At 40.9% G+C, this 288,358-nt stretch overlaps 4 protein-coding genes and 1 long non-coding RNA gene across 10 annotated transcripts in view; 3 read left to right on the plus strand and 2 right to left on the minus strand.

Annotated features, from left to right (window-relative positions):
- Positions 1 to 1,753: 1,753 nt before the first annotated feature.
- Positions 1,754 to 93,404, minus strand: DOCK8 (dedicator of cytokinesis 8). 4 transcript variants are annotated; one of them, XM_032096208.1, is made up of 48 exons: positions 92,915 to 93,404; positions 73,619 to 73,721; positions 69,237 to 69,412; positions 66,184 to 66,255; positions 62,754 to 62,877; positions 61,813 to 62,022; positions 61,329 to 61,414; positions 60,099 to 60,165; positions 59,694 to 59,843; positions 58,982 to 59,062; positions 58,016 to 58,175; positions 57,278 to 57,417; positions 56,952 to 57,045; positions 55,650 to 55,812; positions 47,963 to 48,080; positions 46,220 to 46,290; positions 45,389 to 45,527; positions 43,787 to 43,888; positions 42,944 to 43,039; positions 41,596 to 41,830; positions 40,506 to 40,670; positions 38,575 to 38,750; positions 36,797 to 36,892; positions 35,752 to 35,847; positions 34,808 to 34,957; positions 32,285 to 32,398; positions 31,198 to 31,353; positions 28,359 to 28,498; positions 27,606 to 27,775; positions 26,163 to 26,308; positions 25,278 to 25,460; positions 24,522 to 24,657; positions 23,841 to 23,928; positions 22,039 to 22,135; positions 21,207 to 21,341; positions 19,093 to 19,245; positions 17,876 to 18,034; positions 17,008 to 17,108; positions 16,380 to 16,572; positions 11,690 to 11,833; positions 10,707 to 10,838; positions 8,966 to 9,100; positions 8,317 to 8,406; positions 7,649 to 7,885; positions 6,863 to 7,006; positions 5,711 to 5,817; positions 4,701 to 4,868; positions 1,754 to 4,094 (listed from the first exon to the last, which is right to left on the minus strand). In XM_032096208.1, exons 1-48 carry the CDS (start codon positions 92,965 to 92,967, stop codon positions 4,031 to 4,033), a joined length of 6,315 nt encoding a protein of 2,104 aa, XP_031952099.1. In that variant the 5' UTR covers positions 92,968 to 93,404; the 3' UTR covers positions 1,754 to 4,030. The 4 variants fall into 4 exon arrangements, with proteins under 4 accessions (XP_031952099.1, XP_031952100.1, XP_031952103.1 ...); XM_032096209.1 differs by lacking the exon at positions 92,915 to 93,404 and adding an exon at positions 80,499 to 80,688; XM_032096212.1 differs by lacking the exon at positions 92,915 to 93,404 and adding an exon at positions 80,495 to 80,631.
- Positions 93,405 to 101,007: 7,603 nt separating this feature from the next.
- Positions 101,008 to 122,878, plus strand: LOC116437788 (COBW domain-containing protein 1-like). 3 transcript variants are annotated; one of them, XR_004237454.1, is made up of 15 exons: positions 101,008 to 101,265; positions 102,382 to 102,468; positions 103,337 to 103,433; positions 104,632 to 104,723; positions 105,791 to 105,850; positions 106,904 to 106,941; positions 110,072 to 110,118; positions 110,878 to 110,964; positions 111,729 to 111,773; positions 114,270 to 114,326; positions 117,695 to 117,746; positions 119,536 to 119,604; positions 119,705 to 119,770; positions 121,574 to 121,684; positions 122,353 to 122,563. XR_004237454.1 is itself a non-coding variant. In XM_032095958.1 (15 exons), the coding sequence occupies exons 1-15, from the start codon at positions 101,154 to 101,156 to the stop codon at positions 122,424 to 122,426; spliced, it is 1,113 nt and encodes a 370-aa protein (XP_031951849.1). In that variant the 5' UTR covers positions 101,011 to 101,153; the 3' UTR covers positions 122,427 to 122,878. The 3 variants fall into 3 exon arrangements, 2 of the variants coding, with proteins under 2 accessions (XP_031951850.1, XP_031951849.1); XM_032095958.1 differs by having other exon boundaries at positions 101,011 to 101,265; positions 121,555 to 121,684; positions 122,353 to 122,878; XM_032095959.1 differs by lacking the exon at positions 122,353 to 122,563 and having other exon boundaries at positions 121,539 to 121,625.
- Positions 122,879 to 143,636: 20,758 nt separating this feature from the next.
- On the plus strand, positions 143,637 to 225,973 carry PGM5 (phosphoglucomutase 5). Its single transcript, XM_032096606.1, has 11 exons — positions 143,637 to 143,987; positions 150,468 to 150,630; positions 153,134 to 153,280; positions 156,619 to 156,744; positions 159,279 to 159,469; positions 160,369 to 160,523; positions 192,348 to 192,463; positions 208,459 to 208,594; positions 209,538 to 209,721; positions 213,086 to 213,220; positions 224,409 to 225,973. The coding sequence occupies exons 1-11, from the start codon at positions 143,727 to 143,729 to the stop codon at positions 224,496 to 224,498; spliced, it is 1,704 nt and encodes a 567-aa protein (XP_031952497.1). The 5' UTR covers positions 143,637 to 143,726; the 3' UTR covers positions 224,499 to 225,973.
- Positions 225,974 to 233,016: 7,043 nt separating this feature from the next.
- Positions 233,017 to 236,284, minus strand: TMEM252 (transmembrane protein 252). The gene is made up of 2 exons (XM_032097466.1): positions 235,859 to 236,284; positions 233,017 to 234,011 (listed from the first exon to the last, which is right to left on the minus strand). Exons 1-2 carry the CDS (start codon positions 236,203 to 236,205, stop codon positions 233,816 to 233,818), a joined length of 543 nt encoding a protein of 180 aa, XP_031953357.1. The 5' UTR covers positions 236,206 to 236,284; the 3' UTR covers positions 233,017 to 233,815.
- Positions 236,285 to 286,457: 50,173 nt separating this feature from the next.
- The window catches only part of LOC116438586, a 14,338-nt gene continuing 12,437 nt past the window's right edge, over positions 286,458 to 288,358 (plus strand). Inside the window, exon 1 of the long non-coding RNA XR_004237829.1 lies at positions 286,458 to 286,588. This is a non-coding gene — a long non-coding RNA (uncharacterized LOC116438586). The remainder of the gene's footprint in view (positions 286,589 to 288,358) is intronic.

The raw sequence follows: 288,358 nt of genomic DNA on the forward strand, positions 1-288,358 counted from the left end.
TTCTTGAACACTTGCAAAACAGTCTGGTTTGTAATGAAAATGAGTAATTTAAACCAATCCCTCAGTAAGAACATAAGGAGTCACAGAAACATATTCAATACACTATGTGAAGTGCTCAATGAATGCCAAAATGTACTGTAACTTTCCAAAACACTAACTGGGTTCTACTGTGAGAGTGCATTGTCTGTATTCATGTAATCAAAAAGGACTTTTCCCATGGGGGCCCCTTCTCCTTTCAGTGCACTGATTAGACTGGAGCATTACCCAACCTGAGATGCCTTATTCAAGACCTGTTGGTTATTTTTTAATCACTCTGTTTAACCCATTTAAAAGATGGTTAGAACATAGTCAGCCAAGCAACTCCCCAAACTACCCCACTCCCAAATTCAGCACTAAAGGCAACACCCTATGAACACTGCTTGTACGTGTTCCCCTCTACCAGAAGGCATCAGCACTGTAGTGCAGTAAACTCCAGTAAAACAGTATTATTTTCATAAGAACCATTGCTTTGAGAGATTGAAATACCTGAAAGCATCCTAGCTGGCTCTGTGTCAGGCTGTCTGCTAAGCTTTAATTGCCCTTTTTGAAATATTTGAGGCAATGATACTTCCAACAGACAAAAAGAAAAACAACAAAAAAAGAGTTTAAATGTTTGCTTTTGCTTTTCCAAGCCTTCACAATTGGTGGGAAACATAATGAGAAAGCATTCAGCTTCCCAGGAGAGGTCAAGTAACCCAGACCTGCCAATTTTAAGTGACAACACTGCTTTTCTCTGTAGCTGGCACAAGTGTGGCTACTCCTACTCATAGCTGTGCCTGTTCAGTCCATCACCTCTCAATGTCATGGTTTCTTTCAAGTAGCATGAAAGGTGTGCTCCCTGTATAGATGCTGTTCTGCAAACCAGGAAATCCAGCATTAGGGCTACCCATGTAGGATTTGTAGTGCTGACCAAAAGCAGCTACCTCAACGTTCAAATGTTTTCAAAACGCGCTGACATTCGTACTTCCAGGCATTATTGCTGCCTTCTCATAGTCAGCACGGACTCCTTACATCTGCCTGATGTGCAAGTGTGTGCTGACACCCGGTCTGGATCGGGCGTGCTCTCCTGTGGCAGCGGGGCTGTGCGCAGACCTGAGGCTGCTGGTCACTGCCTTGCCACCTGTGTGCTGCCGCAGGACAGGGCATGGCTGATGTGGTCAACTCCTGCTGAGCTGGAGGATTCCTGTGCCAAATTCAGCACCGTGCTCCTAAAAGCTGGTGCTTGCTGGTGGTAAATGCAAGGAGTGAAGGAGCTCTGGTGAATTCCCAGCCAAACGTCTAGGATGGTGTAGTGCTCACCTGCTGGTTCCCCTTTGACAGCCTCAGCAGTTTAGCCCTGGACCTACCTAGTCTGGACACACAAAACTTTCCCTAGTCTTAAATCACCCAGATGGTGAGTTCAGGAATCAGGCATATTTCTGCTCTACAGCTACAGCCCAGAGGAAGTAGTGAGGGCACTACTGTCACTGAGCTTCCCACTGACATTTTTCACATAACACTGAATGAAAAACAGAAGCTGGGAAGCAACTTGTTGCTTGTAATCCCTGCAACAGGCACAATTTGTCCTAAAGACAGACAAACACATCCTCTGCCCAAATCTTTATATATTTTGCTGAATGGTGCTTCTATTAGAAAATGTTGTTCCTACTGAAATTTTCTTTCCAGCTGTATTCTATTGAGGTATAAGATGCAACACAAAGGCACTTCGAAATATGCTGTTTAACAGTTGCTTTATTGCAAAACGGAATATCCTAAGATAGAAAGTTTGCTTCACATAGTTCAGCTCTTGAAAGAAATGTACAAGCCACGTTCCATTTACAAGGGACGTGAAATGCAAACTGGGGGCAAGACTGGCCATCTGATTGCAAGGTGCTCAGCTTGTAAAATGGGAGTGAAGAGTCCATCAGTATTCATATTATCCTGAGTATTACTTCAATTCAAGGAACCAGTTCATTACTTCATTACTAGTTTATTGTACACCTGTAAGGGGTTTTGTTTACCTGAGGTTTCTGTTGGTTAGGCTGTAAAGGATAAGTATCTTGTAAACAGCGAGGTTGAATTGTGGGGTTGATAGATGACAGTATTCTGACCTTTATCCTCAACTAGCAGTTAAAAACAACAGATAAGGGGCTAGGTTCTGATAGGCAGAGATCTCATAGCTTCAAAACTTTGGGAAATTAGTAATCTTTTCAATCTAGAATTGTTTCAGAGCAACTTGAATATAGAGAAGCCACTTTGACATAGAGGCATCTTTTGCTTTGAGTTTTTTACAACATTTGCTTATGTACTTTGGATGTGTTCACTTCAAAATCAGGGAGTACTTATTCCTGATTATTTCATTTAATAATACAATGAGTGAGGAAGGAAATTATTTTCTTACACTCCCAAGTTCTGTGTAACTACAGGGTTTATTTCACCTATTTCCACATCTCATCTTGTTTGATCATCCACGCGGATCTTCTACAAAGCACATTGAAAATATGATACAAGTATCAAGGAAGCGCTTGGAATATTCATATTATCAAACGGCAAGGCTGCAGGTGACTGTAAAAAGTCAAAATGTTTCCACTAAAAGCCAACAGCCTCAATCTTCCTTACACTTTTGGAGCAAAGAGGCCTTGCCTTTAGAAACATATGGCATCAGCTCTGAGAAAGTTCACTGTAACTTTTTAAAATGAAGTACAAAGGAAAAAATTTCCTTGAATTTTAACATTAAATTCAGTGCTTGGGCAAATGGAATTGGTTGCTTTAATCAACATTAAAGTATAATTTCCAAAACATTGAAGAGGTGGCATAGAAGAAGTAATATATAAGACGTTTTCGTGGATCTTTGTTTCAAAATACTAACATTATGTGGTAAGCATAGTTACAATAAAAATTGTAGCTCTTCCACTGCCTCACGGAAGGAGTTCCAAAAGTCCAAAATGAGTGCCAAAGTCCTAATTTATCCTCTCTCTCCGCATCCTCATCCGCAAAATTGTGATAACATTTCCGTACTTCAGAGAGGTGCTGTAAAGGTTATTTAGTAGGATGTTTGCTGAGGACTCAAAAAATACCAAGTACTAGGTATCATAAATTATGCACTAATTTCGCTTAAGCAGCAGTAAAGCCTTAGCCAAGTGATTTGCAGGAAATCCCCATTGTGAGCTTCTGTAGTTAATTTTGGATAAAATTATCTACATAAGAGCTTTATGTAATAAAGAATCAGTCATAGCTTAGCATCTTCTTTTTAAACTATTACTTGTTAGCTCTGCTAAATATGTCACAGATTACTAACTGCATGTCAAGTCGCTATAATGCACGTCCCTATACTTAGAAAAAAATTTAGAAGATCTGTAAGAACTATTTATTACTACTTCTTGATTTTCATGCTTTGGTTGAGAAAACTTGTGCAGAACTCCGTGCAGTTAAGGACCATGACAGAGATCTGTTCAGAAACTGAGGAAATTACCCTTTCCTAGAGCGCTAGCACAGCAAAACACTGAGCAGGTGACCATGTCCCTCCTCATTAAGACAATATTTAAGCATGTGATTAACTTGCAGAATGTGCTTCATTGCCAAAAGCACGTGGATAAATGCTGTCTTGGAAAAGGACCATAAAAACACAGAATTTGTCGTTATTCCTTAGACATGTTATTTGGATTCACCTCAACCAAACCACGTGAAGTTCTGTCTGTTACCTATGCATGACTGACTTCATGCCACTGACCACTCTAAGGTCCACCCCCCTGCATTAGGTGATTGTTGTACAATATATACAAAAGTATCTAAAAAGCATCCCCTTCCTTTCCAAGCCTTCATGATATGTGCTTGATTAGGAATTATCCCCTAGTTTTCATTCAGTGATCTTGTGTAAATGCTCTTCTGCATGCTATCCAGAAAGCGCACATGCTGTCTTGTGACAGATTTCTGATTTCATAGATGTAGAATAAATACTCCGTCACTTCTTTCTTGCAGCATGAAGCTCTTCCTTGGCTGAAGCAGCTAGTTCTTAGGTGCTTTGGGAAGAAGTCTGGGCATCATATTTCCTAAAACTGTGGTTACGAAAAGATTCCCTGAAATGAAATAGATTAATAAATAAAGTTGGAAAATGAAAAACAATCAAAAAATATCAGTCTTGTGAAAAGGAGCTGAAACATGCTCTATGTCAGCAGGTCAGAGTGGTCATTTCTTCTTCTCCTCCCACCCCACACCGGGCACAGTGGCGTTGTGAAGAAGCATATATTCATAAGCAAAGAACATTAGACTCTTCTGTCTCAGTCATGTGACTGAAAAGGATTATGTTTCCTGTAGTGAAAGGACAACTCAGTCCATGCTGCTTAAGACCACATGGTGCCATACTTGTTCTATCTCGTTCCTGGCTTCAAAGGTTGAAGAAATCACAAGATGTTTCCAGGAACTTTGTTAGGGTGAGGTGGAAGTCTTATCTAATGATGCATTAAAATTACAAAAATCCTCTACCCCTGGAATGTGGAGCTTGAGAAACACAGCTAACCCTACAATTATCTCCAGTGGAAGTCAGCAGATTTCTTTAATCAGCAATGGAGAGGGCAGTGTATATTCTGGCTTGGGTTTAGCTGCCAGTAAAACTCCCTTTCTTCCTTGCAAAAAAATAGCATATTTTTGTATGGCCACAACAGATAACCCTGCCCTAACTATACCTTGTGCTGTGGACTTTCACTACCGGTTTGTACAGCTCTGGAATCTTCCTCTCAATCATGGGCCTAAGGTTCTCCTTCAGTTTCGTGTAGTTTCTTTTGAGCTCCTGATGATACTCCCTCTGGTCAGCAGTAATAAGGTGCTTGTTTTTCTCCACTGCTTCACCACACCTAGGCAAAAGGAAAGAAAAAAAGACATGATAAATATAATCCACTTCTGTTAAACTCATTCACTTTGTGTTAGGTGATTTGCATGGACAAGAATCCAGTTCCTTTGGTCTAGGCATTCCTCTGGTAACTTGTCAAGACTAAAGTGATAATGAACTAGTAAGAAAGCTCTGTCTTTTCCAAGTACATAAATTGAGATGATATTTTTTAGATATTAGGAAAGCATGAGCGAGCTAATAAAAAATAAATTTCATGACTGCAGAATACTGAGCTAGCTGCCTACTTACTGTATAAACACATAAATTGGCAATAGCAGAAATTAGAAGCTGTATCTTCTGCAGAAGACTTGCTTTTATTTAACTCAAATTTACCCTTCACCAAGGAGGATACTTTTGACTAAGGAGATGAGTATCTTCATATGTGAATATGCTTGTTGAGATTTATAAACAGGACATGTGTCTGCCACTACCACTGTGTCTGCTTGACAGATAAGGTTTTCTTATGAATGGCTTTCTACATAAGAATGTCTTTTTATTAAAAATGAAATCAAGGCAATAGTCTGAAATGTTTGATTTCAATAAGACGTTAGAAGATAAAACAAATGGAAGATCTTAATTTATGCATTATTAGTTTAAATTGTTAAAGTGTTTCCTCCTTTTGAGATGCAATGCCCACCTAGGCATTCACATGAAGCAGAGATAAGAAGGCTGGTCCAAGTGTCTGAAGCAGGAGATGCCAGAATTTATGATGCTAACTTGCATAATTCCTCAGTTATATTTGCATTGCATTATTGCTAATATTGAATGTATTGATGCAATTCAGCATTTCAATTTTGTTTTACTGACCTCATTATAAACTCTTTGAAGCACAGCCTCAGCTTGTTGTGATGTCGATAAAGTCTGGGGTCTGCGGGAATTTCAGCCAGGAACACTTGCGCTACCTCTAGTGGTCCCTTACAGAAATAACACAGGAAAATGTCAAAACCACCTGCTTAGACTGAAAACAGACCACACGTTTGTTTAAAGCTGTTTGTTATTTCATTAGTGGAATTACGGAAGAAAATAAATCTGTGCACAGATACCATAACGGGATGGTTTTTAGCTCCCTTTCCCCCACGATGTTTCCTTTGGCAAGCAGAATTTTTGCCCATCATATCTTATCCTCTCCTGTTGTTATTCCTCCTCCAGTTCCACAACAAAGGGAACAAATTCTGCTCAGCAGAGAGGAGCTGGGACAGCTCTAGTGACAAACCTGGTTATATTACAGAAACACAGCTCCTGTGTGTGGTATTACAAGACCTTTAGGCAATAAGCCCAGTGCCAAAAAAGATCACTCTCTCCAAAGCTTATGATGACACATTATTTCAGACTCAATGCTTTGGCTGATGAAGAATCTGGAGAAACTGAGAGTATTTAGACTTTCATCAAAAAATCCCAAGCTCTGTGAAGTTGTGCATATCATCAAGTTTTTTCTCAGCCACATGGCTTCATCCTTCCATTTTCAATTTTTTAAATTGCCTAGGCCTTTTTTTTTAGTTTGTGTATTTATGTTATACCTATTGCATCTCAGCTTTCTTTTGGGGCACTCAGGTCTTGACTTCATGTATTGACTTAATTTCAGTGAAACTGAATTTGTGGTGGTTCTACAGGAGAATTGTTATTATTATTCCCATTCCCCAAGGATACATCTGGAATCAACAAAATGGCTGAGATGGCTAGCAGGTTAGAAATGAAAAATCCTTGAACGCATTCAAAAGGCTTCTGTGAGTTTCTGCACCTACAGCCAGGACAGTGCTTCCCATGACTACTCTCACCAAAAGCATAGCTAATGAACAGCATACAATGACTAAATATCAAGGGATGAAGTTTAAATACACACAGTAACTAAATGTGTCTGACTAGATGTACTTCTTTCAGTGCAAGAAATAGGAGCAAAAAAGAATGCACAATGAGAAAAGTATGCAGAATCTCTTCATCTGGCTTATTTGGATCCCTTACCTGATTTACAGTGGCCCCAACTGAGCCCTGCAAAACCATCTGGAGCATTTTGGCATCTGGTGGTTCTTGGTTGGTGGCTGCAGTTAGCTCCTGTGTTTTTTTACGCATATCTTCAATAGCAACTTCAATTGGGGTTAAAATAAACTAAGGAATATGGAAGAAAAGATGGTTCATTACCTAAATAATGCATGCAGCTGACCTGTTTTAAATCTGACAATATCACTATCATTCTCCTGTTTCAAAAGCAGTGGCTGTGAAACCCAGGAACACTGTTCAATCTAACTGTCATCTTGGTAGATGGTGCATCAGATCCAAAGCTCTTATCATTTGCAAGAACAGGGTGTGACTCAGACCTCCTGTTCACATAAATTCATTACTATTCTAAGTGACTCAATTCATGCCTGAAATGGTGTTTCACTTTCTACAGTATAAAGCTCCCCTGTCTCTAAGCAAGCCCTGAGCCCAATCTCTGACTGTACTCTAGCCTACTTCTACTTTATCAGCTAGAAGTACAGCTAAAAACAGAGCCCCACACATCCTCCTATACAGCATTAAAGTTAGGAGGTCAAAAGAAGAATGTACATTGGCTATCCTCCCTTCTCCATAGTAAATCTCTATCTTGCCTTGTCTGTCCCTTCTGTGATACTCCTGTTAACAAGGGCCACATCTGAGAAATCCAGCATCCTTTTTTTTTTATATTTATGCCATGCATAAATTTGGAAATCTTCCCACCCAGAGACTCCTTCAGTCCTTGAGAAATTAGATGTGTCTTCAAAACCAAATTACCTCTTCTCTTTGGATGACACTGATTCTAGTTTTGATGTAGGGGAAAGCATGCATTGTGGTTAGGATGGTGTTCCTCTTGTATTGCTCACTAAGCTCTCCTCTGGGGCGCCCATCCATGGTGAAAGGTGTAGTGTACATGAACCGACAGATGTTGAAGTTCTTTTCAAAGTAGGTAACTCTGTCCTTCATCTCATACTCATCAAAATATGGCTCCACAAAGGTAATTTGTATGTATGCCTAAGAAAAGAGGGAAGAGCCATTACAGTGCTATAAAACCCAAGGAATGTAAAAGGAGTGGCGCATGTGAACTATCCCATAGTACACATTGGCTAAGGATGGTCTGGAAATGCACAGAGCTGAAAATCCTTCAGGGACCCTTTTCTTATTCAGAGCCGACAAAACTTGCATCTAGGAGGGCACAGCTTAACCCTGGGGATCAGAACGAGGGCAGGGACCAGAGATCAGAAGTTCTAATTTCCATACTCTGTGACAAGCTACCATGCTAAGCCTGTCACAGAGACTTTAATACCCCTGGACACAGAGACACGATGCTGGATGGCTTCTTTTAGTGCTGTACTGTTTGAGCATAAAAGTTGCAAGCGGGACTTCCTCTCCTTCTCTCTCTTGTGTGACAAAGCACTCAACCCTCTCAGTAGTACTTTCCCTACCTTATTGGGATCCAGCTTTCTTTTGTCTACAGGAGCAGAGTCCTTGATTACTTCCACAGCATCCTCCCCAAAACACTGGCCATAAAATCCCTAGAAAAGAAACAGAATCATCCCAAAATGTTTTTAGTTCTTAATGCAATGCTAATGCAATTCTAGGAGAGAGGAGTGACAACCACGATGATTTCTGGGCTTTGTACAGTCAGTATACTGCTCCACAAACCACAGCTGGCCAGGGTAAGGCATCTTCTGACAACAATCACTGTGAGTTGCTCAGACAATCACAGAACTCGAGGTAAAAAATTCAGAAGGGAACACAGCAATTCTATTAAAAAAGCTGAAAAGATACCAAAGCAAATATCTGGCATGCTCAAAATCATTCAGTGTATTACAGGCCTGCTGGTAAGAGACACAGCCTCAAGAAAATGGATCACTTAGATAATTATGCTTTAAAAAGGGATACTGTGGAAAGGATATGCACCAAGGAAATAACCTTGTGCATGGTTATTTTATAATATGGTACAAATATGGTACAAATCAGTTTTTTAATAGCAATTTTAAAATTTTTTTATATAGCAATAATACTATTTGGACTGTGTGGGTTCATTGAAAAGTATAACATTTGAGATCACATTAACATGGTTTTCCTCACCTCTAATCTGTGAGAAATCTCAGGGAGTTTTGTAATTGCAGGCTCCTTATAAACAAATTCCTGTTCATCCAAGTCTCCAAATTTGGATCCATAGAAACCAACACGGAAGTAAGTTCCAAACATTCGTTTTTGACCCTGATTGATAAAGAGGAAATTCACAATTGCTTTATATATGACATGATAGTATTTGGATCCCTTTTTTCCCCCAACTGATGTATAAGAAAACCCACGAGTCCTACATTTTCCCCATTTCAAAGCCACTTCTATATATCATCAGTGCTGATGGATTAGAAGCACAGGAAAGAAAGCATACAAACTAAGTGGACATTTGACTGAAATCTAACTTAAAATTTAAGCTGACCGTGAAGGGGGTTTCACAAAACAAAATACCTTACTATTTTTTAATTCCATTGAGGACATGTAACAAAATTTAAATTTTGCAATTTTGCAATGAAAATTGGTAAGAATTTGAAACTGACTAGGCTCAGCAATAAGGTTCTTCTGAAGAAAGAGAAGGGACAGTATGAGTGCTAAGAATTTAGATGGGTTTTCATATTTCTTCTGTTTTATAACTGAAAACACTAGTGAATTGACAATAAAGTTATTTTTGTTAAACAGATGTGGCAAGGTGGACACAGACATGTTCAGCTAAACCCATTTTATATTCATCTCTGCTTTTTTTGTATGGAGAGCCTTTTTACACTGTAGGGCTATGTAGGTAGATGAAAGCAGATGGAAGCTTTTGTTTGAAAAAGGAAATGGAACAATTTCAAATTCTGGTGGGTTGATCATGGCAGGATGCCAGGTACCCACCAAAGCCTCTCTATTACCCCCTCCCTGCAACTGGATAGGAGACAGACAATGAAAGGTTCATGAGTTGACACAAGGATAGGGAGTAATCATAAATTGGTTACCATCATGGGCAAAACACACGTGACTTAGGAAAACTAATTGTATTTATTACCAATCAAACTCAAAACAGGATAACGAGAAGTAAAACAAATTTTAAAAACACCTTTCTCCCTTCCTCCTTCTTAGGCTCTACCACTTCTCTCCCGGTGGTGCGGGGAGATGGGAAATGGGTGTTATGGTCAGTTCATCACACGTTTCTACCACTGCTCAGGGAGAGGCCTTCCCCTGCTCCAGCCTGCGGTTCCTCCCTGCTGCAGTGTGAGATTCCCATGGGGTCACAGCCTCCTTCCAGGCATCCACCTGCTCTGCCATGGGGTTCTGCATGGGCTGCAGGCAGATCTCTGCTCCTCCGTGGATCTCCATGGGCTGCAGGGGCACAGCTGTCTCACCATGGTCTGCACCATGGGCTGCAGGGGATTCTCTGCTCTGGCACCTGTAGCACCTCCTGCCCCTCCTTCTCCACTGACCTTGGTGTCTGCAGAGCTGTTGCTCTCACATATTTTCCACTCTTCTCTTTTCTGAGCACAATTACATGTGGCCAATTACTTTTTTTCCCTTCTTAAATATATTACCCCAGAGGTGCTGCCACTGTCACTGATGGGCTCAGCCTTGGCCAGCCTCGGCCAGCAGCTGGCATTGGCTCTGTTGGCCATGCATGAAGTTTCTAGCAGCTTCTCATTGACATCACCATTTTAACCCTCCCCCTCCACTGCCAAAACCTGTCCACACAAACCCAGTACACACATGAACAGTTTTATTAACACCAGTCTTAAACAAATGGTGCAACCCATCAATGTGTCTTGCTAGCAGTGCCTTGCCTCACAAGTACCTTATTAATAATGCTATCAAAGGCCTTCTGTAGCTTGCTGTGTGTCAAGGTAAGCTTCCTGAAGTCTCGATGTGCTTCCAGTATGGGGATGACAATTTTGTACACCTCATTCACCGTTTCATACAAACCTCCCTTTGAACATTAAAAAAAAAAAAAAAAGGAAAAAGAGGAAGAAAATAAATGAGTCTTCATGCACTCTGAAAAGAAACTAGATCTCCATCAATGGCTTGGCTGAAAAGGGGATTTATGGGACTCATCTGTTAATCTGCTATGTTGCTTCTTTTGCCATTCTAAAAACTAGTAATAGTAAATGGGCAGTTCTGAACAGCAGATAATGAACTGGATGTAATTTGGATCTCTGATCTGTTGGGCTCTCAAGCCCAAATTCCTGCATAAAGCCCTGGTTTCTGCCTCAGGGCTAGAAGAACTAGAAATGCAGGTTAGCAGCAGGAAATGGATTTGTTTATCATGCATGGTTCAAGGCAACCAGAGCTGTGTCTGGACAAAAGGAACCCAAGTGATATCTTTAGAGATGCTAAATCATGACTCCTTACATAGTAAGTGTAGATTATGAGGCTGGTGGCTGTATAATGTCAAAAAGTATAAGAGTAATTCTGACATGCTTCCTAAAATACATACTTTACGTAAGATCTTTTTCTTAAATGTACTATCCCATGATAATACCAACTGAAAGTCTTGGTTCCTGCCCGAGACAATCACTTTCTGTTGATGCTGCCTGTGGTCTGCACAGTAGAGGTGGGTATGTGGCTGAGCTAGGCTGAAAAAGCCTAGATTAATCAATCTGACTGAGATAGTCCTTGGACAGCCAAAAATATGTCCTCTTGTCATTTAGAGTGTGGCAGGTCTGGAGTGCCTGGGTTAGCAGTCCTACATTGTTTCCTCATGTGCAGGAAAAGAAGCTGTGGATCTGGCTCAGACTGCTCACTATCCATCCCCTCCTGGTGATGCTGGTCCTCACTCACCGTGCTGAAGAGCTCTGCAGCTTGTTCCAGCAGCCCTACCAGTCCACTTTCTGAGAAATACCTCCCAGAACATATACCATCTTCATCTGGAGACAAAACATCATCTGAAACAGCAGATTCCTCCAGCACATTGGATGAAATGTTCTAAAATACATCAGAGCACACAAATAAAAAACTTAAATAAACAGTACATCATAAAGATTGAAGAAGAAACGGTTTCAACATATTTACATGATGAGAAGAGGAATGAGATTATTCAGGTGCAACCAGGGGACACATAGTTACATTCTTTTTAGAAGTGAAAGTAACATCATAAATCTCCATAAATGGGAGATCAGGAGTTTCACTGCAAGAATCATGAATTTTCTTTCTAGCCTCAGGTTTAAAATGCATAACCTCATGTAGGTCTCAAACTAGCTCTTTTCTGGTGGCTGGATTTCCCTGGAGCTGCAGTGAGCTCAATCCCCAATACTACTAGGGCCCTTTCTGCTGCTGGCACTTGGCTGTGGGAAATTCCAAACTGCACTCCAGACCTTCTGCCACCTGCTTGAATAAATTGAACTTTCAAGTTTTTATTTGACTTTTCCAAGCAGAGGAGAAGTAGGACTCAGGCAATATCACTCTAAAAACTGCAATAATTGATTGCTGCTTCTTGGTTCATCGTCTGCCAAATCAGATTTTAATCCTGCAGAATTTACTCAGTTTCTTGTTAATGTTATGGATCTCATTGAGCATTTAAATCAAACTAGATAAAGTCACTCTTTTGAGATAGTAGACCATGAAATAACATATCTACAGTTCTTCAGGACTCTTTTGAATAAATGACACCGGGTGGCATATACATTAAAAATTTTGTAATTTTTATATATAGAAACCTGAAAAACAACAGCAAAATATGTGTACATACAGTATGGGACTGGCATATGTAACTTTCAACAGCAGCAGAAAGGCTAAGCTTTGATTTTCTATTAATTAAAAGGAGTTAAATTAGTGTCACAGTGTCTCACTTCAGCAGAAACTGGCAATGACAATCTGTCTGAGTGGAGGATGGATGCCAGCTGGCTGGCTAGCTGACTCCTTAAAGGCATCTTTATAAAATAGCAGAGACACTGAGGGCTGTTACTATTGATCAGATTTCAGATAAAAAATTGGCATCACATACCACTAGCAGCATTGGACTTTCCCCCCTGGGCTTTGTGGATGTATTTATTTCTCCATGGGTGAAATTTATTCCAACCATGCTGCCATCACACTGCCTAAGTCTGCACATTGTGTCAGCTCTACTGGAAGGGTGAGCACAGCCTCAGAAGAGCATTCACAGGAGTTAAGAATACATATGAATCTTGGCCAGAAGGAAAACTATAGCACATTTAGCACATCTATGCCACTTTTTACTGACCAGTCTTACTGAAGAGAGTGACTTCAACCAGAATTAGGTTCACTGTCACATACCTCCAGAAACTCACAAGCCATGCAGCTCAATTTCTAGTTTTCCTTTTCTATACCAGTACCCACTAAAGACTGTTAAGACTGTTTTCATGTGACTCTGGTGGCCTGGTGGCTTTAATTTTTTTTTGTAATTCTCCTTTTGTAGCAAAGAGAAAAGAGTCCAGGGAAGTGATTTATGTACGAAAGTAATGAGAAAGTCACAGACACCAATTACTCCTTCTCCACCTTTAAGCCTCTAAAAACTTATGTCAGGAATGTACTTCCATGTTTAACAGTCCATGCACTCTAGTAGGAGAGAGCCTGCATGACATACTCCTGGGGCTTGCGTGATCTTTTGCAAAGATCAACTTTAGCCTTGATCCACCTTTCATACTGAAGAATTTTACATATCCCTTGTATAATGAAGGCAATACATAAATCACCATGTATTTTATCAGCAATTATTTTGAATTTCACAAGACTAGTTTTCATTAAGGACAAGAAATACTTGTGTCAGTTCAAAAACCCCTATGACCCCCCAGCCTTTATACCCATGTTAAATAAGGCCAGGGTAGCCTGCAACCTCAATCCCCCAACAGCCCAGGCAAATTAGGCTGCTGCTGAGCCCTGTGCCTCAGCAGGTAGACACATACACTAAGTACTTGTCTGTGTTAATATAAAGTGGCTTTAAAGGCAGTCCCTATGCAGTTCATACTCTCACTAGCTCTGCTTTACCGCTTGTAAAGTGGATTTAGTGTAAAAACAAATTGAGCTCAAAGGGAAATCCACTGCAGGTGACCCCATTCTGATTTTGAGGGATAGTTTTGATTGCACAGAGGGAAGCACTTTGTCTGCTACCGTATAAGGAAAAGTGTTGCTCTACTGAGTCAGTTTTCTGGATGCTGATAGACTCACGGCAGAAGATCAAAATCAGAACTGATTTGATCCTTTGCTGACTCATTTTACTCATCTGTAAAAAGGAGATAATACTTCCGCTCATCCAGAATAATATTTTTATTCACATTATTATCACCCTCAATTCCACAACTAAATGCATATCACCAATATTAGCTGATCTCACATCTGAGCCAAATGAAGAAATGGTCACAGAAAGAGTCAGTGAGTGGGACCTGTAACTACAGGTAAAGCCAAGCCAGTCTGCATTGTGTTTCCCTCTTTTGAAAGGGTAATCTGAGTAAGATCTTCACAGGTGCTACAAAACATAAACCTGTTTGTAAAGAATGGGAAACCTTTTCTTGAAAGCCTATGTAAAAATGCAAAGGGTTATTATAGTTAATTAGTGTTATTGAGTAAACTGAAATTCAAAATTGTGCTGTCAGATAAAGAGTTGTGTAATTGGGTTCTCGTCATTGGGGCATTTTATTACCTCTCTCCTATGGGGCAACTGTTTCTTTGGCAAACATGTATTTACACAAGCATTTTGATGAGAGAAATTGATTTGCTGCTTTTAAAGTCCTAAGTTTTCGCTTGCCTAGTGCCTTGTAGAATAGATTTAAATTCTCTAAAATAAATGAAAACATATCCATTTATAGCAATCTGCATAATCTAGGAGCAATGGAGGGAGGAATTACATTAGGGTCAAGTGTGTGAGCTTACAAGCACTCAAGGCAGCCTGGGAGCAAGATGACATTGGGAAGGGAATGCAGATTTCACTTATATCTAAATAATGATAGAATCTAACATACAAAAGAAGTAAATAGAAGTAATGCATGGAAGCAAGAAGTTTGATGGTATAAAAAACTGATAAGGGATGCAAAATGGCAGAAGTATAAATCCATGACCAGAAGTTTAGCCATTAAAAAGAGTATATACAGCTGTCTTGATATGGAAGAAAATCAAGAATAAACACTTGTCCATCACTTAATTGTTAAGGTGGAATTGCAAATACTAATGCCCAACAAACTAAATTCAATGCAAAATGCCAAGTGGTTCAATCGTGTTCACGTTCACTATTTTGAACAGAAGAAAACCCAAGTGGTATGGTTATATCAAGGGAAGATGACTGCACCAAATGTTGTGTTAGGTATTTCAAACTCACTTTGAAAATAAAATGTGGTCAACAGGTCAAAAAGCTAAACAAAAGTATATTCAAGCAGTGAATACTGAGCTGCCATATGTTTTAGAAAACTGGGGAAGTTCCAGAAGATGAAATATGCTTTGGGGATCATATATTTTTTACAAGTGTACAAGGTGAGGAGATAGTGTTAGGTTTATCAGACTGCAGCAGGACAAAGTGGTGGAAATACTGATACAAAATTACTGAAGAAAACCTTAAAGGTATTCTACTTAGCCGGAATCAACACCAGATTATACAAGCCTGATACTTTCTGAAAAACAGGGATTACAATCTAATGAAGGTAATAATGTCTAAACAGTCGATGTCTATAGAACATCTAAGGCAATCCTACAAAATATATCCACTAATTAGTTGAAATTATTCATAATTTACTTTAATCATTGCAGCCAACAGTCCACTAGTCTCAGGGAATAATGATAAAAGAGGAATTATCAACACATGGTAATAAATTAAGGGTTTGGCCATTTCTATTTTTAATAATGTGGAGAAAAGAAGCACTAAAATCACTGAATTGGCATATGAAGTCAGTTCAGGTAAGGGTATCCAAAACTGTGTAATCTGATAAACGAAGTATATATATATCTGCATTTAAAAATGTCTACCTTTAACCACAAAGAGTTATGCTCTCATCTATGTGATGTAAAAACATAAGGTGAAAAACAAAACCCAAGAAAACTGTCTGGAAAAGATCAGTGTATTACTGAGTAAAGAGCTCAACAACGCCAAAATAACCAGTGAAGTCTCCAGAGAGATAATCTGAGAGCTACCTCCCACACTGAAAGAATTTACAGGACATTTTTACTTGACTTGGATGTACTGGATTGACTGTGGTGATTGTGTTACTCTTCAATCAAAAAGGTTTGGTTAGTAACTTGAGGGCAGTCAAAGGACTGGAGAACACGCCTGAAAGAACTGAGCAGCTCCAATTATCTAGATTATGAGAAAGAAGTTTGAAAGATGCATCTGTCACAGTTGATAAGTAACAGCCCTAGAAAAGGCATGCGATAACAGAGGGGTTCTACTTAGCAAATAAGAGATTACAGTATCAAACTGCTGGAAATAGAAGCTAGAGACTGCCATTGTCACTTCGGCCCCATACATGCACCTCTGCTTTGCTTAGCGCAAGAACAAACACACACACCAGAACTGCCTCATGCCTTTTACCTGAAAACTGACACTGCCCACAGGGAGATAGTTCCGATCCTCAAGCATGCTCAGGTACTCTGCCACCAGCGCTGCAGCATGGACCAGGCACATGGCTGCTTCTGTGTAGCTCTTCCTCTTGGTATGCTTCTCTGCCATGTTCTGCAGCCAAGTCAGCCTCAAGTCCGGCGATGTCTGATATCCTTTTGCAATTCTAACAACACAGGCCAGAAAGCAGGAGTGAATGACCACTTCTCGAGTAACAAAAAATACCCTTATAATTCTTCACCTCGGTTGAATGGAAGAAGACATATCTGTCTTTATTCTGTATGATTCATTAAACACAAAGCAAAAGAAATGGTTAGGCAGTGGTGGGGAGGAGACACAGGGGCTATGAGGAAAGTAAAACTACTGCATCCAAGACTTTTCAGTGTTCCTGACTCTTATCCTTGCCCAAATCTACATCCACCTCCCAAAGGCTCCCCTGCAATGTGCTCACTACTGCAGCCTGGGACCCTGGTGACAGATCAACTGTGCTAAAGAGGGAATGTACACAAGTAGAACAGATGGTCACAGCTTGTCCCTAAAATGCATAGTTCAGCTCACCTCACTGCAGAATTTTCTCAGTAGCAATTCTAAATGGTTTCACCTGTACATGAGGTCCATCAGCATCTCTGGATCTTCCTGAAATTCTCTCATTTTCACCGTATCTGACAGGATGCTGTTCAGATTACACAGCAGCTCCTCTACCTGAAGCAATACAAAGATCAATGTGCAATTGTCAGGTGTTTATTTTTTCCGTTTTGGAAAAATAACAGCATCTGCACCTGATGATGTTACTCCCTTTAAGCCTCTTTTACCCAAAGAAAATGTCAGGATTTTTTTTCAGCTCTGTGCAATGTGGCAAAGACTGCTGACATAGCAAATATTACACACACGTTTTAATTAATCAAAATGAGCTGAAATCCTTTGATCTATTTATTTCTGAAAGAAAAAAAATCAAATGTGCTAATGGAGTTCAGCTTTAATTGATCTTTGATCTGAAACCAAATGTTTTTGTAAATTTTCAGCACAACCTGAGTTACTCTAAGAATTTTAGCAAAGCATTTAACAATTGTCTGAAATATTTTCTATTATTGCTGCTGACACCTTACGAGTTGGCAAAGAGAGAGGAGTTTCCCTGATGATACTTGTCTGAAAATATCATGAATCAAATTTCATCTTGGGAAACTCTTAGAGGGCTCAGTTCCTGCTGGGATCTAGGAGAAAGGTGTACTCAAAACCAAGAGATGATTCTCCTGTAATGTGATTTCAGGGGAAATTCTTAAAGAGTTTATTTTATGGAATTATGTCATCCAGTTCTTCCCCACTTATTGTTGTGCTAGACATAAACTCATGCAATAATGTCCGCATCCTTATTTTCATTGCTTTAGAAGACCAAGGTCTAGAACTTGCTTCAAGCACATTCCTATGTTAAAGCTCTTGATAAAAGCCATAGATGCCATAAAAGATTGAACCTGAATGGGAAATGGAGTGGCCTGCATATCCGTATCTTCCTCTGCATAGGCCAGGATGGTTCGCAAGGATCGTCGGAGGAATTCCTCATTAAACTCAGGTGATTTTCCAACCAGAGAAGCTAGTGACATGGTCACCTGCATCTTCACTCTTGAAAAATTCTTCCAGAATAAAAAACCAAAGACATGAAAGAATGATGGCTGCACTGCAGTTCACATATCCTCTATAAACTAAACCCATTTTCTCCTGACCAGATTGAGTGCAATAGACTCACTGCTCACATAAGTGGCTTCCGGTGCATCAAACCTAATCATGTTTTACCCACTTAAGCCAAAGATCCCTAGTTCTGACATGTGTGTACTTTGGGGCTAGAATGTTCCTTGAAATATGTACGCATGCTTGAGACAGGGAAAGCCAGAAGCTCCCCGTTCCCCTTTTGCACAGGCCAGTGGCCGTGTAGATCACACCACACAGAGGAATAGATGAAGAAGCATGACTGGAAAAACATTCTGGAAACAAATCTGGGAAGCAAAAGACCTCTGGGAGCTTCAACTGATGATGCACTGCACCCATCAGCTCATGGTGTGTCTGCAGTGTATTTTCTTTCTGCAAAGCTTATGCTTTTTACATATCCAAGGCTTTTAAAGCAGTAACTAGTGAAAGAAATTTTGTGCAAGATCAGATGCTATCCAAAAGGCTAATGCATGTCCTTTTCTGCTAGAACATTATGAATCTACATGCATAATGTATGTATTTTGCTCCATGTGTGCGGTAAAAATCAGAGTCTAGTCCTAACACCAAGGAGCTGGTGAAGAATTCCCATTAATACAAGTATACATGAGTTCTACTGAGGTTGCAATTGCATTAGAATAGAACTAAACTGAGTAGTTCTGATGCAGGAATGAAAAAAAAAAGACAATGTGAAGAGTATTGCTTATGCATTGTACAGTCTTTGCTGTCAGAGGCCTACTGTTGCTCCATCTGAAGGTGCATTTACACATGTTGCAGGAAAAAAATCACGTTTCCCTAATCAAAGCAGTGAACAATAATTAAAGCTACTTTCCCCCTACACTTCTAGCACTTCTCTTGGCTCAATGTGAAACAGCAGACCAGGTGACTATCTGCAGATGCATACTATTTGCTGTCGCAACTTCAGTCTTTGTTTCGACTGATCACAAGAAAGGTGGCACAAAATATACTGCTACTCTCAAAATCTTACACTGGTAGAGCTGAAGCTGTATCTCATGAGGAGATAAAGAGTGGCACAGGCTTGAGTCCGTGTAATATCTATGCTGCTGCTGCAGTGATGGAGAACTCTTTGACACAGGTCGGCACACTGTTCAACCTCCTCTTCAAACAGCAAATCTCCAAACTAAGGGAAAGAGACAAAAACATTTATTACTCTCACTTCTAGCCATTAAAACATCATTAGCCTAATGCACAAAAGTCACAGGATTGATTCAGAAGAAGTCTGAAGTTTTCAAAAACTACATTTTATACTCCTTTTTATTCAGACTTCTGATTCCTCTGATGCTGTAGATTCCATTGTTAAGATTTTCTGCAGGAAAGAAGGGTTTGAAAATAGCCTTTGTGTTTTGAAAGAAAGAGAGAGATAGAATAAACTCAGAGTATAATGGCTCCAGGAGCTTTTGAAAAGATCAAATATTGCTAAATTCTTAGAAGTGTGGAGATTTGCTATTTTCAGAAATACATAATGATTGATGAAACATGCAAATACTTCCTCAAGTATATGGAGCAATTTTTAGCTCTTTGCACCAACGCCCTACCCTTCCCCAGGCCTCCAACATGTTCTTCCTCCTATGGTGTGCCACAAAACTTCCACTGCCCAGCTTTCATGCCAGACCCTCCTTTACGGTGTCTTCACAATGCACACAGCAAGCAATAAACTCAGGGGGCAGGATGTCTGTCCAGAGAAACTCTCAGCAGAGACAGCACAGATGCACCAGTACCATATGTACATACACAGGACTGGTAAAGGTGTGTGAGTGAACACAAGATACGGTTTCCAATTTGCAGACCCGTTTCCCAGTTCTCAGCCTTTCTTCAGTCCATTATCTCACTGTTTTGTGTCTAATTTATATTACAAGCCTGCTGGAACAGGGTTTTATCATTTTTATTTGTAAAATAACATCTATATGCTCACAGTATAATAGAAATAATTGGAATGATTGCTTCATGAAATACAGAGCCGAGTCACCTTAACTACGAGATCTATTTCAATGAGAATAACAATTGCTTCACAAAATTCATTACTGTAATTGGAAGTTAGCTCTTAAAGATAAAGTGAAATGAAAACATAATTATTAGTTTCATAACTATTCAGGTATCTACCCTGTAATTAGGCTTTGTCAGCCAATCTGCATTTAAGAGGAGACAGGCATTAATTGGACAGGAGTATCCTGTTTCTTATTTGTATTTTAGAATAGTTTAGGGAAAATAAACATTTAATGGGTTCTTCTTTAGTGGAACTGCTCTTCTTTGCAGAAGGATGAATTTAAAAAAGATTTTAGAGTCCTTATGAAGCACCCAACGTATTATGACCTCTATTATGAAAAAAAAATTACTTTGGGTCAATTTCTGTCCTCATATATGTTTTAAGGTTTGCTGGGGTTTTTGTTTTGTTAGGGTTTTTTTTTTTGTTTGTTTGTTGGGTGGTTTTTTTGGGGGGGGCTGGGTTGGTTTGTTTGTTTTGTTTGTGGTTTTTTTTTTCTGATCTTGAGTTTTTGTATTGGTGATAGAGAAGTGGAAGAGAGATTACGATTTGGCTTAGTTTTCAGGCAGAACAAAGAAGAAAACTGTCAATGTCTTAGAATCTACTTAGAATTTTGAAACCTGTCTGAGAAGTAGAAACCTAGAATGATGCCCTCAATCTCTCATGAGTTTTGATTTCTCTGCTGCCCATCTGATTGGAAACTAGCCTTGCTGTTAAAACAATTTAAATTGGAGTTTATGGAATTCTGTGTGGTTCTTGGCATTAAGACTCCTAATAAAAATCAGAATATATTTGAAATAAAATGAATGGAATCGCTTACCTTTTTATTAGTAAATCTTATATATTTAAGAATAGACTGCTAAACCCACAAGATTATTCAGATTTAATTATTTCATCTTGTGTGGTCCATGAAATAACCTTACAACAGCTGTAGAAATCCTGTAACAACCCTATAGATAGTAATTTGTATTTACATATGCAAGATATATTTAATAAATGTCAAAGAAAAGTGGTAAGTGAATTCACACAACTCTGCTCTAGAAACGCTGCTCTACTAACTTGACTGGAAGCATGAAAACAAAAGTGTATTAGGAGCATACCTTGGCAATGAGTGCTCTGAGTGTAGCAAAGCAGTGAGTCAGGTAAGTGGTGCTCTGATCATAGCCAAGAGAATTTACCAGGACCTTCAAAACTCCTCCCAAGAGATTATCTCTGCATTCTGCTGCAAAGCTTGCCTGCATAGGAAGGAGAGAAACAATAACTGTATGAGATAATTCAGCAATGAACTGGAACACAGGAACTGAAATTCTGCTCTCCAGCCTGTGAGACATCCAGGAGTTTAGAATTTGCGTTTTTTTCATTTGTTAACATCTGCTTCAGAGATGTTTCAAAGCACTTTTGTAGTGATCAAGAAGACAGAGGGGAAAATGCCCCAAACATTTTTGAAGTTCCAAAGACCTCCAATGCATTTTTAAGCTTAGTCAGCTTCTGCAGTGATTTTTGAAGCTCCGTTTCTGTTCTTTCCAATCCTTCATGTACTTTGGATTAGGAACTGATCCTGTGGTGGGCAAGCACCATCCTTTCCCTTGCACCCTTGATTTCCTGAGCATCTAGGCTAAACAGACATACTGGTACATTCTGATCAAACCCACAACCAAAACAGTGGGGAGATTGTATGAGTGGTGTCACGTGAAAATAATGTCCGGTACAACAAATGTCTAGTAGATAAATGCTTTTCTACTAACAGGTTTCCAAGCATGAAGTTTTCTCCTCCCTACCTATGAATTTTTTTCTATTCAAGACTATACAAGTTTACAGAAGATCCTCAAAATATTTTGCACTGTCTAAGAAACAATAGGAGAATTTAATCTTGCTTCCACTGGCTTCTGAGGGAGCAGGGATTGATACTAAGCCAGCTCTACTGTTTCTCACCTGAATGATGTTCTCTTGCATATCAAGAATGATCAGGTTAGCTTCAGTTGCCAGGTTTCCGCTGATCAGCGCTTCTTGGTCTAGCTCAGCTTTTGTCCTGCAAAAAGGAGTTCTAATTAAAGCACGCAGAGAGTACTCCAAGAGTTAGATGACCTGCTGTTTAAACAAAGCCAGAATACATATTATACCATTCTGAATGATCCTGTAAGAGCAAACAATGACAGTAGTGTTCCAAAGTGTTTCTTAAAAACTATGGAGTGAAATTAGCAAAGCTGCTATTGTAGAAGAGCAGTCACAAAGGGGACTTTTGAAAACTAGGCCTCCAGACAGTTCAGATAGATGCTTTTCCTCCTTAGTAGTCATCTGCATAATGGCTACTTAATACCATGTTCAGTTGTTCAGTAAACTATGCTGTGATTTCTGAATGCATTGCCTGTAGCAGGACACAAAACTCCAAAATGGAATAATGGATAACTGATCTGACAAATCCATAAAAAAAAAGTAAAAACGGTAGACTAGGCCAAAGTGGAAATTTCTTCAGTGCCATAGAAGCATTGTTTAATGTAGGCAATTTAAAATGTTGATTCCTGAGACTGTTGACAACCAAAGACAGCAAGTCCATGCAGCAGTGTCCCAGGCCATTTAAGAGAGAACTGAAATATTTAAAACAGACAGGAGATAGTGGTAGGGCAACACATGATACTTTCTTAGCTGAGACTTAAGGACAAGGTCTGGAACACAGTTCCTCTGCAGCTGAATAAGCACAGGAGCAGCTACTAACAAAACTGCATTTTCACACATCTCTTCTGTGCCAGAAACACAAAGAAGAGGCTTTTTTCTTTTTCCTACGCTGCTCAAAAAAGTGCTGTTGCCTGGCAAGAGGCTGCTCTCTTGAGCTTGAGACTAAAGATCCTGTGACATCAGCCAAAGTTCCTCAGGTGCATTTCTGTGGCTGGAGCAACACCCTTACAATCACACTTCTGAGTGGCTTTAAGATGTATAGCTGCTCTGCTATATTCATTTACTCAAAAATAAAACCAGAAGAGCAAAGAGCCATCCTTTAGTGCACAAACAGATAATTCTGAGGAGGGCCAAGAAAGGAAATCAGGGAAGTCATATGGTTATTAACTACAATGACTCAAAGCTACAAAAACCAGAAGGGACTGCCAAAAGTTTAGTGGTATAATAAGGGCAGAAGTCCCAATATGAGTAAGAACTGAACAAATTTAGTGAACTTTATAGGTGTTTGAACTATTTCCAGCAACCACTGAGCTCTGTACATTACCCATGCTGACTGGATATTCTCTGACATGACACATATCTTATAACTGCTGCTACAATCCCAAAGCACTATCTTCCCTGACTCCTGCTAACAGTGCTTCTCGATATTAACACAGCATGTCAAACACAGCTTAGCTGATTTAATGTGGCAAAACATATACCACAGTACTGTATATACTGAGGAGCCAAGAGCAACACCAAATTAAACATTGTAGCAAGCCTCCATGGAGTATTTGATATGGCTCTATCACTAACTAGTGTTTGCCACACTGTTAATAATAAGAAAAAACCTGCAGATAGCTATTTAAAATTCTCCTTCAAGTATTTGTGACCTCTTTGTTGTGTCACAGCAACAGCTGGATATTTCTGCTACATAAACATTTTCTTTTTCTTTGACAAAAGAGGGAAAGGATTGCAACTGTTGATTTTGTAATAAAACATCCGAGGAGAAAGAACAAAACATAAAAACCCCAAGCAGCTTGGTTCTAATAAAAGCAGTATGCATTAATTAAATTACTTACTTATCTGGTCTTTCATTTGCCTGCCGCCACTGAGTCTGCTCCTTTCTCCAGCGCAGATTTTCATTTAGCCCTGCTGATCTGTCATTCCCTTAGAGTGTAACGTATGTCAGTGATATTAAAACAAAAGGGGACATCTGAAGTCTGCTAGCTCACCAAAAGACGGAGATAGATTTCTGTAACAGTCTGTCACAACTAAAGCCATTCAACTTACAGGTTCAGGGCTCTAGTAAAAAGACCCATCACTTTTTTAGTTTAGGATTTTTAGAGCATTAACTTGCTTAATGCCTACAAAAACCAACCCACAGATTTTCCATTTATTAAATGAAGCAAACTTTTCTGCTATGAACAATTTGCTTTTACTGATAGTTTTGACACCATTTCTTGGCTCTTTGTAAGACATTAATATTAATTTTTAGAACATCTTGAAACTTCTTTCTTGACTTCATATTCTTCACATGAAAAGAGCTCAGTCCTAGCTACACCTTGGATAGTTGAAAGCTAATGATATTTTCATCCATGCAAAACCAAGAATGGTCTGCAAGGAGATGGACTGTGGGTGAAAAGGGTGTGAAATTGACAAAGGTGAAAATGGGTAGTGTGCAAAAACTCAACAAACTCTTTATGTCTACAGCCACTTGAGTTCCTCTCAAAAGGCAATGGGGGTAGAGGGGTATGAAGTACCAGCTGGTATTCTGCAGCGCTTCATCATTTCTCCTCTGGCTCCTTCTCCTCTCAGTAAAGCCTCTTCTAATCGGGCTTTTACATCTCGTGACTTCTGGAGCGCTTGGGTGCTAACTTTATCTGAGCTTTGCTTGCCCTGAAAGCAAAGTTAAAGCAATCAACACCAATGCTTCCATTTCTGATCATGAGACCAAATTACATCTCTGGAATGAGACACAACAGGAGAGACCTGTAGAAAGGGCAAAGAGCAATGAATATGATTGACTAATGCATAAAGTCTAATAAATGTTGCAAATGAGGAAAGAGGCACAATATGTCCTGCTAACAGAAGCAAAGATGCAGTTCAGTACTACAGAGAGAGAAATTAACGTTCAGAGAGATGGTTGTTTCAGACAGATCCTCTCAGAGAGAAGAGTCCTGACATTAAGTCCCTGCTCTTAACTAAAGAGTCATCCTTAGTGTCCTGTCCAGTACCTGTAGGAGCGGTCAGTATAATTCGCACCAGAAATAGCCTCAAATACCCAGGTAAAAGAAAATAATTAAACGATTTAGGACACCTTCATAGGACTTCCTCATAGGTTTCAGCTGCATTTTGCTTGATGGCTACTGTCAGTTATTTTATCTGAACTAATTTGTCTAGATTAGAAAAGCGCTAATTTAACCACTGTCAATAACGAATTTCCTCTGGACAGATGGAATTTAAGGAAAAAAATTGAACCAAACCAGGACAACAAAACCACGTGTTGTTTCACTTACCTTATACTCAAAGCATGAAACACAAATGAAGAGGAGGTCTAAAATCCTGTTCAGCTGCACGGATGGAAGGTCTGCAATCCATTTCTGTATTATGTTTTGATCAGCGTTTTTCATGATCCAGAGGAAACAGATCAAAAGGTTGCGAGTAGTATCAGGACCTAATGTGGCACTCTGTCTATAGGGCTAGGAGCAGACAAAGTAAATGTCAATTGAAAGAAGAAAAAGGGGAGGAAGGCCATTTGGATGAAGTAATGTTATTTAAATTTCAGTGAAATCGAATCTCAGGATGGAACTTCAGTAAGTTTGACCTCTTCCAGGTGATAGTTACTGTAATTTTGAATGTATGTGTAAATAGTGAAAGGACCAGTTAAATGCAAGTGAAACACAGAGAGAAGCACCAATTTGCTACATGCTTGTATATTAATTTCCTTATAATAGTGTAGAAAAAGATTCTGTAGCTGTTTGCTTCCCTCCTGCCATACAGTTGCGTCAGCCGAATTGCACAGTAGATAAAAAAAGCACATGAGGAAGGAGATACATCGAGAAAAAGAAGCACCTGAATCCAAAGATTCAGGTAAGACTGGAACTGTGGGGCTGCCACAGTGGCATTTGCTGATCTGAAAATGAGTTTAGGTTTGGTGTGGAAATGGAAATAGGCATGCGGGAGGAAAAAAGTGAACAATGTATGGTAAAGCAGTAATTAAATGACTAGAAGAGAACAGGAGAAGATGACAGGAGGAATATGAGGAATTCTTTGGGGTTGGAGGAAACAAAAATGCAGTTTCTCATGACCGTAGCTATTAGTGGCAAGAAAGGATAAAAGGAGAAAACAAAGGAAGATGAAAACAGATATAAGAAAGGAGATTGGCAGAGCAGTGTACACACCAGGGATGCCAGAGATATTCCAGAGTTCCTGATGTTGACTTGATTCCCTGCAATGGCAAGGGCCACGTTTTGGTTGATTGCACCTGCAGACTCTTGTTCTTCTTCTGGGTTTCCTGTCCGTCCCTTTCCACTGCGAATATCTGAAACTAAATTTGAAATATCCCATTGGAACATCAGGAGCAATCCAGCTGCTGCTGCTCACATGTCACAGTTTTCCATTGGTCTGTAACCTAGCAAAACAATTGGCACCTCCATCCCTGAGACTGTCTGGCTGATGTACCAAGCAGTGAAAGAAGCACAGCATCAGCAAGAGAAATTGCAGCCATCTGCAAAGACTGCCAAATTATTAAAAAATTAAAAATACATAAGCAAACATGAGGTTATCTCTGACATTCAAAGCCAAGCCAGTGCTTTGTAAGACTTGGAACCATCCAGTTCCAGTTCATTTCAGTCAAGAGGAGAAGCACAGAAACTAGACATGGACTTGGTGGTATTCAGCAAAGTATGTAAGTCTGCTAACAGTCGACAGATCCAATATCGCCTGCTGACTTAAACGCAAGTTTTATTTCAGGCATCTAACTGCTTCTATTCCCTGCTGGTTCTTGACATCACTTTCAGCAAATAAAGTTACTTATATCTAAGCTTTGTAAAAATCTTGTCCGATTCTGAGCATCCATTTTGTGTTTTTCAAGTTCTGTTTTTCAGAGAAGCTGAGCCACCAGCTGGACACTATGTGTTCAGAATGTGATCACAGCCTCTTGTGACAGATTCTCAAAGGAAAGACACTCTAAAACCCAGACATATTGGTACACCTGGGCTTCTTCATAATATCTCTTTCATCTACAGTATAAAGATAATACTTAGATTAAAAGAATGGTGTGAGATCTGATTAGCCAATGTATAGTAAATGCTTTCACCTTACCCAATTGGAAGTGCTAAACAACACTTTCATATTAGTAAGGTTTTCGTTATGACAAATGCAAAATATTTTCAGAACCAGTGACAAAAATATACTCTTCAATGTTTATACCTTTAACTAATCAATTTTGGTGTCATGTTAGTAGCAGTAAAAAGCAACAGAAAAAGAGAATACAATCCTATTTCTATAATTTTGGTGTAACATGATGTCAGTATCATTATCAGTATCTTCACTGCTGTCTGTTAAGTATATCTAGAGCTAAATATTTCTTGCAGACCCTGCAGGCTTTATCTGGAAGGTCATAAAATTTATACTAAGAGATACATAGGAGTACTTAGAGATATCTCTCGTCTATCACTTCCTCATGAAGTGAGGGCACTGAAGTTTTTTTCTGTCTGTAAAAATCCAGTTTACTTCTAAGTAAAGAAATATTCAACCTTACTAGACTAATCTCTTATGTTTGATAAATTATTTAGACAAGTCCCTCTTAGAAGCTGAGAAACTGAAAGGCAAAAAGGTCTTACTTGTAAAATCATGGAGTTGCGGTAATGAATCCAAAATTATACCAACCAAAGGGAGGTAAAGAGCTGCAATTTTAATCTTCACCTCTTTTTTGGAGCAACGTGGGTCTAGGTCATGGGAACTCAGCAGGCTAAGGATAGCACTGACAGCTTTTCTTTGCACCTTGCTAATCCTGTTAGCACAGAAACCATCCATAAGTTCTCTTCATGGATCATGCACTAATCAGTTATAAGTTAAAGATTTAATAAACAGAGAGGAGGTGAAAGAAACGAATTAATACACCAATATTCACTCAATAATCTCTTTAAGCAGAGATTTGTTCCTTGCAAATGATAGGTATCTTAAATCTCCAAGACACTTCACCACAATCAAAGAGCACCCAAGTCTTTCAAATGTCCCATAAAAATTCATTGTGGTAAAGAGAGATGCTTAAGGAAAAGCATCAAACTCTGGCCAAAGTTTAGCTAAATGCTTAAGTTCAGACAAAGACAGAGGTGTTTTAGAGGGAAGAGCAACTGAAATTTTGTGTTCTCAATTTGTGTATTTAGCCAACACTACCACCACAAATCATGTATTTTTTTTCACTAGGAGGAACATACTGCAGATAAAACCATAACTGAGTCATTGCTACGTTACAGAGCAACTAACTGAAAAGAGTGGGAGAACCAGGACCGTCCTGGAGTCAAACTATGACCTTGCCAAGAGTAACAGTGTGACCTGATCCCATTCTAAAATCTTCAAACTGGGATACGCACCCCTCGCTGTCTGCGTCCAGTGCTGCTGCCAACTCAGTGAAAAGTAAGCCAGTCAGGAAGTGCTGCTGACGGTATTCAGCTGAGAGATCAAACATACCAGTAATTTTCTGGTCCTGGAAACTAGAGCAGGAGCTGGAGTTCTGGGGGAATATATTAGAAGTGTTAAAGAATGATCTCCAAGACCAACGTTTCTTAAAGAGATCACAGTCACAGTCAAGGTAGCTAACAAAAAGTCTCTACCAGAGGAAAACCACAGACTTTGAAAGAAGGTTGGACATTTTGGAGAAAGACATCTGTTGGTGAAATTAAAAGCATCTGATTTCAAATGAGTTGCTTGCTAGGATGCAATGTCATGCTTTCCATTCTGTGTGAGCAACTCATTTTACACCTTTTGAGATGTAAAATTCCTACCCTGTATTCATTAGTTTGGACAGGATGCAAAGCCAGAATTTTCTCCATGTTTACCATTCTTGTTCTCATCGTTGCAGAGTAGCCATTAGCTATCACAGAGCAAGAAACTGCTTCTACATTAAGAGGGACTTTGGTGTCAGAAGCTGTTCACTGTTCTTCAGCACCCATGATGTCTAGTATGGAAGGTCAGTCAGGAAAGACATGTGGACAGTGTTTCCTTTTGCCCAGGAAATCCTTGGCTGAGCTTGCTGGTAGCTGGCATAATTTAGACAAGCCTTCAATCTGCTCTAACTTATGGCTGTGACTGATACACAGTCAGCCCAGGAATGGAAAGTTGCTGCTATATATGTGTTGTGAACTTCTTAGCCTCTCCAATCATAGGTCTCCTGGAATGTTTTTGTCCCATGATCAGGTGAGCATAAGTCTTAGATGCTACTCCCCACTGCAGCTACTGGGTTTTATGAGTCCAAATTTTGCTTTTAATTTATATTCTTCAGTATTCCTTCCCATTATTTCTGTCAGTCACCTGGGAATAGTCCCTGAGCCCAAATACGTGCAGTATCAGTATACCACACAGTGGCAGCTGTCTTCTAGCATACTGGGTCAAATGAACCCCGGTCTCTTAGCAGCCCCGTATTTTGGACAGTTGTACTCAGGCCCACTCCCATTCAACCTCAAACAGACAGGCATTGGCTGTACAATGTTTGTGTGAAATAATGTTGAAGTGTAGAGCACCCAGTTAAGTGAATTTAGCTTCTCTCAAAGAATTTCAAAAGATTTATTCACAAGGCCATATTTCTACTGAAAGTCTAACTCAAGCTGGGCCGCACTCCTGCAGACAGATCAAAATTACTGCAAGGGTAGTCAGCCGGTGCATTAAATCATGCAAGGGCCACAAAAGCCTTATTGATTTGCGCAGGTTGCACTTCACAGGTTACTCCTAAAGGAGAAGAGAGTTGATGACGCTGCTTGAAGGAAAGATTGATTAAACTAGTATCTGCCAAGCTCTGACTTGCTAGAACTAGTTACAAGAGCTATGTTGATATTTTTTATCCTCATAAGCAGAAGACTCACATTTCCAGCTCTTTGGCATCCAGGATTAGTATTAACCAAATGTATTGTGACATCTGACTGTAAGACTTTGCTGCCTTGCTTTTAGGACCAGGAAAAACTTCAATTAATATTATTTACTGTCACTGACCTGTGACAACCCTTATTAAGGTATGAGATGTAGCACATCTTAGCATCCAACCAATTCTTTGGCAATGACACTCAAAAAAGAAGCCATGAATTTGAACTGCTCCATTACTCAGAGTGTTTTTGTACCTCCCACCATTTTTAGTTTCAATTCCATTCCCCTGCCTCCAAGCATTGTGGCAATTATGGAGCATTCCACTGAAATGCTTCAACCCAGTCCTGACCTCTGCAAGACCACTGAGATGGAAAACAGACAGGCGAGCAGTCTTCGACAGAGGGTTTGCCCCACTGTAAAAAACCAAGAAACCGTCTCCACAGAATGTAGATGAGAAGAGCGCAAGACTGGCAAAACTCTGTGTGGTGTGCCAATCAGCAATTTCTTTCTTGGATGTGTTTGTGAATTCTATGGTCAGGAAGATTATGGGATGTCCTGACATTAAGGAAATCTAGAGCTGTGTCAGTATCAGACCAAGTTTCTGGAGAAATGAGATATGATGAAGGCTGCACGGTCTACTCAGGATACCTGAGTGTTTCCACACAGAAAATCATAAAGTTCAAATAAAAAGGAGAACATTGTCCAAAAAACCACAGAGAAATCATGGACAAAGACACAACATGACCTACTGCAGTGGGGAGAAACCTAGAACAAAGAACACTGCTATTAGAAAAAGAAAGCCTGATAATCCTATTTTAAGCAACACGAAGGCTCAACAGAAATTCATTACTCCAGGATATTGAAAATTGCAGTGTATTAGTCACTAATTTAGATAGTGGTACCATCTACTTCCACCTGGAGAGTAAGAAGTTCCATTAGAAGGCAAACATACAGGAAGTTTGCTGTGTACTTCTGCATGCCATAATTCTCCAAAACAGACGCTGAAATATATACTTGTGGTTGTGTGGATGGGATAAGGGTGTGCCTGTAAACTGGCCTTCAGACCTGTGTTCCTTTTAGACCTTGTATGTCTACCTCAACAGTCCTTTTCTGTGTGCATGTTTTCAAGGAAACGCGTGTCTGTGTCACGTTCAGCTTTAAGTTCTGTAGGTGCAGTTTTGCAATAGTACTCCGGTAGTCTTTCTTCTTCTGTTGCTTTTTTTCCAGTGGGAAATTTTCTCCCTGATCCAACAGTGGCTAATTCTAACTTCAGCATCCAAATACAGAGCAATGTTAAGTATTTTTCTACATGTCCCTCATGTGACATTCATGCAATACCATCTAATGGATGACTACCTGGGAGGATAAGGAGAGGGAGGGAGATGCTGGAGCAGATGTGGATGTCATGAAGAAGAGGTTCAGATTGAGGTAATGCTCATGGCTGCAGAGAATTCTCAGGAACTCAAGTCTCATGGAAATCAGGGTGGAGAGTGAATTCAGCTTGTTTGAAAGCTAGGAAAAACAAACAAAAAGGTGTCAAGTGATGGGCTGGTACTATTTGAATTACCATGCAGTGAAATATCCTGCTCCCTGAAAAGGAAATAGACACTTAGGCCGTGCATGCATTAAAATGCTCACTGCACCTGACTAGTTTCCATACATTAGCTGCGCTTTGTTTGACAGTGATGGTGTCTCTCTCCCTGCTCCCCAGCTGACTTATCACAAGAGATTAACAAATTGTTGCTTTCTTCTCTTCTCCCAAAAGAGAAAGATACTATATTTTTGTCTTTTGCGTAAGACAAAAATGAAAAACAAACTGAACTTTTCTGAATCTGTGGCAAAGTCATAAAATGTCCTGCTAAGCAACACAGGACATCAGTGGTCTTCTCATTTCCCTTCTTATCAACAATGACATCAGTGAAGAATTAGTGACGATACCTAAGGGAACTGCATGCATTCAGGTCACAAAACAGAAGGAAAATGCTCCCCATCAAATACAACTAATAATTTCATAACAACATCCTGTATCACCATTTATTTTTAGTTTTGAGAGACTTGTAAAGCAAGAATACAGATGTATCATTTTGAGTGACTCCCCAAAACCTAAATACTGTCCTCACAGCACTGGAGGAGTCAGAAAGTTGATCCTCATGATCTGCAGACCCTACTGCTGAGGGATGTAAAAAGTAAGGGAAGAAAAGTGGTTCCATGGATGTTTTGCAGCAGTGCAAGCTACGACATTTCTAAAAGAGTCTTCACCTCAGCTCAATTTTTTTCCTGCAGATCACAAATCAAAAGAGGTTTTAATATCATTGCATATGCAATAGGAAATAGGAAATTTACCTGGACCTTTAACACAACTCAAAGGATCTTGATGGATAAAGTAACCAAACAGAAAAAAACATGTAAGCCAAATGCAATCCAAACCATGCATGGTGCCTACCTGATTACAGTAATGTTTGATGAGATTAAACACAAATCCTCGATCCATTAAAGAAAGAAGATCATACAAGAAAAATGCCAGGCTGATATTAATTTTTTCTGCTTGTTCACTTTCCTTAAAAAAAGAAAAAACACCAGTTATAATGTATAAAACTTAGATAAAGGTGGAAAAACTTTTAGAATAATGAAAAAATAGTGTAGGGGTCAGGTCCCAGAACCATCTCAGGGAAAATTACAGGACAAGATTGTTTCAGTTCTCCAGTTCACATGATCTTGTTAAAATTGCACAGAATTGCTTCTGTAAATTATTTCACCTGTTTCACAGCTTTCACAGGGAAATGTCACAGGATGAATGAACAGTTCATTTGTGCACAGCTTTGGGCTGACAACAATGAAATGGAATTTGAGACCTGTTCTGAATTCCCTATTGGCTGCAGCCCTGCACACAACTTTTTTTCTACTGAACATCAGAGAATGCTGGGTTAGGTACTTAAGACATATAAAATATTAATAAAAACCTGTACTGACTTTGCTGATGGAATGCCCAGTATTTTGTTTAGAAATTTTAAGTGTAAAACTGACAGTAACAAAATACTGGTAAGATAAATCCGTGAGGTTCACCATTCAGCACCTAAGCTCTTGTATGCTTGGAATTGGCCTGATTACCAGACATACACAGCCTCAAGTAATAACCACAAAGAACTTCGTGTACCCTCTAAAACGAGGCTACTTCAAACATACCAATTTAAATCATAAAATCTCAACAGCCTGTGTCGTTCACCAAGAGGAATTAGTGGAGATGCCTGAGGGCTCTGCACACATTTAATGCTCAAAACTGACAGAAGAGATGACTGAGAAAAATATTGCCTGTACTGGCACCACTGACTAGTGCAAACAGGTGTGCAGCACCTCAGGGTGGCTACAATTCACTTTTTCATTTTTCAAGCTTTTTGTTGCTGTTCAGGAGTGTATATATATATATATTCCCTACAATCTGGGATTTGCACAGGAAAACATTTTTCTACGGTGAAGAAAAAACTAGTTTTCCACTACCTTATAGGGCAGGCAAGCCTACGCCAGACATATCACTGTAAAAATCCAGGGCAATCTGACATGCTCAACCATGTATTGAAACATCGATTATCACTGCTTGGATTTAAAAATCAGACACACATTGCCTACTACAAATCAGACACACATTGCCTACTACTCTGTACACCTAACCAATGGCCCTAATTCCAAAAACACAACAGTGGAATTTTCACACACAATCAGGTTCTATATGCTCATTCTATCAGAACTGAACTGAATTAACAACCCACAAAAACCTGTGTATTTCTTGTGAGGAAGCCATAAATACTAATCTCTTTGCAAAGCCTACAGTTCTGTTAAAGCATTTTCAATGTAACAAATTTTTATTTCACAATTGATTTAAAAAAAAGAAGTCACTAATGCCCTAAGTAAACATTTCTGTGGAAATAATTTCTCTGCATGTGGCTATCACAGAAGCACAGCAATGGATTGAGCTTCAAGGTAAAGCTTAAAGAACAACCTTTTGGTGGACAGCGACAATTCCTTCTGCCAGTCTCTGCCCCAGTTTTTCTGGTCTTGCCCTTTCCCAGTTTCTGCTCCTCAACAGCATGTGGAGAAGTGGATCAGGAAACTGAGCTTGTTGAAAAGTGACCTAGCAGGCCAGCTCTCCAGGCTGTTCTGCCCTGCCCTGCGGCCAAGCACTTCGCTGGGCTAGCACAGTGCATTTGGCAGCTCTGGGGCATGAAAACAAGTTGGTTACAGCAACTGAATGAACAAGTGTCACTCAGTGCCTATCTGTGGCACTAGCTTTTTCTAGTCCAAAGTGGTATCAGTGATATAAGCTGACAGTAGCAATGTTAAAATATAAATTACAATCTGTGATCCTTTCAACTTTATAATCTGTTGTGTCAGTGCAATTTGTTAAAAGTAGAAAGACTTTCATGGGACTTGTGGCTTAATTCTTGTCTTCAATTTTCAAGTGGCCAGTGCCTCTTTAAAGAGATCAAGGGTTAGATCACTTGTGGCTGGCTTTTGCAATACCCACAAGGAGCACTGCCTTCTTATGGCATATCCCACTGCTACAGAGAAGTCAAATGAGGAATTAAACACAATGCAGTAGGATTGAGGGTAACTGCAAAGGGGGATAAAAGGAGTAAGTCCCCCTGGGGCTGCAGTCTGATGTGCTGGCTAACCTGGCATAAAGCATCACTGCAACTGAAAGTGGATATTCAGCCTTTCCTGTAGATAGAAAAGGGAACTCTCTTCTTGCGCACTGCAGAAGCAGGCTGAGGAACTGAGCTGAACAAAACCAAACCATCTGCCAAGGGAGTGCAAGGCTGCCCTTTACACTGCCACAACTCTCAGTTAAGGTCCATGTGAGAATATTGACCTAATTCTAGCAACACTGCTGATACAGAAATGAGATTAAATGTAGCTCAGTGTAACACAAGGCAAGTAGCAAGGCTCCATGGTGCTTATGTCGTACACTGACCTTCGGTGGTTTGACTACAAGTGCAGCAATCTCTGAAGTAATCACACTGACTATAGTGGTAATATCATCTTTGAAACGATCGGAGAACCGGCTTCTTCGTGGGTTATCTTCCTTCTCTGTGTTGTGAACATACTGAGCCATACTCTTTATCTACAAAGCAGAAAAAAGAATACTAAAAAAATGCCCAAACTGGAGGTAAAATACTGCTTTAAGTTTGTTTATGAGAGTAAGATTTCCTATTTCTTTTTCCCTGAATTTAATCACTCCTTTTCTCAGAGCTGCTATGATAAATCCTACCTGTAGTGGCAATGACAACAGAGGGTCTAAGATTCAAATGCAGACAGACATTAATTCCTGTTCATATTCAGGCAGTTGGCTACTCTCAGTACCTGAAATCAGAATCAACCTCCCTCAACCCCTTGCATCTGCAGTTCTGAAATGCTGCTGCTTGCAACTTTCGCCCTTCATGATGACAGACATGGAGTGATACTTGTGGAATTCCTATTTCTTGACCTGATCTTGCATTACTTGTATGCTGACAGTGGGAATCAGTATATTTTTTCCACTGACATACATCACCGCAGGGCTCTGTAGAACTGTGAGTTTGGGGAGCTTTGTCACTGTGCCCATGTTGTTAACAAAACGGAAAAGACAGGAACACCTATTCACCGAAAAGGAAGGGCTTGGTTGATGAGTGTCTCTCACTCTTTTGTAAGCTGTGGACTACTGCTCATGTAGCTCATGCAGACCTTTGCCATTAGTGCCATAGTGAGGAAGGGGGGTAATATGAAGAATTCTTTAGTTCTGCTTTCATTATTTGAGACCTCTTCTTTACACAGAGGAGAGGAATAACCGAAGAGATTACCACCCAACTGAATCTGTGCCTGGAGTACCTACTAGATGCCACCATCAACTAACTGTAAAATACCACTGTCAAGTCTTACCAGGAGCTCAAAGAAGAACCAGGCATACTTGAAGACTGATTCTCTCACCATGCCCGTGCTGACCACCATCTGCAATGCCAGTTCCTCATGGAAATGCTAGATAATAAACACAGACTGTTGAAAAATGGCTTTTCAATCAACTCATCCTTCATTTTCAACATCTTCCCTGTGGGAAACTTCTCCATACTGGAGGGTGAGCAGCTGGATGGGGATGTGTGGGCATCTTTGTAGGATCAGAAGGCAGATTTGACCAAAATGACATTTAAAGAATGCCGCAGGCAAACAGACATGGATACCCATTTTTCTGTGGATCCAGAACCACAGATAACTGAAGAGGGAAATGCCTTTGGACTATTCTCAGGTCACTGTCTGCATGTATGATAGGGAGCAGCTATGTTTCCCACTACCTGCTGAGTGTTTTTGTTTAGCACATCCATGTTTTTCTGAGAGAAGGCAGAAGTAAGGATTGATTCTGTGGTGGGAGAGAAAGACAGAGCAGTAACCATAGCAGACCTTGTACAGGCATTTGTAGTTGGAGACAATACTTTTTACAGTGAGATCTGAACACAAGACACACAATCCCAATTATCTAAACTTTTAGGAAATTCAATCTGGACTATTTGGTTCTAAAAGCTACAAAAAGGGACAAAGAAAAAAATTCTTTACAGAAGAAAGAGGAGGCAAATATTTCTGAATGGAGTTTACTGTAACATGTAAAAACATGTATCCAAAGGTAAATAGCAGTGGAAAACGACTGAGGCTCTAAGACCTTGATAAAGAGAACAAAGGGAGGATCCAGACAGGCTGCTACTTGTCTAAATCTGTCCTGGAAAAAGAATCTAAAGACTCTGGAGCCAAAGCAGAAATGTTTGAGTAATGTTTACCCACTGAGTCAATATTTCATCACAAATTCCTTGTCTGATAAAAGTGGTTGATGTCTTGTTCTGTTGCTTCCCTCACCGCATTTAGAAGTGCTAATTGCCAGCACTACCCCAGGACCCCCTGGATTCTGTAAGGAGTTCCCTCATGCACAGCCGTAGCCTACCTTTTTATTGGATGGTCTTGTGCTTGCACAAAGGCCTGACATGTCACTTGTTCCTTCAACACAGTAAGACATCCGACTGGAGCTGTGATCCATAGGCTGAGGGCCACAGATGGAAGAAATACATAATAGTAAATTAATAAGTAACTTCATCTAATTAACCCAGAAGAAATCACCTACAGTGGGCAAGTTTATTTATTTTTTTAAGGTATGCACAGACGTTCATCTAAACACTTCTTCTCTTTCCTTCTTCCCATCCCCCTGCCCAGTCGAGGCCGAAGGCCAGGAGGAGGAGGACGAGGAGGAGGACGAGGAGGAGGAGGAGGTGCAAATGCCAGCACTGCCATCGCGTGCCCAATTGCAGAACTACAGCTCTACTTCGGAGGATACGATTACGATTCCCTTTAAAAGGTGTAAATTTATCCCCCGGCTCTACATCGAAAATAATTAGCCCCTTGAAGTCGTCCTTCCATTAAAAGTAATGCCAATTTACAAGATGGCGAAACAGCAGTAACCAATTGTAAATTCCTACATTTATCAGTGTGATGAAGCTGTAATAACAAACATTTTAATTTTGTATTAATTTGGAAAAATGCCTTGAGCTCTGGTTTGGTTTTTTTTCCCCCCCTAGGACACAGTATATTAGATTAAAAGTCATAAAGCTATTAAATTCAAATCTACATTATTAAAAATTGCTATGGATGGATACATATGCCCATATGAACAAATTAAATAAATTGACAAACCTGTGTATCTTACTAGTTCTGTTTTAATTTGCTGAACACAAGTACCTATTCATTTTAAATGGAGAGACACACAGCCATTCAATAGAAAAAAAAAGACTTAAAAATATATCTGAAAATAACCTACTTGAGAAGCAGTATTTACATATGTAACACTTAAAGAAAAGCAAGGGGGGATACAGTTCAGAGCTCATCAGACATGCTGCTGTAGAGCTCTGCCAGGGCTGCAAGTAGCAGCAGGCTCCTTGCACAGGGGAAAAAAATCCTGCTTTTGCCAGAGGCATAGCTTCCCAGCTCCAGTTGAATGGTGAACTCTAGGTTTTGGTTGTCCGAGACAGCTGCACACAACCATTCTCATAAAGCTCTGAGATGGGCTGGGATGCTGTACACCAGCAACCCGGCACCAATCACAGAAGCAAAATCCTTCTTGTTGGATGCTGTCAACCCTTCTGTCCTGCAAGCCACTGGTGGCATATGTATCCGTGGATGAGAACACAAAGGAAAGTTGTATTTCACTGTGTAGTTGCATGAAGTATTTGGAAAGACCCAGGTGCAAATTGGGCACATGGCATCTGCACTGTAGCTGATACAAAGCTATGGGGCTGCTGTCATATAACTGACTAAATTTTTTTTTTTTTAATAGGAAACTATTTAACACCAAACAAAAAAAAAGGAAGAAAGGTTTGTGACTGCACTGACTCTATGACTTGGACCAGACCAGGTCACCAGATGTGAACAGAACTTAAATACCTGGAAAAACAGGAGAGTGAGGCATGTGAAAAAAAGTAAATGCCTCTGTGGAGTGTCTCAGGCACAAACAAGAGACAGAGTTCTTACCTCTTGCCCTCCTCTGGTAAGAGACATCAGAATTTAGTGATGGGATTTAACATGTATCTATGCCAAATCAGATAAACAACAAATGCTTCTGGTGATACATACAGTGCTTTTACAAGGAGCAAATCCAACCCTCAAAGACAAAATATAGATTATAGGTTTTGGGCCATACCATTCTTCAGATACTTGACTTCGCTCTCTTACCTTGGATGCCACGATGTTTTTGACCTCCTCATCAGTAGCAGCTTGTGTAACAGTGATGTCAGGATTGCTGCAGCTTATCACTCGGCTCTGCAGGAGTTTACTTCCAACAGAGACTGCAGAAGTGCGTCCAAAGGTGTAATAACGAGATTCTGTTGAAATGGCACTGCTGCCTCCACCTGCCACAGCAAGATGTTTGAATCAAGACTAAAGAACATATATATGAGACAAACACGAGGTTCAAGCCAGTTTTGCCCAGTGCTGTTACAACATCAGCATTTTGAAAAGCATAAAGCTCCTGAAAAACCCACTACCAACTGCTTTATTAACAATCTACATAGGCATTGAATGACAGGTTACAGGTATTATCCCAGTCAACAGCTCACAGGGTGATTGCACAAGCAGTAACAAAAGATTAATAGGGCTACCTAAGAAACAGCACTATCACAATAGTTCTTTCTTCCCATCAGCTCTTCTTAATTTGCTGTAGATTCAGTCAATATTCAAAGGCCTGAACACAAAACACCACCTACAACACATATGATTTAATACCATGTTCAAATACCCAAGCAAGCAGGGAGCACTACCACCAGGAATTTCACTAAGTGATATCTAGTTTTCAGTTTCACCATGGACCTTATTTTTCCAGGATAAAAAATTTCCAAGTGTATGTGAGCTCAGAGATTTTAGCATATCCTAACATCAGTCTAAATGTCCCTCAAGGGAGATTTAAATGAATATTCAAGGCAGAAAAAGGCCTACTTCTCTTTATCTCCCACAGCATAACTGCTTGTGGTAAGTCATTTAATATATACCACTTAATCAAATGAATCCTATAGGCTTTAGGACAATGACTACAGCAGAATAACAGAATGGTTGAGGTTGGAAGGGCCCTTTGAAGGCCATCTGGTCCACTCTCTCTGCTCAAGCAGGGTCACCTTGAGTCAGCTGCCTGGGACTACATCCAGATGGTTTTCTACTATCTCCAAGGTGAGAGACCTGGGCAACCTATCTGGCCAACGTGTACCAGTGCTCAGTCACCCTCAGAGGAAGTGTTTCCTCATGTTCACTGTGTTTCAGGGCGCACCCATTGACTCTGATCTTGTCACTGGGGGCCACTGGAAACAGCCAGGTTCTGTCTTCTTTGCACTCTTCCTTCAGCTCCTTCTCTACACTGAAGATCCTCGCTGAGGCTTCATTTCTCCAGGCTGAACAGCCCCAGCTCTCTCAGCCTTCTTCACTGAAGAGATGCTCCAGACCCTTTGTCACCTTTGTTGCCCTTGGCTGGTCTCTCCAATGTCTCTGGGGAACTGCTGTGTCCAGCTCATGAACTGGGGAGTTCAGAGCTGGACACAGCATTCCAGGTATGGCCACACCAGGGCTGAGAAGAGGAGAAGGATCACCTGTCTAAACCTGCTGGTCATCCAGCATTTTATCCTCCAATGACATCCTTAATGCAATGGAGATATTGGGTGAACTTGGCAGGAGGTCATTTTGCATGGAAAGTAATTTACTGATGTACAGGTCAGTAAAAAATTGGCATCTTAAGGCCATTTTAATTTATGAAGGGAATTCTTCTAGGAAAAGCTTCAGTTTAGGCAATCTCTCTTGCATTTGTCTTCATTAAGTTACAACATTGCTTGTAGCTGTGGAAACCTCTCACCTCAACCCTTCATCTTAAATTAATAACTGAGGGATGGAGATTATGAGGGGCAAGTCCATGTTACTCTTTGCAGCACTGATATTCCTGACCTACCTCTGAAAGAAATGGTGTATCAGAACAGTGTAGTGCAAAATGGTATGCAGTCTGGGTCTGAGAAGTTGTGTTTGCTATCTTACAGGTCAGTGCCTTAAGTCCTCCTCTCAAAAGTGCCATGCTGAACAGCATGTATCAACAATAAAGAATACTTTTGCAACCCTTCCACCAGTAATACCTGGTTTGACCACTTCTCTTTGTGGGTCTGGCAGACGAAATACATAGTACACATAAGATGTCAGAAGGCAGTTCCTCCCATGCTGATCCTTGCTCAGCTCTTTGCTGTTGTGGAGATTGTTCACTATTGCAACCACAGATTCAAAGGCAAACTGTGAGAAATTGGCTGTGAAACAAAGGCAAGAATTAGAGTCAGCACTGAAGGGTATAACGTAATTAGGTGAGGGCATTCTTTGTATCAACAACTAATCTTACGAGGTTCAATTCAGTCCTTAACAAGTTCAGTTTTAGACAGCAATTGCTATGCCTGTCCAGACCCAAAGTCTACATAGGCCAATAAACACTCTTCAGCAGACCCACTGACTTTCAACCTAATCACTGCTATTCTGTCACTCTGTACTACATAAAAGCAGGCTGTAGCAGTTAATTACACTTCTAGCAGCCTTCACACATTTCCTATAAACTGTATTCTCACAAAATACTGACTTGTTACTCTCTAGCTGACAGACAAATACAAGCTAGCAGGCTTTAGCACAAATATTGGAGTGGATGACAAGTGTTGATTATCTAAATGACATAGGAAATTAACTACACCCCTGCCTCCAAGTATGCCATTCTTCCAGAGTTAACACATGTTATGGGCAACTGGCACTTCAGTGTTCACTATTATATTCTCTGATTTTGTGCTCACTCAACTCTGTCTAAAGATATTTGGGTAGAGGATATGGTGCAGACAGCAGTGTCAGTTGTAGGACAATGATTTTGCTGGTGTTTTACTTGCAAAACAACTCAATTCCAAACAAAGTTGAACCACAACCCACTTTTTGACCTATATTTTCAGGTAAGTAAATTACCACAGTTTAATGTACCTCCCAACCAGAGACTAAGTCTTATATGTAGGGGGAAAGGAGAGAAGGCAGGAACTTAAGCCTGATTAAATTGTGCAGTGAAACTTTGTCTTGAGCAGCACAACTCTTTCTGAAGTGGACTACCCTAAATCCTAAATCCGAGCCTGGGTATTTTGGTAACCATTTCCCACACATTCCTAGGTTGATTGAAAAGTCTCTTGAAGGCCATGAACCACTAAATACCTGTCTGGCCAGCTATGACCATAGGCTGTACAGCCAGCTGGAAAAGTTTATCTAGTACCAAATGCAAAAATAAGACAAGAGGTTCAAGGCGTGAAGAATTCAAACAGATAATGCTGAGTTTCAATTCATGCTCCAGTGAAGCCTCTGTAATCTTTTGATCCATCAGTCGAATGGGGAATGTCACTTGGCTTTCCAGAGAATGGCACAAGGTGAAGAACCTCTCTAGGTGGTTGTCCTGTGAATACAGTGCATTCAGAGTTAACAAAATCGATACAGTTCAGCTACTGCTAGCTAAGCAAAGCCTAACTATACCACCTGATGGGATGAAAGGAAAGATTTTTCACCCTTCTGGCTTTCAGCACTGGCTGCTCTAAGTGATGAACTTGTAAAGCAGCTGTCACAGCATTTCATTTGCTCCTATTCATCTGGTCCAAATTCAGACCGCGGTGAGATCAGCTTAAAGGCAGAAACGTTCCTGCCCTCACTAAACTGATTGCTTCATTTAATGAAAAGACTTTTCCTTCTATCTGATAAAGCTCTGTCACATCATAGGTCTGTAGTCCCTCTGCCACTCATACCAGAATTCCATCTACACACAAGTTATGTGCCATACGAGTATGCCCTACTTGTCTTTAAAAAGCATGCTGCAAAAGGGTGATGGACCTGCCTCAGACACAGGGCCTTCAGCTGTTAGGACATATTTACTAGGATTAATTAGAATGGGATAAGGGGTAAGAGACACTGAAAAGCAGCAGAAACAAAAAAAAGCTGATCTGCCTCAACCCAGTATCTCAAAAAGATGGGCAAAGATCCAATTTCCCATGGCATCTAAATGACCAGAATCATTGAGTTCTCACCCAGCACTAAGCTTGTGTCCCCAAAGCAATGGCATTGACAAGTGAGCTGCTTAACACATACTGGCAGCGTATAACCTGTCCATGGAGGCAGGGAGGTGCTGTGTCTTTGGAGATGTGGACACATTCTCCGAACTAGCCTTGAAGGACAGAAGATGCAGACTACAGAAACTGGCACTGTGCCCTGCCAGTGCCTTTCAATCACAGCCTGAACAGACTCCTGCTGAGCCAAGAGGACACCAGGCTCTCTATTGCTCAATGTGACTTGCTGCCAAGAGTGTTCATTTGTTCACTTCTACCAATAGATTTAATTTCACCAAAGGGTTTCATTCACCAAGGGTATCAGGTTATTTCCATAGCTCCTAATTTTTTTTTTTTAAAACCTGTGTGGGCACCTCAGTTCACCTCAGTTTCATAAATCTGCTAAATTGGCCTGGACATCTGAATTTTCTTTGAAATGAAACTACAGATGTGTCTTACTTCTGACGCATTACCTGGGTGTGAACAGATGACACAGCTTGAACTTCAACAATGAAAACGCCCTTGTGTCCTTCAACCCACTTTATAGGGGGTGTCTGAGATGGAATTTTCTGGGATGAAAAAAAAATAATATGGGAATCATCTTCCTTTTAATGATCAAACAGAAAGTCTGTTTACATGAAGGTCTATAGGGTATTCCCACTATTCACTTCATTTTAGATACCCAAATTCAGTACCACAGAGAGGATGACAGCTAGGCATCTCCTTGTTCTCATAGACATTTGGACAGAAGCTGATTCACTGAACGGGGAAATTCGGAGAATTTCAGCTGTATGTCTAGCACATGTAAATAAACATCTTCTGATGGGATATTGTCAAGGCTAAAATTTCCTGGTCAAAGCACTGCCAAAGGCACTCCATGGGGATGTGGTGCAGTTTATACCCTCTGGACAAGTTTCCTACATGCCATGCTTACTGAGAGGGCCCAGTTTTCTGCTCCAGTAATACCACCTGATTCCACTTCTAGTCCCCCTCCCACAAAGCCCCAGAAAAAAAGAACAAATTATCCTGTGGAAGAAATAGAATTATTGACTTGACACTCTCTAAACAAATGTATCCCTGCTTAGACAATTTACAAGAATTTGCTTGCATAACTAACTTTTCTTAAAAAAACAGTATAATGATATAAAATAGTAACACCAGTGACAACAACAACAAGATTTTTCTCCAGACCTTTCTCCTTTTAAAGAACTACCTTTAAAAAAGGCTACCAGCGGACAGCAATGTTAGTTCGTAAAACACTTATGCTGTCCTCCTACATTAGAAAAAAACTATCTTTTAATAATTTTGTTTGTTACCTCAGGAGAGTGAATTGAATAGTGTAAAGGCAGCTTATCCAATGCAACAGGAAGACTATAATGTCCAGTTTGAAGACGATCATTTAATAGAATTGGCAGCCACTGAAACAAACGGAAACACAGCAATATTCATGATGATATATGATTAGACCTATTTATTTGTTAGATACAGTCAACAAAACAACAAATGAGATATTGATCCAAGCTTCTCTGCTCTAACCCATTCAACAGTAATTTCTTTGTATTTTAAATTCAAAGATAGCTGATAGCTACTGTAGAAAAATGTACAAGACTGCTTTACAAACCATTTCTTTCGAAGAAAACAAACACAGAGCTTCTCATGTGTGACGTGTTTTTTTCTAATAAATCCTATCAGAAGGATTTAGCGGAGTCCATGTTTTTATTTAAAAATTCATGTATCCTGAATACACTGCTTCTTGGTATTGAAGCAAATCAACAGCTAAAGTTTTGCTGGAGATAAATTGAACATCTTCCTTGTGGTCACCATGCCAGACTGACTTTTCATATCCCTGCATTGATACTCGGACACATTTAATTTTTTATTCAAGTCTGAAAGAGGCTATGCATTTGAGTATCACAGGGCAGAAACATTTTGTATTTAGGTGAACAGAAACTTGAAAATTAAGTCCTCACCTATGTCAAATCTTGATCCTGAACTAATTTACTTCTTAACAATCCCACTGACATTGGTGGGACTATAACTCCCCATTAAAGAAAGTCCATTTGAAAGGATTCTCAGTACTGTGATTAAAAAACCCCAGAAGCCAACAAAGAAACAAACAAGCAAACAAACAAAAATACACAAACACAAAACTGCCCCAAACTTCACAGCAAGAACACATGGAAAGCATTTTCCTGGCTCCACAGCTCAACTGCTAACCACAGCTCTAGGACATTTTCAAATCTGAAGCATTACCATCTTCAATGCTTTCCTTTTATATTAAAATCTCTCCAGTTAAAAATACTGTTTGATAAAGAAGAAGGTCAGAGAGACTATCCTACAACATGTACTTCTTAACCTAAGACATGCTAGTCTCAACATGAAAATAAAGAAGGCAAGAGAATGACATTTTAGCTTTTAGGTTCTTCCTGGTTTTTTAGTTTTTAGTGGATAAAAGACAATTTAGAACAGAGATGATCTGCCATGTAAAACCTAACTGAAAATATTACATTAGCTCTTACCCCATGTATGAGCATGATAACAGTAATAATTGTAATTACATACATTTCAGGGGGTTTTTTGCAATAAATAGAATCTAACAGAATGGGATTATGTGCTATAAAGCATTGCTGTTGCAAACATTTAGGTGCATATTTCAGTTGAATCGGGTGAATTCATTAAGTTCAAAGACAGTTAACACAGTAAAATTATAGGATGAGGACGTAACATACCTCAGACTGCATCTAGCTTCTATGAATTCACACTAAGACCTTCCACTGGTTTTGATGTACTGCCATAACCAGAAAGGGAACAAATGACAAAATTCTTGGCAAGCAAAGAGTCTGTTTGCAAGGGATACACAGACACACACACCCCCACACCCCTCCCACAACCACTCTTACGTATCACATGGAACTTACTGAATACCCTAGGAGGGTTTCAACAGATGCTCCTTGCTTTGGTTGGCAGCTGATGTGATAGAATGTGAACAATAGATGGTGTTTCTCTGTGAGTTTTGCTGGCAGCTTAATTTTCACTTCTTCATAGAAGTCAGGGGATCTGTTTAAAAAGAATGTCAAGCACATTCCCAAAGTTAGTATGAGACTGAGGCAAGAGGCAAATTTGCCAGCAGGCTTTTAGATGCTATGGTTATAAAACCAGATAAATCTTGAAAACACAGCTGAGTTAAACAAAGTATACATAAATACACACACATATATTTATGAATTTAAAATTAATTATGAATGTGAAAGTTATACTTATGAACAACCTACAGCTTTGAATCAGAAGAAAACAGACAGTATCAGCTGGACAGTTTCAGCTTCCACTTATCTCTATACTTCAGAAAACATTCAATCTCAGTTTTGGATTCCAGCATAAGTATTCTGCAAATCCTAAATCCCAAGCTCTCATTCATGAGAATGAGAATGTCCCTTCAGCTCTTTTGGATCTACGAATTCACTGAAGTGAATTATCTTAAAGTTCTTTAAGAAGTTGTGCTGCTAACTGCTCCTGCTCCTTAATCTTCATAGTGGGAATATTCTCAATGACTAAAAAGCTTCAAACAAGAAAAGCAATGGTCGCTTATGCAACGGCCACTTATGCAAATGCACGAAGCAATCCAAATTAGATATGATAAACTGCATAAAATAGAAATGTTTAAAATGGCATTCCTTGATGAACTATGTAGAGTAACAATTACATAAAGAGATCATGATTAATACTTCTCAAGTCATATTAACAACACTTACTTATTATGATATGTGATAGCTGTGTATATTTCTTGGACAAATTCTGGACCTGAAGATTTCCCAAAAATTACCTACATTAAGAAGAAAAGTAACAGTAATCAGGACTACAGCATTTATTTGTCATCATCTTGTATAAATTTTAAGACAGTATTTGAAGACTTAAAATGACTCCTCAATTTTATCTTAGCTCATTGGCATAAATATCTTATTACCAAGCACCTTCCCCACAGTCCATTCAGGGTAAAACATCAGGAAAATGGAGCAGAGTTATTTCTAGAGTCGCTGACTACCTCACATCACATTCTTTAGTCATGAACTAAAAACTCTGGAATCATAGGGAAAAAGTTATGGTAACCCACTTAAATACTGTCACATAGTCTTTATCTAAGTGCTAAAAAGTGAAATTTAAAGTATTTTTACAAGTTTTGTTTTTCAGTTGTAGCCTGTTCATTCAGAGTGAGATTCATCTCACCTTACCTTAGAGGTCCCAAGTCCCTTCAAACTCAATGAAGAGAAATAGGCATTTCTGGTGCTAGATTTGCTTCCCTAAGACATGGGCCCATGGTAAGGTCTTGAAATCCACTAATTTAAAGGGAGCCCTGGGAGATGAGCTTACACAAGAATCCCTGCACAGTGCAAGTCTATATATGTACTGAGAGGAAGGTCACTTAGAGTGGAGAGGGAAGCCAGATGAACTGTGTCTGTCCTAAGCATTTGTCAAAACCTAGTCGTAACATAGGCAGAGTTTAAAGAAACCAACAATGCAGTATTGTGCAGAAGAAGGTGTTACATTCACATGGCACAGCTCCAGCTCTGGAAGAAATGTGGCTTGGAAAACACTGTGCTGATGCTCTGATTTCAGGTCCACAGGTTATGTGGAGCAAGACTGTCAAGTACGTACTAAACAATGTCAGCACACTGAAAAAGGCTGGTTGGGTGATAGTTCTTGGTCCAACATACTGTTGCACTAAAGTTTCCTCAAAGTAGTATTTCCACTCATTTTTTCCTTCCCTAACACATAAAATCACAGAAAATTCTTGTCTCCATGTCATTTTCAAATAGCCAACAACACTGTCTGAAAATATAAAAATGAGACTGAAGCAGACATCTGGGTAGAACACTTCAAACTGAACATCTGAAGCTTGGTAAAGCTGAACAGAGGTTCTTACAGTGAGAGATGCTGAATAACCTGAACAGACAGGACTGCCTTCTCTGCTAGTAGTGTACACGTATACCCAGTGTGTTTCAGACATGGAAAGCTCTACCTACACCGCATGACTGTGCATCCATTTGTGCTCAGGCAATGAAGATCCCAACTTTTATCTTCCAGCATAATACCTGAGCATTTGTGCAAACACAGTGCACGCAGAGGAGTTACCCTGGAAAATAGACTACATCATTCTTAAACCTTAAAAGGTCTCTGACGCTCTGTGAATTTTACCCTTAGAAATTCCAACATGATACTAATGTAATATTATGTCATTCTTCTGAAAACAGGGTAGGAAGATTTAGATAAGAGAGAGCAATATGTGTCTGGCTCCACTAGAATGACAAGTCTTTCTTGTTGTGGGTAAGGAACACAGCCCTGTTTTAGGATGAGAATGAAAGCTTCACAAGCTCTCTGATGTTAGGCTTCTTAAGGCCCCACTAGGAACTGGGAAGTAAATAAGGACTTATCTCTTCAGAGGTTTCTCAGCAATGCATGTAAACAAAAGCCTGCTAAGAAATCTCAGCATTTATTACCGGCATTGCACAGGATGGGTCTTCACCACACATAAACTGGATCTTGATGGTAATGTTTCTTGCAGAAGCCAGTCGGTTCGCAAAATTCAGCCTCTGAGGGTAAACATAGAGGAGATTTCTGGAAGAAAGATAAGGAAGAATAAAATGGGTAAATGGCAAGCATTCCTGTTTGAAAATTAAGTGCACAAATTAGCATCTTCCTGATTCCTCTCCCGGTCCTTCAATTCCACCTTCATAGTGAAAGATTTGTCAGAACTCAGTTTCAAAAGTTCACAAAGAAAGGTAATTTCTTGGTGTGACACATAGATCGTCCTATGTTTAAGGTTACACCTACACTAAGCTATGTTCTGTTGCAAACAAACTATTATCTTTGCTTGATGTACTGAAAAGCAGGAATGTCTGGAGAAAACAGCTCCTTTCTCAGGTGTGAACAATCTGATTTTGGAAGCGGGAAAGAATCACTCAGAGGTGATAAAAGCAAGGAAATCAACAACTGAAGTTTATACATTCGTAGCTTATAGCGAAAAATGGCATGTATTTCTAGGTTATACAAATCAAAAAGCAGTATCAGTGAACCTTAGTAAATACAAATAAGAAAATTTGAAACTGTAATTCTGTAAGCTACCTCTTATTAGTAATGAATATGAATAATGCTTCGAAATAGAGCATACTTTGCTGTTTACTAGTTTCTGTATATGAACATATCACTGAACATAAAAAGCAGCTTTAATTTCTGTGGGGAATTTGGCAGCATAGATGGTCTTCTGAAGTATAATTCTAATAGAAGAGTAAAAATATTAATAGAAAGATTTTTCTCTGATTAAGTTTATGGCAAATCTGAGATTTCAGCTAGACCTAGATTATATGCAGATTCTGGAATAGTGATGATGTCTCTTTACTGTCTTGTTTTCCCAGTCTGGCATGGGATTCTCACTGTTTGTCCTCTGAGTGTAAGGAATAAGAGTAGTGTTGGAGGAAACATGCCGGCGTTCAGTGAGAAACAATGAGGACTACTCATGGACTTTCATGCTTTCTTTTTGTGTGTGCCAGTCAGAAGCTGCACAGAATTGCACTGTCCTTATCACAGGTATCTCCTCAGTACCTCTGTCAGCTGAAAAAGTCACACAGTCTTGGAAAATACTGTCATTAAGTCAGACAGTCCATCTTCCATTTATTGTATCCCAAGACCTGGAAAACTGTGGTTTATTCTCCTGACTGCCACTTGTCACAACATGACAGTATTCTTCAACTACACAGTCCAAGCTACTTTTTTTAACCAACATGTGTAACATAGGACATGGCATGCCTTAGTAAAAAAACTAGCAAGTAACTTGCCTTTCCCTTTATTCAGAATGGTACTTCTGCCTGTCACACTACTGCACTCACTTACTACCTTATGTGCAATTTCTGCTTTGCCAAATTCTCTGCCAGATGATGTTAAGGAAAGCTAAGTGAAAGAGAGAAATATATTGGTAACCTCTACTGAATTATACTTGGGGGACTGACATATCAAATGAAGAATATTGTCAATACTACATCTGCCAGAAGTGAAGAAATACATGTAGGGAAGGCTGAATAATACGGTCATTGCTTCATTAATCTGCAGCCTAGGACAAGATGTCACAAATCTATATAATGTACCTGAGCACTGGATTTTACTTTTAGATGTGACTTGAGATGAAAGATATGTAAAAACACAGAGAGCTCTCTGCTGACTACACAACCAAGGAAGCATTATTCCAGCAAGTACTGGACTGAAAAGATAAAGCTTGTGCCATTTATGCTCAAGCAGTTTTAGGGATCTTGCTTACATGTGTATTAAACCCATCAGCACTGAGGAAGAACAGAGGCAAATGCTGACTCCGGATATCCTGCAGAAACGAAAGTGACGGCTGACATTTAAAGCAGGAAGGTGAGAAGATGACCAAAAGATGTTCCCTCACACAGCCATGAATTGTAGACCCATTGCTGACCACTGCCTAAGTGCTACTGCGTGCACTCCATCCATTACACTCCAAAAGACTGAGGGGAAGCAAAGACAAGGAGCATTTTCACATGGCAGTTAGCAGGGCCATTGGGGCAGCAAATACTGTCTTTTAAATAACAGGACAGCTAGGATGCCCATAAGGATGTGGTAGGCTCCAGGAGGCATTGGACCCCAAGTTTCTGCACTGAGCAGAAATACAGCAACATGTCACAGCAAATACTTTTGGTCAGTGTGATTAAATTTGTCCCTTCACTCTCCCTGCAGAAAGTGCAGGGCTCTAACTCCAGATACAGTCGGATGTGCTTAAAAAAACAGAAGAGCCATTGAAGGGACAGCATGAGTCTACAAAAGCCATGGCAGAACACCCAGTGTCACTGAGAATACAGTCCCAAAGGCCAGCAGCGTCCTGGGTGAGGCACAGATCCAAACAGCTCCTGCAGGTCAGAGACTGACCCAGCAGAGTGATAAGAGACTATTTCAGAATCAGTTACCTCCTGGGAAAGATTAAGGTCCCCCTAGCCTGGCACAGGACACCACACGGCAATTCTCAGGCAAATTTGCGAACCTTCCTATACTTTCATAGTGCTTAGCAGTGATTTAATCATTTCCCATGGGCAAAACAACACAGACCTACCCTCTGCCAAAAAAAAAAATCTATTCAGAGTTTCAACTCTGTGGCCATTCTTATTGAATATTCCTGTTTGTAAATATTGCTTGTGCACAGATGCACATAAAAGAATCCTCCTCCTTGCTAGATTACATCTCATGTGAGGTGTCAACAAGTGCATCTCAAACTTCTTATGAATATTAGGCATCTTCATTGGTGACTGTGATGAGACTTCCACACACAGCAAAACTCAACATATGTGCAATTAGTCCCTACTGATACAAAGTAGAAATGTTCTGTAGGTGAGGAGTTACGGATGAGTTAACATTGACATTTAAAACTTATGGTACTAGACACAAAAACTGATGCACCCATTAGTTATAATTTTCAATATTTGTTGATTCTTCCACAATTTTGGTGGAGAGCCTTCAGGAACAAAAAGATTAAAAATTAAAAAGTACATCACAGATGTTTAACCAAACATGGAAACTGTTTTAGTCAGCCATTGACTAGGAAAATAGCACAGTGACAGAACTTCAACATGTCACATTCAAGAGGATGTGTATGAGTTATATATTCTGTATTTTAGGATGGATAATTTAGAGAATAGTTTGAATGATTTTTTCTCATGTTGGTAAAATTTTGACTCATCTGAAGAGTTGGTGGACAGATCTAAAACTAGACCAAAGGCCTGTAGAAGACTCACATGTAGTAAATATGCTCTCTCTGGATTCCATGGGCAGAGAGGCAGAGAGGAGCAGATAATGCTGTGAGAGCAATAACAGGAGTAAGACACTATTATTCATCAATAATCTTTCCTAACCCGAAACAAGTCAAGGATGGGGTAGAATGATTCCACCAAAGCGGAAGGCCTCCAGCTCACACTGCAGACTACAACAAGTCTGAGAACATTGCTAAGTGGTTTGCAATTAAATGAAACGAAACCATAAAGAAAAGGGCTTTTTATTCCCTTCCTCCAAAAATCCCCCAAGCCTTAGGTACTACCCCTATCATAGACAGGACTTCCTGTGCCTGGTTAAGCTGAGTTACTGCTGTAGTGATATGACAAATTCCTCTTCCTCAGCACCAACATTTCATAGTGGCAGTAAACAGCATCATTTTCATTTATATTTAATGAGAAAATAAAATGACAAACAAACTCTAAATTATATGATTTTTCCTATTAAAAATAGAGGGGTATGAAAGAAATAAATCTTGGAATGTTTTGACATTTTCAGGGAAATATTTTTATTAAAGAAATGTAAGTACACAACAAAAAGAAGTGCTCAATTTCACAGTGCACAAAGATAGTGGGCTGGCTGATCTCTCTGGCATAAATCAGAAATAGCATCATTTAATATAATGGCATTACACCAGTAAAAAAAAAAGCTTGCAAGACCTGAGTTCAAAGACTATAACAGAAGGCTCCACTTTTCCTATCACAAAGCAAAAAGCTATTATCAAAAAAAAAAAACCAAAAAAACCTCATCCCTCTGAAATACCTTTGACAACCTCACCCCCCCCAATGTCTACATGTGTAGCACTGGTGAAAGGAAAATGGTTTGCAGACTTATAATCAAAAATTAGAAAACATTAAACTACATTTAGCACCATGATACACATCTATGAATAAATGTTGTCAAACTGCTTAAATAAGACAGGATGATTCTACTTTTCAGATAAGAGGAAAGGAAATAAAATAACATTAAACACTTCATATTTGGCTCTATTCAAATTCAGAGCTACTTCTCATGGGTTAGTTTCATCTCAGACTCAAAATGGTATTCGCCATGTGGGGAACTAAGCAACAAGAACTGCATGACAGTTAAATTAAGGAAAGGGCCATAGGGCTGCACAGTGGGCTCTGGACAGGCTGGATCAATGGTCCAAGGCCAATGGTGTGAGGTTCAACAAAGCCAAGTGCCCTTGGGTCACAACAACCCCAGGCAGTGCCACAGCCTGGGGCAGAGTGGCTGCAAAGCTGCCCACAGGAAAAGGACCTGGGGGTGCTGGTGCCAGCAGCTGAACATGAGCCAGAGTGTGCCCAGGTGGCCAAGAAGGCCAATGGCATCCTGGCCTGTACCAGCAACAGTGTGGCCAGCAGGACCAGGGCAGGGATTGTCCCCCTGTACTCAGCACTGGTGAGGGCACACCTCAAATTCCATGTTCAGTTCTGGGCCCCTCACTGCAAGAAGGACATGGAGGTGCTGAACTGTGTCCACAGAAGGGCAACAGAGCTGATGATGGCTCTGGAGCACAAGTCCTCTAAGGAGCAGCTGATGGAGCTGGGGTTGTTTAGCCTGCAGAGAAGGCGGCTCAGGGGGAACCTTGTCACTCTCTACAACTGCTTGAAAGGAGGTTGTAGCCAGCAGAGGGTTGGCCTCTTCTCCCAAGTAGCAAGCAACAGGACAAGAAGAAATAGCCTCAAGTTGCCCCAGGGGAGGTTTAAATTGAATATCAGGAAATATTTCTTCACCTAAAGATGTGTCAAGCATTGGCAGGCTATCCAGGGAAGTTGTGAAGTGACATGTAGATGTGCTGCTTAAGGGACATGGCTTAGGGGTCAACTCGGCAGTGCCAGGCTTCCAGCTGGACTTGATGTTCATCAGCCTACATCACCTAACTATGCTTTTGCACACCAAACAGAGCACTGGCATGATTGTGAGGCAAAACCATCTCAGATGTGGTGTGATTAGGTGATTCTGGATTGCAGAGAAAGAGGTGCCTCCAGTGGTACTGCACAAACACTAGTGTTATTTCCTGGCCCCACCAAGTTCCAGACTCTGCTCTTTCAGAATGTTTACAAAACTTCCTCATCTGACTTACCAGGGAATTATTGCTGGAGTTCATTAACACTTTCAGTTGGCAACTTTACTTTCTCAGTCCAAATATGCTTATTGTCACAAGGTAGTCAAACTGTAATCTAGCATTTCTACATTGTTCAAAATTTCTAACTAATTGTCTTTAGAGTTTTGTTTGGATATTATCTGATTGATTACAGCATAACACTACTTACGGCATGTCAGCAGCGTCTACCATTGATTGACTAACTAAGGTAAAGATTAATGAAAGCAACTATTCTTCACAGATGTTGTCTTCACTATTACAAGTTAGGCTGAACAAATCCTTCTTTCTTTTGTCGCCATGACTTTTACTTAGGGTGAAAATCAAAATAGAGACTTAAAAGAAAAAGTTAAGCATGCTGGGTGTGAAGTCTTGCTGAAAGAGTGTGACTGTTGAGCGATAGCAAGCATTTCCTCTAATGTGGATGTACGTATTCAATACAGACACCCTGGCAACTGAAAGATAGTGTGGAGACACCCAAACTTGCTTTAGGGAGAAGCACAAATTAATTTTTGGCACGGTGGCTTTGATATTCATTATGTCTGGCTGCAGAAGTGAGAACTTGGTGAGAACTAAAGAGAGAATATTCTGTGCAGACTCAACTGTTGTTCCAGCTCAGAAACACAGTGGTTGCTAATGGTTTTTTGTCAGAAGCAAACCTTTAGATGCTATGAGGCTGCACACTGGAATTGACATTTGCTAAGGCCAGACAACAAGTAGGAAGGTTAAAGTTCTGTCTTATTTTTTAATTAAACTGAAAAAAGGCATATTTGCTCATGTTCATTTACATTTCCACTTTCAATTCTATAAAAACTACTTTCCCTATAGAAATGTCTGCATTAAAGTTCTACCACCATCCAATTCTATCTTTGATACACAGAGGAGACAGAATCACCAGAACTCTCTGCATTTTAGTTTACTGGTGCTGTGAGCTGACCTCAGGAGTTTGAACTGTGGCAGAGCCCAGGAATAACTCCTTCAAAACTTCTCAGGAGGCTATAGCCAAACTGGCTTACTTATGTGCCTGCCGATACCACACTGCAAGTCGTTATTGTAAGATAAGATTTGCCACTTCCTCTCTTTGCTTTCCTTTAAAGCTGAGACCCAAACCCAGGTGTCACCAACAGCCAAACAGATCTCTAGTTTTCTGTGAAGTGTGGAGCATCTCCCTGGCATATATTAGTTTGCCACAGTGCAGTTCTGAGTTGTACAGAACCACAAGTCTTGCCCTTCCCTGCTCCCCTCCTGGGCTGGGTCAGGTGAGCGGGTGGGAGAGCTGGCTCTTTGCTAATCTCCACTGCAAGAAATTAATAAGCTTTACATCACTTTATTCAGTGCCTTTATTTTGTGATCCCTTATTGATAGTCACATTTTTGCCACTAATACAGTATCTAGCTACTGTTTCAGGGATCAGAAACACCCCTTAGAATAGTGTCACCTACAACTACTGTTAGAAGCATTATGCTTTGCTCCCATGTCTTGACTAACACAATGGTCAGATGAAAGCCATTATTTCAAGTTATTTCTGTATCTATAATACTGCAATACACCCCATCAGAATTACTGTCAGGTATTACTACAACATTGCTCACTAGCAATGAAATATTGCACAAACATCTTGAAACACATTCCTCTGATGCTAATTTCTTATACGACACTAACATGTTCCACACTACTAAGAAATAAATGATGGGAATTGCTCAGTTGCATGCTACTGAGCACTGTGATCACCTTGAAACAACCAGAACAGAACAGATTTAAAGAAATTAAATTACACAGCCTAGAGTGCTCATTCATAGTTAAAAAGTTCACAGAGCAACACATTATTTCCTCAGATACTCAGCTGACTCAAATTAACAATAGAAACCACTGAGCATAAACATTTACCAAAAGTGTTAAAAATCATAATAAAATCTACTGGAAAAAAACCCAAACAAACGAACACAGAGGAGGAAAGCTAGCTTGCTAGCTAGGTAGGTAGATAGACAGATAGATGCCAAGTCAATGACAGTTGTTAAACGGGTTTTTTTATCTTACAGAAAATTTTTCAAAAGACAACACAATTAGATTAGTAAACACATCATGGAATATCCTACAGGTATTTTATCTTGTAATGGCTAGGAAGACTAAATCATCAGCCCAAAACATAGCCTTTAGCCTTTTTTTTTTACTATTTTAGGTTTCTATTTCTGAAAAAAAATCTGAATCACGTTTTTAAAGAAATATTAAAAATATATGTTATTTCTTACCTATAAATGGTGTGGGGAACATACACTTCTCTAACTGGGAATTCCAAAATCTCTTTGTGAGGACGATTACGGTTTTCTGAAAACGGCTTCAGTGGGAGTAGTTCTGGTGTCAGACAATAACCAATGTTTTCTGGAGCTGGGGAGATCTCCACTTTCAGTGTTCCTTTAAATTAAATCACAAAATCTTAGCAAAAAAATAAAAAATAATCAGTGTATAATAAAAGAAAAAAATTAAAACAATATGTAAGGTTACACAGCAACCATGCAGAAATAAGAACTGGTTCTTGGGCTGCATGAGAAGGAAAGCATATGTGCAGAAAGATACAGAGGACGTAGCCTACACACATCCCTTCACATCAGGGCAACACACAGCTCTTTATGTCTACCCTGCAGTATTACAAAGAAAATACAAAGAAAGAAGGAGTATTATATGCTGGCTGATGTTCTAGTGTCTTTCACACACAAGTAATATAACATTTGTCTGGGAGACAAACAACAGGGGTGTTGTCTAATACAGTTCTCTCTTACTCCCCTTCAGATTCTGCCCTGATTAATCTCTGCCAAAATAGGCACCACCCACCAGGAAAACTAGGCTTTCTGTGGTGAGCAGTTACACAGTTAATACTGATAACATTTACCCCGGTATAAACAGACTGTCAATTTAAATTCTCTGCTGTGATAAGTGAAAACTGTTTGTGGAGCTCAGACTTGTCATTCTGGGCATCAGCTAGAAAGGAAAAACAGCTTTGCCTTCACATTTTTTAAGGTTCCTCCACACTGCAGAAGAGGTTGAACTGTAATTTACTTAAAAAGAAAAATTAAGCTGGCTGGTGTTTGACAGTAGCTAAACACTGCCTGTACTTCTCTATTCTGTTAACCAATGCTGACCCAAATACCAAGCTAAGGTGAAATGTGTATACATTTTCATCTCTCTCTATACAATAGGAACCATTTCAAAGTATTGCAGGGAAGTAGCAAGGATCCTAGAAACTTGCTTTAAAGCACTGTCTTCAAACAGTTTGAATAATAACAAAAGATACCCAGTACATACACTGTAAATTAGGGAGAAAAGCAAATAATTTAAAAATATCAAGCTGAATCTAAATCTCCATACTCATTCATGCAGAAAAAAAATTCTAAAGCATCTGTGTTTAGGCAGACATCAGGAAACCAAGAAGTTCCACAATAGCACATACTATAGGCTTTAAACCCAAGCCAAATGTATTCTGGGGCTGGAATTTACAGAACCGTTTAGGGGAGAAATATACATACACCACCTTCCATCCAAAATTAATAATGTACCTGGCAAAGTCTTAATTCTTCTTTGCAAGGAAGATGATCTTTTGAAGTCAGCTAAAAATTTAAACAGATCTTCATCACTGAGCCTGTCTCCTTCCTATCAAGAGAAAGACAAATATCAGTACCTTTGTAACAATACTCCATAACATGGAGAAAGCTTTGGGAGTGAACCATGCCCTTGAGGCGTCCAAAGCAAGTGGGTTACGATTCACTTGACTGCAGTTATCCTCTGTTCCCACACATATATCACGGGTAGCTTTTCCCAACATAATCCATATTACGTAGATGAAAAATGCCTTATGAAATCAGAACTAAAGAGAATCTCATACCTGTTTGAAGAAGGTGCCAAGGGTCAGAGAGATTGTTTTGAAGTTTGATGCTGGATAGTTGTCCTCTGAGTTGAAACTTCTCTCAGAAAGTCTTCTTGCCTGTAGCAGTGTTGCCTTTTTGTCACTACTGGATCCTTTCCCTTCAAATGGAAATTAAATAAATCATCATCTTGTTTTTTGCTTTTTGTTGCAGTACAAAGATTCTCGGAATACACTAGAAAACCACAGGAACATTTCACCAACATCAGAGGATAGAGCACCTAAAACATTCTGCTCCTTTTATTTCAGACTATGTGAAATAGTGGAATATTAGGACACACCTATTGAATTGACATTATTTCTGCTCCAGAGCAAAAGTTTATTTAAATTTTTAGTTCATGGGTTATAAAGCACATTGGTCAATTGAACAATGGTCCTGCCTACCAAACTGAGATATTTGCTCAGTATTGCTAGCTAACTCCATGGGGCAAAAGGAATTTTACTTCTACAAAGCCAGTGTTCAATGAAAATTGGGCTTAAACAATGAAAGAGTATTTAGCAGACATAAAAATAAATATGTGGAGATGACATGGTGAGCACAATTAATCTGTAAGCGTTCACAGGACTGAAAAGGAAAGCTGACAAGACATGACTTTGAACCTGTGATTCACTTTTGATGCCAGAGTGAATAACATTGTTTCCAATACCCAGTCCTACTGAAGAGTCATTTTGCCTTACTTAGAGAAGTTAGACAAATACCGTTTAAACCTTCGCCTTCTTGTACTTCTCGTTCAAGTGTTGAAAGGTTGAAGAAATTACTTAAGCTTATGGGAATCCAGGCAAATGGCATTCTGTATTTCCCCAACCTCTGACAAAACGACTCAGCTTGTGCTTTCAGTTTTTCAATCTTCTCTTTTGTCTGAGACAAAGAAAACAATGACTGTTTAAAAAACAATCAGTTACTGTAATGCCGCCATAGATAAAATTGTAAGTTATGTATTTACAGTTCACTAAATAATGTGCATTGGTATCTCTCATATTTTCCTGCTACATCACTGACAGAACTGTAGCTGTTTTGATTTCTTTTCAATGAGTTCATCGGTATTATAGAAATGGAGAAGGCCAATCTTTTTATAGTAATCTTCAAATCCAGAATGAACAACCACCATGAAATTTTAGCAGGTTCTACTTCTTTCATCAGATACAGAAAAAATATTCTATTGAAAGCAATATGCTAAAGATGAGACATGTGGAAGCCCAGCAAACATTGTCAGTCTGTTCCAGGGAGGCAAATGACCATGAATTCCTTGAACAGAACTCATTATCTCTGGACAACAGTACTGAACTGGACAGCTGCACACTACAACAGGCCGTCTGCCCATCCAAAACAATAGCACGTCTCTGAGGCATAAATATTTCTGCTAATTCTACATTTCAGTCATCTCCTTTGCTCACCCCTATCAGCTTCATGACTCAAGACTCTATCAGTATTGATTTCCAAAGGAGTCAGTAGCGGTAATGCACCTTGCCTTCTCCTGATTTCTTTCTGTTGGTCACAGACATCAAACTGCCTGCACCATGGATGCTCTAACTGGCTTTTCCTGCAGTGTTTTTGGTATTCCATCCTATTTCAAAGAGTCTGCTCTTTCTCTGTTTTTTTTGGTTTGTTTTTTGGGGTTTTTTTTTGAGCATGCGTTTTTTGATCTAAAACAGTTATTTACTTACCTTGCCAGCCTCACTTTCTTTAAGAACCATGTAGGGTTCTGCACAGTCGCCGATTTCTCCTTGCTGAAGCACTTTTTCTATCTACAAAAGGCAGTAAAATAAGACACTCACAAGGAAAAATGTCATCCAAATAGTAACATGTTGTTTCTCTAGCAATTTGAAAGAGCCTGCCTGGATATATAGCAGTATATAATGTCTTAAAACTGTCTTTATGGAGGTAACTGATACTAAGTTTCCTAGTTTTCCATCTGTTAGAAAGCAGAAAACATATATATGTATGTGGCAACACCGCCAATCACTTACTACTGCATTTTCACTGAAATCAGGATAATTAACATATTCCAAATGAAGTGTTTCAGGCTAACTCAGTTTCAGAATTAAGCAAACAAAAGGATGCAAAGTGCACTAAACCAATGCCAAAAAACCTCCACAGAAGTAAATAGAATTTTTGAAAGTGCCTTATTTCACTATACTCTTTAATTTCCCTTAGGCAGAGATAGGAAATTCTACATACTTGGTAGAACTGGTACACGGGATATTAATATAACTTCTTAGCTTGAGAATGAGATATACCACTGGACTCATACTACTACTAAAACCTATCAGAATTCATCTCATCTAGACAAAAGCCATGTTTGTCAGTTCCATGAACTCAGACAACAGGGACAGCTGAGAACAGGCAGAATGGTGTCAAAGTAGCACTGCAACATACCTTTATTACCAGATATATATCTGATGAGGGATAAGTGACAGAAAATACTGCTGATCTTGCCTGAGTAGACAAGTCAATGGAGGGTGTATGAGAACGCAAGAATCCTCTTAATGAATCAGGATTGAGGTCACAATGAAAATTTTCTGAGATCTTGAAAAGAAAACAAGGATTAAAATATATTTTAAAGCAAAAATGCTTCAAATTTTATTTTAAAACAAGTCAAAAGTTGTAACTACAACTACAAAATAAACAATTGCAAGCACGTGACTTCAACCGAACAAAAAGAATCCTGGATAAAGACTGCCTGTGTAAAAAAGTTGCAAGTTTTTTGTAAGTTTTCCTAAATTATTACTCCAGAGATAAACACCCAGGCCAACTGGACAAAAATATTGTATACACACTTACCTTTTTTCTTTCCTTTATGTCATAGAGAGCTATGCATGCAAACAAAGGTTCTATCTCTATATCAAACCTGTTAGGGAAAAACACACAAGACACTGACTGATACTGCACTCATATGGCTATGTATAATAAAAAAAAAATGGAAGGGTTATATTTTGACTGGCACTTTCATTAAAAAATACAGAGAAATACTTAGTTCCAGACCTCAGCTCTCTCGAAGTCTTGAGGATTTTTTTTACTAGTGCATTATATCAGGTAATTTCAACAGGGAGAGAAGGGTAGTAAACTGCATGAAATGTATTTTCTAAATTTGACAGGAAGGTGGTCTCAGAGATCCATTAAGAATTATCGTATTTTGATTTTTTTTTTTCTGTTTATGAAGTTGTGCTGGTTTTGGCTGGGGCAGAATTAATTTTCTTCAGAGTGGGGCTAGAGTTTTGGATTTGTGCTGAACACAGGCTTGATAATATAAAGATGTTTTTGCTGCTGCTCAGCAGGGCTTGCCCAAAACTAAGGCCTTTCTGCTTTTGGTACTGCCACACTAGTGAGGAGACTGGGGGTGCTTAGGGGATTGGGAGGAGACACAGGACAGGCGACCCAAACTAACCAAAGGGATAATCCAGACCACATGGCAACATGTACAGAATATAAGTGGGGGGTAAAAGGAGCAAAAGGGAGAAATCTGGAGTGAGATGGTGTTTGTCTTCCCAAGTCACCGTTTTCCTCTCCTGGAAATGGATGAACACCTGCTGCCCTTGGGAAGCTGTGAGTTAATTCCTTGTTTTCCTTTGCTTGTCTTTCCACTATTACACTTTCCACCACTTGCTTTTCCTATTAAATTGTCTATATCTCAGCTCATGAGTTCTCCAGATTTACTCTTCAGATTCTCTCCCCGATCCTGTTGGGTGGAGGAGTGAGTGAATGGCTGTGTGGGGCTTGGCTGCTGGCTGGGGTTACACCACAACAAAAGTCCAGTAGTGTATAGGACACCAATCGCCTTTTTTTTTTTTTTTTTTAAATATATCATGTGGGCTCACTCCCAGCTCCTTTTCACCCTGGCAAGTTAAAGACTTCTTTAAAGATGGATAGAAGTAATCCTCTGCTACACTAAGAAAGAGCACTTGAGCAGTAAATGCTGCTGTACAGGACACCTGCAGTGTTGTAACACGGTGTGCAGCTGTACGCTGTTGTGAACACAGAAACGGCAATCAAGGCTTGTAAAGGATTACTTACTTCAGAGTCTGCAGCTTCACCAAAATCCTGTTGCCCAGATGTTCCTTTGGGCAATCTGGCACTGGCCGTATCTCCACTGCGTCCTCCTATCATTAAACAGTCATACTCAAATTAAACGACTGTAAATTTACACACTTGCATAAAACATTTATGTGACAGCAGCCGAGCCACTGCTACAGACTAGCATCTTCCCCCACTCAGTGGACATTTAATCTCTCCAGAGATGAAAGAAAATAGATTTATTATTTCTGAATATTAACATTCCTGACCCCCATCTAGCATTTACACCAAATATTTACAGTTCTGGACCCCAAGTCGATGCTACTATGAAAGGTGACACCCTGACACAGCCATATCACCAGCACGTGGCTTGGCCCACACCGAGAGCAGTCTAAGGTCTTTGTGCTGAGGTGCAGCTTTAACCTTGGACGTGCTGGGACAGCCACCTGGGGAAGACTATCGGGACGGGCAGCCTCCCGCTCACCTCATCCACGGCGGGGTAGAGAGCGAGGAGCTCGGGGTGCCTGTTGGTGCGGCGCGCCTCCTCGTTCAGCCTCTCGAACTCCTCGGCGCTGAGGTGCCGCAGCAGCTGCTCCAGCCGCGGGTCTGGCTGCAGGCTGCGCAGCTCCAGGTCCGAGCAGGCCAGCGTCGCCCTCGAGGCCTCCTCCGGGACAGCGTGAGCGTGCTGGGGCATCTGTTGGAAAACAAGAAAATGGCACGCTGTGGCTTGGGCACCAGGCTGTCACGGAATATGGCTCTTGGCCGTCTGGCAGAGGGGATCTTAACGCCTCCTCTGCCATGAAGCCTAATGGCGAGCATGGTGCTCTGTTTGATGCCACCACAGATCACAGAATCACAGAACATGCTGAGCTGGAAGGGACCTACTAGGATTACAGAGCCCAGCTCCTGGCTCTGCACAGGACCATCCCCAAAAATTGCACCACGTGCCTGAGAATATCGTCCAAAGGTTTCTCAAACTCAGGCTGGTGCAGTAACCACTTCCCTGGAGAGCCTGTTCCCAGTGCCCAGCCACCCTCTAGGTTCTGAAGAACCTTTTTCTAATACCCAACCTAAACCTCCCCTGACACAGCTTCACTCCATTCCTGTTGGTCCTGTCACTGGTCGCCAGAAAGATCAGTGCCTGGCCCTGCTCTTCCCCTCACAAGGAAGTTGTAACTGAGTGAGGTCTGTCCTCAGGCTGCTCCAGGCTGAACAGACCAAGTGCCCTCAGCTGCTCCTCATACGGCGTCACCACAAGACTCATCACCATCTTTGTGTCCCTCCTTTGGGCACTCTCCAATAGCTTTCTATCTCTCTTATATTGTGGTGACCAGAACTGCACATTCAAGGGGAGGTCACACCAGATGCTTCTTTTGAGGGAAGCTGCTGTATTTGATCACTTTTCCCAAAGTGAAGAAAATGTACCTGAAAAGTTGCATCACCAGAATCCAATGTTTCCGATTCAAATGTTTGTTTTTGAAGTGTTTTGTGAAAATCTTTTCGGGATCCCTTGTTTTTCAGGCTACAAGTATCTGAATTCCCTTGGTTTCTTTCATGGAGAAGCCCAAGAAAGTCAGGATAACATGAGGAGGCATCAAGGAAAAATAAAACAGAAAAGACAAATTCAAAATTATTTAAAAACTGAAAAGATTGTTCTGCAAAAAAACAGCACAGCACAGCTTTTATGCAGAAATGTGACATTTCACAACTTTAACTTGTTTTAACACACCATTGCAACTCTATCATGTATATTAAGAACAGTTTTAAAAGGAAAAAAAATAATTCAGATCACTTTTGTATAAAGTATAAGCTTGAGACAGCAGGAAAACCTGACCTAGGTACAAATTCTGCTCTGATCTCCTCATCAGACACAGTGATTATTTCAGTAACATTTAAGAACATGGATCAGGATCACTTATCTCTTGGCTGGCTTCTTCAATTACATACCAATTATATATCAAAGCTCTTACTGCTCTTATCCAGGACCTAGCTAGTACCCCAAGTTAATCACATGCAACAATTTACACCTTCCAAAAAATGCCTAGTTTGAAGAGGGCTATGTCTATGCCAAGATGTAACCCTCCAGGCTGGCAACTTTGAAAAATTCTCCTGAAATTTCAAGTTACATTTTTGAGGCAGATGGAAAAAAACAGCAGGTATCCTGATAAAAAGGTGTTAGATACATTCAGAGCTCTCTTTCTTTCACTTTAGCATGCAATTTGCTAAATCCTGTGATAGTCGTTTTGCAATCAGCCTCCTTATTTACAACATCCTGCTGCATTCATTTTCCTTTCCATAACACTCCCAAAGAAATGACTGAACATCTGAGTTCTTTCATAAAGAAGACACAATAAGCAATTATTGATCAGGGAGACACCTTTTTATTACATTTTGGGAGTAACTGAATTATATGCTCTGATGTGTTTTAATTGTTTGCATTTTAATCGTTTGCCAGTTCACTGCAATGAAAACTGGTCATAAAAAGACAATCCCAGCTCTCCTTGGATGTGACCTTGTTTTGGAACCACTGTAACCATCCAGAATAGAAGACAGGAATTCTGCATGACTTTAAGACATTTAAGAATCCAAAAGAGGTTGTATAGATTATTTTTTTCACTACCGCTGGTGGCAAACAAATGATTAATGGAGAAATTTATGTACCTGAGTTCACACTTTCCCTATAGTGTAAAAGCTACACTAGAGATGCCCTTCCCCTAAAGTACTCCTGGGAAGTTTATTTATATTGTTTATTTATATTGTTTATTTATTTTGAAAAGCATGATAGTAATTAAAACTCACCAAGTGGCAAACCATGGTTTTAGCACACATGTCAATTTAATGGGCACACACTGAATAAAGAAAACGAGATGAGGAAAAAGAGCAAAGGACAATTGAAAGGAGAAACAGGCACAGGAACAAGCTTCCTATTCAGCCTCCTGCAAGACCATATGGACTCCAGATGTGCCCAGCTCTTCTGCCACATACCTCTCTACCCTGGGGCCTGAGGATGACCTCTGCTCATACCACCCACTGAAGACTCAGTCTCCTGTTCTGAACCTTCGTATTCTTGAATGGATCAAAGTCACTCACACACTTTTCTCACAATATATTCAGAGACCTGTCCTATAACATCTGTCAAGTAGGCAACTACAGTTTTTCCAGCCTTCCTCAAAACAATGGAAAGCCTTCTACAATTACTTTTTTCTCACTTCTCTCTTGATATCTTTTCTTTCTCTCGTGCCTGTTTTGGAAAAATACTGTCCAAGCATAACATGAGATTCCCAATAACAATGTATCACTGGTTTATGTGACACTGCAGTATATTCCGTAGTGTTTTGTTTGCAATTTTTAATAACTTGTTTGCATTGTTAGCCACAGCTGCCAAAGCTCAGCTCTCTGGCAGGGTCCATCATCATGTTTACCACAGAGTCAACTGCTCAATAAAGATTTTGAATGCAAATTCACCTCACCCAAATGAATGAAATAGTAAAACACTCAGAAAACCTTTCCACGTATGTGTATTTCTATGGCTCCATTCACATTTCTACCAGTAAACCTAAATGCAAAAATATCTATGTTCTATTTTTCACCTCACCTACTTTACTGATAACTCCCTTCTCCTGTGCACAGAGATACACACTGGCTTTTTACAGCATGCTCAGAACAGCACTCTGTGAAAGAGTTAGTGCCTGTCTTCTGAGTGGTGTGGGAGGAGAGCCCACAAAACCCACTAGCCTACTTCTAGCGACTCACTGTGGAACATTTCTGAGAATTCAATCAATTTCATCAGCACCCTAGGAGGAAGTCTCTTAATAACCCCCAGCAGCTGCTCCGCTGAGGAGCACAAGCTGCACAAGTAATGCAAATTCCTTTACAATCACCATTGCAAACCCGTAAGGCACTGACTGCTGATGTACATCATGTCAGAAAAATACAGAGTAACAAGGGTGAGTGAAGGGGCACAACGAAATGGCAGCAAATGTGTCAGCACGACCAGCTGTTTCTTCTGCTTCTCAAGAACTGGGCATAAGTGCAGGAGTGGATGAAGAGGAAGTGCTACAGAAAAAACAGAGCTCCAAAAACCTCTTTCTGAGGAACAAGATGAGGTGATGAGGAAGGAGGTGAGACATCCCACCGATTCCCCTAAGAGTCTAGGGACAGACACGCTTGCAACAGAGAGCACTTACTGAGAGTTCCCTTCACATTTTACATATGAAATGGAATACAACAGAATAAAATAAAATTAAATTAAAATATAATGAACTAAACTAAAAGAAATTAAGTCTCTTATAATGACTACAGCCCCAACTCCGTGTGTTGAATTACACTGACCTCAAGTGCAGAAATCATATACTGATGTAAAATAGTAAATTTGGGTATAACACTGATAATCCCATGAATGCACTCAGTCACTGGTGGGAAAACCCAAAATCCTTGAATTTTCAGACACATTTAAAAATCAAATCATGTTGAATTTTCAGGGCATGAATAGGAGAAAAGCATGCAAATGTAATCTTTATCCCTGTTATCTTTCCTTTTAGTGGGATCAAATAGTACTAGCTTTCCTGATTAAGGTAATTCATCATTACAGAGGGTTGATGTGAATTTCTTCCCATCAACTTCCCATCCATTCCCAGAGTGCCTGATAATTAAGAAACACATGCAACAGTATTTAGCAATGCTCACCATCTCAAACAAAACAATATAGTTATTTATACTACTGAAAAGCCAGTTCTTATCTTCAATTGCTGATTAAAATCATTGTAATTCAGGATTACTTGTAACAGCAAACATCTCCTCTCTGATAAGTAAGATGCAATGTATTTTTGATTTTATTTAGTTTTATGTAGCTTACTTTCGATTCACAATCAGCCACTCACGGATATAAGTCTGAACACAGTCTTTGACATGTGAGTCCAGTTCAACCCTGTGGAAAAAGCAACGTATTTTAGCACGTAAGTCATACTTTCAGGACAAACAAATTTATCTAAACATGCTAGTCAGATAAAGACCTCTCTATCAGTCCTCTCCTGTGTATTTATTTTACTGCTAAGCTATGGTTTGAGGTTTAAAAATATCTTGTGTATTTCATGAATTCCCTGATGCAGGTTTTTGGTACTGTGATCTTTAATTTACAAACACACATTTAACAGAGATAAGCACTTGCCACAGTATCTAATCATAAGAGTGCTGTTGCCATAAAACGTAGTAAAATTAAATAAATTATACAACATAACCAACCTTGTGCTTTTCAAAACTTGATAACGAATCTCAAGATACAGAGATATTTTTTTAGCCTCAGTTCCTGGACTCTTGCAAATACATAGTTTTTATGTATGTGCAATTTTCTCTTTCTGACAGAAACCAAGAAAAATCTAAAAAGGGACCGTAAGCTTTTAATCAGATAGCATAACAAGACTTTAAGTTCTAAGAATACGTTATAATTGAATTTTCCGGTTTTCAAATCTCATCTTTAATGTAGGGTATTGTCAGTGCTGCCTGACAGACTGGATACTATTTGGAACTGCAATTCTATCAGCCAGAGACAATGTCCATGAATTTCATGTCATGATGCTGTAGCACAATTCCCCTACCTCTACTCTTAAAATTTTTTATGACCTGCTCCAAAATAATTTGTAGCATTCTCCAGTCCAAGCGAGTAAAAGAGTAGGTAGAATACACATTCAATACAGGAACAGGTGAAAGGTATGATAATTTTTAGCACTTTCGACATGGAACTCTTAAGAGATTTGCAGCTGGTTACCGAGGCTGGGTAACAGCTGATCACGTTTGTGTGTGCACAGTGGGATGGAGCCTTGGCTGATGCCAGGCTGCCGAGTGCCCCTGCCTCTGGTGGTTCCTGCCTCTGGTTCAGGTGGGAGGTGTATTTGCTGGCAGGCAGCACGTTAACCCAGTTTGGTTGGTGGTACCTGTTTCCTGCTCTCGGTGCACACAGACATCAAAGACTGCACTGCCTGCAGGCCAATCCTTGGGGCACGCCGCTCTTGTGTTCTCATCTTCCCTAACACATCCTGGCACACTTGAGCAGGATTTTCCATGAAAACACTAATATCAATGATAGCAGTGTGAACAGTAAATTGCGAACTGCTGTGTAAAAAAATCTGGTGAAAGCATTTTGTTGGTATTGACTATTTGAGCTTTGCCAGACTCCTTAAAAAACTCTTCATATCTTAGTGGTGCAAATCAGGCTTAAAACTCATTGTACAGCATGAGCCTATATGGTCTCCTACTGGAAAAACAAATAGATAACTGCTGTTTTAAACATCAGGCATGGTGGGAAGTAACCTTGGAAATAGGGAAGAAATGGTCATATTTTAGAGGTAGTATCAAAAGTTGAATAATTATTTCAGTATTTTTGTCCATGATTTCAATAAATGGGAACGTCAAACAAAAAACCCCATCCATTGTCTCCCACATCCATTCTCTCTCTCAAATCCACAGGAAACCAAGAATTCATTGTAAAGATTAGAACTTTTTCTATGAGTTTTCTAGGAGTAACTTCAAGTGAAAATCACCTTTTGTGCAAATATTAGAAAATCCCTTAGAAGCTGTGTGATTCAAAGAGTTCTCAGGTGATACAGCATGTCACCTCATCTCTACTGCCGCTGTTCTCCTGAACTTCTTGAGAGAAACACTGGGCCAAGAAGAAACTTGCAGACTGAAACCCTCCTTAGAGAGGGGTTCTCAGCTAATCTACAGTGGGCAAAAATCACACAAACTGTGTTTCCCACTTAGCCTCATTGCATTTGGTATGTTGGGCAGAAAACACTGGACAAATATTGCTGTTATATAGGGCTCTAGTTTGAACAACTGGCTGGTAAAAATTAGAGCAGCCTGTAGCAACTTTTGCAGCAACAGAGGAGGACACCCTGTGAGCTAGGACATCATAAACAAAGCCTATTTGTCTCTCCAGCACTGAGGTTCAGCACAGCACAGAACATAGCAGCCTGTGCTGTTCATTTCCTGGATACACTGGAAGGAGCCAGCCCCCCCATCCCAAACACAATGCATAGTTGGCCATCCCTGCACATGGAGCACTTTGGGGCTAACTGGTGCTGACTTCATGTTTATTTCACTGTTACTGCTTGCAAAACTCAACAGGCCTTTGGAGTTCTACTTAAAGGTACCATTTACAGTGAAACAGTCTTTGAAGAGTATTTTGTATACAATGCGTAGCCTTTCTAATACCACACTGGACATCCATCTCCAAGGGATTTTCTCATTCTGAAAAATTCTTTTGCTCATAGCATGCCTGTTTTTCAAACCAGCTTAAATATTTGCAGGACCATAGAGCACCAGTGTCAACACATGCTACCTGTTTAATTTAAGCTGTTGAAAAAAGTTCAATTATTTCATCAACATCAGCCTAAAACCACAAGTGACTTCTACACTAGAAATTAACACTCACACCCTCCCAAAACCTTGTGAAGTATGAACTGTTTCCTCCCATTTAATCAAGACAGGTACTGAGAAAGAGATTCTTAGTTGTCTGATCAATGCCATGTAACACACAGCTGGCAAAAAACAAACAAACAAACAAACAAAAAAACCAACCCCAAACCTCAATACTGGGCTTGTTACATGATCAGAATCAATTTTCATCTCTGGCATCAGAGCTGCAGGAATTATTTTTCATACCATCTTCCTGCCCTTCTTTACTCTTCTTCCTGGTCTATGCCTACCTCACTTCTGGCCTACCAACAAGCTTAGGAAGTTGTGTAAATACTTGCTTAATTTTAAGTGTGCAAACAAGCCTAACAGAGTCAGTGGGAAAAGTTCAAACATTTGAAGTTCAGGAACTGTGTAATGGATGGGTGGCAGAGTAAGGTGTTTGGATCAACGTCTTCAAAACGTGCAGCATTTCAGAGGCACAGAAACTCTCCTTACCCATCCTCTGGGACAGAGGGTTGCAAAGTCCTGCATTTTTTGGGTGTAAAGACAACATCCAGATCATCTTCAGGAAAGTCTCCAAGTTCTTGTGCTAGATCTAAGTCCAAGTTGTTCATCTGCGTCATCAGGAAGCCTTCAAAATCTACTGGGTCTACTGCATCATAGAAGGAAGGCTAATGAGAAACAAAGAGGCTTTTATTTTAGCAACAGAAGGTTCTTCTTGATAGTGTAATTTAGACTTACTTATTTAACAGTTGTAATTGTTTTTTTATTGCACAACAGAATTTATTATACAACACAAACAAATTTCTAAACTTCTAACGTAGAAACAAGAAAGGATATAAGGGAGGTGACCAAAATGGCAGCGATAGGCAGTGTTGAGGGACAGGAGATAGCAGACAAAACACACCAGGAAGAACAAGGCCAAGTCTTGGAAGTTACTCCAAGTGATGGAGCTAAGGACCAACTACAAGCACTGTGGCTGCTGCCATCATGAAGATGCACTCATTTGAGGTGCTGTGCCTGAAAGACACTATTAGAAATGCTCTGTGCTTTTGACTGCAAACAAAGCTGAGGCCAATATATACTCAAAATCAGAAAAAATTAAAATTTTTCATCTCTGAATGTTACTGGTTTGTCTAATATTGGGGTTCTTAATTTATCAGATTTGTCAAGGGTTTGTGCAGTGCTTTTGCAAACGATTACATGAACTACTAAAGCTAGTACTTAGGTATTCCCCATTTCTACAGCACATGGCATTGCACCTTGATAGACAGCTGTTGTATCTCACTACATTTAATTAGCCATTCTTAAACAGAAGGTCCAATCAGAACAAAGTTAAACAAGTACAAGCTCTATAGCTCATGCATGCTGTTTTTATCTGGTTTTTATCTGTTTAGTGTCAAAAACAAAGGCAGAAACTCCAGTTTGATTTGGTACCCAGAGATGTTCTACGTACAAATAAATGTGACTTCATGTATTAGAAGTGTATGTTATTCTATGTATAAATAAAACTGAAAATTATTTTACTTGCTATGTAGCAAAAAAAAAAACCAACAAAAAACCAACCAAACAACCCTGTGTAACTTTAGGAAATGTCATATGTGTCCAGTTGAGTACAGAGACTAGAATCTCTTCTCATTGATTTTCTTGACAAGTAAAAAGTAGATCTAAAAACTACAGCTTTAGAAAATCTATAGGTTTTTTTTTCTGTGAGTTCCAGAAAGGCTGATGACACCTCAGCACAGTAAGAGTGAAGAAAATTAGTTGCAGCATTAGAATAATAGCACAGGAATAACTTATTTACTGGGAGGAAGAATTCTAGCAAGAACCAGCTATCAAATCATCCTTGTCTGTAAAGAGTGAGGACTGCAAATCTCAGATACCTTTCACAAGGCTGTCTTCTGAAGCTGCCAGCAAAAAGCACCCCTGAGGTGCTGTTGATGTGTTGTGGGGGAAAGAAGGCACCCAATGTCCCTGGTATTAACACACCTTCATATTCAATGTTATTCTGCCTATTGTTTCATCCAATATGGTCTTAAGCTTATCCTTATACTCCAGTGTTCTGCACAGAAAAAATCTGCAGGTGAAAATCAGCAGGTCTTCCCTCATTAATACTGAGTCCTGCTCATGCACGGCTTTCGTGGAAGTCAACAGGAATTTCACTGGAGCATGAAGTGACAGCAGCACATACCACTGTTATATCTACAACATCAGGAATTTTAGCTCAGCAGGACAATGAGAAACTTCTCAGTTTAGGAAACATGCATAGAGGCTCAACAATGGCAAAGTAACTCTGAACTAAAATGGCTCACACTTAATATGCCACATCAGCCGCAGTAGATAAGAAGATGTGTTAAAAACGAATAAGGGTAAATACAAGCTTTGGAACCTTTTTAGTGTTCTGGAAATATAGGTGAGGAAGTTTCTCAGATAACAAAAATCCAAAAACATCTTGCAGAAAGTGATGCATATTTAGAAGAATCGTGCTGGAAACAGCTAGAAGAAGCAAACCAATTTAAACTTCTGAAAAAACCCCAGATGTGGTAAATACTCCTGCAAATACTGTAGTAGAGACCTTTGAACACAACCAAGTACCACCCCCTACTCCAGGTTCACCTTTTATAGGGAAACTATATTGGTCTTTACATAAATACAGTCTCTGAGCTCACTCCTCTGCCAGTACATTTAAGGCATCAACTGAATTATCAAAAATGTCTTTGGGAAAAATCTTTCCCTTTCTTTGCTCTTTTTAGCCGAAGGGGAAACCTAACATTACCAGCAAGTCCAGCAAATTATGAGGCAGCCAGACAAAGAAATATACTCTGCTAGTTTTCAGTTTAAGCACTATCGCTGGTTTGCACATACTGTAGTGCTGAACATGCCAGATCAATAGTTACGAGCAAATAGTAAACCTTATTTACTACTGTTTTTTTATTAATTATCAGCATAATATCCTTGAAGCTCACTTACTGTACTGCCAGTGGGTAAAACATTGCATTTTAGTATATAGATATGTAAATAGGTCTATATAGAGATTTGTAGATCTAAATATATTTAAAAATATAATAAATAATACATAATAAATATGAATATATATAACATATATTTAGATCTACTAAAGAAAGCAATTCACAGAAGATTAAAGTAAAACATAGCTTAAAGTATACAAAGGCATACTAAATATTTTCAGTTGCTGAAGATGTAATGTTTTGCATGCATAATTTTTGATTAAGCATTGCACTTCCTTTCAGAAATCACACTTTTCCATTCTGATAAGTCAAATCCATTGCATTTCATTGTGTCCTCTTTTTCTAGTTCAAGAGTTAACAATAACCTTTAATCACTAGAAATATGCGCTTTTGACTACTGTAAATTAGACACAAATGTAAAAAAGATAGTGTAAAAAATAAATGCAGATGGAGGGAAATGGTCTCCATAAAAACTGGAGAAACTTTTCAAAGGAAACAGAGAAAATGGTTTAAGAAGCCAGCACTCCTTTTCACACGTCATAAAAATGTGCAAAACAATTTTCTACAGAAAATGCCACAAATCATTACCGCAAACATACCTTTTTAAGGATGATGAATTAGAGGCATGTAGATTGTGACAGCACACAAAATGGTATAGTACTTGAATTCTACCAAGTTTTTGGTAGAACAAGTGGTAGTCTGCGTGCAGAAGGGACCTGGCCTCGTCAGGCGGAGTAACCTCAAGGAAGAAGTTAAGACCGCAGGCGCTTCAGATTAAGGAAGTGAGTAGTGGCAGGAGGCCCTGACACAGGGAGCAATGGCTTGCATCTAGTGTTCTACACTTTTCACAATCACTGGTGCACAAAGACTCTTCCTGCTTCTACTTATCCGGTCTCACAAAAATAATTAAAAATTAAAAGGGTAGGGACAGGGAGAGTGCCAAAATCGTAGTCAGTTTCATTTATGGCATAGTATGTCTGTAGAATATTTATCCTCCTGAACAGCAATAAAAAGATCTGTCATTTTTTCCCTTTGTCATAAGGTCAGTGTCATATGATCTGACTTCTTTAGAGGGTGATTACATGTGGAGGGCTGAAGATGATTTGGAGACACATAACAGTTGACTCAATTATATCTATGCCAATCGGGACATACTTTATTTCTCATTTAACATGCATATTCTACAGCACTGAAAAAGTCAGCATATTGTCCCTGCTGCTAACTCTGGAAACTATGTATTAAGTTGAGCTTGTTGAGCCTCTACCTGTCTTTTTTTTCTCTTTATTCATTGATCTGTGCTGGTTTTGGCACAGATACAGTTGATTTTTTTTCATAGTAAATATTACGGGACTATGTTTTGTATTTGTACTCAAAACAGTGTTGATAATAAAGCAATGTTTTCATTATTGCTGAGCAGTGCTTACGAAGAGCCAAGGTCTTTTCTGTTCCTCACACCACCCCACCAGCCAGGAGACTGGGGATGCACAAGAAGCTGGGAGAGGACATAGCCAGGATAGGTGACGCCAGCTGACCACAGGATATTTCAGACCATGTGGAGTCATGCTCAGTATATAAAACTGGGGGAAGAAGAAGGGACCACCACACAAAGCATTTACTTGAAGAAGTTGAATGTTTCCATCAGGGAAAGAATGTAATATATTCCAACACTTACTAATTAACTTTGACTCATAGTAATATGCAGAGGGACTGTCTATTCCAGGCTCCAAGAAACGTTCTCCTGCTTCTCAAAGGCATTATTTCCTCAGTTCACCAGAGAGTATTTTCTAACAGTTTCAGACAGAAGCCAGTGGAAAGCAAGACAGCTTAAGAAGATCACTTAATTTACCCTAAAACCATTAACTAATGTACATGCCAAACCAGTGCAAATTAGATAAACCCAGAACTTACCAGATGAAATGTAGGAAAGCCAGGGGTACTTAAGCTTCGTTGACAGGATTGTGCAAAGCCTGGTTGGAGAGTAAATTGCTTTCTTATTTCTGCAGAGGAGTGCCTTTAATTAAGCAGAGAAAAATCCTTATCATTACAATTATCCCCATACAAATTTCAAATGTCAGAGTTTAGCCAATTTAGTCTCCTGTCCCAGTGTTTAGAAAGGTATTTTGATAATGGTCTAGACTCCTCTCGGTTTGTAGTTGATGCAAATCTCATAAAATATTTGCAGTCCTATATAACTAAGATTCTGTCACTTTTCCAACAGATTTTCATCATTATATTGCAGCCCTCACAACTGGGAAAGGCTATGTGAGAAAGCACAACCTCAGCCTTAAGTGAAGTATGACTGCAACCTTCAAAGCAATACTTGCAGATTTACTTTCGCAAAGCAAAAATACAGGATAATAAAGCAGAGAAAGAAAAATGAACATTACATAAGCAAATATTTTAATTGATCAAGAGATAAAAACAAGACAGGACCACTCACTGAACAATGTAAACCCATAGTAGTTACACTACTAATGCAGTTTGCTGTGAAAATTCCAAGACGAACCAAAGAAGGAAATGAAAAATCTGCCTATACTGTATCAACTGAACATTTGAGGAAAAAACTTCTTAAGTGCTAATTAACTGATTTCTATGGGAGCAGAAAGAGCTCAGTACTGAATTATTCAGAAATCCCAGGGTGATAATAATGTATCCAGTCTGAAAATACAGCAGAGTAGCTTTGTCCTTTTTCATGGAAACTAATCAACTAATGCTTAATATGATTTAGAATAATCAGTTTAAGAATAATCAGCCATGAAATGGTAACAAAACGTCTACACTATATTTCACCATAAGTTTTCAGGACAAGACTTTTAAAACAAGATTCCAAGCAGCTTCCAAGTAAAAATAATAGCCTGCAGCCCACCAGAGCAGTCAAATGGGAAACTGGACAATACAGAGGTAAGAAAACACTCCCTTCCATATAAGAGTATTTCAACTCCAGCAAGCATTAACAGGCATCTTAGAATTACCAAATGCCACAGGACAGTTTTGCCTGTTTGGTCTGCACCTTTTCTCCTCTGTGGCCGCTTGATTCCTATGACTACTGTACCTATTTTGTGACACTTACAACTGCTTAATAAACATGACAAAAACCTAAATTTCACTTAATACATTTCTGCTCCTGTTAAGCAACAGGCACCTGACAGAAGATATTGAAAGTATTAGAGGTATTAGGCCTGATTTAGAAAATACAAAGCTGCATAAATGAGAGTAGTTGCTTTTAGGTCAAAAGGCCATGCCAGGTGTGAGTGTGACGCTGCTCCTATCTGATGGCAGCAGCAATCACAGATAGAAAAAAGCCAGAATTATAGAGAAAGTAAAGAGATCCATTTGGAAAAGAATTTTTTACTCATCAGTGGTATTCCAAGAATCAAAAATGAGATCTTTTAAAGGTTATTCAATGATTTCATAAGTAAGAAGCCATGTAGGGAAAGTGACGAAGTCTTTGCATTCCTGAAATTATCATTGACCTATTTAACAAAGAAAGGCTGCTTGTATATCAGGGTTATTGTTACTCAATTTCCCACTGCAAATAATCTCTGATAATGAATGCATGTACAAAACTCAAATTATTCAAAATTATTATTTTACTGCAAACTGAGTCAGTTTCTACCCTGTGCAGAAGTATCTGTTACTGATGGAAATAGTAGACATAGCAGCAGATGTAAAACCTGTGTTGCAGTCTGTTGCAGAAGTTGCTGCTGTAAACAATGATATAAGACATCTTTAAATTACATCCAATATGGGATCATCATATGCTTCAAAGAGGAAGTTGTATGAATTTTCAATATGAAAGAGGAAGCACACATATGGATGAAGGGCCAAATTTGCTCTGGTAAAAGCCTGGGCAAACTCAGCTAATTGAGAGCAAATACAGTTCTGAAGAGCACTGACAACAGTTCCAGTGTCTCACCAGTAGAAAGAACCTGCGAACTAAACCAGTTCAATGGATGACAAACCATGTAATTGTAATGGCAACTTTCAGACAAGAACAGTTCAGCTGACTGACTTCATGGTTTTGCTATGACTGAAGGAAGAAAGTACAGTAAGAATAACAGAAGACAGCAAAATTTGTTTGAACCAACTCAGAAATTATTGCCTAGATCTGCTAAAGGAAAGTCCCAACTGCTAAAAGACACTAAACCAAAAGCACAAGTTAACCACACCAACAGGGAGGAAAGGTGGGTGTAACAGTTAGAGATCAGCATGGAAACTTTTGAAAACTTGAGAACTAAGGTGGAAACAGAGGTCCTTCTAGACAGCTCTTTGATAACACCAGAATAGCTGTTGTCTGTGACATGCCTTTTTGCTATTCTAACAGCTGCCTTGCGCACTGTTGGTGTACCTTCAGGAAAATGGTAGCTCATTTAGTGCATGTCATGTCTTAGCTTTCATGGAGGCTGCAGTCCATCCATGCCTGGCTATACTTTTACCCTCCTTGTCTGCACAACTGGCCTATCTGATTCTGAGGAGAGCTTTACAGTCATCCTTGGCTGCAACAATGGTCTATCTATAAGCTAAAAAAGAAGGAAAGAAGGCAAATGGTTAAGGATAAATGCAAAGCAGTCACTGAAAAATCTGAGAAAAAATTCTGTGGTTTCCATTCAGTTGAAGCAACGGGACCATGCAATTGCACTTAACATTAAAATGTACATCACCTTAGACATGCCTGTTTATTAACAGTCTGATGACGAAGTGTATGGTGGGCAACTAGAAAATGTGGACTGCAGTAAATGCTGGTCCAAAAAGTTTGACAATTATTGGTATGTTATTGGCAATTATTAGGAGATGATGAACAGCCAATATGGATTTATCAAAGGGCAGTCATGTAAAACCAATCTAATGATTTTCTGTGGTACTTTAACTGGTTCAGTGAGGCTCTTGATACAGTCCCTCATGACATTTCTATAAGCAGAGAGAGTGGCTATATGTAATCATCACAACTGGTTCCAAAATAGCTCACAGCTGGTTAATAAAACATAGTCAAGGCCCAGTCATCAATAGTTCAAAAGAAGATTGCAAGGAAATTTTACTACGAGAAGCAATTTCATTTTTCCTCAATCTAATTCCAGCCCATACTTTATTTTACAACATGGATGATGATATAGATAACATAGGACTAAAATCTGTGAATCACATCAACCTAGGAGGAATTGTGAGTATTTTAGAAACAGTCTGAAATCAGCACAGCTAGAACAAATAAAAATGAATGCAAACCTCTAAGCTTAGGAAGAAAAAAAAACAACAGCAGAAATACAAAAAGTGAAATTAACTGTCGAAAGAAATAGCCATGTCACAGAAGAGACACTGAGAGACTGTATGGGGACACTTACTGAAAGTACCACAAGTGAGGAGAAACTGACGCTATTTCTGTTAATATAAGCCAATGAGACATACTTGGGCTGATGTACACACTTATAACAACACAGAGTAAGATGCAATCAAATTTAAAAGGCTTCAAAAGATAGCAGTCAGAAGGCTAAACATTTTGGGAAGGATGACTCAGGAGGAAAGACTGAAAAAACAAGATGTGTCACAAAAAGGAAGACAGCATAGTCCTTGACTATGTAAAAGATAGAAATATGTAAAGAAAATGGTGAACAGTTCATGTCCCTAGAGGGAAGAAGCAATGTGCTTAAATTGAAGCAAGAAAGCTCTAGTAAGGTATTAGGAAGGAAGTTCCCACTGCAACAGCAGCAGGACACTGAAAGTGTCCTGAGGAAACTGGCTGGTGGTGTGGCCAAGCCATTCTCCATTATATTTGAAAAGTCAGGGTGGTCAGGTAAAATCCTGGTTGACTGAAAAAAGGAAAACGTTGCTCTCATTTTTAAAAAGGGGAGAAAGAAGGAACACAGAGGCAACTGCAGACTACTGAACCTCACCTCTGTGCCTGGGAAGATCATGGGGCAGATCCTCACAGAAGCAGTGTTAAGGCACATGCAAGACAAGGAGATGATCCAAGGCAGCCAGCACAGGTTTACTAACGACAAATTGTGCCTGATCAGCCAGGTGGCCTTATATGATGGAGTGTCTGCAATGGTCAACAACAGAAGTCTTACTGCTGTCATACACCTAGGCTTCTGTGACACTATCCACATGACAGCTTATCTCCAGTTTGGAGAGGCATGGCTATGATGGATAGACTATTCAGTAAGGAATTTGCTGCATCTACACATCCAGAGAGTTGTGGTCAATGGCTCTTGTGGACCCTCCAGGTGGAGGCTGTTCCTCAGGGCTCTGTCTGGGGACTGGTCCTCTTCCGTATCTTCATCAATGACATCAACAGTGACATCAAGTGCACCCTCAGCAGGTTTGCAGATGACACAAAGCTGAGCAGTGCAGTTGACACAACAGAAGAAAGGGATGCCACCCAGAGAGACCTGAACAAGCTTGAGAAGTGGGTCCATGAGAATCTCATGAGGTTCAACAAGTCCAAGCACAAAGTGCTGCCCCTGGGTCAGGGCAGTCCCAGATATGAGTACAGACCGGAAGAAGAACTCATTGGAAGCAGCCCTGTGGAGAAGAGCTGGGGAGTTCTTCTGGATGAAAAGCTGGACATGACTGAGCAGTGTGCGCTCACAGCATACGAAGTCAACTGCATCCTGGGCTGCATCCAAAGAACTGTGGCCAGTAGGTTGAGGGAGGGGGATTTTGCCTCTCTGCTCTGCCCTTCTGCAACCTGCCTGGGGTACTGAGTCCAGGTGTGGGGTCCTCAGCACAAGGAAAACATGGACCTGTTGTATCAGGTCCAAAGGAGAGTCATGAAGATGATCAGAGGACTGCAGGTCCTCTCCTACAAAGACAAGCTGAGAGACTTGGGGTTGTTCAGCCTGGAGAAGTCTCTGGGGAGACCTCATCACAGCCTTTTACTACCTTGATGGAACATGTCAAGAAAAGGGAGTGTGACTTTTTCTACAGGCAAATAGTGACAGGACAAAGGGGCAACAGTTGTAAGCTGACAGAGGAGAAATTTAGATAAGATGTTAGGAAGAAATTCTTTACACAGAAGGTGGTGGGTACTGAAACAGGTTGCCCAGAGGAGTTGTGGATGCCCCAACCTTGAAAGCGTTCAAGGATACACTGGATGGGGCTTTGAGCAACCTGGCCTAGTGAAAGGTGTCCCTGCCCATGAAGGGGAAGGTTGGATCTAGATGACCTAAATTTAAGGTACTTTCTGACCCAAACCATTCTGTAATTCAAAGCAGCCATCTGGTGACTGCATAGTGACAAGAGCCCATTGGCAATGTCCCTGAACTACCTGGAGAACAGCATCTGAGCAACTGCAACCCTTTCAAAGACCATCAATGGGACTCACCAGCATTAACAGCTCTACTGATCACTTATATTGACAGCTGTTCCTTTTCACTAGCTGAAAATAAAAAGGTGTGGATTTGGTGAAGACCTTTCCACAAAGGTCACTGCTGAATTCACAGTTTGTCAACATCACATGCATGTAGAAAGATAGTGTAAACCTGTAGAAAGATGGCAGATGAGAGAAAACTAAGGATTTTCTAGATTTTAGGTCTTTGGCTGAACCACAGAGCAAAGTTAACATAAATTGGAACTCATTGTTCCACTCTGTGATGTCTTGGCCCCTGAATGATGATGACATACTTCTCTGGTGCAATTCTTGAAAAAGCTGGAACTCACCAGACTTCCTGATCCACCCAGACAGGACTGGAGAGTAGCCAAATTAAAAAAACCAACCAAAACAAAACCCAGACCCCGAACTGGTGCTGCTCAATCTCAACTTCACCAGTGTCTGTCCCACAGGTAGACATAAACCTCCAGCAATTGCTAGCAAACAGGTGAGACAGAGTCTTAGTGTTTCACAAATACTCTCCAATGCAAAGCATACAGTTTGCATAATATATTAAAACAACAGTGTAACCAAAGTAACAGACTACACCTGGAGGTTCTTAAAATTAAATTCATCTTGTAAGTCAAATTCTGAAATGTTTCTCAGGGCAGAGCTCATCGTGAGCTCGGAGATTTGGGTTATTAGTTGGGCCAAGATGAGGTATCAGAAAAGGAAGATAAAACAGCCATTTCTTTTCTCCTTCTAACATAGGTTAGATCTGTGGCTGAACACTGCTGGTTCTATAATTAAAATTATATGAATGCTTATAATGCATAAAGCAGGTTCTGCAGTTTCATTGTAAATTCTGCTCAACAACACAGATCTTTGAAATATGTAATTTAAAAGCAGGCACAATGGGTATTTTGTTAATAGGTATATAATATGAAAATTTAAACAGAGAACAACAACTTAAAAATGAAAGAGAACGAGAACAGCTTTAAAGATCACCTATTAACTGAAAATCAGAAACTTCATAATAAAAAACCTGATTTTAAGAGTATGTTTTACATGCCTACTGGATGAAGTTCTCCAAAGTTACTTACTATTAGAGGGGAGGAAGAAAGAGTAATCCTTAACAACCTTACAATGCCTTCCAGCAGATTGAATTTGTCTTCTGCAAGAGTTGCATATGCAATTAGACAGCAAGGAAAGATGAAAGTAAGTACATAAATAAAAAGAGAGTACAAGAACTATCCCCAAAGACAGAAATATTCACACTTAAAGGTACACAGATGGCAGACTCATAAAAAAAATACTAAAAACTTTTACTTAACAGGTAAAATATACAGTCTTGGTTACATCTGACACTGACAAAGAAAATTCACAAATTGCTCTTTTCTGAGCCTAAGATGAAACTTCTCTAGCTACAACTGAAAACAAGCAACTAAAAAGCTCTAGAAGAGAAAAATGTTAACAATTACCTACCACTCTCCTTCACTCCCACACACAAGCACAAAGTTTTGGGCAATGATCCAGATCGTGAACTAGCAAATATGGGAATCTCGCTTAGATCTCCTGTTCTTACTGCCAGTGGAACTGCCTGTTTTTCTTCTGAGTTTCTAATTAGCCCTTAACGCACCAGAGCTCCACTTTGTTAGTCACTGTTTACAGCAGTGGTCGATCTGAACTGCTGCCGTTTCCTTGTTGGCTCAGGTAGGCTGTACACCCTCTAGCACACGCCCACTTTGGGGTCTGCCACATTAAGACTCTGTATCAGCTAAAGCAATAAAGATCCTATGAAAGACGGTTGAAATTTAACAACAATTTTCTTACAAAGGATGGTGTGGGAACAAAGAAAAAATCTAGAAGAGGAAATAGTTGACTTCATTATGCTGTCAGCTTTACAAAGTAAAATGGGCAAGAGCTCAATTTTTATTTTTTTCCCAGGTCATGTATGATATTTATTCAGTGAAGATTTTTCTCTGCTTTTCTGTTTTGCTGTTTCTCCTTCAGGAAGAGACATGAGCACCAATAAAAATTAATTTTCTAATCCTGGCCATGCAAAGAAACCAAAAACTTATGATTTGGTCCTGATGAACAATGCTTTTATGCAGTTTTTAAGCTGTGTATGGGTAATATGGAATACCTATGATATAACATTCGAGAAGACAACGTGTATGCATTGTTGACTGGTTGGCTCTTGCAATGAAAGTGGTTTTAGGTGTGAGATTTTATATGATAGTTTAGTGGTACCTCCTGGAAAGCAGAAAGTATAAATCAATTTCATCTGTCATCCTATTACAGACTTAGACTGGTCATGATAGTTTATACATGCCATAGAAAATCTGTAATTAATATCTCATTTGATGCTAATTAATTATGCTAACAGAAGACAAATATGTGTGTAAACATCAGAATTATTTTGTTGTACCCGTTGCCTTAAAATATACCAGCACACAGCAATATATACCCAAAGTTTCATTCTGAATGGATTAACCTCAATTTATCTAACGACAATTTTGTTTGGCTCATAACACTCTCTGCTTGAAGTATTAAAGCTCACATTAGTGCCTTATTATTTTCTTTCATCTGAGATGTCTGAAGAAATGCATTTTAACAAATGTGCCCCTGTAAGCCTCCAGGACACCATACAGGTCTATATTCCATCCATTGCAAAACACTGTAGTTAGGGCATAGCTTTTTTTTTTTTTTTTTTTTGGTGCTAAACTGTTTAAAAGTTTTCCAAAAGTTACATTCTCTACAATAACAATGATAATGGCAATTTCAAAACCATTAATGATTGTATGTGCCATCCTCCCTTTAAACTGTGATTTGAAAGTAATAGAATAATGTTAGTTTACTCTTTTAGGTTTTTGTTTTGTCTGCACTGTTCCACCAATTCACAACAGTGATTATGAAATAAGTGCAAGGACTTAACATCCCAGCTCGTGTATTATCTGAGCATCCAAAAGGCTTCACCAAGAAAATGCTACTGTAATACTGATAATTTTGCAAAACCTGTAGCAAGTTTAATAGTTCTTCTGCTTTGTTCACTTTTTTACTAAGAAACAATTATTGATACTAAGTGGAAAAAGTCAGACACTAATAACATAATAAATAATATTAAAATAAAGACCATGTACATTTTATTTGAGGGAAATTTTTCTTTTTGCTCCTATAAGGCAGGTTTTATTTTTTTTATCAAGGTCAAGGTTGGTATTTTTATCAACCAGCAAAAAATGTGGCTGTCAACTTCAAATAAATTCATAATATATTCACAAAAGGGTCTTTAATACTGAGTACATGAAAAGCCAGAGGAGGAGACAAGGCAAATGGGACAGAACTGGATAATATGTGTTAATATATTGGCCCCTCATTTCCTAAGAACACAGATCTGTGGAGCTTCACTGTGACTTTCCTGCTACGGAAAACATGAGAATTTTTTTTTTTTCAGTCACGTCTTAAAACAAAATTTTTTTCTTTAGAGCTAAGTTGAACTAGAAAAAGTAGGATCACATAGTAGGACAATAAGCCCAAAAAAAAATAGGCCCAATTTCAAGCACATGAGGAGGTCCTGCTATTTCTAGAACAGGGAATTTTGATTCAACTTCAGCAGGAGCCAAAGCAGTATCTAAGATATATTTGAAAGCTGGATCTTTCGCTCACGCTCTTAAAAATAAGAATGTTCACATAATTTGGCATATATTAAAAACTATTGTAAAAATAATATATTTTTGTATCTTCTGGTTGTCCTTGCATGTACAAATTTCATTATTACATATTACACTCTCACAAACATATATGGATTATGCAAGACATTTTATATCGTAAATTACAAACTAAAATAGCTGGAAAATTTCAAGCTTGGAGAAATGTTACATTTTACTCAATGTTCTAAATATGAGGTCTTGATACTATTATCTTTGTAAGGCTCAGATCAAGTGACAACTGAAATAATATATGCTCTTATCCAGTTTACTTGACTTTAGGGAAAAATACTAATATTGAGTCCAGGTGTGCTGACTCTCTTATAAAAGATCTCCATTACTACCAAATCTCAGAAAACTGTGATTCATCATGTGCAAGTATAATTCTACAAAACTCATGAGCAAAGGTATTAGGGACTTTTTGTATGAACTTGGCCCAAGAGCTGGTTAGGCCTGGGCCAATTTTCTGTAACTGCATTTCTGATGGCAAACACTTAGTATAATTGTGTTATCAGATAAGCACATTCACAGACTATATTTTTCCTACTGCTACAGACAACAGTAAAGTCTGGCATAGGTTTCTCAAATCAAATTTACAAAAAAGTCAAGTCAGAATAGAAAAAAGGACAACTACACAGACTTGTGCTCATGAACTGTAATTTTTAATGACCATAAAACCTGAAAATGGCAAAAGGTATAAAATACAACATTAAATATTGCTTTCTTGCTGGTTTTCACTTCGTCTTTGGAAATGAAAACTGTTTGGAACAATGAATACGAAATATTCATACACAGGACCTGGTGGACATAAACATGTTTCTTATTTGCATCTACATTTTCCTTTGGTAAGCTTAGCCTTTCCTTGACTATACAAAAAAAAGAGAATCTCATCATAAATTGCAGCCTAGGCTTCCCCATGCACATAGATGTCTGAAGTCTGGAGGGACATAAGATCTTAAAAAATTATTTTAAAATGCTTTTCCGAGCTTTTCTGCTCAGAGTTTGAAGTCTATTTCAAGCCCAGCAGCCATCTTCCAGAGAAAAAGCAAATATCCCATTACTCATGTAACAGAGATTATTACACCTGAGTTCAGCAATTGCACAGATATGTAAGTGCTGTATAATACTAGTCTTAAACAACTGTAATAGAAGATAGATGGTTATATTTTAAACCCTTTTTGAGTATTCAGTCTGAGTTAGCTTCCTAGCTGTAAATAACATCTGTCTCAACTGTAACAACAGTATTCTGCTCGCACGACCAACTGTTCTCTAAAGACACGGTTTCTACAGCTGCCTACCAGCTGATAAAGTGTACACTTGTATTATGGGGCCTATCTTTCCTGCATTTGTAATTTTTCACAGAGATATGGTTGGGTGGCAACCTCCTATTTAAGTGGCTACTATCACCTTGATTGTATGGCAGGCAGACCACTCCAGAAAGGGTAATCAATAACAACTAAAAGTAAGTCACTGTGAATAACCAAAGGCACCAGTACCCTCTGAAAAGTAGTTAAGAGGGCATTTTCTTGCTATTTCTTCTCTACTTCCTAAAAGTTAAAAATATTTTAGGCACAAAATGTTGCAATTTTTGCAGAGTATGCCAGAGGAAAGGGTTTTTACTCTTTGTGATGGACACTATGATGCCAAATGCAGTAAAAGCATCATACTGAATAACCTCACCTTTGAAAAATGAGGAGATACTTACAGGAATCTCTAACAAAAATATCAACTAATACCCTATGGCACAATCTAGACATATGATGTTGCTTTCTTCTTCAGCTTATTCCTGTAACTGATTTACAAGCCACTTCTGGTACAGGAGGAAGCAATATTCACACAGTTCCCTGTCAGAATTAGACACATCTTAAGGGCATGCACACGGCTTTGGACAGACAAACATGACTTTGCACATTGTTTGCTTTCCTTTTTATTATTTTTGCACTTGAATAAAACATGATGGCTTGCAATCCAAGCCTAGTCCATAACAAAAGCTGCAGCAGCGTTTCTCCTTTCATGCAGTTGTCTGTCTTTGGCCTCCAGATACATTCTAGCTCATATGGTCTACAGCACAGCTTACTCCCAGATACCATTCAACAGGCTGTGTAAATGCAGACAGGCTTTGATATAGCTGATCTTAAATGCAGTAATTACCAATGCCAGAATGTGAGATGCAAATCAGCTGATATTGGTTTGAATTATACACAGTGACCAGGCAAAGAGTATACTGCCTAAGTTTGTCGTTTGCTCAAATGTGGTTGTAAAACTTTTTAGAAGTACTGCACTGACATAGATTTAATCCAAATTTGACTGCTCACTGGAAACACCTTAGCAAAGGCAAATGAATTATCTTTAGCATAGACAAAAAGATAACTTCTCAGGGATTAGGAAGTTACCTCTATCAATTTAGAGCTATTTACAATAGACTGGATCCATCCCTATCCTTTAATATTCTTGACTTTGTGGTAGATTTAGAAGGTCACTATTCTTGCAGTTTACATCTCTCCCTTGGAGTGGAGGAGTACCTGTAAAAATGTCCCAGAAGATGAGACACAGGACAACGTACCTAGGGAAAGAGCCATCTGAGGATTTTAATAGCTACTTAGTCATTCACATGCTGTGAGCACTTGTAATTGATACAGCAGGAATGAAACCTTCTTATCTTTTCTGCTCCCTCAAACTGCTTTCATTTCAAACAGTGGGCAGGTGCGAAGTAAAACATCTATGTGCAGAAGCTGCCGTGGGGACTGGTCTTCATGAGTAGCATATGAAGTTGCAGAGCACCCTGTCTTCTCTCTCTTCTCTTCACCTGCATTAGAGCCATGTACAGTCTATTCCTTATGCTGAATACAAATCCAGAAGACACCAAGACAATGATGCTACAACAAGCTAGGAGATAACAGCTTGCAGTAAAGAGATGGGGCTCTTCATCTGTCTAAAGTAATAATGCCTAAAGCTGTGAAGTATGAGCTGGATGAGCAGACAGTGAGTTGGACTGAGAACTTCCTGAACAGTTGGTGATGATCAGTGGAAAGAAGTCTAGCTGGAGGCTATGAAGCAGCAGTAAAACTCAGGGGTCAATACTGGATCCAATCCTGATTAACATCTTTGTTAACAATCTGGATGACAGCACAGAGTGTACCCTCAGCAAGTTTACTGATGACACAGAAGTGGGAGGAGAGTGAAGCATGACCCTCTTGATGCACCAGAGGATCATGATGCCATTCAGATAGAACTCAATGGGCTAGAGAAATGGACTGATGGAAACCTTTTGAAATTCAACAGGTGCAAAGCCTTGCACCAGGACCATCACCATGCACCTATATATGCTGGAAGGCACTGACCTGGAAAACAGCTTTGCAGGAAAGCATCAGAGGTCCTAGAGTGTGGAGATCTGTTAATCCATTGCTTTTCCTATTTCACATGTTCCCCCTGTTCCCTGCCCTAGCCCTGGACACTCCCTCGGTTTCTCCCTATTTGCTCCCGTACCCCAACCCCGCCCAGGGACCGCCCCTGACAAAAGCACCCCTCACCCAGACCTCCTTGTGTCTCTACCTCTGATCAGCGGGGGGGAAAGGTGGGATTAAAGCCATCTCAAACGCTCAGGAGAGACTCTTCTCTACCTTCTTTACCACCACTGCCTTGTAACACTGCTGGCTGCCAGAGCCAGATCGTGGGGCTGTCTGAAATGGACTCTGGGATGAGACGGCTCGCATGCCCTAGGAAACCCTCGCTGAGCTCTCAGGCAGCAGCAGCCTGCTAGGCAGAGTCCAGCGGTTACAACACTAGGGGACCATGACTGCATTGGTACCAGGAGACTATGACTTCCGCAAAGTTGAACATGAGCCAGCAATAATGCCCTTGTTGCAAAAAAGCCGGATGTTATGCCAGAGTACACTGGGCAGAGTATTGCCATCAGGCTGAAGGAGATGATCCTTGCCATCCACTCAATGGTGGTGAGACATGCCTAAGTTCTGTGTCCAAGTCTGGGTTCCTCAGTCCAAGAGAGACATGGACATACTGGAGAGAGACCAGCCAAGGGTGACTAAGGTGATGAAGGGACCAGAGCATCTCTCCAGTAGGGAAAGACTGAGACAGCTGGGACTGTTCAGCCTGGAGAAGGGAAGGCTTGGGGGGGATCTTATCAATTTATACAAATTTCTAAAAGGATAAAGAAGATAGAGCCAGGCTTTTCTCAGTGATGTACAGTGACAGCACTAGAGGCAATGGGCCTGCCCTGAAACTTGGGAGATTGCATGTCAAACATTTTTTTTCCTATGAGGGTGACTGAGCCCTAGCACAGATTGCCCAAAGAACTTGTGGAGTCTGCCTCCTTGGAGGCCTTCAAAATCTAACTGGATGTGATCATAGGCACCTAGCTCTAAATAGCCCTGCTTGAGCAGAAAGGCCAAACAAGATAACTTCCAGTGGTTCTTTCCAACCTCAACTATTGTGTAATTCTGTGAAAGAATTGAGCAGATACTTTGCTCAGTTTATAATCTATCCCTGTAAACCAGAAATGGGAGATAAATGCTGTGGGCAATTGTAAAGAAACACATGTTGTAGTCAGCTGAAAAAATCGAACGAAAGATGAAAAAAATATAGTGATATTCCTGTATACTCCAGTATTTCTTTCCTATATCCAGATCAAACATTTTGCAAACAAAACCAGTATCCAGGAACAATGCTAGTCAGCCTTACCTCCGTGCTTGGTAATATCACGCAACAGATTCTCCTGAAAGCTATATTGAAGCACATGGAATACAGATAGGTGATTAAAGACAGCCAACATGACTTCACCTAGGGCAGATTGTGCTGGACTCATCTAGTGGCCTTCTACAATGGAGTGACTGCATCAGTGGACATGGGAAGAGCAACTGGTGTTACCCACCTAAATTTCTGTATGGTACCCCACAACTTTCTTATGTCTAATTTGGAGAGACACATATTTAATGGATGGAGTCTTAGCTGGAGGAGGAACTAGCTTGATAGCTTCACTGCTTGATCTGCAGTGAATGCGCAATGCCCAGCATGGAAGTAAGTACTGAGTGCTTTTTCTCAAGGGCAAGTAGAGGGAGCAATACTACTTAATAGCTTCATTAATGACATGCGTGGTGGGGGACTGGATGCACCATCAAGCTGAGTGCTTCAGTTGATTCACTTGATGGAAGGGATCTGTCCAGAGGGAAGGGACCCTGACAGACTTGAGAACTGGGCTCATATGAACCTGATGGAGTTCAACAAGGCCAAGCACAAGGCATTGAACGTGTTCAGGGCAACGCCCAAGACCCGTACAGATGGAGAGATGAATGAATTGAGAGCAGTTGTTCAGAGAAGGAATTGAGGGTACTGATGAATGCAAAGCTGGACATGACCCAGCAATGTGTGCTAAGGCCTAGAAAGTCAAATGTGTCCTGGGCTGCATCCAAAGCAGCATGGGCAGCAGGGCGAGGAAGGGGATTCTGCCCCTCTGCTCTGCTCTGCTGAGACACCACCTGCAGTGCTGCATCCAGCTCTGGGGTCCCAGCACGGGAAGGAAATAGACCCCTTGGAGTGAGTCCAGAGGAGAGCTGAAGTATCTCTCCTGCGAAGATGGGCTGAGAGTTGGATTTGTTCAGCCTGGAGAAGAGAAGGCTCTGGGAAGACCCAATAGCAGCCTTCCAGTACCTAAAGGGGACTTGCAGGAACTAAGGGGAGGGGCTCTTTACAGGAGCCTGTAGTGACACAACAAGGGAGAAAGACTTTGAAGTGAAAGAGGATAGGTTTAGATTAGCTAGTAAGAAGAAATTCTTCACTATGAAGGTGGTAACACATTGGAACAGGTTGCCCAGAGAAGCTGTGGATGCCCCATCACTGGAAATGTTCAAGGCCAGGTTTGTTGGGGCTCTGAAAAACCTGATTTGGTGAAAGATGTCTGTGCCAGTAACAGGGAGTTTGGAACTACATCATCATTGAAGGTCCCTTCCAATGCAAACCTTTTTAGAGATCTAATATGAAAACCTGATCTTTATATCCTGTACACATGAACTCCATGTAATTGTCCCAAGGATTTAAAAGAATAATCTCATTTATTTTTATGGAAGTCTTAGAAAAATGCCCATTTACTATAAACTGTTACTAACATTGCTATACCTAACATATGAAATACATACATCTTACTTTTTAAACTGTCACATTTCATGTTCTGTGTACCAAATACAAAACCACTACCATTTCACACACGTATGCATGAATACACTAGATTTTTATATTTACTACAGAAACCTATTTTACATACATAAGACTGAGGTCCTCTCTGCAGCTTATTTTATATATTCAGAGTTTGTGAAAATAAAAAAATAATTAAAATAAATAGCTGAGTGTATACAATGGAGTCTGGTCAATGCTTTAAAGTAATTAACATCTTATTATAGCCATATAACTAGGGCTTTATTGAAATTCAATCCAAAGATGACAGCCTCAGGCCCATAAAGGGGTTGCATTGAACAGAAATCTATTATCATAGTATATAGGAAATTATCTGTTCTGCCACTAAGATAATTTTTGCACTGTACTTGACTCTTCCACAACACCCTTTGTCATTTAGGGTAAATTCTTATGGGTCTTCAGACCTGAAACTCTGTACAATATAAGATTTAAGCTGACCTTTTCCTTTAAGGTAAAAATAATTTAAATGTATTTTCATCATTAATGTAAAATGGAACTCCTGGTACAATTTGAGAATTTTGTACGAGTGTGACTTTTAATGTAAGCTTTTAAAAATTTGAAATCTTTAGCTAAATTATTCCTTTAATATTGGTAGTGTGGGTTTGTTGTTCTTTTTAATATGTCTATGCATGTAAACTCATCCTTAAGCACATCTTAAAATTAGAACAGGAAAAGCTAACTTTGTTTCACAACTGGGAAATTTCAGAGACAAGGAAATGAAATTACAAAAATGAATGTTGAAAATTTCTTATGTAATACTTGTGAAATTCAGACAACAGTTGTCTGGAGAGGCAGTTGAGGAGTATGCCTATTGGGAGGGTTTCTAATTGCAAGAGTCACATGACTGAAAGTTAAGTGATATGTTATGGACCTGTATTGCTGTTCTTGATACCCTTCTGTTTTGCAATTTGTGTGTTGAAATGTTTTGAATGTATACCATTGTTGACCAGGGCCCCAGGTAGGTGCTTAAAGCACAATTTTCTTCACTTGAAGGCAAAACAAGTAACTACTACTGCAAGACCTATGTGAAAGATAAGTCAGTAAATTGCACTAGCTAAACAAAAAAAAATAATAATAGAAAATCTCTTCTGTGTTTATTCTAACACTGAGACAAACTGACTGAAATTCAGCTTTTCTGGTCTCTGAAACATACACTGTTCAGCTGGTACATATTAGAGCCCACATTTCTAGCAATGGTGAGTTGTTTTTTCCTCAGTGGTTTACAAAATTATTTTTCAATTTACTTGATTCCTGGGTATAAATACCGTGATTAGAAAGTAGACACACTTAAATTGCACAATCCAGATATCTTCTAATTACTATCTCGAATTAAACTCAGCAAGGATGATATGGCTTTCTGTGTCCCATGCTGACTTCCAGCTGCCTAACTTGAGGGACACTAAAATTTTTTCCTTCACTTTTACATATTAAATGAACATTATTATTCATAAAACCTATCCTATTAAAACAGAAGGAACTACTCACATACATGCATTAAAAACATATGTGCAAGTCTTTGCAGGATTAAAAAAGGCAGGAAGCAACAGGTTGGGGCAACAGACACCAGATGAGTGGAAGGAAGAATTAAGTGATAGGAAAACATGGTTACGTGGGCAGGTTGCATACAAGAGTTTCAAGGCATTTGAAGGCCTGCTTTTAAAGTTTGACCTAGCTCTAAACAAATGTGTTGCTTGTCATGTTCCTGAAACATCTGCAACTCCAGTGCCCATGAACTCACACTAAATTTAAATCAAAATGAGACCACTAACACATTTTGTATCATGTTATAGCTAATTTTTAACAGAACAGAGTTCGTAGGGTTGGTCAGATATCTATCATGGCTCACCAAACACACCAGGGTACACCTTATGTTAGTAGCAGGGAGGTGGCTGATGCTTAGGCACAACAGAGCCTAAAATTCTGGTGGTCCTCATAAAAACAGTATATAGTTTACATAAATCACTGGCAGGAGAAAGAGTGAGAAAAAAAGTGCAGCGTTTTGCATGCAAATTTGTAGTGAATGCAATGTAACTATAGAGGCAATGTACTAACTCCTGTAAATGATGCCTTGTTAGTAATGTCCAACTTTCACTACAAGTTGCAATTTGAAGAAGTCATGAACTCTAAAGAGAAAGAAACAAAATTTTACAGCTGTAAATTAGCCTTTTGTGTACAGTCAAGAAAGCTAACACACTGACCTATTATTCCTCTGATTTTGAAAATTACTTAAAAAAAATCCAAACACCACATAAAAAATGCTTCATGCGAATATCTACCACTCTTCTGTCAGCAGAACAAACTGCATTGGAATCATGTAAAAATGTCCTGCTCCTTTTGAAGAAAGGGAAAGAAAATACCCTTCTAGAAAGTATCTACTGTACTGATAAAAGAGAATAAAGTGTAAGTGTAAAAGAGACTATCCATGCTCACAAAATAAAAAGGCAAACTGTTAAATCAGAATCATATTCAGAATATGTTTATAATACATTTCAACATTTAACTTGCTATGAAAAATACCGAATATCTCACTATTGATTCAAAAGAAAAAGAAATGAAAAAAAATTATAACAGTAATTTAATTTCACAACAGTTCTTACTAGCAAAACTTTTGTAAACCTTTGTGAAATGAAGCTGAACTAATTGTTATGAGTCCACCACTTTGTAAGGCTTTAGTCATAGAGATGAACAGTGACCATCACCACAGCTAGGGAAAGCTGCCAAAAAGCTGACCCTAAAAATAGGAAGTAAGAAAATAACTCAAACCCTGTAAATATCAGCTAGTTATGATTTCTGTTCAAGCAAGTCTCCAAATGATCAGGAATTGTGGTAGGATCCTCTCATGAGCTGCTCATCTGATGGCCTCCAAATACAGTGTCTCACTCTTGTGAATATTCCACCATAAACTTAAAATAAATTCCCAAAGGATACAGAAAGGTACGCTTATGCATATTCTGCCATGAGAAAGGCACATCACAGAGGAGCTAATTTTATCCTCCCTGACTGCAAACCCCATGTCTTCCAACAAATTGCTGAGGAGGTGGAGTTTCTCTGCATACTTTTCTCTCTGACACAGAGACTTATCCTCAGTTTATATTGCCATTATCCTATTTGTTCTTTTATGTGTCAGCAAACTCGGGTACCTGGTACTTAGATCAACACCCTGGAAACACAGTTTTTGTCTCAGATGACAACACTCTTGAAAAGGAGGCCTGTTTTTTCCTTTAACCTAACAATATCAAAATAATTGTCTTGGTTTCTTACTGTCACCACAGAGCACAGTCCAACTAAGAGTCAGTACTTCCCTGGGAAAAGACACCAAAGTCTATCAGACAGCAAGTTTAGTCTCAAGAGTATGGTGTTCCAACAGCTGAACTCTAATTTATTTGGTTCAGGGAGGGAATGTGGGAGGTAGAGATATTTTCAGTCATCGGGGGATTTTCCTTTTCATAGATGAAAGAATGGAAAAAAAAAAAAAAAATCCCAGGGATGTATGTCATTGCAGTATTGATGCCCTACATAAACTCATCATTTCCCAGGAGTGCTAATTTAGAGGGATCACGTAATTTTGCCACTTCTTGTGAAGGGGAACCCCAATCTCCTGCCCCGTCGACACTGAGCAGACCCTCCAAAGAATTCGGGACTTCTTCGGACAGAACAGATGGGGAACAAATGGGGTGAGACTGGACGTCACCTCCTTGCCAGAGGACACGGACCCACAGCCGGTTTCGTCGGAGTACGCTTCATCAGGGCAAACCTTACAGCAGAAGTGCAGCCCGGGTCTGCAACTCCCGCAGGCGCAGCGGGCGGCGGGCAGCGATGCCCGTCGAAGGCTGGCTGCCCGGCTATCGGGAGCTCTCAGATGGCTCTCCGCCCCGGGGGTCTCCAGGGGAGGAGCCGTGCCGCCCTGCTCCCGCCGCCCGCGCGCTTCCCTTGGCCGGGATAAGACTGGCGAGGGATAGTTGCCGGGTACGAGGAAAGGTGCTTGCTTACCTGTTGATTTTCAGGGCGAACGCCCTCCTGTCTGCGGCAGGTAACGTCGCCATACGGGCGAGCAGCCGCGGGTGGCGGCTGCCGAGGACCGAGGCTGGCTGTACGCACGAAGGGCGGCTTTATTTCATTTATTTATTTTTCTTAATTGCATGCTCCGGGCTAAAAACCCGACGATCCACTGACAGCTCTGGGTGGCAACTTCCGCATTTCACCTTCCTCACCGAAATTGGCCGGAGTGGGAGGGATCTGTCCTAGTGCACAGCAGGCTGCTCGCCCTGCCGCGTCTGGCCCACCACCAGCAGCGCCCAGCCCAGCGTCCCGGGGGCTTCCGCCGGCTGTACGCCTCGGCCGGGGCGCCCACGGGCACTGGGGGACAGCAGGAACTTCCCTTCCCTCTTGTACAGAGGCGAACCCCGAGCCCGTGGGCATTTTGGAGGAAAGCAGCGGGCGAGGCAAGCGCTTAGGCACGCACAGGAAGGGAAGGCACCGTGTCCATCTGAACGCGCACAGTTGCGCGAATCTCTGCGCATCCCTCACGACCTTTTTCTTTTGGAAACCGCAGTGCGAGTGTCAGACACCTCCCCCTCCGCCCCACCACACCCCCCACACATACACACACCCGCCGGGGGTCGAGCGCTGCTCTGCGGGGGCGGGCGAGGAAGTAGCGGGTACCGCTGCGGACCGCTGGCCACCGCCGTAGCCGGACCGGCCCCGGGTGCCGAGGATCCAGCCCGTCCTGCCAGGCAGGATCAGGCGGGGCAGGCCTGAGTAGGGCTGCTCGGAGCAGGGCAGAACCGCGCCCGCTGCCTTCAGGCATCAGAGATAGCCAGGGGCCTTCCTTCGGCCTCACCTGGAGCAGGGATGGAGCTGTTCTGGCACGGAGGGACAGCAAGTTGTAAGAGGTAAGTACATGTCAGCTCTTTACCTGGCACAGTATTTTGCCAGTACACATGTGCACTCAGGATCTATGTTTCCCGTACACCTAAACTGTATGTGTAAGAAAAACTCACAGGTACCAACACCAGATACCAGCTCAGCTTGGCACAAAGCAGGCCTCACTGGTGTTCTGTTTACCAGCACTTACAGGTCAGCTTTTAGAAAAGGCCATTTTTATTAAGTATCTCGTGGTTGTGTTACAAAATTATGTTTCCTGATGGATATTTTTCTTTCTGCCTTGATGCAGTTTTCATGGCTTCTGCGGATAAGGAGAACTCACCCTTCATTTGAAAGGGGAAACAAAAGCCAAACATGGTTTCTACAGATGAATTCTGAGGTAGTAGAGGCAATTCAGTTTTAGGTTGTCTTGTTTTTATTAAATCTGTGCTTTGATGGCAACAACATTAGGATTCACCTACTGGAAGGCAGTCATAGCCTATCTCTCCATTCCCAGTAAGCTGGAGGGAATCTAGAGGAAAACAGTGGGATATGAGGCAAGGAACAGAAGACTGTCAAACACTGAAGGCCTAAAATTTTCTACTAACAATTACCTTTTTCTTTGTAGGATTCACCATTCTTCAGAGTACTGTTAAGTATGTGTGGTCTCAAATATGAATGTTAATCTCTAGGTTAACCTCTGGCTAAGGGCCCCTAGGGAAATGTAGAGATGCTGAAGAGGTTTAAGAAAAAAGAAACAGGGGTAAACAAAAAGTCAAAAATTGAAACAAATATGGGTATCTTTTTGGAAAAAAACCCACAAGGATCTACAGCAGAACAAGACCTGAAATAGTTCAAAGAAACTCACGAAAGAAAATACTAAAACTACTATTAATAGGATGTTGTTACCTAACAAATATTTGCTTTGGGAGAATAAATTGGACACTTTATTGCATGGAACTTAACTGCCACACCCATCCTGTCTTTACGTCACCAAGATAAAGCTAAGGCCACTTACCTACATGTAACTTGAACTTAAATATCACTTAGTTACAAATCACTGATATGTAGCTGTGGTCTGACATGTATTGGTGACAAGAAAAACTTTTGAATGCCACAGATACTGGCTCTGGCAAGACACTACCTCACTGAAGCTACAAAAAAAGAGTCCAGGCTTCATTTTAGTAGCTCATGTGACATGAAATAGGACCTTCTTTGATTGCTAAGTCTTGCTATAGAAATAGAGCTAGCAGAAATGCAGATAACATACCAATGTGCACAAATACATCCATTTATTAATGATACAATTGTTTATTTTGCAGCTTCATACATTCTTGGTAAGCATGGACAAAACGATTGCTCAGAAATATTTTGCCACATGCAGGAAAAAAATGCCTGAGGAGAAACACAAAAGTAAAGTTTCCAAAACTTTATAGTTTTGGCTAGTACATATATATATATATATACACTGAGAGAGAGGGTACTGTCATGGTTTAACCCCAGCTGGCAACTATGTCTCACACTCTGAGCCAGTGGGATGGGGAAGAGAGAACTGGAAGGATAAAAGTGAGAAAACTTGTGGGTCAAGCCAAAGACAGTTTAATAGGGAAAACAAAGGCTGCGCACATAAGCAAAGCGAACCAAAGAATTCAGTCACTGCTTCCCATGGGCAGGTGGGTTGTTCAGCCATCCCCAGGAAAGCAGAGCTCCAGCATGCGTAATGTGACTCGGGAAGACAAATATCATCAGTCATAAGGCCCCCTTCTTTCTTCTTTCCCCCAGCTTTCTATGCTGAGCATGATGCCATATGATCTGGGATGCCCCTGTGGTCAGTTGGGGTCAGCTCTCCTGGCTGTGTGCCCTCACAACTCTATGTGCACCCCCAGCCTCCTCACTGGTGGTTTGGGATGAGAAGCAGAAAAAGCCTTGATGCTATGCAAGTGCAGCTCAGCAATAACAAGAACATCCCTGTGTTATCAACACTTTTTCCAGCACAAATCCAAAACACAGCACCGTACCAAGTGCCATGAAGAAAATTTATTCTACCAAAACCCAGCCAAACCAGCCAAAACCAGCACATATATTCAGCAGATATAGAACAAACACTTAGATAATTTTAAGTTCTCATCTTTTTGGATGAACTGAATTATCAGAAGCCTACTTTGGCATATGAGCAGCAAAACTCATCAAATACTCCTTTTAATCTATTATGTCAGCAGTTACATTACCTTTTTTGAAGGGGGAAAAAAAATAAGAAAAAAGTATGGACTTTTATCAAGAAAGTTTACTTGGTTTTAACTTGGAGAACTACCAGATGAGAAGTTGGTGATTTTTTTAAACTATCTTATCCAATTCAATATTGTCAGAATGAGTGCTCCAGTTTTTTGCTACACCAACACTATCGTTTGAATTCCTGCAACAAACCAACCTACTAAATACAAGGTAGTGAAATCTAAATACTCCTTTCTAACAAGAAGTAGAACAAGATCTTTCCAGTCAGGGGATTAAAAAAATTATATGAAACCAGGTTCCAGTCAAGGCATCAAAAAGTCAAAATTAAAGAAAACAATGCAATTCAGAACAGACCGTGGTTTTCCAGACCTTGCTTCTTGGATGTCAGTAGCTGGTATTAGGTGTTCTACAAGATACAGTGGAAACCATGCTGACATTCCCCATTTCCTTATCCCCATCCTTCTGTCACACATACACACATCCCAAATGGTAGTCCTAATCATTGCTTCATCACCTCAGCCCTAGAATCAGTTATAAGCTATGCTCCCCTCTAATTTCTCTTGGGCTTCAAATGCTCTCACCCTACTTTGGTCTTCCTCCTGCACCTGACTGGGAGCTGTTGGGTCCATGGCCGGTTGCATGCTGTACCTGGGCAGGCTGAAGAGCTGCAGGCCCAGCCACAGAGAACAGCTGAGTGGTGGTAACAACAGCACAGGTTCTGTATGGGTGCCTGGGCAGAACGGATACTGCTGCATACTGTTTTGAAGGAGTTTTCAGGCTGGGATTAAAGAAACTCTAGAAGAAATAATGATTGGCATGTCTACACATCACCTACCAAGGATGGTTTTTTTTTTTTAAGGCACAGATTTCCAAACATCTTTTTTGTTCTTCAGTGGCAGTGGTATCCCTGCAAGGAATGCTACTGCATGGTAGAGTATCAAGGCACCGTAAACATTGTTAAAACACAACTTCATGTCCCACCACAGTCATGGTCTGTATCCCAACAAAGCCCTGCTTAAGTGTCACCTGCTTATTTGTAGAGGATGTACCTTTGCTGGTCGACCAGCAATTGAGTTATGTCCATGGGAGTTTTCTGAGTATCTTTTATAACATTAAGTATGCATCCTTGGCAAAAAACACCAGTGGTATGTAACTTCAGCAATGAATAAATGTGATTTGATTACCCCATAAGAATATCTGGAGGTTCACACCAAGACTGTGATGATCTCAGTTTGCAATTCGTGCCAGGAGCACCCAGTGCCTGTTAATATTTACTCATATTCCACCTTCCTACCACATCACTGACTAGAAGAGTGTAATGTAGCCAGCGCAGCTAGATACTCCTTCCTTAAAGGAAGCTGACATGCCATCAAGTTCAGTGCTTTTGCTGGCACAGATCTCAACTGTATCCAGCAAAATCTAAGTGATGTAGTCAAAACTGTTTCTAAACAAAAAATGTTACATGCAACTTAGTAGGCTAAATCTCAGAAAAAATAAATGTAATTTTTTATTCCTATTAATGTTTTAAATAGATTGGCAATGAAATACTGAACTCCCTTAAAAAAATAAATTTAAAGAAGTCACTCCTAGGTCTGAGTTTCATTTTTGTGTTTGTGAAACAGAAGAAAGGGAACTTAGATCACTCTGCAGCCTTTTTTTTTTTTTTTTAATAGAACACTTGAGTCTAAAGAAGAAAAACAGTCTATGTGAAAGCATATCTTCTTTCTCCACTTGTCTGTGCAAATTCTTCTGGAGGAACACAAATGCTACTGGCCAGATTCACATCAGAGTTTCTCAAGTAGAAATGTTTCTTTGTTCACCTTCACAGTGAACAAAACTCTAGCAGAGACAACACTCACAAAATTTTCCCTTACTGATATCATCTTCTTACATACAATGAGGCAACTTGCTAGATGAGGTCTGACATTTAAATCCTGACAGTAAACCATACCGTTTTTCTAATGTTCTTAGTTTCAGTAAGTTTCACCTTATAACAGCATATTGAGAACATAAGCCATAAAAAGTAGCAGTGTTAAAAAGCAGGTGCATTGGCTGAAGTAAGATCTTCCTTCTCTTAAATGACACATGAATAATCTACATTCTTCAAAGAAAAATAAAGTCTTGTTGTCAGGAGGAACTGCCAATGCAAGTACAAATGAGAAAATAAAAATAGTATAATATAGGAATAGTTAAACAGATAACAGACAAGAAAGAAGTAAATGTACCCTGGGGAATATGCAAATCATACTGACTGAAGTTATGCATCTGTCTACCAGCTTATATTTTGAGATCATAAAACTGAACTTAATACCTGTTTCCTTACTGTTTTGCAGGTTAACTGGTATCATTGTATGAATTTGCAATTCCTTTCTCTGAGGTGCTGAACTATATTGTGCTATACTGGCTAGTAGTACCATATGGGAACTTCCTTCTCACAGGGCTATTAGGCTTTAAAGCTCATATTCCACATAATATTGAAATGCCAATGATTTTCTTCTGCTGTTTTGCTCAGATCATGCTCCTCTTGCTACTGTACCAGGAAACAGCAAGTCGCAGTATTGCTCTTCTTATTTTCCTGTTATAGCCTTCTTTCCCAATCCTCCCCTAAAGCCTTAAACACTTTAGTCAAACATTAAAATCAGTCTTTGGTCCATCATTAAAACGACTTTGCTTGCACTGAGATCTTCAGTATTTGGGAAGAGACTACGTTATTTCAAGCGCAGCCAACTAAAGCAATAATTAGATACAACTTCCTGGTACCCAGCAGCACTTCACTGTTTTCTGATGTTGTATATCTTGTCTACAAATACCTTAGAATAAAACACTTCAACTCTGCCACCCAGATTTAAGTTTGTGATGCTCATTTAGCTGCCACCACAATAAACTATGCAGGTTTTACATCTATCTTTACAAAGTAGACTTTATTACATGGGTCAGCAGAAATGAAAGGACAGCTAACACTTACAGCAAAATTGTAGTATTTGAATATAAACTTTAAAGAAACCAGAAGAAAACCCAGAAACCATAGTATTTATTTTAGGTAATTTTGTTCAAAAGGAAAAATAATGAGCAGTGTTATGTGAGCTGATGAAAAGCAGAACCACTTAAAGAACCACAACACTGGTTTAATCACCTTTCTTTCCCAGTACTAGATGTCTCACTGAAATGTAACCGAAATTTCAGTATTACAAATAGTCTCATTTTGAAAGATAACTTGCACCTATTTTTTAATATGCTCTGCAATGCAAAACTGCTCATTCCCAATGCCTTTCTTTTTCCTCTTTTACACCATAGCCTTCTTGCCATGAAAATCTTGTAATTTTTTAAAAATCAATACCTTAAAAACAGAATTATATAAAGCTGTGCAGTCCCAGGACAGCAAAAACATCTACCATCAGGCAGGGTTCTAGCAGATACAGCTTTGAAAAGCTGATCAGATTTTTTCCTTTAAAATAGGATGCATCATACAAGGGGATGACCTGAGTGGCTGAAACAAGAATGCAAAAAGATGCATTTTATAATGCATTGGTTCTAAACTACTGTATACTGTAAGTATTTCTGTTGGAAAAAATATGGTTATATTTCCAAGGACAAGCTGAATCAATTGATTAAATAAATTATTTTATAATTTCTTAAACCAGACTTTCACATGCTTGTTAAAATTAGAATGACTAAACGAGAAGCCAACTATTTAGACTGGAATATCATCAAACATTATCAGTATTCAATATTTTAACCTACACAAGTATAGGAAGAGTCAAGGATAAATACCAAGTATGTCTCATATTACATATGGCATGTATTACCATACAAGCCAATAGACATACAAACAAGATGAAGTGCAGTACTCAAACTGGTGCTACTGAACCTTGTTTTGAGAGCAGAGAACCCCACCTAGGTCTTGGGTGTGTGCACGTATCAGCATGCATCCAATCTCTTCTCTGTGCCTCCCCAATGCTGTTACATTTATGCCTTCTGACATGGAGAAATGGAACCCATTTGCTAAACCTACGGCCCACAAGAAGTTGGGGAGCACACAACACTGTTAAAATTAATTGTAGCTGTGTCTTACACATGGTGCCCCCTCACAGTCCCTAATGGAGAGCAGAGAAAGCCTTGCTGATTATTTGATTATAGATAGATGACAGCGCGTGCACCCCACAGCGGGTTTGTTCATCACACTGGGGCTCCTTCAGTGCTCCTGGTGTGTCTGAACCAGGTTTGGGGCTGATCTGCTGGGAAGCAGCTCTGCAGAGAAGGACATGACAATCCTGGTGGACAACAAGTCCATGACCAGCAGAGTGTCCTGGTGGCCAAGAAAGCCAGTGGTATCCTGGGGGGCATTAGGAAGAGCCTTGCCAGCAGGTCGAGGGAGGTGATCCTGCCCTTCTACTCAGCCCTGACAAGGCCACAGCTGGAGCGCTGTGCCCAATTCTGGGCTCCTCAGGACAAGAGAGACATGGAACTCCTGGAGCAGGTCCAACAGAGAGCAAGAGAGGTGATTGAAGGAGAGTGTTTCTCTTATGAGGAAAGGCTGAGGGAGCTGGGCCTGTTCAGACTCAAGAAGAAATGACCCCACGAGAAGAGCGGACCTCATCAATGTCTTATTGATGTCTGAAGGGAAGGTGTCAAGAGGGTGGAGCCAGGCTCCTCTCAGTAGTGCCAGGCAACAGGACAAGAGGCAACGCACTGAAACTTAGGAAGTTCCACCTGAACATAAGGAAGAACTTTTTTACTGTGCAGGTGACTGAGCACTGGAACAGATTGACCAGAGTGGCTGTGGAATCTCCCCCACTGGGGATATTCAAGAACCATCTGACACAATCCTGTGCCGTGTGTTCTGGGATGTCCCTGCTTGAGCAGAGAGGTTGGACCCCACAACCACTACAGTCCCCTCCAATCCCCCCAGGCACGCCGTAAACCAAAATTTCCTTTATTGACACCGCCCCGGCCCGCCCCCCTGTGCTGCGCCTGCGCAGAACCCCGAGCGGGGGAGGCGCCGTTTGGGCCAGGCGTGGTGGCGCGTGACGTCACCCCGGTGACGCCACTCGAGCGACACCACCCAAGCGACGTCAGGCGTGTCGTCACACGTCAGGTGGGCGCCCGTGGCGGGGTCGGGGCCGTCCGCGCTCTTATGGAGGACGAAGACTGCCCCGACCTGATCCCGATAGGCGCCGACAGCGCGGAGGAGACCGATGCCAGCTCCGGCAGGAAGATCCCCGTGACGATCATCACGGGGTACTTAGGTGAGGGGCGCGCGGCAGGGACTGCGTGCAGACAGGGAAGGCCCGGGCCAGCGGGCGGGCTGCCGTGGGGCCAGGGCTGCCGTGGGGCCAGGGCTGCAGGGGCGGCCCGCTCGGCGCCGGGCAGAGCAGGGGGGCCGATGGCGGCCTCCGCCCCGGGGGCCGGCGGAGCAGCGCGGGGTCCTCCGGCCGGTCCAGGTGGATTTGCAGGACCACTCTGAGCAGCAGCGTAAGCTCCCGTTTCTCCTTTTATCTCTCAGTTTTCAGGGGCCGCTTCGTTCAGGTCACGATTGACAAACGGCTTTTGGCCACTTAATGTCGGAATAGTGCAACGTATTTGGCTCAGTTAAATGCAGACTGCATTGCAGTCTGAAAAACGTGAGGTTCGGCGTCTTTCCCGTACCTCTCGACCAGTATAGTTACTGTGTTCTACACACAGTTATGGACAGTAAGGAGCTGGTTAAATTTAGGATCGCCGTCACTGTTCTGAAAGTTGTAACTTCGTGCTGCATCACACTGTTTCAGAAAAAAAACAATGAAGGACAAGTAAGGAAGGTTCCCTAGTTGTAGTGATCACCTGGTTTGGACTAGATGATTTCCAGAGATCCCTTCCACCCTTGAGAATTCTGTGATCTTGTGCTGCTCCTACGGGAGTATCGCAGAGATTGTGAACACCTTTATTAACAATGCCCCGTTTAAAGGCAGTTAATAGCACCTCCGTGGCTACTGGTGACAGAACTGGTCAGAAAGGGCAGTGAGAGGGAGAAGATTAAGTGTGCCTTTTGTTAAGAGAAGCATGCAAGTCAGTTTTCTAGGAAAAGACTGCCCAGCTAGTAAGGAACTTTTAAGTTTATCGAGTACTGACACTTAATGAATGAAAAAACTGTGAGTCATTAAAGACTGACATTTAATGTCCTGATAGTTCCATGGGGTCAAATGTCTCTACAAATTAATTTCTACATTATTAGAATAGAATGTAGGATATTAGAATGAAAACTGATATTTAGAAGAGATTTGCTTGAAGTACGCATGTGCATGCATAGCAGTATTTTGTTTTTATTTGAAAATTTAAGTGGTTTTTTTAATATTATTTTAATAGAAATATGGTCTGTCTTCTAGGAGCTGGAAAAACAACTCTTCTAAATTACATACTGACAGAACAGCATAATAAAAGAATAGCAGTTATTCTAAATGAATTCGGAGAAGGTATGTAAGTGTGCAGAAACCTTTCTTTTTGCCCCATAATGACAAGTACCTAAAACTGCTGGAAACCAACACTATTGTCACTTTAAATCCATTACTGAAATTATTGACATACCTTGGAGTCTTCAGAAGGGCAGAAAGACTTTTTGCTGGTTTTCATAAAATAGTGATATGCATTAATCTGTTTTGCACATAAATTTAGGCCCTCAGAGTGAAGTAAATTAATATATCGCCCTGTTGGAAGTGCTATACTTGAATTTGTCCTACTCATTTCAAGCAAATGGAAATGAAAATAATGTGTTGGTAGATAATATTTTCCTTTATTTCCTTTCCCCTCAGCCATTTACAGATGACAAATTACCCTAGACCAAGAAAATGGGGAGATGTGTGCTTGATGACTATGGTTCTTCGAACTCTTTGCTTTCAGGATTTTTAATTGCTCTAGCTGTAATTTCATATCTGTACCACAGTCAGAAGCTTACATTGCTTACAGTTTGCACTGTGTTTGTGGGGGGGGTTTTGTGTGTTTGTTTTCATCAACAAAGATGTATGTCACTTTTCTGGTCATGGAGCCTAAAATGAAATATACAGACAGAGCCTTTATTTGGTATGGAGGCACAGGCTGGCATCCCTTTCTTTTAGACAAAGTTTGTGGCACTTGTGATGTACCATCATCCTGTGGGGTTTGATCTTTGTAGAATGAGCTTTGTCTTGGCTTTTAAATTTCTCATTAAATGGAAAATACAAATTTCTTAAGAACATGTCAGAAACATGGTCTCAGGAGAAAAGAGCATAATCCACGTATCTCTGTCTTACAGGCATTGTCATGCAAGATTATGGAATAAAAATATAGCACTATTTGTATTTTCAGGAAGTGCTTTGGAGAAATCTCTGGCAATCAGTCAAGGGGGAGAGCTCTATGAAGAATGGCTGGAGCTCAGAAATGGCTGCTTGTGCTGTTCAGTAAAGTAAGGAAGGACTATTGTACAAGTTCTTACAGTGGATATTTTGGGGAATTGAGGAAGGGAGAAGACATCCAGGATTTGATTCCTGAAACTGATGGTAGAATTGATTGAGACTTCTTTTGTCAGATGAAACCAGGATTGGAATTTAGGAGGTAGAAATTTATTTCCTATTGCTGCCTTACAGGATTTGGACTTGGTGTCTTTCAGAAGAGTAATCTAAATACCAACTTATACACCGCTGGGGTATTGTAGAGTAGGGAGCTGTCCCTCTTTTGTTAGTATTATATGCTTCCGTGTAGAGAGCTGAAGATTCAGGTAGGCTGGAACTAGGACTCGGGTTTCCCAGTTTCCTCATTAAATACTTACTCTGCTGCTTTCTTTGTACATTCCTTACTACTTCAATATTGTATACATCAGAAAGGGAAAATGGAAAACCTTTTGCGACCTAATGAAACAATATCCAAAACTGTAAACTGATGGTCATGTTAAAAAGCAAGAGAGTATTTGCTTCTTTGACATGTTTTTTACCCTGTTTGTTTGAATGCTGGATTGTTTGTGCTAAGTTTGTAAATAAAGGTCATGGCCTGTGCGTCCTGAAAATTTGGGAGAACTGGTCTTATGCCTTAAATAGTAATAGGTAGTAAGTGGAAAACAGAAGATCCTATTGCATTCTGTTGTTCTGGGGTGTAAGGAATGCTGTCTTGCTGCTATGTTTTACATACATTGGTTTCTTATATAAATGCTATACATCTGCTTCAGGCTGACATCAGCTCTAATTTAAGTAAATGGCACATATTGATCTTGTTGTAGGTGAGGTAGAAAGGCAGGGCAACATGGTTCACTTCTACCTCACCCCTTCTTTCTGTAATTTCAGCTGCCAAACCAAATAGTTACATATCTACACGGCCCTACTGTCCTTTACAGTTCAGTGTTTGAAAACGAATCTTTGTTTAATTCACCTGGTGGGATTAGGCAAATAGCTATTTCCAGACTAAAATGGAGCAGCAAACTAAAGTTTGCCTAACATTAGACCAGCAACATGATAACTGAATTTTCATTGTAGACTGTAAATCTGCGACTGTCCTGACTCAGAGGTTTTGCTTTGATGATACTGACACTGTGTTCTGCATCAGAAGATACATTTAAATATATGCTTTAGCATGTTTTCTCTGTTCTCAGGTTTAATTGTTTCTTCTTACAGGGACAGTGGTGTGAAAGCAATTGAGAACCTGATGCAAAGGAGAGGAAAATTTGACTATATATTGTTAGAAACAACTGGTTTGGCAGATCCAGGTAGTTCACATTACAATTTTCATAACCATGATAATTATTCTGTTTTTACGAAGTGCTTATTTGCTCACCAGTTAGTTCAGTTTGACAGTTGTAATATAAAGTGGTGAGTTGTCAGGCACCTATGCTTTGATTGTTGTAGAGACTCCAATGAATTGGTTAAGGTGCAAATACGAAGTTGTGGATGGATTGTTTGGTTGATCTTGCTCTAAATTGAATCTAAAGCTTAGCAGAAATCCAGCTAAAATATATTACTACCAAGAGAAGACACTAGGCTTAGCAAAGAGAAGGATACTCTGAAACTAGTAGTTTTCAGTAAACTTTTGATGTTCTACATTCCTCCTTTTAAAGTCTAAATTGTTAGCATCTGATGTATGATACACTGGTTGTGATAGGCTTTATATTTTGTGAAGTGCTAAAATACATTGTGAAACAGAGTAATACATTCTTCTTAAAGAGCAGTAATAGATTTTAGAAAATCCTTCTGTGCTCTTTAGTAATACTTACTATAAAAAGGTGTTTAAACTTGAGCTCATGTTAGGAATAACTATCTAGAACAATTTTCTCTAAAACATCTGCATTAAAAGTGTGTTGTAGATGGAGAGGAAGGGAAATTCTCATCACAAATTCAATTATTTCCCCTTCAGGAGACTGGTGCTTCCCAGCTCAAAGCTAAATAGTTGTCATTATAAAGTAATTTTCTTCAAAAGACAGGACATTGATTTGGCTTGTGTTACACACAAATTCTGCTTGAGTCAAATTGGAAAACTATTAAGCTTTTTGGAAAAAAAGTCAATAGATAACAGAAAACGATTTCATATTGTGGCCCTTGCTGTATCTTGCATGAGTAAGCACTGTGACCAACTGACAAAAAGGTATTTGGGTTTGATACAGAGTGGTGTTTGAAAGACTGCATCTGATCACTTCAGGTGGACAGTGGTAGGTGTTGGAATGACTTTAATTACTGATCTTACTAGCACTACAAATACAGTTTTTCTATGAAATACCTGAATGTTGGTAGTTTATTGGAAAAATCTGTTTTGCAACTGTATATATACTGCACTTCTTAGGAGCTGTGGCCTCCATGTTCTGGGTGGATTCTGAGCTGGGAAGTGACATCTATCTTGATGGTAAGAAATGCAAGCTTGTTTTCCTGTGTATTGGCATTTCATATCTGGATTTAGAGTAATGTATTCTTGGTGTTTAAGGCGAGGTTTCAGAAAGTGTTCGAAGGGAATGAACTTGGTTTTCACATTGCCGTATTTGGTCACAGAGGTATCCTTGCTTATTCTGATGCTTTTTTATCTACTTGGTGAGATGTTTCATCTTGCTAAATGCAACAAAAGTTGGTAATGTTTTTCTAAGGGATCAGATATGGACAGATCTTGATTGTGTTGTAAGGGGGGGACAATTCTCATTAGCTAGATGTTATAGAACCTTATTTAGAAGTAATATTACAGCACACTTCTTTTCTCTTTCTTCCTTCCCCCCTTCTCCTGCAATGCAGTGTTTCCTAAAGGGTTTCTTATTTTTCTGAACTTGTAACGTATCGACACCTGAATGCTTCTGCCTTTTGCCTATTGTACTTGTTGGCTCTAATATTTGCTGTGTTCCAATAAAAACCTGAGAGTAGTGAAAGATAAATCATCATTATATGCAGATGAGCATATAAAGATATGATATAAAGAACAATTTTTTAATATAGGAAAAAAGTAACTGTGGCTTAAAAAAAATGCCCTACTAACATTTTGGTCTGTCTGTGAAATAGCCATCTAGCCAAGGAAGGAAACATTAAGTTCAATAAGAAAGAGCTTCCTGAGTTTCTTCCAGAGACTTGCAAATTCCTGGTCATTTACAATAAGAACAATTGCATACATCAGTTAGTCCCTTAATTTGTTTCAATATTCTGTAAAAGCATACCTCAGCTAATTTGCTGTTGTGGAAGATGAGGCATCTACCTTCTAATTTATCTCACCTGGTTCTGTAGACATTTTACTACCACAGGTATGATGATGAATAAAAGAATATGTAGGTAACATGTGCAGATACTTCCAATGCTTTCAGTTTATTACAACTAGTTGTATATGTGCTGATATTGTTACCTTTGTACAGGAGGTTTGCAAGTTATTAAACTGCCAGCTGCTTTCAGCACATTTCTATTCAATTTTAATATTTTGTTTTAGGTATTGTGTCTGTTGTTGATGCAAAGCATGGATTGAACGTAAGTTACTGAATTTGTTACATGGTTTAAAACTGCAGCATTAGAACAGCTATTGCAATAATGTTCATGTGGGTTAATTAATTTTTACAATAGCTATAATTCTTACATTGAATGAGGATGTATTTAGTCATTACTATGTTTTGAGTGGGAACAAGGAGTACTGATATTTGCAGGAATTCAGATTCTTACAGACACAGCAACATGTCTGACAAGAGTTGTCAGCTTGCTAAGTGCTTGGTTCCTTCTAGTTCTATCACTTCACTCAGGAATCTTGCTTTTATTCCAAGCAGGCATTTGGAGAAATTGGTCACTGGTCTGTGTTACTTGAAGGAGAGGACTAAGAACAGTATAGTAACAATTGAGTTAGGGCTCAGACTGGGAAGGGTGCTAATGTAATGGCAGCTGTGGTGGAGAGGAATGAGAGCACAGGTGTCCTGGTACTGCTTCACATAAAAATGTTATATGGAAGCAGACAAAACCAGCAGGTAATAAGAGTAATCTGTATATAAAGTATAATGTAAGAACAGACATACAGAACAGTGAGCTCGGGTCAGCAAAAATATTGATTAAATCAAATACTTCAGTTGTTTGGGTTTTTTTTTTAATAGGTTGGTGTAAATATAATTATTTACAGCTTAGTAACTTAGAAGGTTACTGCTTTGATTGGGTATTGATTTTGCAGGGTTCAAAAAAAAGTGACCATAAGAAAAAATGCCTTCATCATATAAAAATTACATGCTGTGGAAGTGTTTTTAACATTTCTGCATTTACAATGGCTGCAAATGGTTCAGAGAACTGAAGAATAATGGTTTAAAAATAAGAGAGTGATTCTTCCTGGTTTTTTGTTTGGGTTACTTGAGTTTCTCCTTTCATTTGTGCTGATCTCATAGCTGTGTTACCAAAAGGGTAGCAGTCCTGTCTTCTCATCAATTTGTATTGCACTGGGACAGAACAACTCTAACCTCATAGCGAGCCAGTTTGGCAAGTTACATTCACTGTGTTCTGCAAGGATGTTTGTGGAGAAGTTGGTAGAAGAGTGAGGGGGAGGGTTGACTGGCCCTTTTAAGCAGGAGCCATCTTCTAAATCAGCTCAACTAGCACAAGAAATCATACCATGTTTTTGGTCAACCCCTTTTCAGATGGGTTCCCTCTTACTCATTCAGATGTGTTTTATTGCTTGCAAAAATGTTGTTCTGTTTATCTTTTTCTTTATGCAGTGCTGAATTATTGTCTTTAAGTCAAATATAATTGTGTTCCACACAGCAGCACTAAATTATTACTGTTTGAAAATTAGTTTTTTAAATATTTAAACTTTCAAGTAGTATAACAGAAACAACTCAAAAATGCTTTGGAATATTCACATTTTCTATCTACTATTACCCTTGACAGCTCGATGAAAACGAACATTATCTAATCAGTAAACCTGTAAAACACTGACTTCTACTCAGAATAGTAGGAACTTCAGACTTTCTCGGTTGTGTACTAGGTAAACAACTTTTTCCTTGTATGAAAGGACTTGCTAACTTGTTCAGTTCCTCTAGTTGCAAAGCTTGACCTCAACAACTGCTTGTTATTCAAAGAATTTTGAAAGCATGGTAATGACATTGAGATAATAGGCAGCAATTTAAGTATGTCATGCTTCAAAGAACTAACCCATCACAAGAAAAGCTGACAAACATCCCCTTGGCCAGTCAGCTAAATTGAAACTGAAGTGGTAATTAATACCATGGGTTATCACTCTAATGGGTTTGTCACACAGCAGTCTGAAATACTAAGTTTTTTAATCGAGGGCAAACAATTGGACAGGTGAAGTTGCAGTCCTCAGCTTCCAGGACTTGACATCTAGACTACTAACATTTGTTCTCTTCAGGGCGACAAACCTAAAATTAATTGAATGGAATCAATACACAGAGGATTACAAAGAAAAGGTCAGAGGAGAGGTTCCTGACAGTCATCTTGTTGTTATGCTCCACTTAGGTTGTGCACAATCAGGAAATAATTTTGTTTGTTTTAAACGTGAGAGACCGACTATATGCAATAACCTATTTTTGTTTTTCAAGTAAAATACTGTTAGATGCCTGATAATTCCAGTAAGGAAAAATAAGTTTTCTAGGTTTTTTAAAATCTATATATTTCCCGTGACAATTGCTTCCAGTTTTAATTTGATATTTCTGTAACTTGAAACCCAAATTTTAAAGTAATATTCCTGATGTGTTTAGAGCTGATGAAGGAATGCACAGGACTCTAATCTTCCCAGAGATTTAAGCATAAGTGGCAAGTTCTTACTAATATTACAGCACCAGTTTGAAGTTTTACTTCCTCCAGATGCCTGTGATGTTCATCTCCTTCAGATTCCTGCCTCCATGGCAGAGTGGGCAGAAAATAACTTGTAGCTAGACCTTTGCTTCTTCAGTGTCGTCTGCTGCTGTGCCTAAATTAAATAAGGCTTTGTGTTGCTAAACTTCATGTTGCTGCTTGAGATACAGGTATTTTTTCCCTTTTACTAATTCTTCTGTGAAGACATTAGCTTGGGCAGACAAGTGGAGATGATACTGAGACTCCTGCAGCTTCTGATCTTGGACAAACTTGCCAAAGAGCAGTGGTTTATTCATACAAACCTGGAAAAAGTTACCAGTTTTTACTATCAAAGTACAGTTTGTCTTCTACAGTCCTTCAAAGAAGAAGAGTGTGAAGTTACGTATATGAAATGCTGTATTGTAAGCCTAGCCTGGGTTTTAACATGGTTGAGTTCAAACTCACTTGTAAAATTACTGAACCTTCATTTTCTTCCAGATATATTTTTTCATTGTTATTGTATGTCATGGTGACTTTTTTACTTCATTGTAGAGCTGAAAAGCAATTAAAATAAATACTATAAAGTTTTCCAACTCTTTAGTATTCTAATAATAAAATTAATTAGAAGAGTTTGCGTTAAGGTAGTTACAGTATCTGTAATGGTGAATGTATAAATGTACTTCTTCACCATAATTTAACAGAAAGATTCTAAATGCCATCTTCCTCAATACTTTGTTGAAAAACAGACCTCAGCTGATTTGGGTTTGACTTTCTTTAATTGCAAATGAATTTAAATTTAATTTGAATTTGATTAATTATTTTAATTTTTGTTTAGCACTTGACAGAGGTGAAACCAGAAGGCCTTATCAATGAAGCATCTCGGTATGGATGTAGAAATTAATTTATATATCACAGCTAGGAATTGCACTGTGTAGAAATTCGTTGGAGATGGATTCTTTTTCTTTTATAGAGCTTTTTTCTCCTGCTTTGCTTAAACCAAGATAGATTGGTGTAATGAGGTAAAATACAGAAAAGTAACTTCATGCTCCATTTGATCTCTCTGCCAAGATCTGACTCTTCTATTGTAATAGTGGTGGGATTTTATTTAATTGAATGGGAAGCACCTGTGTTGGGGGGAATTAAAAGTTTCATGTTGGGATCTATCATGCTTGAAGTAGAACTGGAGATAGAGGAATACTTTTTACTGGATTTGTTGCCACAATAGTTAAGGGTAATTGTAACAATTGAAGTCTTCATAAAGCAAAGAGACTTCAAATAATTGCATTCCAAGGACTACATGCAAGACAAATAGGAATTTGTGAAGTTGTTAAATCGCTAAGCACTTTGATTTAGATGACATGAAAAACCCCACCAAACAAACAAACAAACAAAACCAACCCTGAAACAAAAGAATCTAGCAAGCCTTGGTTTAGTCTCTTAGGGCACAGAAGAACACATTGAGGAGAAGCCAGTAATACTTTAATCATTTTCCATGATGTTCTGGTTTGATTAATGCTTGCCCTTCTGTACTAACAAGGTTGATACTATCTTCTGGGGCTGTAGGAGAGATGATGTTTCTGCCTTACAGATAAAGTATTTGTTCGTGTTGTCTTTTTCTCTTTTTTTTTTCTGCATACATAGGCAGGTTGCATTAGCTGATCTTGTAATCATCAATAAAACAGATTTGGTTTCAGAGGAAGAATTGAATAAAGTCAGAACATCTGTGAGGTATGAAACTTTTGGCATAACTGTAACACTGTACTGCCTCAAAAATTAATTTAAACATAGTTACTTCTTCCCTGTTCTTGGAATAGAAATTATATTTCATTATTAGATTGAGACAAATTGATACGCTTATAAGGGAAAAGAGACTGCCTCTTTCTAAAGGTATTCCTGTGTGCTTACACAACCTTCGCATTTTGCCTATGTAGGTAGGATTTGATGTTATGTACTAAGTACAGGCCTTTGTCTTAAGTGTTCATGTTTTTCCATTTCTGAGCAGCTGTTGCCATTTTTCAGAATTAGCAGAAGTGGAAAAAAAATCTACTGGTAAATATGAGTCCAGTAGCAAATGCAGAGATATATGGAGGAAGTCCCAATTGTCATGGGAGCAGAAGAACCACTGGTCTGAATCAGATTAGTGATGACTCTTTCTATCAATACCATGATAAGCCAAATTAAACACAAAAATTTTTAAATACTTTACAACTGTATTAGTTGAAAATTATATGAAAATAAAAATGCTTACATGCAGCAGAGTGTATTGGTAAGAGCTTTGGATAGGAGAATGATGTTCTCCCTGGTGATATCCTGTCAGAACTCATGAAGTTCCCCAGCTGTGGGTGGAAACCAAATATCTCAGCCCAAATATCTGATGGATATAGAAGTTGGTAACAGTTGGGCTATTTCACATGATGCTGTTCGTGTTTAATGTATTCAAACAATATATCACAGTTATATTTTCATCTAAAATTTTTTCTGTTTTATTTTAGGTCAATAAATGGACTTGTTAAAATTCTAGAGACACAAAGATCAAGGTATTAAATGGCCACTATTACTAGGTACTAGATCCTGCTTCTTTTGTGACAGTTTAAAGTGTTCTTTTAGATCAGCTTGATTAAAGGAAAACTATTGAATTTGAAATATTTAATCCAAAATTTATTTTATTAATAAGCATCTGGAATTTTTTTTTGAGGAAGTAAAAGTGTTTTTTTAATTTATATTTTTCATTGTTAGTGTTCATATCACAGAATCCCAGAATGAGTCAAGGTTGAATGAGAGCACAGTAGGTCATCTGGTCCAGCCTTCTTGCCAAGCAGGGTCATCCTAGAGCACATGGCACAGGATTGTGTCCAGATGGTTCTAGAATATCCCTGATGAGGGAGACTCCACAGCCTCTCGGGTCAATCTGTTCCAGTGCCTGGTCACCCACACAGTAAAGAAGTTCTTGCTCATATTCAGGTGGAATTTCCTGTGTGTCAGTTTCTGCCCATTGCCTCTTGTCCTGTTGCCTGGCAGCGCTGAGCAGAGCCTGGCTCCACCCTCTGACACCTCCCTGCAGACACCTATATATACTGAGGAGGTTCCCTCTCAGTCATCTCTCTGAGTCTTAACAGGCCCAGCTCCCTCAGCCTTTCCTTATTAGTGAGGTGCTCCAGTCCCTTGATCATCTCTGTTGCCCTCCCCTGGACCCCTCCATGAGTTCCATATCTTGCCTGTACTGAGGAATCCAGAACTGGGCACAGCTCTCAAGGCACAGCCTCACTAGAGCTGACTAGAGGGGCAAGATCACCTTCCATGAACTGCTGGCAGTGCTCTTGCTAATGCACCTCAGGACACTCTTGGCCACAACCAATCTTGTAAATGAAGAGCAGCTTGCAAGCCCAGGTTGGTTTTGAGCCAATAATTGGTCATGTGCACTACAGTGCTTTCCTTTTAATGTGTCACCTTAAATATTATTCTCATAATTGCTGCTGCAAATAAGTTGTTACTACAAAATGACTTTGAAAGCAGGGGAAGGAAGTTATAAGAATGAGAAAAATCATTGCACTGTTATTGCTATTTTTAATTGAAATTCTGACTCGAGTTTCTTTTTTAATAAGGACTTAAGTGGATATTGTATTCCCAGGAGCATTAGGAGAGCAGTGTATCTTCCAGACTGCTAGGACTGATTTGTGCACTTTTACATCAATTAGTGGATTCTTGTGGTAAATGTTCCTAAAATACAGGGTTTTGATTTAAGCAAATTTAAAGGGAAGATAATAGTTATTACCTTAATGGAGTATACTTGGCTTTTTAAAGTTATTGTCAAATGTAGTTGGAAATAGTAGAGAAAAACACTTGCTGCTGTTGGGTCATCAGACAGGACTAATTTTGAAGAAGATATTAAACTACATGCTTTGTGCTTTAAATGTCCTTTAGTGGGAGATCCAATATGTGATCTCTTCACAGTACTCTATGGTGTCTGATGCCAGCTAGTGCTATGTTTTGGGTGTGAGTTAGCATGAACTTCAGATTCAGTCCTCGATGACAATTCTTAGTTACTTGTAAATATTCTTTTGCAAATGTCACATAGGGTCTCTTCCATTATTAAACATTCCAAAAGTGAAATAAGCACAAAATTAATTTATTTGAATGTTATTTATTACATACCCTTTTTAAGGGGGGTTTGTCCCGCAAAAGCCCACACTTAAAAGGGAGGGTTTCTGTGTGATTTTGTAGAACACTGCTGAGAACAACTGGCACTGAGGTGGTCGTGAATTTTACACAGGAATTGTTTGTATATTACATTATAAATCTTTCATCTTAGAAACTGCTTGGTACAACTACTGTTGAATGTAAAAGTTTAATAATTCTGGTTGTATTCCAGAGGTGGTTTTTTTTTTTTACCTCTCATGTTCTTTTTATTTAGTCACATCATTAACTGCATCTGAAAAGCTATCAGTTGCTATTAGCATTGAAATCTATAGTCTGTATTGCTTTGTAAAGAAAAAATTCTTATGCAAGTTTGTAGGTAGCCATTCTTGTGAGCAGGTATTATCAGTACTGCCTATTCTGTGTAACACTTTTCATTTGTCTGTTTCAAATCATAGAGTTTAAATTCCTCGTAGTTGTGCTTGCTTCATAAAGTTATTTCAGTTTCGTTTGCTAACAGTGTGTCAGTATAAGCTACATATATTCCAGGGGTTTGTGTCTGTCTTGAGAGGCTCAAGGTTCCTTTTCCCATTTAGGGAAAATCATTTATTATTCAGGCATCCAGTATAAGGGATTTTATCATCTTTTTTGGAAATACCTTGTATTTTACTGTATTTTTAAAAAAAATTTTTTTCTGTTCTTACATATTACTGTGGAAATAAACACAGCATTTCCTTGTAGAAGACAGTACCAACCACTGATATCCAAAAATAAGGATAAGTATTAATGGCATTAGTGTGATAGACAGGAAAAGAAACATAAGCTTCAGTGAACATCTTTAAAACATGATATTTAAATACACCAAAAATACAAAGCTTTCTTTTTTCCCCTCTGTTTAGAGTTGATCTCTCTAATGTCTTGGACCTACACGCTTTCGACAGTTTATCTGGAGTAAGGTATGGTGATAATTTTGCTGTCTTCTCTTAGAAAAAATATCTGTGTATGAAACAGACACATGCAAATCCTGGCTCAAATTTGTGTTTGAGTTTCTGTTACAAATTCTAGTTTAGTCTGTTGTGTCTAGACCAGGATAGTCACATAATTGCTTTGTAAGTGGTATTACCAGTTGGAATTCTTTTCCTCTTCAAATGCCTGCAAAAACCTTTCTGATCTTACAAAGTAAATTTGACAGAGTGTGTGTGGTTGGTTGGCTTTTTTCCCCAAAATGCAAGTTTTTGTTAAATATCAGTATTGGAGTAGATTTGTATACTTCTCTGGTTCTTTTAAAGCATTTCAAAATTTTTCTTCTTTGTATCATGATGGATTGGAGGCCTCCTTAGATTTCACAGAAGAGAGTGAGGGACTGAGGTTCCACAGCAAACAGAGGCTCTACAAATTCTGATCACTGTGTTTCTCATTCCTAGGGTTTTTTGATGCCAAATGCATGCTTCAGCATCCTAGATGGGTGCAGAAGTAAAATGGGAAGGAAGGGGAAAAGGTCTTTTTGTTCATTGTGTGTGCTGAAGCTCAGCAAAGAGAGGGAGGAGTACTGGAGCAATCATAAAGGAAAGGGGGGAATATGCAGTTGAGGGCACTATCAGCTTCATTTTTCTTCCTGGATGCACACTTTTCACTTCAGATAATGGAATGGAGCCACTTTCTCATTCACAGAAGAGAGAAATTGCAGGACATGCAAATTAGTAACCTCTATTAGATAACATGTACTTGTGAGATTTGCCTCTGAACTGATAGCTGTTTTCTTTTTTTTTTTTTTTTGCTGGCACTGGCTTTTGTCTGATCAGTGAAATACTGTAATGTTTGTTTCAAAATTGCTGTCAATGGCAGCATCTGGGAAATACCAAACTAGGCATCCAAAAGAAAGTTAAGGGAGGAGGGAAGCTGATACATCCTTTAGATGCAATAGATAATTAGTAGTTCAAAAGCCAGATCCTAAATTCATGCTTAAGGATCAATTAAGTGAATTGATTAGTTCTGGAGCCACACAACAGGGGTAAAGCAGTAAGAAGATATGAGCCAGAAAAGGACTGTTCTTTATAACAGCAAGTCACAGTTCGATCTGATTACTTGTAGTATTAGGCGGTGTTCTGCAAAGTTTACTAGGAAGTGCTGCAGTCCACAGCACTTCTGAGAAAGTCCTTAAGGAGCTGACAAAAAGTCTTTATTGCTGTCCTCAGTCTAGTCTTCTCTCCTATCTCACTCAGTTACTTTAGAGCTTCTCAATATTTGGTATTAAAACAGAGAAAACACTCTAAAATGTCAGCATTTAAAGACAAATTCTAGAAGTACCAAGAAGATTGTAGACTACTTAAATGAAGTTTATTTTATTTTGTTTTATGTTTGAACTTTGCACAGCAAAATTGCTTACCCCGTTTTTAGTTCATAGGTACAGAAAGTCCTACATAAAATATTAGTGGTGGTTTCTGTGCCATCATCTGAGCATGTGCCAGTTTGGACAAATTAGAAATATATCCTCTGAGAGAAGGCAGGCCACAAACCACCCCTCCCCCACCAGGTTCGGGAAAAAAGAAACTTTTTCTTCAATGGAAAGTGAAAGAGATAAAACCCATTTATTTAACAAACACCCGGGAAAAGGAAAATAATGCTAAATAATAAAATCTTTCGCTGTGGAGAAAAACCTGGGAAAATGTTAGAGTCCCCCCTTCGGTTTCCCTCTTCCTTGGAGCTGGGACTTGGCCCAGGCTCAGGCCCTCTGTGCTGGGTGAAAAGTCCTCCCAATGTGTTCTGATATTGAAACAGTCCAGCAGAAAAAGGGAAAGAAATCCGAAATTCCAGAAAAAAACAAAAGTCCAACTCTCCGTCTCTCTCCGGAGAACAGAGAAGCTGAAAAACTGGCCGAAAGCTGGCTGGAAAGCAAGCTGCCTCCTCCCGCTTCCGCCGATGCTGTTAGAAGCAAGAGAAGTCCTTATCTCTGTGTCCTTGAAACATGAAAACAAAACTGCGAAACTGCTTTGAAAAAGTTCTGCTCAGTTTTTCCTCCCCCCTTTCAGGCTCAGTTTAAAGTTATAGAAAGGCACAAAATTAATTTCTGGGCATGGGGCAGTGATATGGGATACAACATAAAGTCACCCCAAGACAGAGCAGAAAAATTGTTTGCATCCAGCACCACTTGAACACAACTACACACCAGTACATTAATAAATTTGTTCTTTTAACAGCAGTAAGGATTTCTGTCAGCATAGCAGACAGATACAACATCTGATTGGTGTGACTGAGTGGTAGAACCTTGTAGTCTGTATATACCCTGAAGTCACAGGAAACACATCAAGAATTCTGGATTCTGTGAAGGGCAGTATGAGAATAAGACAGGAAAACAAGGCAGATGGGAGAGGTAGGAATGTGAAATGTTACTTCTGTAGCAGACAGTGCCTTTTTTCCCCACCATAAAGGCTTCTTAAAATTTACAGTCATCAAATCAGGAGGAGGGATTTTTATGGGCAATCTTTTCTGAAGTGGCAGAGAGTTGTCATCATAGTGACTTGTGCTGCAGTATTTTATCTCTGCGTGTTATTCATAAGACAGAGAGAAAACAGAAATAGTACAGAAGATGGTATTTGAAGAAATTTTGTGCTATCTTGATTAATCAAGACAGATGTGGATGTGAAATCTAAAGCCACAGTAAAATTACATGTCACCCAAAAAGATGCTTTAAGACCCTATATATTAGTTTACGAAAGAAGTCCCCAAGTTCCTTTATCAAGTAGAGAGGATCTCTTTTAACTTAGCAGGCACACTGCACAGTAGAAATGAGCTCTACAGCTGAGAAGTGGAAGCTGGTATATAGCATTTCACTTAGTGTTACAGATTTTGTTCTCATAAGCAACAGCTTTGTACATTCTTTTCTTCTTGATTTTCAAATACTTGTAAAGTTTTTTAAAACAATCAACATCTATTAACTTAATAAATTCTAGTGATTTATTTTTTTCTTGCTTGCTTTAATGATGTAGTTTGCCCTTTTTTTGCACAAAGGAGTACCAAGGGTGTTGTATTCATTGAGGTATAAATATTTTTAATGCTGAAGGTACTGCAAATCAGGACTATAATTCTCATTATGTTTTAAAAACCCTAATTTTCTAACACAAACAATTAACTATATCAAACAAATATAATTAAACATTTCTATTTTGAAATTAAAACTGAATTAACAGTTTAATCTTATTCTGAATATATAGTCTATCTTTGATGTTTCAGTTTTGCTCTGCAATACTGGAATTTTTAAAATTTCATAATAATGACATTGTGCCCACCCTACTCAAATGCGACATTTAACTTCACTTATTTTCAGTTTGCAGAAAAAGCTTGAGCATGTAAAGACAACACATGCACATCTAGATAAGGTAATCACCAAAACTGCTGCTTTGCTGTTTTTGCAGCAACGGGGTTGTTCGATATTGCATGCTAATTCTGTTACCATTTCAGAAGGTTTCAGTAAGGGAGTAACGTATTCTAAGGTATTTGGAAGGTTACCTAGATTACACAAAAGGAATGTGCTTTGTTGTAGATAGATTCTAAATGGCTATGTTGAGCCTCACTTTCAAAAACAGCTTGTAAGCTTCAAGTGCTCCAGACAGTCATGTCATTTGTTGATTCACATGGAGAGTATTAGTGAAACAAATAGGACTGCTTTTTTTTAAAGTATTTGCAGAAAAAAGTCTTAAATTTGTAGGCAGTCTGTCCTGTAAGTTTTCTGTCCAAAACAAAATCTCTCTGGTTGAATTATGGGTCACAGTCCTCCTTGGGGTATCCAAACTAGGTGGGTGGGGTTCAACCATAGGCCACAAGTCCCGTGAGTGGCTGCAAAAAGTAAAAACTTCTATTTTTTCTAAGTGTCTTAGAAAAATGTGCTTTCCTTCAGATAGTTTTGATGATTAAATTTAATTTTCAGATCAAAATATGATACATACAATGCCTGTATTTTTCTTCTTGAACTGCGTATTTTAACTGTGGAGTTGTTAGTGCTGAAAACAGGAAAAGGCAAATATAATCTAATTTTGGAACTAAAGATTAAATATAAAATCAGTTCATGCTTAGTTATAATTACGATGACAATGTTAAGTTGATAGTTTTTGTTTAATTAAAATTCTTAATAAGCTCAGTTATAGAGTCTTAATAGATCACTAAAGTAGATAAAAAAGTTAAGTAGAAGTCTTCCTGAATGTTATGAGTTATAGCATCCTTGTATTAATTCATTCTTAACTATCTCTGTTTAGTTTAACACCCACATATTTAAGATGTTTGTTGAGACATTTGAGGCATAAATGAGGGCAGAACACTTCTCACAGTAGGCTGCAAGTCCTTGTTGGACGATAAAGTGTGCTTATTATCTTTGTGTAGAAGGTCAACAGAAACAAACGGCACTATGCTTGGAGCACAGTGAACTTCTGTCTGCTGTGCTTTGAAGCTGCGCAGGGTGTTAGGTCTTGGTTGTTTAGATAAGTTTACTTGGTCATTAGACAAACATTTGCTGCTTGGTGCTTCAATTTTCTTTAGTCATCTGAAAGTAGTTGTGTGAAAGGATTACAGGAAGTAAATCTCTTTCTGTTCTTCTGTACCATTGAGCAGTTACAGTTACAGAAACAAGACTTATTTTGTCTTTTAAAAAATGGTTAATTTTAAATTACAGGTTTTATTTTTATATTTTCTTTTGATAATAATTGATCCTGAGCAGTAAGCTGGAGGTTGCTTTGGAACAAAACTTCAGACATTTTTATTTTCTAGATCTGTTCCTACATAGTCTGTTCATATACAGCTTTTCATATATGTTGATTATTTTTTGTTATAGAATTGTGATGAAGATCAGTATGCCAAGAAAATAGCATTCTTATCCATATTTGAAAGCTTGATCATAATAGTCTCTACAGCAAAGAATTACATGGTAGCAGCTAATGGCATTCAACTGTTCAAAGCATTGTGTATGCCCTGTAAGTGCAGACCCAAACAGAAACAAAAAGTAGAGCTTAATTTAGCAAATTAGAGCAGAACAGAAGTAGAGATTTTTTTTTTCAATTTGATGTTGTCATATACTAGCCTTTTTATGAGGCCAAGTTATAAAGAACGCTTTTTGAAATTACTGTAACAAGGTGTTTATTCAGTGTGGTAATAATAAGTGTGTCTTCTCATTTGCAGGCTATAATTACAGTAACATTTGAAGTTCCAGGAAATATAAAAGAAGAAAACTTAAATCTGTTTATTCAGGTAAGTGATACATCACTGTCAACTCAAAAAATTATTGTGGCTTTTTATAGAAACTCATCCCATGCCATTTTGTTTATGGAAACAACTTTTCTTTTCATAGAATCTTCTATGGGAGAAGGCTCTGAAAGATAAGAATGGGTGCACCATGGATATCATAAGACTGAAGGTTAGTCAGAAATTCCAAGCTTCCTTATTTTGTACTTTTCATCTTTACACCTAAAAAACTGCAGTGTGCTGTCAGTTACAGACCTATCAAAGGTGCTGCTGGGATCACTCTAGCAGAGCAGATGAAGTGGAGAGTAGCAAGTTGTTGTTCCATGAATGACTCAGAAGATAGCAAGAGGAGGTAGAGGAGCAAACATTGATCCTACTTGTTTTGAATGGAGAGGGCAGATGTACAGTTCCAAACATCAGTGGCAGGGTTAAAAATCAAGACACAGTTAAATCACTTTTCATTTTCCACCTCCATTGCTTTGAAAGATATCATCCATCTCACATATCTAGTGTTCGGGTACTATAGACTGGATCCTGTAGATTGCTAGGTGTACTTAAAATTGTTACTGTAATATGCAGAAATTCAATTTGGCATCACATAGGGTTGCAATAGTAGTTCTGGTCTACAGTTAACATTTTACAGCATTTTCAGGCTGTAGTTTTAAAGATGCAGCTCATAAGTATTCATCTTCATGGACACTTCATATGTGTTTCATTTGCCTGGTTTTGAGAGGAGTAGAGGTGAAAATTCAGGATTTTTTTTAATTTACCTTATATCAAGCAGCCAAATAAATAATGAAAAAATGAGAATCCAGTCAGTCATTTGGCAGGCTGTAAGAAATAAAAGAAAGTAAAGCTCTGGTTTGTTTCCTGAGAACACTTGTGCATCATATATAGCAACATAATTATTTTAATTTTATTGGAAGGAAAGTTGTTTTCATGCTTTTTCAGCAACAAAATTAGAGTAGCCTTTTCTTCCCCTTCCTGACAAATGGAAGAAAGTAGCCACTGATGTATCTGAAGCTACCTGAAAAGCGGTAATGCCAGGCACAAGTACGTTTTTGTTGTATTGAGCATTAGAATCAAACTAATACTTTGAGATGTGAGGCCTGTGATGTGTGCTGTTCCTCCGTCACAGACAAATACACCAAAGCAAATGAACCCCAAGCAACTAATTACAGAATGGGTTTCAAAGTTTGTTGCTTTTTGTTTTTATTTTATCTGCAATCATAACCCTTTCGGCAGTAATAGTCATAGAATTCCAACTAACAGGTCAAATGGAGACTTTTTTAATGAAATATTTTTAACTCTTTCTTTCTTTAGGGAATTATAAGACATGCTTTACAGAATGTGTTCCACTAAAATATTTTCGAACATTGTACTGTGAAGTAATGAAAACTATTTTAATAGAGCTTTTGATATGTGGGTTAATGGACTCACTCTGACAGTAATCCCTTCTAATTCTGTTGCTAGTTGTTCTACTTCACAAATGTTTGTTCTTTCTCCAATATTCAGAGATTCTGTTTCAGAAAAGTATATATGCTGAGCATAAGAGCTTAATTGGAATAATCTGCAATCAGACATTCTTGTTCATTTTACATCATCTTGTTGGCAGGCAGGCTTTCATGGACTCCTATGTCAAACTCCACATATGTATTCAAAGAGGCATAGTAGATGATGACATTTAATTTTTGCTTGAGCAGGCTAGGTACTGACCAAACAAGGAGCAGAAGGTAAAGTGTAATTCTTAGCCTTTAACAAAATAAGGAGATGTGAAAATAGATGTTAATGAGTGGAAGTGATGATTGATATGATATGTTTATTTTGACTAACAAGTACATAGTTTCCAGAAATACTATTCCCTGCTTGAACTACTTTGAAAGTTTTATTTCCCCTCTTATATATTTTATTTTTAAAGTTTTATTTATGTACCCTAACAGTTATTTTTCTGATAAGGGACTGGTATCTATTCAAGGCAAATCTCATCAAGTGATAGTCCAAGGTGTCCATGAGCTCTATGACCTAGAAGAGACTTCTGTAGCCTGGAAAGAAGATGAAAAGAGAACAAACAGACTGGTCCTAATTGGTAAGAGGAAGTTACACACCTCCTTCTTGAGTTTAAGAAGCTCGTTTTTTTCACAGGCAGTCCTCTGACTTGGCCAGTGAAAAGCAATCAGGCTAGCCTGGCTAGAATAAGTGCAGTGAGTATGTTCAGCATAACCCTCACTCAAAGGATTATCCATCAAAACTTCCTGCAGTTCAAAATTGCAGCTGAAGGGAGTCTACACTATCTCTATTAGTGCCACCAAAATAAAATAAAATACTAAGTTTTCATAAATTATGTTGGCATATTTAATGTTATTTTTTAAATCTATAATTATAAATTGGGTGATGGGAATAGTTTGAATATTGGATCAAATATTCAGTAACTGTAAGGAAGGTTATTACAGCCATTAAAATGTTTTAAATCAGTTTTGTTTCTGAAAAGCTTGCAATGCTGAGGTTCTATGTTTCTATTTTCTATTTATTTCTATTTGCTGTGCAAAGTGTTTTATGACCAAAAATAACCTCATTTTTCTCCTTTCCCTTACTTGAGCAGGTTGAAGTCTGTTATTGCCTTAATTTTCATACTGCTGTTATCACTCATTGGTATAATAGACATTTTCTTAGCTGAGAAGAAGCAGGTTGCTACTCGCATGTGGTTTTCTGTACTGCTCTGTAAAATACAGTTAGATATTTTATTTCTCTTCACAGGCAGGAACTTGGACAAGGAGACCATCAAAGAAGTATTCATAGCCACTGTGAGAGGAGAACGAGGAAACAGTTGACATCAAACTATAAAAAAGATTAAATGTCTGTTTTCATCCTGCAAGGTTTTTATGATAGAAAAGACTGAATGGCATGGGCTATAGTAGTTTCTCTATCCTCTTGCAGTTTATGCAACAGTTAAACCCTGAAGTCTTCCTAAGAACTCCAGCTGACCTACTGCTTAAAGATTAGCCTTTACGGTGTAGAATCAAACAAAATTCTCTGATTTTGGATTTGGCTGAATGTATGTTAGCAAGATCACGTACCTTTGCAGAAATGCAGCTACGCAAAAGGCTGTTACGTTCTATATGAATCATTACTGTGGGGATATGGGAAACGTGTTTGAAGCCTAGTGCTTTCTCTTGCTAACTCTCATCCACTGGGAATGAAGCAATAGTGATTATTGCCAGTGATGTAATCACAGTACAAAATGTTTAGTGTTTACTATTAAACTGTCTTCCATCTCTTTCCACTTGCTTTGTGATTTTTGAATGTATGCACCCATCCCAGGTACCCCTAAACCTGTTGTATAATGAAACTAAAAATACACAGGTAGCAGAGGCGCAAGATCACTTGGAGTATGTGCTGTAGGCATAAAAGCTGTGAATGCAGTGTCTGGTCACATAGTCAGCAGTTTGAAAGATGTAGCTGAACTCTTAGATCTTCTAGGCCAGTTCAGGATCTGGGGAACTGGACATTTCCACTGTGTTCAGGCTGCCCTGCATGATTTGTTACTGGGTTCTGTGACACTACTTTGAAAACCTACTCTGAAGCTTCTATCTCTCTACTCACTGCAATTTAGAGTTGAACTTCCTGCCCTGTATATTCTCCAGTACTCTTCATTCACCTCTTAGCTTTAGAGGGATATTTTACTACAGCTGGGTGAAAGCAAAATGAGTGAATGCAAGAAGATAATGTAGACTTAAAAATGTTTACAAATAAAATTCTAGGACATGCAGTTCTGAAGAATGGACTTCTAGCTACAGTGCTTGCTGGGGATGCTTGGTGTTGTGTCTGAGTAAGTAGAAATCTGTTTTCAGTACTAGAAGTGTGTTACTTGTCTCATACCTAACATTAAAAAAAACAAAGGAGGGCCATTCCCTCATCAGCAGTCTTAAGTTTTTTCACTTCGCTTCTACTAGAATATATGAGTTTGGAATTTGTTTTCAAAAGAGCTGAGGATGGAGACATCTCTTAATCTTTCACTGCCAGGAGCTGGTGTCTCAGTTGATTAAAATATTTAAGTCAAGTATCTTAGCTACGATAGAACTCTTTAGTCTCCTGGTAGATACATACATCCGCAGGCATTACTTCATTCCTCACATCAGAAGTAGTTTTAGATAGCTTGAAGTAGTTTTCAGAATTTAATTTTTCTTTAAAGCATGGTGTAAAGAGAGAGCAATCTGCTTACACAATGTTGTTTTCTGTTTAGCAGAGCTCAGTGGCATTTGAGTGAACTGGGTATATTGCTGAGTGATACTGTGACTGTTTCCCTTAGCAATTGCATCTCTTCATTTTTAAAACTAATATATGTTCTCACACCAGGAGAACACTAATATGTGTTCCCACACTGTTTTGGACTGCATAAATGACACACAGTCCTGCATGAAGATTTGTCAAATGATTGCCATCAGTGTGACTCATTGAGTAATAAGATAACATAAATGCAAATTTGTGGATAATACATTTGTATTTTTTGCTGCTTTTGCTTCCATTTGCCACAGGAAAAGTGGTCAAACTACCTCTTATCTTTTAAATGCCTCATGTAATGGACTCAATTCTCTTTAGAAAGGTTAATCTCTGAAATTTTACTAACTTCTGAATTGAATAAAAGTTCAGAGACTTAATAAGAAGAGCTTCAACCACGAGTCATAAGGGAAAAAGCCATGGATGACTTACTGTCATATTTTACATGGTTATTTTTTAATATTTGCTCACCCACCACACACTGCTCCACACTCTAAAATTCCCATGATGACTGTCAATATACTGGGGGCTTTTTGTTGCTGTAGAGGAGGGCATCTCTGCAGGTGTAAGTACATGCTCTGTACTCGATAGCTCTTGTTGATACTACTTACCCTTGCTAGGACTTTCCCTGCGCTGCTTGCAATGCTGATGCCAGAGAAGCTTTAGTCAGTATGCACATCTTTGTCTCTGCTTGTCTTCCGTAAACTGCCTGCATATTTCAAGGGATCCCCTGGGATGGAGAGCAGGCAGCTCCTGGGCAGGGTGGGATTTTGTGCTCCTCTGTCGTTGCTGGCTGTCAGGATGCCCCAGTGCTTTGTCCTCTATTCTGTTCACACATAATGACACAGGTAGCATGCCAAGGGCCTCTTTATCCTCATCTCCCAAGAAGACCACTGGTTACTTTTCTTGGATATTTATTAAACCAACTTTTTCTGGTCTGTTCTTACATGCCCAGCCTGGGGTGCTATGTCTTGTTTTGCATCATGACAGAATGAAAAGAGGAAAGATAGTGATGGCTCTGTAAAAGTTGCCCATAGTGAAATTGCTGTAATATTTGTGTTAGCTATGTCAAGGATGGCCTTCTCCAAGGAACTAGAATTGGTTTGAAGTGAGGTTGTGGAGAAGGGTGAAAGGGACATGCAGACACCACTCACCCCTGTCTTGGGGTTGTGGTGTGGATGGTGGGGCAGCTGGGGGATGCTCAGGTTGGGGTGAGGAGGGATCTGGTAAAGAAAATTATCAGCAGTTCTCCCTGTGCAGGTCCCAAAAGGGGCACAGCCACACCTTCTCTGAAGAAATTACGGCCGTCCAGATCTGAGCTTACTTCCCAGCCAGGTAACTGCCACTTAAGGTGCTTCAGTCCCTCCTCCAAGACACATGAAGTACTAGGTAGGAAGTGATCTTGTCAACAAACTCCATACATTTTGTTCCCTAGCAGAGGCAGAGAGGAGTTTCTGTCCTAGAGGTAAATTGCAATGATTTGATCACTTCTGTGCCTTCATGAATATCAAACATCTACAGAAATAGACTTTCCAAAGTCTATTTCCAAAAAGCATTTTTCTCCACAGTATTCTACTTTCCACATGTTTTTATGAGCTCCATTAAACTTGAAACTAACAAAAATTACATTCTTGCACTCTTGTGCCATTTGTTTGTATCATCTGTTGTGTTTAATCTTCAGGAATTACCCAGGAAGATGAATGGGTGATCATGGTTTAATTCATGACGCCCTTTAAAATTTAGGTGGTTCTGAATTCGGTAGTATTTACTATATTCTTGCTTTTTAATCCATATGTATAACCTCCCACCTGCTGGAGCAGGTCCATGTTCCATCTGAGCTCCTGTAGGCAGGATGTGGCCAGAGGGGACAGGATGGATAGGGTGGGGCCCCAGCCACCTGCTGTCCTCATGAACCAGCCTGTTTCTCTGCTGCTGTCATCAGCCCAGCTGTCCTGCAGAGCCCACAGCAACAGCATCCGCCTCTCCTTGTGGGGTATTTCCTCTGCTACCAGGAACATCGGCCCTGCAACCATGCTTTGCTGATCCTGCACTGCTCTGCAGCTTCACATTGCATCCAAATTTGTTATATAAATTACATATACGTTGTCTACACTATATGCAGGTTCCGGTCTGCATGCTTTTAACTGATTGTAGTGAATTGTTTATAGCAGTGGAATTCCAGGGCTAAGCCTGTGCCCCCTTTCTTATCACCCCTTATGTCTGTATAACGCAGCTTTTGGTGCTCGAGGCACCAACTCTGGCATGCCCCAGGTCAGAGTCAGTCCAGCTGCGTTACCTCCATGCGTCGCTGAAGCGACTACGGCATCAGGAAAAGTGCTGCTTGCTGGGCTAGCTCGCTGGCTTCTCGGCAGAGGAAACACGGCAGGAGCCGATGTGATCGGCTCACTTAGCTCGGAGACAAAGGAAGAGAGAGGCTGTTCTGGTCTGCCTCCTAACAGGTTTATTGTTAGAAGTTTCGCAACCCGAACGAGCTGGGAAGGCTGGAATCCGATGTGATGGGAATGATGCGATTGTGATGGGATGGGATACTGAGGTTTTTCCCTCAGTTTTATAAGCAATTTGAAAACCCGTAAAAGGGGAAAACAACCAATGAGTTACAAGCCAGGGGGAGGATACAATGTAACAGGAACCACTGGGGGGGGAAACCGAGAGGCGGGAGTTATAACAGAGAACCAATGAACAACCGAGTAACCAGGAATTTTCCCAACCCGGGGGAAGCGGCTTTTACCCGGGCACCGCCCAGAGGGTGCGGCTTGGGCTTCTGAGCCGCCCCTCGACCCACCCTCTGAGTCTGCCTCTTCGGGAAACTCGATCCAGGGGAGGGGCTGGGATCGATTGGCATCACGCTGCCTCCGCCCCGCAGTGGGCTGGGTCACCCCAACACCTTAAACCTCTGCAACACATCCTTGTCTCCACTTCTCAAGGCCACTGATCAGGAATGTTTCTCTAGGCTACATCGTTACATTAAAGCCATAAGTATCTCTCCCTACACAGAATGGCAGCTTGTTACTACTAGCTGTAAAATATATGGTTGTAATATCCAAGGATAAAAAAGTAAAACAAATTAGCAGTTTACACCTGGCCAGTTAGAGAAACTGCTGTCACAAATAAATTGAAAGACTCAGAGCTTCAGGCAGGTCAGGAAAAGATTGGTCAGACCAGGTGTGGCAAACCTCAGCCCTGAGGTGTGGCACACTCAGTGCAAAGCTTGGGGCCTGTTACTGACAGTGGCATCCTGCAGGATGTCAAGGCTACATTACCATTCCAATGCCCCACATGTAGTCAGTCCTTTGCTCTTGCAGCCGCGTACATGCAGGCAAAGGGAACAAAGAGGAAATCCAAGTCTGGCTATGAAAGCAGCTTCATAGAGACAGTCTGCTCAAGGCATCAGGTCTGAGTGCACCTTGGCCTCAGTCCCGCACCCACTGACATCCACAGAAATTTTCAGAAAAGAATGCAGCTGTAACTGATCAAGCATCAAGCAGTCTAGGACGTGTATTGCCCATTAAGGAATGAGTAAAACACTTCTATTTTGTATTTACTTAAAAATGTTGGTCTAAAGTGTGGCTTTATTGTACTGCTTCCAGTCTTTAAGCACAATGGAGAGTCCCAGTGATCTTACTGTCCTCACTCACCTAGTCTGAAATACCTATTAACTTCACATTGCTCTCTTAATAGGACTCAAATCTGTTGCATCTCTTTCAGTTTAACAATTGCAATCTACAAGCATAGCTAATTTGTTATTTGGTTTATTTATTACTTTCTCTGTACTGTTCTTGAAAGTTTCAAGCTTCTTTTTAATTGGAACGAGCAGCTAATAATGATCTTATACTGTTACATTTGGTATTTTTAATAATTTCACTTAAATGCAACAGACAAGGCTACCTTTCTCTGTTTTGACCAGTGCAGAATTTTGTTTTAATTCACAAGAGGTTGCTCAGAATCACAGCATTGAATCTCATCTTATGGAGAAAATCTATTAAAAACCCTTACATAAATACTACAACTGCCTGCTAACAATATATAACAACATAATGCCATTCTAACATTGTAACAAGATGAAAGGGCCTGGTTGTTGTAAACTGATATGGCTGCTATCAATGTACTGGGGGCTACCTAAGCAAAGGCTTGACATTCCTATGACATTTAAGCTGTATTTTCCAGGAGCTTTCAGTCATAACCACAGAACCATAAAATATTTTGGTTTGGATGGGACCTCTAAAGGTCATCTAGTCCAACCCCCTGCACTGAGCAGGGACATCTTCAACTAGATCCTGTTGCTTATAAATAGTAGCCTGGATAAACAAAACTTCTTAAATCATAATGATTTTATTTGCTTCTGTGTAAATGTTCTGCTACTTGTTTCTCAAAATATGCCTGTGGGATCAGCACCTGCCTTAAAGGAATTGGAGGAAGGTGAGTGAAAATCAAAACCAACATAGTGGCTGGAGTTCTGGTTTGCAAACAGGAATATGAGAAAGTCATTTATCTCAGAGGATAACTCAAAGTTACGACTGTAAAGCAGCATGCTACTTGAGCTGAAATAATGACTTTACTATGCAATAAGTAAGCAAATTTTACTCAGTGAAGAACTCTGCTGATGTTTCCAGGGGAAAGCCGAATTTGTTACAAAAGAGGATTTGTCCCAGTGCCTCCACTTCTTGGTTTTTGTCTTCTAGTAGCTGATCTGCTCACAGGTAGGAAAATGTCACAGTAAATGGGTATTTGCTGTCATCTAGCGGTAACATTTGTTCCAGCAACTTTGTTAGCTCTTCAACGATGCAGTGCGGAAGGTATCTTTTCAGCTTTATACCGGCTAGCGCTTGTATTTCAATGCCTTAGAAAGCCTCGAGCAGCCTTGAGAGGTAGCACGGGCAATCTAGCACTCCAGTAGCTCTAAAATCGGTACCTGAATCAGCTGCAGAGCAAATACCATCAGCAGAAGCAAAGAGGGAGAAATATAGCTCCCTGCTCGCTCAATTCCCTGCAGTTAGAAGCCTTCAAATGAGACAGACGACCAGAGATGTTTACAGGAAAGTAGCTGAGCTGAGTGAGAGCGTTTGCCTCCCCTCGACCATCTTTTATTAGGAGAAGGGGAAAGGGGAGGACTGGGGGCGGACCCGGGGTGAGCGGCCAATCAGACACTGCTGAAGAGTCTGAGTTACATTTGGCTTTGCCCGCGCTTGGAACAAAGGAGCTCAGAGCACATGTCTTTGGGAGAGGGGAGGGGAAGCTCAGAACAGGCAGCAACAATTCCCTATTTTTTTTTCTTTAAAGCTGGGTTGTAACTCTTAGTAACTCAAAAGTGCATAGAACAGTAACAAAACAACAGTGCAAAATATAATTGTAATCTATCGTCCCTACAACTCAACAGTACCTAGGATGCCTTTAAACTAGTTCCCCAGTCAAAACTCAGGGGTTTAGTCAGGACATCTATGGTATGGAGTATCAGGACAAAGATTTACAAAATACAGTGCAAAAACCTGAGTGCAAAACAGTGCAACTTAACTTAAGGGATTAACATAAAGATCTGCAGTAGGGGGTTTACATGAAGGTGCAAAATCAGGATTCTTTTTACGGCGTCTCTTCCAGGAGGCAGTTTTAACCTCCTTAACTTTTGAGGAAGTGACATAAGGTTTTACCCACTTGCCTGGGATCCATCTCAGTCCTTGAGGGGTAGATACACTGGCATACCCACGTCCCCAAGTTACAAGTTTGTACGGTCCTTGGATTTTTTGAGTCTCTGGGTCCCGGATCAGGACTTCTGGATTTTCCTGCAGTTTCTGTCTCCTGGTGTTCTGGAAATGACGATAGATGGGAGGGTTTGGATCCTCAAAGGTGCCATTCAGGAAGTTTATGGTAAACAGTGCTTTGCTGAGTCTGAGGACAGGTGAGTTAAGTTTGGTGGTCCCTGATTGTTGTAGCAGCATTCGCTTGAGGGTTTGATGGGCACGTTCAACAATGCCTTGTCCAGTTGGGGAGTGAGGAATACCTGTAACATGTCGAAATCCCCACTGCTGACGAAAGTTTTTAAACTCCTGGGAGGTGTAGGCAGGTCCATTATCAGTTTTTATCTCCTCAGGTATACCGAGCACAGCAAAAGCTTGGACAAGATGTTTTTCAACATCCTTAGCCTTTTCACCTGCATGTGCAGAGGCATACATAGCACCAGAGAAGGTATCAATAGAAACATGAACGTATTTTAATCTCCCAAATTCAGGGAAATGTGTGACGTCCATTTGCCACACTTCACCACTATTAATGCCTCTGGGATTGACCCCCATGCCCAGTGATGGAAGCTGTAGCTTCTGGCAGTTGGGACATGTTGCCACTATTGCTTTTGCTTGTGTCCGCGACAGATGGAACATGCGGATAAGAGCAGGAATATTTTGATGGTACATGGCATGGCTCAATTTTGCTTGTTCAAAAACTTGGGGGAGCTTTGGTAAGTCGGCTGATAGAACTATGTCTGCTGGCATAGCCAGAGCATCAGCTCTACGATTACCTTCCGCAATAAATCCTGGCAGGTTTGTATGTGACCTCACATGCATGACAAAATAGGGATGCTCTCTGTGGGAAACCAGATAAATTAATTTTGAGAGTAAATCATAAATTTTCTTGTTTGAGATTTCTTTTAGGAGAGCATGCTCAGCTCTAACAGTTACTCCAGCTACATATGCTGAGTCTGTGACCAAATTAAAGGGTTCTTTGAACCTCTCAAATGCTCTAACGACAGCTGCTAATTCAGCTACTTGTGGTGATCCCTGGATTACCTCAATGTCAGATTCCCACTTTTGCGTCTTTGGATTTTTCCATGTGACCGCGGACTTTTTACTTTTTCCTGAGGCATCAGTAAAAACGGTAATCACATCGAGGGGTTTTCTACTTTGAATCTCTCGAGGGATGAAAGAGAATGGCAGATTAAACATGTCATGTTTTGGGTAATGATTTGAGATTTGGCCTGAGTAACTATCTAATGCAAATTGTAAATTTATATTATTTTGGAGTAGGTGATCTAACGCGTCAGTTGTTACAGGTAAATAGATGCTTGCAAAGTCACATCCTGCCAGGGTGCGGAGCCTTGCTCTGCCCTTCATGATAATTTTTGCCATTAGTTCTTGTGGCTGTGTGATGGTTTTAGGAGGTTGGAGTGGAAGGAATACCCATTCAATTATGATGAGGGGTTCCTTCTGCTCTTTGTCCCACTGAAATATGAGGCCATGAAAGCGTGGTACCTTCCCTAGAATGACAAGCTTAAAGGGTAGGGAGGGCTGATACCTGTGAGCTTGTCTGGTGGAAATGAGCTCTTGTATCTTTTTGAGAGACTGCCTTGCCTCTTCTGTCAGGGATCGAGGGGATGCTGGACCGCCTTCCCCTTTTAACAGGTTTGCAATAGGAGCTACATCCTCTGTGGTGAGTCCTAACCAGGACCTTAAATACTTCAGTGTCCCACAGATCTGTTGCACTTCCTCTAATGTTTTTGGGTTATTATTAATGGTGACAGGTGTTGGGGTGATAGAGGTTTCTGTGATTTTGAGTCCGAGGTATTTCCAAGGGCTTGTTCTCTGCATTTTTTCAGGTTGTAATTCAAAGCCCTTGGCCTCTAGGGCCTCAACCACCATGTTAAGTGTCTGCTCGAGATACTGATTATTGGGAGCACACACCAGCACATCATCCATGTAATGCAGGATGATGGCTTTCTCTGCTTTGGCACAGATGGGAGATAGAATTTTAGCAATATACTCTTGGCAGAGAGTTGGGGAATTTTTCATACCTTGGGGAAGCACAAGCCAATGATAACGTTCCATGGGAGTTTCACGATTAAGAGATGGTACAGAAAATGCAAATCGGGGGGCATCTGCAGGGTGGAGCGGAATATGAAAGAAGCAATCTTTAATGTCAAGAACAGCTAAATGCCAATGTTGTGGGAGCATTGAAGGTGATGGCATACCTGGTTGAAGGGGTCCCATGTCTTCAATAACCTTATTAACTTCTCTAAGATCTTGGAGTAGCCTATATTTGTTCTTTCCCGGTTTTTGTATTACAAACACGGGTGTGTTCCATGGGCTGTTAGTTGGAACTATATTTCCTTTAGCCAATTGTTCAGCCACTAATGTTTTGAGTGCCTCTAAGTTTTCTTTTTTTAACGACCACTGGTTAACCCACATGGGTTCATCTGTTTTCCAAGTTAATTTATGTGGATGGCACTCTGCTTCAGTGGCCTGCAAGGGAAAATTTTGATGTCTAGGCGTGATATCAATTTTTGTTCCCCACTGAGACATGGCATCCCTTCCCCACAGGGTGAATTTGGTGTCTAGGACATACGGACGAAGTGTCGCTATTTGTCCTTCAGGACCTTCAATTTGGATGGTGTGTTTGGACTGCTTTGCAATTTGGGTACCTCCAATCCCTTGTATGATGCCCTGAGATTGCAATTCCCATTGCGTAGGCCACTTATCAAATGGAATGACAGACACATCAGTACCTGTGTCTAACATTCCCATTATACTGATTTTATGTGATTTGTAACGGAGCTTACATTCTATTACAGGTTTGTTGTTTCCCAAAACCTCAGTCCAACAGATGGCTGGGATATGACCATCTGTGGGCAGGTATTTGGGCAGTGGAAAGGCCTGTGCAATGACTTGACCTTTAGGCATAAAATACGGTGGATATATACATTGTACCATTAGGTTAGAACACCCGTTCTGATCCACTTTCATCAGTGTGGGTGTAACCTCTATCCCAGCAGGTGTTTCCCGAGTGTCCCCAATAACAAAAAGGTATGTAAATTCTGGAATGTCGTCCACATTCTGGAATGAGATGGGTATTACAGTCTGTTTGTTGCTGTTGAAATGGTGTGTTTCATCACAGGTTACCTTAAACCTGAGTCCAGAAGTCCAAGTTGCTTTGTCTGCAGCCCTATTTATGTCTGAACGCGGAGCTGTTAGGACGCGTTGAGTCGCTAGTTTCCCTGCTGTTGACCTGGGGAAACAGTCTTTGGAGAGTTTTTATCAGCAGTTATAATCGCTCTGCAATTGCGAGCTACATGTCCCTTTTTCTGACAACGATAGCATACAAAGTTACCGCGCGATTGAGTTTCTCCTGTACCTGTAACATTCTCCACAACCTCCCCAACCATCCCCACTTTTTTCAAAAAGGGAGCAGCTGTGTTCAGCTGCACCTTCTTTGTACAGACTTCGAGGATGGATTCAACAGTAGGAGGAGGATACAGCGGGAGAGTGAGAATGACTTGTTTGCAAGCATCATTCGTATTAACTTGGAGAAGTTCGAGTAGGAGCGCTTGTTGGAGGTCAGGATTAGGGACCTGGGAAGAGACAGCTTCGTACAAACGGTTATAAAAGTGAATAATATTTTCATTTGGCGATTGCTTGATGGTGGTATAATGAGAATTAGGAGTTTGAGATGGTAATAATGTTAAGGCCTTTTCAGCAGCACGTGTGATTTCAGTAAGAACTGGACGAGGGATAAGCATTGCTTGTTTTTGAGGATTTGCCATATTATTGTCACCAGATAAAAGATCTAATGTGATATAATTGTTTTCAAAATCCAGGTAATTATCTGGAGTTTGCCACAAAATTTTTAATAAATCAGATAAAATTATTTTCCATTGCTTTTTCCACACCATAAAATCACCAGGTGTGAGAAGAGTTTGCATTAATGTAAGTAAATCATGAGGTACAAGTAAGTGAGTTGCAAAAGTAGCACTTAAAAGGCTCTTAAAATAATTACTATGCATTCCAAACTCCTTACTTGCCTTGCACAAATCCTTAATATCAGAATAAGAAAGGGGTTTCCAGTCAGGGTTAGCTCCATTGCTAGTACAAGAGAGTGTAGTAGAAGCAGTTGGAGTTTCTTCCTGGTAGCCATGGGCTCCCGGATTGAGAGGGGCAGTCACAGGACTGTGGGAACCTGGGGCGGGACAATGGGAAGCAGGGGCGGGGAGTGGAGGGGCAGGGGCGGGGAGTGGAGGCGGGGACACGGCCGGAGGAGGGGAGGGGTCGGGGGCGGGGTTGTGGGAGGCAGGGGCGGCACTTGAGCCGTGGGCGGGAACAGAGGGAGGGGTGAAACACGACGCTGTGGGGGCGGGGTCGGGGGCGGGGTCAGGTTGTGACGCAGGAGTGGGAGGGGATGGGGACAAGAAGGGATTTGTGGGATGGGGGAGAAAGGGATTGTGGGAGGTGTAGTTTGGAGAGGAAGGACCATTGCGTCCGCCATTACTGGAGACAAACAAACTGGGAGAAGCGCGGTTGGGGGGAGGGGTTTTTTCCTGGCCTGCGAGCACGTGGCAATGGCCGTCCCTGGGAACAAAGAGATCGGGGGAGAAGGGGTTTTTACGCGCGCTTGAAACATGAGGGCTAGAAACTGGGGAAAAGGGAGTGGAGAAAAGGGGTTGGGAAGGTCCTGGGATGGGCTCCGGATTCCCATCCAAGGCAGGGTGCTGAGGAAACACGGGTGAGCCAGGAGGACGATAGCTCTCCTGTGCTGAGAAGCAGTCTGCTCTAGCTGTGTTTTCCAGCGTAGGGGAAGAGGGGTCCGGGACACAGGGGTTGGAAGAGGGTGTAAGGGAATTAACACGGGGGTTTTGCAGTGGCTTTTCATGTACTGCCTTTTTATCCGGCAAAGTATAACTTAGTAACAGGAAAGAATTTTGAAACTGTTTCATCTCCTGCACGCCTCAGAGAGGAGAGTTTTCTCCCCACCTTATCCCAAAATTCAGCAGATCTTATGTCTTCGGAGGTCAGATTAGGAAAGTACTGAAAAAGCCATTGTACAAAAGATTGAACTAGATTTTTAGGGTATTTATGCCCAGTTAAAGAAAGGTAACTTTGAACTTGGTGGTATATTTCTCTATGGTGTGCAGAAACTTCAGATCCCATTATAAATGCACCACCAAACCTCAAACCCCAACTCGCCAAAAAGGAGGAAAAAAAAAAAGAGAAAGTTTGCACCGGCACCAGCTTAAGACAGGAGCCCCTAAACCAGCAGGGAAATACTCACCAGAATTCTGGATTTATCACAGGAAAGCAGGTCCGGAGGAAAAAAAAAACGCGAGAAGGGTCTTCTGCTTTCCAGCCGTTCCCTCGCCACGTGGCGTGGGGGAGGGTACAGGCTGAGGCTCTGGGCTCGATGTTACACAAAAAGTAACACCTCGCCACACAGAGCTGGCACAGCAGGACGTGCAGAGCTAACTCCAGCAGACACAGCTGCCGGGACACCCTGAAAATCTCTCAGAACCGGAGTTCAGAGATAGCACGCTGGGCGCCAAATGCGGAAGGTATCTTTTCAGCTTTATACCGGCTAGCGCTTGTATTTCAATGCCTTAGAAAGCCTTGAGCAGCCTTGAGAGGTAGCACGGGCAATCTAGCACTTTAGTAGCTCTAAAATCGGTACCTGAATCAGCTGCAGAGCAAATACCATCAGCAGAAGCAAAGAGGGAGAACTATAGCTCCCTGCTCGCTCAATTCCCTGCGGTTAGAAGCCTTCAAATGAGACAGACGACCAGAGATGTTTACAGGAAAGTAGCTGAGCTGAGAGAGAGCCTTTGCCTCCCCTCGACCATCTTTTATTAGGAGAAGGGGAAAGGGGAGGACTGGGGGCGGACCCGGGGTGAGCGGCCAATGAGACACTGCTGAAGAGTCTGAGTTACATTTGGCTTTGCCCGCGCTTGGAACAAAGGAGCTCAGAGCACATGTCTTTGGGAGAGGGGAGGGGAAGCTCAGAACAGGCAGCAACAATGCAGATGTAGTCTTCTAGGAAATTCTATCTGATTTTGGTCTTAAGGTCTTTTCTAGATGATAAAGGAGAGAGTTGATGAAAAATAAAAAAATCTGTATCCTTTCAATCTAAAATCAGAGTGAGATTATTTTTTTCCCTGCAAATTCTTTCCTCTTTCTTCTAAAAGTAAGAGAATACTGACTTCATGTTTTTGATGGAGGACTTTGCTGACACAGTTGCAAGATTGAATTATGATATCAGAAGTGCCTGAGAGGGTAAGTTTTAGCTTTCTAACCCCACCACCACAGTGATGCCTTGAGAGGCCACCTAAAACCAGTGAAAAAATAGAATAGTAGAAAAAAAATAAGGGGATAAAGGTAGGTATTTATTTGAAAGGCCTTCAAAGTACCCCCTGGGGCGCCAGAGGCTACTGCCAAGATGGACCCCAAGATGGATGACAGGTCATGAGTTCTTCACACTTTTATAGGTTTGGTTCATTTGCATATCAGGGTAAATTCTCCAATTAAAGCTTCAGTTAATGATGTAGCTTCCCCAAGCTTGCCCCTCCTTTCAGAGGCTTTGGTTTACATTTTGGGCCTTGGATGGTCTGAGTCTCCTTGGAGAGCAGGCCCAGAGAGGCTTTGTTATGTCTACCTAGCACGAGAGAGCAGAAGTTAACAAGCTACAAGAAACTTCAGAGTTACACACTAGGCAGTACAGGATTTGAAAAATATGGAAGTTAAAACCTAAGGAAGAGGGATAACTTTAATCAGATTCTTCAAAAAGAACGGTCAGAGTGCAGAGTGTTGTCTTCATGACATATTTTTAGTTTGGTGGGGATTCTTTTTTTACCTCCCCAGGTATTCAGGATAGACAGTGTTGCTGATTAATCATATGGCCATGAAAGTGACTGGACGGGAATTGGCATCATTGACATAATCCAATTCAAAATAAAACCTGATAGGTAAAGGTCAACAAGAGCAAGTCAAACCAGCACCCTTGGTTAAACAGGTAGGTTGAAATAGCCCTTCACTTCTATGCAAGAGGAGCATCCTGGGAAAAGGAACTGGTAATTCTAGAGTAACTAAGTCAGCATGTTACTTCTCTGAAAGCATTACGGTCTAAATAAGACAGACTCATTCAAGCCAGTTCCATTACAGATTAATTTTTGCAGTGGTAGACTCCAAAGACCTCAACCCAGGTGTCAACTGCAGGTATAAATATATACATTAAGTCAGTGTCCCTGGCACTCGTAAGGAAATGCCCTACTTCACACCTGCATCTTATTATTTTACTTTAGATAACTTTCTATTGTGACAGTGAAGTACAATTACACTCATTTTTTCCACAGTACATCAATTTTTTTCCACTTACACTTTCACAGTATCTAAATAAGAAAATCTTAAATTACCCTGGGACGAACCAGATGAAAGGTCAGGCAAAACCAAGAATGGAAGTCACACCAAAACAGAAAGGCTAGTTTGTCTGACAACAATTTTCCAAAGGTGTACATACAAATGGATATCTCTAAATAAGCATCCTTTCTGGCTTGCAGGTCGAGAGAAGTGAGGGCAAACTCCTCAGAAATGAGCCGGCAGGTTTGGTAGTTTACATAACAGAAAAATAAATCAGACTTCGGCTGTGGATAGAGCTCCACAGAGGCTGACAGAGCAGATATACCCACAGAAGGAGGCGCTGCTCGACCACTTTCCACACCTCTCAGCGGCACCTCCAGTCGCGCGCGGTCCTCAGCTGCGAGCCAGGATCTAAATGTCTTGAGTTATCCTGAGATTAAACTTCTGGTTCATTTTTTAATGATTTTTCCGTGGACCTTAGTCAATGGTTTCTTCTGGATTATTTTTATAATTTTAGGAACTATTCTGGTGTCTGCCTAAGCTTTTAAAAGAAACAATGACTGTCACTTGAATATGGAAAGGTTGTTTAGCAGACATGGCATGTTGGTGTGAGAAATTTTCTTCCTTTCATCAGCTATTGTCAGAAAATAAAATAAGTTCCCTGGCAAAATCAAATTGTCAGGTAGAATTTAGACTATGTATGCTGAAAAATTACTCAACCCTTGACATGAGAGAGAGAATAATTCTTGAAAAGAGAAAAATCTCAAGTGCTTTGTCCAATAGTATTCCCTTAAGTGGCAGAGTCAGACACAGCTGGCATAGTGAAGTTAACTATTTATTTTTCAGTGGGTGCAAAAAACCCCAAAACAGTTATTAAGGAATCACAGGAATTATGTCTGGGACTCTTCCTTAAAACAGGGCTTTCTAATCCATAGGTCTTAATATGTTCTCTAAAAGGCCAGTGCATTTGTTTGTTGAACTGAAACTCAAACATATTGTGTCTTTCCCAAAAACTCAGAAATAAAGCTGCTATTAAAATCCTCCTCCATTTGAAGGAGCTGTTTTTCTATGCTGCTTTATTCTTCCTTTTTTGTTTGTTTGCTTTTGTTTCCCTGTTTGTGTTCCTGAGAAGTTTAGCTTTGAGTTCTCGTCAGAGATGCTGTGACTCAGAGCAGTGATGGCATTTTGCTTTCATTACCTTGCTTTCTTGTTGTAGAAGGCCAACATACGTAGGCAAGGAATCCCTGTACCAATCATTATGTTGAGTGTATATATTCCTTCAGATATAGTGAAGAGGTGTTGTGGGAACATTTACTTCTCTGCATTCTTAAACTTTTCATATGCTTTGACTTAATGCTGAAAATCACAGTCTTTTAAAATGGATGAGCAATAGATCTCTACTATAAACTCAGTCTCTCTTTCAGGTACTAATCTGTTTATACAGCAAGAAAACCAGCAGTTTTTCTGCAACCTTTACTACCTTGCATCCCTGGGCTAGGAGATAGATAGGCGGGATAAATTTGAGAATCCATGTCCTATTTCTGTGTTATCACTGCCCAGCTCCCAGCATCAAACCATTACGTCTCAGCTGAGGTTTTCATTTTACTCAGTAATTCCACCACTGAGAAGGATGGACATACACAGAGTACATGCATGCTTGTAAGGAGTGGACTTTAGACCCTGAAGGAATTTGTTTGCCAGGAACCCACAGTGCACAAGTGGGTGATGATGTGAAAGAGGCCATTCAATTGGCAGTATCTGTAAGATGTATTTTGTCATGGTTGTAGAACATGATGTCATCTGAGCATTACAGCCTGGAGGGCCTTGTTGTGTGTCACTCTCACTGGATGCAGTGGCAGTACCTATTTCTTGCATCTCTGAAAATCAGACTGGGAATCTGCAGGTCTGCAGGAGGAGGAACAGTCTGTGTTTTATTCTATGCATATCATGTGCTGCAATGACAATCGTATGGATAAATTTTCCACTCTTAACTGGTGACATAATTGGTAAAAAACCATAAATGGAAGTGTAAGGCTTCCACAGTGTACATGAAATAAGTTCCTGCTAAATCAGGCCTTGACAACACAGTGCTTACTTGGCTGTACAAACAGCTCGTTAAACAGAACATATCTATCTCTGTCACACTGTCTAGCAAGATTGTGGAGACTGCACACTTAATTTTACATAGAGTAAGATTAACTAACTTATTTTCAGTTAGAAAAAGAGTATCACACACTTGACAGTGGCCAAAACTATTTGAATAAACTTTCTGCACCATTTGGACATTTTGGAGGATTTTTTTTTCACAACAGTTGCTTTTTCTCTTACGTTAATGATTGAAGATTGTCCCGGTTCCTTTTCTCAATCCTTTTCTTCCTTCTGGTTTCTCCTGATTAGACGGATAGTAACAGGCAATTTCTTAAGTCAGACCTGACTTACACAACTTCACAAGTTGCTGGCATAGCAGTAAATCAGTTATCAATCACGAGAAATATGTTTTCAGGGATTTTTTCCGGTTTGGGCTTTGTAAATCAATTTTCATGTAAGTTTGTGTGAAAATGTTCCTTAAAACAAACACTCTGTTTCACAGTAATTACAGACTTGCAGCTGTAGTGAAATATAGCCTTTCTGGGGATTAAGTAAGATTTCCAGAAAATAACTTGACTGGTATCCATGAGATCATAGATACTACTTCTCAATAAAATTCTGCAACAAGGGAACTAACTTCCCTATAAGAATCTTCCTATCCTTCTCTGCCTTTTCTAGCATAATAGAAATGCCTGCATAGAAAAACTTTGTGAGCTGAAAGACAAGACAGATAAAGTCAGTCAAAATATCTACCAATTTTTTGATTTTATTTTCTCTTTTTTTTAAACTCCTAAGTAATTTACATTTTGAAACAAAATCATTGCAAGTCAAAGAAAACAACGTGGAAAAAGCTTCATTTGGAAGCACAGGGGTTTAAAAGTGTTTTTGTTCTTATTGGCAAAACAACATATTAATTGAGTTGCAATTTTCGAGTGGTTTAAAGAAGCTGACATTTTATTTTTAGAACTTTTTTGTTTCAAGAGCACGGGTTAACAACTTACAATAAGTGTATGCCATTCTTCATATGATAACTGCACTACAAGAGGAACTGGAGTATCCAGCTCCATGGCAGAATGAGAATTTGAACTTCAAAATATGGTAACATGGCGAATGCCTGAATTAATTTTGAGTATCCACATTTCTACCTCAAACACATACTACATGAAACAACTGTAAAAGTATGTTTTTGTCTAAAACTCAGGTATTATTCTAGTGATGAATTGTGAGCTCAATGGCAAAACTTGCTTAGTTAATGGCACTTGTTCAATTCTCCTACAACATTTGCAAGCCAATACAAAATATTTTTCCTTAACAGAAAGGAAGTGTCAGGTCCAGTGCAATTTCCTGTATGTTGGCATCAAATCAGAGCTGGGCTGGGCTTCCATAACCTACCTTCAAGAAAATCCATTAGTATTTTCTGCCATCTTGTAGAGGCAACACTTCAGGTCACCAGGTCAACTGAATTAAAAGTAATTGTGTGGGTATAAAGGGCTTCTGTTGCAATGGGACAGACTTCTGTCCTTCAAGCCCACACAGGCAACAACCCAATGCCCAGCCCAGTGCATGACAAAACCGGACTTAAATGGACAAAGGCACCAGTACAATGCTGGTAAAAAAACATGGGCAAGCACAAAAATTATGCATCTTAAAGTAATTAATACTGCTATGTTGTCACAAGACAAATGAGTTATGGTAAACATTTTAAGGCTCAGGAATTAAAAAGCTTTAAGAAACAAATAAGAACCCAAGTAGGGGGTGAAAATGTTCCTGAACGACACTGCATATGTCAAACCATGTTTCTAAAATTGGCATTCAGAAAGCTAATTGTTTTAGTTGGAAACAGAACAAATTTAACATGTATCCTGTCACTCCATTAAGTTGGTTTTTATTTTAACAACCTTTAAAAAACTCAGTCACAACAGAGTTTGGTAATACTAAGAATATATTTAGCTGTTGTTTTCCAAGAAGACATTCCAGACTTTTAATATCCCAAACTGATAATTATTCATTTGTTGAAGATACACACCAGTAATCAGCTAATGCACTGCAATACTAGCCATTTACAGAGACCTCCACTTCTCACTGACATCTGCTGAGAACAGGACTGCTTGTGGGACTTGTATTGCTATAGAACAGAAATTGAAGCACTTATCCATGGATAAATGTATCAACATAATGCTAATCTGGGTGCTGGGAAACTGAAGAATTTATTTCAAAAAGTAAAAACATCGTTCTTTTTCTTCAGCTTTCGTCCTAAAATGTTCAGGCTCTCTACATTAACTTCCTCATGCTTTGCACCGCCACTGAGAAGGCTGATAATTTATTTTTTAAAACAAAACCTGAGGTCCTTCTGAAATAGTATGACTTAATAACACTGAGTTTTGCAAAGTATTTCAAGAATCATAATGAAAGAGGGGTTACATAAAGTTTTGGTTGGACTTACCTAAAGCAGAGCTTGAGTTTGAACTAAATTTACAGTGCTCATTACAACCCATTACACTTCTGGTAGTGCCTTTGTCAAGGCAATGCTTGAAAAGACTGTAAAACACATTTTTTCATTACTGTACATAAATTATATGGGTGGAGACAAGCAATTTCGGAAAATTGTCACTCTTAAATACACATTCTGAGAATGTCAGTGTTTGCAGAGTTTTTAAAATTGATTCAAATTAATATATTTTCTTCCAAATGCTGAACACATTTCCTCTATCCATATGAAAAATGCAGTCAATTCTTTATTTCAAAGACTATCAAATTTCTTACTTTGGTCATGTGTTTTCCTTTATTTTGATCTTATCTGTTCTTTGTAATGCTTTCCATCTTTGCTGCTGTTTCCTTGTTGGGTACTTGCTATGGTAAATAGCAGTTATCTGATTTTATTTCAGCTTTCACTAAGGCACACTGTATGTCTTGGTTTCACTGCTGGCAGTGCTCAATATTATTTAAGATACAGCTACCTCATATAAACTGTGCCTTGTTTACATTAGGGATATGAGAACTGGCATTTCCACAGGGCAGATTTTTTTTCTTTTTGCTGTTTAAAATGCATTCTGAATCAGTACAGGAAGCCACAACCATGACTACAGGCTACGAGGTCTAACAAAAGAGAGAGACGAGATTACTGCTTCCCTGTATGTGCTCTGGCCCTCTGCTGCTAAAGGTGTTCTCCCAACAGAGCTAGAATTCTTGTATCTGCTTAAATGAATTACTTCGTTTAAACTAAACTGTTGGGCCTTGCCTACTGTAGAGTGTTCTACTGTGATGGCAGCCATCCCTGCAAAAGGGATGTATGGGTAGCAGAAAATTAAATTAAACTGTCATGCTCTATGAACCACTAAAAAGCCTGCAGAAATAGGGCTCAAAATCATGACTGAGTTCCTCTGGTTACCATTCATCAGGTGACTCTCACTGACTCTTAATGAACTACTGAACGAACTATATAATGGACCTGCAGCCTCTGTAAAAGACGAAAGCATTTTACACCATATTTGCCTGGCCACCTCTTATTATTGCAGCTAACACGTTGCTTTGTTGAACCGTAACACTCCACTGGGCTTCTGAGTGGTGTATGAGCAGACTCCTTTGAAGAAACCAGAAAAATGCCTTACAGAACTATTTTTGCCTGCTCAGATGCAGGTCTACACCAGGGATTTCCTAAGCACAAGAATGACATCGAAGTTACACGACTATTTTTCCCAACTCTCCTACCAAGAGAATTGTCCTGGCAAAAAAGTGCTGTGTGGGCCCAGTGTGAAAAGAGCATTTGGATGGAAACTTTCAGCTGATGTTTGACAGTCACAGGCATCTATAAACACAGCCTTTATACTGGGAAATGTCAGGCATCTTCACAGTAGCTAGTGCCACCGCCTCTGCATTTCATTTAAACAGAATGAACCCATGAACTAAGCCTTGCCATACATCTCTATGAAATACCTTGGTTTGTCATAGGGAAAGGCACCTTGAGAGTCGGCCTTACAAAGAGTGAGCCTGGAGAGAACGCTTACTTAGCAAGCCCCTGCTCAAGTTTACTTACTATACAAAAAACTTGCTTTTGAGCAATACAGTAAGGAAGAAAAAAAAAAAAAAATCGATTCCCTTTGTTCGTGCTTTAATTGCCTGCTCCCTTGTTTCCTCGCCTGGGACAGTACCACTGCCCGGCCTACTCCAGCCGGACTCTTCGCTACATAGGGGCGCTGCCCTCGGCCGGAAGGTGCTGCCGCCGTGCCCGGGGTCCGCGGCTGCCGGGGCCCGCCGGGGGTCGGCGGGGGGGCCCGACGCTGACAGACCGTGATCCCCCCGAGCAAGTGTGCGGCGCTGGCTCGCCCGCTCCCCGCTGCCTCCAGTTACACCCCTGGCAGGAGCCCGCGGCTCTCGGCTTCGCTTTCCAGGGTTATTTTTGGACGGGGCCGCCGCATGCTGATGGCAGCGGGCTGGCGAGCCTCGGGCGCCGCGGCGGGCAGCGAGGCGCCGACGGGGCCCTCGGCGGGGCGGGCGGGGAAGGGGCGGTGCGCACCCCGCGCCCGCCCTGGCTCCCCCGCGACGCCGGGCCCCGCCCGGCGAACGCCTCTGGGCTGCCCACGGCCGGTTCGGCAGCCTGCGCCAGGGCCGCCGCTCCCCAGCGGAGCCACAGCCCGGCGGGCGGCAGCCGCCATGGAGCGGACCCCCATCCCCGTGCTCACCGTGCAGACGGCGCCCTACGAGGACCAGCGCCCGACGGGCGGAGGGGGCCTGCGGCGGCCCACGGCGCTCTTCGAGAGCCAGCGCAACTACCTGCCCAACTTCGTGCAGAGCCTCCTCTCCTCCGTCGACCTCCGCGACCGGCAGGGCTGCACCATGGTGGTGGGCAGCGACGGCAGGTACTTCAGCAAGACGGCCATCGAGATCGTCGTCCAGATGGCCGCGGCCAACGGGGTAAGCGGCCCCTCACCCTCCCCGCCGCCCCTCGACGGCCCCTGCGCCCCGTCCCTGGCAGCGGCACCCGCGCTCTGCCCGCGCCGGCGCTCCCGCGGGAAGCACGGGCAGAACCTTCCAATGTCATCACCCGGACAGCGCTCCAGACGCAGACGGAGCCCGGAGGAACTCCGCGTGCGGCTGGATGTCAGCGCTGTGCGCGTCAGGTGCCCGAGCCAGCCCCACACGTGCCGGTTCGTGCGTCCGCTGGGCTGTGCCGCTGGGCCCTGGAGAGGTGATGGCTCTGTCGGGGTGTGGCGGTGGGGGTGGTGGCAGCCTCAGGAGACTGCCAGCCGTGCGGTGCTGTTTCACACCTTATTCTAGAAGGAGGAAGGCAATGGGAGCTGAAACACAGGGTTCACTCTGCAGGAGAAAATGAAGCAGAGTTAAAAATAGGTACATGGGAAACAAAGGTATCAGACATGCATCTGCTGCTCAGGATATTTTAAACATATTTAAGGAAAATTGTATTGTTGAAGGAAGAGGAATTCAGCATTTTATCTACATCTTAGGAAAATAATAGTTCTTTTCTATTGGTCACTTGCTAACAAATTGTAAAATACAGGAAGACAACAGTGGCAGAAACCTGTGGTCAGACGGGACACAAACGTTTCTTGTGCAGTTTTGAAAGTAGGAAAGAACTTGGGAAGAAGACTTATGTCTTCTGCTAGATACATGCGTGTGTGGATGTCTGTGTACAGAAAGCTGGAAACACCAGATAATGCAGGCTTGAAGTTCCGCTTCAAAGCAGAGTTGAAACTGCTGTCTCTTGTTGTGATGCCTAGACTGATCCTCTAGATTTGGCAGAAGGAGTGATATAATTTTATAGGGTTTCTTTTTGTAGGGATTATTTTTTGCAAAAGCTCAGTGCTTCAAAGGCAGTGCTTTCAGAAGATCTTTCATTTTGAAATGAATCTTTATACGTGTTTGAATTTTCCCTGCTGATTTGTTGTCATGTACAAGCTATATAGACCAGTCAGTCTTGTATGAATAATGAATATTTTAAATTTACTTCTAAAACATGTTCTCAATGTGCTGGTAGTATCAAGCAGATGCTGAGTGATGTCTGAGATGTCAGACTGACTGTCTTACATACCGTCTGCCTAGTGCAAAATCACCATTCATATAGGGACTTGGCAGAGGCCGGGGTTTATGTGGCCCAGGGTGTGGAAGGGCGCTGGGGGGTACACTGGTGGAAGTGGGGACAGTGGCAAGACTGGCACAGCGGTTCTATCTGCAGTGTCAGGGAAGGGAGCATGCAGGGAGTGGGTGTAGGGCAGAGGAAGTGGGCTGGTGTGTGGGGAGTTGCAAGAAAGGGGGACAGGTTGCGGAGGAGTGCTGCTCCCTAGCCTCATTGCCCATGTAGCTCAGTGGAGATAGTCTCACTGATGGAGTTGTACTTGTTGACCAGGTGAGATGAAGTGCAGCAACAACTAAAGCAAGAGCCTGGCAGAAAGAACTGCACTGCTGAGGCTGAAGTTCTTGCCTGTCCTTGCATGCTGGTAGGAGCTACAGGAATGGGTTAGTTACAGTGCAGGGTGACCACAAGGACTGACGTACTGAAGAAGTTAAGGGTTTAGAAGAGCAGGGGCTTCTCAGACAAGTTATGCTGACTAATTTTTCCTATCAGCCTGCCTCCTTCTTACTGTCACATGCCCCGTCTTCCTTGAATATCGTTCTGCCCTCAGGAGATTTCCAGTTTGACGTATTTCTGGCACCGTGCTGTAATAATTCTTCCCCTTTCTTAAGTTACTGCAGGTTTCTTAGAAACACAGTTTCTCCCTAGTGTCTTCTGAAGCCAAACCCCAAACTCTTCTGCTCACAGTTCTCACAAAGATCTGAATTCACGCATGATTATCTTGCTAATGACACAGTCCTCAGAAATTCAGCAGCCCAGCTGGTAGGGAGCTACTGAAAGGGCTTCCCATTTCCATGTTCTCATCCTCTATTCTCTTTGTAACGTCTTCACCCTGCTCACCCTCACCTCTGTTTCTCTCAAGCACAGTGTAAATGTATAAGTCTCATGTTTACTTACTTAGTACTATCTGTACGTGTTATTTTTTGGCTGTTAAAATACACCTGCTGGGAAAATATCTAAATCTACTTGATAGCATTGCTTAGTGCTGTGCTATGTAAGCAGTGGGAGAGGAAGAGAAGACTCATGAGAGCAAAAATCTCTCCCTTTGGATGAGGTTAGTATCATGAGAAATCATGTAGCCAGTATGACAGTGAAAGAAGTGAACTGATGGTAGGCTGGATCAGGTAAAATGTGGGGAAGGCTTGAAGGTGCATTGAAAATGTTCAGCTGCCCTGAGTGCCAGGAGAGGAATAGCCACACAGTGCTGATAAACTGAACTTTAATCTCCTTCCTGGAAGATACATACCGAGTGTCATGGTTAGTTGTGCCTGCTGAGTACAAAAATAAAAGTGATTTTCTATTATCAACTGTAAATGGATTGCCCTTTAGAGTTGCTAGGTTCCTCTTGTTCTAACTTGGTGACTCATCCCACATTCCCCCTGTGCTAACAGCTTAGCACGGTTGGCATAGGCTCTGGTACAAGGAGTGAGATGAGGTCCCCTGCTCAGTCAGCTGCCAGTGCTTGGTCTGCTCATCCTGGGTGCTGCTGGCTCATGCCCTCCAGCTCAGGGCTGCAGGTACATGCCCCACAGCTGCAGCCTGCACAGCTTTCCCATGCTCTGCAGCTGCAAGCAGCACATGCTCCACCAGCTCTGTGGGGCACAAACGCATTTGGGTAAGGGAGTGCACGTCATGGGAAGGTGGGGGAGCGTGAGGAAGGCCGGACAGAGGTCCTGTGCCATTCTGGGTTGCAACAAGCAGTTTGACAAAGTGGAGTGGTAGGAGAGTATCTGAGGCTCTATTTCTCTTCCCACCTGTGTCCTGCCAGTAGTAGTGTCTGTCAGCCTTAATGTCTGGAAGAACTGAGGTAGAAGGCTCCAGCAGTTGCAATACAGTTCCTCTACGAATTAGATGCAAATATTAGACTCACCAGCTAGATGGAGTGTCTCATTTTTGTTGGAAAGTTTAGGATAGGTTTAAATGAAAAGCTGTTGTTTGTGAGTCTCAGTGGCAGGTGAGAAACTAATGATCTTACACTGAATATGGAAAGTCATGACAACATGCTAGAGAGATTGCAGAATATTGATAGTAATGCTGTAGAAGTTTGAGATGGCGGAGAGTTGAGTTTTCTGGTTGTCTCCTATGTAATACCATATTGCTTTTATTTTCCATGGCTTTTCATGCAAATCTTGCCCTCCCTCCCTGGCTGTGTGTGATACTTACTTTCTTCTACGCTGAGTGTGGTTTTCAGTCATCTTTAGGATACTGTAGTAAAAGATAGAGAGGCACAGCCCCAAGTTGTTCAGGATGTAATCTGCTTGCTTCATGTTCTTTCAAGTATAATTGACTGAGGCATATGAGAGATTACTGGGAAAAAGAATTTAAAAAGCATTAAGTGACTCCATGGTAATCAGCTGAATTGTCTAAAAAGGCACAGCTGCAAGCAGTAATATTGCATAAAAGTGTTCTTATAAAGTACTTGTTAGGGTACTTTATTCTTTCAGCTGTAACTGTTTGTTGAGGCTCTTTGTTTCTGCTGTTGCTACTAGAAGTACAGTGACAAAATAGAATGTGGCATAGGGACACAGTATTAGAAGGGATGTTACATGCCTGTGATTTTGTAGCCATGCAAGTTTTTGAATTCCAAAGATAATTTTTCCACGCTATGAAATTGTCCAAGATTTTCAGAAGGATATTACTGGAACTTTAATTGTGAGTCAGTGTGTGGATAGAGTTTGGTTACTGTTTTAGCCCAGATTGCAAGAAGTCTGTAAAATCGGATATTAATTAAATTAATTAAAGAAATAATTAAATGCTAGTTTAGTATTTGGTTCAAAATGAAGAGATTCTGAACCAGGAGAAGATGACCTTGTGCATTCCTGCCACCAAAATGAAGAAAGCAAAGGAAGATGGGTAGCACATTTACACCTCTAAGGCCTACACTCTCCTCAGGGAGTTGTGTAGAAGTACTGATGACCTTAATATAAGGTGAAACTTTATAGTATTCCCTGCAAATAAAATACCAATGTATCTTATGCAATTTGATTTGCAGGATCCTTAATTTAGCATACTAAAAATTGCAGTATTTCTATAGTACAGAAATCAGCATAATAAATAATATTTCTATGTAGTATAGAAATAGTAGCATCATGACAAATGCTTAAGGCAAATCAGATTGTTCATATTTATATTAATATTTGGCATCCAGAAAAATGGAAAAACCAGTTTGTTCAACATCTGCTGAATGGGAAGAAATTAAATATGGTGAAGAGATAGTCCTAGGCAATTTGTGCATTGTGAATAATTTAAATATTCTACTAACTTTTAAAACTACAGGTGTTGTGCATGAAGACAAAAACTAAAACTCACTAGTTTAGATTTGGAAATACCAAAAACATGTTTGTGATAAGCCTGCATGCAAGCATAAATGCATTTGTACTTGAGTACCTCCAGATAGATTGTGTGGTTATTTTCAAGTATTTTTTAAAACGCTATCGCTGTCATATTCCTTTTGTTTACCCATACACAATACTGTTTTAAGAGCTGGCACACATTTCTGACAGCTGTATTTGGAAGATTGAGTCATTGCTCTAGCTTTCTACATGCTTCATAGTTTAAAAAAAGGGAGGGACAATATTCAAAACAATCGATTTCAGGTTTTTTTTAAATAGTATTTTTCTTTCCATTATAATTTTTTGCTTGTTTCTTAACTTCTTAGCTCTCCTGTTTTCCAGCAACATTCCATAGGCTTCAAAATTATCTGCAAAAACTCTGAAAAGAGAAGCAGGTAGACAAACAATCATTCTTTCATGAGAGCTTGAGGTAGAAATCTCAGATAGAGTGCACATTTTTTAAAATTTGAAAGCAGGTCTTGTGATTCTCAGTGAAAGAGAAATGGATAGACATAGTTTCTGATTGGTGAGAGTTATCAAAAAAGTAATTTATGCTTGCAGTTGAAGTTGATAATTTCTTTGTAGTCTTAATTATTAAAATAGTTCACAAAACCAGGTTAAATAATCTCTTAATCCTTTGCTTTTCTGAAGTTATTTGGAAGCACACTTCTAAGTAACCATTAAGGTCCTCACGTGAGTGCCCAGAAGAAGGTCATCTGTATATGAAGGAACAGCTCTTCATGGACAGGAGGCAGGTAGTGACACCTCCTGTGTTGCTTTGCCACACAGACTGTAGAGATACCAAATCTCCTTCAAACTAGAGAATGAAATTCGAAGTTCAACTCCTAGTCTGTTTTTAGATGGGGAGTGGGAGGGATTCAGTGTTCCGCGTCTCCCTCTGCCTCCCCTAACTGCCCTGCACCTTCCAAACTACTACTCAGTAGTGGTGGTGGTGAGTGGGCTGATTTTACTTTTTTTTTTTGTATTGATGTTATTGAGAAACTCCAAACTTGGACAATATCCTTTTAAGCTCCATATACAGCTGCCTCAGTTCTCATCTGTAACTCTTAACCTCTCCTTTTCCCCTTGCTTTTTTTTGGTCTTCCTGTTTCCCAGAAATTGGAACTCTTTTGTATTTCTTTGTAAATACATTTCTTGTTGGCTCCTAGATTATTTATGTTAAGCTGAAACTGTAGTATTGGTGTAGGGGATGAAGGCATGGTTTTGAAATTGGAACCTTGCAGTGGAACTGCATGTAATACCAAACACATTGAGTCAGTGTTTAATAACACCACCTGAAAGGTTTTCTTTTATTTTAAGAATGGTGGGAACTTCCCCTGCTCAGCTGTGCCCTGGGAAACACACCCTGTTCATTTGGAATAGCCAAGGAGTCACTGATGGCTGAAGGAGGTGCAGTGCTTTTTATGGGGCAGAACATCCAAGGGTGTCTTGGCAGCAGAAGTGTAACTACAAGAGACTGCAGGTCCTAGTGTGGAGTGATACTTGTGATTGCACTGGAAGGCTGCCCTATGAAAGGCAATTCTCTTTCTGTTCTCTTTCTATTATAGTCCCAGCCCTGCAAATGTGTCCACAGAGTCAGCCCTAAACTGTGCTGATACCTGAGGGGATTTGCTGATTTGCAGGGTTACCTGGCAAGTTTTGGTTGCAGGATGACAGCCTAGTATTACGCTTGGGAGCTTTGCAAATCCCTATCATTGCTGTGCTCTTGCTTTGCTGTCATATCCAGGTCACTGGGGTTAAATGTGCCAGGATACAGTATTTTTTGTCGGTGCTCAAGATTAGCATGCAACCAACTCATGTACGTATATTTCTCTGCAAAAGAATATGTTCCATACCAGGACTTTACCATTTCAATCCTGTACATACATGCCCGTATGTGTGTGTGTTTATATACTGATTTTCAAACATTTGGTACTATTCAGAGTACTTTGGCTTGTTTTTTCCACATAGATCGGCAGATTGGTTATTGGACAGAATGGGATCTTATCCACACCTGCTGTTTCGTGTATCATCCGAAAGATCAAAGCAGCTGGTGGAATTATTTTAACAGCTAGCCACAGTCCTGGGGGACCTGGAGGAGAATTTGGAGTCAAGTTTGAAGTTGCCAATGGAGGTATGGGGTTTTTTTAAAACACACTACAACATTCCATCTTGGTATGCTGGAAATACTCTTACAAGGATAACTAGGTGTTTGTAACTATGTGTTTTTCATTTACTCTGTTAAAACTGTGAAGAACATAGGCATCTCTCTATCTCTCTTTTTTTTTTTTTTTTTTTTTTTATAATAGAAGTGTATTTGCCTCCACCGGTCTGAGAAATAAGCATTAAATGTTCATTGAAGCCCTTGGGGTAGCTGTAAGATTTCTATAAACGACAGACTTGCCATCCTATTTTTACAGTACCTTGTATAGTCATCCAGATCACCGTAATGGTTCTGATCCTTTTATAAAGATGCCTGTGAGGGACTTCTGTTTTCCTCGTATTTCTGTGTTGCTTGTCTTGGCATTTACTTTAAAGCATGTAATTTCAGAAGCAGTATAACTCGTCTCGAGTGGAAGAAAGCACTTCTTATGTTTATCCAGGAAGTAACTGGTCTTACCCAGGTAGAGAGCTGTACCATTTTAGCACAAGTCCACCACTGAATAGTGGAATTTGTGTATACGTGTAGGTATGTTATACATTCTGTACGTTTTACATTATAGATCTGTGTACACTCATATAACGTTATGTGATGGTAGCTGACACCTTGCATACCTCACACATGTGGAGTGCTTTCAATGTGAAAAAAAGAACTGAAAGGGCTTATAAAATGTTTCCTTCCCCATTTTGAAGGTGGGAGAACTTGAGAAGGAGTGCTTTCTCCCCTCTCCCTTGTGTAATTGAAAAATGTGCATGGTTAAATGAGTGTGATTTTATAAACAGAATAGGCTGGAATCCCAGAGAGATTAAAAGGACTGTGTCAGGTCAGCCAGTGAGAAAGCCAGGGTCACAGCACACATGTACCAGAGCCAAACCATTAGATGCATTAGCACTCTATAAACTTTAAAACACCATGTGCATTTAAAATCTGCTTGGTAGATGGGTAACAGTTGGTGGTGCAGTCTTTCTAGTGTGCTTTGCCTTTTTAAAGAGAATTCAGAAAGGCTGTTAAGCTTTATATATGAAACACTGCTCAAACAGAGGTCACAAGGTTCAATTATATATGTTAATCAACAGGACCATAATGAAAAGTAGTTGGTTTAAGTTCCAGCTGAGAAAATGTGAGTTAAGTATTAGGCAAGGCGTTTGAATTAAGACTGTGGTTAGGCACAGCAGCAAGCTCCTTGGGAAGGTTATTGTTGCTCTATATTCTTGCTCAGTCTATTTGCAGATCCAGGTCAAGCAGAAGTGGTTTGTTTCTGTAGCTGTAGAAGAGAATGTAGAGTGACTCTGGGGTATCTCCTTAGCTGGAAATACCAGTAGACAATACATCCATCTATCAAGGAGGATCTGGAGCTATTGACATCCTCACCCTTTGGTTGGGTTTGGATTAGACAAGTAAGAAGTAATTTTCTAAGCTAAACGAAGAATTAAGTAGCTGGTTTTTGTTGTATTGGACCATCTGGTACACTGCATCTGAGATGGAAGACACTAATTTATGTGGCAATGCACTGCTCTAGCAGCGTTGCTGGAGGAATGAGAAATTTGCACTGAAAACACCTTCAAAGACGCTTTGGATTAGGAGAGAGAACATGTAAAAGGGAATAAAGGAAATAATTTTTAGAGTGAAAGTGTAGCTTTAATATAAGCTGTGAAGAGTCAGATCAGCCAGAAGGGACTTTGTTGCAATTCATACTCAATTACAACTCAGACTCAACCTTTGCACTGCATATGGCATAGTTCATCTAGTAATTTTTGCATCGAGACTGCAACTTTTGTTTGGTTTACAGTAAATCTGTGAAAATAAAGCCATTTTTCAAGCTTTGGCAATGAAAGTAATTCACAAGTAAGGTGTGTTTTCTGTTTCTGAATGACATAACTGATCCAGGTTGTAATTGCTAATTGTTGAGCAACCGAATTCTAACAAAGATAAATTTCATTCAGGTAGTGGAGGGAAACTGCAATACAGTACCACTGTAAAACTGGTAAGACTTCTAAAAATGGTATGTTTTTGTAATGAAATAATGGGAAACACCAAACTATGTGATCTTCACAGGTGTGCATTTGCAGAAAGTCCTATGAAACACCAGAACCTGCTGCTGAAGAACAGGCTTTCCTTTAATAGCTATGTTGAGATTCCATGCAGAGTAAAAAAAAGGCAGTCTTTGACCAATAAACCCAAACAAATGTGACTGTGGTTACCTCATTCTCCCTGCCCCTGGATAAGAATTGATTTAAATACTCTATGTGAATCAAAATGTTGTGAGTAATGCAGTGTATTTCCATGTTTTATTTTTTTGAAAAATGTTTTAAACCTGTGTTGTGAAAAGACAGACCTTATTTACTATAGTACTTTGGTTTTATTTATTCCATAGTAACTCAAATATATTCAGAAAAATGTTTGCTATAGCACTCACTTTTAAAATAGGAAATCTTCATTTGAAAGAAATGACCCACCACATTATTTTCTCTTATAGGACCCGCTCCAGACATGGTTGCAGAAAAGATCTATCAAATCAGCAAAACCTTGGAGGAATATGCAATTTGTCCAGATCTCAGAGTTGATTTATCACGCCTGGGAAGACAAGAATTTGATCTGGAGAACAAATTCAAACCTTTCCGAGGTATCAGTGTACGCTTTTATGCATACTAAGTCCATTGGGTCTAAACATCAGTATTGTGGCAGAATTATAATGGGTAATTATATAAGCAGAACTTCAGCTCTTTAAGATGCCTTACTAGAAGTTATCAAAATAGAAGGCAAAGTATAGAATCATGGAACGGTTTATGGTGGAAGGTACTTTAAGGATCATCTTGTTCCAACCCTGCTGTCATTGGCAGGGAAACCTTTCATTAGACCAGGTTGCTTAGAGTTCCATCCAGCGTGGCCTTGAACACTTCTAGGGATGGAGCATCCACAGCGTCTCTGGGCAACCTGTTCAAATACGTCACCACTCTCACATTAGAGAATTTCCTCCTCAAATCTAACCTAAATCTCTTATCCTTCAGTTTAAAACCCTTCCCCCTTGTCCTAACACTATTTGCCTGTTTTGAAATTTTTTGTATAAGGTCCCCTTTAGGTACTGGAAGCTGTAGTGTCTCTTCAGAGCCTTCTCTTCTCTGTGCTGAACAGCCCCAGATCTTTCAGCCTGTCATCACAGGACAGGTTCTCCATCCCTCCAGTCATCTTTGTGGCACTACCTTGGACCTGCTCCAACAGGTCCATGTCTTTCTGGTACTGAGAACCCCAGAGCTGGATGCAGCGCTGCAGGTGGGGTCTCACCAGAGCAGAGCAGAGGGGCAGAATCCTCCACCTGGACGTAGAGCTGTTGACCACAACACTCTGGCTGTGTCCATCTAGCCAATTCTTGATCCATTGAATAGTCCATCCATCAAATCCATGTCTCTCTGGTTCGGAGATAATATGCCATGTGGTACAGTGTCAATAAAGAAAGCTAGGTAGATGATGTTGGTCTGTCATATATCATCTGAAAGATGAAAGCAGCTGCTGGAATTATTCCAACAGCTTGCCACAGTCCCAGGAAACTTGGAGGAGAGATTGCAGGGAAGTTCAAGGTTGCCAGTGGAGGTAGGGTTTGGTTTGGTTTTTTTTTTTTTTAACAAAGAAGATGGTCTCATCAAGAGACTTCTCGTGTCAGGTGTCCTGTAGTAGACCCCAGCCATGTTGGTCTGCTTGATTTTCACCCTCAGGCTCTCAGTGGCCGTTTCCCAGAGGAGCCCTTCACAATCTGACCCTTCCTTAACATTGAGCACAGTGCCCCCACCCCTCCTTCCCAGCCTGTCTCCTGAAAAGCTTGTGGCCCTCAACTGCAGTGCTCCAGTCATGTACCTCATCCCACCATGTTTCTGTGATAGCAGTTAGGTCATAGTTTTCTAATTGCACCATGGTTTCCAGCTCCTCTTGCTTATGTCTAATGCTGTGTGCATTTATAGCTTTTACGTTTGTTTTGCACTTAAGGAATCTGAGTTACAGACTTCTAAGTGCATCAGGCCTCATCTTTCAGCCAAGTATCTTTGCCAAATTTATGTTCTTATGCTTCTAGTAGTTAAACACCTAACGCAAACCTTTTTGGACTAGGAATGGTTTGCTTATTGAAGTCTAATTGACAAAAGAGTAAATGAGACTCTCAGTTTATTCATCCTTTGCTCACACTTTCTGAAAAGTTGTGGGATTTGTACATCCAGTGACTCCAAATGTAGAGGTATTGCTTAAGCACATATTTAATTTTAAGCATGTGAATACTTCTGTGCTTACAATTGATTTAAAATGATCTAACACAGCTGTTTTCTTGAAGGAGTCAAAAACAAATAAGGGTTCTGACACGTATTTCAAATTTCATGTATATTTCATATGTTTCAAATACTGTAAGACTCTATTGTGGCCTCAAGAACTTTTCCACATTCCTGATGCCCTAGAATTAAAGTAATTTTGTTTTTCACCCAAACTGCACCTTTCAAGACAATGTACATTTTGAGAAATAAAGTTTTTCATTTTAAAAAGTCCTTAAATTTTGGTTTTGCTGGAGTATTTTATTTTATTGCAGAGAACATGTTTGGCTTTTTTCGCCAAACAAAAAGCAAAGAGAATGTATTTTAAACTTCTGCTTTTTCTTCAGTTGTATGAACTAATTCCTGTGAATCAGGCTACAGAGGTGTTGAAACAACTGAGGTTAGGTTTAGCAGGAGTTAAAATAATTTTTAGACTTTAATCTTACATGTGCTTTATCTTCATATGTGTGACGAACTCCACTGTAGTTGTCACATTTGTTCATATATGTAAAGCTTAAGGCTTACTAAAGTGCTGTTAGGAGCAGGGCATAGAAGAGATGAAATACTATAACCTTAGTGAATGTTTGAGGCTTTTAATATATACAGTAGAATTGGCTCTTTTTCAAATATGTTTTAGATTGTTTTTCAGCTTTGAGAACTTTTTTTTGTTTCTTCAAGCATATTGTCACAATCTATTCTAAGTGTTTTTCTCAGGCTCAAAAAATGTCTGTGTCATTTTCGTGTTACTCTAAAGAAGAGCATTAGTGTGAGGTTAGTGTTTCTGGCAAAATTGGATGAGATTTTAAGTAATAATTTAACTTGTAAGTAAAGTATTTCAAGATACTCATTTAACCAGATGAAAAGATATTTGTATAACATATGCTTTTTAATTTAATCAGGAAATGTAATTTGTTCCAAGAAGACTGAGAATCATGGCTTTTGACATTTGTTTTGTAACTGCTTTCATTATGACAGACTTATTTTCCTTAATTCATTTTTGTTTAGTGTTTTACATCCAAAAGAACTAAAAAATTGTAGTGCTCTGCTTTTATGAATTTAAATTTCAAGTTATCAAGACCTTAGCAAAAAAACGTGTTGCATCTGAGCCTTACTTTCCTGAATCAATGAGATTTACACTGCAAAAGTATAGTTTGTTGTCCATCTGCAACAAACTGAACACAGGTATTCCTGGTGCCAGAATTTAGAATAATAGACTGTATGTCTCTCTTGAAGAAATGATGCAGAGAGATACTGCTGTCAGATACAAGAATAGAACCTCTTGTGTCAACTTGTCATGGACATCTTCCTCCTCTGAGAATAAACCTATTTAGCTTGCAAAGTTTTCCAGTAGTTTAGTGAATGATCTATAAAGAGTTTATTTTGATATAATGTATGCTCATTGATGTCTTCAGTGAAATAGGAACTGTCAACTTACATTATCTCTGCAGTCTTTTAGCAGGCAGAACTTGATCTTTTCAAGGCTTAAAGCTTGATGGTAGCCACACTGAAGGCACTGGGAGACCGTGACTTTTCCTCTGTGGACTTCAAAGCAAAGCTGTGTCATGTAGGGGTTGTGTACTCTGACTTTAGTTGAGTTGGGTGGAAGAGAGCTGGAAGAAGTAAGCTAACTTTTGTGCGCTGTAGTCACTTCTTTTCTGTGTGATTTTTCTAGTGGAAATTGTGGATTCTGTGGAAATCTACCTCAATCTCCTTCGAACTATTTTTGATTTCAATGCCATCAGAAATTTGCTGACCGGACCCAATCAGATTAAAATAAGGATTGATGCCATGAATGGAGGTATGAACTTAAGTGCTATTGGGGCAGAATTGTAGGTACACTGAAATAACTTCCCAATTAAAGTTGTACACTGCATTGATTTCTGAATAACAGTACGGCATATAAATGTCAGACTTTTGTGTAATAAAAGTTAAGGGTAGTAAGATTTGAACCTTACACTACCAACAAAGGCAATGGGTTAGATGCCTTACTAGGCAAAGAGGTTTATCTTACTTGGTAAATAAGTAAAGGCATATGTGTCCAATAGAAGTTTCCTTTCTGCATTTGGAAGCAAGCAAGATGAGGTAATCTTGCCATGACAGGGTCCTGAAGTATATTGCAGTGTCCAGTGACTGAGGAGGTTACAAGGCAGTCTCTCTACTAAGAGGAAATTCTAAATGGTATAAAACTAGTTAAGTCTGAATAAAGAAATTAAAGAGTTAGCTGAGACCTCTTGTCTCACTAATGTTAAAAGTGAACAAAGTTCAGTGTCCTCCAGACAAGGTGAAAATGTCACAGAAGACAGCAAGGGGATCAGCGGTATGCTGATGTTAAAAAAATACAAGCTGTGTCACTTAGGGAAACACAGACCAGGATGAGATCTATTTTAGGCTACATTGTGAAAATATAAATAAAGATTTCTGCAGATAATAAGTTGAAGGGTAGGAGTGTAAGTAAGACTGTTCAACATTATCATATGGAAAACAGATTCTATCAAGCAAACCAGGTTTCATTCTTTAATGGGTTTACGAAAACAGACCCATAAAAGGAGCTGGATAGACTTAGAAAACTTCTGTAAAGCATTTTATCTAGTACAGTGTGATAGTCACTGTTCAAAATATCATAGTGAGTTCACAGTCAGTGTGAACACACAGTTCACTGTGGCCAAGGATTATAGTCTGCATCCAATGAGTGTGAACACCCACTTTGGCAAGCTGTGTCCAGAGGACATATGGTGTCCCTGAGCAATGCAGTGAGGAAGGCAGTGCCTCTTGCCATGTACCATACTGGAGAGAATGTTACTAAAGTGCCTTAAAAAGCTCTGATATCCAGGTGTGTTACTGACTGTTAAGAATTTTTACATGTTGTCAAAAAGATGCATAGTCTGTCTTAGGGTTAGAAAGCTGATGCATCATAAGCATTTTAAAGGACTTGAGTTTGTTTACTTTATTTACAAGGTGACAGAGAATTGGCTTTATGACCTTGCTTTTTGGTGGAGAGATATCCGTACTGTAATTTAAAGTACATGTAGATTAAGTGTATACACAAATACTTCTTGGTACGACAAAGAAGGTAGTTTCTTGGTTTTTTTTTTTTTTTCAGAAAAAAAAAAATTTTGGTCTTCTTTTCTGAAAATTACCAAAAAGAATCAAAAGAGAGAGATGAGTCCAGGCAAATTCGGATTGAAATGTCGCTCACATGTTTATGTGTAACAGTGAATAGCCGTTGGAGCAATCAAAAATCATTGGGGTTTGCCCTTTTCTTGGTGGCATCTGATCAAAAGACTTTCTAGATGAGATATATTAGCCAAAAGTGAGCCACTAGCCACAATATAGTGACATTACAAAGGACCACATGTATATGTTGACAGACTACCTTCTGAAATTTATTTTAGCTCTGCACCTCTGGAATATATTTTTATGCCTGTACACACTGGTAGCTTAACATTGGCAGACAAAAAGAGTACTTTGACAGGAGTACTCTTTAGAAAAGAACCTGAAATCATGGTATATTTTACAGAGTTAACATCTACATTTTCATGAAAAGAAGTTTCTCTTACATAATTTTACCTCAGGTCACAGCTGCTCCACTTAGCAAGATTTGGGAGTAAGGTAGCTGAAAGAGCAGTCACTCATGCATTTTTTACCTCTGAGTGACCTATTCACACTTGTACCAGGGATGCAGAGTGCTCGGGTAGTGACTGTTTAGTCACCAAAAGCATGTAATAATTATGGTATATAACAGCATGGGGTCTTCACTGGTCCTGTCTTTAACAAAATAAAGAAGTATTTTGGAGTTAGTTTTGAGAAAGTTTTAGTTTATTCTCTGCATTACTCAGCAAGTAAAATGTAGTAAAATGCTTTGGTGGACGAATCTATTGCAATTTTCACATGCATTGGGATGTTAAGGTAGGTGTATTTCCCATTTGCATTCCCCTACTGTTTACTTTCCTTGCTATTGTGTGTTATTTAGACACACAGAATAGTGTTTTATTTTTATTCTAGTGAGAAAAACTCCTTTATGTGTACGATAATTTCTTTATTTAATAATGGGTAAAAGAACCCTGCATCTTTCACCATTCAGTGATTACTTTTTCACTTCCAGTAGTAGGGAACTGTGATTTTCATACTGAATTGATTATTTTCATACTGATTAATTATTTAATGTGAGGACAATCACATACTTCTCTGAAATAATAGTTTGGGGTTTGTTGCAAGGACAGATGTATAGAATTGCTGGAAGTATGGTTTGTATCAAATGTCCACAGTGCTGTGAAAGATTTGAATGTCAAGCATACACTTTTGTGACTGCATGACAGATTTCTGTTTTCACAGTTATGGGACCCTATGTGAGAAGAATCTTGTGTGATGAATTGGGAGCTCCTGCAAATTCTGCCATAAACTGTATTCCTCTGGAGGATTTTGGTGGACAGCCTCCTGATCCAAACTTAACATATGCAACTGCCTTGCTGGAGGCTATGAAAGGTGGCGAGTATGGATTTGGAGCTGCTTTTGATGCTGATGGAGTAAGTATTTAGACCTGTCTTGAGGTTCCACCATAGTTGTTGTTTTGTCTGGGGTCAGATATGGGACATGTAACTATAATTTGTTTGCTTTTCAGTAAGTCGTTGAAGCTGAAAATGGTATTACTTTCAGGTACAGATGGTAACATTTGCAACCCATAAATCTGACACATATGTTGTAATTTGTCTCTGCAGATGACTGCAAATTAAGCAGGATTTGAAGGCAGAATGAGAATTATTTAAATACCAGGCTGGTTTTTGTCTTGTGCTGGTGTAACACTTTTTTCCCTGGTTAGGAACAGACCAGCATGTAGATAATACAGACTTGTCAAAGCAAACAGTAGCAATATTAAGTCCTTTTTGGTTAGCATCATAAATTAAGAGCTTTTTAGCTAAACAAAGCACTGAATCATAATCTCTGTTTATTTAAATTTTCTAATGTCATATTATCAGCATTATAAAAAGCAATGTATTACAGAAGCAACTTTCTCCCCTGACAAGGTAGGAGAAGGATGAAAAGATTCTGAAAAAAAAAGCTGTCTTCTGTTCTCAGTAAACACAAAACACTCTCCTACTGCATAGTAGTGCATGTCATTGGCAAAAAGATTATCCTACACAAGCATTCTCTTGACAGAAACAGAGCTGCTGAAGTGACATGTAGGAGGCAGAAGCTAGAAACTGATCTGGAGCTTTGATTTGCAAGGCAGGAGCGAGTGATGGTGTGATAGTGAGATTATAAACCTGCCAGAATGATGCCAGTACATTTTTCTGCCCAAAGGGGGATGTGAGTAACCTAAAGCCTGTCCCTTTTTCCTCTACCTCCAGTAGATCTAGGAAAAGAAATTATGTGTCCTCAATACATGGAATTTAGGATGCTATTTTAAATTTCTTTTCTCCTGCAGGACCGCTACATGATCCTTGGCCAAAATGGTTTCTTTGTTAATGCATCAGATTCACTGGCTATAATTGCTGCCAATCTGTCTTGCATTCCATACTTTTGTCAGATGGGTGTCCGAGGATTTGGCAGAAGCATGCCTACCAGCACAGCTCTGGACAAGTAAGATGAAATATTTGTTTGTATCACCTTGATCATTACATTAGTTATCTCTACTTTTTATTACATAGCAATTCCAAAATTGTGAAGTCTTTTGATAAGAGCTTCTAATTTTCACAGTATTTATGTGCTTTGTTTTTTAAACTGGTTTTGATGAGATTTTGATTTTACCTAGATTAATTTTTTCCATCTTTACTTGCATTAAAAGAGTTTAATTCAGTCTGGAAAAGAAATAAATTGATAAATCTAATGTACAGTTGTTTGATGGAATTCTTCCAGAAAACTTTGTTCTTTTATGAGTAAATAATGGTTTACAGCCTAATCTGGCAGCCCTTTTTATGAAAGTCATGGAAGTTTAAAAGAGATAAAGTAGTAATTCAGTACTAAACAGGTATTCAAAAAATTAAAACCCTCCTCTTAATACAAACTGATGAAATATATGATCTGTTATGATACAAAATGTCCTGTAAGAGGCTGCAGGCAGTCGACAAATCCATTTCCCAGTTTCAAGACAGATTAAAAGTATATTCAAAACTATTTCTGATAAATCCAATCTGCTCTTTAAAGATTTCCTGGATGAGCATCTTGTGTTAGCAGCTGAATTTTGAACAAGTCTCATCCAGGCCTAAATTTTCTGTAAATATCAAGATAAGATGATTAAATATTATTGCCTTAATATATTCTGTGTGGAAAAAGCATTGGCTAAATCAGTTGTGTCTCAATGTTCATCTGGCTGCATAGCTTTACTACAACAAGAATGATCTACTGCTCCCCTTAAATGTGTCCAGTCAGGAAACAGTAATTTTAAAGTGAAACGTAGGTTGTGTGAAAAGGTTGATCGCTGTATCTACAGTTTGCCTATTCAGGAAGTTTTTAAAAGTTACTAAATTCAGAGCTTTCTGCTTCCTCTAATACTTGACAGGGTCTTTGGGAATATATTTCTTGCTTGTGGGTAGATACTCTAGTTTAAGGAAATATGGTTAGGTCAGTGTTTGATGTATTTTGTTTATTCTGTTCAGCAGTCCAAAAATCTCATTATTGTTATGTTGAAATACGATATAAAATACATAGAGTTAATTTTGTGTATAAACACCATATCTGCATTCCTGTAAGAACTGAAGAAACAGTGACATTTACGTATGTTTGTCTGTCTTCTTTTCATGAATTTTGATAAATATGTCAGAAGGCATGAACTCAGACTGTTTGAATTATATTCTTTGCAATGTTTACTTGACCTTCTGGTGCAAAGATCGTCTCATGGTGCTTACTGCCTTATTTAGTTTTGTGGAGCTAAGCCTGATTATTAAATAAAACTGAGCAACTGATAATGATGGAAGGATGTAAATATTTTCCCTTCCATTCCTACAAATATTTATGGTTATGCAGTTTTCAGTCTGTGTCCAGGACAGTTGATTTATTTATTTTTTATTTCATTTTGTGGTTCTCCTTGTTTTCTTGAAGACTTACAAGTTACATGTTGTCATGTAGTTCAGTGTAGATCGTGCAGTTTTCACAGAGATCAATCATCTAGTTCCAACCCCCCTGCCATGGGCAGGGACACCCTCCACTAGTTGTGCAACTCAGGCACTGTGGCTGCTGAAGACTGAAGCAAAACTGTCACTGAGTTCCTTAGCCGCCTTCTTGTCCTGGGTAACCAGGTCTCCTGTTTCTTTCTGGAGTGAGTCCACATTTTTCCTAGTCTTCCTTTTATCACCATTGTACCTACAGAAACTATTCTTGTTGCTTTTGACATCCCTGGCCAGATTTAATTCTATCAGGGCTTCAGCTTTCCTAGCCTTATCCCCAAGCTGCTTGGACAGTTAATCTGTATTCCTCACAGGCTACCTGTCCTTGCTTCTACCCTCTGTAGGCTTTCTTCTTGTGTTTAAGTTTGCCCAGGAACAACTTGTTCATTCACACAGGCTTCCTGGTGTTTTTACATGACTTCCTCTTTGTTGGGATGCATCTCTGTCAAGCTTGGAGGGAGGTGATCCTTGAATGTTACCCAGCTTTCTTGGGCCTTTCCTTCCTCCTGGGCTTTATCCCATGGCACTCTGTCGAGCAGATCCTTGAAGAGGCCAAAGCCTGCTCTCCTGAAGTCCAGGGTAGGGAGCTTGCTGTGTGCTCTCCTTACAGCCCTGAGGATCTTGCATTCCACCATTTCATGCTCACTGCACGTCACGTGCCCCACCAGCCCCTCCTTGTGGTGAGATCAAGGTTCAGCTTAGGATGTCTCCTTGTTAGTTCCTCTGTTACTTGGAGAAGAAAATTTTCATCCATGCACTCCAGGAACTTCCTGGGCTGCTAGTGCCCTGCTGTGTTGTCCCTTCAACAGATACCAGGGTGACTGAAAGCCCCCAGGAGCACCAGGGCTTATGAATGTTAGGCTGCTCCTATCTGTTTGTAGAGAGCTTTATCCATTTGGTCTTTCCGGTCAGGTGGCCTGTGGCAGACCCTCACTGTAATGTCTCCTGTCCCTGCTCTCCCTTTAATCGTCACCCATAAGCTCTCTGTAGCTCCTTATCTGTCCCTGGGTGGGTGTAAGTGGGCTGACTACATGGATTGGAACACAGTTAGAAGTATCATGGACACCTTCCTTGGAGGTTCACTGCATGAGTTATTGAGTCTTCAGGTATTCCAGAATTCCCAGGTGTAGCGGGTTGGGTTTCAAACTGGGCAGAAACACCAATTTAGTGTAGTGGTTTGGCCCAAAATACTCATTACTGTTTATCTTCTGTGAGATAAGAATTAGGAGAAACGCAAAGCAGGCACCAAACTTGAAAGAATGTAAAGAAGTTTATTAACAGACCTGAAAGAGGGGAAAAAAAAATTATACCACACCTTCAGAACACTTCTCTTCCCCCCACCTTCCTCCCTTCTCCCACTGACAATGTAAAAAGACAGCCCTTCAGTCTGTTTATCACTTCCATAATAACCTTGTTCAGTCCATTTAGAAAGAGAAGTCTCTTCTTGCTCGTGCTATGAAAACATTATCACAACGAGACAGCCACCCACTTCCAAATAACTTTGTTCAGTCCATTTAGGAAGAGGAGTCTCTCTGCCTGCGTGTGAGTCCTTTCCCCCGACTTGCAGCTTTTCCCACAACTGCTTTCGAGGGTCCACTCTTGAAGTTTTTGGGGTACAATTTTAAGGTTGAGCCGTTCAGAAACAGAAGTTCTCTTCACCCATCTCTGGGAGCGTTTCATCTCTAAGAACAGAGGCCCTTCTCCTTCTCTGGGAGCAAAGGGTCTTCCTCATCTTCATCTTTAGGACTATCTCTGGGAGCATCTCTAGGAACTGAGGTTTTCTCCTTTCCCATTTGGAGCAAGAGTCCTCATCGCTTCCATCTCTCCCTGTCCAAACTTCTCATGAAATTACAGCTGCTTCAGCATCTGCCTATCTCAGCGCAGGTGCTTTTCCTTACGAGTTGAACACTCCACCCCCCATATCTTCATGAGATTACAATGGGATACTCTGATATATCATAGCTTCACAACAGAATTTCAGCTTTAAGCATCTCCTCTCTCTTCCCTCAGGTTTTCAGCTCTTCCCAGCAATAAAAGGGTTAATCTCACCTCAGCCTTGCGGCTGGAATGTGGCTTATCGCAGTGGAGAGGGGGGAGAGCCCAGCCGCTCTGTCTGCCCACAGCAGGGCTGTGGGGGGGGGTTCCACAGGTGGAACAGGTCCATGGCTCCAGGATGGCCGTGGCACGGCCCGGTCTGGCCCAAGCAGGGCCTGGCCGGGCCCGCTGGCCCCCACACGGGGCCTGCAGCCACCTGTCCCAGCACCGGAAACAAGAGAGAGCTTGGAGGGGGTTTGTCTATTCTTAAATGTGGATCACAGAGGTGGTCACAACTTTAAGTGGCATAAAGAATTGTTCATATTCAAACTGGCCAGCTGATAGGTTCTGTCAGGTCATGGGGGGAAGCTGTAAGCACCCCTTTGCGAGAACATCACTTCCGAGACTATGCTAGCCAACCCATGACACCAGGGAAGCCCACCATAAGAAACTGGTGACCTTCAGGAAAGATGGTTGTCTATTAAGATATATTTTTCAGTAAAACTGTAGAATATCGTTATCTGAAATCCATTCTATTGCTTGAAGGAGAGGCTGATGGAGAGGTTGATTCTCAGGATAGGTTTCATGTTGATGTGAATTCCAGTTTCATGTGTCTGTAAACATAAGGAAAAGTTCCACAAGTGTCAAGGGCATCTTACAGTGGGACAGTGATGTAAAATAATATGCATAAGGCATTCATGATTCCTGTAATCTACACTGTTTGCATACCTTTCCAAAACTCTTTGGCTTTTGCCTTCTTTGCAACTACTAAGTATTTAGACCAGTGTGGGCTCTTTACCACCTGCATTTTCTGTCAGAAAATATCCACTTGCTCTACCACTGTTCTCTCCATAGGCTGCAGGGAGAAGCAGTGCCTGGAGCATCTTTTCTTCTGCCTCTCTCCTCTCTCCCTTCTCAGTATTCCCAGGCATTTCTTCCTCTATCTCCACTGCTGGATGGCTTTTTGCCCTTTAAAAGTGTGTTTTCCCAGAAGGAGCAGCAGCTTGGCTGCTAGGCTTATTAATTTTCTCTTTTTCGTTTCTTTTCTTCTTTGCCTGTTTTGTGAGTTCTTTTACTCAGAGTTTGGATTGAAATGCAGTAGACACAGAGTTTTTCTTCAGACTCAGATGTTTATTATTTCTTATCTATAGTACAGTGTCGGGTATGCCCAGCCACTGCCCTGGAGGGACGTCTGCTGAGATAAGGAGATTGAGCAATCTCCCAGCAGGACCTCCCCTGGAAAGGGAGCTACTCTTCAGTTACAGGGAGAAGAAGACAGACCCAGAATCCTCTGGGAGACCCTGTGCAGATCCTTTGTAGCCCACTGGCCTTTACCCTCTGACACCTACCCTCTGTATCCGTATAAAGCTAGCTCCCTGCCCCTGCCAGGGCAGAGAGATGCTCGTCCCTGGCTCCCCTTCACCAGAGTATGGACCAATAAAGCTGCCTCGTGTGGAACAGCTACACGAGCCTCTCATCTCTCTCCCTGGTCTGGCCTGGAGGCTGCCCTGCAGAGCTGAGCTGGAATCACGAGCTGACAATCACTAAAGAGCTGACAGCCTCTGCAGGGGCCCTCCTGCCAGCAGCTGAGGGAAGACACCGGGCCTCGGGAAGGCGATTCCTTTCGGGACCATCTCTCCGAACCGGTCACCTCTTCCTGAGTCAGAGCTACTGACCCCACACAGAATGTGCCTCTAAGTTAACAAGGTGAAAATGGCCCCCGAGTGCTACCTTCCAAGGTCTTTTAAAGTCCAGTCTATCCAATTATGGAATGCTAACTAATTTATTTTTACTTAAAATCCAGTAGCTAATCATTCATGTTCCACACTGCACGTTGTTTGAGCTAGTACCAAAACACCCAGATTTGTGAAGGAGGAAAGAAGAACTAACCTACACCCAAAATCCTCCATCTTGCTACATATATATTACTATATCCCATAAACCTAAATTTTCTGCATCTCTACATATTCCACCCAGGGATACAACAAACTTCTCTTCAGTTACACAGCAACAATCTCCGTGCTATTACATAATCTGGGAAGCCTTTCCCAAGGCCTCAGGTCAATTACAGTGTGCTTTTGAAGATCATTGCCTGTCAGCACTGAGAGACTGAAATTCTCTGAACCCAGGGTTCCAACATTTCTTCCTCAGTCTCCACTGCTGGATGGCTTTTTGCCCTTTAAAAGTGTGTATTCCCAGAAGGGCAGCAGCTTGGCTGCTAGGCTTATCTGTGCCTGTTGGGATCTGTTGGAGCTGACTAGAACTCACTGTGTCTGGCATGGGGCAGCCCAGGCCTCTTCTCATTGAGGCCACCCCTGCAGCCCCCAGCTGACAAGCCCTGCCATGTACACCCAATACAACATCTAAACCAAATCTCTTAAATATTGTCTCATATCTGTCATTCATTCAAGTTAGTTTTTATCCCATTTGAGGTAGAAGATGCATAGCAGATCTTCATAAATTCAGAGATTAGGTGATAAACTTTGTTCATACTCATACCAGTCTACATCCATGGATTTCTTAGACATGTCTCACTTACTGTGGTAGACTTAATCTTAAGTATGACAGCTTGAGTTAGTTATAATTTGGCATTTAATGCATATTTAGTACCATCCAGTTCTGTGGAAATAATTGTTTAAAAGTACTTTGAAAAATGTATTTTGTTAGAAATAAAGAAAAGGAATTCCAGGCCAACTGTTACCTACATTATGTAACCATATGGACAAGAATAAGAACAACATCTGATTAACAGGGGAGGGAAAGAATATTTAATAAACAGAGTACTTAAAAAAATTATGCTGTGCTGTTGAGTGCTGATATATCTTATTTTCTGTATTTTGTTCTAATTCTGGGAATAGAGAAACTATTAAAATAAAGAGGATTGAAAAGGGCACAGCAACCTTTATGGTGCAGCATTCTACTGCAACCTTTTAGGTGCAGTAGAATGGCAGAAATAGTACCTAGGAAATGAAAAGAAGCTTATGTTTTACTTATTAGTCTTCCTGAAGGAGTTAGGAAGTGCTAACTTTAAGCACATCTAACTAGGATTTAATAATACGGTCACTACTCCACAGGAGACTAAAACAATTGGAAATTTTTTCCGAAGAGATATTAATAGAGTAGGGAAACAGAGATAATGGCGATTGAAAGTATCTTGTATGTGAATATCCTTCATGATTTTGCTTGAGAGAAAGCTGAATTCTGCTAGGAGTGCTTTTGTATTTGATGATGTCATCCCAATGTCTGTGGGATAACAGTTCTTTGGTCACGAGAGCCCCACTATTATCTGAATGGCGTAATTTGGTTTGTGTTTACAAAATTAATGGTACTGTAGTGTACTCAGCTGGCGCTTTGGCCTGCTTCTGAACCTTGGTAGTAAGAATAGCTCTCCTGTGGGGGAACTGGATCAATTCCTGTCCACTTGGCTACTGTCTTCTGAGGTCATGGAGGTCTTCCCTGAAGTCTATGCTAGACGACAAATGAAAACCACCACTTTGTATGGTGTGTCCGTATTGTGTGGCTGCAGTTTAGCCAAAATAGTTGAACTGGAGCTTTTCCTTAATGGTATTAAAGAAATACCATTCCTGCACCCACCACCTTTAATGGTATTAAAGAAAAACAAAATTATGCACAGTGATTTAAAGAAAGGGTTTAAAAATTCTGTTCCTTTTTAACTTGTGTGCATGATGCATTGCTTAAGACTTTTTCAAAGGGAGTTTTTAAACTTAAAAAGAGGGAAGCAATAATCCAAAGGACTCTAAATGTTGCTGAGGAATATGGCATTAACAAATGGAGCAGTGAATTACAAGAGAATTCACTCAGAATATTTAACTAGTGTTGCATGTGTTTGCTTGAGGTGACTGCTGGAATATACTAGTATGTACTGTAGGGAGAGGGTAACACTTGACAGGAAACATCTGCTTTAATATGCTCCAACATCAACAGGATTGTGGCAGTACGTCTCCAGACTTCAATTCTCTGGCAATATGTACCCTAAGGCTGGTGTTCTCTTTGTTTTGGGGAATGCAAACCATGTTCCCTGTTCAAAAAACTATTTTTGTTTCATATCCTTGTATTCTGATTTACCTGATGCCTGCATAACAGGAAGGGAAATGAAATACTGAGATGTTAGCTAACAGTGTACAAAATGAGAATCGAAAGGGTGAGTAAAAACTGTTTCTGTAGGAAATATGAAGTTGAGTGTGTGTATAAAATACCAGTAATGATATTGGAGAAAAGGATTTCTGGGAGAATACTACTTTGACTAGCATCATCTGATAGTTTCTTTCTACAGCAAGGTTATTTCAACAGCATGTATGTGCTTACACTTAGCCTGGGCAAAGCTAAGCACCTTATTGTGCTGCACCCTGCCACTTTACATCTGGGAGCCTGTCCCTTAATGCAACTTAGACACATCAGTATTCTGTCTGCTGTTTGTCTGTTTATTGTCTGGTCATCTAGAGACAGCTTTTAAGGGGGGCTAGAGTGACAGTGAGTGTTCTGACTTGTTTAAAGAAACGTCCTGATGTGGTGAAGGGCAGAGATGCTATTGGCTTTAACCAGTCTGTCTTGGGTGCAGGAAGGAGGCTGACCCTGGCAGCAAGAAACATTGTGGTTTACAGTGTGGTGTGTTTTGTCTGAAGCACACCAAGAAGCTTTGCTTTGCACAGAAACATTTAGGTTGGAAACATTTTCCTTCCTGCCTGCCTTCCTTCCTGCCTTCCTTCCTGCCTCCTTCCTGCCTCCTTCCCTTCCATCCCTCCTTCCCTTCAATCCTTCCCTCCCTCCCTCCCTCCCTCCCTCCCTTCCTCCTTCCCTCCTTTCCTCCCTTCTTCCCCTCCTTTCCCTTCTCTCCCTCCCTTCCAGCTTTTATTCTTCTCTTCTTTTGCTAAACACTTCCTTTTATTTTTATCTATTTTTGTTCTCTTTCTTACCTTCCATATTCCTATGTTCTTCCCCTACTCCTCTTTTCCCACTTCCTTCCCGTTCCGTGTCTGCTCTTTTTCTTCAAATAGATACCTCAGGCCGTGGAGAACAGCACACCACATTCCACTTGTGCCTTTGTAGTTATTTACTTGAATTCTTAAGATACAAATCCTGCGTGGATTTTTGTCTGTCTTTTCTTGCACATTTCTTCTGTGTTGTTGATTGTCTGAAAAAGTGTGTGCCAGAAGCAGGGTAGGCACTGTTTCTTTTTCTCTACATGGACATCCTTTACTGTTGAGTTTAAGGGATTTTTTCAACATAAAGGCTTCTCCAAGTCATAAACACATCTTTCTATGTGGTTGATACTGCATTCACTCTGTGACTGTGATTTGTTCAAGTTATGCCAGCCATGACCTTATTCTTTTTATCTTTCTTCAGCAGGATAATTCAGTCTCACTCCCTCTTATCTGAAAGAGGCTCACTGTGAATTTTTTAAGACACCTCTGTCAAACTGAGTCCATGTCACGTACAAACAGTTTTTAAATTAGATAGAGCAGAAGGACGATTTGTGTTCTGGAGTGCTGCAGAAGGACAACTGCATAAAACCTTCATGAATGTAATTTAACATGTTTGAAACATAATATGAAGTTGTGGAGCACTGTGATGGGAAAGATATTCAGGATTTGTAACTTTTTAAATAACAGTGAATATTAAAAGTATCCATATGTCCTCTGTATACCTGCATATTTAGTAAAAAATGTTAGTTTTTTCTGTGTCAGCTTTCAGATATATTCTACAGATAAATGTTTTATTTACACAGATATGACATGTTTGAGAAACCTTGCAGAGGAAAAACCGACTATCATTACAAGGCTTTAATGTTCTTTCTTTAGGTATGCCTCTTAGTTTTATTTCTACAATGTGCTTGTAATGTAGCTGCTACCCTTTCCTCCTTGAATGTTTTTTAAGCAGTGGAGGTGATTTTTCATTGCAAACACTTTCAAAGATATCCTTAGGGAGTTGTCTTGGTCTTTATGTTTTCTTTGATGCTGGATTTGGTATGCTTTAGTATAGTGTGCAGCATATTTGACTGTTGCAAATCCACCATGTGCTTGACTATCCAGTGTTTCATTTTCCTAGCTGGCACTGGTGAAAACATGCTACAGTCATAACAGGGATATCCATTTTATATGTATATGGAATAAAAGTTTATTCTTGACACTTTACAGGACAACAGCAGCTGGATACTCAAACACTATTTCAGTGAAAGATGAGAATGAGCATACATCAATGTATTGCATACTGTTGACATTTACAGGAGAGAATTGATCTTGTCTTCCTCAGTGGCTGCTTATGAAGAAAAGGACAGAAAACATGTTGGTGTCCTGTCCTGTGAAATACCAGTAGAATATTGATATTTCCATCACATCTGAGTACCTGTGTTGTCTGTTATGGATGAATGGCAAGAGAGGCTAAGCAGTCCCATGGTTTGCCTTCTTTTACTTGGCACACAACTAAGCTTTTCAGTCTGAGAGGGATTCCCTGGACAGTTCTGGGCCTGAAGGCAGCTGTTCCACACTGAGAATGGCAGGCTGCAGAGCAGCCTTACACAACACACAGCTCTTACTCTTATAAAAAGGTAGTTGGATTCTGGCCTGTGTGTGGAGCAGACTGTGGTAGCTGCTTAGCTTAAAATGAGCAGGTTCATTGGCTGTGCAGTGTGAAGCTTGCAGGGCTGAGTACATAAAGCTGTATTGAAAGCTTTCTTCATGTAAGAAGAGGAGTTGAAAACTATGCAGTGCTCTGTTTCCAGCTTAATCTTTGGCTGAGAATGAGATTGGTTTGTCAGCCACAGTTAGAGCAAGATTCGGTGCTTGGTGAGAAATAAATATGTTTTGTAACCTTGATTGACTCCTGTTCAGAAGTACGTGAATCTGTAGTTCTCACAAACAAAGAGACTCTTGTCTAACTTAATGTGCCATATCTGAAAAACTACCTGAGAAAAAGAAACATTTTGCAAAATGCCTGGAGCAGGCCTTGCCCTGTGCAATAGATTGATGTTGGGTAACAGAAAGTCACAGATTTCTTAGTTCTGCATCTGTCTTATATCTCAAAAAGTATAGAGCTATGAATAAACAGCAGGAATTCCTACAGATGTCCTGGTAAAAAGTCCAAAAGTGTTTTAATTAAAACAATCTGGGGAATTTTGCAGTTACAGAAGTCAGTTACAGAAGACTTTGTGACTACTTAAGTTTAAAGGCCCCTTTTCTTTCAAGATCTTATGTAGTCTTATTGTGTGCTTCAACTTAAAAAGGCTCCCTGGTGGATCAGCATGTCTGAACATGTTTTACCCTTGCTGGACAGCACAGCTGGTATCAACCCAAGAGCAACCTCTCCCATCAAAGGATTTTTTGTCAATGGGTGACCTTCATGAAGAATGCTTCCTACTGATTTAAAAGAAAACTTTTCTGGCACAGAATTTCAAAACTGTGTGTTTAAAATTCTACTTCTAGTGTGTATTAAAGTATACTCTTCCTAGGTTGTTTACAAATTAGGAGGAAAGTAAATTGTTCTTTATATTCTGGGTGTTTTGAAGAAGATCATTATAAGACTATGGCAGAGCCAGGGTACTTTAAACTATTTGAAGAAATTTGAGAGTCCTTTTAGACTAGATCTTACTTTAAGTAATAATCATTTGAATTGTGATACTAGTTTTGAAGGAGAAGCATTGTCTCATGTTTCCTTTTGTGGGGAAATGAAAAAGGCCTAAAATCTTTCCAACATCAACAATTCTTTGATTCTGTAGGAACAGTCTTTATCTATGACATACTGTGCTTTCTTCTTCTTTCTGTACTTTTTCTATGAACACTGTTGTATAGTTGTGAAACTGCTTTCTTCCTTTCCCCTCCCAGGCAAGTCCTCCAACCAAACAGAGTGCTTACTAATTCGCAGTCTCTAAAATTGACAGAACAGTTTGCAAGAGAGAGAAAAAAATTAGTGCAAAGCCAGGCAATCCTAGAAATCTAAATGGCATCATTAGGGAGCTACTAGAATAAATCATGTCTAACCAACCTGATTGCCTGGGTTGATGGAATGATGGAATCTGTTGATGGGGTTAAGATAGCAGATGTCATTTTCTGCCATTTTAGCAAGGCTTTTGAAACTGTCCCACATTATTCTTGTATCCAACTCAGGACTTTATGATTTGGATGGGTGGACAACTAGGTAGGTAAAAGTCTGGTTTGATGCTCAGACTCATGGGCAATTGGTTAATGAACTGGTAAGTGGTCTTGTTTAATGTCTTTGTCAGTGGTGGAGATGGAGAACACTCAAACCAAGTTTGTAGAGGACACCGGTTTATGTGTGTGGTATCTGTTGATGTGCTGGAGAGCAGAGTCAACCAGTCATCGAATCATCAAGGCTGGAAAAGACCTACAAGGTCATCCACTCCAACTGCCCACCTGGCACTGCCACTGTCACCCCTAAACCTCTGAATCCATGACCAGATCCAGAGACCTCTTGAACATATCCAGGAATAGTGACTCCCACCTCCACGGGCAACCTGTTTCAGTGCCTGACCACTCTTAACAGTAAAAAAAATTTTTTTCTGGTATCTAATCTGAATATCCCCTATCTTAGCTTAAGGCCATTTCCTTTGTCCTCTCACTGTAGGCACAGCAGAAGAGACCGACTCCCACCAGATAACAACCTCCTTGCAGAGAAGTTGAAGAGAGTGATTAGGTCTCCCCTGAGCCTCCTCTTTTATAGACTAAACAAACCCAGATCCCTCAGACATTCCTTATATGACATGTTTACTAGATCCTTCATGAGCCTTGTTGCCCGTCTCTGGACATGTTCCAGAATGTATATTTTTTGAGGAAAGTGGCCCAAAAATTAACACAGTACTCAAGGTGCAGCCTCACCAGTGAGGAGTAAAGGAGAATGATCTCTGCCCTGGTCCTGCTCACCACACTGTTGTTGATACAGTCAGGGGAACCTGGATAGCTGGCAGGAATGGATGGCAAAGACCTAATGAAATTCAGCAAGGACAAACCATGAATCCTGCCCTCCGAGAGGCAGAGCCCTGCAGTGATGCAGGCTGCAGCAGAGGAACTGAGGAGCAGCTCTGCAGAGACAGCCCAGCATCCTGGGGGACAGTTCTCTGAGCAGTTGTGTGCTCTGGAATCAGAAGAGGCCAGTGGCATCCTGGGCTGTATGAATAAGAATATGGTGCAGAGAGTGGGGGAAGTGATTCTTCTCTGCTTACCATGTGTGGAACCACGCCCAGATACTTGTGTTTGGTTTGGCATCCCCACTGTAGGAAAAACATCAGTAAACTGGAGTGAGTTCAGCATAGGATCACCAACACAGATGGGGGCTGGAGCACAGGCCCTAAGAGGAGAGGCTGGGTAATTGGGTTTGTTCTGCTTGGAGAAAGATGGCTTCTCTGCCATCTTCAGCTGCCTACACCTATGGAGTGACTGTTAAGAAGCTGGTGCCAGACACTTCACAGCTGTGCATGGTAGGAGGACAAGAGGCAAAGAAGTTTGAAAGAAGGAATTTCAGTGTCCAGGATGTTGAACTAGAGACCTCCATGGTTGCTTCCAATCTGAGTTGTAATACTGTGTCCCTGTGAAGAGACCTTTGCTGGAAGGTCCTTACACCACCATAGATGTTGAGCTTGCCCACACCTTTGCACTCTTGTAGTTACTGTGTAGCAGCAAGGTGATGTATAGAAAACCTTCATGTTGCCAAAAAAAAAATTAAAAATTATTTATTTTTAAATTTTTTTCAAAAGCAAGAAATTGCCCATCTGGGGAAACTGCACTGTTTCTATCCTGATCATTTTCTGAGCTATCCTTTTGACTCTGCATGAGAGGATGGAAGTAGTATTACAGTCCTTAGGAGGTGAAGAAGCAACTGTGGAGGCAACCAGTGACTTCTGATACATACCTAAAGCCATTCTTTCTCTGTTATTCAGATAATTCAGAGTACTGAAAACCCAATTTGAATCACTGTCAGTACAGTTTTGTAACACATATAGTGGTTATATTCACATCTGGTTTGCATCTTTGTCAATGAGCATAGGCACAGTGAACCAGCTGACCTCACTGTAGTAAGCTTGGAAAGGCTAATGAATATGAAACATGTGTACTCCTGTGTTAATGGAGGGTATTTTCCCTGTGCTTGGTTCATAGGATTGCTGCATTTCCTGAAAGAGACCGTGAGTCTTGCCAGTCTTTAGTTCTGACATTATTGAGGTTCACCTCACTAAGTATCTGCAGAAGAATGTAAGGAGAGTACCTCTTTATTATACCTTATAATTTATGACATCACTTTTCTTTTCCAGTGTAATAAATCTTCCTGACAGTTTCTGTAGAACTAGAGAACTTACAAAGCATTCCTTCTGTGCCTTCGTAGACCTTTGTATTGCTGAAAACCCCGTAGGTTCTGTATGCAGCAGTGACTGTGCAGGACTTGAGACTAGAATAGAAAAGGTCACTGTTTAGGGGTGGGGAGTTGAGAAGGCTTTAAGTACTGTTTTTCCCTTGTTCATGCTTTGGGATTTTTTTGTTTTTCTGTAGTTTGTATTCATTACAGACCCGGCTGATATTTCCTTGTTGCACTAAATGCGAAGTTTTTACCAAATCCTTAATGAGACAAGGCCCACTACTAGAATTCATTTGTGTCATTTTATCCTCGGGTGAGTCTTGTATTATTAGGTAAGTTTCATTTTCCAGGGACCAACTTGCTTTATTCAGCCTTTTTGTTTGTTTCTGTTATTTCCATGCATTAAGATTGGTCTCCTGTCTTATTCAGGAAACCAGCAACAAGTCAGGCTGTTAACACAGCATACGACAGCATAGCAGTGACAGCTGTTTTTCTGTATGTATATTCAGAAAACCCCGCCTTTGCTTGCAGAGCTTAGCTTGTCACAGGCCATGCTGTTGGGAATGGGGCAGAGACAGACTGTCGATACTAAGTCAGTTGTTGTCGTAAAAGAAGTGGACAGTGTCTTTTCCAGAACAAGGCATAATCTTCCTGCTGCTGAGCCATGGCAGAAATTGGAGGCTAAAATAAACTTGGAATTTTTAAAGGAATTACATTTGTTGTGTAAAAGTTCACCAAATTCTAGAAGTCACCATGTCTGATCACTGTGCATTCTCTTCATCCTACTGATGAGAAGTTAACTTACTCTGTAGGCATATGAATGCTGAAATAATAATGAAAAGTGATTCTTTTATCTCAGCCAGGAGGGGCACGATCCCTAGGGATTACTGCAGTACATCTGGAGAGCATGGCCACATGCTTTCCATCTGGTTGGACTTTTCTTCATTACTACTGTGAACTCTGCAATCAAACCTCATTCTCTGTGGATATACAGTACATATGTGTGCAATTTGTCACTGGAATAGGATTTCCAGGGAAGTGGTTGCAGCACCAAGTCTCTCAAAGTTCAAGGAGCATCTGGACAATGGTCTCAGTCATATGGTTAATTGTTAGGTCATTGTGTGTGGAGCAGGGAGTTGGACTTGGTGATCCTTATGGGTCCCTTCCAAACTGAGATATTTTACAATTCTAATTTCACCTCACAAGGACTCTGAGAGCTATGCCAGCTGGTTTTATTATGTGAAAGACAAAATTCTGTTGGGATATGTTGCTGCCAAAGCACATCTCTCTCTCATTATACTCACAGAAATGTGTGTGTTTGCTAGTTGTCTGTAGCAAAGGAGCTTTTGTCTCTTGTTTTATCCTTACTTCTAGCCCAGCCATAGCTGAATACTGTATATGTCAACAGCTGTTTCTAATCATTCTGTTAGAGCTTGTATGAAAAGGACAATGAGGTTTTCATAAGGCATGGAGTCAGAGGCACTCTGTCCTGAAGGTTATACTTCCTTTGGGAGTTGACTCTTGAAACATACACAGAAGAGGGTGCAAAGTTATGCATTTTGGATCTGAATCTTAAACTCATGACTAAAGCAACATGAGACAGCATTTGATGTGGAACATCATGATGAGTACACCTGTTAACATCCCACACACTGAGGAAAACAACCCCATAATAAGAAAGTTACACAGAACTGCATCTTGTGCAAAGCTTTCCAGTACGTTTGTAACCAAGAGAAACTCTTGGAAACAACATTAGTTGCTGTAATACATTTTGTTAGAAGTTATCAGACTTGTACGTTGGGGTTTGGGGAAAAGTACACGTCAAAGGCAATTACGGCATTTTCACAAACTTGCATGTTCTAAGTGGGGAAGTATGTTACTTACGTTAAAGAGAAGATATGTTGCCCATATGTATTGTTTGTGACTGTCATACATCAGTAGTTTTTTAGCCTATCTGGTTTGACTGAGAACCCAGTGAGAATTTTTGTGTTTTCATCACTTTTATCAATTATATCACTCATTTGAGTTTATGAGAAGTATGGGCTTTGTTGTTGATGAAACTTACTATGGTTTTACTGTCCAAGTAGCATTTATTACCACTGAAGCATCATGAGGTTGCCAAATTAGTACAGTGTAAACTAAGCCACAGTCTGTGAATTTCCTTAAAAGATTGCTCTTTTTTTTTATTTCATTTGGCACTATGGATCTGAGGTGTGGTATGTGTAGTTATGGATGGTTTGACTGGCTTGCAGAATCTTTCTGTGATTCCAAAGAGGAGTAATACAGATATAGCAAATGTCTCCATACACTTACTGCTGAGTTGTATTAGGAACTTATCTTAGTCATAGATTTATTTGTAAATTGTAGAATTAAGTTCTTAAGCAGGTGCTCCTGACTGGCTGATCCCTCAGTGCTGGAATAGCCATCTGGGTTGTTTTATCTCTACAATCATCCAGTGTCATATTTTTATCAGTATCTTTCCTCTCAAGGGCAGATTGATTTCTTAGAGAAGACAGAACATGATGGGACCATAAGGATAGCTCCTTTGTGGGCCAGTCAGCATTGGTTGTCAGCCCTTGTCACACCATCTCTGAGGTCTTGAGTCTTCCAGAATCAAGAGCTAATTCTACACCCCTCCTAGTTAACAGAATACTGAGTAGATTGCTCTTCAAAAACAGAAGAAATTGTTGTCTGAAGTCAAATGAATATGATCTCAGGAGCACTGCTGTGAGCTTTTAGATCTCAAAGAGTACTTTATCTTGTTCAAATGCATCAACTCCCTATCAGGTACAACTAAAGATCTGTTTGCTTCTTTTTGTCAAATCTCTGCACAAATACCATTTCTTTTTTCTCCTTCATCATTTAGAAATGCTTAAGATGCTCAATTCATTCTTGCTTTTGCCAGTTTGAGGATTTTACTGTCATTATTACCAGTCTGTGAGCTGTATGCTCCTTGTCCGTTTTCAATCTGACTTTGCATCTTTGCAAAAATTGTCTCTGTGGTGGGTATCACTCAGCCAGCATAATTAGAGAGCTAATTAAGGTTATTATAACTCACTGAAATGACGTATTAGTAGGCTGTCCTGCTGAGTTTACTGTAATGATACTTAACTGCAGTTTGAACTAACTCATCAGACCCTTCAATTTCTATCCTTACAGCCACCATTAAAAGTGGGATGTATCAAGGCCCACATGTCATGTTTTTCAGATAACTTTGTTATTTTTATCAGGATTAGTCAATTCTTTGTTTCACTGGACAGAGTTGTGGAAAGCCTGGCAGTATCGTTTCTAGAAATTCTTCAAATGAATCATTCAGCACATTAAAATTTGTTAGTTATGAATGGATGAGGGTCTTCGCAATGCTTTTGCATGTCTAAGAGTATTTCCATACCTGAGACAAAATGGGCAAGGAGTCTTCTGTGTTTCCCCGTGCGTGTTGCTGAGCTGTTTTACATGCTCCTTATTTAATTACCTATCTTTACATCTTTTAAACTTTGCCCTGTGACTTGGGAGGGTGCTGGAAAGTCACCCCAAGTGAGTGGAATCTGTATGGGCAGAGTCTCAGTGAAGGAAATTCACTTCTTAACATTCAGTAGCTGTTTATTCTAGAAGGTTTTCTTTCCTCATGTGGATCTGACAAACTGACCTTCCTCCTGTAAGCTTTGAAGTCTATCTTGGGTACAATTAACTTAGCAGGGATGACTGATACTTGGTCAAGCTAATTGGTTTGATGGACTTTAAGTGCAATGTTAAGAGTTTTTCCTCTAGAAAATAGAATTTCCCTATTGGTACTTCTGTTTAAAGACAAAGGAGGAGTCTGCAGGGGCTAGGCAGGAGGAACCCATGCAATCTGTAGTCTCAGCACAGGAAAACCTCTCAGCTAGCTGCAGTTACACTGCAGAATCGTTTGGATTCTTTACACAGTGTGCCCACATCATTCTGTTTTTCTGTACAGATTAAAACGATGATGAGAAATCAGAAGCAAGAGGATGAACCCATCCATTTTGTACTTTGAAATTACTTCTTCCCTCCTTTTAAAACAGTAAACCTTCCAACTTATCTTTATTTACACAGACCTATTACCTTGGCATAATTTTTTCCCCCCTCTTCCTAGGGAGTGGTATTTCTGTCTGTAAGGTACTGAATTTGTTAGCAGATTTCTTGGAAACAGCTCTTACAGTCTACATAATTAATCTTGCTTTATAATGGGTGTTTAATACGCAGTAAAGCAAAGTAGTTGACATTTTCCTCTTGGTACCAGTTCAGCAACATAATTAAGCACATTTAACTTTTGGACTCATGAGAATGCCTAGAGATTTGAATGGAAATAAGAAAGCCTTTTGTAGAAGTTTATTAAAAAAAAATGGATGGAGAATATAGAAAACAGGATCTGCACAGAAGTACTGGTTTTTCTATTACTCCTTTGTTTTTTATTTTCATCCTTTTTATTTCGTACTCATTTCTTTCTGGCACTGAGCCCTTGTATAAAACACTTGTTGCCCTGTAAAGGAGAAATTGAAGCTGTGCTGTGATTGAGTCAGTATCCCCCAGCACAAACCTCCTAGGTTGCTTCTCTTCATAAATCTCAGTGTGGGTGGCATGCTGAAGCTGGGCCAGAAGGACATAAGACATGGAGGGGGAAGAGTTCTCAAGAACACAACTCAGAAGATGGGGTTGCATGTCCACAGACAGTACTGTAATGTGAAATCATGCAAAGCTTGTGAGCATCCTGACCACTGCTGCAGTTAAGATACAGATTGAGCAAAGCCTGAATTACACCTTCTTCACACATTGCAGTGTTTTTTGTGGAAGCCTGGATAAGCCCATATGTCTACATGGTATCATGCAGAGCATTGTGGGGATATTCTGTGGAGTCCCACTGCCTGTGTGCTTGTGCCAGTAAAGTACCAAACCTGGCCTGTGAAGGAGACCAGCCAACACGGGGCACAGTGCCACGCTGATGGGCCCAGACTGCTTCCTGCTCAACAGACAGCTCCTTCACCCCGAGGTTACAGGTGCCTGCACCATGCTCTGTTGCTCCATGTAACATTTAGTATTTGCACCTTCAGAGGTGCCTAAGGTGGGTGAGTATCCAGCAGGACTTAAATCACTAGTCCTCTTCTCCCACAAAAATTTTGGCTATGAACTTTGTAGACCTGCCCCTGAGAAATGCTGCACAATTTTTCTGATCTCCTTTCTTGTTTATTCTCATCTTGTCATGTCTGTGTTTTCCCTCAAACCCAGCAGAAAACAACACTATTATAAATACCGTACTTAAAATAAATGCTTGCTCCTAGCAAACTCAGTCCAGATACAGGCATTCAGGTTGATGGTCTGGGTTAGTTTTAAACACACTGGATTTGTTCTGAATTTTATCATTTAGGGGAAGAGAAAGAAGAGATAACTGTTGATAATGTGTTAAGTTCAAAAGGGTAAACTTTTTAATAGTTTGGAAAAAGTATTTTACAATCAACTTTTTCCTAGTAAAAAGTAACTAAGAGTAATTTCTAGCAGTTAAAAGTGTATTCACTTAAGATCTGATTCCATTGTTTGTAATGAGAGCACAAATATTTAATCTGAAATTAAGGGTTTTGCATTATGGCTAAATTAACTTTTCTTTTAAAAAAGGGCAGGAATATTGTTTTTTTGCGTGACCTAGCAATGTATTTAATAGAGATGAACAAGACTGTGCTCCTTAGTAGCTCTACTCATAGCAAACACCACGGAGTCAGTATTTACTCAGTTACATTTTATTATTATTGTACCAAAGGGTATTGTTTAGGAGTTGCATCCATTTCTGATTCCTTTTGCTCCATGCTAAAATCTGTGCTGTGATTTTTTTTAAAAGCTGACAGAAGAGATTTAGGTTGTGATGTTTTTTATTTTCTGGAGGCTGCAAGGAATTGCGTGTTTTGTAGTCTGACCTACCGTGCTTTCATGCTGACAGCACTATCCATACCATAATAGTCTGAGCAGAAGCAGGTGCCACAGGCTTATTGGGCAGTTTCACGTCTGAAGTAAGGGGCTACTCATAAAGTCCATGGTGGGATTTTTTTAAGGCTATATTTCCTTGAAAGGAGGGATAGCTCTCAGTTTCTGTATATACAAACTTCAATTAAATTGAATTAAACACTTAGCTGTTCAGAGAAGTGTTTTCTCCTATGGAATCTCATGGCTAAAACTCTGTATTATCATCCAGATTTCAGAGGAACTTCTAAGCCAAAGTTGTACTCAAGGCCTTAAAACCTAGGCTTGCATATGATGACTCCACCAGTGTAACTTCCTGAAAGTGATTTTGCTTTCTAGAAAGCAGATTCTTTAATGCCTCATAGTGCTCCCAAATTTGGGATGGTAACAATCTCACTATGATAATATGTATGTAATTTGCATGCTCTTGATAGTTTAACACAGGCAGTAATTTCATATCTTGATCACTACAACAGCAACCTATTTGCAGCACCAGCAAGTGTGGGGTGATAAATCTCAGCTTTGCATGCCATCTGCTTCATGTATTTTTTAAAAGTGCATTTACCTATCCCTGTTCACCAATGAGATCTGCATCAGTGGCAGTTCACTCCATCACAAATTAGTGAGACTAGGCTAAAGTACAGTGTCCATAAAAAGTATCCTTACACCTCCTGCCCATGGTGGACAGGATTATCACATTAGTTTGGAAGGCAAAGGCAGACTCAGCGAGGAGCTGTGCTGGCTATTTTTACTTTGACCACTTAATTCCCTGAAGAGTACGGAAGAGGCAGTGGCTTTCTGCAGTCCTTTCTCAGAGGTTCAGAGCAGAGCTGTGCTGCAGCTGTTGGCCTGCTTACAAATGCATTTCAGTTCTGCAGTGCTCCCCTGGCTCTGCATCTGGCTATGGAGTTAGGCATATGAACTTAGTTTTACCCTTTGGGATAGAATCAGAAAGTTGCCTGTTGGGATTGGGACACAAATTAGTTTCCGTTGTTTTGTAAAGTGTCTCAAGTACTTTTAAAAGTGCTGTCCTTTTTGTATGTTGCACGAGGTGCTTGTAACATTTGACTGAGGTACTACAGAGCCTGCGTAGGAAAACTTGATGGCATGAAATATGGAGCTGTGTGTTCACACCATGACCTACAGGTGGCAACAAGGAATATGATTGACTGTGAAGCCTCACTTTAGGTACTGGGGAACCTGAGTTCCCTGGTGAGTGTTTTAATTATCCTTGTGATGGTGCAAGTCTGCTCCTAAGGGAGACAAATGAAATCCAATGAATTTGAAGGGCCCAAAGGGTAATACTGAGTTTTAAATTTGTTTGGTTTAGAGGTTTAAAGCCAAGTGTCTGACTTTCCACATAGTATTCCTTGGGTATGGTGGTGGTTCTGCTGAACATGAGTTCCGTGTAGCTCAGTTTCTAGTATGCGTGTATGGTTGCTCTGTATTACGAGACACAAGCCAGGTAGATGGTATACGTGGGGTTTATTAGACAAACCGAGCAAAGGAGAAGCATTACTGGACTGGGACCAGTGTGGATGAGCTCATTAGAGAGGTTAAGATCAGAAGCTGAGTGGAATGTAGTGACCATGCCTGGTTTGAGTTCATGATCCCAAGGAGCATTGGCCTGGCAAGGACCATAGTCTGGACGCTGAATTTTAGAAGAGCAAACTTTACAGTTGTTGAAAGAACTAGTGAATGTGATACCCTGGGAAACTGTCCTTAAGAACCGAAGAGCAGACCCATAGCTGGCAACTCTTTAAGATCACTGTTCTTTGAGCACAAAAGCTTTCCATCCCAGTGTTTAGGAAATCAAAGAGTGCAGGGCAGAAACTGGCATGGCTGTGCAAGGATATGCTTCTCAAACTGAGGAATAAGAGGGAAGTGCATAGCCAGTGGAAGCAGGGACAGGTGACCTGGGAAGAGTACAGAGATACAGTTTGGACATGTAAGGATGGATCCGGAAAGCTAAGGTGCAGATGGAATGGGACTTGGCAAGGGATGTGAAAAATAACAAGAAAGGATTCTTTAAGTACATAGGTCAGAAAATAAAGGCCAGAAAATAAACGCCATGGTGAATGAGAAGGAAAAAGTGATGAAAACAGATATGGAAAAGTCCGAGGTGAGTTCTTTGTCTCAGTCTTCACTGGCAGTCAGGCTTTCCACATCTCTCAAGTCCCTGAACCTCCGTGTGGGGTTTCAGGGAATAAAGTTCCCATCACTGACAGTGAAGAGCAGGTATGAGACCACTTGATGAAGCTAAATAGTTACAAGTCTCTAAGGCCTGATGAGATGCACTCCAGGATCCTGAGGGAATTGGCTGATGTTGTTGCCAAGCCATTCTCCATCATATTTGAAAAGTTATAGTGGTCACCTGGAGACTAGAAAAAAGGAAACATCACTTCTATTTTTAAAAAAGGGAGAAAGGAAGACGGGGGGAACTGCAAACTGGTGAGCCTCACCTCTGTGCCTGGGAAGATCATGGGGCAGATCCTCATGGAAGCGTGTTAAGGCACATGCAAGACAAAGAGGTGATCCAAGGCAGCCAGCACAGGTGTACTAACGACAAATTGTGCCTGATCAGCCAGGTGGCCTTATATGATGCAGTGACTACAATGACTGACGAGGGAAGACTGACAAATGTCACATACCTAGGTTTGTCTAATGCCTCTGACATGGTCCCAACATGGCATCTTATCTCTGAACCAGGGAGATGTGGATTTGATGGATGGACTATTCAGTGGATAAAGAATTGGCTGGATGGACACAGAGAGTTGTGGTCAATGGCTCTATGTCCCCGTGGAGGCCAGTGAGGGGTGGTGTTTCTCAGGGCTCTGTCTGGGGACTGATGCTCTTCAATATCTTCATCAGTGACATCAGCAGTAACACTGCGTGCACCCTCAGCAGGTTTGCAGATGACACAAAGCTGAGTGGTGCAGCTGACACAACAGAAGGAAGGGATACCATCCAGTGGGACCTGGACAAGCTTGAGAAATGGGTCCATGAGAATCTCGTGAGGTTCTCATGAAGTTCAACAAGTCCAAGCACAAAGTGCTGCCCCTGGGTCAGGGCAATCCCAGATTGTACACAGGTACAAACAGGGAGGAGAACTCATTGGGAGCAGAGCAGCCCTGTGGAGAAGGACTTGGGGGTTCTTGGGGATGAAAAGCTGGACATGAGCTGGCAATGTGTGCTCACAGTCCAGAAAGCCAGTTGTGCCCTGGGCTGCATCATAAGAGGGATGGCCAGCAGGGCGAGGAAGGGCATTCTGCCTCTGTGAGACCCCACCTGCAGTGCTGCATCCAGCTCTGGGGTTCTCAGTACCAGAAAGATGTGGACCTGTTGGAGCAGGTCCAAAGGAGGGCCGTGAAGGTGATCAGAAGTCTGAAGCACGTGTCCTGTGAGGACAGGCTGAGAGACGCGGGGTTGTTTAGCCTGGAGAAGAGAAGGTTTTGGGGAGACCTCACTGCAGGCTTTCTATACTTAAAGAGGGCTATAAAAAGATGGAGAACAGCTTTCCACATGCACACAAAGTGATAGATCAAGGGACAGTGTTTTTAAACTAGAATATGAGAGATTTAGATTAGATATTAGGAAACATTCTTCACTGTGAGGGTAGTGAGGTACTGAAACAGGTTGCCTAGAGAAGTTGTGGGCAACCCACCCCTGGAAGTGTCCAAGGCCGGGTTGGATGGGGCTATGAGCAACGTGGTCTAGTGGGTGGCATCCTTACCCATGGCAGGGATGTTGGAACTAGATGATCTTCAAAGTCACTTGCAAACCAACTCATCCTATGATTGTGTGACTCTGTGATTCTATGACTTTGCCTTTTTGCTAGGGCAGTTTTTAGTTTTTGCTGTTGAAAGATTTCAAAAACAAAGAAAGGCCAGTGTGAGACTGAGAGGCAGGAGAAAATACTGGAAGAGCTTGTTCGCACCAGTTATGTTACATGAATGCCAGAAGCCTCTGTTGTTAGAAAGCTAATTCACATAGTCCTGATTAGAATTTATTGATGATTTCTGCAATTATTAGCAATCCATTACTCAGGACTACTGTCAGCCAAAAAAAATCCGCTTGAAGTTACCAGTTTTCAAGACAGAAACTACCCCTGAACACCTTTATTCCACCTGCATAAGTATTTTAGTTAAAACATTGCAGGGGTTGGGAAGAAGGAAAACAAAAAAAATCCTAACTCGTTTAGATGCTTCTTAGTTAAAGTGTCTCTAGATGCTTTTTCTTTATTGATTTCTTTTACTATGATTGTTGTCTGTGAGATGTAGTATGCTGGAAAGCAAAAAGTAAAGGAACTTTTCTACTACCTATTTTTTTCTCTGCCTTATGGTCCTGACAGCCTCTCTGCCAGATGTGACAGCTTATGTCTTATCTTAGTGATGTGTCCTGGTTATCTGTGTTGTGTGCGAGGGCTTAGCATTCCACTGCTTTTTTGCTCAATAAATTAAAGACTTGGAAGGAGTAACACTGTAATACTTGACCATATAAGGGAGGTGACTTGTTTTAGTTCTGCTCCTTGCACAATATGCGGTTGAAGCCTTTTAAGGGAAGGTGGTGCAGACAGAGTGAAAACATCCAGAAGCAGAACATCTATTTCTTGTTATAGCTGGTGCCAGTGCTGGTGCTGTCATTGCTACTACTGTGAATTTCTCACAGTCTATTGCAGTTGCATAGATAAAAAGGAAAGACTTAGTGATGGGACTGAAAAAAAAGTTACAACCATTTGGTTCATGGCTCTTCCATCTTAAGAAATAATAAGAATGAAGAGAGAACTGACCAAAGGTGAGATTAATTAGACTTCAGAAATTGAAAAATGAAGTAGCAAAGAGCTCTCCAGAATCAGGAAGAGGAGACCAAAGAGAGAACAAGTGGAAATACCATGCAGTGAGAATGGGATAGGGACTCGGTGATTAATCAGGCAATGAATATTATGTCAATAAAGTTAAAAAATAGTTTGGTGCTTTTTGCAAGAGAAATTTGAATGTTGAAGAGGGTGGTCCAAAAGAATGAACCCATTAAATTTTGGGTCTGGTCACAGGTACACTTAAGGCAAAGTCTGTAGTATATTGTTAGAAAGCAGCCAACCCAGTATCTTTAATAAAGGGATAGCAAAATTGATGCAGGCAAACATAAATCATTTGTGTTGACCTCAGAAGTGTCCAGAGTATTAGAAAAAAATCCAAGCAACTCAGGCAGTAAAATATCAAATAGAAAGATTTGTAGGCTAAGGTTAGACTGCGTGAAGACTTACTTTCAGCTAGAGAAATTATTTTCTTGATAAATCAGATGCAGGTCCCTAATTGAGATATATTTAATTCTTTGCATGAGGAAAGACTACGGAAGTGGAAAGAAAACCAGTTACTGTTAGTTTCAGTCAAATAATAGTCTTGTCTTTGAAATAAAATATGCTTCAGACCTAAAATCAAATGAGGCTTTTATCAGCTGGAGATCAGATAACATAGACTACTTCAGTGGCTAAGTAGAGATTTAGAAGACCTAGTGAGAAACCTTTTTCTTCTATAGCCATAGTAGCTCTGAAAGAAACCATTACAGAGGTTTGATCTCTTATGGAATGCTGCTGCAACACACTATCCCTTCAGTGGCCCACATATCTGTCCTACAAATTCCTTCAATTCCTGATTGTTAGCGCCTCTAATGCTTGCCTTTCTGCAGAGTAAAACTTGCCCTTCTCTGAATTACAGCACCTTGTTTACCTAAGTGCTGGCACCACAGATTGAAAATAAATGTATCCATGGAATACCAGTCAGTGTTTTGAAGCCTGTTCACCCAGGTCCCTATGAACATCTTTCACGTGTCAGCTGATATCTTCAGGTGGTGGAAGATGAGAGACAAGGACATGCAATAGCTGCTTCTCTAGTGTTTCTTTCATGAATATCTATTTCTTCCTCCAAGTTAAGACTCCAGAATGAACGTGATGCTGCAGTTCACCCTAGAGAGCATTTCACTACAATACAAAACTCTAGCCAGTCACTTGCGTCTTTACAAGTTCAGGAGACCTGTCAAAGAAAGCCCTTCCCCCAGTGTTGTGATCTCTATCTTTGTGGTGAACAGGCATTACAACTTTGGCAGGATAATTCTGTCTGATTGACTGATCTATTCTTGGAAGTTACAAGAGTTTCCCTGGCATAAGAATGTCAGCTTGCCGCAGGCTGTTGTATCTGAACGATTTATATTCATCAGGATGTTTTTGTGGCATTGTAGAGACATAGTTGGAGAAAACTTCCCTCTGACTCTTGTGAATGTAAGTCGGTAATTCTGCTGATGTCAGAGGTGTTTTGCTAGTGCAAGACCACATGTCTGGGAGATACCATCAAGGACCACTTTGTTTCATTAGCCTATCTGTGAAAAACAGTCTGTTGTCTCTACTGAAAACTGAAATAAAGGTATCACAAAGATCTTTAACACTTTTAAATATATATATTTTTTAAGGGAAAGTTATCTTTTTACACAATTTAAGCAGGCTAATATTTTTAGAATTCCAAGGAAAACAATCAGGACTATCAAGAGTCCTGTACCCTCTGTTTTCCTGGTTAGGTGACATGTAGATGGCTACGAAGTATAAGGAAGAAGACCTGGGATATTCAGATATGCCGCTGTACAATAAGTAGTCCAGTTGCCTGGTAAAGAAAGGTCCATTAGTCTTTTAGGTCTTTCAGGAGTAGTATTAGAATGAGCTGTTATATTTTTTTTCTGTCAGGAAATGTTTAAAATTCTAATCTTTATTAGAAGGCCGTACTTGTGTTCACTATTACCTTTATTATGAACTGGCCAGCTCATGCTTAGGCAAGACTTATTGTAGAGTTCAAGAACTGGCTTAACATTCTATATTGGTACTAAACTCTCCAATAATTCTGTTTACTAGAGAAGAAATAACTCAAACTACTTTTTGGGGTTGAATTGTATGCATTCTCCTTATGTTTGAATAAAAAATGGGCGTTTGGTATAGGTAGTGTGGGACTAGGTCTTCAAAATAAAAATGACCGTGAAACTGTGAAACAGCAGGAGGGTAAATTTAACTACATAACTGTACAAGAATTTATACTTTTATTTTAACTCATTTTGTTATCTCCACATTTAAAAGCATCTGCTCCTGCCTTTTAAAAATTCACAAAATATAGTTTTAAATAACATGTGTAATTGCAAAAAGTCCACTCTTCTTTAATTTTTTCTCCTTAATTAGTATTTCAGCATCCTGGGAACATAAATGCCCTTAGTTCTGATATGGGCAGACTAGCTAAGGTTATTCTAGGGTTGTAATTAAGATTACCTTTCAGTTTAGTTCCAAATGTAAATACTCTGTTTCCTAGTCTAGCAAGGGCTAATTACTGCTACATCCAGACTGAAGAAACTTTATTGTATAATCTCATTGATGTAGTGAGCACTTACAATAAAGGGAGGCAAGCAAGAGTAGTGTTTGAAGTCAGTCCCATTAAATGTCCAAAGTGACAAGAACCAGAATGTCCATAGTTTGTTGTATTCTTTCTACACAGTTCATACTCATGGAACATATAAATGCAGGTATATCAACAGTGTGATTAGACATAAATAGAATGCCTTCACTTCAAATAGACTAGGAAGATGAACCTATTTATAGGGCATATTTTTTCCTAGTTTTTATTTTGAATTGCTCTGGAAGTATATTCTGTCCATCAAGTCAGGCCTTTTAACAGTCAATACCTACAACATGAAAGCTTATAGCTTGAGGTATTGCCCTTAGAGGTGCACTGCTGCATCAGTATCTTGTTGATGATGTATTATACATATATAAGGATACATAAAATTTACTCTGTTATGAAAGACCTCTGCATGATACAAACCGTTTGCAGTACTGGTTCCAAGACTCACTTCCTGAGAGAAGTAGTATCCTGTCTCATCAAGAGATCTTATATAGACAAAATTCTTAACTACTTGACTTTACATATCTAACTCCCCAAATTTAGGGATTCTAGTGTAAGTATACAGAAGAGAAACTTAAAAAGCTGTACATCCATAATCTTGATTGAACTGCCCTGTGAACATACATTGCTAAAAATATTGTAAAATGTAATTAACGGACCTGTGATGTGTTAGAGATAGAAATCCTTACTGTGATTCATCAGCAGTTCTTGCAGAGTTGCAAGTTCCTGAAACCCTTGTCCTAAGCATTTATTTGCCTAGCATCTATCAAGCCTGTCATGAAGCCATATGCTCCTTTAAATAGTGCTGGAAACATTCAGTTCAGCAGTACACAGAAACTAATTTCCATATTTTGTTCCATAGGGATTCTACTAGTCTCAACTGGAACTTCTTTAAAAAAAATCTGGCTTCTTGCTGTAGCAGTGATTGAAAGCTCTGATTTAGTAATTTTGTCTATAAAAAAGCAGATTGGTAAATATAAAGTGAAAAAAAAGTTTTGGTAAATGAAGATTCGTTTTGGTTTTTGTTTGTTTGGTTGGTTTTTTTTTTTTTACTTCACTGAAGTAATTCCAGTCATATTTTTAGTTGGGAAAGATGTAGAAGCATTAATAATCCCTCCCCTTTCCTGCATCTAATCTCTGTTTTCCCTGGCTTTAAAGATCTAGTAATTTCACAGTCACATATTAGTTTCCTTCCTCTGAGGGTGTTTTCCTGTATTTTGTGTGATTATTTGTTTGATCTGATGCAGCATATTATTTCTCGGAGTCTGCAGCTTTGAGAATTTTTGCAACTTCCCCTGGGAACCCCCTCATGTTTTCTGGAGTGATTTTTCACTTTGAATGTCTATAGGCTGCATAAAGGCACATTCTGCATTTATTGAGACTTCCAGTGATGATTCTTTATTTCAGAAAAATGTCAGTAAAAAAGGAGTATGCTTAATTTTCAGTGTACTTCTACTTACTTATTCTGTTAAAGTATTAAGAGCCAAAAACAACAACAACAAAAAGAAGTTGCATGGAACCATCTGTCATATTCCTACTATAAACTATTCGTACTATAAACTCTGTACAAAGTGGGCCCACATGCCAACAGAAACAACATTTGTATTTTCATTGCTAGCCTAGTGCATAGAAATCTTTGGAAACAGCTACAGCCTCTGGAAGGCTTTAGTGCTGGTAAAGGTAAGTCCGTCTTACCTTTACCAGCTGTTTGTTCCCCAGCTAGAGGAGTATAGAAAAGCGAAACGGAGAGGATTTCTTTCTCCAAAAACTGTACCAGGATGTGGCAGCAGTTCTGCAAGCCAGCTGTATTGTTAGGCTACCTCAAGAGAATTGGTTTTGCTCTTCCAGCATGTTAGGTATAGCCTTCTGGTTTATTGTTTTCTTTCTTTTTGGCAGTACAGTCCTGTTTCCAGCCTGAAGTTACTGTCACACAGAAATGAAATTCTTTTACGTTCTTGATTTTTTGCAGAGCCTGTTCAGCTGTGCCCTGTGAAACCTCCTTTATGCAGCAGCATTTCTAAGGGTCAATAATATATGTAGTGCTGTATAAACACAAGGAGGTACATACCCACCCCTACCTCTAAACTAGAGGTATGAAATCTGAGTTCAGGATTAAACATTCTCATAATACTCTTTTCTTCATGTACATTCTTAGCTCTTTTCAAATAAATATCAGCAATTCTTAGTCTGTCATTTAAAAACCAGTAATTTTAGATGTTATATACAAGTACAAAAATGAACACGTAGGCTCAATAGGAGGAAACTTAGATAGCAATGGGTATTCTTACATAAAGGAAAAGTTGATTTGGAGACTTTATAATAGTGCAGGCTAACAGTGTAAAAATTTCAGACAGAGCATTTAAGGACTGAACTGTCGTGTCACCACTTGTGGTGGTGAATGGAACTAAGTCCAGTTGGTGGCTGGTCACTAGTGGTGTTCCCCAGGACTCAGTACTGGTGCTGGTCCTGTTTAACATCTTTATCAATCATTTGGATGAGGGGATAGAGTTCATGCTCAGTAAGTTCACAGACAACACCATCAGGCAGGAGTGTTGAACTACTGGAGGGCAGGAAGGCTCTGCAGAGGGATCTGGACAGGCTGGATCATGGGCCAGGGCCAGTGGTGTGAGGTTCTACAAGGCCCAGTGCCGGGTCCTGCCCTTGGGTCACAACAACCCCAGGCAGTGCCACAGGCTGGGGCAGAGTGGCTGCAAAGCTGCCCACAGGAAAAGGACCTGGGGGTGCTGGTGCCAGCAGCTGAACATGAGCCAGGGTGTGCCCAGGTGGTCAAGAAGGCCAATGGCATCCTGGCCTGTACCAGCAACAGTGTGGCCAGCAGGACCAGGGCAGGGATTGTCCCCCTGTACTCAGGGAATGATACTAAGGTGTGCTGGAGCATGTCCAGAGAAGGGCAATGAAACTGGTGAAGGGTCTGGAGCACAAGTGTTGTGAGGAGCAGCTGAGGGAACTGCGGGTGTTTATTCTGGAGAAGAGGAGGCCGAAGGGGACCTTATCACTCTCTACAACTGCCTGTAAAGGTTGTAACCAGGTGGGGGTCAATCCCTTCTGCCGCGAATCAAGTGAAAGAACAAGAGGAAATGGCCTTAAGTTGTGCACAGGGAGGTTCAGATTCCATATTAGGAAGATTTTTTCGCTGAAAGAGTGGCTAGACATTGGAATAAATTGACCATGCAGGTGGTAGAGTAACTCTCTCGAAGTGTTCAAGAGGTGTCTGGAAGTGGCACTTGGAGTGATTATGGTGGTGCTAGGTTGATGTTTGGACTAGATGAGCTTTAAGGCCTCTTACAACCTTGATGATTCTGTGATTCTGTAGGTTGGACATATTTATGTACCAGGTTTTGAAGGGGTCAGTGCTGGCATATTTGGACAGTTTATCCCATCTACTTCATGCACTTAATTTAAGACAGAGAGATGTGCCATCAGAGAACAGATGTCTCTCTGTTGATCATAAAGGTGACTGCTTTCACCTTGATAGTTTTAGACAGATTATGTTAAGTGTGTTGAATCCACCTTTGATTGATCTGCTTTGCTTTGGCTTGACTGGAGTTAAAATTAAGTAAACTGTCTCAATTCAAGAAATCTTGTTAGGTATGTTAGTTGAAGCAGTCGTAGGATCCTTGGTAGTTGGTCAGATTGCTTCATTGTATCTTAATTCTTACTTTCCATATTATAAAACAGTTGGTTCTGAAAACCCTAAGTGCACAATGAAAACCACCAAATACAATTAGAAACAAGAAGATTGGTAATACTTGTTCTGCATAAATCCCATCTTGGGATTTAGAGTTCTTTAGAGTTGCTGGGTGGGTTTTCTTTCTTTCTTGTTTTATAGTCCAAGAAAGGTTTTTTTACATTATAGTTTATAACAGGAATATTTACCAGTTAACAAGCTGGGGAAGAGAATGCACATCCAGCTTATAAGGTGGTTAATTTTGGTTCTTGAAAATACTGGCACATCACTCACATTGTGGGAGAATTTCATCTATTACGTAAGAGGAGATAGGGAAAGTAAGTTCAGATTCGGGTTGAGACTGGAGAAGGTTTTTAAAGAACATACTGCATAATGGAAACATTCCTGTATTGTCTTGCCTTTGAGCACATTACAAAAAGTAGAAGTATCTTTCAAACGTTTTGATATTCCCACCTGTATTTTTTAAAGGAAGGCGCTTCAACATAATACTTTAACTTCCATTAAAATACTAGTATAACAAAACTGTTCATCCTTACATTATGTGTTTTCTTGCTCAGTAAGAAGACAAAGATACTGGTAAAGCCTGTTGAACTGAGGTCCTACATTTTCCAAAATACTACACTTAATGTATAAACATACTTGGATTCTGATTGAAGTTAGGTGCTGAGACAAGGATCAGTTTTGAATCGTGGTGTTCTGTTCTTGGGTTTGGATTTTTTTTTTTTACTTCTAGCGCACCTGTCAGGAGATGTAATGAGACCTAGAATGTTCCTCAATTGACCTCAGACCATATGTAAAAAAAGCACTGTCTTAATCATGTGATGTTTTATTGTTTGTTTTCCAGAGTGGCAAAAGTAATGAAGGTTCCTGTGTATGAGACACCAGCAGGATGGAGATATTTTTCAAATCTCATGGACTCTGGACGTTGTTCCCTTTGTGGTGAGGAAAGTTTTGGCACTGGTAAGTAATACATGATCAAAAATTACCACAGACTTTAAATCTTTCCTGGATGCCTCAAGTCAAACCCAAAAGAATCAGCAAATTAGCTCTGTCTCATGCTAAACCACTGTCTGTTCTTCATGTCTTGAGGTTTGTCTTGTAAGTGTGGTGTCCAGCACCTTGAGGTGTGAAAAATGGATATTGAGAAGTGGCAAGCAATCTTAACTACTGTCCAGACAACTTCTGAAGGTGCCTGGCACACTCTTCTGACTTGGACATAAGTCAGAAAAGCTTCACTGGTTCCACTGCAAGTCTTTCACAGACTGCAATGGCATTTGGTGGGATTTTGCCTATATGGGAGCCACGTTTTTTCCTGATGTAATTAGGTGTAGAAAGTATGAGGATTGGTATATCTGATGGTACATCTAAACAAAACTGTTGCAGGGATCTCTTTTTGGAACATCACAATTGCTCAAGTGTCAGATAAATTGCTCAAGTGTCATGTTACATGTCAGCATCGGTGTTTTCCCTAGGTGTTTCTCCCTTATCTGTCACAAGAACCAATCAAACAACAGAATGCAGAATAAATGACAAATCTGAGCCATCAGAAATATAGTATTGACAGTAAGCATTAGAGCAAGTAATTGAACTATGTAGTCTGTAAATCTGCACAAATGTGGTTTTAGTTCATGACAATAACTGAATAAATTTCAAAGTGCTTCTTTATTTCTTTCCTGGATTCTGGCACAGAAATTCTTCCTTCTTATTTATTAGTAGGGCTATATTACAAGTCTTTTTGAAAAAGCACAGACCAGAGTAACATAATAATTTGCCTGGCTAATAGTTTATTCTATATTTTGATGTGAGTTCTATGGAGTTCTCTATTTTGAATGTGTAATTCCTTGGCTGCAGCTCTTCATAGAAAATTGTTACCATGCAGTGAAAGTTGATAACAAATTTCATTTGCTTTAATTGACTTTGTCAAGTATTAAGTTTGTTGGTTGGGGTCAGTTAGAGCAGAATGCTGCTTTTTTGAAAATGAGGATACCTTTAAGCCATAGACATGCCACTTCATGTGTTATCTTGTTTACTGTATATATCTGAATGGGCTGTGATCGAAGTACCAAAAATATGTTTGATTTCTTTGGGTCTTACATGTAAAAAGGAAGAGAATTTAAATTAATAATGAATGTTAATTTTCTTTTTGTTGTCAATGGGAGCCAATGTCCCATGTGTAGCAAACTGTATGCCTTCACAATTTCCTGTGAGTGGCACAGGTTTGTATTGCCTTGAAGGTATCTTTTGAACAGATACTTCCTCTGCAGGGTGCTCTGTGAGGTCATTGAAAGAGATGTAATTTGGGGGGAGAAGGGCAGGGAGATCTTGTATCTTTCAGAATATACTGCTTTGTTGTGGTGTATTGTTGAACTGTATCTCCATTAACCCACGAGAGGTGTGAACTAGGTTGTTCTCAGCTCTCACTGCTTTTCAATACTTTTTCACTGGGCCAATTATGTACCCCTTCCTTCTAAATACTGAAATTCTTCTTGCTCGTACAAAACCAGATACTTTCATGAAACTTGTGTGGGTGTAGAGACATCAGTATGACCTCATTAGCACCCACATAATTTAGACAAAAACTCCTGGCTTCATCATCATGCTGAGGAAAGTTAAGTGTGGTTTTTAACTGGACGGAGCTTGTAAGAGTTTTGATAATGAGTTCCTATGTGTTGAAGTAATCTAGATACCTTAGCCCACAGAGTGCAGCACCTCCTGTTGCATGCAGGCCTGTGTGTAGAGGTATGTAAAACAAACAGGAGTGGCCTCTCTGTGCCATATGCTATGACAAACCCCTGCCACAGATCTGTCTCTGCTTGGGAAATTAGTCTCCTAGGCCATCTTCATCTGATGATGTTGAGTATGACTCTTTCAGATGCTGTTGTGTGAGGGAGAAGGGAGGGATCATTGGTTGCTTAGTAGAAGCGATGTCTTTTTTGAGGAAACTTGCCATTTAAATTTTATGGTGCAGTTACAAAAAAAGACAAACATCAAATTTCCCTTTCACATTGCAAAAGCATGTTCAGGTCTTGCTAAAAAGGCTGTCCCAAGTACCAGTGGACTTTAGCCCTGGAGATAAGTCACATAGAAATAAAAATAAAGTGTTTTGATCTACTGTAACAGTGAGGACATTGTGATCTCTGTTGGTCTAATTTTATTATCCTGAGTATCTGATAGTGGTTGAATTTGGGAAGAGAAGCACTCAGGGAGGTCAAGGAAGTGCCTCTAGGGTTTGCCTCTAGATAGGCAATAAAATAACCCTGACTTCTCTCTTCTCTTGCCATTGACTTTTTCCTTTGCTTCTATCTTTCTGTAAGGCCTTGTACTCTAGCCTGTCTTCCAAATTTGCAGCTCCTGTCTCCTGACCTCAAACTAGTCTCTACATTCCTTAGCACTCTGTGTTCTTTATATTAATCTAGTTCTTCCATCCTATCACCAATTTTTCAGATTCCTGATAAATCCTGTCTCTTGTGAATGCTAAGGGTGCTTAAACAACATATTGCTAGCCAGCATGGAGAGCTGGTCTGCAGCAGTATCTCGGCATTCCAGTATGTTCTGATCAGATTAACTTTGTTGTACCTGCAGCAATTCAGTGCAGAAAGCCTCCTGACCTCCAGTTTTATCCAATTCCATCTAAAGGCAAATCTGGACACTTGAGATTCGATCCCATGGGCATCTAGAAAACTTGAGCACAGGGTTTAAATTCCTCAGTCTGCGTGTAGTTGCTGTGTAAAAAAAAAATATGTGACAGAAAGAGATTTCCTAAAGATGTTGTAGAGTCTCCCTCACTGGATACATTCAAGAACCATCTGGACGCAATCCTGTGCCATGTGCTCTGGGATAACCCTTCTTGAGCAGGGAGACTGAACTGGTTGCCCTCTTGTGGTCCCTTCCAACCTGACCTGTTCTGTGATTCTGTGATACTTACGGGGCAATTACACAATGGCTGCGATGTCTAAAGTTTGGTTTCCTCACTGCCTCAATTTCCTTACCATCTTTCAATTCAACGCAGATGTCTGAAATGGGTCCTTATATGCCAGGAGGTTTATTTGTAAAACATGGTCTGGTTTGTAGATGACCAGTACTTTAGCAATGTGAGCTGTTTTTAGCAGTAAATATTTACCTTATTGCGAATCTTTTAGTAATGTCCTAAGCTGTGTGACCCTCACATGTTTCTGCCAGTATTGGGCATTTGAATCAATTTTACAGCTTTTGCCCAATCATATCTATTTAGGGAACTGAAATTTGGCACTTCTTTAGCTTTCAGCGTGGAATATTTATATAAGTGTATGATACAGTGATTGGAGTGGGAAACTTACTGCTTTGTATAAGAGGAGGGAGTTTTAAAAATCCACCTTCTGTCATCAAACTGCATTGGAAACCAATTCCTTGTGTACCCAGGTAATCCAGCCTAGCTGGAACCAAGTAATACAGAGCCCTGGTTTTATAACAAAAGGGACTTTGCTCTGGCAAGTAAATAAAAGCAAATTTTCTGCTATAAAAGGAGAAAAGATGTTGAAAATATCCCATACAGCTGTATTTCCCAAACTTGTTTTCTGGCAGCTGATCTTGGAGCTCAACCAATGCTTTAAAAACTTCTTCCATTTTTGTAGCAGTGTGGGGAGCTTGTCAAATGAGGTTAGCAGCTTTCTGGTTCTATGACTAATGCCCAGCACAGAGTTCAAAGGAGGGCCTCAGCAGCAGCAATTAGTTTCTAAATTTCATCAGCAAGCTATTAATCAGGGTTAGGAGAACTTTGTGGCTGATTTATCTCTCTGCAGTTTAAGCCATTTCAGTAATTGCTACAACTTTCAACTTTCTTAAATTTGCTTGCTTCACCTCCAGATTTCCAGATTCTATTGACATCAACCCCCTTCTCCTGCAAGATTAGGTGGAAGAACCTAGTGGAGAATATAAAAATGTGCTATTACTGAAATGAATGAAAGCCTTGAAAGAGCTGTTTGGTGGTGTCTGTTCCAGTAATACAAATCTAAAATAATCTCATTAACTTGAATAAATTATCAGATCAGAATGTCCCTAAATCTCCATTTGCCTAAAATATCATTAAGTTTCAGACTGCTGGATTATAAATTTGTGAGACTCAAGTATGTGAAAACAAAATTATTTGTTGTGAATTTGTGTACTCCTGTGATTTTCTTGTTTTAAAATCACATTTAGAGAACACAGTGATAGACAGGGATTACTAAACTAGGGAAAAGTAATTACCTTTTATTCATGCATATGACCCACAAAGCTTGCTTTCTCTATCAGAATTGGATATCCCAGATACAGACAAAGATAGACAGCTTTCAAATAGTAGAAAAATCATAATTGAACACATTTGCACGATTTTACTTTGTTTCTCAAGCTACTGCCTCTGAAGACTTTTTTGAGTCTAAAACTGTGTAAGCTGACTACTTCTCTATGAATGGGAACATGCTCTGAGAGTTTTTCCCAGGTTGTTTACTTGAGTCTGGATGTAGCAATTTACTGTAGTAAAAAATAACTTTTGCTACTGTTATATGGAAAAATAACAAATTAACTTAAAAATTAAGTTGTTGAAACACTTGCAGTTACTATAATTTTCCTTACCAATGGAAAATTAAATATAAAGTGTTAGAAAAAATATTTGTTGCCTTCTCTGTTCTGTTGTCTCTTTCTGCTTTAGCTCATTAAAACAGAATCAGGAATTCCTTAATTCCGTGATGTTTCAATTAAAAGTAGCACTGAGGATCATACTGAGGTTACTCAGAGCCCCTATTGCAATTGGGGAATACAGTATTGCAATTTCAGAAATACAGAACTTCGAGGCACCTTTTCCTTCTTCCCTTTGCACAGGACAGATCTCCCTCTGCAAATTGATTGGATCTGTGAAGCAAAGAATGGAGTTAGCTGAACTGAGGCAGTAGAATAAACTCCCTCCCTAGAGTCACTGCAGTGTGAGCTGGGCTGTAGGACTAAGTTAAGACAGAGCTAGCAATAACACATGCTATGTGTTGGTAGGTGAAAATCAGAGTAACAAAATTGCAATAATTGATTTTAATTTGCTGAAAGAAGGAAGGACAATAAATACAACAACATATTTGTATGCAGTAACCATGCTGATGGATGTGCTCAGTTTCCCTTCTGTTAAGACTAACAAACTGAAACACCTTCTGGGCACACAGGATTATTGTCCCTGTACTCATATCAGGCTAGCATTTTTAATTGTGACTTTTGATTCTGGAGCAGTTAAGTTGCTTCTAGCTATCCAGACTTTTGTCTCTGGATTACTTTCTCCCACTGCTTTCTCTTTCCGGAGAAGCAACAATTTCTGTCCTCTGAGGGACATGCAAGGACAGAACATATACCAAATCTGCTAAATGTATATGAAGAATAATCTATTCAGCCCTCCTTATACAGATTTATGAGCTTAAGCCATACCAGAACAAAGCTCAGAACACAGCAAAGAGCTCTTCAGAAATTCTTCTGTCCATGTTTCACTAGAACATTTTGGTTCAATTAAATGTACTTAAAGTGTTTGCTACATCAGAATGCATCTCTTTGATGTTCAGCTTAGCCTGTTTCTCCATTGTCATGATGTATAGACCATTTTGCTGAACAACTGCAGTGCTTTTCACTGTATGATTTGCTAGCCTGCAGTCTGCAGAGTGTTACATAGCAGGAGAATAAATGGTCATTCATATAGGAACAAATTGCTGAGGGGTTAAGCTCATTTCCATGTCTCCGCTTCCTGCTGGTGCCTGTTGAGGCACTTAAGCCATTTAAGTGGCTGGTGATAATCGGCAACAGAGATGGCTTTTTTAGGCAAAATGGAATTTTTTCTGTGCTAAGGATGAATGGCTGAAAGGAGAGGCAGGCAGGTTAAGAAGGAAAGCAGCAGGCATGCCAGGGTGAGCCTGCTGTTACCAGGGCCCTGCCTGGCCCCCTGGGGCTCGCCCACTCTACCCAGGAGCACCACCAGGGCCGTCAGCCCCTGCCCCAACAGCGCTGCAGCAGGGCCCGTCTCCAGCTCCCCACAGCCCTGCTGTGCCTGGACAGGGGTCCCCCAAAGCCAGGCCTGCCCATGCTCCCACCTCCTGGCCTGGCCTTTCCCATCCCCAGTCCAAGGCAGTGCCTGCTGCCCCGAGCTGGGTCTGCCCTGGTGTCTCTGACTGCCCGACTGTGGGGCAGTGGGACTGGGACAGGCCCTGGCTGTTTGTGCTCTGCTGCTCAAGAGAAGCCCCGCTCTTCCCAGTCCCGTGAGCATCCCCAGCCCCCGTGGTGATGTGATTACTTTTCCTGCTGTTACCAGAGGAACAGTGTTTGCTGGGAGAGAAGTGACAGCTCTATTCTAGATTTCTCTTTTGGTGGCAGGGGCAGAAGCCTGCACCAGTATCTGGGAACAGACTCTTGGCTTCGGTGACAATGACTGTGACTCTGCTGTCTGCTTTGCCTACAAGTAAGCTGACTTTATTATCCATAGAACATACTGCTGGTGTTCCTGTAGAAGATATCCTTGCAGTAATCTAGCATATTACTGCAACGAGAGAGTAGAAAAGGTGAGAGATGACCTTTAAGGTCCCTTCCAGCCCAAACAATTTCATGATTCTATGACCTGAGTGTCTGAAGGACTGACTTTCTGTAGAGGGACATTTGTTTTCCTTTCTTATCAAAGCTATTTGCAAAGCTTTGAGAGCTCATAAATAACCCTGCCCTTTTTCTTCTGACTGGTTGGCACTCCATGCTTTCACAGCACCCAGTACTGGAGCTGGGAACAGAGTAACCTGGGGCTCCTCTTGCAGCAGCTCCTCAAGCACCAGCCCTAAATTTGGGCTGTTGTTATAAGTGTCTCGGTTTTGAAAGACAGGTGTCTGCTAGGGAAGGCAGAGGCCCCCCTTGAAGTGGCAGATATAACCCCTTTTCCCTCCAAGTTATTATATTTTGAAATCAAGAGCCTTTAGGCGAAGATGTGGGAAATAGGAATAACAGTTCTTTACTATATATATATATATGTATATAACCAGTCAAACAAAACAACAACAACTATGGCAGTAACAGCAATCACAAACCCAGTGCCAGCCTTCTCGGCTGTCGGGCCCTTTCCCCTCGGGTGCAGTTCCGCTCGCAGCCGGCAGGGGCGCTGGCGGCTCCCGGTGAGCAGGGCAGGTGCGATGGTTCCCCCGCGGCTGCAGGGAGCGCTCCGGAGCGAGCTCGGGACACACGCGGCACCGGTGCCCCGGGATGGAACAAAGGCTTCACAAACCACTGGGCAGTTGATCCCGGGCTCTCAGGAACAGCAGGCTGGAACGGCAGGGACGAACGCAAATCCCGGGTGGCAGACGAGATGTATCCAGATGGGAAAAACCCACGGAGGCCCAGGCAGGCAGGGCGAGCAGGGCTACAGCGTAGCGAAAACTCGAAGCAGCAGCGGAGCAGGGCAGCCACAGCTTGGTCTCCAGCAGGGCAGGGAAAGCGGCTTTTGGGGTCCCGGCGTTGTTTCCAGCAGGAAGAAAGAACGGCCAAAAAGAAAGAAGCAGCAGCTCCTTTCTCTGCAGCTTCTCTCCCCGGACGCTCAGAGCGAACTGACCCCACACCCAGGTGTAGACAAAGGAGTAGCCAGGTCCGCCCCACTCCCCTTTTGTCTTTCTTAAGTACAGCTATTTGTCCCCTAGCAACATGCATATGGGAGAAAATTCCTTTAACAGAGAAAAAAAAACAGACTAAACTAAAACCCCAACATTATCCACCCCGAATTTTTTCCCATACTAACATTTTACATGAAACTTAACTTTTTTAACCATATAAATCTATGCATTACCCAAATTATATACAAATATACATGCTGATACTGATACAAGTACAGAGCCATGGGTAGTTCACCCTAAAACAAGGTCCCCTTGAGGTAAGCATCGGGTCTCTCCATCCTTTTGCATCACCCACCAGGTGCAACCTGGTCCCTGAGCAAAAACAACCCCACGGATGGGTTTGTCTTTGCTCAAGGCAGACTTTACCCAAACAGTTTTTCCAAGCATACCTCTCATGTGCACCACTGGAACCTTATCCCCATCTGTTGTTTGTAGGGGTTCAGATTGGGCAGGGCCTGCTCGGCTGGTGGAACCTCGAGTGTTAACTAACCAGGTGGCTCTTGCTAAATGCACCTCCCAGTTTTTGAAAGTCCCCCCACCCAGTGCCTTCAAGGTGGTTTTAAGCAGTCCATTACACCGCTCAACCTTCCCAGCTGCTGGTGCATGGTAAGGGATGTGGTACACCCACTCTATGCCATGTTCTCTAGCCCAGGTGTTTATAAGGCTGTTCTTGAAATGAGTCCCATTGTCAGACTCGATTCTCTCAGGGGTGCCATGCCTCCAAAGGACTTGCTTTTCCAGGCCCAGGATGGTGTTCCGGGCAGTAGCATGAGGCACAGGGTAGGTCTCCAGCCACCCAGTGGTGGCTTCTACCATTGTGAGCACATAGCGCTTGCCTTGGCGGGTTTGAGGCAGTGTGATGTAATCAATCTGCCAGGCCTCCCCATACTTGTATTTGGACCATCGCCCGCCATACCACAGAGGCTTCACCCGCTTGGCCTGCTTGATCGCAGCGCATGTCTCACAATCATGGATAACCTGGGAGATACTGTCCATGGTTAGATCCACCCCTCGGTCTCGTGCCCACTTATAGGTGGCATCTCTGCCCTGATGACCTGAGGCATCATGGGCCCATCGAGCTAGGAACAGTTCTCCTTTATGTTGCCAATCCAAGTCTATCTGGGACACCTCTATTTTCGCAGCCTGATCTACCTGTTTGTTGTTACGATGTTCTTCATTAGCCCGGCTCTTGGGGATGTGAGCATCTACATGACGGACCTTCACGGATAGCTTCTCTACCCGAGTGGCAATGTCTTTCCACTCTTCAGCAGCCCAGATTGGTTTTCCTCTGCGCTGCCAGTTTGCCTTATTCCACCTTTCCAGCCAACCCCACAGAGCATTGGCTACCATCCATGAATCAGTGTAGAGGTAGAGCTTTGGCCACTTCTCTCTTTCAGCTATGTCCAGAGCTAATTGGACAGCTTTGAGCTCAGCAAATTGGCTCGATCCACCTTCTCCTTCAGTAGCCTGTGCAACTTGTCGTGTGGGGCTCCATACAGCGGCTTTCCATTTCCGGCTAGCGCCTACAATTCGGCAGGAACCATCAGTGAAGAGGGCGTATTGTCTTTCACTCTCTGGTAGCTCATTATATGGTGGGGCTTCTTCGGCATGCGTCACCTGCTCCTCTTCTTCTTCAGAAGATAACCCAAAAGTCTCACCTTCCGGCCAGTTCGTAATTATTTCCAAGATCCCAGGGCGACTTGGGTTTCCAATTCGGGCGCGCTGCGTGATGAGGGCAATCCATTTGCTCCAAGTAGCGTCGGTGGCGTGATGCGTGGAGGGAATCTTTCCTTTGAACATCCACCCCAGCACCGGTAGTCGGGGTGCCAGGAGGAGTTGTGCCTCTGTGCCGATTACTTCTGAGGCAGCCTGGACTCCTTCATAAGCTGCCAGGATTTCCTTCTCTGTGGGAGTGTAGTTGGCTTCAGATCCTCTGTAGCTTCGGCTCCAGAATCCCAGTGGTCGGCCCCGAGTCTCACCAGGCACCTTCTGCCAGAGGCTCCAGGACAGACCCTTGTTCCCGGCTGCAGAGTAGAGCACGTTCTTCACCTCTGGTCCTGTCCTGACTGGGCCAAGGGCTACGGCGTGAGCAATTTCCTGTTTGATCTGGGCGAAGGCCTGCTGCTGTTCAGGGCCCCAGTGGAAATCATTCTTCTTGCGGGTAACCAGGTAGAGAGGACTCACGATCTGGCTGTACTCGGGAATGTGCATCCTCCAGAAACCTATAGCACCTAGGAAAGCTTGTGTTTCCTTCTTGTTGGTCGGCGGAGACATTGCTGTGATCTTATTGATGACCTCAATGGGAATCTGACGTCGTCCATCTTGCCACTTTACTCCCAGGAACTGGATCTCTCGGGCAGGTCCCTTGACCTTGCTCTTCTTGATGGCAAAACCAGCTTGCAGGAGAATTTGAATTATTCTCTCTCCTTTCTCAAACACTTCGGTTGCGGTGTTCCCCCACACAATGATGTCATCAATGTACTGCAGATGTTCTGGAGCCTCACCCTTTTCTAGTGCAGTCTGGATCAGTCCATGACAGATGGTGGGACTGTGCTTCCACCCCTGGGGCAGTCGGTTCCAGGTGTACTGCACGCCCCTCCAGGTGAAGGCAAACTGAGGCCTGCACTCTGCTGCCAGAGGAATGGAGAAAAATGCATTGGCAATGTCAATAGTGGCGTACCACTTTGCTGCTTTGGACTCCAGCTCGTACTGGAGCTCCAACATGTCCGGCACGGCAGCGCTCAACGGTGGAGTCACTTCATTCAGGGCACGATAGTCCACAGTCAATCTCCATTCCCCGTCAGACTTGCGCACAGGCCAGATGGGGCTGTTGAAGGGTGAGTGGGTCTTGCTGACCACCCCTTGACTCTCCAGCTCGCGGATCATCTTGTGGATGGGGATCACAGCATCTCGATTTGTCCGATACTGCCGGCGGTGCACTGTCGAGGTGGCAATTGGCACTCGTTGCTCTTCCACTTTCAGGAGCCCAACTGCAGAAGGATTCTCAGATAGTCCAGGCAGGGTGTTCAATTGCCTAATGCCCTCTGCCTCCACAGCAGCAATCCCAAATGCCCACCTGAGTCCTTTTGGGTCTTTGTAGTAGCCATTCCGGAGGAAGTCTATGCCCAGAATACACGGGGCCTCTGGGCCGGTCACAATCGGATGCTTTTGCCACTCCTTCCCAGTCAGGCTCACCTCAGCTTCCAAAAGGGTCAACTGCTGTGATCCCCCGGTCACCCCAGCGATGGATACAGGTTCTGCCCCCACATGTCCCGATGGCATTAAAGTACACTGTGCTCCAGTATCAACCAATGCATCATATTTTTGTGGCTCTGATGTGCCAGGCCATCGGATCCACACCGTCCAGAAAACTCGGTTCTCCCGTGCCTCTTCCTGGCTAGAGGCAGGGCCCCTCTAGCCCTGGTTATCATTCTTTCCCTGGGCGTACATGCTCGAGGTACCTTCAAGGGGATCCGACATATCATCCTCCCTTCTGTAGTGCCTGGCAGCTCGGTCACGGGAGGCTGAGGCTACCTTCACCTTAGCGGAACCCCCTCGGTTAGTGCCTCCCTCCTTGAGTTCACGCACCCGCGCTGCCAGGGCAGAGGTGGGTTTCCCATCCCACCTTCTCATGTCTTCCCCATGCTCACACAGGAAAAACCACAGCTCAGCTCGTGGGGTGTACCCTCTCTCTCTCGCAGGGGGACGACGGGCTCTGACTTGGGGGCCTGTGACTCGCACTGGTGCCACGCTGACCCTCCTCATCTCCTCCCTCATCTCCTCCCTCATCTCCTCCCTCATCTCCTTCATCTCCTCTTTGAGGTCCTGGACCACAGCAGAGACATGAGCTTTTAGCGGGCCATTGATCATGCTGTCATAATGCCTGAGCCTGTTGGCAACAGAGCCCACTGTTTCTCGGGTATTGTCAGCATCAATCGTTGCAATGAAGGTGGTGTATTGTGATGGCCCTAGCCTTGCCAGGTTCCACATCATCTGTCCTGTGCACCTGACCTTATCGGGGTCATTATCATGCTGTCCATCCTTCCCAAAGAGTACCTCTAATATTGCCACCTCTCTTAGCTGTTGGATCCCTTGCTCGAGTGTCTTCCACTGCATTCTATGATGATACTCCTGCATTCTTTCTTTGTGAATGAACCTTTCTCTCACACTCATTAAGAGCCGCTCCCAGAGAGAAAGGGGCCCTGGCTCCCTCACGAATATCTGGTCCACACCTGGGTCCTGGGTCAACGATCCCAGATACCTTGCCTCACCACTATCCAGTTGCACACTTGTGCCCATAAGGTCCCAAACCCGAAGCAGCCAGGTGGTATAAGGCTCACGCCCCCTTCGCACAATGTCGTTTCGCATAGCACGGAGACTGTCGTGCGACAGGGACTCAGTGATGACTTCTGGCTCTGGCTCTCCTGCTGGTTGTGAGGGCCCTGGTTGCCCATCATCATTAACTGGTCGTACTGATTTGGTCTTATACTTCCTCCTTTGCACAGGAGCGACTGCTGCTGGCTGTGGTTGTCCTTGTGGTTCAGCTGAAGCCTGGACGGTTGTAACATCCGTGGGTTCCACTGCTGCACCATCGGACTCAGCCTCTTTGGGGCAGGGAGAGGGTTTTTCACTAGCTGAGGAGGTGTATTCCCTTAGCAATTGGCATATCTCCTGGCGCACCTGGCCCATCTCCTGGCACATCTCCTTGCGCACCTGGCCCATCTCCTGGCATATCCCCTGGCGCACCTGACCCATCTCTTGGCACATCTCCTGCATCCCTTTTGCCAGTACCCCCACCCAGTTTGGGTAGTCCATTTCTGAGGTGGACTGTTGGGCAGTATCAGTCTGTGGGGCGGGATCTCTAGTGTCTGGGGCTGTGGCAGGCTCTGGCTCTGGGGTAGGATCTCTAGTGTCTGGGGCCGTGTCAGGCTCTGGGGCAGGATCAGGCTCTGGGGTAGGAACTCTACTCTCTGGGGCCATGTCAGGTTCTGGGGCAGGATCAGGCTCTGGGGTAGGATCTCTAGTCTCTGGGGCTGGTGTCCGGGTAGATATCCAAGCCAATCTCAACTTATCCTTGAATGCTAAATAGAGTAGGCCTATCAGCAGCAGATGGTTAGTATTCAGAGGGAATTTAAACCCTTCGAAAATTGATGGGGTGGGCCCAAAGAACTGGTTGAGGGGTTGGGAGAAAACTTCCCCTGGTGTCATTTCCTCACAGAAGGTACCATTGTTAACATAACCCCAAAAACATGTGCTCAGTGTGTGATAGCTGTTTATCCATGTGCCCACATTCCGGAGGAAGTTAAAAACCCATGAATTCCTCACCTTCTCGACCCATAACGCAAGCTGGATAACAGCAATGGTAGCCTTAGTCAGAGGACCCATATTCAAGTAAGGAGCTGCAAAGGGGAAGAATATAGCCACGGCTACATGCCACCCGAACCAGGGTAAACTAGACCACATAGTGCTGCCTAACAAGGTTCCAATATCCAGCACACAAAATAAAGTTATCCAGGAACTGTTACTCCTTTTTCACCTCTATCTCTTAATGCCCTTAGGCCCCACGTTGGGCGCCAAGATCTGTCTCGGTTTTGAAAGACAGGTGTCTGCTAGGGAAGGCAGAGGCCCCCCTTGAAGTGGCAGATATAACCCCTTTTCCCTCCAAGTTATTATATTTTGAAATCAAGAGCCTTTAGGCGAAGATGTGGGAAATAGGAATAACAGTTCTTTACTATATATATATATATGTATATAACCAGTCAAACAAAACAACAACAACTATGGCAGTAACAGCAATCACAAACCCAGTGCCAGCCTTCTCGGCTGTCGGGCCCTTTCCCCTCGGGTGCAGTTCCGCTCGCAGCCGGCAGGGGCGCTGGCGGCTCCCGGTGAGCAGGGCAGGTGCGATGGTTCCCCCGCGGCTGCAGGGAGCGCTCCGGAGCGAGCTCGGGACACACGCGGCACCGGTGCCCCGGGATGGAACAAAGGCTTCACAAACCACTGGGCAGTTGATCCCGGGCTCTCAGGAACAGCAGGCTGGAACGGCAGGGACGAACGCAAATCCCGGGTGGCAGACGAGATGTATCCAGATGGGAAAAACCCACGGAGGCCCAGGCAGGCAGGGCGAGCAGGGCTACAGCGTAGCGAAAACTCGAAGCAGCAGCGGAGCAGGGCAGCCACAGCTCGGTCTCCAGCAGGGCAGGGAAAGCGGCTTTTGGGGTCCCGGCGTTGTTTCCAGCAGGAAGAAAGAACGGCCAAAAAGAAAGAAGCAGCAGCTCCTTTCTCTGCAGCTTCTCTCCCCGGACGCTCAGAGCGAACTGACCCCACACCCAGGTGTAGACAAAGGAGTAGCCAGGTCCGCCCCACTCCCCTTTTGTCTTTCTTAAGTACAGCTATTTGTCCCCTAGCAACATGCATATGGGAGAAAATTCCTTTAACAGAGAAAAAAAAACAGACTAAACTAAAACCCCAACAATAAGAGACTGCTGTTGTTGCAGAGAGCTCACAGATTACAGATCAAGGCAGATAACAAGTGGCAGAAAAGAGATATTCTTACTGTCATGATGGCTACTTTGCAAATGTGAAGGCTACTGTCTCAGCTCTTAAATCAGTCTACAGTGTTCGATGTCCTCATTTTCTGTAATGCCTAATGCATAGACATAGACACATAATCTTCATGCAAATCTTCATCCTCATCAACAAGTGTTCAGTAATCATTCTTGTGCAACTTGAATGTCGTGCTGAATAGTAATTTGCATTTATTTAACCCTGTGGTAGTTAATGTTAAGATTAATGTTACATTCAGAGTGTTGAGGTTGAATGTAAGACAAGAAGCATAAGTGGCAGGCAGATCTGTGGCAGACCCAGGACAATGGACTCTTAGAAAATCCGTATGAGCACCGGCTGATACCCTGATAGTTGCTCTCACCCAAGAAGACAGACTGCAAGTTCAAGGCAACAGCAGTGATTGGAAGACTGAACCCTAGGAATCATGGTGTCTCTCTGCACATCTTGTTATTTTCCGTATATGCCTTCAATATGTTGACAGTTTTTCACAGGGTTAACAGCTTCAGTGCATCAATTTATATTATGGGAACTGTCCTCTGCCAGTAGCAAAACACAGCTGTTTTGACAGATGACTGTGTGGGCTTTGCAGGCTGTTATGTAAAACCAAGCTCTGCAAAGCAGTCTTGCTGCAACAGGATTTTTTTGTTTGGGGAAGGAGAATATTTCAGAAAACACGTTTTCAACCTAAGAGTTTTTAGATTCCTCTCTGGTGGATTTTATTAAGTATCTTCTAAGGATGGATAGTTCAATTGGTGGCCTCCGTAATCAGTAGGTTCTTCATGCAGTAAACAAAACTTCTGAATTATTGCTTTGTACTCACAATAATGTGTGACTAGACAGAAAACCACAAGGCTGCAGCTAACAAACTTTAACCAAATCTAGTAGTATTATGCCAGATCGATGGCTACATGTTTGATACCTCTTCAAGTTTCTTGAGTCTGTTAGTTTATATAACTGCCATCAGTATCTACTGAGTGCTAGGGGTCTTGGATCTTACTTGGATCTGAGACTCACATGTTAAATCATATGAGGTAGTCCAAAACTGCTTGTAGTTTTCATTGTTGGAACAATTCCTGTCTTCATAAGTACCTTCATAAAATCTATTAAGGGATCTAGATTGGAGAATCCAAACATCTTTACCACTGAGAGGTATGGAGAAATACAGAAAAGGGAACAGTCCTGCTCTCTGGTTTGCTTGTTTGTTTTTTTTTTTCCTCAGGAAAAAATCTTTTAAGTTCTTGGTCGTTGTCCTGACGGGAGGTCATGAACATTATGGAAATCTGCAGTTTTTATGGAATGGGAAAGTTCTTTCTCTGCAGCTCGACGTCTGCAGATGAACATCTGCAGAGATAAGGAGAGGGTGTTGAACTCGACTCTCATAAAGAAGATCATTCTGACTCATGGCTGGGGTTTGCATATCTAGCCCAATTCTGGGAAACAGTAGTAGAGGTGTGAAAACACTCTGTACATCAGTAAGCAGGAATAATGACTAAAAATGTTTTCATACTGCTACTGTTTCTATTCAAATACTTGTACATATTTTTACTTAACCTTAGAAGTATGGGCTTTGTCATGCATTAATAGACCACATTTTAAGCATTAGTTCTGGTTTTCTGTCTGGAGCATTTCAGAGGTACTGGAGCTGGTACTTTGATTACTGTTATGTGACATAACACAGTTAAATGAGATATTCGCCCAGCCTCCTTACCTTGTTTTCTGATTTGCAGTGGTACCAAATAATGTGCTTAATGTCTGTCTCTTTAGGGTCTGACCACCTTCGGGAGAAAGATGGACTGTGGGCTGTGCTAGTTTGGCTTTCAATCCTAGCAGCTCGAAAGCAGAGTGTGGAGGAGATTGTCAGGGATCACTGGGCAAAATTTGGCCGGCACTACTACTGCAGGTAAGAAAAATGAGGAAAAGGCACTTATGCAGCTGATAGGAGAATTCTGATACAATCATTGCTTGTTTAGATGCGCTCATCTGCACTTAGGTGTGCATTTGCTGTGCCTACAGAATGAAGATCTGCCACAGATTATCACTGTTTTATAGACAGATTTTTCCAGAGGAGTGTCAGAAAAAAGAGCTATACGTATATGTTACTGCTAGCATATGCGTAATTGAATTTTTTAATATTGAATGGCAGAAAGATTTGAATTATTTACTTGTGGAATATATAGGTGCAACTTGTTACATGATGTTGAAAAAGAAACATAATCCCAGCAAGATTTACTCCTGCATTTTTTTCTCTAAGTGCCTCCATGTGACAGGGTTTTAGTGAGAACTGAAACCTATGCCTGCTTCCAGTTCAGGATAACTCCTCCAAAGATACAAATATTTACTTATTTTTATTAAGGTCTCAATATGGTGAGTTCTAGCTGTCATTTTCATCTTTGCTTCTGCCTCTTTCTCAATCCAGACTTAATCCAGAGCAGTTTGCAATTTCTGTTTTGCAGCTATTCCTCAAAACTTGTAAAACAAGTTTTCTCTATTTCACTTGTCTGTTGAGCACTGCACTGATTGTGTCATTAAATTTTGAAAGCTAACTGTGTATTGGTGATGTTTTCTATGCTACTTTAGAAACTGCATTTTCTAGATGCTTTCTGTTGATTTAGAGTCCGGTGGCCCATGTAAAGCTATGGTTACACACATGAAATGGTTAGATTGCACAGGACTTGCATGTGTGTGCTGGTTTCATTTGCAATCAGTAGTTAAGTGGTACACTTCTGATTTTTGAAGTAAGCAGTAAATTGCTAATTGTGAGTATATACAGGTCTGTGAAAGCAGAACTCTTATCTCTGGGCATTTACTTACTGATTCTACCTTTTTTTTAATATATGTGCAAGGTTCGATTACGAAGCACTGGAACCCAGAACAGCGTATTTCATAATGAGAGACCTGGAAGCTTTGATCACTGACAAATCATTCAGCCATCAGCAGTTTGCTGTGGGTAACAATATCTACAGTGTGGAAAGAACAGACAGCTTTGAGTACGTAGATCCTGTGGATGGCACTGTGACCAAAAGACAGGTATGGCTGTAGTGTTGGTTTTGCATCTGTCGTATTGTCTCCAACAGTGTTGTTTCTAAAGTTCAGCTGGCAAGACTGTCCATTTATTTATGGGATGGTGTTTCCTTTGCTGTGATAGATTCTGCATTTCCTATTTAAGATTAGCTCAGTCTGGATAAGATAATCCACCTTTAGTTTATCTTGTACTTGCTGTATGTAACTGGAGACAACAGTGTCGCAGTGAACATAGGATGGGATGAAGTCCCTGTTGACAGCAATGCATGTGTAGGGAGGGTTCCTTTTCTGGAACAGTGGAAAATGTCATATAGAAAGAAGGTCTTTCTTTTTTCTATTTGCTATCTGAAATCTCCACTGGCTATACATTACAAAAAAAAAAAAAAAAATTGCTCTTGGTGACTGACAGGATTTACATAACTGAGGTGCAAAATCTCAATACCTACTGTATCCAATAGCATGCAGAAGACTTTATAAGGTTGTAACCTATGTGGGCACATTTGACTTCCCTAGCCCAAATTATCAGTTTCTTCTGGATTCTGTCTATACTGAGATTCCTTGGTTATCAAGAACTGCAGTTCAAACTGAACCTTTAGTGTTTGGAAATTCATGATGTGCTCAAAAGTAACCAGGTACTTTTACCAGGTGTAAATGTATATTCAAGTATCTTGAATATGAGCTATGACTCCTATTAAAGCTTGTCCTGATTTTATGCTATTTATATTTTTATGGTCCTGGTTTCTCTGGTTTTTAAATTATTTGATGTAAACAGACCCTAGAAAATGATATTATAAGCCATTAAAACTACTGTCATGCCATTCTGCTCAGTCTTTATAGTTCCATTCATCATTGCATCCAGAAAATATAAGCAGCCCATCTGCCACTGAGCTACTCTCTTTTTGTGTATTACTACTGAAACAAGATAGGAGGATGTTGTCATATCCAAGTCCAGTGGAAAATTACATGCACGGCAGACTTGTGACCTTTGTAGCTTAAAAAAGCAGCTTGTGAATTTTCATTGCACTTTTCTTTCCCTTAATTTTTTCATCCAAAGCGCTTACTTTATGTTGGAATATAATTGCTAATCATATCACCATGTAACACAAACAGAGAAACATGACTTGGCTTGTTTTCAGACGGACTCTGAAAGGGAGCCCATAAAACCAGAAAGAAAAGTCTTTTCATAGGGAGAAGCTCTTACTTACTCAGAGTACAGCTCAACCAGTTTGTCCTTTGGCAAGGACACATTCCTAGCTTCATGTGTCTGCAGCCTCAATGGGATTCTCCAAGCACAATGAAAGTGGAGAGGATATTGATCTATGCAAATGAAACAACAGTTCGCTGCTGCCATTTTCCTCAGGTATCTTGCTCATCATCTAAACGCAGGTATCTCTTTCAGACTATCTTAGGCTTCAAGCGGATTTTTTAGTTAAGTATTCAGGAACGTGTTCCAAGTTTTGTTCCCCAGTAGGTAGGGGAGAGAAATTTATATTCAGTGCAACTGCACTGTCTCATGAATGAGAAGCTGGCTACATGATAATTATTCAGTGTTAATAAACAACATACTCAGAAAATAAACACAGCAATGAGAAAATAGGCAGCAAACAATACACACAGACTGTTGCTTCTAATTAATTCTGTCTCTTGAAATCCATGAATATTGTTTATCATGGTGCAATAATAAGACTTAAATGAAGCATTCTGTTGTTCTTGAAGACTGTTTTAATTTTTAAAGCTGTACTGTGCTTTTGCACACATAAGCGCATAACAGTGCTGCTCCTGAGGGTCCAGTAACCCAGGAATGGGACCAGTTGCATTTTTGTGTGAAATTTGAATTATGAGGATGAGAGGTACAGGTTGGCCATTATACTAAGAGACAAAAGGCTCCAGGGAGACCATATTGTGACCTTTCAGTACTTCAAGGGGGCTTGTAAGAAAGATAAGGACAATCCTTTTAGCAGAGCCTGTTGCAGTAGTACAAGTGGTAATGGCTTTAAACTAAAAGAGTAAATTCAAAATAGATATAAGGAAGACTTTTTTTTACAATGAGAGTGGTGAAACACTGGAACACATTGTCCAGAGACATGGTGGATGCTCCATCCCTGGAATCATTCAAGGTCAAGTTGGATGGGGCTGTGAGCAACCAGATCTAATTCAAGATGTCCCTGCTCACTGCAGTGAACACGATGACCTGATGACATCAGGACTGAATGACCTTCAGAGGTCCTTTCCAACCCAGACCATTCGATGATTCTGGGATTATCCAACAATGCTTTATATGGTGCTAAAGATGTTTCGGCATATATCTGAGGAAACAAAGGTTTTAATTACATTTTACTTATACTTTAGAATATTGGCACACTGTGTTTCTAACATCATTGTCTTGTCAAGCTCCTGATAAAACTGGAAAAATAAAATGCATCTCTTTTAATTCTCTTCTCTCATTTTTTGGTTCACTGCCCTTTAAACAAAAGTAGCAAGGATCTTAGTTTGTGCACTAGACCTTTGTCAATGGAGGGACTAAGGGGAAGAAAAGTTCACTGGCTTATCAGAGGTCGCACTTTTAGTCTAAGGGTACCATTTACACAAAGGGAACTAGAATGTGTATTAGTGCACAGCTGATAGAATATTGCAACACTACAACTATTGATCTGTGCAATTTAGTCCTCTGGCCTTAATGGCCTTCCTGTACAGACACTGTGGATCCAAGTATATGGTCTGTGGTCTGTAAAAAAAAGTGTTTATATATGCAGTACAAAAGAGGGGAGGAGAAAAGAAAAAAAGATGTGAAGATGGGAGCAAAGAGTGATTTTTTACTTAATTAATAGATTTTTCAATCCTCTTTATTATGCACACAGTTAATGTGCATTAATTAGTGTACTTGAGATTAATTAACACCTTAAGTTTTCTAAATTGTACTACAGACTTACTGAAATTCTTGCAGTCATACATTGATGCATGGTGTTTGAGGGGTAGCAACTGGTCCTGTCTTTTGTATTCACTACTGACAAACTGTTTTTTGATCCAGGGATTCTGTAGGTGTTTCTAAGGCCCTGTATCTTTAGTGATCTTATACCTATTTCTCAAGCCATTGATTTTGTGCTCTGCCACACAGAATAAGAGCAAATCAAGTAAAAAGAATAAAAACATCAGTAAGAGAGTATTTGTTATGAGGAGTGGGAGGGAATGCACAACATCATTTCTAGTCTTCCGAGGGGAAAAAAGAGTAATGAATGAGTTGTCCAAAGTTATGGGGAAAGAAGAATGGCATCCAAATGACTCTTCCTTTCACTTTTGTTTTGAAGCAGTGAATGAAGATTTGTAAAGGTACTGCCACCTTACATATATGCTGTTCCTTCTTCTTCCACAGGGGCTGCGGATTATTTTTTCAGATGCTTCCAGACTCATCTTCAGAATGAGTGCTTCTAGTCATGTGAGAGCTACTCTGCGGATCTATGCAGAGAGTTATGAAAAGGATCCTAGCCAACACAACAAGGAACCACAGGTAATGCAACAGCATTGTAATAAGTCAGTAAGTAAAGCACTACCTCTGTAATAGCAGTGGCTACAAGTTTTCATCTTTGATCAGAAGCAACACTCAACGCTTTGACCCTGTGTTTGTAGATTATTTTCCTAGTGTTGTAAATGTACACCTTTTGAGGAAGGACCAGCAGTTTTAATATACATTAGTCTAATAATCCAACACAACAGGAACGTGAAGGGCTGAGATGCCTCATGTTAAATGCTGGGCAGTGACTTCAAGTCTATTAAGAGAAGCCATTCTAGGCTGAATTTTTTTCAGAATTTTTTTAGAGTTGTGATCTGACTTATGGAACAATATTTTAAAAATAAGAAAACCGTTTTTCAAGCAGATTATCTGAGAGCCACTTAGGGCATCCCGAGGATTCCTCACAATCAGAGTGCAGTTAGGAAATATGGGTACCAGAGTCTAAACAGTGTAGGGATTCCCTGTAAGGGAAAGACTTTCAGCTGTCTAAGAGTTGTCATATCATAACCAGACTTCTTCCGAAGGAGAGTGAAAGTTGAGAGCAAATTGCTGGGTTGTCCAGCAGATGCCTTACACAATTAATAAAATAAATCACACTTCACACTCTCAGATTCTTCCCAGCAAATGTTCTTTATGCTGTTATATACAAGAGAGGACTAAGGATATTTTGTGGAAAAGAGGTTAAGCATTTGGTTTGTAGTAAATAAAAACGTTGTAGTTTTTAGTCTTGTGTGTTCATGACTGGAATGCAAATGCAAATCTACCAAAACAGATATGCTATCAAATGAATTTGAACCCTAGGTAAGGGTTGATGTTTGTCTTTCACCAGATTCTGACCATAAACTTAGTTTGTTTCTTCTTATGCTATTAAACAGTTATGTATCAGTCATGAAAAGTGCTTCAGTTGTCACAGAAATGTTGCAGAGTCCATGCCTGCAAATATGATCTGTTAAATTTATTTGCTTTTTTTTAAAGTAACAGTTTGCATCCTCAGTAACTTCTTGGATAGAATATTTAAAATGTTAAACCTCCAACAGAGTAAAGGACTGTATTTTAGCAATTTTATTGTTTTTCCGTGTATCTAGCTTTGCCCAGCTAGCAGGATCATTAATATATTTTGCCTGGGGAGGAACACTGCTACAACCCCATTTGCACTTGCTGCTATACTTACATGCTTACTTACATGGTAAGTTTTGGTATCTGGGGGCTGCAGGAGTTGCTTCTGTGAGAAGTTGCTAGAAGTGCTTCTGTGTTGAAAAGAGCCAGTTCTAGATGGCTCCTAGATGGACGCACCACAGGCCAAAGCTGTAGCCCCCTGTGATAACATCTTCAAGCAAGGCAATAAACTCTCTGTGCAACAACAGCAGGGAAAGGAGAAAGGGGGATACTTGCGAGAGACAACTCTGCGGACACCATGGTCAGTGCAGAATGGAGGGGGAGTGATAGGGCAGTTTGGTGGGCATCTGACAACCAGCCAAGGTCAATGCACCACAGTTACATCAAATTTTGTTACTGCACAAATTGTTTATCAGTTGTGACTGCACTGACCATTTTAAATATGCTTCTTTGTGCTATGCAGATAAGGCATAGATGAAATGAAAGTAAGTCACAGTAAGAGACAGGCTATGAGTTGATTTTAGAGGTTTGAAGTGGACTTACAGTAACTTTGTGATACATAATGAAAATATGTAATCTGAGCATGTTTCTTGTCTGACAAATCCCAGTAGAAAATACAAGAAAACAATGGAGCATATACTGGCGACATTATGTAGCTAAACTTTTGACTATTTTATTGCAAATGAGCATGGTCATTTTAAGGTTGAATTGTTACTGCATTAACAGATTGTTTTATTTTTTTTGAGAGAAGTTATACTCTGGCAGAATTTAGGCTTGTGTGTCTCCTAAAGTAACTTACGGTCAATGCTCAGTATTTATCATTCGTTCTTTTAAATGAGTGGAAAACAGCAAATGTTCTCAGTGGTTTTTCTACTTGTGAAGAGACTAGATTGAGGGAGCAGTGGTTGTCCTCAGAAAATGAGGAATGTGCTGCCCTGCTGTTACATTTCTTTCCTGTTCTGCTTGCATTTGCTTGAGAGAGGCACATAAAGTCTCACCAGCAATACAGACCATGTCCAGGGAGCAGCAAGAATGGGTCTGCTGCACAAGGCTGTAGGAGCCAGACACCCAGACCTGCTGCACCACAGGCAGTGCCCTCCTTGTCCAGGGATAGTCCCACAGCAGCAAAGAGAGGAGGACAGGGCAGGTCTCTGGTAACAAGCTCCCTTAACAAGTGATGGATCAAGTTCAGGGTTCATCTGGAGCAGCAGGAGATGGGACCAGAGACAGAGCTGGAAACAGGGCAACAGTGTGGACCTACCCAGGAGACAGGATCAAAGTCGAAACTGGAGACAAGATACAACATATATCCAAGCAGTTTTTCAGGGAAAGGAGCTGCCTATAGCATGAGACTGAGGTCCACGCTGGCAGCAGAGCCAGAGATAAGGCTGGACACAAGCACTCCTATAGCTTAGCTCAGGCAGGGATCAACACCCCTGGGACAGGCTGTAATGTGCCGTGGGCTGGGTGCAGGAGAAGGTCCTCAGGGGACCCTAAGCAGGTTGGTAGGGCTTATGACTGCCCTTGAGGATTTCAGTTTGGTCTTTTACTCAGCACATCAAAAAAGGGTCTGTTATTCCCAAGGACAGAAAAAAGGCTAGAAGGGAATTTTTCTGTGCATTTATCAGAGTCCGTCAGATCGCAACACTTTTGCTCTGTTTAATCAGGATATTCATAATAATCCCAGGGGTAGGAATGTCATTGCCTTGAAACTTGCTACAGGGACTTTCCTGCATTTATACAGTGCAGACAGGCATTTTAATATCCAGACTTCCTCAGGAAATACATGGTACTGTAAACACCCTCCTCATCTCCTGCCACGTGCACAAAATCTGGGCTAAATACCAGTTTCATCTCAATTTATACAATAAATTCTTTATTTAGTTTCTCATTGCATATTATTGCACAGTTCCCACTGCTTCTCTTTCCTTGCCCTGGCGGTATGCTTTGCCAACAACAGGAGTGCATTAGAAACAACAAGGTCATAGATTGTATCCAACAGGCAGATGGCAGACTTCAAGGCGGGACGTAAATTTTAGGAGATCCTCATGTACAAAAATAACTAAACATTACCCAAGAGAACATTTGATAGTCTTCAGTGGAGTATGTGAAAGAGACGAAATAAAAACCACCTTTTTCAGAAAACAGCATTGCTAGGAAGGAGTGCCATAGTTTTTTTGATACTCTAATTGCTTTTTTTGTTTGGTTTGCTATGAAGTTCGTACTACATGCACACATCGCAAAGAGCTGTGACAGATTTGAAGTTTCAAGAGCTTTGTTGTCTATTTGCTGTCAGTAATAGGAACATAGCATATACATAAGTGGTCAGTTACGGAAAAAGCACTGACATAAAGAAGTGAGTTAAATACATACTTTATGTATTACCTTATGGTATTTAAGAAAATTGTTACATTTGGAATAATAATGCATATTTTTCTGTAATTGATCTTTGTAATTGAAGAGACGACTATATGTAATTTCTGTATTATTACACTCTTTCTGAAACAGCTCATCAGGAAAAGCTCCCTTCCATACCTTTTATATCATAAACCAAGACTTAAGATTATCTGATAGTTGGCTGCTTAATTAAATACTCATTTGGGTCTGCTTATTGCACCACCTCTTTCCAGCATCTTAATTTAGATAATGCACTGCTTCATGTTTTTGCATGGTGACAATTCCAGTCAATACGTGAATTGAAAGGCAAAAATTCCTTGATATATCTTTTTGCTTTTTATCACAAGAAATAAATGTCTCTGTCTTGACAGAAAGCTCACTCGTGTTGGAGGTTCCATTTTGTGGGATCATTATGGTAAATAGCTTGAGTTCGCCTCATACTAGCATCCTTTTTTCCTTCCTTTCTTTTCAGCAAGATTAATTATCCAACTTTTCAGTAGTGTTCAAGTTCTTTTAGTTTACTTCTGTAATCTTTGACAATGTAACTGCTGATGGTGAATATTCCACAGATAAGCAAATATCTGAACTACATCTTCCAATGTGCATGTCAAGATGTGCATATTATTCTGGAACACCAATTATGGCACTTTCTGAGTTGAAGTGGACCTTTTTGACCTTTTGTTCAGTTTATATGTAGGCCAGTAGCTGTGTTGTAAACTATAGGTGCTAATGAATGTAAGAGTCACCCAAATCATGTTTTAGTACCATCTTTCATACAATCAATTGGTAATACTTTCTACCTCAAATAAAGCATACACAACTTCCTGATCTACAACAAAAGAGTCCAGGGGAAAGTGGTAAAATACGCTAATAATTAGAAGTCTGAGGTCATGGATAAATGTGAACAGCAGTGACTTCTAGCTGTTGAATGATCCCCTTAAAGAAATTTGCAGAAGCAGCTTCATGGACACCTGGGAGATAAGGGGTGGCTACTTTTTTCCATTCAGTTCTTTCTGTAAGCCAGTATCAACAGTGAAAACCAGGAGCAATAAAGAAAAATCACTATCATACTCTCTGTAAAGTGTATCAAAAACAATTCAATGTTTTCAATTCAAAGTAATCAAATTCATTTCAGTGTGTTATGCATTTTAAAATAGTGTAACTTAGAGTGGTGATGCAATCTAGATCTAAAACAAAGTCTTGAAAACAATGCACAACACTTTCCTAAAACTGAAATGTTCTGCTGTAGAATTAAAGACCACTCCATTGATGTGCCTTGTCACAGGTGATGCCGTTCTCATCTCTGGGCATCCCTGAGAATATTGCTTTCCAGATAGTTTTTACATGGAGGATTTATGTTCAAAAATTATTTGGTTTTAACTATTCAAATAGGCATCCAACTAGCATTTCAGAAAGCTCAGTTCATTGTAACAAACAACATGTTTCTCTCTGACATCTTATATGCATTGGACCTTTATGCATTGGCATGCATCTTTTTTTAAGTGAACAGAGTTATGAGTTGTCGTAAATTTAATACGGGTGTAAAATGTAGAGATATGTTTATTGACCTTTAGTCTCATTTATAGCCTTAATTTATTAGGTCACCTCATTATTTGATATTTGTACATCCCCACACGTCTTGTCCTTTGTCTTAGCCACATGGATGTATTATTGAGCTTGGATAAGATTCAGACAGGAAGTTCATACACAAAGACAACGAAAGAAGTGATCCACTATAGTTGTACTTGTAAACCCAGTGTGTTCTTTTACAGTATGTCCTGCTGTTCCAGGATAAGTGTCCTGGAAAGAGTGTAGTCAGTAGCCCAGATTATTCTGATAATGACTTAATGAGCTCTGTTTACAGTACAGTATTATTTATTATGGAAATTCTGTCAGCAGTAAATAGGTGTTGTCACAGAGTCACAGAATTACAGAATGGTGTGGGTTGGAAGGGACCTTACAGATCATCTAGTTCTAACGCCCCTGCCATGGGCAGGGACACCTCTCACTAGACCAGATTGCTCAGAGTTCCGTCCATACCTGGCTTTGAAGATGAGGGATAGGACTCTACAACTTCTTGGGGCAACCTCTTCCAGTGCCTCACCAGCCACACAGTAAAGAATTTTTTCCTAGCATCCAATCTAAACTACTCTTTCAGTTTGAATCTATTCCCATTTGTCCTGTCGCTGTGTCACTGTAAAAAGTTTCTCTTTCTTGTAGGCTCCCTGTAGGTACTGGAAGGCTGCGATTAGGTCCCCCTCTTCTCTTTGCCAGGCTGAACAAATTCAATTCTATCAGCCTTTCCTCGTAGGGCCGGTTCTCCATCCCTCCATTCAGCTTGGAGTCCCTCCTTTGGATTTGCTTCACAGGTCCGTGTCCTTCCTGTGCTGGGACCCCAGAGCTGGATGCAGCACTGGATGGTGGGGTCTCACCACAGCAGAGCAGATGGGCAGAATCCCCTCCCTGGCCCTGCTGCCCACACTGCTTTGGATGCAGCACAAATGTGTCCATTTGGCTCTCTGGGCTGTGAGTGCCCATGGCTGGGTCATGTCCAGCCTCTCACCCACCAGCACCCCCAAGTCCTTCTGGGCAGGGCTGCTCTGATCTGTTCATCCCTAGCCTGTGCTGATACTGGGCATTGCCCCAATGGAGGTACAGCATCTTGAATTTGGTCTTATAAACTCCGTGAGATTCCCATGAATCCATTTCTTGAGCTTGTCCAGTTCCCTCTGGATGGCATCCCATCCTTCAGGTGTGTCAACTGCACCGCTTGCTTGGTGTCATCTGCAAATCTGCTAAGGGTGCACTTGATCCCTTCATCCATGTCATTAATGGAAGTACTAAATAACACAGTATGGATCCCTGTATGGACCCCTGAGGGACACCACTTGTCACTGAAGTAGCATTGAGACTCTGAGCGATTGACCACTGACGTGACTGGACATAACTGTCGAACCAATTCCTCATCCACTGAACACTCCACCCATTGAATCCCTCTCTCTCCATTTTGAGGGAGAAGGAGGTTGTGGGGAACTGTGCCAAAGGCTTTACAGAAGTCCAGAGAAGTAACATCTGTAGCCCCTTCCTTGTCCACTGGTGCAGTCACCCCATCACAGAAGGCCACTGGGTTGATCAGGCAGGACCTGCCCTTGGTGCAGTTGTGTTGTCTGTCCTGAATCACCTCCCTGTCCTACATGTGCACAGCTCTAGGAGCATCTGTTCCATGATCTTCTCAGGCAGAGGTGAGGCTGACAGGTCAGTATTTCTCAGGGTCCTCTTTTCTGCCCTTCTTAAAGGTGGGTATAATGTTTCCCCTTTTCCAGTCACCTGGGACTTGCCCTGACTGCAGTCACTTTTCAAATATCATGGAGAGGGGCTGTGCAACTACATCAACCAATTCCCTCAGTCCTGTGCCATCTGTATTGGGTACTCTTTAAGCAGGATGCACAAATGCTGCAATTACTTTTGCCAAAGACTAGTAAACAGTGCGCTAGTTAGCCACAGAATCATTAGATTAGCAGCAGCCAAGCAAAGATTTTGGGGCAGGAGTTGTCTCTTTGTGTTTTTATTGAAAAAGGCAAGCCAATTAAAAAGGAAAAAAAAAGGTTAAAATATGTCTTGATCATCAAACACTGAATTTCTGAAACCATTTTTGAACAGTGAGCAGCAGAGGAACAAACTCCCTGATTTTCAGGTGAATCTTGTTTGTTACATGAAAAAATTTTGTTATATGTGATTGTATAAAGTGATTGTTTATGGTGCGAGATGGTCCAAGAGCAGGGAACTGAAATCAACAATTCAGAAGTTCTGGGTTCTGTATAACTTAATTGTGACAAAACAAAAGGAATCTCTATGGTTCTGTGAAGACACTGATACAACACTAAGTACAAGGGCAGTTTGCTAGACAATTATTGCCTCTGTTTATTTTTGAAGCACTGGGTTTTTAGCATGGCACGGGTTAGCTATTAGAACATACAGTATGGTCTATAAAAATCATGTAAAGTTGTTCTGGTTTCATCTGGCTAGAATTAGTTTTCTTCTTAGTAGGTGGTAAGGTGCTGTTTTGGATTTGGTATGAGAAAAATGTTGATAACACACTGATGTTTTAGTTGTTGCTAAGTAGAACTTAACCTATGTCAAGGACTTTTCTCCTGTGCTCTCCCAGTGAGGAGGTGCACAAGAATCTGGGAGGGATCATAGCTGTGACAGGTGACCTGAACTGGCCAAAGGGATATTCCATACCACAGAACATCATGTTCAGTGGAGTAACTGTGGGGGAGTTAGCTGTGAGGGACTGATGGCTGCTCAGGTCAGGCTGCTCATCAGTTAGTGGGCAGGGGGCTGCTGCATTATGCATCACTTGAGGGAGTTTGGTTGGATTTTATTCCTTATTCTTACTCCTTTTTTGATTCATTTTGTTATTGTATCTTAGTTTATTTCAGTTATTAAGCTGTGCTTATCTCAGCCCACGGGTTTTACATTTTTCCAATGCTCTACTGATCTACCAGGGTGTGAGCAAGCAGCTGTGTGGTACTTAGTTGCTGGCTGGAGTTGAACCATAATAAAAGTTTTGTCTTTACTATTAAAAGTCGTAAGATTTTCTTAAAGGACACACAGAATGTGGAGACTTACATCTGTTTGAACATAGTCTTAGATAATGCAGCATGTTTGTGCTATTCAGGTAGTTTAGCTTCAGATTCTTCCCAAAGTCACACCATAGAGTGATAAAATTTTAGATCAACTGGGACTGCAAAGGAAATAAATCATGGGACAGTAATTATAAAATATTCCACAAATCGAGGAAATTAGTTAATCAAATCTGATCTTCCTCCAAAGCTCTTTGGATATACCAGAAAAGAACTAATCTTTTGCAAACACAGATGTCTTCATGCACCACTCAGTTTACATTTTCCTTCTGTTTATTTCACCCGTCATGCCTGCCCTCCTCTGCTGCTAGCGGCAGAACAACGGGCTTCTTGACCTTTACTGTAATTTTGTTTGAGTTAACAGGCAAACCATGCACCAGAATAGAGAGGTCAGTTTCCTTTTCTTCTGTGGAAGGTGTGCTTCACGGTAATCAGCTGAACACCACCAGTGCTGTGGTAGTTACGGAGTCAGTTCAGTTTGTTTCATGATGAACCACAGAACTTTTAGGACAGGTGGCTGTAGCATAAACCTTTCCAAAGACTTCTGGGTTTTTTGGAATGGGAGGCCAAAGCAGGCACACTGTGCTGAGCTGTGTGTTGAGCCCTTTTGGCAGAAGCCCTGCAGGATGTACAGGCACATGCTGAGCTTTTAAGCTTCAAGCCCTGTACATTTTAGCCCTGCCTAAATCTTTGATAAACTGCATGTATCATGGGACAAATCTTATCAGAGACCTTGATTAGAAGAGAGGACATTGTATGGAATTTTCTTGCAAGATCACAGAGAGAAAAATTGCTAATGAGCCAAGCAGGAATGATACGTGTCTGGCAGCTCTGGTACAGATTATTCCCAAGCAAAAGGCTTTTAATCTTTATTTGCCTGATGTTAGATATCTGCTTGCTTGATTTATTTCCTTGTAATCATTCCTCCCAGTTATTTTTTTAGAGATATAACTTCTATCGGTGATTGCTAAAGTAAGATTATTAAGTCAGTTCTGTTAGTTTTCAATTCTTAAATTTTATCTAAAGTGTAACATACCATGTGTCCTAAACAGTTGCCAAGAGATGAATGTGCTATTTAACATACAGAGTAATTTCAATTGTCATTTAGAGTTGAAATGTCAATGTACAATTTCTCAAGTAGACAGAACCATTGAAGAATACTTTTTAAAAAGATCTCTTCGAGATACAGAAGTCTTTCTAGAGGAATATTAGCGATAAATCATTGTTGGCTAAGATTTATCTCTTGCAACTGAAATGTAAACTATTCATGGCAGAGGTAAAGGAATTTTTAAAAGCCATATGCAGTCCTTGTTTCTTGTCATTCTGTCCTGTTCTTGCCATTCCAAATACAATGCACTCTTGCCTTTTTTACATCTTTTGGATGAAGAAAGTGTAAAAATTAAATTGAAGTGTGAAAAGACAATTAAATAAGGACTTTCTCTGTTGAGAAGCATGATTGCAACAAGCAGAATACTTAGTAGTAATTGGAATCATTTGGCAAGCTAAATTGTTATGTAAATGAATAAACTCATTTGTTTCTGTGTTTTTTTCCAGCATTGTGTAGTGTTGCTTGTGGTCTTGGTTTTTTAAGATTCAGAATGCATTTGTTGCCTAAAAAGCAGGGTCCAATAAAGCGGGTCAGTAGAGTTGCTTTTTATTTTTTCCTGTGCTTTTTAGATTAAATAAGGAAGAGGTTACTTAGAGGAGTGCCAGAGAACTTCAAATGCTTTAGTCTCCAGCCTTATAAATTGGCACATTTTAATATTTACTTTTACAGCATTTGCTTACGGATGTGAATTTGTGCTCTACATATTAATCTTCTCCAAGTATGTTTGACTTTAATAGACTTGTGTTCTGCTTCAATGATTATTCAGTAGATAGATATCTACAAATATGGAGCTTTTTTAACAATAACATGCTCACACTTGCACGTAACTGAGCTTAATCATAAACTCACTTGACACCAGTGGCATTCATGGTGTTATGCCATGACTCTGCTTGCACAGTTAGTCTCTTCACTCTTGATATAACTGTCTGACTGTTTGCATGAATAAAGCAATCGCCTCATCCTGTCAGAAACTGTTAGGTGTCTGAAACAGATTCAAAGTATTGATTATATTAGGCTTATAAAAAAAGATGTCTGTAAATTTCTCTAGAATTGCTGTTTTGTTTCATTTGATTTTCAAACCTAATGTGTGTGAAGCTGGAATTAGTTAACTTGAAAGGGGCAGCTGGGGGAAATCTCTAGGGGTTGGAGAATTAGTTTGGTTATTAAATATATGATTTTCTGAAAAGGAAGTTTCCACACAAAACTCAGCTCTGCCATTTTATCTTTCTGAATCATTTAACTTACTGAAAGAAGATCCAATTGCCATTTTAAAAATAGCGTTTTACTTGATTTTCATGTGTTACTACCATAGTTGTTATCTGTAAGTCACCTATTCAGGTATATAAATGGCCATTTAATAAGGTCTGTAGCCTGAAACTTGAAAGTTCATGCCGTTCTGTTGGAATTTATCCTATTAATACAATTGCATGTGGTGGTATTAGTCAAAACACACATCTGTGAATTCTGTTAAGGTAGTTGTTACAGTAACTTCTGACCCTAAGCTTCACTTATTAAGTGTATTTAGGAAGAAAATACCATCTATGTGGCTTCCACTCATCAGAATAGAAACAATTCTACCTCTGAGATTTCTAGGTTGTTTTGGACTGCAGATTTCAAAGAGCTCCACAATTCCTGTTACACAGAGACAGTGATCAGTACAGTGTATATTTACTGGTTTCTCTTTTCTGCATAACTTAGGTACACTCAATGTAACACTTCACAAAGCATATACTAAGCATGATACTTCATTGAGTCAAGTATAGCAGTAATAGACACTAGAGCTGCGTCAGTTTTTGATATTATTAAATTATTTACTATTATTTTTGTATAATTCTACAGTTACAAGACGGATTTATAAGTGTAAGATGTCTTTCAATATTTCTGCTTTATGTAATTCAATGTATTTCTTCATTTTTAGGCTGTGCTGAGTCCTCTTATAGCAATTGCACTGAAAATATCTCAGATTCATGAGAGGACAGGCCGAAAGGGACCCACTGTCATCACCTGAAGCCATGGAAGATTGTTAAACCAGGGCCAAAAGAGGAACAGCAAGGAAGAGACAGAACGTTGTTAAGACTTGTTAGCCATTTGTGCCTTGTATGATTTTAAAAGTTTTCTTGGGAAGAGAAGTAGGGTGGGAAGAAAAATTTAATATAACATTGAGCATAATCATTTGCATTGATCTCCAAATGCAATAGTATATTGACTTATTTGTTCTACCTGCAGTATTGTAATTTCTGATAACCGTATAACCAAAAAAAATGGCCTTAACGTTCAAATGTTGTCAGTAATGTAGCAGAAAATGACAACTGCTTGGTTTTGAATGTTATGATAAAAGTCGGAGAAATTTCAGTTAGGGAGAGAGAGGGAGGAGTTGCAAAGCAAAGACATGCTTGGTGAGTATTGTTTGGGATTCTCATCACCTTCTGGTAGGTTTCTGAAGAGGCATACAGAGCATGTCTGAGTCAGAAGGCCATGTACTAAGCTCTGCACAGGGTGTGTTTCCTCCCCTGGTACCATGCCTCTTCTCCAGCCTGTCCTGTTGCTCACAGATGCACACTGACAGCAGTGGTGTATACACACTTACACTTGCTCCCAAAGATGGGGTTATTCCATATATTTTTACCCCTGCTTTTAAAACATATCAATGTGACTTGTGCCTTCAGATTTTCCATATTTTTTGACTCTTTGGTTGTTTTCCTCCAAAAGGAGGCCTTTGTGCTATAGAGCTGATTTTGTCCTTCCAGCAATATGTCGGGTATGGCTGTCTTCCGCAATATTCCTCATGTCAGGAGATGATACTGGTGCTTACTGTGTTTGAAGGATATTCTCTGCAAGTTCAGCAATTCTTTAAGAAGGAGTTACAGAAGTTTTTTTAAGTCTTTGGAATACTCATGCTCCACTTACCACAAAGTGAGTGAGTGAGAGGGAATTAAACACTGATCAATTGAACAGAAACACTAGTCTGATTCACCCTCTGGACACAGTTTCTATTAGACTCTTGGTAACAGTGGATCATGCAATAAAAATTTGGGGAGTGCAAGAGATGTCCCGGCATAGGTCTGAGAAGGCTGTTGGGGATATGGACATCAGCATTTTTCTGCTTGTGAAATGATACAGCAGTTCTAGCTACAATACTGTGCTCTGAAAAAGAACACAAACACTTTATGCATGTGATTTGCTTGAAAGCTTTGCTTCCTTGGAAACAGTGTGGTCACTTCTATCATTCGTCGAGGTGGCTTTGTGCAGCTTGCGTCTTTGCAGTGTATTTCAATTCATTGTGGTTGTCAAATTTTAGTACAAGTTATATAATATCTCAGCAAAGGAAATTGTTTCAATTTCTTTCAACACTTCTGTCAAAAAATGGCTATGGCACTTAGTATACAATAAAGAGTAATGCTGTATATCTGTCTTAATATATAATTGTGGACAAGACACCCTGCACTTTCAAGCATCGTAATAAAATTGCCTTTATTACAATTACATTATTACTTAATTGACTCTAAACAAATGAGGTATGAATGTTCTCACGTAGTTTCCTACCTTACGATTAAGTGTTCCCATAAACCAAAAGAGATTTTTAAGACTTCAGTTCTTTTTATAAAGATTTTTCTTTTATATGACTATGACATTCTCGCACAGTTTGGACATCTACTTCTGAATGTAAGAGCATTCATCTTCACAAAAACCTTGTTTATCTAATACTTTATTATAGATTAAACTTCTCTAGAAGCAGGATAATAAGCTCCTAACTAGTAGATAACACATGGTCAAGCATAGACACACTCTGGATTATGATGGTTCAAATTACTGCGTTGTGTGAAAGAACATTCTGAAAGTCAGTCCACTAAAATTTCTAAAATCTCTTGCACACTCTCTGACAATGAAATGATTTTTGATCACATAGTGAACTAGCTGTTTATACTGTGGAGTATCCCATTTGCCACGCTTTTCTGGAATGGGGAGAATGTAGTTTAAAAAGATGTACTGAAGCCAGGTGCCCTTCAGGATGCAGTGGGAAGACTCAAGAAAAACAGGTGAGGACTGTGAAAAATATATTGTGAAGGAGCACATATTTGTGCTTTTAAAGGTGTCACTAGAGCTGCAGTAGATGGCAGTCTGCTTTCATGAAGGCAGTCATTGTAAACAAAGTGTATATTTTAAAATCTCTGTATTGACTTTGTCCTGGGCTGCAGAAACATTAGTTGTGCCTGTGTACTGAAATGGAGAAAAGGGCTGCCTGTGTGTGGTTTTGAATAGCTGTCAAAACAGCAGACTTGCAGAAGTAGCCTAACCCCCAAATCCACTCACCATCCCTTTTTTTATGGTGGTAGGTGATACTGATAAAATTTAACTGGTATTTTCCACCAGTTAATTGTTTTTCTCAGCAAGAAGATAAATAAAACTTTGTGAGACTTGAGTACAGCTCTTTATACCTGATGTGTGTGGGAGAGGACTGTAGCTGCAGTCTCATAGAGTGTGCTACATTTCCTTAGGTCTTTTAATTATTAACATGAGAGATGAATGCATGGAAAAAAGCAAGGTATATGAACTTAAAAAAAAGATGCAAAGCTCCTTTAAAAACAGATCATACATTTAGCAGAGAGAAAACGATTATTAATATTGTTCATCTTATCACAGTGTCTAGGCACTGTGACAGAGACCCACACCCTTTTGTGCTATTGTTTAATTATCAGCTTCCTCAAGTCTGGAAGTTGCAAGATTTCCTGTATTACTCAGCTGTGATTGCATTAACATTTACTTGGACAATTCTGTTTCCCAAAACCTCAGCTTTTCTCTGTTCAGAGACAATTTGGAAGGCAATATACTACTCACCTGAACCACAGGATCACAGAATCCTCAAGGTAGGAAGGGGTGTCTTGGTTTGAAAGACAGGTGTCTGCTAAGGAAGGCAGAAGCCTCCCTTGGAATGGCAGATGCGACCCCTTTCTCTCTGAGTTATTACAATTTTGAAATCAAGGGGGCTTTTAGGCAAAGATGTGGGAAATAGGAATAACAGTTCTTTACTATTATATATCTATGTGTGTATAACAAGGCAAACAAACAGCAATAACTGCGGCAGTAACAGCAGACAGAAGCACAAACCCAGCCCCAGCCCTCTCGGCTGTCGGGCCCTTTCCCCTCGGGTGCAGTTCCGCTCGCAGCCGGCAGGGGCGCTGGCGGCTCCCGGTGAGCAGGGCAGGTGCGATGGTTCCCCCGCGGCTGCAGGGGGCGCTCCGGAGCGAGCTCGGGGAGCACGCGGCAATGGCGGCCTGGGATCCCGGGAAGGGATGGGACAAAGGCTTCACAAACCCCTGGGCAGCCGATCCCGGTGTCCGGCCGGGCCCTCGGGAACAGCAGGCTGGAACAGCAGGGACGAGCACAAATCCCGGGTGGCAGACGAGATGTATCCAAACAGGGAACCCACCGCAGGTCGTCTGGGCAGGCAGGGCGAGCTGGGCTACAACGCAGCGAAGGCTCGGTGGGGGCAGGGCGGCCGCGGCCCGGCTCCGAGCCGGGCAGGGAAAGCGGGCTTGGGATCCTGGGGTTTCTCTGGCAGAAGGAAAAAGCAGCCGAAGAAAGCAGCCTCCCTCTCCGTCCAAATGCCGGGACCGACTGACAGCACACCCAGGTGAAACAAAAGAGTAGCCAGATGCACCCCGCCCCAATGGCTAGCTCTTTTGTTTTTCTGAAGTACCCAGCAATTTGTCCCCCTAGCAACACATATGGGGAAAATTCCTTTAACAGGAGAAAAACCTAGGAGAACTCTTAAAACCCCAGCAAGGGGCCATCCAGTTCATCAGGACTAAAATCACCTAGTCTGTGTCCCAACTCATAGGAGAGTCAGGTAGAGGAGGCTGCCCAGGACCATGTCTAGTTGGTTTTGATTATCTCAAAAGGTTGAGATGCCATAACTTCTCTGGGCAAACTGTTCAAGTGGTTGACTGCTCCCATAGTGAAAAAAACCCCAAAAAACCCAAGACCAAAAACCTTGAGTGTTCAGATGACATTTCATGTGATTCAGTTTGTGCCCATTGCCTTTTATCCTGTCACTGAGCCTGAGTCCATATACTTCTTCCTTTCTCATCAAGTATTTCTAAAAATCAGTAAGATCCTTCTCCAAACTAAGTACTCCCAGCTCTCTCAGTGTCTCATCATACGACAAATGTTCCAGTCCCTTTTTCTTTGTGGCCCTTTGCTGGAGGTACTCTGCAATGTCCATGTCTGTTTTGTGCTTGGGAAGCTCAGACCTGGCCCTAAGCACTCCAGATGTATCTTAACTCCACCAGTGCTGAGCAGAGGGGAAGGATCACCTTCCTTCACCTGCTGCTACTGTTTTTCCCGATGCAACCCAGGATGTCATTTGCTGTCTTTGCAGGTGAGTTGCTGATGAGTTGACAACGTTTTGTTCGGCATGTGACCCCCAGATCCTTCTCTGCAGAGCTGTTTTCCAGCCCACTGGCCCTAGCATGTGTTGGTGCCTGGGTTTGTTCATCCACAAGGGCAGCACTTCCCTTTTTTGAACTTCATGAGGTTCCTGTTGGGCTATTTGTCCAGCCTTTCCAGGTTCCTCTGAATGGCAGCACATTCGCTTGGATTGCCAGCTGCTCCTTCCAGTGTTGTATCATCTGCAAAACTGCTGAAGATGTGCCCCACCCCATGATCCAGATGATGCCAGTATTGGCTCCCATATTGACCCCTGGGTGACACTGCTGGTAACTGGCCACCAGATAGACTTTGGAGCAGTGATCACAGCAGCTGGCTGCATAGCTGCTTTTCAAATCCACCTCACTGTCCTCTTACCTAAATTGTGTTTTATCAGTCTATGAAAATGTTTTTGGAGATGGTGTCAAAAGCCTTACTAAAGGCAAGGCAAACAATATTCACTGCTCTCCTGTCATCCACCAAACGAGTCATCTCATTACAGAAGGTCATCAAGTTGGTTAAGCACTATTTGCCTTTCATAAATCCTTCCTGATCCTAATCACCTTCTTGTCCTTGGCTTTGGCAAGGATTTTGTCATAGCTTTGGCAAGGGTTTCCAGCATTGGCTACTCCATCACCTCCCCAGGAACTAAGGTGAGGCTGGCCAGCCTGTAACTACCCAGATCCTCCTTGTCTTGAAGACAGGAGTGATACTTGCTCTCTTACCTCAGGGACCACTCCCAGTCACCCACAATCTTCCAAAGGCAATAGAGGGTAGCTTGCAATGGCATTGAGTCAGCTTCTTCACCTCTGTGCATGCCATCCTAAGTCATTCCATGGATTTGTGTATGTCCTGTTTTCTCAAGTGGTCCCTGACCTTTTCTTGCTCCATCCAAGGTAAGTCTTCCTCACTCCATATTTTTCCTCTAGTCTCAAAGGCCTATGATTCCTGAGGCTGCTTTTACCAGTAAAGATGGAGGCAGAGAAAACATTGAGCACCTCAGGCTTTTCTATGCCCTCTTTTAACTTGTGTAGCTGTAGAAACTTTTCCCATTACCCTTCACATTTCTCACCTGTCCTAGTTTTGTCCAGGACAGAGTTACTTTTGCATTTGCTGGGATGGGGGTGTGGGAAGGGCATGGAGACTGAAGCCATATGGATGTGCACAGGTGATTTATTCTATATGACTCATGACATCGCTGTGGAACACGGCTTTGGATGGAAGAAACGGCAGAGTGGGAGCACAGCCATTTTTGTTCTCTCTTTACCTGTGGGAGCAAAGCACTGGACAGAGTGGTGCAGTTGGTGTGGTCTGGGCGGAGAGGTGCAGATGGTCTGGCTGGGGGGCTTGTCCATGATTGTTTTCCGTTGTCTCAGGCGTGGGATAAAAAGCCCCACGCTGGCTGTGGTAATGTCCACCCTTCTCTCCTTTGTCTTGGGAAAAGCTGTGTGGCCACCAGGGCTGCGGTAACATCTGCCATTTTTCTCTTTTGTCTCAGGAAATGCTGCATGTCACTGGCCATGGTAAAAATGGGGCGGTTGGACTTCCATAAGCATTTTTTGCATGTAATCTCTATCTTTTATACATTGTTATTATTACTATTGTTGCTGTTACTGTTTGTTTTCCTTATCTCATTACTGTTTTTCCAGTAAATTGTTGTCTCAACCCATAATCTCTGCCTTTTTTGTCCCTTTCTCACTGGAGAGGATGGGGGAAAAGGAAGTGGCTGCTAGGAGCTTAATTTCCAGCTGGTCTTAAACCACAACATCACCTCATTCAACTCCAGGTGGGCTTTGGCTTTCCTCATCTCATCCCGGCATGATTGGACAGTGCTCTGTATTCCTCCTAATTGCACTGTCCCTGCTTCCACTTATCATACATTTCCTGTTTATATCCAAATTTAGTCAGGAGCTCTCTGGCTATCCATGCAGGCCTTTTGCTGCCTTTGTTTGGTTTCTGCATGTCAGTTGAACCATTCCTGAGCTTGAAGGAGGTGATCTGTGAGAATCAAACAGATGTCCTGGACTCATCTTTTCTCCAGGGCCAGACTCTTCCAAGCAACTCTAAAGATGTTAAAAGTCTTCTCTGCAAGCTGTGGTTCCACTCTTTGTTGTTCTCCCTCCTCTCAAATTTCTGAATTCACCGCTTCATGATCACTGCAGCAAAAACCTTCTCATGCCCATGCATTTCTTCTGGTGTTGTGAGTGCCAAGATTGGCTCTTCAGTCAGCAGTGTCAGGAAGTTGTTTGTCAATGCACTGAAAGAATCTGTTCTGCTCTGAAGCTTTAGTTTGACTGGTTCATATCCTTTAGCCCAAAGAAAATTTATTTTAATGCAAAATTTCCAGCTGCAACTCTTGGCAAAGATAATTTAATGCTATTAAGTATGATCAAAAGCGAAGTGTTTAAAACCTTTTGCTGCTTTAAGATTGACAATTTTGAGCTTGTTGTCCATGCCATTTTCCATTCATAATAAAATTGTTCATTAGCTGAAAAGACAAACTTAAAACCAGATTTTATCAAAATATTAGGTATTAACTTTAATGTTCTCCTTATCTCAATAACTTTTTTGTATCAAATACTTTATTGCATACTGCAGGTTGAAGATGCATTTCAGTTTCACATTTCTGGATCCATTATGACTTCACCCCATCTGCAAAGGGCTGGAGCTAAAAAGGGGCACTGCAGGACTCTCGTGGAATTGGGAGAAAGGAAGAGAGGTTTAGGTCTTCCTGATTGTTCATAAATTATGTGGAAATGCTGAATGCATTTGCTATAGTGAACTGCTCCAAGAGCAAACTTTAGTGGTGCTCCTGCAATATTTGCTCTCTGTATGACCCAGAACTGTAGTCCCAGCCATTTCCCACTCATTTGGTCTTGCTTTAATATCACCTAGCAGAAAAGTTAGATATCCATAGGAAAAAAAAATAATCTAAGCATGCACAGGACAAGCATTTTGCTGTGGGATATCTCTTGGTTAATCAGCCTCATCTGCTGTGATTGATACCTGCATTGATACTTGAGCAATGCCAGCTGTCTTCAGAATCTGGAACTCTGGAGTAAAGATGCAAGAGGTTTTGGGGGATGGGTATGGTAATGCTAAGAGGTAAGACCATAACAAGGTCACTCAAGTAGATCCTCTCTTCGACTGTTTTGGAAATAATGTGTTGTTCCTCTGACTTATTGTTCTGTGTGCTGTGCTGCTTCTCAGTCACTTTGAAAAATATTTATATCTTCTGTCTCTTTCAGGCACTCATTTTTCTCTCTCTGGGTACTTTACTACATTTCTCATCCTCAACTTGTCTTGAAAGGGTTTTTCTTCCTCTGTAGTTTTTCCACCCGATTTCATTCTTTTCCTTTCTACTTACAGCCATTGAAGAACTGTATGTTCTTCCCATAAAGGATGAAATTCTTTGAAAGGCAAAACTGATGCAACTGTCAGTTTCCTGGCCTTAGCCATGGCTACCATCATGGCTTGCATGTACAGTCATTATGCTTGACTTGTAGTCTTACAGTATGTGAGCATCTGGAAAGTGTGCTAGCTTTTCTGTCTTGCTGGTCTGTGACAAAACCGGGAACAGGTCATCCAGAGAGATGATACATGCCCCATCCCTGGAAAAATTCAAGGTCAGGGTGGACAGTGCTCTGACCAACCTGATCTCATTGAAGATGTACCTGCTCACTGGGGCTTGGACTGAATGATCTCTAAAGGCCCCTCTAATTCAAACCTTCCAACCCAAAAAGAAAAATTCCATCTAAAGTAAATGTTACAAGTTCAAATCTGAGTGAACCTCATGAAATTTTTCTTGTAATCTGGAATTATAGATGACAGTGGCCTGAATGCAAATTTGCTTCAGTGATTTTGTAGGAGGAAGTATACATGCAGCTGAAGAAGGAAGAGTCCAAGCCTGTATTTTTTCTGGTGTTGTGTAATTATGAGGCCGCTTGTGTGAGAAACAGGGTACAGGGTCCCTTTTTCAGTTCCCACAGTCTTGAGCAAGCTGTGACAAAAGCAATTGCTCTTAGAGTTGGCTCAGAGGAGTCAGAGATTATTTTTCCTCCTGCAATTGCTATCTCCCTCTGAGGAGCTGTAAGTATAACCAGAGCTCTCTCTTTGGCAGCTAGGTGGTGTATTTTATTGTGCCCTTATCCTGAATCATGGGCACCTCAAATCATATAAGCAAATACAAGCCATTTGTTTTAAATACAAAATTTATTCATGAATTCACTAGTAAAATAGCAGTTATTTTTACCCCACATAAAACAAATAACTGGAAAGGCATACAATACAAAAATAATCAGTTGCAACAAATACTCTGCAAATTCCAAACAAAAGCTGAGCTAATAGGTTTCCCAAATCAGTTAAAGTTTCAAAACCATAAATGACAGCTTTCATCTGAAACTCCTTATGAAGCACAAGACAAGACTGATAACACCATGATGCTTCATTTATCTTGCAGCATAAGAAACTCCTGTTGCCAGAGATGGTGACTTCTGCAAGACACAGCCTGAGCATTTCCATCTCTGCAGAGATTTATTCTAATCTGCAATATTGAGCACTTTTACATATCCCCTCTAACTCCACTCTAAGTTGCAAATTATCAGTATTTTTCCTGTGCAATTTCACAGGAAATAGTAGCGAGTGTACTATTACAGATAGTATCAATAGTAGTGTACTATTAGGATCATTGACACAGCTCTTCTTCCCCTCTTCTTCAAGTTTTCCATGCTTCACAGATGCAGGATTTTACTGGCTGCCTGTCTCTCATGTTTTGACAGGTGTTGCTCTTCCTGAGGTCTTCTAGAAGTCTGTATCCTGTTGGCAACTGATTTCTTGTGTGGATAGATGAGAATTTAACCCCACTCTGGGGTTTGGGTCTTGGTCAGCTGTTTGCTGCTGCTACACAGAGAATGTGTATGGTGGTGGCTGTTCCTGCTCATTTGTTTCACTGACAAACTCTGCACTACTTTCACTATATGGAGGCGGAGGGATATTGATGAATTCTTGCTGTTTTAGTGTGGAGGCAACTGACAGTGGAGACACAAGTTTTTCATGATCTATGCTGTCTTCATAAGAGGGAGGAGAGAAGTCAGGCCTAAAATAAGCAAACCAAAAAGAAACACATCATGGTAAAGTGTGATTTATCTCACAGAGCTTGGTTAGATGCTTTTTCTGTTATGTTTCCAAAATTTAGATGAGGCTTTAACTGTAAACAGACACCTAAGTGTGTTCGGAGCAATGGATTATATTAATATAAAAAAGTAGGCACAAGTGGAATAATTTCCCTTGTCTTGGTACAAAATATTTTATTAAAACACAGCATTCTAAAAAGACAACCCTTCCCCACGAAAATTCCCAACCATGGCATACAAATACTCATGCTTGTGAGTATTTCAACAAGTGCCTGAGAAGAGTTTAATTTGGAAGAAGAATGAGATCAGTGTTCAAAGTTATTCATTATTACAATAACCATTGTTTTCCAGAGTTTTAAAATAAAATTGGTATGTCTGTGCTTATCTAACCAAAATTTGCTGAATGTTTTTTTTATAGTTCTTTTAGAGCACCCATTGTCAGTGTTTCTAGTGTGGTTTCCACAACAGTACAGGAAAAGTAATTTGTATCCAGCGACCCTGTTAAAGAGTTTTGCCAGGCCTAGTGCCAATCAGTTTAAGAAACTCTCTCTCTCAAAGCATCAGACTTTGTTAAGAAACAAAATCATAGGGTCACAGAATGTTTTGGGTTGGAAGGGACCTTAATGATCATTTAGGTCTAGCTATGGGCACAGCCACCTTCCAGTAGACCAGGCTGTCCACCCGACCTGGCCTTGAACAATTCCAGGGATGGGGCAGCCACAGTTTCTCTGGGCAGCCTGCTCCAGTGCCTCACTGCCCTCACAGTAAAGCATTTTTTCCTTAATATCTAATCTAAACATAACCTTTCTCTACTTGAAACCATTCCCTCTTGTCCTGTCACCACATGTTCCTTTTAAAGTCCCTCTCCATCTTTCCTGTAAGTTCCCTTCATGTACACAGGGTGCTGTGGTCTCACTGGAACTTTCTCTGAGCTGAATAACTCCAACTCTCTCAGCCTGTCATCACATGAGAGGTGTTTCATTCCCCTGATCATCATCATGGCCCTCCTCTGGATCCACTCTAGCAGGTCCATGCCCTTCCTGGGCCAAGGACCGCAGACCTGGACGTGGTGTTCCAGATGGGGACTCACAAAGACACAGCAGAGGAACAGAACCCTTTCCCTCAGCCTGTTGGTCACACTTCTTTGGATGCAGCCCAGGACACGTTTGGCTTTCTGGGATGCAAGTGCACATTGCTGGGTCACGCTGAGCTACTCATCAACAAACCCACCCAAGTTCTTCTCCCCACGACTGCTCTCAAACCATTCTCTGCCCAGCCTGGGTTTGTACTTGGATGTGTGCCAACACATGTGCAGGACCTTGCACTTGGCCTGGTTGAATTTCTTGAGATTTTCAAATAGGGGGGACAATTAGACAAGAAAATTTAAGCAGGAGCCATATAATGAATGAGCTGAGGCTCCTTGCATACTTCAGCTTTGATAACCTACATGAGCATCTACCCCACAGCAGCATCTTAAATTGTCTGCTGAGATGGAACTCAGGATGCTCCTGAGTGAGGTTGGTGTAACTCCACCTGCTGCCTCCATGCATGACTTTGGAAGCTTTGGAAACTCGGAATCTTTCTCTCTTTCATGCGGTATACGCTACCTTACGTATTGTTTGCATGAATGGCTGTTTGCACATTGCTGCTTGCTCTAGCAAATAAAAATTCAGACTACAATTCTCTCCACAGAAAAATAATAAAATGGCTACATGATTTGCATCTTGTAAAAGTCTTGTATTGCTTCTTTCTTCTCACAGTATGTTTTAATAATAGCATCCCTCCCTCCCAATTCATCTGCAACACATACCTGTCTATGGTGCAGACATGTAGTTCTCTGTGGCTGGGATTTCGAATGAAGATGCCAAGGGCCCTGTATTTCAGGGCTTCATGGAAAGTGCTCCAGAAAATGCCAGTAACAAGGAGAAAGAGCCCCAAAGCTAACAGGCAATAAAACACTATCTTGTTTTTTCCACATCTGCACATAGAGGAATCTGTGGACATGCAAAGTACTCCCAGGCAAAGAGTGGAGAAGCTGAGTAAGAGCATAAATAGACGAATCAAAGTAAAAAGACATTTTGGCATCTTTTGCAGAAGACACAGCACTTTGTTCCTGTCTGCTGTTTGTTTGCTGGCTCTCTCTGCTGTACTTCTCATCTTCGTGTATGGGTAGCTTATATACTACAGGACCAACTGGCCCTTAAACAATTAAGAAAAGCAGGCAGTTCTGACTTACTCATTAACTCTTTGAGAGACTTATAAACCCTTTTGAGATTAATTTGTAACCTTCTACCTACGTTAAGGAAGGAAGCAGAAACTTTCTGAACCATCCCTTTGCCGCTGTAATCTCCGGAGTGTAAACTTGGCCTGCTACATTCATGGCATGATTTGCAGTGGTTTATACACTTCGCTGCTTATGAATGAGACCTGGATTTGTTAAATTTGACTTTAAAAGAAAAACAACCAACAACCAAAAAAATGCTGTTCAGAAATCCCCATTAAAAGTTTGAAGGGAAAATACGCTTTGTATACATGCGGACATTGACATGGGAGGGGAATGGGCCTAGGTAAAAACTGCTGTTCTCTGAGAGGCCATGTCATCTCACCTTTTCTCTCTGACTTGCCAAGATAAGGTAGCACTAAAGAATAGTACTGTCTGACAGGTATCAATCTAGGTTCAACAAAGGATTTACTTCTCTAAGCACTAGCTGTTGCCATCCAATACCTTGGTCCAGAGAACCTAGGAAGTTGACATGAAGCACTTGCATGACCTTTGCAGTACATAAAGTAGTCCAGCACCTCAGACTGGGACACAGGACAGCTCCCAGAAGAAGCAGCAGGAGGCTGTGAGCTCCCAGAAGAGGCAGCAGGAGGCAATACCTCTCTTAGTAAGCAGGTTTCCGAGACGTGAAGTTACCCCAAAGATAAGCTGGGCTCTGACTAGCCCTCACAGCTTTCTCTCCAGCTCCCTAACTTGGGTGGTTATTACTGGATGGGTATTACAGCAGGCAGCTCACACCTACCTATACTGCTTTGTAAGGTTCGAGCTGCAAAAACAGCAAAAAAATCAACGGCAAAAACAGCAAAAAATTCAACTGCAAAAGCAACTGCTGAGCACAGCAAACAGATCGCTTCCCTTAAAAGAGCTGCTCCACTGGAAAAGACATAAAGTGGAGCAGATTCCCACTAATGTAAGTTGCCACTTAGCATGTGTGCAGGTGCATGCTTCTCAGGGATGGGGTGGGTCAGGGAAAACTTATTTTAGGCACTGGCTTCACCAAATTCAGGTCTTTACAAGAAGTGGCCCAGTTGTGACAGAGGAAATCGGTAACGAGGAGAGTAAATTCATGTGTTGGGGTAGGAGTTCGTGCAGGGAAGGTGCGCATGGAGGCTGAGAACATGAGAGGCAGGTGAAGCACAGTGAAATGGTAGAGTCAGTGCTGCTGGATGCCCACTCAACAGCAACAGCTGCTCTTCCAGAAATGCAACTGCGAAAGTGTAGTGTGACGGAAACACATTAAAATAAACAGTTTCGATAGGCAAGTAATTTACATCTGTCTTGCCAGCTATGAATTCCACCAGCTCATCTTCCTACTGCTGCAGGACTGTTTTCCAGGACATCTTTGCTTCCTGCTCTGTTGTTTCAAATATTAATGAATCGTCTTCCTGCAATTAGTTTTCCCATAGGTTAACAGATCCAGCTGAGTTTACAATAATACTTTTTTTCTGTATAATTTCTACTTTCTGCATATCTGTTAAACATACTTTATTTTACAAAATACTTTTTATTACCTCTGGGTTTTTAGATGTTTCATATCTTAACTCGCCTAAATAGAGATACTGAGTTATTCATGACTGCTATCTAAAGTTCATTTAATTAATGTAATTCCCATCTTCTGTAGTGCTATTCCCTCTGCTACAAGATGGTATTTCTGAAACAATGATGTTGATAGGAATAATTTTTACTTCTTGTTTTCTATACAGAACTGTACTCATTGACCTGTTTGGTCACTGAAATTTATAACTGGAACATTAGCATCATATCTGTGGTGATAGAGAATTAGTTAATTGTTACAGGAAAACCTGTAGAGAAAATTGTATTCTGTCTATGTGAAAAAAGATCTAAGAATTCAAATACACCCCCTTTTTATACTAGGAAAAGAGATAAAAAGAGATAGTCTGAAAAAACCCTTAACAAGGAAGTTAAAAAGATTAAATAAATGTTACTACTCTCAGAAGAATCAAAGCCAGAGACTACGCTACACTTCACTTATGGGAAAGAACTGGATTGCATGATAAACTTTAGCCAAGGAAAAACTAATTTTCTATGCCAGCCAGTTCCCTGAAAACCATAAGAAATTAAAGGGAAGCAAGCGAGACCTGTCAGTGGCAGCTGCTGACTCCACAGGATGGTGAAAGCAGAACCCACCCATGGGGAGGGAGCAGGCCTGTGGAGAGGCTGCAAGGTGCTCTGGCCAGCTCAGCACTGCCTGGGAGCTGAGGACTGGGGGGGTCACAGACTATGAGGGGTTAGTCCTTGCGATGCTGTGAGAGAAGAAGGCATATTTAGGAGCCCCTTTTATGGGGAAGATGTATATCTGCCTCTTGTTTTGCATTTGGAGATTTGCAGGGTTTTTTTGTAGGCTGCAGAAGTTCGGTGATTTCTCTGAGAGGTCAGTTTAATCTATTGCAACAGACTACGGATATATTATCCTTGAAAACAGCATTTGATTCTAAATTACTGCATCTCACTCAGCAGGTATATAATGGAAAAGGACAAAGAAAAGTGAGAATAGCTCCATAACACTGTTTAATTATCAGGGTTCCATTATTTTTCTTACTTTCCATCACTTCATATTTTCTGTAATGTTGTTCTTGACCTTTTACAATTTCCCTAACATTTTGCAGCTTGATTATTTTATTGGCAGTGAGTGTCTTGGACTGCATCAGACTGGATGAGCAGATTTCCTATTTCTCTTAAAAAACAGGAAGAAAGTTGCTTCTAATGAGATCAGGTGGGAAAAGGGAATAGTTAACACAGTGTAAAGGTTAGTGAGCAGAATTGGCTGCTGACCAAGGTCAAAAGGTAGCAGTCCAGATGCAGAAAAAACACATCTTAGGAAGTCTGATTGAAGATGAACTTAATGGATGTTCCACTGGATGATTTGACGATTGTGATTGTTTGGCAACTTGCATTTCACTTGGAAAGGTCACTGCTTATCCTGTATCCTGTTGAAACATGTAAGGTTTCAACGGACCAGTTTCTAGAATTATGCTACTCAAAAAGAAATTTACGATACCATATACATTTTTATGAGAGTTGTGAAACACAAACTTATTTTTTAACTGCTTAAAAAATGGAAATCTTGATAATCAGAAAATAAAAAAAATAACTTTTTCTTGCAAATATTTGGGTTGTGTTAGTGCCAGATGCATATCATATCACAGTACATCACAGAAGATAATGTCATATTAGAGGTCACATTTGCTACTAAAAAGTGATGTTTTACCAGAAATTTGAATATGAATATGAATATGTTTTGCTCTAGTCTGAAAGGAATTATTTTTAACAAAACTAAAACTCTGAATTTACACCAGTTTTGTTTTTCTCTTCTCTAACTTTCTAACATCCTTATCTGACATGATTTGTTGTAATAACTCACTCAAAGGGTTTTGTATGTTGTTGTCAATAATACAGAGCAGATTTGCCAATGGGTTTCTTTAGCAATTCCAGTATTCATTGAAAATATGCAATTGAGGTAATGAGAAATGATTTTAAGCTCTGCAGATGTAGTCTCTTCTCCGTATCATACCTGAATTAATTGCAGTGGTTTTGAGAACATAGAAAGTTTAAGAATGACTGAGAGTTGATGCAATATGAACATCAAAATCATATTTCACAGACCAGTTCCCAGTCTGAGAATTTGATGATGCTTATGCAAAACAAGATGCGTAAACACAACCAGGGCTACTCTTGGTTTTTGAAGATACTATGGTTTTAGGAGGTGTAGCTCCTATTTGAGAATGAATGATTGAATTTCATAAAGGAAAATAGGCATAATTCATTCTACAGCTACTTGAAAAGAGAAGGGATAAACTAATTTGATTGAAAACAGTACACTGCAGGATTTTTTTGAGAAATTTCCCCAAATGGTTGAGAATAGTTTACTCTGGATACAGGTAACATAAACAAGCAATAAATATTTAAAATAAAGAGAATTTAGATACTAAGTTTTAAAATCACCGAGAAAATGTTGAGGTTAACAGATGATATTTTAACAAATATTTAAACTTTATTTTTGGTGAACCAGATGTCCTTTTTTCCCAGGTATTCTTTCCAAATTTTATTGTTTTATTTATTTACTAAAAGAATGAAATACAGTAATTGTGATAACTAACAATAAAGTTTAATAGTTTAATGTTTTATTATTTTAAATAGTTTGATGATGTAAACTGTCTAGTCAGAAAAAATTACACATAAATGGGACAGTTCCTTAATGAATGTGGAACTATCTTTGGCCTGTCAGACTATTGATATATCTATCAGAACTTGTATATTTTTGTAAAACTTTGACATGAACATGATGGATTATCAGCAGATCTGAGGCCTTCCCTTTTAATTTATATCTGGCAAAACCAGAATGCTAGCTGTGTAAAAAAAAAAACAACCCCAAAACCAAAAGAAGATACAGTAGCTATTGCTCTTCTTTTTCTCTGAGCAAGAAGATTTAGAGGAAGGCTCTACCAATGAAAACACAGGCATGCTGTATTTGTCTCATGTTCACATCTTTAAAAATACCACATCTTGCATGATATCCAGGAGCCTGGGAAAGCTATGAACTGCATATGAACATATATTGAACCAGACACTATGGTTCTTTCTGTGGAATTAAGAGTTAAAAATTATCATGTGTACAGTGGAATAGAAAGCTTTTAAAATGAAAAAAAAAACCCAAAACAAACAAGAAAAACCAAGCCCACCAAACAGAAGGCCTTGGTGTCTGTTTACCTAAGCACAAGAATCAGAGCTGTGGGTAAACAGTGACAGCCTGGCTGAGAAGGGTGGATTAGAGGGTGTGTAGGGCCATCATCTCCATTCTGCTCTGTTCTAGCTGTTTGTGGTGCCTCCAGGACAGTTGTATCTGGACAATTTCTGAGTAGGAAATAATTTTACAGCCCTGTTTAGCAAATATGGATAACTTCGACCCCAAAGAATAAGGGTCCTCTGTACATGAGACAAGTTCACTTTTGTTCATGCATCAATAGTGTAGATGATATGCCAGCTGAAATGTTCGTTTTACAGAAAGATTTGTATTCTACCACCACACATGTGAGGATTTTGGGAGAATTCCAATCATAACTTAGTAAGAAATTACCAGTTAAAGAACAGTGATATCATAGGTAATTAGATGATTATATTGTTTAATGACAGTATAAAATGTCTTGGGAAAAAGATTGCTTAGGGAGGAAGTGAACAAGCATTATTTTCCATTCAAAATTTAAGTGTCACTCTTCTTTTACCTCTTACTCCTCCTTCAAACTTTTCTCCAGAAGATGGTTGTCCTAAGGATTTTTAAATTGAGGTTTAGGAGTAAAATATGTTTTTGTATGAGGACTCAAAGCAAGACATATAGCCTCTATAGATACTTCCAGGTAGGGCTCAGATAATCATGAGAGCATAGATACTGCCATATGAACAGTGCTGTCCTCCTCTAGGAAAGGCAAGGACTGCCCTGAGCAGTTTTTAAATCTGTCTTTAGCTTTATGGTGTGGAAGGCACTGAAGCACAGTCCTGTTGGCACTGATGCCTATTTGGCATTGGCAGCAGGAGCAAAGTCAGGTATTCTGTCTTGGCTTGAAGGCTTCAGCAGTTTCGTCAAAAGCAGATCAAAACTGAACTTTGAAGTGCTGGTAGCTCTTGTTCTGGTAAAGCACAAAAGGCTTAGAGCTAGCTGTTTAGCAGTGCTGGAAGGTTTAATATTAAACCAAGAATTCCTACTGGCTTTCAAATACAGTTAAATATTGTAACACAGTTAGATTGAACCTCCTGAAACTCTTCTTATTTGACATCATTCCAGGAGGTTGGCTGAACACTACAATCAAATATTGTACATTAGTCGAGTGTAATTGTCATAGGTGTAACTTTTAAGAATTTTAAGTGGGGTAGATGCAGAAGTCCTGCTCTAGGTTAGAGGAATATCCTGTGGCAGAGTTTTATGCAAAGATGACAAATGGTCTCAAGTAGCAGGATCTTAAAATATTTTTCAAAATTATTTTCAGAGTGAATATGATGTTAGAAATTACAGTTATCTGTATTTGTTTCTGTAATTGCAGTGCCTGCTTTGGTATGTAACTTGACTTTCAGAAGGCTACTCATTTCTGATTTGAACCAAACAAGTTAATCAGTTCTCAAGTAAACCTCAATAGTCTATCTTTCAAGCAGTCAGGTTTGTAAAGAAGCAGGTTTTCAGCACTTACAGCATACCTTCATTTGCCAAAGAAAATGAAGAACATGGATATCACAAGAAAATACAAAATGATTTTTAAAAAGACTAAAGCACAGTGGCTGAAGCAGCAGTTCACACAAATATGAATTGACTGGGAAAGCACAGGGACAAGAACTACAGCATGTGTAAAGCTTGCATTGTGTAAAGCTTTCGCACTTCTGTGGAAATGAACAGGGCAGTCTGATGGAGAACAGGTAAATCATTCCCCCAAAAAAAAAAAAAAAAAAAAGAGGCCAGAGTAATAAGAAGTGTCTTAGGAGGTGGGGGTTAGAGGGTTAGAGGTGAAGCTCTGCGTTTTGACAAGCGGACTCAGAAAAGTCAGCAGAACCCCCCATAGCTCTTCAATTTTCAGTTTGTAAACCAGACTGCTGATACTGGCAGGGAATACCTACACAACACTGCTCATTAATGCACGGAGCAAGGAGACCTACATTTAGGTTGCTGCTTTACAGGGAAATGGAGTACAGGAAGCTGGTATCTCCCTGATGATTCAAGGAGAAATGTCTCCAGCTTCTGCAGGATCTGAAATGCATGACTCACATGTGCATGCAGAGGCTGGCAGTCCCATTGCAAAAGCTGACTAATTCCATCCCTCTGGGAACCATTTCCATTCTCTTTGCAGGCTGCTACAGAAGGCTGTAGTGGCATTGCTTCTAATGATTTGGAGATCTCCTACTATACATGATACAGGAACATCTTCAACTCCTCACAACATATGTGCAAACTCTGTCTCCTTTGTAGATCATCGGATTTTCACTTAGAGAAGACTAAAGGGCACTTCCCACCTCAGAAGAGACATCTGTTAGGGTGGTCACGAAGGTTCTGCAGGAAAGTAGGGGTCTCTATGGAAGTCAATGGCTAAGTCCTTCCATTGGTGTGGAGTGAGAGAGCAGACCCTATTTCTGGTCAAAGAAATGGTACAGACAGATATATGCATATCTAAAATACAACCTGGTCTGCAACATCATGGAAGTCCAAGTGAATTAATGGGGAGACCTCATCACAGTCTACAGCTTCCTCACGAGAAGAAGAGGAGGGGCAGACACTGATCTCCTTCTTCTGGTCACCAGGGACAGGACCTAAGGGAATGACATGATGTTGTGTCAGGAAGATGAGATTAGATATTAGGAAAAGGTTCTTCATCCAGAGAGTGTTTGGGCACTGGAAGAGGCTCCCACCACAGCGAAGTGGTCACAGCACTAGCCTGAGAGAGTTCAAGAAACATTTGGACAACACTCTCAGGCACTTGATGTGATTCTTGGGGTGTCCTGTGCAGGGCCAGGATTTGGACTTTCACAATACTTGTGGGTTCCTTCCACCACAAGGTACTGTATTCTGTGAATCCCTTGATGGATTCTATACTCAGAGACAAAAAAAGCTAGCAAAGATGCCCATTATTCTTTGGGGTATAAAATTTAGGGATGTTTTAAACACATCTAAAGTGTGGCTGATGGGGCTGATACTAGAAACAGCGAGTAGAACCACTCGTAGCTCGTGGTGAGGCAGAATCAGTGTTAGGGAGACCATAGGGTGTAACACAGACTTTTGTTTTCAACAAATCGTTAATGACCTGGTGGATAATACAATAACACTCAAAAAGAATCTAAGAAAGCCACTGCTTTTGATTGATGGATTTTTGATGATTTGATTATAGGACAAGGGTTAATGGTTTTAAACTAAAAGAGGGTCAATTTAGATTAGATATAAGAAAGAAGTATTTTACAATGAGGGTGGCGCACATTGAAACAGGTTACCCAGAGAGGTGGTAGATGCTCCATCCCTGGAAACTTTCAAGGTCAGTATGTATGGGGCTCTGAACAACCCAATCTAGTGGAAGATGTCCCTGCTCTCTGCAGGGGAGTTAGACTGGATGACCTTTGAAGTTCCCTTCCAACCCAAATACTTTTATGATCCTGTGATTCTGTGATTGAAAACACAAGGAAGGAAAGGCATAGGAAAAAAACCAGCAAGCTAACAGAAAACTGGAAAAAAATGTAATTTTTCCTTTGGATCATGGGTCAAGCAAAAGCATTGTCTGGATGAATGAAACAGCAACTCTGCCTTGAATATAAGACTTAAGAGGAACTGATGAGTAAATCCAAGCAATATCAAATATATTCTTGGCAAGGAGAAGAAGAAGCAGGGAATGTAGTTCATACTGGAGTGACTCAAGTTCCTTGGAACAAGAGGACTACACAGAGAAAGGTAACATTTCACAGAGAACATTTCTGTCTTCACAAAAGGGGAGGGAAGAAATCTGCAGTACTGCTGATGACAATCAAGGCTCAGTGGCACAACTGTAATAGAGACAGAGGCCTCAAGAAAGATCTCATCTGCAGGAATGAAGAAGTGTTAATATTCATATTCAAAGGCACTGGTTCCATACATGACTTACGATATCCTGGTCAAGGTTCCTTTGAACCTATAGCAGACACACAGAGGTGCTACTGAGTAAAGAGTGAATCAGCAGGCCTTTGTACAGGAAGAAACTGAAGATGCTGGACATGGTGTACTGGGCAAAATTAAAGCTGAGAGGCAGTATGGTTATTGTCCACAAACACACCAACAAGGGAACACCAAGGGCAGAAGGAAAAGAACTACTAAAATTATTGACTATGGAAGCATAAGAAAAAAGGATTCAAAATCGCCAGAAAGAAACTTAGCCTGAAAATGAGTAGACTTAGAACAGGGAAATTCCTGATTCATTTCAGAAACAAACATGGAAAAAATAAAACAGCTATGAAACTAACTTAGTAGAAAGGGACTAAATACCAGTGAATGCTTAGCCACCGTGATGAGTTTCCCTGCCCTGTATTCCCAAGACTTCTATAAAAGAAAGATATAGACCTTGTAAGGGTCTATTTATGAAGTTAATTTTAGCGGATTAATCTGAACCACAGTTACTGTTTTGTGAAATCATACAACATACTCTAATTAAAACAATTGTGTAGACTTTGAGAGAAATGATGTCACTGCCTTTTGTCCTTCTCAGCCCCTTTTCCCCTCCCTTCCTATTTGATCCAGCATTTACACACAAATGGCCACAGTTTGAATCAGAGAAAAGAACTTTTTTCCCCTTTTTTTCTCTCATCCATTTCAGCTTGCAGCTGCTCAGCATCTCCACCCAAGTGAAGGAGCACCTAGAATTGGGCAGCTGGGAGCAACTTCACCTTTTAATAACTGTGTACTTGTTGATTATATCCCCAGAGCAGAAACAGTTCCTACCTATATTCTAAGTAGGGTTTTTTATTTCTCAGGCTGAAGTTCTGCTCTCTGCTTCTCATTCGCTCTCTTCTTTCCTGCTCTTCTTTGTTCACCATTTTCTCCCAGTTTTTTTCTTCCTCTTACCCAATCGTCTTTGCAAATCCAACTTCTTTCTTTAAAGCTCCTGCGCTCTTCTTTAAAAGATGCAGCATTGCAAGTCGAACAGCACGTAAGTGTCCAACTTTAACTCCTCATTACAAAACAAATAGCAATATAGTTGAATGACTCTTGGTAAGGATGACTCAAATAGCTGTAGCTGGAGCATAGGAAATATGAGAAAAGGTTGGGCAGAGAGTTCCTGTTTAGCCCAGTGAGAGCAGGAGGTGGTGGTGAAACTAAAGCAGCCTTCCATCTCATGGAGGGATGTTGGAGTGAAAGCTCCTCTGGACTCAGGCCCAGAGGGAAGCCAAAGCACAGGGATTGAATAAAAACCTTTGGACAAGCTGAGATACATGAAGCCACACCAAAGTTAAATAGAAATATAGATTTTTAACTTCAGTAGAAATATATGCTAAGTGCCTTAAACATTAAAAAACTGTAGCAGAGACCTTAAACACAGTTCTTACTGCAGCAGTGTTACCTTTTGACAGAATTCTTTACTTTAGACAAAATACAGATAGAATTATACTGTTCACATTTTTTAGATAGAGTGTTCACATAAACAATAAGAACTGATAGAAACTGTATATGCAAATCTGTGTGATACCTGTGTAGCACTTGTGTAAGACTTAGGATTGTTAGAATTAGAGCGGGGTAGGTTAAGAAAAAGAAAACTAGAATCGTGTGTTAATTTTATTGGTCAATTAACAAATATAATCCACACTTCTATAAGAAAATACATATAGTATGTTGTGTATAGTATATAGTGTATAGTATACATAGTGTATAGTGTATAGTGTATAGAGCATAGAGAGTATAGAGCATATAGAGTATATGGAGCATATAGAACATATAGAAGAAGCTGGTTTTGCCTGCTGTTGCTGCTGCTGCTTGGCTTTATCATGTAATCCCCTTGAACTCTGTCCTCAAGAAAGCTGTGAGACTATGAAATAAAGAACTTAGCAGAACAGCAGCCTCCTCTGCTCTTTTACCCTGGTCTGAGAAGGAAGGGTACCCCGTCAAAAGCTCAACAGAGGGAGATTACTGAAAAGAAAGAGTTTATTATAAGACAACTCACTTTGGAAACACTGTAAACTAATCCTCCTTTACTATTGAATAATGTGTTATTTGCTTAATGACAATAGATACATTTTAGAGAGAAAAAGTATCCAGTACTTGTTGGGGTTCAACATTTTTCACTCTTTTCCATTTTTCTGACTGACTCCATCCTATTTGCTTGCAATCCACTCTCCTGAACTCTACAGGTCCTGTTCATGGTTACTGAAAAAGAATACTTCTTCCCATTATCCCTAACCCTTGACTATGCAGCTATCAAAGTTGATGAAGTGTCTACTTACCCCTCAGTACCTTGTTCATTTTTAAATTGCTTTACTTTCAGTTTCATTTAATCTCAATGTCTGATTTACTCCTGTATTGTTTCCACTGGAAATGCTGAGGCCAGCAAAGATGATCTACATGAAGCATGACAGAGAACAAACTCTCACAAGAAAGTACACCTGTGAACTTTATGGGGTTTCGCTATTGGAAATTTCACTTTTTTCTTTAAATTCTCAGGTACAAAACACCTGAGTTTCGTGTAGCAGCATTTTACTCTTCAAACTCATGATGTTCAGCAAATGTCAACAAACATCAGTGTTTTTTAAGGGGAAAAAGAGAGCTCTTTGAAATTTCTTGTTATCCTTTAATACAGAATGTCTGCACATAAACTAGAAGGCTTCTATATAGATCTTAGACAGGTGGAAAAGGAAGGGAAGAGCACATGACTGTATTACAATTCAGGCTTTTTAATAATATTTCATAGTCCATACACAATTTCAGTTCTGCCATTGGTCAGTGCTTCTGTTCCCTGCAGAAGACCAGACCTGTATCCATCTTCACTGTCTAAAGCATACCTACAGCAGACTGCTAGAAGATAAATGATTAAATTTTGCTTTGTTACTTTCTTGTAATGTAACTTCAGTGATCTCTCCCCACCTGTGCAATAACAAAGACAACTTTGGACCATGATCTCACTGTGGGAGCCATTTCCTTTGATGTAACTCAAAACATCTTGAACTCCTAGTGAGAAATTTAATGTTAAGGCTCTGCTGTGCTCTGTTTGCAAGCTTACCTGATGGAAGGGAGTCATCTTGCAGTGGCAAAGGAGAACCACCATACTCACTGCAGTCTAATTACTCACGTGTGTGCAAAATATGCCTTTGTAACACCACCCCAATTCCCCGGCCCGCAGATTTCCCATCTGAATTAAGATTTTGTTCTTAACAAGATGGACACTTAAATTGATGTTCCAGGTCAAGGCAAAAAGTGTTGCGAGACGGTCGGCGATGAAAGAGATGGGGCAGATTGCTCGGATGCAATAAGCCAATTTTATTGATACAGAACTGAGTATTTATACCTTTTTAGCAGTTATATAAGCAGTTATATAAGCAGCAATCACTATAACAACCATATCTATGTTTCTTAATAACACCGCAAAACTAGAAGCTAGCACTAACTATCACAGGTACGTACCAAGCATGCCTTTTATGCGGACTGTTTCATTATAGGCCTCACTGCCTGCCACGGTTTGCGGCCTAGCAGCGTTAGCGCGTCTACTTCTGACATGAGTTTAGCAGTGCTCTCACTTCTGCTTTCTAGCTGTATCTCCACAAAAAAGAAGGAGACTGCCTTCAGCCCTGGCCTTGGGAAAACTTGATCATGGGAGTATTTTATCTTCTGCGGTGAGTGAAATAAGTGGATAACTGTAGAGGGATTCCTTGCGGAACAGGGGCATATGATCCCTCAGGAGACTCTGGGCAACCCAGGGTTGCTGCAGAAGAACCCCTGAAGGGGCTCAGGCTGCAGATAGGCCAGAAAGACACCTGGCTGCAGGCAGCCTTGAACAGCCTTGGGAAAAGTTAAACGCTGGTTGGCTCCCCTGCTGCTTAGAGGCTGTCCCGTGGGAATAGGGCGTGAAGCTTTGTAAAGTAGATAAAAGTGAGTGTAAGTAAACAATAAAGGGAGCACGATGCTCAAATTGTATCGGTGTTCATATCATGACTCTGGCCGGTCTCCCCAGCACTCAGAACGCCCCCACTCCCGCTAAAGATAATTAAGTAGTTTCATCATTTTTATAGAAGTACATGTCTATTTTAAGGTTTCATATGACCTTCCTACTCATCACCTTTTACATAACAATCGAAAAGATGGTAATATTCTTCACAAAACTAAAACTTATGGATAAATATCAATCTCTTTATCTTCTCCACTAGCCTGAAATCCTCCTTTCTCAACTCATAGGTTCATACACTGCTGGCAACTTTTTATCCCATGCAGTTTCCCACCTGATAATTTGGCTTCATGAGAATATTGTGAGACACTGCACAAACATGAATTGAAAAAGATAACCCTTTGAGCAGAAGAAATGTCAGACTAAATACAGAATAAAAGACCTGAGCTGCCTGTCAAGCTCATAAGTGAGAGTAACATGATCACAAATTCTCTCCAATTTAAGAGAGAAGGATGTTGTGAGGGACTGTGTTGAAGGCCTTATAGAAGTCCAGATAAATGACATGTGTAGCCCTTCCCTTGTCCACAGATGCCACCCCATCATAGAAGGCCATTAGATTGGTCAGGCAGGACTTGCCATGCTGGCTGTTTGAGTGGTGGCCCTGACAGGTACCTCCATTCTGGTGCACAACATCATTCCTGTGCAATGCCATCTGTGTTGAATGTGCCTGGGGCACAGCTGACATCAGACTGACTTGACTATCCAGCTCAAGCACTTGTGTGTGAGCTGTATTTTGATATTTAAGAGCAGCTTAAAAAGGGAAAGGTTTCCTCACACCTAATTGACTATAGAGATATGCATCATACAGATTTCCAGATAACTGCATGGTGATGTATGACTTCAGACGAAAATGTTCCGTTTCATTCTTTGTATGTTCAAAAAGAGTGCAAACAACCCTAGAAATGTTAGAAGAGCTCGAGAGCTCTTCCTGCACTTCACACTAGAGAGGTCTTTTTGTGAATAATTTATTTTTCTGTAGGATTTCAGGCAGGAGATAGTTTACTTAGGATGTAGTGCAAAAGATGCAGCATTCTCATCAGGAAAAGCCACAGGACATTTTCAGCAGAAGGGAGATTCACACACTAGTGAATGCCGAACATGAAAGACATCTCCATCAACAAGCTAGCAACAGTAATTTTTATTGTTCCCCTTGCTACTTCAGTACTTTGAGGTATTATGCTTTTGGAGCTCTGAAATATACTTCCATTGCTTTCAAAAACAGCAAAAAAAAAAAGCGTCCATCTGGTACATATAGGCCAAATAATTTGGGTATTTCTAGAAGGCAGTAATAAACATTATTGCATTTAGAGAATGCTGCTAAAAAGAAAGCCTCTGGCTTTCTTCCTCTTGGCTACTATTGTAGCAGATTTCCCTCTGTGGTTTCATCTCTGAGCATGCATATCATCGTACTGGTGGCAGCAACTCAGTGCAAACTCATTGCGTGTGATCCTTCTGACACACATGTACATCAATTAAATCACTGCTTTCTAATAATATCATTATCATAATATCGGGAAAAAAAGAAACATCAGAAGCTGAGCACAGCAGAAAGTGCCTAGCACTTAGTTTCTTTGGAAACCAAAAGCATACACATGTAATATGTAGAATTCAACTGATGTACATGTGTTAACACTCTTCCAAAACATGAATGCAAAATAAGTCACACCATATTGTTACAAAACAATACAAAATATAGTTCTGTATCTACATCTGTAGAAGTAGTTGATAGACTCTTTACTATTTGCTTCCCCCGTGTACAGACAATCCACAAATCCCAACTTATTTCCACTGTTGATATTACCGCATCCCACAGCCGTAGGGAGGAGGAGGAGAGAAGATCCAGCAGGCAGGAATTCTGCAGCAAGATTGATTTATTTAATTATTTTACAAACTCTTTTTTCTTCATAGTCTAATTGGACAAAGGATCAGCCACCCCCTGGGTGGACTGGCTAGAAGTCCTAAACATCCATTGTTGAAATATTTTTCTACTGTACCATACACAAAGTTCTACAATGTCGCAGGTGTTCATAGTTTACAGAACTTCTGCTATTATCTTCCATGAGAGAGAAAAGTATCTCACAGTTTCGAAGAAGCAGGAAAATTCCTTGCTAACAGCATTTTTGTATCCACACCAACTCATTCCTTACTTCAAAAGAAACCTTGTCTGATTAAGTGCAGTCCAGAAGACCTTTAGCAAACATCTTGAAGTAAATATCAAAAATTCAACACTCTCATCCATTCAACAAGTAAGGCTGCACAGTATTTGCCAGCCCATGCAGAAGTCAGAGTTGTTTTATCTTCACAATTTGCTGTACAGAAACAGCAAATGTATTGTTTGGTAGAACATAAATAAATAAATAAATAGAATTCTACTTATAAATCCTTAATACTTAGTTCAAACCAACTTGCTGAGAAGCCAACAAACACTAGCAGCTACAAGGGTGATCTGCAGCAGAGGCAGCCCTGAACGTACTTCTCAACATGCCCTGCCCCATGCAACCACCAGTAAATTGTTTTACTCCTCCCCAGAGGCAGAAGCTCAGCAATAGTGCCTCCCTGTCTCCCGTACGCTTCTCCCACCTGAGGGTTCTGCCGCCTGTCTGCTTTGGATGCAGCTGTGGTAGGACACAAAGGCATTTCCTTGACTCAACCAGCCAGCTGGTGAGACAGGGCTGTGCACTGTTTGGGGATTCAGAGGTTTGCTCCATGGCTCATCTCAATACGTGCACACAGGTGGCTGCTGTTTGGAGGTGCAAGCTTGAACATCACAAAGGACCAGAGCTTCAGGACTCAGACACAACCTCACACAGAAGTTACAGGCAACTTGGTTCTCCTTCCTAACACATAACTGGAGTAGTCTGCAAGACTAACAGGTTTGGAGCTAGATCTAATGGAACTTTTTTCCTCCAAATAAAAAAATCACCGAAACTCAAATCAGCTCAATGGGACAATATAATAAAATAATTATGACTTTCCCCTTGAATACTGTGTAGATGCTTTAAAGATTATGATGAAGAATGGCAGCTGGAGAGGTTTTCAGTAACCAGAACTATTTGTAAATTTTTAGGCATGAAACTACTTCACCGATAGTCAATAGTGTAGATTAATGTAAGTCCGTGCAGACTGTAGTGTTGGTTTGGTTGCTCTCTCAGTTACATCAGAAGGATTTTTGAACAGTTGGAAATTAAGTGGAGTTTTCAAAAGATACAGTAGTTAGCATAATGCAGTTCTACATCTTGTCAAGCTTACACTTGACATAAAATCTCATGAACAGTCATTTTTGTTTGGAAACTTTTACCACACTTCAGATTTAAACATTATTTTTTCACCATGCCATAATATTTATATATGCATATATAAATACATTCATGTATTATATTGATACTTTTTAAAAAGCAATAATTTATGTTAACTTTCATTGCACAACAAGAAATTTTCTTAATATATTATTTCCTTCACTCAGGGAATAATTCCCCATGTTTTTCCATAGGACCATCTTCTCATTTCTTTAAGAAACCTGCATGATTGAAGCATTGCACCTTATTCCCTTCTCCTGCAAGCTAGAAATTTCACACTTCAGAAGTGACCATATGCATAACTATTCTTCTCAACAACATGCTAACAGCACCACGCAACAATCATTATTTCATGAGTGTCACTGGTAACATCCACCTCAGTTCTTTCCTAGTTCTCAAATTCTCTACATTCTTTGTAAACCTTAAATAAAAAAAGTTAAATCAAGGAAAGTAAGACCTCACAGAAGTGAGAGTTTCCATAGGATGGGTGAAGATGCCTCTTATTAGTTTTTCTAGAAGTGCAGTGCTAAAACCTCTGAAGAGCCACAGACCTGCAAGCACTGCAATCCTAGCTCCTGGATGTCTGAAACAGCTGCACCCAGTCGTCCCTTCCAGACATGTCTGTCAGAGGCAAAGCAGCCTAGCCTCATCCTGCAGCTGAGTGTGCTTGTCCAAGGAGCTCCCTCGTGCCCTGGCTTGGCTGGGATTTTGCCAGCCTCAGCAGCTGGTAGCAGCCCTGCTCTCATCTGAAGCCAAGGTCACTCTCAGTTGCATCATGGAATGATCGGAGCAGCCATGTAGCTGTCTTCCAGCTTGATCTGTAGCTCTGTTTTGACAAGGGAGGGTGATTTAACACCACAGTATGTTCCCTGTCAGAAAGGATTTTCTGCAGGGAAGTTGTGATAATGTACACCACCGTGGAAAGGGGTGTGTGACACAGAGGTTTTTCACAAATGAAGAATCAGTAGGCATTTGCTCACACAGCTAGGATGATATAGAGCAGTGATCTGCAGGGAAGGACTATATGCCTTTTTCTCCCTCACAGAAAAGAGGTGCTTTACATCTGTAACTCCTGTGTGGGAGGTGTGCGTCAGGACACATCCCCAGACGGTGCCAGGTGGTTTCTGCGAGGGGATGCTGTGTCCTTCATCTCCTGAAGGAGCACCCTGCTTGAATGGAGGTCACAAAGATGCAAATAGCGTTATGCACAGGTAGACAGCGCAGGAGACAGGAGAGTGCAGCTGTTTAGTTGATCACATGCCCTGAGGACAGCTACCAGGATCCATCCCCTCTCTTTGCCACAAGAGTTCTCCTTAAGACCCATCTTGCCTTCATGACTTGCAAGAGCCAGATGTATGCCATGAGCCTGGGCTGGGTGTGGGGACTGTGGAACAGCCACATCTAAGGTGCTTCTCCTCTCCTTCACTCCTCCAGCAGTGCTCAAAGTAGCAGGAACTGTTTGGGAAGCCTTAATTTGAAGGGCTGCAGGAGGCACTAAGTGGCTGGATGGAACTGGTGTGGAAAAGTACAAATGAGGCAGAGCTATCCAATGCTGACAGAGAACATGAGCCTTGACCTGCAGAGTCCAGGGAAATAAAGAGAAAACACACTAGGAATTTAGCACATGGAAGGAGCTATGGGATGGGGAAACTGGAGGTGTCTGTCCTGTGGAATTAAAGAAAAAGAGATGGGGTTTTATGCCACAAAGGAAAGGATTAGATCAGTGTGGAAAGGAACTGCCCTGCTGAATTGTTGAGCCTGCCTCATTCTAGGAATGTTTGTTTCTGAACTTGCCAGGAAATGTCTCTTGAAGTCTTTGAAAACTGCATGTTTTCCAGGTGGTGAGCCTACAGTCATGGAGTTAAGCTATGTTTAACTTCTGTGGTTTAATCCAACTCAGGGATTTTTTACCCCATAAATGTCAGAAGTGCTGGTCTTTCACTGACACCTGTGGATGTAAGGCAGAATTGCAGACAGGCTTTCATGCTCTGAAAGTCAGAAGTTTCAGCTCCCAAACGTTCTGGAAAAGACTATCTTCCCTCAGACTTTTGCCTGAGGAGTCAGTAACAATGTTCATGATACTGCTGCAGTGATACACGTTAACTTGTGAGATCGAGGTTTGCCTTTCTGTCTTTCCTGGTGGAGAATTATCCATGCAAAGTGATTTAGGGATTCTGCCTTCTTCTATAAAAGCTGACCATGTGTTAACTGCACCCCTAACCATGTGTTTTACAAGATCAAGAGCAGGGCAAAGCAGTATGCCTTGTAGTTGAAACAGACAGGCATGAAGCATCACTGCCCATCCGGAAGCTGGTTTTGGCCTGATGGTGGTTTTGGTGATGAGGAAAACAGCGGGATGGGAAGAGGGAACAGTACCTGTTGCACACTCTGCATTGCTACTGCAGTTAAAAGTGCTGCTGAAATAGTTGTAACACTGCTAGCACCCTGTCCTAGACCTCCTTAGGTTAACACAGGCTCACATTTAGCGCAGGCTGAAGCACAATTTTAATCGTGTACCTTTTAACCATATACCTGAAGCACAATTTTTATAACTTACCTGCAGGATAAACTTTTAAATGTTTATTTTGCTGACACTTACAGGTGTGGAAATCCCTTGGCTGACATACAGGATTTCTAAGTGGGTTACTCGCTTGTCAAAGGCAAACTGCTGCTTGTATGAAAAGTTTTACATGAAGCTAGGATAAATTGACCTCAAAATAGGATGACTTCAATGCCTAAGATGCATATTTTTGGTAAGACCAGTGCCACGTGCATGAAGAATATAGTAGGAATTAATTTACAGGCATATAATATATTATATTATATATATATATATGTATATATATATTATATTATATTATATATATTATATTATATTATATATATATATAATATTATAATAGAATCATTATAAAAGAGAGAAGGGCAAGGCAAGGCAAGGCAAGGCAAGGCAAGGACCATCCCTTGCCATCCCAACACTCCCACCAATGAGGCCAGTGCCCTGCTGGAGTCAAATGAATAAGTGAGTGGGGCATTCATGGACCACCACTTGCTGTTTACTGTCGTATATAGCACATGCTCATTAGGAAATATTTATTTCCTTGCCTTTGTCCTCTGTGATTGTCTTGACTGTCTTGATAGAACAACAGCTCTTGTAAGATCATTTGTGTTCCTGACACAAAGCTGTGCACTAACTTTAGCTCCAGCTGAAGCCAAACCTAGGAAAATCATGGCAGTCATTTGACAATCATTTGTGGTCATACTGATTAACTGCAAGGGTACCTTTCCCTATCTCAGAAGTACCCTCTTCCCCAGCCTTCTTTCACAGATTTGTGTGCTTTGCAGGAGTTTTGATTCACAAACCCTTTATTGCAAATGGGATTTTGAAAGAATTATGGTATGTAGTGGGGCTTCTGCTAGATGCTGGAAAAAACAACTTTTCAAAATCATTTTCTCGGTGATATTTGTCATGTTTTGGAAAGCAGTATCTGATCTACAGCATTACTGGGAGTAAGACAAAAAGAAAAGTTTTTTGCATTGCTGTAGGATCTTCTTGGGACCAGTAAAGTTTAAACAAAAAGGTTTGGTTAATGGTGGGGCTTTGCTACCATACCAATAGAGAAACATGCACTCTCACAGCTTTCAAGAAATGAGGGTCTAGGAGCAGCCGTCTGGCAAGGAAAGCTTGGGAGAGAAAAAACCTCTTGGTGATAGGACACTCTCTTTGTTTGCAATAGACCTTGTTAAATACTACAGTGATTTTTTTTGTATGCTTTAAACCTTTTTCAAGACCTTCAAATAGATACGGACCTCTCTGTCAGGAACTCCTCCTATTTGGCGGTGTTGGCAGCCTTTTCTGTATGCTGTTCCAGTGTTATATCAGTAACTCCCACTGAATGGCAGTAGCAGGCTGTGCATATAATTCTGATGTATCTAAAATGCCGGGTATTAAATTAAGTGCGCACAATAAAACCATTTAAATATTGCACTGCTCTGAGCTAATCTGGACATCTCACCAGTACTTTATAAATACGTGTTGTATTTACAATTCTGTGATTAGATTGAAGTAACCTATTATCATAATGATAGTACTCACTGTGTATATTTAATATCATAGAATAAACAGAGGTATGCCATGAGCCTGGGTGAAGGCACAGTTATAGTAAAAAGTGAGTTCTCCTTAAATAAGGGCTCTTACTTGCAGCTTTACAAGTCTATGCTATGGTGACCAGAATTAATCTTCTTCATACCTGTGGTTTATATATCTTTGCGCAAGAGTGGTGCGGTCTTAATACACACTTCATACATTTGTTGCCAGAAAGTTCTCTGCCAGAGTGAGGACAATAATCCATATTTAGAGAGGCAGCAAATGCAGTAATAATATTCCTTGATTAAGGTTTCAAAAGGATGTCAGTAGATGTGGGTCTGTGGTTTATAGCTTAACAAAAAGGCATTCCTCAGTCCTTTTTGTGATCTGTATGCACACAGAGTTGATGAAAGCAATACTTTACTTGTGCTTTTGTGGTCATTTGTGCTCAATGCAGAAAAATATCTCTGTCTTTCCAGCCCTTATTTATGGGAATTGAATTGAGGGGCCAGAGTTTACCACTTCTGCTTATCAAAGAACCATGGAATGGCTTGGGTTAAAAGCAACTTTAATCTGTTTCCAACACCCTGCTGTTGCAGGGACATCTTTCACTAAACCAGGTTGCAGAAAGCCCCATCTCACTTGGTATGGTTATTCTAAAGAATTTCTATGCAGTACCCAATTGTTATCACTAGTGCCCTCTTGGACTGTTCAAATTTCTCATTTAGCTGAAGTAACATCATGAGATGGGGTAGCTCTTCACTGGGATACCTCAGATTGCTATCAAAACACCAAAAAAACAGCACAACTTCATGGCACCAAACAGTTATTCCTCTTTATGTTCTATTGCTCTCTGTAAAACACATTGCTAGCTAAAGGAACTGGTGGCATCATGGCTTGTAGCAGTAATAGTGTGGCCAGCAGGACCAGGGCAGTGACTGTCCCACTGTACTCAGCACTGGCGAGGCCACACCTTGAATCCTGTGTTCAGTTTTAGGCCTCTCACTCCAAGCAAAACATCGAGATGCTGGAACAAGACTGGAGACGGACAATGGAGCTGGGGAAGGCTCTGGAGCACAAGTCCTGTGAGGAGCAGCTGAGGGAGCTGGGGGTGTTCAGCCTTGAGAAGAGGCACCTCAGAGGGACCTTATCACTCTTTACAACTGCCTGAAAGGAGGGTGGAGTGATGTGGGGCTTGGCGTCTTCTCCCAGGTAACAAGTGACAGGACTAGAAGAAATGGCCTTAATCTGTGCCAGGGAAGGTTTAGATTGGATATTAGGAAAATTTCTACACAGAATGGGCTGTCAAGCATTGGAGCAGGGTGCCTGGAAAGCGGTTGAGTCATTATGGCCAAAGTTATTTAAAAGACATGTAGACGTGGCACCTAGGGAATGGTTCAGTGCTGGACTTCAGCGCCGGCTTAATGGTTGGACTTGCTGATCTTAAAGGTCTTTTCCAACATAAATGATTCTATGATTCTACAGTGATATCCTTTCATGTGCTTTTTGTAACAGTACTGCCCCATTCAGCATCTCCCAAGCCTTACTTGGAGTATATTACTGATTTCGACTAATAAAACAATATAGAATTAATTCTGCATCTGACAAATTCTGAAGAAGACTAAGGGAACTTTAAGCTTAGTTTATGTGGAATCACAATGAAACTGCAGCTGATCACTGCTGGAAGATTCCCAAATAAGCAGAGATAACATTTTACAAGTAGCTAGCTTCCATGTTAGAGGTGGTTGTTGCTGAAGTGATTGCTACCAGCAGTATGCAGGCCCATGGAAACTAATATTTCATTTTGAAATATATCTAATGATTGTCCCTTTTAAGCCACTTTTGAATGTCTCCTTAATAGTATGGCTACCTAAATGTATTTTTTAAAATTGTAACTGCAAACTGAATAATTGCTAGAAGCATATAATTCATAGAAGCATCACTGATGTGTGGTTGATAGACACTAAGAAAAAATGGAGTTGCAGGTATTTCTGCTACCACTAAATTAAGTAACAACACATGTTTTTTGGAGCTATTGAAGTTCTTTTTCAAAATTTAATATTTTGGGGTTTTGTTGTTGTTGTTGGGGTTTTTTTGTTGGGTTTCTTTTGGGTTTTTTTGCTTCTTTTTTTGGTGCTCTAACCTAAAGCATAGTTAAGGAATGCAATTTTAATGGTGGTTGCTCAATAAAGCTTGCTTAGAAAATGACCAGAATATTTTAAAAGAAAGCTGATTTTTCACCTTATCCAAGACTTGTCTGATGACTAGGAAAACAAAGAAAGCCCATAATATGCCCTGGTTACTTCAGTCCATAAAGAGCTATCATAGTTAATTACTGTGCATATTTCATAATGCTAGACCGTAATTACTGTTTTCTGACCTAAGCATCATTGTGTGTAGCTCACTGAAACATCTGCTCTACAGGTTCTAGTTGTCATGGGGAAATGATAAGGGCATGTTTTTCCCCCTGAATATCACTGTTGAGAAGACACTCCATTAGTTCCATAAGAGGACTGAGTGGCCTGACAGCTTCAGGTCAAGTGCTATCTGCACTCCTTGTCATAGAAACTTTGTGAAGGGAGTGGAGGCCATGGAAAATGAAGACTAATAGGAATAACCAGGGACAGTGGCATGTGGGCCTGAGAAGAAGATCTCTTTGATTTCTGTGCAGTAAAACACAGCCTGTAGTAGTATCTCTAATGATGTGGACTATAAGAGTCATGAAGGAGAAGGTTTTTAATGGAAGGCTTGAAAGGGGAAAGGCAGAGGTAGTTGAGAAGGAAAGGGGTGTTATGGCAACCATAACAGTTTCAGCAATGTGTATATGAGTGTCTGAAGCTGAATAAAGGGGAAAGAAGGAGAAGCAAAGCCAGAGAGCATGAAAATAGGGAAGGTTTCTGGCCTCAGCCCCAGGCTGAACTCTGACCACAATGAAAGCAAGAAAAGCTCCTGCGTTGTTACAGCCTGAAGACGGTGCTTTTTTTCTTGAAATCTAGCCTAATGCAGTCATCAAGGCATTATTTTTTTTAAAAAGAAGTTCCTCCTACACTTAGAAAAAATCCAAAAGCAAACAGTTCTGCTTGTTGTCTTACCCCTGACCACCAACGGTGTTGACTGAAGAGCTGACAAAAAAGATACCGAGCCCTGCCATCTCCAGAGGCTGCTGATGTGCCTTTGCCACAGAGTTTGGGCACATGGTGATGGGACATTACATCAAAGCACAAGTGATGCTCATTCCAGTGCATGTCAGAGGAAACTACAGAAAATGCCTTGGGAATCAAGCTGGAACTGGGGGAATCGGAAGGAGGTGTTGGAGCCACAGCAGGCTTCAGATCGGAGAACAACACGGATCTGTGGTCAAATCCCTGCTCAACACCAACCATGGGTTTCTCCAGACCTTTCCACAGATGGGTATGAGTATTTCACAACCTCATCATCAACCTGTCCCTGTGTTGACCAGAGTGCTGTAATAAGGGCCAATTAAAGGAAAAGCAGAAATTTCAGCTGCTACAGATCTTAGGTTACAGACCAATCTCAAGCTCAAACTGAAGTCAAATTCTAACTGGACCTGTAACTTCATGGGTTTTTGAGACCAGTATTTAGAATGTGGCCTCATTCTTTTAGTGATTTTTCTCAAGTTCTCTGCATGGCTTAAGAAAAAATGCTAACACATGAGCATGTCTGTTTGTTACATAAGTGGGTGCTTACACCACAAAACATGAGCAGATGGTGATGATGGAAAGCAAACATTTTTTAAAGGTTACAGAATCACAGAATCCCAGGATGGGTCAGGTCGGAAAGGAACACAGTGGTCGCCTGGTCCAGGCTCCCTGCTCAAGAAGGGCCTCCTAGAGCTCATGGCACAGGATTGTGTCCAGGCAGTCCTGGAGTATCCTCAGTGATGGAGACTCCACAGCCTCTCTGGGCAATTTGTTCCAGTGCTCAGTCACCTGCACAGTAAAGAAGTTCTTCCTCATGTCCAGGTGGAACTTCCTGTCCATCCGTTTCTGCCCACTGCCTCTTGCTCAGCACCACTCAGAAGAGCCTGGTCCATCCTCTTGCCACCCACCCTTCAGATACTTATAGACTTTGATGAGATCCCCTCTCAAATATCTCTTCTTGAGGCTGAACCAGCCCAGTTCCCTCAGCTTTTTCTCCTAAGAGAGATGCTCCAGTTCTTTAATCATCTTTGTAGCCCTTCACTGGAGCTGCTCTAGGAGCTCCATGTCTCTCTTGTTTTGAGGAGCCCAAAACCAAACACAGCACTCCAGATGGGGCCTCACCAGGGCTGAGTAGAGAGACAGGACCACCTCCCTTGACCTGCTGGCGATGCTCTTCCTCATGCCCTCCAGGATACCACTGGCCTTCTTGACCACAAGTACACACTCTGGTTACCTACAATGTTGTCTCTGCTGCACCGTTGTGTGGTGGGCACCATTAGCACTCATCTGTGCTTTAGAAAAAGCTCAAGTAAAAGAAAGAGCTACAGAGGACATGAGATGAAAATTCCCATTTTGAAAAGTCTGCTGGTACTTAATTTTGCCCATCATGTGCCAAATAAGGCATAGATGTATGCTACTGTCATCCCAAGAGATTATTTCCTTCGCAAAGAATAATACGACTAATTATTCAGGGTTGTGAGGGTGGGAAGCCCCTGATATAAGTGCAACAGAGGCATATGGCTATTCCTCATGCCTCCCAGGAGTGTGCAGCCACTGGAAGCCAGCCTGGCCTCATGCAAGCAGGGGGCAGGAGGAGAGGTCTCCCTGCACCCAGTGATTCTCAAGGCACTCGCCCAGTTGCATGGTCAGCAAAGACAATGCAAACAGAGCTGTCCCAAAAGCAGTTTAGTCTGCTTTTTTATCTCCTTTTAAAATGATGACCACTGGTAATACTACTGGGTAATTTTTAAACGCTTTTATTATTTTAGGAAATTGCAGTGGAAAGATCTAAAAAAGCAGGAGAAATCTGATCACCCTGGCATTTACAACACAGGCAGCAGCGTGAACAGCTGATGCAGAGATGCCTCATCTGTTCTAAGTTAAACAGGGAAGAGGCCCGTGTTCATAACCCAATGTTAAAATTAACAGGATTTCTTTTGAGAGGAGTGCTGAGCCACTGATGACTCTGAATGCAAGACAAGTTTAAGGCTTTTTTATATGTGTACTATTTTCTTATCTGCCTAGTAATACAGCTACCTATTTATGAATCTCTTGTTTAAGATCTGGCATCTGGCTTGGTACTATATGGAAAGTGTAAGAGAGGCAGTCCTTTCTTCAAAGGGCTTATAAATCAAGTGCCCAGGGATTTTTTTTCTCAGTGCTTTCCTACTGTGAGGTAAACAAAAGGAGAGACCAGATCAGTACTGGTGTAGAAAAAGCACAAGCTGCTCTGAAAACCCTGTACATGGTAGACTCCTGTTTTTCCATCCGCAACCACAACTCCTTGGCCTGGTAGTCTCACAGGGTGGTCCTGTCCCTAGAGAAACTCTGTTTCCTGGGTTTGGCTGAGCTAGAAGCAGCAAAAAATAACAGTGGTTTGTGCTCTGCTTGTTTTGCTGCTCCTGATGTGGGACCAGAATAGGAATCGTGGCTACTGAGGAAAATAGTTATGTTTAAAGTCAATCTTCCTGATAGTCATCTGCAGTTAGGAGTTGAAAATGACAGTTTAGGTGAATGGAAATGCATTTCCTCTCACCTCTTCAAGAGGCCAGGAGTGACACAACACATCTGAATTTGCCTTTCCTGGGAGGTGAACCAAGTTCAACAGGGAGGTAAAAAGCCTAAAAGGGGATCTAGTGGCGGGGATCTAGTTGCTGTTTCCAGGTACCTAATGAGAGTTATAGAGGACATGGAGACAGAGACTTTTCCAAGATATGAGGACAAAAGGACACAATTTTCACCAAGGGAAATTCTGATCATATACTAGGAAAGGGTTCCTCATTGTGGCAATCTTTACACTGAAACAGGCTGTTGAGGGACGGATGATGTGGGGTCTCTGTCCTTGGAGATATACAAAACCTTTTTGGTTTTGTATGAGGCCATAAAAAACCTCATGTAATTTTGGTATCAACTCTGTTTCAAGCAGGGAGCTGGATTAGAAACCTCCAGGTTTTTCTTCCAATCTATAAAATTAATGAATATATTGATGAGGTAAGTTGATAAGTTATGACTTACTATTCTATGAGAATTTCAGACTTCCAGAAACTATCTTACTATTCAGGGTTTAAAAAAAATCAGCCAGTTAATACAGAAGATGGGAAAGCATGTTTGATCAGACTCCTCTCAGGCAAAGACTTAGCTAAGAAGCCTGTTTTGTCTCTAGCCTCTCCCCTTATATATTACTCTTACATTTTGACACAAAATAAATGTGTAAATAAACCAGTATGTGTATTTGCGAGGGGATGACAATGACTATAGATATGCTTAATCGTGCAAAACGTAGCATGGTATATTATAATTATCTATTCTAAACAAATGTAAATGGGCTCTATAATAACAATTGGTGGTGAACATACTATTTGATTATATCCATTTTTAGGTAAAGTACATAAACATGACAAGCTGAGCAAGAAACCAAGAAATTGTGCATCTATAATTGGCTTCCATGAACAAAACCCTTGCTGTGGTGCTCCTGTGCCACCTTCAAAAGCACCTGTGATGTTTGAGCTAGTTTGAGAGAGATAATCCTTTTGCAATGGGACTTTCAGTGGTACTGCATGGTCTCATTGAACTTTTAGGTTCCTTTTCCATTTGGATTTCATTATTTGTGCCCACTGAAGCTGTCATCACAGGGTACATTTCTGTCTGTAATCACAGAATCACACAAGGGTTAGGGTTGGAATGGATCCCTAAAAATCATCCAGTCCAAGCCCTTACCATGACCAGGGATCCCTCTCCGCACAACCTGTGCCAATGTTTTATCACCCTCATTGTAAAAAACTTCTCATATTTTATCTAAATTGAACCTCCTTCATTTTAAAATCATGAGCCCTTGTCCTGTGACAACAGACCCTGTGCTCAAACCCCAAAGTTTATGCTCATCTTCCTTACAGCTCCCTTTTAAGTACTGAAATGCCATAAGGTCTCCCCACATGTATGTATTGGAGCCTCTAGGAGTTGGGAATTGGTATGCCTTTTCTCTTTCATCTATGGTAAATCTGCAGGAATATGACCTGAGCCTGGGAACTCCCTCCACGTTAATGTTTCTTACCTGAGCAGGGTGAGCAGGATTTTTCCCCAGGCTAAGGGACAGCAGTCCCAGCCACCCCAGGACAAGGTGGGTAAGAAACATAGGAGGGAAAGGTGCTTGCCTCCCCTGTCCCTTTCAGGGACACTTCATGTGGGCACTAGGTGATGAATATTATCTCCCTATGGAGAAATGGTGAGGCCTAGGAAAGCCAGTGCAGCTGCATGACAGATGGCTGTCTCTTGCTAGGCAGAGGCAGCAATGCAAACAAGGGGTCAGGCTAAGTGCATTGACTTAAAATCTTAACTTCAACATTTAATTAACATTTCCAAAGTTTCCTGGATCCTTATGAGACTTTTCTCTTTTTGTTGAGAATCAGCCAGTATTGTTACTGGGCAGATGCCAGATTTCTTGGCTTTAAGTTTGTAAGTCTGAACCGCACTAGCGGTTTCCCAAGCTTTATGTCTTGATCTCTGATAACATATTCACTTCTCAAATGGCAATAACAAGCCTTTACAGAACTCCTCAGATTTTTTTCCATCCAAGTGTGTATCTATGCACATACCCTGCAGCCAATCTGCTTGAAACTCGCATCCAAGAATTGCAGCAAGATTTGAAATCACTGCTTGTAATGAATTTTTAAAAAAAATAAAAATAGAAAATATACATATCAGAGGATATTAAATAATGCATCTATGGCTGGTTGCTGGGAAGGGTGGCTTACAGCTCCAGCAAGCATGACAAACGTGAAAACAGATATAGCATATGTAGAATGAGGGGACCCAAAACCAGCACAAAGCAGTGAGACTTTTGAAAGGCTTGGGGTGAATGCCATTAGAAATCTCCCTAATGAACACAACACCTGGGTCCTGTTAGAAAAGTATACAGGGTAGAAGGTCAAAAAGAGTGCTTGGAGGGGCTGCTCCAATGGTTTAATGGTACATCTAACCTGAGCCAATATAATGCAGCCTTACACACCAGGGAGATAAAACACTTGCTTAGAGAGCCTTGCTTAAAGAACACTCTTAAAGGAAAATTAATGTGTATTCTGTATTGCTATATTGGCATATTCTGTATGCTGAATAAGCCATAGTACATTTGAACAGTTTTGCTGCCTTCTCCAATTTTTTTGGGAGACAATATTTGTTAGAAGTATGATTTGGAAAAGACAAATATCTGAAGGGACAAACGAGAAAATACAGATACCTCATGAAGGCTTAATTTATTCTATAAATTTAATTTTTTATTAGTCTTCTCATTCTTGCTCTGTTTTTTAGCTCAGGCACTAAAATCCTGCAAATGGAGCAACTCACGCACGTGGCAGTGCACGGCCTTGTCTGCTCTTGTTTGCTCAAGACACTGTTATTCTTATCTCAGGTGTATAGTCACCAAAAGGAGGTGGACACATGGGCCTGCTCTTCTCACACTTATCCCAGGAGGGAAGTTCATAAGTAGTGACCAGAAAAGCTTTTCCAGGTTAGTGCATTTCTATGTAGACCTTGTCAGGAGATGTCTCTTGTGGGGTTATTTAGAAAATTACCATAAAAAACCTATACAAAGAAACAAAACCTTTCCTAGCTATGAACATATTTTACTGAAGCAGCCATACCTCAGCCAGCACCACTCAGTAAAGTGTTTCACCTGCATCAACAGAGGGCACGATTCCCATAAAAATCACCCTCACTCTTTATTTAAATGAAGTCCAGGAAAAGCTTAGCTGCTAGTGCTCTGAGCCTTTGGGTCTTAAAGAGAAATCATCATCTGCTGCTGCTCCCTGACGCAGGTGTCCAGGTGGTTTTGGGTGAGCATTCTATATTTCACAAGGGCATTTTGCAAGTATTAACATAAATGGCCATTATCCAGGCTAATTTCCCACAAGCTGTTGAGGTAATAGGTCTCCAGTTTTTGAAACTGGTTGTTGGAACCTGACACCAAAAATCCTTTAAAATGTAGCCTATTGAATCTACACAGCTGACTCTTATTTTTTTCTGATGGTTGCTGTGTCTATGTTCCTTGTGGAAGCATCGACAAAGAATTGCTTTTAAAAATTTCAGCCTTAGTATGTCACTGAATTTCAGACAAATCCTTTTTTCTGACAAATACTTCAGTAGTTATTTGATAATAGCCAGGGCTCATGGTTTGCTGTTATAATCCTTGTGGTTATCTCTCCCTGCAGCACATCTCACCATCTGCTTTAGCATTGCTGCCTGGGGCACTGAAGTTCCCTTTTTTTCTCTCTTTCTAAAAATTGTGTAATCTCCTTCATTTCTCTAGCCAAGGAAGAGAAATTAGCTGATTTCAGAAGTAGAATACCAATTTTTGCAGTCTTAGCTTGCAGCAGAGCATCTTCAGCCTTGGTGGCACATGGAAGAAAAACCCCAGACCAGTAAGCACCATGCTCCTGGGGTATTCAGCTCGGGGTTTGGGTTCTTTGATTTAGATCCATCTCCCATGGATGTTAAATAGCAGTTTTGCAGTGGGCACACCAAGAAGCAGCTGAGTGCCATTTGGCTGCTACTGGAATTGAGGCAGGCAGAGACCCAGTACAGAGGTGGGAAGGAAGGGGAGGGTTTCTTTTCCTTTTCCTCATCCTGTTACTCAGGGTGGATGAGAGATGCAGGCACAGCTCAGTCCTGCTACCTGTGCTTTGGAGAAGCTAGAGAGAAACTCTGGGTGCTGTTCATCTGGAATGACGGAACTGTGAGTGATGTTAAAGCAAATGTAACATCTCCAGCACCAGCTGGAGACAAGGAGTCTGCAGCAGCTCCTGACAAGGAGTATGCTTTATAAGGAAACCACAGCAGCAGACTCCTTTAATGCTTCTGAGCCTGATGCAAAAGAGTGCGTCTGTTCTGCATGTGGGCAGTGGCAAAGCATGACAGTCTGGCAAACTCTGAAGAGCTGTTACCCAAAGAGACTCAGCTGGGTAGTAGGGACAGGAGCCCAGCTGTGGCTTTCAGCAACTGCTGTTGACTTGGGTATCTGGCTATGGCCACTGGTAGCACAAAATGGAGGTTGGTGGAAGGTATGTGTCACCCCTGTGTGGCATGCAGAAGGTCAGAGATAAGACTCATTCTGAAAACTTATGTCAAAAAATAATGGAACAATCTTGTAAATGCTTTCCTCATGCTCTTGATCTTATTTTGCTCTTTCTGGATAGAGTAGGGTGTTTCTCTCATCTGAGTTCATTACTCAAAACTCTAAGGAAAAAATAATAGCTAAAAAGAAAGTGAACAAAAGCAAGGGTTGTGTGTACAGTGTTGCAGATTGCTCTGTATATGGATGGGAAATGACTATGTCTCACACTCAGCTCCCAGTGCTGACTTGGGTACTGCTGAAATAGAAATATCCTAAAAGATAATGTTTAGACATTGAAGTACTTAGTATTTGTAACTTTGCACTAACTTCCCCATTCACCCTTTACACTCCCCTTGAACAGGCAGCTGTGACAGAGAATGTCACACTTGAATCCATTTAATGTCCTCTTGAGAGCCTTTAGAAGGCAGATTCTCAGCTGATATAGGAAAGCATGACTTGCAGGAGCTGACATTTTGAGATTCACTCTCCACTGAGACTAATTAGACAGTGCATAGGAGTAAGCTCACATGTTTTGCTGTGTGGGGCGAGGTCTGTGCTGCTTTTCATAAAAGAAATCTGTGGAAGAAGCTTATGGTTGGGAATAATGGGCTGGTCTAACCAGGCACCCTCCCAGTTTGTGGGGAAACCCTTTTGGCTTCTTCAGGGTCCTCAGAAATTAGTCAGTGGAATCAAAAATATTCCCTGTTCTCTCTAAAAGGCTCACTATGGGCTCAGAGTTTTCTTAACCAACCTGTAAGAGGAAAGGTTAACCACAGACCCTGAATGAGTCCTCTCTGTTGTTGGTCTCTCCTGCTTTGCTAAGATGGCCAGATAAGGGGAAGGTTAAAACTCTCTCATTACCTGGAAGCTGTCTGAAATCAGGAAAGGACTAAAGTCTCCAACTTGGGAATTTCACAAGGTAGCTGTCAGGTTGACCAAAGCCATGCACAAATGAAGCCTGCATTTTAGAAAGCTTTTAGAGAGTGAGATCTTGGTCTGGCAGGAGCAAGCCATTGCAAAAATCAAGCATTGATAGAGTTGTCTATTTTAAGCTTGTTGTGTGTATAGCAAGCAAGAAAGAAACAGTAGCATTTGAGATATTGATGTATTTGTAGCTGTTTTTATTTTAACTGCTGTAACAGCTGGTGATGGATGACACAATTCTAATGAAGAATATTCTTCCATAGAAAAGTAGTGATTTTCTTCAGCATTTATTGTCCTTAGGGTTTTGAGTTACTTGTGGTTCACTCTGTGTTGCATATTATTTTATTTTCCAGTTTGATCGGCATTTTGCTGAATCACAGCTTGGTTTTCAATTTCCCAGTGATTCAGGAGCTGGTAGCTGTTGTGTGGGAATATGCACTGCAGAGCTGGGCAGTTGTGTACGAAACACAAGGGGCACCACAGCAAAAAAGAAAAAAAAAGAGAACAGGTTGTGCTTGGCTGTAGTGATTGGATTTAGCTACAGTGATCTTCTCATTCCTGGATTGAAGGGAAAAACAACAGAGGAGAAAAGCCCCTCCGATCAAAGGCCCTCCACATCTTGTTTCAGAAACATATTTTATCTGTAAAATTCAATTTTCAGTTAGATGTAACAGAAACCTGTGAGGAAAAGAAATTAATTGATATACTGTGTGCTTCTGCCAGGAAAAGAACAGCTTTTCCAAAATGCCACTGCATCTAAAGGAAGGCCTAGATTTCTGCTTTAACTTTGGAGAAACCAAATAAGGCAACTGCTACATCAGCTGTGGTCTTTGCTAAGCTGTTTGCTGATAAATGAGGGGAGATGTTCTAACGCCATAATTAAGTATCTCTCTCAAACATCACACCGTCCATGACTTTTCTTTGAGGGATAAAGTCTGTAGAAACACAGTCATTGCAGACTTGCTGACTCAAGTTCTCCATGTTCCAGGGTCAAAAGAGAGTCGCTAAATACAATTCTGACTAAGCTATTCAAAGACATCCCCTTCAGGGACATATTCTGAACATTCATTCTGCAAAAATACATGAGTGACTGTGGCTGTGATTGCTGTGGCAGTGAGCATCACTGCTGGCCCATTGGAAGCAATCTCCTAAAGGGTGGGAGGAAAGAGCCTGTCATAAAAAGGTTTGCATAGGAAAATGTCCCTTTGTCTATAAAATTCACAAATTAATGAACTGTGTCTGGTAGTGACAAGCAATGTCATCTCAGAAAGGGCTTTGTGTTCTGTCCAGAAGAGTGTAGAGCAGTGTTCACCTCTTGCAAGCTTCTGACATGTTTTCACAAGTGCAGTTTTGCATTTGGAAAGATCACAGTTAAAGGAAAAAGTGGCAAGACTCAAGGAGTAAAGTTTGCAGAGGGTACAATTTTACTGATTCTTCATCTGGGAGAATGACATAGGTGCCAGCTGAGCACCCTAAGGCCCACAAACCAGATCCACAACTGTAATTAAATGTCTATGGAGCTCTCTTTCAGGTAAACACAGGGCAATACTTTTTACCAGTTCCAGTTATTGGAAAAGAGTCATTGCCCAGTACAGTGTCTGTACAACTAGTGCAGCATTTTCCATTTCAAAGCAAGGTGTTTATTCCACAGAGTTTAGGAGGAAGTGAGAACGTGCCACCTGATGCAGAGAAGATCTGCACAGACAATGAAATATTCCAAGACAACAGTTTGCAGATATCCCAGCAATCCCAGACCTTGCAGCGGGATGTGCTAGGAGAGGAGAAATGGGAAGCATCCACAGCTGAGGGAGTATGCTGTTGTGGAGCCTGTGTGCCTGCAGTTTGACATGTGGAGGAAAGGCCAGGTACCCCAGCCACAGAAAAGGGGTGCCTGATGCTTCTGGGGGAAAGAGGGCAATCACAGTCTGATCCCTTTACAATGGAGAGGAAATTTCATTTTCCTACTGTGGGCTGACTGAATTCAGACTACATCTGTCCTGGGTGTTGAGTACAGAAGGTGATACAGGAACAGGGAAGAGGACAGTCTGTCCTGTTGAGTGAGTGTATTTTACATGTCATTGGTTCTAAGGCAAATTCTTCATTCTTCCTTGCTGTCTGTTCCAAAATGCATCTTTACCGAAGTCTACTTTCTACTTTCCAAAAATGAAAGTTCAGTCATTGTAATTTTCATATTAGTGTTTAAAATGGTACTTTGATGGATACAAATGGTGCAAAGGTCTTAAAAGATGCATACACAAACACTACTGTGTTTCTCAGCCTACAATATTATGGATACGAAAAGTGCTACCAAGCTTGATGGCAAGCTTGAGACACTGAAAGGCCAGCAAATTTTTCTGCAAAATAAAAAATAGGATAGGATAGAATAGAGCAAGATTAACCTGTTTCAATTGCTAACTCAGTTCATAAAGTGCAATCAGGCCTGAGATTGAATATGTGATGGAGTGAAATGACTTTCCAATTCCCTACTTGCCTATAAGATGTTCCCAGACAAATAATTTCTTAACTCTAGAACAAATCAGTTTGCTGAAGCAAGCTTTGGGCCCCAACTTTTTCTTCAAGGAATGCATTGTTTGTGTGTGTTAATGCATGTAAAGTCAGATTTTTCTAATTGAGCTGGTATTCAGGTCAAAATTATTGGAAGTAAAATATAATAGCTGATAGACATGCTTAGCCTTTCAGCAGCAGGATGAAGCCCTAATTGTCTTGTGAGAGGATGCTTTGGTATTTGGGCATGTTCACATTTGACAAAATGAATTTTTTATCATTCTGAAACACTTTCTGCAGATGAATAAGAGTATTTCAGAATTTGTTATAGTCTTTAGGATTAAATTATGACTATCTATGGTGTATTTTGCTGCACAGTTTATCATCTAAATGGAACCATTATCTAGAAGTAAATTTCACCCTACTTTTCTATTAATCTCTAAATAGATAGTATTTCTTCATGCGGTGTTCCAAAAACATCCGCAAAACATAATCTGTTGTCAAGATTCAAGATGTTTGGCTGTAGCACAGTCTTTACAGATACAAAAATTCATATGCAGCACTCTTGTCTCAAAAGAATCCCAAAGCAACAACCAAAAAACCCTACCAAACCCTAGGATTATTTATTTTTAACTCTGTAATAAAAACCAGATAGGCAAAAATTTATTTCCAGAGTTTCAGACAAACTGTGCCCATATAGACAACTATGTGCACCTGAGACAAGACTCCAGTTCTATCCTCTGCTAAAAGAGGGAGTATGGTATCGAGGCAATATGTGGACTTTTTATGTATAGTACAGCTATGTGCAAAACTTGAATAAAACTTACTTTATTACCAATGGTATGAATAGGAATAGCATTATAATCCAGTCTTTCTGCTTCAGTCACTTTGTCATTGTCTTTGCCCTCTCACTATTACCCATTGCTGATATTCCAGGCTGGCAGTGATGAGATTGAAAAGAGGAGTGTCAGAGCAATTAAACGGGACTTTAGGGCACTGGGTCAGGTGATTGATGGGGCAGGAGCGCAGTAGTTTTTTCCTCAGTCCCTCTGGTGGCAGAAAAATACAGTGAAAGGAATAGGAGAGCCCACATTATCAACAAGTGGCTCAAGGTTTGGTGTCATCAGCAGAAATTCAGGTTCTTTGATTTCATTTGATCATGGGGCAACCCTTACAGCACCTGGCCTAATGGAACTGGATGGGCTGCATCTCTCTGTTAAGGGCAGAAGAATTTTAGCTCATGAACTGGCAGAATTTGCTGAGAGGGATTAAAACTAAGTTTGAAGGGGGAAGGGGATGTAGCAGGGCTGTCTGGAAGCAGACCCAAGGGTGGCAAGCCTGAGTTAGGGGTGAAATCAGTGGCCCAGCTGAGGTGAATGTATACTAATGCACACAGCATGGGTAACAACCAAGAAGAGCTGGAGACTATGGTATTACAACAAAGCTATGATGTGATTGCCATCACAGAAACATGGTGGGATGAGTCAAATAGCTGGAGCACTGCACTGCATGGCTACAAGCTCTTCAGAAGAGACAGAAAAGGGAGAAGAGGTGGAGGGGTGGCCCTTTATACTAGGGAGATTTTGGATGTCACAGGTATTGAAACTAATGACGATGAAGTTGAATGTTTATGGGTAAGAATTAAGGGGAAGGCCAACAAGGCTGACATTCTACTGGGCGTCTGTTATCAACCTCCCAACCAGGATGAAGAGGTGGACAGCTTATTCTATAAGCAACTGGAGAATGTTTCAGGATCATCAACCCTTGTTCTTGTAGGCGACTTCAACCTACCAGACACACGCTGGGAACTTCATACAGCAGAAAAATGGCAGTCTAGAAAGTTTTTAGAGTGTGTGGAGGACAGCTTTTTGTCACAACTGGTGGGTGAGCCCACCAGGGGAGGAACTATGTTAGACCTGTTGTTCACAAATAGAGATGGACTGGTGGGTGATGTGAAGGTTGGAGGCCGCTTGGGGCACAGTGATCATGAAATTATAGAATTCTCGATAATTGGTGAAATCAGGAGGAATACCAATAAGATCTTTACGCTGGACTTCCGGAGGACAGACTTTGGCCTGTTTAAGAGACTTATTCAGAGAGTTCCTTGGGAAACAGCCCTTGAAAACAAAGGAGTTCAGGAGAGATGGGTGTGCTTCAAAACAGAGATCTTGAGGGCACAGGAACAGACTGTCCCTGTGTGCTGAAAGATGAGTCAACAAGGCAAACGTCCAGCCTGGATGAGCAACGAGGATTTGAAGGAACTTAGAAATAAAAAGAAGATGTATCATCTCTTGAAGGAGGGTCTGGGTTCTCAGGAAGTGTTTAAGGGGGCTGATAGGGCATGTAGAAAAAAAATTAGGGAGGCCAAAGCTCAGTTTGAACTTAAATTGGCAACTTCTGTTAAAAGCAAGAAAAAAAGTTTTTACAAATATATTAATGGTAAAAGGAAAGGTAAGACCAACCTTTGTTCCTTATTGCATGAGGCAGGCAACCCAGTAACTAAAGATGAGGAGAAGGCAGAAGTGTTTAATGCCTTCTTTGCCTCAGTCTTTAGTGGGAAGACAGCTTGTCTTCAAGACAACTGTCCTCAGGGGTTGATAGATAGTGTCAGAGAGCAGAATGGTCCTCTTGTCATCCAAGAAGAGGCAGCCAGAGAACTGCTGAGACACTTGGATATTCATAAATCAATGGGACCAGATGGGATCCATCCCAGGGTGATGAGGGAACTGGCAGAGGAGCTTGCAAAACCACTGTCCACCATTTACCAAGAGTCGTGGCTCACTGGCGAGGTTCCAGATGATTGGAAACTAGCCAATGTGACACCCATTTTCAAAAAGGGTAGGAAGGAGGATCCTGGTAATTACAGGCCAGTTAGCCTGACCTCAGTTACCAGGTAAGGTTCACTACCAGGTAAGGTAATGGAACAGCTTATACTGAGTGCTATCACAGAGCGCTTACAGGACAGCCAGCGCATCAGACCCAGCCAGTACAGGTTTATGAAGTGTAGGTCATGCCTGACCAACCTGATCTCCTTCTATGACCAGGTGACCTGCCTGGTAGATGCAGGAAGGGCTGTGGGTGTTGTCTATTTGGACTTCAGCAAGGCCTTTGGCACTGTCTCCCACAGCATACTCCTGGAAAAGCTGGTAGCCCATGGCTTGGACAGGAGCACTCTTTGCTGGGTCAGGAACTGGCTGGATGGTCAGGCCCAGAGAGTGATGGTGAACAGTGCTGCATCCAGCTGGTGGCCAGTCACCAGTGGTGTCTCTCAGGGGTCTGTATTGGGACCAGTTCTGTTCCATATTTTTATTGATGACATGGATGAGGGTATTGAGTCCTTCATTAGTAAATTTGCAGATGACATTGGGAGCTTGTGTTGATCTACTGGAAGGTAGGAGGGCTCTGCAGAGAGACTTGGATCGGTTGGATGGATGGGCAGAGTCCAACAGGTGGAAGTTTAGTAAGTCCAAGTGCTGAGTTCTGCATTTTGGCCACAAAAATCCCCTACAACGTTACAAACTGGGGACAGTGTGGCTGGAGAGTGTCTGGGAGGAAAGGGACTGGGGGTTGCTGGATGACAGCCAACTGAATATGAGCCAGCAGTGTGCCTTGGTGGCCAAGAAAGCCAACGGCATCCTGGCTTGCATTAGGAATGGTGCGGCCAGCAGGAGCAGGGAGGTCATTCTTCCCCTGTACTCGGCACTGGTGAGGCTGCACCTTGAGTGCTGTGTCCAGTTCTGCGTCCCTCAGTTTAGGAAGGATGTTGAGATGCTTGAGCGTGTCCAGAGGAGGGCAACAAGATTGGTGAGGGGCTTGGAACACAAACCCTATGAGGAACGACTGAGGGAACTAGGGTTGTTTAGCCTGGAGAAAAGGAGACTCAGAGGTGACCTTATCACTCTCTACAACTTCCTAAAAGGAGGTTGTAGATGGGGGTTGGTCTCTTCCACCAGGCAGCAACTGACAGAAAAAGAGGACACTGTCTCAAGCTGCGTCAAGGAAGGTATAGGCTGGATATTAGGAAAAAGTTTTTCATGGAAAAAATAATAAAATACTGGAATGGTCTGCCCAGGGAGTTGGTAGAATCACCATCTCTGGATGTGTTTAAAAAAAGACTGGACATGGCACTTGGTGCCATAGTCTAGTTGAGGTGTTAGGGCATGGGTTGGACTCAATGATCTTGGAGGTCTCTTCCAACCTCGTTATTCTGTGATTCTGTGATTCTGTGACTCTGCGTTTCACATTTCTTAGCAAGAACCCATTCACAAACTGTGGCAGAAGTTAGGCTGGAATGCCTTTCATGATCTTTCATGATCCATTTTCATGGCGCCTTATGGTTGAGAAGTTACCGTAAAGCCTTATGGCAGTTATCTTCATAGATCTGTGCAGAATCACTTCACTGCACCTTCTAGGTGCAGAATGTCTCCTTTAAATGGTCTGGTTTGAACTGCTGTGGCAGATTAGTGACTGTCACACTCAAGATGTACACACAGATTAACTTGATCACTTGAAAATACATAAATAGAACTTATTTTTAATATTAGGTCTTTCTCAGTCTCTGTTCTCTACATTTAGCATACCAGACTAATACTGGCTTAATGCAAGCAGTGAATAGATTGGGATAAATGTATGGGATATAACAAGCCTGAGACACCCAAAGGTGAAATTATATAGTTTAGTTCTCAGGGATTTGTTTTAGGCAGGCAGTAACTATTTGGAAAATACTTTTCAGATGTTGAGGTGCTCATTTTTGGTGTTTTGTTTGGGTGGGGATTTTTTTTGAGATTGAAATTTCTTCCATACAATAGACAAAAAGACCAAAAGGACAAATCTATGTCCTCAGCTACTAAACCTTACCAGAGATCTCCACACAATTTGTAAATCCATCCCCTCTGCTCCAAATTTGTCTTTGAAGGCCAGCAACATGACAGCAGTGCAAGAGGCTAGTGATGCAATGCAGTGAACCTCTGTGGTTCCAGCTTTCCCTTGCTCTCTGGCTGCTGCACCTGGGCAAACACTGACCTCTGAGAAAGTCTCCCAGGCAGCTTGTGAGCCTTCTGGAAGCAACTGGCTGCAGCAATGCTCACACTCTTGCCTCGCAGCCTTCTCTCTGAGTCATTTCCACTGCGTGCTCATATCCACAGGCCCTGGCACTCAGTAAGTCTTGTCCTCTGCATACCTTTCCATTATGAGCATCACAGCTGCAAAAGCAGAGGTATGATGTCTCAATAGCCAAAATCTCAAATATGCAGCTTTCATTTCAGATGTGTAATTTAGCTGTGCTCTGAGAGGCTGTTTCTTGTCAGTGAAGATTTTCCATCCCAAGAAATAAATCAAAGAAGTAGGAGAGAGTCTCAAGACAAGGGATGACTCATTTGCCAATTGAAGCTCAGCTCTAAATACTTCAGGCCAAGAAAAAGACGAACTGAGACAAGTTTTATGTTTTGGTTGTAGCACTAATGTCTTCAAATGGACTTTTGGGGTGGTTTACTTTGTGAAACTCAAAACCAGCTATGTTTAGCATGCAGTAAAATAAGTAAGCAAAAATATTTCATAATTATGCCTGTACAAAAATAGCATTCCGGAGAAGTTAAAAAGTATTCTAAATATTTAACATCTGTAAGAATACTAATTAATTCTTTGTATGGTAGAAATATTGAATGAAGCACTGAGAAATGTTTATGAAGGAAGGCTTTATACAGGGGCTTTGTAGAGAGAACCATATATTCATTTTGAGCATTTCTGTGTGATCAGATACATTAATAATGACATTCTCTTTTTTTGAACTGATCTTACAATTAGCCATTTTTGCCAGTAGGTTTGCTAGAGTTAAATTCTCAAGTATTAAAGAAAGTGTGATTTTGTTAATGCACATTTTTCAATTTCTGCATAGCTGAAGATCGATGTACAACAAATACTCTCACACATTCCCTGTCAGTCTCATGGCCAAGGCAAGCATCTTGTGACAACTGCACTGCTAGTAACAGGGGTTACCACTTGATTACCTAGTGAAACTACTAAAGGAGCTTCAGTTGAAATGGATGTTTCAGTGTTGACTAATATCTTGAAAATAATGTCCTTGTAAGGGATGTCCATGCTGTGATGGACAAATTTTCGAGCATAAAGTTACTAATATGAGCATGCTAAATATGCCCAAAAATCAGTTTCTTTAAGCAGAACCTAAGCTGGTTTTGCATTCCTTTTTATTGTATTTGTTTGGAATAGTAGCTTGAAAATTGTGATAGTGGATGAGTTGCTGATCTAATCCAGTATTCAGCAATGAATGAAACAGATTTGAGACACACATGCAAAGGTTCTGACATGGGCAATCATAAATCAACCTTTCCAGAAAAGAAGTTTTTTTATAGTCCCATTTGATGGGAAGCTGGTGTGTGCCCCAAATAATGAAAGCTAATAACATTGCCAAAACTCATGGCTTTTTAAATTAAATGTTTTACCGTAATGATAGTTTTTATCTTTGTTCACCATGTAGTTCAGTTATTGTTTCAGATCCTTTGACGCTCTTTCCTTTAATGGTGGAGGAATGTGTAGCTCCTGTATAATGCCTTTTTCCAGTAATTTTCAAAGAATTTCTTAACAAGGTCACTATAATTAAAATATTCTCTTTTTTAAACTTAATCTGCAAAATGAGTTCTATGAGATAAACTGCTTAAGAAATGGTTTCACAATTTAAAGTATGCCATTCTTTATATAAGCATAGGAGGCAAGAAGCAGGAAATCTACCCTGCTTTCTTTTCAGCCTTCATTTGATTCTTTCTTATCATCCATCACTTGTTTTCAGTTCTTTTTCATAAGATTTTCATTGGGATCTTATATAAAACGTAGAGAATGAAATTACTGCCAGAAGTATTGGAGTCCATTATCAGCAGATTTGAGTCTCTCTAGTGGATGATCCCACTCTGTATTTGGCCCTCTGATAATCTGAGCTCAGGTGAGTATCAGCAGTGTTTCACAGTTTCTCAGTCTTGGGACCTGAAGACACCCCACATCTCCAATCGGTGGGTATGGCAAGTGTCCCCTGAGCTGAGCATTGGCGTTTTGGGCTTTCCTGTTGTCTGCCAACAAGGAGCAGAGGTGTGTGTTATCCCTCCTTTCCGTGACCATCTGGTAAACTTTGTGGTGTCTGCACAGGGAAACAGCTGGACAACACACAACCCCTCAGGCCTTGCACGGGAAACCCCACCTTTCTGCTGTCCAGCTTCAGCAGTCCTACTGGCTCCTCCAGTGGTGCTCCCCAAGGCGGGGGAGACAGCGATAGCCAGGCTGTGGGGCTTTGAGATAAGCTGCCATGGCTTCTGACTGCTGGTTCTGAGCAGCACTGCTTGGCTCTGAAAACGGAGGTTGTGCTCCACACTGCAGACGTGCAGAGATTATGTCAATAATTTGCAACAGTGTTGGGAAACTGTTTTTGAGATTATGAATCTGCTACAGCAATCTGAGTCTAACCCTTGCCATTACCAAAGCAGTGATTTGGGCTCATTAGCTGGGTGAAACAGAGCAAAACAATTTTGAACAGCAGTTATTACAAACCCTTTGTGAGAACAAAGATAATTTGCAAAAATTACTTCATGAGTTATTTCTGAATAACATGTATTTTAGTTGAGTCCTGGATTTCTTGTCAACAGCATTAAAGAACAGTGGTATTTGTGAACCACTTAGCTGCTAGTGTTTCCAGATTGAAGGTGTTCCCAGACATGTTCTTCTTCCTCCTTTTTTTCCTGGTATGATAAAACTTTAATAGCAGGTGCCAAACAATCGTACGTTCCCATCAAACATGGCTTTGTATTTCTCTATTCTTCCGTCTTACTGAGCTGTGTATGTAGCTTTTAGGTATCTTCCTTGCCCTCAGGGAACATAGAAGCACCAGAAATTATAAACCCTCATCTTACATTTTTAAATACGTTTCCAAGCTGCAGGTGCTGCTGTACATGCACAAATCTGTGGCAGGACTCCAGCAATGAGCAGCAGGAGAGTGATGTCTTGCATTACTCACATTGGGGAGGCAGCAGCCCATCCCTGAACATTTAATGCAGGTGTCATTCCCTGGCCAGCACTTGCCCTTGGATGCTACTGGAGACATGAGCCATGAGCAGCAAGAAGGGTTACTGGCCCATGCATCACCCTTGTTGAAGGCACCATGCCTGATTATGCAGTGCTAGGTGTATTTTCTCTGCCCCCACCCCTTTGTCAGGGGAGTGCAAGTTTGTGCATTAAAATAGCAACAATGAGAGTATGAGACTGTTTTCCCACTAACAAAAGAGCTGAATTAGGCACGCTGTGAACAAAAAGAGCAGTGCTGAAGAGAGCAATCTTGTGCAAAATCCATATTCTACCCCAACAGCAATTAGATGGTTAACTCGTGTAATATTCTCTGCTCCAGCACTATAATTCTGATTCAATGTCTGGTATCTAATGCTTTATTAATTTTTTTTTCATTTGCTTCAATGTAAATGCCCAATTAGCACTGGAGGCAAACAGAAAATTCTTTCTGTTGATTCACACATTTCATTAACCTTCCCTCTGCCACTTCTGCCTTCAAAAAATTTCCTTCTGAGGCTTCACTGCTGTTGGGGCTCCTCCCCCCTGGCGTGGGGTCCTGGGAGAGGGGCCCTGGGGGGGAGGCACGAGGTTTCCCTGCCCCTGGTCAGCCTCATTCCCCACTGGTTGTTTTGTGTTCCCCTGCGCGGGCAAGGACCCTCAGGTCCCGTGATTGCCTCAGTTCCTCGGCAGAGCCCCGGCCATGCGGCTGGAGAAATAAACATCTCTCTGAAAACATCTACCAAGAATTGGTCCTTGTATTTCTTTTCCATGGGCTTTGCTATATATATACGTGTTGTAGGAATCCCCACTACAACACACTGCCATGCCAGGAAACTATTTTTTCCCTTTTATGGAGACAAAGGTGTATTTAAATTATGACACTCCCAAAGTGTGAGTGCTCAAACATGTCCAGCCAACACATGCCAGGCACCACAGCCCCATGGTATGACAGTTTGGGAGATTGTTATGACCTAGTAGCCAAGACAAAGAATTATCTGTGACTGTAGCCTTGTATGTGAGTACTAGAAATCATTTTTATAGCTGAGCCTAAGCATAAAAAGTCTGCAGTGGGCCAAATTTCAGGAAGCCTTTTCCCCTGCTTCTCCTTTCCTTTTCCTTTATCCTTGAGAAAGGAGATATCCTTGCTTAAGGACAGAGATAAAGGGAGGAAAATCAGGACAGATACTACAATGTCCTCTGAGATGAAGGCCTAATCATATGGTTTCTGTCAGTCTATGTGTTCTCATTATCAATCTGTTGTTGAAGGCAACATGTGCAAAGGGAAATAAATAGATGATTGATTTGCATGAAAAAGGTTAATGCAAGTCATTGTACTTGACAGGAAAAAAAGACATTAACTCAGGATCTGTGAAGCACCAATGGAAACAATAACCGAACACAACAAACTTGTCAGGGAAAACCTCTGTCAGCCTGCAGTGGGAAGCTTGCCTGGGTCACTGCTCTTCCTGTCTCCAAAATGCAGTGGAATGGATGAGGGGCTGATGGCACCAGAAGAGGCCCATGGAAGAGGGTGGGTATCTGGCCTTCTAGTTGGCCCAATATCGTGGTTTAAGCCCAGCTGAGCCCTCACAGCCATTTGCTCACTCCTCCACCAGCAGGACCAGGGAGAGAATCAGAAGGGTAAAAGCTGGAAAACGTGAGGGTTGAGATAAAAACAGCTTAATAGGGAAAACAAAAGCTGCACTCTCAAGCAGAACAAAACATGGAATTAATTCAGTGCTTCCCATGGGCAGGCAGGTGTACAGCCATCTCCAGGAGAGCAGGCCCCCATCCCACATAACAGTGACAGGGAAGACAAACTCCATCACTCCACATGTTCCCTCCTTTCTTCTTCTAATGCAAGGCATGCGGTTCGTGAAGGGTTAGCTGTGTTTCCCTGAAATGTTCCTGGCCAGGAATCATTCCGGTGGGTGCAGTATAGCACTCCAGCAAGCTTACTGCTTTCACCCGCGTGGCTGTAAGGCACGGATTCACACACACACACTCAAGCCAGATTGCTCAGCGTTAACAGAAGCAAAGAGTCAGGAGGGCTCTCTCATGCGACATTCCACAGACAACAGTTTATTGCCCCAGCCGCAAAGCAGACCCGAAGCAAAAGAGAGCGGGCCAGGCAGTGCCCAGGGTTTATGTGCGGGAGCAGAGGGAGCATCAGAGACCAATGATCTGAGGGCACGGGGGCGGCACAAAGGCGGGACTAGGGAAAGAGAGCCAGTGGGGAAGCTCTGGGGGTGTGCAGGGTAACAAGCCAATCAAACAGACCAAGTCTGCATGGCACCACAAAGCCTGATGGGAGAGGCTTTTCCTTTCTCACCATGATTTTAGGGGGTGTTCTTAAACCTCGGAATTGGTCCACCAGCGGGTCTCTGTTGCGGCGGTGGTAGCTGCTGCCCAGGTTGTTGGTGAGCCACAGGGCCGAACCACAGCATTAAACTCATGGTGGGCCAGCTCAGAGGTTTGATATCTCCCTTGGCGGTTAAGGTGAGCACCCACAGACCCTTGTGTTAACTACTTAGTCACGATTGATTCATCATTTCCCCACCCTGTTCTGTGTATGACTCTTTGAATATGTAGTATCCTGTTAAATAGGTATAGGTTCTAGAAAGTTCTTTGTTGTTCGATACCCCGTTGGTCCCCCCCTCCCTGCTCCCTCCCACCATGTCTCTGCTTGGTCTGTTTGTATTCTCTCCTCCCCTTTGCCTAAACTGGATTGGTTAATTGCACCCCTGTAAGACCCCTGGACCCTGCCTTGTCAACATCTTTTGTCCCTGGACCCTCTGCTGGAATAAACACTTCAGAACCCATACGAAAGACCCCTCTGTGTCTTTGGTGTACATGCTTGGACATAGCCACTTGCATTTGGGCCTGCCATCGTTCTTGGGTCTGTGGGTGTTTGAGTGGTGGCTCTACAGCCCCTCGTGAGGGTTGCCAACCATGGACTGGGACTCCAGAGGTTTTCAGATCAGCAGCAGACACTCGGGGAGGCGCAGCACTGGTCCTCTCCCAGACACAGTGGCTTGCATCAGGCCTCTGCTATTTCAGGGCTCCTTAGTCCCTCAGCCATCACAATTGCTGGCTCAGTCACCTCAACATTCTTCTCCCCACTTTATACACTGAGCTTGATGCCACAGTGTCTGGAGTATCCCTTTGGTCAGTCTGGGTCACCTATCCTGGCTGTGCTTCTTCCCAGCATCCCAAGCACCCCCAACTTCTTTGCCAGATTGGCAGTACAAAAAGCAGAAAAGCCTGCTGAGCAGGCTGAGCACTGTTCAGTAACAACAAAAACATTCTATATTATCAACCTGCTTTCAACACAAGACCAAAACACAGCCTTATGCTAGCCCCTGTGAAGGAAAGTAACTCCACCCCAGACAAAACCAGCACACCCAGGATGAATGCATTATTTGTGTGGCATTATGGAGCTGCAAAAGTCATAAAAACAGCTTTTGGGTTGGGAAAATAGCCATACAGTTTTCATACAGACAATGCATAAAATGCTTTCCATGGCTCTACAGCCATGTACTAACTTTGTGCTCTAGCTGCTGACTGAACATCCTTGTGTCAAGAGGCCCTTGTGTCATTCACTTCCTCCTTCCTCTAGCAGCCCCAGAATCATGCCATGATGGTCCCAGGCCTGCTGCTGCTGGTTCCAGCAAGGGACTGCATTGGAAGCCACACAGCAGAGTCCTTAAATTGCAGAGAAACTGTGGGACTAGAGCAGGGCCAGACAGTGTCTTTACTTTTACAGCCAAATCAATGCTGAAACCTGTGGAGATTGCAGTGAAACATTATTATTGAAGATGATAAAAAATAACATTCCTCTACCCCAGGAGCATCCACTCAGAGTACTGAGTAAATTGAAGCCTTGGCCTTGCAGGTGTGCATTGGTGAACAAAAGATCTCTTCTGGTTTTGCTCTCATCTCATTGTGAACTCTCTGATCCTCCATTTCAGTTAGGATAGGCCACAGATGGGAGAAACCTGTGCTGGGGCACCACCCATGGCACCACCATGGTCCACCCAAAAAACAATGCTCACTCCTGAGCAAGGGAAATTTCAAAGCTTCAGGAAGGATAGAGAAAGCAGTACTTTTGTTGAAATGTGTCTGAGGCAATGGGTAACTCCTCTTGCTCCCACTGGTAGCCTGCAGAAAGGCAGGTCTCATTGTCTGCTCACTATCCCTTCTCAGCAGCCTCCAACTTCTACTTCTGGCTTCTTTATTTGGCCCCGGTGTCAGTACTCCTTTAATTGACTTACTACCTGTAGAGGAGCAATGCCCATCATTACAAATGTGCAGAAACTTTTTTTGGAGCTGGATATATAGATGTGAGCGTGTGATGGTCTTTTATGAAGCTGTTTGCTTGTATAAGCAAACAGCAATGACATACTAGCTTCCAGTAAGAGTTAAGCATACCTTTATCCATTTGTACCTAATTCCTCTTGGCTGCTGTTAGCAAAGGAGATGCAAATTTTAGTTTCACAGCTTTCACTGAACATGAGACATCAGTGCTTCTGTGCCACAAGGTTCCCACATCACTAGCCTGTTTCCTGGGAACATTGAATCATAAAGCAGGGGCACGAAATCTGAACTTAAAAGTACCAGGGTTCCCCTGGATGCCTCCGACTGTTTGTCCAATGGTATTTCCTTTCTCAGAAAAGCCAGCTGTGTAGCACAACTTGGACCATTGTAGGTGTAGAAGAGATCCTGATATGAAATATCCATAGGGAAAGGTTTGTTTATTCTCTAAAGGTTTCTTCCTCCGCCTAATGTGATCCAAATGTAAAATGCCATCTTGATCTGGAGCAGGGATCTTTTGTCTTGATTAAACCGGTCTTGAAATAAATTTCTGCTTACTGTGCTGTCTTAGAGTGATTAGTTCATGTTTGCTGTTCCTCTGTTCTGCAATCCTGCTCTTGCCTGTGTATAGTTCAGTGTCTCTAAAAGCTCCAGAACAAAATGTAAAGACCACAGTGACTTTTGTGACTTAACTTCTGAAAATTTTGGAGCAGCTGGAATGTTTTATATCTTTGAGGTTGCAAATATTACATGATGCCTGGGAATAGTGTAAGGAAATATAATATTGGAAGCTTGTACGTATAATTTTACATGGAGGTATTATTACATTTGTGGGAAGTAAACTGTATTATAGCTGAGAGATATGACTATTCAATTTCTTGACTGGGGCAAAGCCTTCTGTCTCCCAGTAACTCACTGTGTCAAAACAGACCCTACTTGCAAGTATTAAGCATGAAAGTGAAGGTGAGTGGTGATGCAGGAGGTCGATGACAGGATTACAGGGTTCAAGAAGATAAAGATGCCCACATGAACTCTAAGGTGCTTCAGATGGTTTGAGTTGCTTGATTTTGTTTTGCCTCAGTACAAGCTGGTTTTTAACATGATTTTTCTCCCAGAGCTATGCATCCAAGCAAGTGGTGAGCACTCCTTGTTTGGGACCATCTTGTCCATAAATAATCTCATACTTCAGCTGTGCTGGGGGTCTGCACTCCCTCCAAATGCAGCATTTGACAAACCAGGTCCTTGGTGGAGCCTGGCAAGGCAAACCCTGAGTGCATGGTGTGTTTGCTTTGGGACTTGTTGGGGTGGGGGATGTGTGTGAGTCTGCAACTGAAAGCACAGACCACAGGTTTGCCAGTAACTAGCAGGGAGCTGCGGCTGCTCCACAGTCCCCTGGCACGTCTTCCAGTCCAGTTTTAATTGGCTGCAGCTTGAATTTGCATTCTGCCTTTTTTGACATTCATCATGTGGGTAATAGATGCACACACAGGCTGTCCTCATACAACAAAGAGGGTGCAGAGCTAATTTAAAAGCACTTGTGAAAATTCCAGCTTCAGAGGGCTTATTAAAACAAAAGACCCCAAACTGCTGCATGTACTTCTGTGCAGTGAACCTGGTTATTGCTGAGATTCACGCCACCGTACCACAAGCTTGTTTTTGCCTTTCTTCTTCAACATATATCTATAAGGGAAATACTGCCATAGCATTGCACAAACACTTTCCAAATGCTAAGTTTACAGAGAAATAAATGTTTTGTATTTCAGGTTTTAATCTATTCTTTCATAAAGTTATTTTTTCAGTTGTAGGGTATATTTTCCCCAAAGCAACATATTTAGCTTCTTTTTTCTCTCAGCTCCTGTTTTTAATTGTGCCTCTGTTTTTAATTGTAAGTCAATACAGTGGGCCAAATTCAGCTTTGGTGTAACTATATTGGATTAAATGTGCAGCATTGTCACATTTTTATATTGCACTTCAATATTAATTATTAATGTGTGTACTGAGTACATTGATTCAAAGGGCACTGCATAAGTTAAATGCTCGTCCGTGAGATTAAAACCATTCCTGGCCACACTGAGTGACATTGCAAAACTATTCTGCTGCTGTCACCAGAATCCTTGGCAATTGCAACACTGTTTGTCAGACACTAATACAAAAAAACTGCAAAACCATACTCAACAGGCAGTAGTGTGAACAAATACAGCTTTCCTTGAGCTCTGCATCTTGCTATGTGTGTGTAATTACCACAAGCAGTGGGGAGGAAATCAGAGCTATGAGACACATACAGACAGAAATATATCTTTTCATACATATAATTACCATCTTCAATGTACCTTTTTAATCATTCTGTACTGCTCACTGACCCTATCTGATTTTATAATCTGCAGAAAAATAATTGCATAGAATCCTAAAAGGGCTTGAGTTGGCAGGGATCTTAGAGATCACCTTGTTCCAATCCCCCACCATGGACAGGGACATCTTCCACTAGACCAGGTTGCTCAAACCTCCATCCAGCCTGGCCTTGAATACCATCAGGGATGGGATATCCACAACTTCCCTGGGCAACCTGTTCTAGTGTCTCACCACACTCACCATAAAGACTTTCTTCGTAATATCTAATCTACCTCTTCCAGTTTGATGCCATTCCCCCTTGTCCTGTCACTTCCTACCCTTGTAAAAAGTCCCTCTCCAGCTCTCTTGTAGCCCTCTTTAGGTACTGGATAGCTGTTAGTTGTCCTCAGAGCCTGTTCTCCTCAAGGCTGAACAACCCCAAGTCTCTCAGTCTGTCCTCCTAGAAGAGGTGCTCCATCACTCTGATCATCTTCATGGCCCTTCTCAGGACTCAGTCAAACAGATCCATAACCTTTTATCCTGGAGGTCCCAGAGCTGGATGCAGCACTGCAGGTGGGGTCTCAGCAGAGCAGAGCAGAGGGGCAGAGTCCCCTCCCAGACCCTGCTGCCCACACTGCTTTGGATGCAGCCTAGGACACGTTTGGCTTTTTAGCATAGACAGTCTTTTACAATTTTGAGAAGCCTGCATGTTCATGAGAGGGTTTTTTCCCCACATGTGTTTCATGAAGGGATGCATGTTAAATGCTTCAGCCCAATCGCATGCTTTACTCCAGCTTCACTGTGTGCTCAGCCAGCCTTGCTTCCCAGGGATCACATGGGTCCAAGGCCAGATTTTCTGAGGGCTGTCCTGCAAGGTGCAGTAATCACTCTCTGTCTTTGGGTGAGAGACCCCCGAGGGCAGACAATTGCATTTCCTGAAAGGCAAAAAGGTGTTAATTCATTAGTGAAATGTTGTGGCAGCTCTTGGTGCAGCCACTCTGGGGGAGCAATGTCTCTGTCCCTTGTGCCAGCTCCAGGCTCCTGAGCTATATCTTTCAGCAGTCTCTTGCAGTGAACCATGACCAACCCCAGGGCCAGCCCCAAAAGTCTTGAGCATTCCTAATGCTGTGAAAAATACATAAATCTGTGCCTTACCTTTAGCCGCAGCTTCCTTTCCTCGTACTTCTCATATCCGGCCACTTCCCCAGAGTGATCTAGGTTCTTCTCTAGGTTCTTTGGTAGCTGATTGGTTTCTGTTAGTCCTCCCCACCAACCCCATTTCCCATTTGCTGTAACCCCTTCTCCCCGCCCTAATGACATCCCCTGGCTGGTATATCATTGGTTACTTTGTGTTTTCCATGCCTGTTTGTTGGGGTACAAAACTGCCCCACCTGGCCATGTAGTTTGTCTTTCCTCATGGGTTTCTTACCCTGCAATGAACTCACTTCCTCCACGTGGAGTCCTTCTGCTTTATCCTACCTCCTTCGCACACCTTGCCATCAGGGAGCCAGGCGAACATGAGCAGGTGCTTCGCCAGCTTCCCCCACGCTGCAATCGGACTCTATCTGTCCGCTCGGGGCAGGCAGCAGTTCGCACGGTACCAGGACAACGTGCTAGCCATGGGACGGTACGGCAGCAAGTCTGTGGCAATCCTACCAATTTGTTGTCAGCATTAATTATGTCTGAGATGATCAGCATCTTTATCAGTGAAGTGTCTGGGAACGTCTCAAGTGCTACAGCTTAGACCAGCAGTATCAACGCGATGCTTCTCAGGAACTGGTAGACTGAGACAATAAGCTATGGGTAAAATAAACTGCAGGTAATTTTTTCTATTTCTAGTCCTAGAAAACCTGTGAGTTGGTTTAAAACTGTCCTTTAACATTGCTGTCAAAACATTATTTAGCACTTCACTGATAGAGATCATGGGTCACAGAATATTCTGATTTGGAAGGGACCCACAGCTCTTAAGGGAATGGCCCATCTTGAACCTGCAATCTTGGTGCTATTAGCACCATGCTTTAACCAACTGAGCTAATCTCTATTCTGCAACAACAAAAAAATCATGGCGGCATTTGTCAGCAAAAGCTTATTTTTGTTCTGAGTTGCACAAGATACAAGGCTCCTTTATATAGCTCAGCTGTATGGGAGTGGTGCTTTGCCGGGGTGCTTCAGCCTGTACAGTAACATGTGCAGAGCCCAAATCCTGTTCTCATGAGTAGGAACAGCTGGGGCTTGGGCCACTAATTCTGCATCTGATGGCTCGTGCTGTGTGATGGTGGGAAAAGCCCCTTTTGCAGATCAAAAAGCCACGTGGTAGGCTAGTGTAGGACTCTGTGGAGTTTCTCTATAGTAATTTTTCCCCAGGGTTTTATATGCAGAATATGTTTGTGCTGTTGAGAGAATATAAAGACATGAAATGCCCTCTGGTTGTATGTTGTGTGAGACAGTAGGAAAAAAAATACGCTTATGCTTGTTTTTAATGCTGTGCTTTTGCTTTTCCTTTGCTGCATTGCCATATTTTTTCCATGTTCAGTTTTAAAAGAGAAAGAGTGTATTTACACTTTATTTTGTGATGAATAAAAAATACAAGGACAAAGAGTATATATACATTTTGCTTTGTGATGAATAAAAAAACCCAAGAGCCAATACTACCCTTCACAGAGATTCTAATTTATACCAGATGGATGGATCTGCAGGAACACAGGAGATTTGCTATGCATAAAATATGGGACTGTCACAGCTTGTGCTCTATCAGAAAGGAACAGGTCTATGGATTATATGGTTTATAGCTGAAAATGTTTTTAAAGTTTTGTACAGATGGCTGACCAGTTAAACCTGTAGTGTAGCTTTCTGAAAGACTGCCAGGGTACTACAACATGCTTTACTGACCAAATTGCTTGGAGTATTTTAAAGCCATTTCCCTCTTTCTTACATATCTGCATACTGTAACATAGTTATACATAAGACATTTTTCAGCTGTTCCTGCAGAAGAATATATGGAGCAAATCTTCTGAGAGTGATGAAGACAAGTAAGATTTCTTTTGCATACATGCACATGGAATGTTTGGTATCCAACCTGTGCTGAATACATACATGCATTTACCTTGTTGCACCCACGCGCTCTTTAATGCTTGTAAGAGGTAACACTGATGCAGACACACACACACTTTCCTGTGTGGGTATGAATTTAGGGCAATGTACCCTTTAGCTGCCGGAATAGCCTCAACACATTGCCTGATTCATTAGAGGAGGGTATAAATTTCATACTTGTTCAAGTAGGTTTTCCAAACAGGATGTACAAAAAAGAAATCTTAGTTAGACTGCTAGGTAGGGTCTTGCTCTGTATAGCATTTATTTTATTTCAGCAAGTTTTAGAATGACAATAACAGCTTTGTGTGCCATTAGTGGCTTCATCCAAGAGACTCTGAGCTCTTTAAAATCAATTACATTTCTAAACAGTGCATCAAGTACAATACTTGCATTTCACTATAAGGCATAAAATACTTTGGAGAGGTCTGGCTCTTGTCCGCAGTCTCAGATCAATGCAGTGACCCAAGGATGAACCGAGCTGGAGGATTCTGACTCTTCG

The sequence above is a fragment of the Corvus moneduloides genome, chromosome Z, assembly GCF_009650955.1.
Source record: "Corvus moneduloides isolate bCorMon1 chromosome Z, bCorMon1.pri, whole genome shotgun sequence".
Lineage (NCBI taxonomy): Eukaryota > Metazoa > Chordata > Aves > Passeriformes > Corvidae > Corvus > Corvus moneduloides.

Excerpts from the sequence above, each read along its gene's own strand:
- DOCK8 (XM_032096208.1), bottom strand. The coding sequence starts at position 92,967 with ATGGCGACGTTACCTGCCGCAGACAGGAGGGCGTTCGCCCTGAAAATC. Across the intron at positions 23,929-24,521 it reads GCGCTGCAGAATACCAGCTG|GGAATGACAGATCAGCAGGG; the intron begins GTACTTCATACC and ends TTACACTCTAAG. Across the intron at positions 21,342-22,038 it reads TGCAAGAGAACATCATTCAG|GCAAGCTTTGCAGCAGAATG; the intron begins GTGAGAAACAGT and ends CTTCCTATGCAG.
- LOC116437788 (XM_032095958.1), top strand. The coding sequence starts at position 101,154 with ATGGAGGACGAAGACTGCCCCGACCTGATCCCGATAGGCGCCGACAGC. Across the intron at positions 105,851-106,903 it reads AAGTGACATCTATCTTGATG|GTATTGTGTCTGTTGTTGAT; the intron begins GTAAGAAATGCA and ends ATTTTGTTTTAG. Across the intron at positions 114,327-117,694 it reads GACAGTTTATCTGGAGTAAG|TTTGCAGAAAAAGCTTGAGC; the intron begins GTATGGTGATAA and ends ACTTATTTTCAG.
- PGM5 (XM_032096606.1), top strand. The coding sequence starts at position 143,727 with ATGGAGCGGACCCCCATCCCCGTGCTCACCGTGCAGACGGCGCCCTAC. Across the intron at positions 159,470-160,368 it reads CTGCTTTTGATGCTGATGGA|GACCGCTACATGATCCTTGG; the intron begins GTAAGTATTTAG and ends TTTCTCCTGCAG. Across the intron at positions 213,221-224,408 it reads AACACAACAAGGAACCACAG|GCTGTGCTGAGTCCTCTTAT; the intron begins GTAATGCAACAG and ends CTTCATTTTTAG.
- TMEM252 (XM_032097466.1), bottom strand. The coding sequence starts at position 236,205 with ATGAGAAGTACAGCAGAGAGAGCCAGCAAACAAACAGCAGACAGGAAC. Across the intron at positions 234,012-235,858 it reads CATGTCTGCACCATAGACAG|GCCTGACTTCTCTCCTCCCT; the intron begins GTATGTGTTGCA and ends TGCTTATTTTAG.